General features: G+C 45.0%; 2 protein-coding genes and 1 long non-coding RNA gene across 3 annotated transcripts in view; 1 reads left to right on the forward strand and 2 right to left on the reverse strand.

Moving 5' to 3' along the window:
• MORN1 (MORN repeat containing 1) overlaps positions 1–1,440 on the forward strand; it is an 81,677-nt gene extending 80,237 nt beyond the window's left edge. The window contains exon 14 of the mRNA XM_058161231.1: positions 752–1,440. Coding sequence (XP_058017214.1) covers positions 752–900 — 149 coding nt within the window. The 3' untranslated portion in view covers positions 901–1,440. The remainder of the gene's footprint in view (positions 1–751) is intronic.
• Positions 1,441–82,506: 81,066 nt separating this feature from the next.
• SKI (SKI proto-oncogene) lies at positions 82,507–214,589 on the reverse strand. Its single transcript, XM_058161224.1, has 7 exons — positions 213,168–214,589; positions 88,963–89,085; positions 88,026–88,141; positions 86,765–87,060; positions 85,831–86,141; positions 85,133–85,363; positions 82,507–83,694 (listed from the first exon to the last, which is right to left on the reverse strand). The coding sequence occupies exons 1-7, from the start codon at positions 214,167–214,169 to the stop codon at positions 83,506–83,508; spliced, it is 2,268 nt and encodes a 755-aa protein (XP_058017207.1). The 5' UTR covers positions 214,170–214,589; the 3' UTR covers positions 82,507–83,505.
• Positions 144,999–172,523, reverse strand: LOC131187086 (uncharacterized). Its single transcript, XR_009152487.1, has 3 exons — positions 171,128–172,523; positions 169,119–169,170; positions 144,999–145,287 (listed from the first exon to the last, which is right to left on the reverse strand). It is a non-coding gene; the product is annotated as an uncharacterized LOC131187086 (long non-coding RNA).
• Positions 214,590–252,200: the final 37,611 nt, after the last annotated feature.

A 252,200-nucleotide genomic window follows, 5' to 3' on the forward strand; every position in this document is an offset into this window, starting at 1 on the left:
ATTTTCAATAATCAGAATAGAGTAGAGTAGAGTAGAATAGAGTAGAATAGAATAGAATAGAATAGAATAGAATAGAATAGAATAGAATAGAATAGAATAGAATAGAATAGAATAGAATAGAATAGAATAGAATAGAATAACAGAGTTGGAAGGACCTTGGAGGTCTTCTAGTCCAACCCCCTGCTTAGGCAGGAAACCCTACATCACTTCAGACAAATGGCTATCCAACATCTTCTTAAAAACTTCCAGTGTTGGAGCATTCACAGCTTCTGGAGGCAAGTTGTTCCACGGATTAATTGTTCTAACTGTCAGGAAATTTCTTCGTAGTTCTAAATTGCTTCTCTCTTTGATTAGTTTCCACCCATTGCTTCTTGTCCTGCCTTCAGGTGCTTTGGAGAATAGCTTGACTCCCTCTTCTTTGGGGCAGCCCCTGAGATATCGGAAGGCTGACATCATGTCTCCCCTAGTCCTTCTTTTCATTAAACTAGACAGACCCATTTCCTGCAAGGTAGAGGTGTGTAGATTTTAACTCAGGTGGGGAAATGCCTTTCAAGGCACCAGAATGTGCCCGCAGAGACGTGATCCATGCTTGCTTACGTAGGCCTTGTGTGGTCAGTCCACCGTCTCAAAACCTCCGTGGTCTGTCAGAGAAGCGTCCTCCTGGGCCCCCATCCCGTAGCCTGCTTTTAGGGTACCCGTTAATCCAGACCTCCCCCTCGGCTAATTCCCAGCCTTCCTTTCTATCTTTCAGGCGAATATATAATTACGGTTCGTGAAGTGACATCACCTCCGTTTCTAGGCCAACTTCTCCCACCTGTTTTCAAGCTTTTAAGAGTCCTGCCAAAGAAAGAGATAGTTATGGGCTCCGGTAAAGACATCCAGAAAGATCTTGGCAGCTAAAGGGAGAGGAAATTGATGGACCGCAACCAAGCTCTCTTCCCCACTCCCCTCCCCGAACTCTGTACATATATATATACACACATATATATGTACCCTTCGCTGACTTGGGAATTATTCATCTAATTTCACCTCTCCATAACGTTCTCTCAAAGAGGATCTACAGCATGGGAACCGAACGGCAAAAAAAAACACCGCCACCAAAACCCAACCATCTGTTTTTGTCATGCCTTTCCAGCCCACCTCAATTCTGATGAACTGTAGATAAATTTAATTTCCCCTCGATGGAGGCCAACCAAGCCTTCAGTCCTGCTGGCATCATCGCATCACGTCTCTCTAAATCAAAATGGACTTTACGCCTTCAACAACAACCACAACAACAACAACAATTTTTTTTGAAAAGATACACACCCACCCACCCACCCCGACGCGAGGGAGTTTGTGCAATAGTCCAGCCGAGATGTCCCTACGAAGCTGATGAATCAACCAGGTCGCCTAATGACCGCGAAAACGCACATCGCAAATTATATTTATGACGGCCGAGGGGAGGGGGGGGTTACTTGTTTGACGGAGGGTCCGTTTATATGATTGGACCGTTTGGCTTTGCTATTGTAGAAAGGAGCTCTTCTCCGTACAGTACATTAGGAAATAAAAGGGAAGGCACTTAAAATTCGCCCGCTGCAAGCAGAAAAAGGCCTCTCGGTTGATTATTTGCAAATCAAGCCAGCAAAGGAGCAAAGCTTAGAAGTGGGGAGAGGAGGAGGAGGAGGAGGAGGAGGAAGGGGGAAAGGAAAGGAAACTGTTGGAAAGACAGTTCTGACTGGTGGCAAACTGGGATTGGAGACGCAGCGTGATCCACCCTGCGTGGGTTGAGCATCTTGAGCTGCCGTAGTGGCAAAGATTCCTCCCAAGCTATTTTCCCCTTAGAGAGGTTGGGGCTTCTTTTCCCCCAGAATGCCTTTAGCGTCGCTGGCTAGGGGGGATTCTGGGAAATCTCTTCGAAGGGTAGCGTTCCCTTGGAAGCCCTGCGTCCTTCAGGAGTCAGATACCCCAGTCTGCATCCAGTAAATGCCAATGAGTATCTCACTTGGTCCAGGCGTAGCGAAATCAAGCCACGGCATTTGGCAGATGTCTGTCTCCGAAGGCAACAGGGACAAAGAGCAGGGGTGACATTGCTTTGCAGGAATATCTTGCTAGCCACCGTGAATTAGATGTCCAGATAGATAAACCTTTGGATGTATAATTTATCTTCCTCCCTCCCTCCCTTCCTTCCCTCTTGGTTTTTCTCTCCCTCCTCCCTTCTTTCATTACTTTCTTCTTCCTTCCTTCCTTCTTGGTTTCTCTCTCTTCTCCTTCCTTCTTTTCTTCTTCTCCTTCCTTCCTTCTTGGTTTCTCTCTCTCCTCCTTCATTCCTTCCTTTCTTCTTTCCTTCCTTCCTTCTTGGTTTCTCTCTCTCTTCTCCTTCCTTCCTTTCTTCTTCTCCTTCCTTCCTCTTGGTTTCTCTCTCCTCCTTCTTTTCTTATTTTGTCCTTCCTTCTTTCTTTCTTGGTTTCTCTCTCTCTTCTTTCCTTACTTTCTTTTTCTTTCTCCCTCCCTCCCTCCCTTCCTTCTTGGTTTTTCTTTCTCTCCTCCCTTCTTTCCTTACTTTCTTTTCTCTCTCTCTCTCTCTCTCTCTTGGTTTCCCTCTGTCCACCCTTCTTTCTTTCTTTCCTTCCTTCCCTCTTCTTTTTCTCCTTCCTTCCTTCCTTCCCTCCCTCTCTACCTCCCCTTTAACAATCCCCAACCCTTCGTCTTTCTTTTCGCTTTGGGGGCTGTCTTTAAAAGCCAAATGAGAAGAAAAGATTTGTCAATTTTACAAGACTTCTGCAAGATTTCAGGAATGCCGAAGGGAAGCCAAATCCATTCCCACGCCCTTCGGTGCCACAAAAGAAGAGCCGATAAAATAGCCAAGCCTTCTTTGGCAAAGACTTGGAGTTTTATCCCACCTCCCTCAACGGCGTGTGGCAACCTGTAGGTTGTCGAGCATTAACAGGTGGGCTTGCCTTTTGTGGTCTGTCCCCCCACTCGTGAAGTCTTTGCGAGGGTTTTTGGGCAGAAAGGAACACCTACAATATTGCCTTGGTAGTTGTACATGTTTTTTTTGGGTTCTTCTGGCCGAAACAATGGATTTTAATTTTTTTTAAGAGGAGGAAACTTAAACCCCCTGGCTACAAGATGAAATATGCTGACGAAACATGGGGGAGACCTATCAAAAGATCTAGGGCCATGGTGAAATGTAAAATTAGTTACTACCAGTTCTCTGGGCGGGGCTTGGTGGAGGGGGTGGGTAATGTGACTGGGTGGGCATGCCCAACTTTTTATTTATTTTTTTACTTTTAAAAGCATTTTTTCTACAATCTCTTCAGCCGAAGAGGTTATTTAAAAAATGCTTTTAAAAGGCTCCGACGATCCCAGCTGAGTTGCCTGATTGTCAGAGGCTTTTGTTTTCTTTTAAAAGCATTTTTTTTTGCCTTTAAAAGAAAAAATAGTGGCTTGGTGGACATGGTGTGGCTTGGTGGGCATGACAGGGGAAGGATCCTGCAAAATCCCCATTCCCATCCCACTCTGGGGCCAGCCAGAGGTGGGTATTTGCCGGTTCTCCAAACTACTCAAAATTTCTGCTACCGGTTCTCCAGAACCTGCTGGATTTCACCCCTGGGTGCCATTCAACTCTTTCTGGCCCTTGTTTTATACATGGAAAAGAGAGAAATGTGGAGAGAGAAAAAAAAAGAGGTAGAAAAGAGAGCCTTTCATGGCGTACAGGCAGTGGTGGGCCGCAACCGGTTTAACAACCAGTTCAGTGATCACGCGCATTCCATGCACCTAATGCACTTGCGCGCGGCGTTCAAAATACAGCAGTTTGAAGCTCAGCTGCTTACCTTCTATGGCAACAGCGGAGGCGCGGAAATCAGCTGAGCCAGGAAGAAGGAAATATAGGACAGGATGGGGCGGGGCCAGCTGATCATCGGAACTACCGGTTCGCCCGAACCGGTCCAAACCGGCTGCAGCCCACCACTGCGTACAAGGAGGATTGTGTCGCGAAAGACATCCCAAACCTACAGCTCTTCATCCATGTCATCACAAAAATCAGGGCAACGACTCCAGATTCTTTTTTTCTGAGAATTTCACCCATCTTTTTTTGTGTTTGTTTGTTTCTTTTGAAGGGAGTTGGGTGGGTTGGAGAAACGAACGAGAGATTATTTTTTTTGGTACGCCTTGAAAGGAAAGGAAAGCTTTGCCACAGAAGAGACAGAAGAGATCGATAACGGCATTTGGCAGATGTCTGTCTCCGAAGGCAACAGGGACAAAGAGCAGGGGTGACATTGCTTTGCAGGAATATCTTGCTAGCCACCGTGAATTAGATGTCCAGATAGATAAACCTTTGGATGTATAATTTATCTTCCTCCCTCCCTCCCTTCCTTCCCTCTTGGTTTTTCTCTCCCTCCTCCCTTCTTTCATTACTTTCTTCTTCCTTCCTTCCTTCTTGGTTTCTCTCTCTCTTCTCCTTTCCTTCTTTTCTTCTTCTTTCTCCCTTCCTTCCCTCTTGGTTTTTCTCTCTCTCCTCCCTTCATTCCTTCCTTTCTTCTTTTTCCTTCCTTCCTTCTTGGTTTCTCTCTCTCTCTTCTCCTTTCCTTCCTTTCTTTTTTTTTTTTTTCATTCAAAAAGTTTTTATTAGTCAAAAAAAGGTTTATACAAATACATATCAGGTATGGTAAATTTTCATTTTTCTTATCTAAAATAAGAATTTTACTCAAATTTTTTAACACATACAACAGCCATATGGCAAGCAGGTGACACGAAGTAGCTAAGTTTACAAATTTTAAATACGTAATAAAGAAGGGTCAAGAATAAACAGAATATCGTACAAAAGAGAATAAGGAAAACCAACACAATCCCAAATATCTTTATCACTTCCTAGTTTTGGATCTCAGAACTCTGGGTTCAGCCTGACCCAACTCCAGGGCCGCAACAGCGGCAGCCGCTTCCGCCCATGATCTATAACCTCCCTTCTTCAATTCCTGGGTCATCTGATTCCAGGAGGCTTTGTGTTCCTCCACATAGGCGTAGCCTCCATAATTGTACTGATTTTTTCGTAATGCCCTCCCGGAAAATCATCAATCCCTCTGGCATCAGCCATCTGAAGCCCACTCCTTCTGGTACAATTTGCTTGACAAAAATAATATTTCTTCTTTTTCACGTACCTGTCTGGGAATCTGCCTCAGAATGGCTATCTCCCTGCCCCTGTAAATCAGTGCCCCACTCCTATGTTTTCTAAAAATTTCATCTCTCGTCTCTCTTCTCACAAATTTGACATGAACCTCTCTGGGAACTGCATGCGTGCGTGCATATTGCGAATTAACTCTATAAACTCGATCCACATCCCAATTCATGAAATCAACACCTCTCCCAAGAAATTCTCCCAACAATTTAGTCACAACATCTCTCAAGTCTTCTTGGTCCACTTCTTCCAAATTTTGAAACCTAAGGAAATAAGACATTTTATCCATCTGTGGTCAAGCACAGCATTGCCTGTCGTCTCCTCTCTTTTCTGCACTGCCGCATCTCACCCTCAAACCTTCCACTTTCTGCTTGTTTTCTGCTGAAACTTGTTGAGTATCCTTTAAATCCTTTTGGATAGTCACAATTTCTGCTCTTATTTCATCAATTTCTTGTCCATATTAGATAACTTTTCCAAAATTCTCTCCATCTCTCCAGCAGTTGGTCTCTGACCTTTTGCCATTAAGGAAAAAAAATACAAAATCCTCAGGCAGGCACAGTATCCTTGTAATTTCCTCCGGATCCACCAGGGGCACTCACAGGAGCAACAGGTCAGAGTACAGTTAGTCAACCAGGAAGCCGAAGGAAGTGATGTCATCAAAATTCTCATAGTGAAGGCGGGCTGGGCGCCACCACTGTTCCCCAGAAGGAGGGGCCTCAAACCTTCCCTCCTAAATTTCTCCATCACCTCTTCTCTCCAGAGCTCCACAAAACCGGTAATCTTCTTATTTTAAGTTCTCCTCTCTCCAGAATAACTCGTGCTCCTTCCAACCGCAGGAGAAAACCCCGCACTCCGGGCACTCCACTCACGTTTACCGATATTCCCTTCCTTCTCCTCCTCAATTCTTCTCCGTTCCCTGTTCACCACCAGGCTGCTGCAGTTATAAATCAATGCCCGGTGTCACGGGCACAGCGGCAAGCGACGACAAAAATAATGGCCGCGGCCTGTGGCCTCCAACCACCGCCTATCCTAGGACGGGCCAGCATCGGTCCCCACAGTCCTGTATGTCGGCTGGGAGACCCCTGGCGAGCCGTCCGTGCGGCAGGTGTCCTTTTCGGAACACCTGGCCCCTGAGGGCCTCGGCGGCGGCCGGATTCGGGCGCTGGAGGCAGGAGAAGCCTTCCAGACGTCCGTTGCCACTGGACACCGGAAGTCGTCTCCTTTCCTTCCTTTCTTCTCCTCCCTTCCTTCCCTCTTGGTTTTTCTCTCTCTCCTCCCTTCTTTTCTTACTTTCTCCTTTCTTCCTTCTTTCTTGGTTTCTCTCTCTCTTCTTTCCTTACTTTTCTTTTTCTTTCTCCCTCCCTTCCTTCCTTCTTGGTTTTTCTTTCTCTCCTCCCTTCTTTCCTTCCTTTCTTCTTTTTCCTTCCTTCCTTCTTGGTTTCTCTCTCTTTCTTCTCCTTTCCTTCCTTTCTTCTTGGTTTCTCTCTCTCTTCTCCTTCCTTCTTTTCTTCTTCTTTTCTCCTTCCTTCCTCTTGGTTTCTCTCTCCTCCTTCTTTCCTTCCTTTCTTCTTTTTCCTTCCTTCCTTCTTGGTTTCTCTCTCTTTCTTCTCCTTTCCTTCCTTTCTTCTTCTCCCTTCCTTCCCGCTTGGTTTTTCTCTCTCTCCTCCCTTCTTTTCTTACTTTGTCCTTCCTTCTTTCTTTCTTGGTTTTTCTCTCTCTTCTTTCCTTACCTTCTTTCTTTCTCCTCCTCCTTCCTTCCTTCTTGGTTTTTCTTTCTCTCCTCCCTTCTTTCCTTACTTTCTTTTCTCTCTCTCTTGGTTTCCCTCTGTCCACCCTTCTTTCTTTCTTTCCTTCCTTCCCTCTTCTTTTTCTCCTTCCTTCCTTCCTTCCCTCCCTCCTTCCCTCCCTCTCTACCTCCCCTTTAGCAATCCCCAACCCTTCGTCTTTCTTTTCGCTTTGGGGGCTGTCTTTAAAAGCCAAATGAGAAGAAAAGATTTGTCAGTTTTACAAGACTTCTGCAAGATTTCAGGAATGCCGAAGGGAAGCCAAATCCATTCCCACGCCCTTCGGTGCCACAAAAGAAGAGCCGATAAAATAGCCAAGCCTTCTTTGGCAAAGACTTGAAGTTTTATCCCACCTCCCTCAACGGCGTGTGGCAACCTGTAGGTTGTCGAGCATTAACAGGTGGGCTTGCCTTTTGTGGTCCGTCCGTCCCCTCGTGAAGTCTTTGCAAAGGTTTTTGGGCAGAAAGGAACACCTACAATATTGCCTTGGTAGTTGTACATGTTTTTTTTGGGGTTCTTCTGGCCGAAACAATGGATTTTTATTTTTTTTTAAGAGGAGGAAACTTAAACCCCCTGGCTACAAGATGAAATATGCTGACGAAACATGGGGGAGACATATCAAAAGATCTAGGGGTGTGGTGAAATGTAAAATTAGTTACTACCAGTTCTCTGGGCGGGGCTTGGTGGAGGGGGTGGGTAATGTGACTGGGTGGGCATGCCCAACTTTTTATTTATTTTTTTTACTTTTAAAAGCATTTTTTCTACAACCTCTTCGGCCGAAGAGGTTATTAAAAAAATGCTTTTAAAAGGCTCCGACAATCCCAGCTGAGTTGCCTGATTGTCAGAGGCTTTTGTTTTCTTTTAAAAGCATTTTTTTTGCCTTTAAAAGAAAAAATAGTGGCTTGGTGGACATGGTGTGGCTTGGTGGGCATGACAGGGGAAGGATCCTGCAAAATCCCCATTCCCATCCCATTCTGGGGCCAGCCAGAGGTGGGTATTTGCCGGTTCTCCAAACTACTCAAAATTTCTGCTACCGGTTCTCCAGAACCTGCTGGATTTCACCCCTGGGTGCCATTCAACTCTTTCTGGCCCTTGTTTTATAAATGGAAAAGAGAGAAATGTGGAGAGAGAAAAAAGAGGTAGAAAAGAGAGCCTTTCATGGCATACAGGCAATGGTGGGCCGCAACCGGTTTAACAACCGGTTCAGTGATCGCGCGCATTCCATGCACCTAATGCACTTGCACGCGGCGTTCAAAATACAGCAGTTTGAAGTCAGCTGCTTACCTTCTATGGCAACAGCGGAGGCGCGGAAATCAGCTGAGCCAGGAAGAAGGAAATATAGGACAGGATGGGGCGGGGCCAGCTGATCATCGGAACTACCGGTTCGCCCGAACCGGTCCAAACCGGCTGCAGCCCACCACTGCGTACAAGGAGGATTGTGTCGCGAAAGACATCCCAAACCTACAGCTCTTCATCCATGTCATCACAAAAATCAGGGCAACGACTCCAGATTCTTTTTTTCTGAGAATTTCACCCATCTTTTTTTGTGTTTGTTTGTTTCTTTTGAAGGGAGTTGGGTGGGTTGGAGAAACGAACGAGAGATTATTTTTTTTGGTACGCCTTGAAAGGAAAGGAAAGCTTTGCCACAGAAGAGACAGAAGAGATCGATAACGGGGCGTTGATTCGTAAGAAGGGATGTTTAAAAACTAGCAAACAAGGTGTTGCGAAACAAAAACTGACTCTTTGGGTGTGTGAGTGTATGTGTGTGTGTGTGTGTGTGTGTGTGTTTGTGCGCGCTTCCTACACACGGCAAAGCTTTTTGTTCTCTTAGGTAGCACATGGACACTGTGGTTGCCATGGTAAGGTACATGGGTTTTTTTTTATAAAAAAAAAAAGAAAAGAAATTAAAAGCACTATAAATAGGCAACTCTTTTCTTGGCCACAGAACAGAATTATGAAAGGGTAACACACGGCTGTTTACCAAAGGCCAGTGATCTTGGACGATGGGCCTTAATGAGCACTGCCAAAGAAACAACCAGTGCCCGGTTCAATGTGTCATGGTGGCACCTTGATGCTGAGACTCTCGAAAGAGTGCAGAGAAGAGCAAGGAAGATGATTAGGGTCCTGGAGGCTAAACAGTATGATGAATGGTGGCAGGGGTAAGGTATGTCTAGTCTAGAGAAGCACTGGGGTGACATAGCAGTCTTCCAATATTTGAGCCTTTGTCACAGAGCGTCACCCTGTTTTCCAAAGCATGAGAGAGAGAGACAGAGAGAGAGAGAAGAGGAATGAAGGGAAGGGAGGATGGAAGAGGAAAGAAAGAAAAGGAAGAAAAAGGGAAGGGAAGAAAGAAAGGGAAGGGAAGATGGAAAGAAGAAAAAGGGAAGGAAAGAGAAAAAGAAAGGGAAGGAAAGAAAGGAAAGGGAAGATGGAAAGAAAGGAAGGAAGAGGGAAGGGAAGGGAGGATGGAAAGAAGGAAGGAAGAAAAAGGGAAGGAAAGAGAAAAAAAGGAAAGAAAGAAAGTGGAGGGAAGGGAGGATGGAAAGGAAGGAAGGAAGAAAGAAAGAAAGAAAGAAAGAAAGAAAGAAAGAAAAAGAAAGAAAGAAGAAAAAAAAAGAAAAAAAGAATTTGGAGTTGTTCCCGTATCCAAGCAAAGATTTGGGAATCTGAATTCTTCTGCTATCATTCCGAGACCGTTTCAGGCTAGGCGGGGCGCATGCAAAATCGCATCCCAGCTACAGCAACATCTGCAGAAAATTTGAGAAAAGTATGTGCTGCAGAAACATCGGCTTAAATCATTCCATCTCTCTTTCTCTTCCCTTCCCACCGTTGAAGACAACTGATGAGAAAGCAGCTTGCCTCAAGACCGTGAGGCTGAGGACGGGGGGGGGGGGAATTGGGGGGGGGGAACGCACAGAAGGAGCCCCGGCCCCGAAAAAGGGTTGGATTCCTGCAAGAAAAAGATGGGGGACATTTAAGGCAGGAGTTTTTATCTATGAGAAGTTGAAGCAAAAACACCGTGAGCTTTAAATTTAGGAGCTTGCGTGGCAGTTTCCCCAAAGTTGATGCTGGCATAATATCTGTTGCTCCACGACCAAAGTTAGACCTCCCCACCCCACAAGAATACAGCTAATCCTCGACTTACGACGGCAATCGCGTCCAAAACCTCTGTCGCTAAGCGAGACAGTTTGTTCAGTTGAGTTTCGCCCTATTTTCTTGCTAGGTGAATCCCTGCAATTGTTAAGTTAGTCGGAAGGTCACAAAAAAGGGGAATCCCGTCATAAATGTGAACCAGTTGGCAATTGTCCCAATTTCGAGAATGACGACAACAGCCGTAAGTGTGAAAAAGAGCGGCGAGTCACATTTTTGCAGGGCCGTTGTGACTTTGAATGGTCACTAAACGAATAGCTCTAAGTTGAGAACTCCCTGTAGCACATTGCCTTAAATCAAGTCAGAGTGATAAACGGGCTGGATTCCCACGTAGTGTTCAAGCAGTAAACGTGGTTCCCAGGTAGTCTTCAACTTACAACATTCATTTAGCGACCATTTGAAGTTTCAACGGCCACTGGAAACAAAAGTGACTTATAGCTGTTCCTCACACTTACGACTGCCACAGCATTCCCGTGATCCAAATCTGGATGCTTGGCAACTGGCGTATATTTACGACAATTGTGGTGTCCCAATGTCACACGATTGCTGTTTGCGACTTTCCTAACCGGCTTGTGACCAGGAAAGTCAATGCGGGGGGAGCCGGATTCTCTTAAAGACCACGTGATTCACTTAACAACATTAGCGATTCGCTGAACGACCGTGGAAAAAGGCGCTTGTCATTTAACAACAAAGGGCCCTCCTTTAGCCATGGAAAATGTGGGTTCCGATTGTGGTCGTAAGTTGAGGCCTCTCTGGATTGGCGTTTGGCCTTAGCACGATATGCGATCTCTACTCATTACGGCGTAAGCTTCTCAACTCGCATGTTTCCTGTTGATTCTTACAGTTCTAGCAGATCCCAACTAGTTTCCTTTTTTTTAAAAAAAAAAAAAATCAATTAAAGCCCAAAAGAATTATTAGTCACATATTTTGTCATGCTGAAACCCTTTTTTGTGCCAGTGTAAATTTCCCAAATCTTTAAAAAAAAAAAGAGGTGAAAATTTATTTATGCAAAAGGAAAAAAAAAAAACCCTCCTCCTTTGGAGCACGAAGATCATTTTCCATCTTTCTTTCTATTTTTTTGATTTGTTCCGAATAACTTTAGCATGAATCAACAGGCTACAGCGATGTTTTCTTTTTTAAATATAATATATATATATATATATATATATATATAATATATATATATATATATATATATATATATATAAAATTATTATTATTATTATTATTATTATCGTCAAGATTCTGTTCCTGGAAAGATTGGCAAGGGTTTGTTTTCCTTTTTTTTTGTGCTTTCGAAACTTTTGGCTCACCGAGCAATGTTGTTAGAAAGGATCGTATAATATTAACATTTTAAATCAAAGGGATGGTTATGTATAATAAAACAATGTTCTCCTGCAGCTCCCTGATGGTATATTAATTGTAACCGTATAGACAGAACACCTGCAGAAGACAAGGAGACTTGGGATAAATTTTGCAATCTATTTGTCTTCGGGGGGGGCAGGCAAGGGAAGAAAATCCCCTCCCCACTTTTTTTTTGGCTTTTAAATTCTTCTTCCAAAAATACACACACACATACACATATATATATATATATAAGAAGGGAGTAAAGGAAGAATGGGAAGCCTAAGCAAGCTGCCAAGAAACCCCATAAATTTAATCTCGTATGACTTTCTTTTCTCTGTCTCCATCTTCTTGCCTGAACTCATTTCTCAAGGTGGGAGCAAAACACACATATATATATTAATATTTGGCAATGTTTCTCCTCTTGCCCTGCTGAAAATCAAGAAATTGTAGAAAATCAGTGTTGGCACAGGAAGCCAAGCCAGCAAAAAAAATAGGAAACGAAGGGCAGCCTTGGATTAGTTTTTTTTTATTTTTTTTATTTACATTTATATCCCGCCCTTCTCCGAAGACTCAGGGCGGCTTACAGTGTGTAAGGCAATAGTCTCATTCTATTTGTATATTTACAAAGTCAACTTATTGCCCCCCCCAACAATCTGGGTCCTCATTTTACCTACCTTATAAAGGATGGAAGGCTGAGTCAACCTTGGGCCGGGCTTGAACCTGCAGTAATTGCAAGCAGCTGTGTTCTAATAACAGGCCCCTTAAAAGTTATCCTTTTAAGCCAAATCCATATTTTTTTACAGCATTCCATTGGCCATCAGTAGCCCTCCTGCGTACGGATGGTCCTTGGATTACAACAGTTCATTTAGTGACCGTTCGAAGTTTGCAACGGGACTTTTAAAAAGCAACTTTTCACGCGACCGTTGCAGCCTCCTCAGGGTCACACGTGCCTGGCGACCGACTCGTATTTATGACATTTCAGCATCCGAGAGTCCCGTGGTCCTTTTCTGTCACCTTCCGAAAAGCAGGCCAGAATCACTTAACAACCGTGCTAGTAATTGGACAACTGCAGTGAGTCACTGAACGGCTATGGCAAGGAAAATGTAAGGCAGAATTCACTTAACAAATGTGTCACTTAGCGACAAAAGATTTCTGGCTCAATTGTCACAATCAGAGGATTACCTGTAAAAAAAAAATATCGCCATCTTCTTTCTATGCAGAAAATAGAATAGAACAGAACAGAATAGAATAGACACAGAGTGATACCCCCATGCACTGGAGTCACTCCTTCTCGTCAGAAAAGGGGTGTATCAGGTAAGACCAACACCCAGAATATTGGAATGAAGAGAAGAGAGAACAGAATAGAATAATGAAAAATAGGAATAGAATAGAATAGAAAATAGAATAGAAGATAATATTGGAATGAAGAGAAGAGAACAGAACAGAATAGAATAGAATAATGAAAAATAGAAAGAAGAGAAGAGAATATTGGAATGAAGAGAGAACAGAAGAGAATAACATAACTTTATTGTCACTTTGAATTTCACTAATTGGGATACATTAAAAATGAAATTGCATACAGCTCTTAAAGGGTCACCACCTCCAATTTTACACCATATAAACATGACAAAAATACATACATACATACATACATACATACATAATTATGTATATAACTACATAAAAGAATGGATCAGCTGTGCAGGCCGTTCAAACTGGCAGGTCCCAGAAATTTCCCTGCATACACACACACACACACACACACATACACACACACACACACACACACACATATACACACACTAACCATTGCCCAACCCGCCCCCACCCCAGTCCCAATCCTACCCCCAGCCCTCTACACTAGCTCAGCAAAACAACAGCTGGGTATATTGTATAATAGATGTTGCAGAGCCATCCATTCCCAGGGACTCCGATGAGCTTAGCCCTTCACTGGGAATGACAACAAGATGGGGTTGTTGTTTTTTTCGGGAGCGGCGGGAGGAAGAACAATATTTTATTTGGATATTGCCGAGGGTGGGTTTTTTTTGGGTTGTGTGTGTGCAATAATTTCCCAGTCCTTGCATCGCGCACAGAGTTTCCACCTTACTGGCAACGCTCCTTGGCAAGGCTTAGAGCACAGAGCAGCTGTAAGGGGCAGTTTGAGTGGGATGAAAATACCCGGCGAAGTGGGGGAAAAATCAACCCGTTTCCTCTGCAAAATAGCCCCTCCCCCCTCAAAAAGCCTGCCTGATTTAGAGTAAGGGCTACTATAAGGGACACGGTGGCTCAGTGGCTAAGACACTGAGCTTGTCGATCGAAAGGTCGGCAGCTCGGCGGTTCGAATCCCTAGCGCCGCGTAACGGGGTGAGCTCCCGTGACTTGTCCCAGCTCCTGCCAACCTAGCAGTTCGAAAGCAGGTAAAAAAAATGCAAGTAGAAAAAAAATAGGACAGACTGTTGGGGAGGGTCCCAGATCAGCTGGCTGGGCGTGGCTAGGTAGTCATGTGACTAGGTGGGCGTGGCCAATTTAGCAGTCCGTTAAACAATACACACAAATTAAACTTTCAAATTGTTCTGCTCCTGAGGGTAGAAATCAGGTTCGTGAAAGGATGTGGCTGCCTTGGGGTGTGTGAGAAGGAATTTTGTTTGTGTGTGTGTGTGTGTGTGCAATATGCACATTATACAGGCCTTAGCAACCCGCATTTTGTGGCTGAATTTTTAGAAAAGTCTGCATTCCTTAACTAGCGGGACGCCCTTAAAATAATTCACAAAAGAACCACGTTGTTTTAGCTGGGACCTCATTTACCAGACTCAAAGACACACAGGCACACTATACGGGGACTATAATTTGGTGACTTTTTTGTACACTATAAGCTGGAAAATCAGATAAAGTTTGGCCTGGTTTGTTAGCTTATTACAATATCCCTTGACTTTTCCTTTCCTTTCCTTTCCTTTCCTTTCCTTTCCTTTCCTTTCCTTTCCTTTCCTTTCCTTTCCTTTCCTTTTCCTTTCCTTTTTTGTCTTTTTTAGACACTCCTCATGCATTTTTCAAAAGGTAGAAGGCATTTTCTAAACTCTCAAGTCTAAAATCTGATATGTATATATATTTTGGGAGTTGCCATGGATATTAATGGTTTTCTCGCATGTGGGTATGGTTTTTTTTCCCCCCAAAAAAAAAAAATTAGCAGGAGGGAGGAAGGAAAAAGAAAGGGAGGGAAGAAGGAAGGAAGAATATGGAGTGGAGAAGAAAGGAAGGAAAGGAGAATAAACAAAAGGAAAGGAAGGACATGAAGAGGGGAAAGAAGGAAGGAAAGGAAAGGAAAAGAAAGGAAGGCAGGCAGGAAGGAAGAATATGGAGTGGAGAAGAAAGGAAGGAAAGGAGAATAAACAAAAGGAAAGGAAGGACATGAAGAGGGGAAAGAAGGAAGGAAAGGAAAGGAAAAAAGAAAAAGGAAGGAAGGAAGGAAGGAAAGGAGAAAAGGGAGGGAAGGAAGGAATTTGACATATCATTGTTCTTATGCATTATATCCTGGATCCATCTCTTTGTGTTTTCCTCTGCCATTGGCACTAGAGTTACACACATATTGGTGTGTGTGTACAAATCTTCATATCGGGGAAAGCTTGTTGTGAAAATCTCAGCTTGGCTTACTTCCCCCCACCTCCCTTTTCGGCCAGGTTATATAAGCTGTTCTCTGGAAAAAGGTGTTCGGCTTGCCATCTCTGACCTTCAAACGGAGGTGCCAAGAGGGTTGTGGGGAGAAGAAGGGTGGGATGGAGCCGAGGAGACAAGTCCCCTCAAACATCCTCGGATGGTTCCCATGGCTTCCTCTTGACAAAGCACGCTCTGGTTTGCATTACCAACCTGCTCTCTGGAAGTGTTTTTTTCTTCCTGACTCCTCCAGCTTGTAATTCGGATTTTCGAAAAGCAGAGGTTCAGCGGTGGGTTACCACCGGTTCGCCGCCCCCACCCATGCTCACTACACACGCGCGCCTTCTTTCCGTGTGCCCGGCCTTTTGCGCATGCGCTTTGCCTCAAAAAAACATGCCTAAATAGGACAGCATAGAGACTGGGCGGGCTCACCCGCGATTTCCACTACCGGTTCACCCGAACCGGCTGAATACCACCTCTGCAGAGGTTCCCCGGCATTCTTACTCACCTGGGGCGAAATACTGAAGCTGGTGGAAGGAGAGGGGAGTCACTATTCACTTGATCACCAGGAGATAACTCCTTGGGGAGGGGGCAAGAATTCAAGGACAGCAGACAAAGGCTTGTCCTCCCACTGTCGTCCCCTGCTTCGAACCGAAACCGAAGTCTTACCGGTTGAAAAACCGACTGGTGTGCCAGAGAAATCTCCCGCGTAGTTCTTGGACAGCACAGGTGACTACTGTGTTTCCCCAAAAATAAGACCCTGTCTTATATATATATATTTTTGCCACCAAAAAAGGCACCATGTCTTATTTTCTTTGTGTGTGGGAGGTAGTAAGGCAGCTCCACCTCTCCCATCCCTTAGCTTAATTTTTCTTTTTTCTTTCTTTTTTTTTACCCAGGCTTATTTTGGGGGTAGGATTTATATTGGGAGCACGTGTAAACTGGCCGAAGAGGCTGTAAAAAAAAATGCTTTTAAAAGATTCTGGCGATCAGGCAACTCAGCTGGGATCGTCAGAACCCTTTAAAAGCATGTTTTCTACAACCTCTTCATCCGAAGTGGCTGTAAAAAAAAATGCTTTTAAAGGGTTCTGGCGATCAGGCAACTCAGCTGGGATCGTCAGAACCCTTTAAAAGCATGTTTTCTACAACCTCTTTATCCGATAGTAACAAATTTTACATTGCTGGATGCCCTTCATCTCGCCAAGGGGGCTCCAGAGTCCTTCCATAAAGATACCAACTAAAACAGGGTTACCCAACCTTAGCAGCTTTTAAGACTTGTGGACTTCAACTCCCAGAATTCCCCAGGGAGAGTTGAAAGCCTTAGCTGGGATTTCCATCCTGAAAAGCCGCACTTTGGGAGATGCGTTCGACGTGCGGTGGCTTAATCCATCGTGCACCTGACTGCAAATAAAAAATAAAAATGAAAGGCTTCGCTTCCTCACTTCTTTCTAGTTCCTATTTAAAAGAGAGTTTGGCCCCCTCCTGGCAAGGCTTCCCGAGATTTAAAAGGGGGCTGGAGGGGAGAAAGAAACCCAGGCAACATCTGCCAGCAGAAGTCCTGTGTCAGCAGACAGCACCAGTTAAGTGCAGCCTGCGCAACAGCTTAATTACTGATGAGACGGCTCCCTTGACAGACGGAGCCGCTGCCTGCCGTACGAAATCTCCAGCCCTTGGGAAGGCGGAAGGGCGGAGGGAGCAGCGTTCTCACTCCGGGCCTCGGGAAATGGAGCCTAACGGAAGACAAAGACACACACACACACGATCTGAAAGGCATGGGACCACGAAGATAAAACAGCTGGCGTCCAACTTGCAGAAGAAAAGAGTGCTGGAATTCAATACTGTCCAAAACCTGGTCTTCTTTCTCTCTTCGCGTTTTGGTCAAATTGTACACGAGTAACACGTAATTCACGCTTGTCCTCAGCTCCGGCATCTCAGCTCAGCTCTGAAGCTCCCGAGATCATCATCATCATCTTCTTTTAATGACCCCCATAATCCCTTGCGGGGTGAAGTCTGGGCAACTGAATGGAGCTAGCGGAGTATTTAATGGCTGGATGCCCTTTCCTGTCGCCTGAACAAAATGCAGAGTTTTGTTCGGCAGATATATTCTCATTGTGCCTCTTCCTGGGATCGAACTCACAGCTTCCTGATTGTGAAGCTCCTGAGATGGTCCAACTGAACTCAAAAAGAAAGGGGGGGGGTTTAGAATTGTAACCATGTAAGGAAGGCTTCAGGTGGTCTCCTCTCCATCCTTCTCCTTAAATAGTTGTCTAATGTGAAGGGACAACATTTCTGCGAACAAATTGATAATCCATTCCTGGAAATGAGCAGAGACAAGAAGGTCAATAGCTTAAGCAGCCAACTTTATGCTAGTCCTAAAACGCTCAAGCATGCTTCATCCTTTCCTGAAAATATCTAAATGCCTCTTCCCTCCCCAGCCTTCTCTTTGGCTAATCCTCTCAGCACCAATTAGTCCTGGGTAGATACAGATCAAATGGCATTGTAAGGTTGTGATCATTAATTGAAACACAGCTGACCAGGTTGGCTTTCTAGGTGTATTGCCAAACCTAGCCTAAATTCTATTCTACTCTACTCTACTCTACTCTACTCTACTCTACTCTACTCTATTCCATATCCTCTTCTCTTCTCTCCTCTTCTCTTCTCTTCTCTTCTCTTCTCTTCTCTTCTCTTCCATCCCATCCCACCCCATCCCTCCCAAGAATTGTAGCTTCTGAGTGATGGTCAAGGGGATAGCCCATGTAATATAGGCAGTGGTGGTATTCAGCCGGTTCTATTCTTACCGGGTTCTATTCTTATTCTTACTGGTAGCGGCAGCTGCAGGAAGCTCCGCCCACCCGCTTGGATGTAATCACATCCTGGTTTGACACTCTGCGCAGGCGCGGGACACGCACGCTCATATTTGCGAACCGGTAGCAAAACCCCTGAATATAGGGGTTAAAAACCCAATAAAGACATAGAGAAGATAGAGCAAAAAATAAAAATAAAAAAATAAAATCTATTCAATAAAAAGCAATTGGAATTCGAAAGCTGCAGTCAAAGGCCATTTTGACCGCAAAATGCACAAATGCCTCTCGTTATTTATGTCACTTAGATACGGTAGAACGTCACTCGGTGACCAGGTAAAAATCATGGAGGTGTGATGGTCTCCTTTCGTTTTCCAAAGTGCCGTTTTAATTAATTAATTAATTAATTAATTTGGAATTAAAACGCCGCTTTAAAAAAAAAATGAAAGTCATATGGGACAGACAGACGTTTGGCAAAGTATCAAAAGCCGTTATCTGTCGGTTGCGTTAACGTGAGCTCGTTCTTGGTCAGCAGATTAAAACCAACACTGCAGCAGTTCTAATTGTGGTAAAAAAACCAAAAAAACAAAAACAAAGGACAGGTGAAAAGGGGGACCCCCTTCAGGGTGGGGTGGGGAAACAGGAATCTGCACAAGCCCTTTACACAAGAGAAAGAAACTCCAATGGTTTTGAATATTGATCTTATAAATAGGGCTTGCTCTTCAAACCTAGCTGTTCCTAGAATCCGGTCATTATGGCTTCATAACTTTTCTTTCGTTATAGTAATAAGCTTGACATTCTTATAGTAATAAGCTTGAAGTTCTAGTCCTGGTTGAAACCCAGTAAATGGTGATTATGGGCAAACTCGGGCGTTGTGTGGTTGTGGTACCAAATTTGGTAAAACCCTACGAAGACGATCCCATTTGGACCTGTCTGTCCCCTCTCCCGCACTTACCTGCTAGGAATACAGTCCAGATAAAATCAGAGGAAGATTCCAAGATAAGCTGCTTTGAGAGGTTTCAAAGGAAGCAGTAGAGTGAACAGAAGCCAGCCCGTCCTTATCCTCATCTTCAGTTGGAAGGGTCCCTGGAGGTCTTCTAGTCCAACCCTCTGCTCAAGCAGGAGACTCTATACCATTTCTCACAGGTGGCTTCTTAAAAACCTCCAGTGATGAAGAACCCACAACGTCTGGAGGCAAGCTGTTCCACTGGTTAATTGTCCTCACTATTAGAAAATTTCTCCTTCATTCCAGGTTGCTTCTCTCTATGGTTAGTTTCCATCTGTTGCTTCTTGTCTGGCCATTTGGTGCTTTGGAGAATAAATTGACACTCCTCCCCCCTTCTTCTTTGTGGCAGCCCCTCAAATACTGGAAGACTGCTATCATGTCTCCTTTAGTCCTTCTTTTCACTAGATTGGTCAAACCCAAATCCTGCAACCGTTCTTCCTATGTTTTTGTCTCCGGGCCTTTAATCATCTTAGTTGAGTTCCTCAAATCTTTGAGGGAACGTAGAATTCAGTGACTCCCAAGAGCTTCAACCCCTACCAACTTCCAGCTTTTCCATTTTTGGAGCAAGAGAGGCTTGGATCCCCAACCGCTGAGGCTCTTCCAGAAATCAAACCTATCCTTTCAGCGTAAAAAGAGAGAGGGAGGGCCTAGAACAGCTAACTGCCCCCCCACCCCCAGCACCATTCCTTCCACAGCCGCATGGGACAATTATAAGGAGCAGCAATAATCAAGACAATTCAAACACAGCTGGCGCAACGCCTGTTTTCCGGATTCCGGCATCTGAGTCATTGAACGTTATGGATGGAGGGCGAAGATGCTTCGCAGAGGGAGGGGGAGGAAGAGGAAGAAGGGCAGTCCCTCGGAGCAAACAAACAAACAAACAAATCAAATCCATACAGCTGAGAGAGAACATTGAGAAGCTGGAAAAGAGAAACCTTGGCAAGTCTGCAACGGCCATTCAGTTTCCTTTCCCATTCAAGAGTCGGCACCTCCAGGCTCAAACCGCCAGAGAGACAAAAATACCAGAGTCTTTTGATGTTTCTTTAAAAAAAAAAAAAAGGAAGGAGGCCAGGGGGTTGCCAAGGGTGGAAATGGGCAGGAGAACTGAAAGATGCTTTCACGAGAGCTCGAGGGAGGTTGACTTTCATCCTGGGCAAGAGACAAAGGAAGATGTGGCAAGGGAGAAGGGTGTCTGGTTCCACACTGAGTTCCTGGCATCCCACCCACCCACTCACCCCGCCTTAAAAGGATCAGGTCAAGAGAGGGTGGCCAGCATTCTGCCTCGGTTAAAGCCCCCGAGAGTCCTTACCAGGCCGAGCTGGGAACGCCTGGGCCAGGGGGAGAGAAATGGACTTGAGCAGAAGACAAGTCTTCTGCTGGATCTATTCATGGAGAAGAGCCAAGGATCAATGCCTGAGCATCTGTTCCGCCGGCAGGAGCTCCCAGCTTTCTGGCTCAAATCACTGAGTGTCTTGTAGAGAGCCCAGCTAAAGCGAAGCGCGAGGCTGGGAAGCTGGCAGAACATCTGCTCTGAGAAAGCAGCAGGAAAGCTCAAGAAACGCAACTTTCTTTGCTAGAAGATGGCTGAAATCCTGGTCCGATCAGAGCATTCGAGTTACGGACCCCACCTTGGGGACAACATTGTAAAGCACTAGGTCTTATTTTCAGGGGATGTCATCCACTGACTAACCTCACTTGCGCGCCTCACCCCAGGCTCCTTTTCACTGTCAGAGGCCTTCGGGAACTTCTGCGGTCGGCAAAACTTTCCTCAAGGCCTCTGCAGCCGATAATGGAACTCCAGATCAATCCAGAGCTCTGTTATCAGCTACAGAGGCCTTCAGAGGGAAGCCTTGCCCGCTGCAGAAGAAATGGGCCGGCGAGGTAGGTGTCATGGTGCTTTTAAAAGTAGAAAAGAAAAAAAAACCTCTGATGATCGCGCGGCTCAGCTGGGCATGGGGGGAGGGCAGAGATTTTTGCTACCGGTTCTCCGAACCACCCGCCGCCATCACTACCAGATTTGGCGATCTGGTCGAAACCAGGAGCATTTCACCCTTGTATTATAGGATATTTTCCCCATCTTCTCAAGCTAGCCTAGAGCCCAAGGATTTCCTAGCATAGTAATCTGTCTAAGTACTAACCAAATCCAATCTCGCTTAACTTTAGAATGAGCCTTTAGACATCCTCTGAACGGACAGGTGCCCCCAAGTCCGCCGACTCAGTTCTAGGAACAGGTGTATGGCGAGAACAAACCTGTTCGAGGGTACGCTAGAACAAAGTTGAATTAAAAGATGGGGAAAGGAGATTATCCAGCAGAAGTTTCTTTATCCTACCTGCCTCTGTGGTAAAGGATGAATGGTCTACGATGAGATAGTGAACGATCTTACAAATGCTGTACTTTTTTGTAGAAACATACTTAACTATTTTTTGGAGTATAAGACGCGCCTTAGTTTTTGGGCAGGAAAATAAGAAAAAAGCTGATTGGCAGGTGGGTTGGCCTCCTGGAATACTCCCAATCAGCTGTTCCTTCCCAGAGGTGAATTTTAGCAACAGGTTCCTTGGTTGTGAGCTCTGTGCCTTGCTTTTTTTTTTTTTGCTTTTTTTTTTTGCCTCTTAAACTTCTGTAACCCCGTTTCAGAAAAAAAAAAATTCCTTGCCTCTGAAAGCCTCCGAAACAGTTTCAGAAAAAAAGCCTCTGAAGCTCTGTTTGGGGGCTTTTTTCTGAAGCTCTGTTTGGAGGCTTCTTTTCTGAAGCTCTGTTTGGGGGCTTGATGTTCCGTTTCTGATGCTTTTTTCAGCCTCTGAAATCTCCATTTGAGAAGCTGGGCGGGGCTACATTCAGAGTATAAGACACACCCAGTTTTTCACCCTCTTTTTTTGGGGAAAAAGGTGCATCTTATACTCCAAAAAATATGGTATTCAATGCGTCTTTAAGTTTGTTGGCCCCCTTTTCCAAACGGAATCAGCTCACCCTCCCAGCTTCTCCCCGTTGGTTCGTTTTGAAGGTATGCGGCAGGACTATCCGAACGAGAAAATGTAAATACATTTTTATTTTATTTTTTGCCTCCGAACGTTGGCATCACCATCCCCCCCCCCCACTTCTGCAAATGAGAAACATATGGCTTTGCGACTAGAATTAGCAATATTTGGAAGGAAATAGCTGAAGTCCTAAGACAAACAATATCTGGATGAATTCTACCAAACGCAATAATTTTTTTCTTATTAGAATGCATGGAGACCGGAGCGCCAATAAATTAAAAAAAAAGAATTTTGATACGCCGGTTCATTTCCTCGTAGCGAAAAAAAAAATTAACCGGATTTGCAAGCCAACGAGGTCATCAATCTGTGGTTAAACCAAAGCTGGGACCAGTTCCTTGGATACACGCACGCATTTCGAACCCCGGGGGGGTGGGAAGGAAGGGATTTCTTGGTGTAGAATTTCAGCTTGGATCTGTAAAAAAAAAAATTGGGATCTGTAATAAAAAAAAGTCACCATTCTTTCTGTCAAAAAATCTACTTTTGTTGATTCGGGACGATTAGCGATTCCAAGCGAGAAAATTCACTCGGACTGCTGTGCTAATACGGCAATCTTCAGCGTTAAAAAAAAAAAAAAAACCTGAACTCAAATTTGGGAACTCTTCCTAGAGTCTAGGCATTTTTTTCCCCCCCAATCTATTCATCCTCCCCCGCCCCGAAATTATCTGGTTGCTTGGAGGGCCAGTTTTCTCTCTCCCATCATTTGTCTTTCCTTGTGTTGGGACTTTCTTACCTGGGAGGCGGGTGGTGTTGAGAGAGCCATTTGGGACCCCTTAAATCTGAGCCTTGCGAGATAAAAGGGGTGCCCCTTCCGAGATCCAACCGCCATAGACATATTGGAGCTGGGGGGGGTGTGTGTCTCGTCTTTCCCTCCCCCCCCCCCACCTCCACTCCCAGATGAAAAGTCCCATTGTCTGCACCTCCGGCGCTGCGAAATATCTACTTGCTGAATGACAGTGAGCGGATGAACAGCTGGGAGAAAAGAGGAAGGGAGGCACTCGTATTAAATCCGCTCTCCGCCCTCCCCACTCCCACCATACTTGCAGAGGGAACCCGCAGGGTGGAAGAGAAAATGAATCTCACCGGAGAGATTTGGCAGCCTGTCCAATGTGTGGACTTCAACTCCCAGAATTCCCCAGCCAGCCTGATTGTGGTTTCTAGGAATGCGTCGTGAAGTGGGGGGCAGAGGGGGGGCTCTCATCATGGAATTGAAATCGGTACTTGCTTAGATTTCCTCCTTCTTCCTAGCTCTTCGCTCATACCCAGATAAGCCTTCCCAAATTAACTGTGGTGCTCTCTGAGCTCGGTTGTTTTCTCACAGACGTTTCACGACCCAGCTAGGTAACAACATCAGTGTTAGAAGGGCGCAGGGTTCTCTCTGGGTTTGTCTACAGGTGGCTTGATGGGAGCGATTCCTTGACTAAGCTATTGTTTATTGTTTGATTGAGAGTCTTAAGTTTGGTCATTCTATAGAATAGAATAGAATAGAATAGAATAGAATAGAATAGAATAGAATAGAATAGAATAGAATAGAATTCTTTATTGGCCAAGTGTGATTGGACACACAAGGAATTTGTCTTGGTACATATGCTCTCAGAGTAAATTAGAATAGAATAGAATTACAATAGAATGAATTAGAAATAGAATAGACTAGAGTAGAATAGAGTTGAGTAGAGTAGAATAGAATAGAATAGAATTCTTTATTGGCCAAGTGTGATTGGACACACAAGGAATTTGTCTTTGGTGCATACGCTCTCAGTGTCCATAAAAGAAAAGATACCTTCATCAAGGTACAACACTTACAACACTTAATGATAGTCATAGGGTACAAATTTAACACTTAATGATACAACACTTAATGATAGTCATAGGCTACAATTAAGCAATCAGGAAACAATATCAGTATAAATCGTAAGGATACAAGTAGCAAAGTTACAGTCATACAGTCATAAGTGGAAAGAGATTGGTGATGGGAACAATGAGAAGATTAATAGTAGTGCAGATTTAGTGACTAGTTTGACAGAGTTGAGGGAATGATTTGTTTAGCAGAGTGATGGCCTTCGGGAAAAAACTGTTCTTGTGTCTAGTTGTTCTGGTGTGCAGTGCTCTATAGCGTCGTTTTGAGGGTGGGAGTTTGATTGGGGAGTTTGATTGATTGATTGTGATGTTCCCTAGTTTGGTAAGGAAACATTTGCAAGGAAACATAATTTGGGAAGGATTCTGGATACAGTTCAACCCTGAACCACAGATTTTTCTCTTCTGCTGGCAACCTTTTGTCTCTGAATATCCAGACATCCTAGAATTCAGCAAGAGGGAACAAACTATGATTTATTGTCAGCAGTACCAGCAAGTAGGCAGAAGGGCATCTGAGAATAGAAACGACCAAAAGAGGCTCGGTGTGTTGTCTTCCTCCATTTCACTTCAGGATATTTTGGTTTTAAATGGGTTTTATTATTTATATTGCTTTTAATAATTCGGCCATGTAGAATAAGTTTTTTAACTGTTATTTTAGTCTGTATTTATATGTGCTTTTTACTTGCCTGTGAACCGCCCTGAGTCCCTTGGGAGATAGGGCGGTATATAAATGTGATAAAATAAATAAATAAATATTTTGAAGTTTTTCCTCTCTGTCAGTCCTGCATTACGATGAGCTTGGAACAAACTTAGTGAACGGAAAGAGTGGCAATGCAGTTTCCTCATTGGCAGCTGGTATTCCATCTTGGGAAAGCAGGCATGGAGCAAACGATTAGGAAAAATACAAGAGGACCAAAAGGGAAATGGCTAGAGTTTTGTGATCTCATAGGCCTCAATCTGACATGCACTCACACAGCTACACATACGCACACACAAACATATGATTGTCCACTGCATTCTTGGGAAATATCTGCCTTTTGGGTGATACGCAGTTGTAGTTGCTTCCTTAAGGATGCAGACTTGGATATAAGGCCCTTCTTTCCTTCCTTCCTTCCTTCCTTCCTTCCTTCCATTTTCTGATATCAAATCAAGTTGGCTTGGTGCTGCCACCTGCTGTGATGACCTTGGTATTGCTTCCTTAGTTCAAAAAGTAGAATGCAGTTGATCCTCTTCTTCTTCTTCTTCTTCTTCTTCTTCTTCTTCTTCTTCTTCTTCTTCTTCTTCTTCTTCTTCTTCTTCTTCTTCTTCTTCTTCTTCTTCTTCTTCTTCTTCTTCTCCTCCTCCTCCTCCTCCTCCTCCTCTTTCTTCTTCCTCCTTCTCCAACTATTCTCTCTTTTAGCACTGATAATGTGACCTAGTTGAGTCATAAATTGTCTGCAAGAAAACCACCAAGCTCAGAGACCACCAAGGACCTCACAGTCCTTTCCTCCTCCTCCAACCCCACTCCCTTCTAGCACTGATGATGTTCCCTAGTTGGTTGATGAAATGTTTGCAAGAAAACTACCCATCTCAGAGAGCACCAAGGACCTCTCTTCTTCCTCCACCACCTCCCCCTTCTTCTACTTCTCCTCCTCCTCCTCCTCCCCCCTTTTTAAAAAAATAAGCTAAAAGTCGGCATGTCGTTGAGGCTGGTGTTGAAAAGAAACTCAGCTATTCCTCCACCACCGCCTGGCCTGCCTCTCCTTTTCATGTGGCTAAATTGCTTGATTAAGCCAGCCCTCCAAAGAGAAAGGAAGGAGTGGGATTAGCTTTTCTTCCATCTTCCCCCCCCCTAGGTAAATCTCCAGGGATCTATGACGGGCGCAGAAATGAGCAACTGCCTCTCGTTCTGGGTTTGTTTGAAGCCGTAATCCATTAATCTTCATCGTGCTAGGTTGGTTGCTTGGCCTCCCACGGCACTCCTCCTTCCCTTCCAGGTGAGCTGCGCAGCATCGGGCGTGCCCACGGATTGCTCTCTGGGTGGCCAGCAGACCACAAAAGAGCGGCCACTTTTTTTTTTTTCCTCCACGCTTACCCTAATCTTCCCCCCTCCCCTGCCCTCCCTTTCCTCTCCAACTTCATATTTTTGCATTTCATATTTTCCCATTTGCAAACCGTTCAAATGCACAAAAGATCTGCCCGAGGAAAGAACCTGCATCGTTGCTTGTTTCCGAACGCCTCTGTTTCATCCATTCTTTTTTGGGGGGGCTGGTTTTGGGGAATGCTCTGTTTTGCATGCGTGGGGAGGGGGAGGGTTTCCTAATTCGTTTTCTCGGGAGAAAGAAAAGGCGTCGTTCTTTTTATCGCTCCGGCGGATGAGCGAGGATTTAGGAGCCGCAAAGCAGAAAATGTGGAGCTGCCTGGCAGAGCGGGAAACAAACCCAGCCCAAAAAAGGAAAAAAACTTGGCGTAAATGCTGGTTTCTTATATATGGCGTGAGGAGAGGAGAGAAGTCACTTCCTGACTGTATTACTTGGGGGAGAAGGGGGCGTTTTGGGGGCCCGCAGCGGGCATGATGAGGAAACCTGAGGTCTGGGTCGGGAGGGGCATCGTCTTCAGAAGAGAGGGTGTTTTCCAAATTTTTTTTGTCTTTTATTTTAACTGTGTTATGGCTGCCATAGGCATCCCTAATGCTTCCCATGTGTGCCTTTGACTCAAACCATTTGGAGAATGGGAGCACGGATAGTTTCCAGCAAGTGCAGTTGGGGTGGGGGATGGGGGGACAGAGAGGAAGAGGAGGAGGAAGGTTTTCAAAACAATGTTAAGCCCAGTCGCCCCCGTAACAGAAAATAAACAGATCAGAACCCCAAAAGATCAACGACAAGGCGAGATCAAAAGCGTAAAAGACCAGTTGAAAGAATCGTAGCTTAAAGCCCCTTCGAAAAACTTCCAGGAGGCCATTTTCAAGGCTCTTCTGGGCCATTGTTTCTGAAGTCTTGGGGACTTTTACGACGGGTGGAGTTCAATTCCCAGGATGCCCCAGCCAGGCTGGGGAATTCTGGGAGTTGAAGTCCAATCATGGTCTGGGCAGCGGTGGCTTTCACATTATGTTACTACTGGTTCGCGTCCCCCCCCCCACTCTCACACGCTCGCTTAAGCGCGTGCGCACCCAATTCACACACGCGCCTGCTTTCCACGCATGCACTTTGCCCATGCGCCCGCCTTCCGTGCATGCGCCGGCCTCAAAAACGTGCATAAATAGGATGGCAGAGAGCCGGTGCAGGTGGATGGGCCCACCTGCGATTTCCGCTACCTGTTGTCACCCAGGCTCAGGTAGGTAGTAAATGCAACCAGTTCAAAAACAAACAGACTTTATTAGAGCAGCTGAGAATTAAACTCATTCTCAGTGTAGTCCAAACTAAATCAAAGCAAATTCATCATAACACAATTCTTCAGTCTTATCACCAACCTTGGTCTTAATTAGGCAAACTGCCAAAGGCTTTTTCTTGGCAAAAGTTCCGAAGCAGAAGATGCCGACAAGAAATAAATGCAGCAAGACAAGGAGCAAGGCTATCAACGTTGTTTTCCGGCAAAGAGCCCAAACGCCGTTGCTGGTCTTTTAAGCCTTATGGGAGGGGCCAATCATCTCTTGGCCCTACTCCAGAGTTGTCCTCTCTGCTTGAACTGCTCTTGCCTTCTGGCAGCTCTTCTCATGCGTGCACTAGGAACAGGCTCCTCCTGTTCCTCTGCCTCACTACTGTCTGCCTCTGGAGTCCGCACCTCACTCCCCGATGGCCCTGGCCCCACTTCTGCTTCCAACACAGAGCCCTCATCCGGGCCTTCCCCAGCCTCCAGGACTGGCCCATGTTCTTCCTCAGCCTGATCGCTCTCCGACTCCGCTGCCAGCTCCACAGGCTTCTGGTGGACCACAACACTACTGGTTCGGTTGAACCGGTCAGAACCAGCTGTATACCACCTCTGGTTCTGGGCTGCCATATTCCTAAATTTTGCATCACACAGGATCAACGCCGTGTTGCGTCGCCTTCAAATGAGGAAACAGACGCCACAGAAATGCGTGTTTGTTTTTGTAGAGTATAATAGTAGAATTTTAAAACCTTGGTCAGGTTTCTCTCCGCCCCCTCTTATACCGAACGGAAAGGGTGGGGGTTGTATTTTGAGTTTCTTCGTCTCCACTCCCATATTCTCATTTAAAATCTCTTTTTATTATCCCGTAACGATTCTGCGAATGGTTCTCGCCTTCCTTTGACCACTTTATTTCTGCATTCCTCCATACCAAGATACAGGATGATACCAAGATACAGGATACAGAGGCCTGGGTACTTACGGGACCGCCTGCTGGCGGCCCCCAGGGGAAGATCCTTCTCTGTGGGGGCTCCTACTCTTTGGAATGAACTTCCCCCTGGTTTACGTCAAATACCTGACCTTCGGACCTTTCGCCGCGAACTGAAAACATATCTGTTTGTTCGCGCGGGGCTTTCTTAAATTGTCTAGATTTTAAATTTTAAATTTCATTTAGTTTTAATTTGGGGTCTTTTAGATTTTTAACTATTTTAATTTCGGCCACACTGTATAATAAGTTTTTTAATTTACTTTTAACTGTTCATTGTTTCTTTTTTACCTTGGCTGTACACCGCCCTGAGTCCTTCGGGAGAAGGGCGGTTTATAAATCTAATAAAATAATCATAATCATAATCATATTATATTATAGTACATTAGGTGATATTATATTTCATTTTCCCCCCGTATAACATGCCTCCAGAAATGGAGGCTTTTAAGAAGAAACTGGACAGTCACTTGCCTGAGATGGTATAGGTTCTTCTCCTGCTCCAGCAGAGGGCTGGACTAGAAGACCTCTAAGGTCCCTTCCGATCCTGTTATCCTGTTATTCCTCTAGCAGGTACACAGGCAAGACCCAGAAGTTCTTTTGAAGATTTGTGGCAACAGTTTGAACCCAGCCATTCAGTCACCCAGCCATTCTATCTTGCTTGATTCTCTCCAGCAAGTGTCTGGATTCCGAAAAAGACCACCCACCCAAAGATGGGGGGGGGGAAATATGAATATATCCGCCCTGCTTCTCCCAGGAGCTTTGGGTGTGGTCCAGATGGCAAACCAGTTATTTGGCAAAGAGTGGGGGGGTCTCCCAAATCTTGAGGAAACGCTCTTTCACTGGTCCAGAGGGAAGCACATTGCTTTTCCCGTCCTCCTCACCAATTCTTCACGTATAGGAAAGACGAACCCGGGAGCTTTTAAACTGAATTATGATTCCCTGTATATCCCTTTATATTTGACCCAATGGCAGATGGGTTTTCCAGCAACCTCCGGAAGAAAACGGAGAGGCCCCAAAATACAAAGGCCCAAAATATTTAATTTCCAAAGAGGAGCCACGCAAACTCTGCCTCTACAGGTTGTCCTTTCTGCAGTTCTAATTATCCTCTGAACTCTGTGTCTGTCTTGTTGGGTTGCAGAACCAAACCAGACGGTTATGGAGGTGCAGATGACAGACTCAATCATTCCTCTGTAGAACTGGACCAGCAGCTCCTTGGGCAGTTTGAGCTTTAAGGAGCCCTAAGGTTAGACCCACTCTTCTTACCCAATATAGGGAGCGTGGGTCAGGAGCCCCTTGAGCAGAATACGGCAGGACCCATTACTCAGTGTGGGGAGACGTTGACTCATCTTCAGCCAGTGTTTGTGTTGGCAATCCGCTTCTTTCTAGTTTTATTTCACCCCGCGCGTCAAATAAACCCCATCATCGAGATGAGGTGGCACACCAGCAAATGCCAAGAAAACAGGAAAATGTCAGCCTTCGCATAATTCAACCGGGATCTCTCTCTCGGTGAAATCTTTTGCAAATACCAAGATGTCACTGCAACCCTTCTCTTGTATTTTATTTTATTTTTGTTTTAAACCGGATCTCTGGGTGATCCGAGGTTGTCCGACCGGGTGGCCCAGCTTAGAAGGAGAAAGGAAGGATGGTTAACCTGCAAATTCTTTTGGGGGAAGAATCACAAGAAAGGTTTGGATGAGATAATCTGCTCCGAGCGTCTTTCCTTTCTCTATCTCTCTCTCTCTCTCTCTCTCTCTCTCTCTCTCTCTTCCCCTCCCCCTCCCAATCGCTTCACACTTCGGTCTCTTGGCAGCCGCCCTGTTTAGAAAATTATACCAAGCTGGAGACACAAGGCAGACATTGCCAAGAGCTCTGTTTGCATTCCTGCTGAGAGGCTTGCCACAAAAACTGCCAGAATGTACCGCTTACACTCGGAGGGATGAGACACCTGTGGTTTGCAGACGTGCGGGGGGGGGGGAGTGGTGGGGGGCTTTTTTTCTGGGTTTGCCTTTTTTCCGACCCTTCCTCTGATGTGGTCGGATGCAGATGCCCATCGCGGAGACCCCAGCTCTGTTCTACTATGATCCAGGGTGGAGAAAATTAACCCCAGCTGTGGTTTCTTAGGTCGAGCTCGGGCAAACGCAAGGATTTTGTTTTCTAGGTATAGCAGAGCAGAGGGGATAATTAGATAGATATTAGGTCCTTTTCTTCCAAATTTCTTTCCTTTATTTTATTTATTTATTTATTTTTGGAGACAGGGATTATGGAGGATTTTTTATTTTTTTTAAAAAGATATCAAGGCTCTGGAAAGAGTGCAGAGAAGAGCAACGAAGATGATTAGGGGGCTGGGGGATGAAACGTACGAAGAACAGTTGCAGGAATTGGGAACGTCTAGTTTAATGGACCAGGGAAGACATGATAGCAGTGTTCCAATATTTGAGGGGCTGCCACAGAGAAGGGGTGGGTGGGTGTCAATCTATTTTCCAAAGCACCCGAAGGCCAGACAAGGTATAAAGGATGGAAACTGAACAAGGAGAGATTCAACCTGGAAATAAGGAGGAATTTCCTGACGGTTTGATTAATCAGTGGAACAACCTCCCGAAGTTGTGGATGCTGCAACACTGGAAGTTTTTAAGAAGAGATTGGACAACCATTTATCTGACATGGTATAGAGCATCCTGCCTGAGCAGGGGGTTGGACTAGAAGACCTCCAAGGTCCCTTCCAACTCTGTTATTCTATTCTATTCTATTCTATTCCTAGTTTTATTCTCTTCTATTCCTATTTCTCTTCTCTTCTCTTCTTATTTATATTCTATTCTATTCTATTCTGTTCCTATTCTATTCCTATTCTCTTCTCTTCTATTCCTATTTCGCTTCTCTTCTCTTCTCCTATTCCTATTCTATTCTATTCTATTCTATTCTATTCCTGTTTCTATTCTATTCTATTCTCTTTTGTTCCTATTTCGCTTCTCTTCTCTTCTATTCCTATTTCTCTTCTCTTCTCTTCTATTCCTATTCCATTCTATTCCTATTCCTATTTCTATTCTATTCTATTCTCTTTTATTCCTATTTCGCTTCTCTTCTCTTCTATTCCTATTTCTCTTCTCTTCTCTATTCCTATTCCATTCTATTCCTATTCCTATTCTATTCTATTCTATTCTCTTTTATTCCTATTTCGCTTCTCTTCTCTTCTATTCCTATTTCTCTTCTCTTCTCTTCTATTCCTATTCCTATTTCTATTCTATTTCTATTCCTATTCTCTTCTTCTATTCCTATTTCGCTTCTCTTCTCTTCTCTTCTCTTCTCTTCTCTTCTCTTCTATTCCTATTTATATTCCATTCCATTCCATTCTATTCTATTCTTTCTGTAATTCTCTTCTCTTCTCTTCTCTATTTCCCATGCTAGTTTTTACTTCTTCCTCTCCTTTTCCTCCTCTTGATCACATTCCTTGAGTGCGAAGTATTCAAAAGCTGGCCGAGTCATCTTTTTTTTTTTTTGACCGTCTTGAGACAAACTAATAAAGAGGATGATGACGGATGGGCGTTGTAATATGAGGACTGGTTTCTGGCCGGTTTGTGCTCAGCAGTCCGAATCAAATGATAGATTTGTTTTCTGCTTTTTCAGCCCTAACCAGAAGTGCGGTACGACACCCCCACCCTTCAGATCTGTCGAGAAATCCACTGGATTTTAAGCTGCGAAAATCAGAGGCCAAGCCCATCCTATTGATTGTGGCGGGCAGGGGCGAGACTTCCTGTAACTTCCTGTTTGTGACGGGCAAGAATGAAGGGGCACTGCCAGCTCTCACCCCCCACCCCCCGCCATTCTGTTCATGGCTTGCGGGGCCGCTCGGAAATCTCCCTGACTCTTAGAAACATACGGCTACTCAACCGCAACTATAACCTTGCTCTAATTTGAGTTTGATTGCCTATTGAGAGTGCCTGATTATTCTTTAAGAGTCACTTTGGAGCGGAGCCCGAAGGTACAATATAAAATAATTGAAGGGAACGTAAAATCTCCAGCTGGCAGCTTTGTCAGACAGTCAAGTGGAGGACTTGTCTTCCCGCCATCAATTCAGAGGAGCCCCAGATGTGGAAATGGAGCCCACCAACTTCTCCTCCTCCTCCTCCTCTTCTTCCTCTTCCTCTTCCTCTGGTCTCACTTTTTTTATGAAATCCGTTGGATCCCTAGAACGCCCCCGACCCAAAACAGATATTTTGCCACTGAATTTCCTGGTGCAAATTTTTTTTTTGGGGGGGGGGGGGCAAAAATAAATAAAATAAATAACTCTCCGTAGATGAACCGGCTCGTTCTACGAAAGCGTAGCCACACAATGACGGCAAATGAAGGAAATGGGTTTTCTTCCCATCCCAATAGATCCGCCTTTGTTTGTTTGTTTCTTTCTTTATTTTGGGGTGAGGAGGGGGGGCTGTTGAATTGGTTGGATTGAGGGCAGCTGAGTCGTGTGTCCCCCCCCCCCCCAATCTTGGCTGATCTCTAATAATAACTTGGAGTCTCGTAAACTCCTTAATCCTTCCCCTCTTCACCTTATCCATTATTTTCCTCAACTTTCACAGGCAGAATACTAAACCAGGAATAGCCAACCTTGGTGATTTTAAGGCTTGTGGACTTCAACTCCCAGAATTCCCCAGCCAGATATTTTTAAGGCTTGTGGACTTCAACTCCCAGAATTCCCCAGCCAGATATTTTTAAGGCTTGTGGACTTCAACTCCCAGAATTCCCCAGCCAGACTTTTTAAGGCTTCTGGACTTCAACTCAAGGTTCTGACAAGTTCTGGAGAACCGGTACCGGAAATTTTGAGCAGTTCAGAGAACCGGCAAACACCACCTCTGGCTAGCCCCAGAGTGGGGTGGGAATGGGGATTTTGCAATATCCTTCCCCCAGGAGTGGGGAAGGAATGGGGATTTTGCAGTACCCTTCCCCTGCCACACCACGCCCACCAAGCCACACCACGCCCACCAAGCCACGCCCACAGAACTGGTAGTAAAAAAAATTTGGATTTCACCCCTGCTTCAATTCCCAGAATTCCCTAGCCAGCCATTTGAAGACTTGTGGACTTCAACCCCCAGAATTTTAGGAGTTGGCGTCCACAATTTTTAAAGTTTCTAAGGTTGCTCCTAATCTAGACCATTATGTGATCATATCACACGGTCAAAGCATGAATATTTACTAGAAGATTACAATAGCATTTAAAAAAAGGAATGTTTTTCACACTTACAACCGTTGCAGCCACCCCCCATGGTTGGGATCAAAATTCAGATGCTTGACAGTTGACTCATACTTACGACGGTTGCGATGTCCTGGGGTCAAGTGATCCCCTTTTGTGACCTTCTGACAAGCAAAGTCAGTGGGGAAGACAAATTCACTTAACAACCGTGTTTACTGACTTAACAGCTGCAGGGATTCACTTAACAAGCCTGGCAAGAAAGGTCGCAAAATGGGGCAAAACTCACTCAATGAATGTCTCACTTAACAACAGAAATTTTGGGCTCAATTGCGGCCATAGGTCAAGGTCTACCTATAAGCTCTTCTGAGTCATTGTTGCTTTTAGCCAACAAAGTGACATCACATATGATACCATATTGATATATATATCATACGATATAAATCTATATCTATCTATCTATAGCTATCATTTCTATCATCTATCTGTCTATACATATCTATCTGTAACTATCTCTATCCATCCATCCATTCATCTATCTCTATTATATCATCTATCTGTCTATCTATGCATATCTACCTGTATCTATAGTATATCTATCCTTCCATCCTTACATACATAGACCCTGAACACCGTCAAACACTTACTAAGTCTGCATTACTATTAATCTCATCATTCCTATCAGCCATCTCCTCCCACTTATGACTGTAACCTTGTTGCTGGTATCCTTAAGATTTATATAGACTGTTTCCGAATATGATTTGATTGCTTATTTGTTCCCCATGACTATCATTAAGTGTTGTGCCTTATGATTCTTGATGAATGTATCTTTTATGTACACCGAGATCGTATGCACCAAAGATAGATTCCTTGTGTGTCCAATCACACTTGGCCAATAAAGAATTCTATTCTATTCTGTATGTATCTATCATCTGTCTACCTATCTATGCATGTCTCTATCTATCGCTATCTATCTGTCATCTATTTATCCTTTATACCATCTATCTGTCTATTTATGCATATCTGTATCTATATAATAAAAATAATAATAATAATAGAGTTGGAAGGGACCTTGGAGGTCTTCTAGTCCAACCCCCTGCCCAGGCAGGAAACCCTACACCATTTCAGACAAATGGTTATCCAACATTTTCTTAAAAATTTCCAGTGTTGGAGCATTCACAACTTCTGCAGGCAAGTGGTTCCACTGGTTAATTGTTCTAAATATCAGGAAATTTCTCCTTAGTTCTAAGTTGCTTCTCTCCTCCATTGCTTCTTGTTCTACCCTCGGGTGCTTTGGAGAATAGTTTGACTCCCTCTTCTTTGGGGCAACCCCTGATCTATAGATCTATAGATGGATATCTATCCATCCTTCCATCCATCCATATGTATCTCTCTGTCATCTGTCTGTCTATCTAGCCATCTATCTATCTATCTATCTATCTATCTATCTATCTATCTATCTATCTATCTATCTATCTAAAATATCATATACAATATCAATATTTCACCGATATATGACAGCGCATCTCCATCTGCATACATTTTAATGCCTTTGGTTTCCATTCCAGAGAACATCTGTTCCCAAGTTGCCAGTTGTATACCGTCGTGCATTTTTTTGTCTCCCTGTTCGATTTAACAGTTTTAAATTAAACTCAGTTACACCTTTGGTTACAAAGGGAACACCTTTGTAAAAACCTCAAAGGACCAAACTAGGGACAGATCCCCATGGAGAAAAAAAAACCTATCTATGTAATCACTAAGAGTTTGACGGCATATAACCGATCGTTCAATAAACAGATATAAGGATAATATTATGCTTGCGTGTCTGAACGTCTAATCGGAACCTCTCCACATTCCATTCCTTTCTTGTTCCCTTTTCGACGTTTTCCGCGGAGGGATAATCAGATCTGCCACACACAGAAATGGATCTGTTGACAGAGAGCCGTTAGCACTTTACCGCAGTCTCTGCCTGTAACCTTAAACAATTCAGCGCCTATTTCTTCCTGGTGTCTCATCCTGTCTTCTTTGACAGCCGGTCTATTGCTTGTCATGCTTCACTTTCTAAATGGAACCTGTCCCTCCGCCTGCAAATGTTTCCATAATACCTCTTGTAAGTCTGATTTTTCCTGTTTTTTGTTTTTTTTTAATTTCGCCTTCTTTTCAGGTTCCTGTTTCCGATTGCCCTTAAGTTGTCCTTTCTGAGCAGGATTATTTTCAACATCACATCAGAAAATCACCTCTCGTTTATCCTATATCGCTGTGGTTTTGACGCCGCATGTATGCGCGGACAGTGCGTGCGAGGGGATTCCCGTGTTGTTTGACGTTGCACGCGTGTGTACGGACGGAGTGTGAGCACGCATGCTCACATATCCGGTGCTGGGAGAACCGGTGATGACAAAATGTGAAGCCCACTTCTGCTTGTTATCCTTTTTTTTTTTTTTTGGTCTAAGACTTTTCATACACTTTTTGGCTACTCAAGGTTTCCAGCAGGGGTGAAATGCTCCCGGTTCGGACCGGATCATCCGATCCGGTAGCAATGGCGGCAGGTGGTTCGGGCAACCGGTAGCAAAAATCCCTGCTCCTCCCCCATGACCAGCTGAGCTGCGCAATCATCAGAGGGTGGGTTTTTTTTTTACTTTTAAAAGCATTTTTTTCTTCGGCTGAAAAAATGCTTTTAAAAGTAAAAAAAAAAAGCCTCTGATGATCATGCGGCTCAGCTGGGATAATCAGAGCCTTTTAAAAGTATTTAAAAGCCTTTTAAAAGCATCTCAGCCGAAGAGGTTGTAAAAAAAAATATGCTTTTACATGCTTTGCATTTCAGCATCCCCGTAGTCATGTGAGCAAAATTCGGATGCTTGCCAACTGGCTCATATTTATGACGGTTGTAGAGTGCCAAGGGTCATCACGCGATCTTCTTTTGTGACGTTCTGGACAAAGCAAAATCAATGGGGAAGACCAGATCCACTTAAAAACTCTGTTACTAAATTGACAGCTGGAGTAATTCACTTAACAACGGTGGCAGGAAAGGTAATATTGGAAGGAAGGAAGGAAGGAAGGAAGGAAGGAAGGAAGGAAGGGAAGGGAAGAAAGTAAAAAGAGAGAGAGAGAGAAAGAAAGAGAGAAAAAGGAAGGGGAAGAGAAGGAAGTAAAAAAAGAGAAAGAAAGAGAGAAAAAGGAAGGAAGGGAAGGAAGGAAGTAAAAAGAGAAAGAAAAAGAAAAAGGGAGAGAGGGAGGGAGGGACGAAGGAAGGGAGAGGGAGGAAGGAAGGAATAGAAAGAAAGAAAGAAAGAAAGAAAGAAAGAAAGAAAGAAAGAAAGAAAGAAAGAAATTGATCCAAACGTCTAAATACCAAAAGTTTTCGACACACCGCAGGTCCAACACTTGCGTTACTATGGTGTTTTTGGATGCCTCCTTATTTAGTAAAAAAAAAACATTTGGTGGGTTGCTAAGATGCAAAACTGAAGCACAGAAACAATTGGCCTGGTTTGGCTGGCAGAAAGAAGGATTTTGCGAAGGCAAAATAGGAATAAGTAAGCGGGTGCGAGAAAGGAGGAGAGAGAATTCTGCCCCAAAATCACTCGTCTTCCCCCCCCAACCCCAAGTCCTCCTCTTCCCTGCCCCCCACACCCTCCCCATTTGTTGTTTTTTTTTGATTCCCTTCCCTCTCCTCCCTTAGGAAAGGCCCAGGCTGCCAAACTGCAGACACAAAGGCAAGTGGGGGGGGGGGGGGAAGGAACATTGTGTTTTTAGGCAGAGATTTCAGCTTTCGCTGGCCTCTCTCTGCTCTTCCCAAGCAGGAAACAGACCGTCAGCTGTGACTTGTGCTTCTGAGTTTAAATCCTTCCCCATTGTTGCTTTCTCTTTGATGCCTCCCTTGCATTGCATTGCATTGCATTTCTATCTTATTTTATTGTCTATTTTATTTACTTATTTATTTATTTATTATTTATTATTTATTATTTAAATTTGTATACCGCCCTTCTCCCGAAGGACTCAGGGCGGTTCACAGCCAAGTAAAAAATGAATACATTGTAGATACAATTAAAATACTAATAAAAAACTTATTTGAATTGGCCACAATTAAAATTTAAAGATAAAACCCATTAAAAACCCATAACTTAAGAAAACTAACCCAGTCCAGCGCAGATAAATAAGTAAGTTTTGAGCTCGCGGCGAAAGGTTCGGAGGTCCGGAAGTTGACGAAGTCCTGGGGGGAGTTCATTCCAGAGGGCGGGAGCCCCCACAGAGAAGGCCCTTCCCCTGGGTGTCGCCAGACGACACTGTCGCGCCGACGGCACCCTGAGGAGTCCCTCTCTGTGAGAGCGCACGGGTCGGTGAGAGGTATTCGGTAGCAGCAGGCGGTCCCATAAGTAACCCGGCCCTATGCCATGGAGCGCTTTAAAGACGTTCACCAACACCTTGAAGCGCACCCGGAAGGCCACAGGTAGCCAGTGCAGCCTGCGCAGGATAGGTGTCACTCGGGAGCCACGAGGGGCTCCCTCTATCACCCCTCTATCACTTGATTTTATTCCATTGTATTTCTAGTTTATTTTATTATGTTTTGTTTTATTATATTTTTTTATTTTAATTTCACGGTTTTCCCCTCTCATTTACAGCAGGTGCCCGCAGCTTTTTTTGGGGGGGGGTCGGGAGTGGGTGGGGTGGAGAAACCAAGCAACTAATCCAAGAGGAATGGAAAGAAAAACCTTCGATATCCGTATCAAAATACACAGATTAGTCCTCAAACTTAACGACCGCGATGAATACCAGCATTTCTGTGGATAAGCCAAGCAGTGGTTTTTAGCGAGCTGTGCCCAATTTTGCAACCTTTTTGGTGTTTTTTGTTTGTTTTGTGGTTTAAGCAAACCACTGCGGTCATTAGGTGAATCACACGGTCATTAAGCAAGTCTGGCTTCCTTCCATTGACTTCGCTTGCCGGTAGCCAGCTGGGAAGGTTGCAAATCCCGAGACGTTACACGCCAGTTGCCAAAACCTTGAATTTTGATCACGTCTGTGGTGACCGTTGTAAGTGTGAGGACTGGTCGCAGAGTCACACTTTTCATTGCCTTTGTCACTTCGCTAAATGAATGGTCAGAAGTCGAGGATTACCTGTATCAAGGCCCAGGGGAACTAAAACGACTCGGCTCAAATGTCCTGCCTCCCTCCCTCCCTCCGTCCCCATCTGCTTTTTAAACAAAAATAATTGACAGTTCTTGGCACTTTTACCTTTCTGAAGAGATGATGGATATATTAAGACTTGTCAAGTATGTGGGGGGGGAAAGGAAGAAGAGGAATTGCAACTGGAAGGATACAAACAGGGGTAATATTCACTTACTTTCCTACCGGTTCGCAAATGTGAGCACGCACATCCACACATCCGCCTGGCTTTCCGCGCATGTGCCTTGCTGGTGTGCGTGTGCCTTCCGTGCATGTGCCCGACCTCAAAAACGTGCCTAAATAGGATGGCATAGAGCCAGAGTGGCAAACCCACCCGCGATTTCCGCTACCGGTTTGAGTGAACCGGCCCGAACCGGCTGAATGCGAGATAGAGACAGAGAGAGAGAGACAGACAGACAAACTTGTCTTGGATTTTCAGAAAGGCCCTTTGGCCCAAGGTTAACTACACGGGTAGAAATTTCCTGGCAGTGAGAACAGTAGAATCATTTGCCTCTAGAAGTTACGGGAGCTCTCATCACCGGAGGCTGTTAAGAAGAGTTTGGAGCACCGTTTATCTGAGATGGTGTAGGTCAGGGGTCTGCAACCTTAAACACTCCAAGAGCCATTTGGACCCGTTTCCCACAGAAAAGAAAACCCTTCCCGTGCAGTCACAAAACCCTTCCCGTGCCTGACTTATTTCTTGAGCGGCCACAAAACTAGCATACGTAGTTGGATTAAACGTTCCGTTTTCTTCTGAAACTTTTCTTTTCTTGGATTTATCCATGGTTGGCCTACCAGGCGGGGTTAAACAGCTCAATAAATCGCGTGCCGGTGGGTGTCGCACATTGGCAGTTGTGATACATATTTTGAGCGACAGGAAACCACAGCAGAGGGGTGAAAGAGCCACACATGGCTCCAGAGCCCACAGGTTGCCGACCCCCCCCCCCCCCGGTATAGGACTAGAAGACCTCCAAGGCCCCTTCTGTTATTCCTTTTTAACTCATCGCGGTCAGTTCCTCAGCCTCAGCGATCCAAAGATGGACAAGGGATGTCCCTCCGTTCCGTTTTAAGCCCACCTTGGCCGGCCAGCTCCAGAGTGACAGTCAAAGCCACAGAGGAGAACAGCCCGTCTCGTGGGCCCGTCAAGGCCAAACTCTGCATTCTTGGTGCCACGTTCCCGACAGCCTCATTTTGTCATCGTCTTCTCCATGGATGCCCTTCCCAGCCTAAGGTAAAGGTAAAGGTTTCCCTCGCACATACGTGCTAGTCGTTCCCGACTCTAGGGGGCGATGCTCATCTCCGTTTCAAAGCCAAAGAGCCAGCGCTGTCCGAAGACGAGTCTCCGTGGCCATGTGGCCGGCATGACTCAACGCCAAAGGCGCGCGGAACGCTGTTCCCTTCCCACCAAAGGTGGTCCCTATTTTTTTACTTGCATTTTTTTTACCTGCTTTCGAACTGCTAGGTTGGCAGAAGCTGGGACAAGGAACGGGAGCTCACCCCCGTTACGCGGCGCTAGGGATTCAAACCGCTGAACTGCCGATCGACAAGCTCAGCGTCTTAGCCGCTGAGCCACCTGGAAAAGAGAGTTGAGCTTCCCCCTAGATCTGAAGCCCCTCAACCATGACGGTTCGACGAAGTTCTCCACTACCGAGACCCCCTTGAATTCTTCATTGCTTCGTTGGTCCCCCAGCAGCTCCCCCCTTTTCTCTCTCTCGTGAACCCCCTTTGAGGCAAGCCAACGGCTGCCAGGCATTCCCTCGGAGGCTGTTCAAGCCACCTCCCTCCTTTTGACTTCCCCAGCTGGCATTTCGTGGAACCCTGCCCTGGGACGCCTGCCACGTCTCCTTTGTTCTCGCTGCCATTTGCAATTCCTTCCACAAGCCCATTCCATTAGCGGCTATTGTTCTGCCTCGCCATTGTTAATTCCAGCTTGTTGGCTGCGTTTCTCCTTCTCTTCCCCTCCCCCCACCCCCTCTGCTTCCTCCTTTCCTCCCCTCCCTTCGAGACTCTCTTCTGCAAAGGTGTGGGCTTCCTTTGACATTTGGCCACGGGTCCCTTCATCCTACTCAGACTTGCCTCTTCTTGCCGTCGAGCTGGGGCTCCAACAGACCACGTTGGGCCGACACATAAACACACACACATACCGTCTCTAAAACAAAAGCCACTCAAGGGTCCTTGAGTGGCTCAGACTGCTAGACAGTCTGTTACTAACAGCAGCTGCTTGCAATGACTGCAGGTTCTAGTCCCACCAGGCCCAAGGTTGACTCAGCCTTCCATCCTTTATAAGGTAGGTAAAATGAGGACCCAGATTGTTGGGGGCAATAAAAGTTGACTTTGTATATAATATACAAATATACAAATGGATGAAGACTATTGCTTGACATAGTGTAAGCCACCCTGAGTCTTCGGAGAAGGGCGGGATATAAAGGCAAATAAATAAAAAATAAATAAAAAACCCAAAATGCAAAATTCCCATTCAGGAGGACGGAGGACATTTTTTTGACAAAAAAAGGACATTTTTAAAAAGCAAGAGAAAAGAGATGGGTTCTTTCTCTTCTCTTCCGCTGTCTTTGCTGCCGTGTCCTCTGCCATTTCTCAGAAATGGCCTAGGGTCTCCTGCTTGGGCGGCATGGGGGGGTTGGACTAGATGACCTACAAGGTCCCTTCCGACTCTGTTAATCTCTGAGCTTCTTGGTTTTCTTGCAGACATTCCGTGACCCTAACTAGGTAACACCTTCAGTACTAGTAAGGAGTGCTAGTAAGAAGTTGGGAGCAAACCCCTCTCCCTACTGGCACTGATGATATCACCTAGTTAGGTGCAAGAAAACAAGCAAGCGCAGAGAAGCACCGAAGGCCCCACACTCGTTTCAACCCTGAGCTGCAAATACTCTCCTTTATTTCTCCTCTTTCTCGTCATCTCGCTGTATGTAGGGCGAGACGCCCCAGATGTATGAGATCCTGGCCTCCTCCTCCTCCTCCATCTGCTGTCACCCCACCCACCCCACCCCAATTTCCGAACTAATTTGCACGTGGCATCCAACGCACCCGTCTGTCTGCCTGCCCGAGCTTTTTATTCCCGGGTAATTGCTATGCGTTGAAAACGCCTTGCAGCTGGAGTTAGCGGCCGAGAAACTACCACCCTTGCCCCTTTCCAAGATTCTGGAAAGCTTGGGAAAAGCCTTGTGCTCCCTTCCCAGAGCTCTTCTTTCTTGGCTTCCTCCTGGCCCATCGTCTTCCGCCCCTCGGAGAGACTGCAGTGCTAGCCAGGGATGAGCGTTAAAGGAAGCCTTGAGAGTGGCGAAATTTGGAGTCAGACATGGTGAAAACATCTGGACGAGGAGAGGGAGAGAGGGAGGGAAAAAGAAGCAGCTTGTAAGGTTGAAAAGAGGCTGAAGAGAAGAAAACCAGTATCTCCCCAGTGAGCCACCAGCTACGAGATCTGTGAAAGAAAAGAAGCTCAAAACAGAAAAAAAAGAGGGAAAAAAGAACAGCTGTTCTTAAAAAGAAGGGTGTTGGAGGAGGGGGTGGTTGCAAATCCACTACTGGCTTTCTCCTCCTTTTCTCCCATGCAAAAAAAAAAAAAGGCTTGCCGGGGGGGGGGGGGGGAATTGGGAAGGGCTTGGCCTCCTCGTCCCTTTTTGGAAACCTGGAAAAGCTTTCAAAATGTGACGTTTGATCTTCTCGGGGGGGACTAAAAAAATGCGTCTTTTTCTTTTTGCTTTTTTTAACAGCCTGCCTGGATATACCAGTAGGTTAGCCCCACCTTTGCGAATTCCTTTCTGAGGCAGCCCTGAGCATAAAATTATTATTATTATTATTATTATTATTATTTACTTTATTCATTAAACATGAAACTCAAGTCAACTGAACGTTCAATAATGCATCACAAATACCATTGACTGGTGCTAATGGTTGATCTGGGTTGCTGCCATCATCCTAGATATCTTCTATTATTATTATTATTATTATTATTATTATTATTATTATTATTATTATTATTATTATTATTCATTAAACATGAAACTCAGTCAACTGAACATTCAATAATGCATCACAAATACCATTGACTGGTGCTAATGGTTGATCTGGGTTGCTGCCATCATCCTAGGTATCTATTATTATTATTGTTGTTGTTGTTGTTGTTATTATTATCTTTATTCATTAAACATGAAACTCAGTCAACTGAACATTCAAAAATGCATCACAAATACCATTGACTGGTGCTAATGGTTGATCTGGGTTGCTGCCATCATCCTAGATATCTTCTATTATTATTATTATTAGTAGTAGTAGTAGTATTAGTATTAGTATTAGTATTAGTATCTTTATTCATTAAACATGAAACTCAGTCAACTGAACATTCAAAAATGCATCACAAATACCATTGACTGGTGCTAATGGTTGATCTGGGTTGCTGCCATCATCCTAGATATCTTCTATTATTATTATTATTAGTATTAGTATTAGTATTAGTATTAGTATTATTATCTTTATTCATTAAACATGAAACTCAGTCAACTGAACATTCAATAATGCATCACAAATACCATTGACTGGTGCTAATGGTTGATCTGGGTTGCTGCCATCATCCTAGATATCTTCTATTATTATTATTATTAGTATTAGTATTAGTATTAGTATTAGTATTAGTATTATTATCTTTATTCATTAAACATGAAACTCAGTCAACTGAACATTCAATAATGCATCACAAATACCATTGACTGGTGCTAATGGTTGATCTGGGTTGCTGCCATCATCCTAGGTATCTATTATTATTGTTGTTGTTGTTGTTGTTGTTATTATCTTTATTCATTAAACATGAAACTCAGTCAACTGAACATTCAAAAATGCATCACAAATACCATTGACTGGTGCTAATGGTTGATACGGTTGAGGGACATTGGATCAACCAGTTAAGCTCTTCTGTCTTCATCACGTTGCTAACGTCTTCATTAGACACACACACACACCCCAATATTATGGGTATTATAAGGTGGTCCTGGCGCCACCTTGATGCTAGAGAAGGACGGGTCAGGGCCGTATGGAACGGCATCCCAAGGCAACCCCATGTGTCTTTTTCCTCATGGAGGACGAGAAGCCCTTTCCTTCCTTCTCCCATGCTTAGGCACCAGACGTCACTCTTGGCTTCCAAAGCGATCAGATCTTTCCTCTCTGGAGAGAAATGTCTTGTGTGAACCCAGCACAACCTGTCCCTCTGGCGCCCCTTAGCAGCTCTGGAAGTCAACTTCTGTCTGTCTCTGTCTCTCTTTCTCTCCCTCTCTGTCTGTCTGTGTGTATTTCTTTCTCTCTCACTCTGTCTCCCTCTCTTTCTCACTCTGTCTCCCTCTCTTTCTCTCTCTGTCTCCCTCTCTCTTTCACTGTCTCTCTCTTTCACTCTCTCTCTTTCTCTCTCTCTTTCTCTTTCACTCTCTCTGCCTCTCTCTTTCACGCTCTATCTGTCTCTCTGTGTGTGTCTTTCTCTTTTACTCTCTCTCTCTTTCTACCTTTCTGTCTCTCTCTCTCTTTCTAACTCTCTCTCACACTCTCTCTGTCTCTCTCTTTCTCTCTGTCTCTCTCTCTTTCACTCTCTGTCTCTCTCTGTCTCTCTTTCAGTCTGTATGTCTCTCTTTCTCTGTCTTTCTTTCTCTCTTTCACTGTCTCTCTCTATCTTTTCACTCTCTCTCTGTCTCTCTCTTTTTTTCTTTCACTCTCTCTGTGTCTCTCTCTCTTTCTCTTTCTCTCTCTGTCTCTCTCTCTCTCTCTCTCTTCACTGTCTCACTCCCTCTCTCTCTCTCTTTCTCTCTTTCTTCAACTCTGTCTCTTTCTCTTTCAGTCTCTCTGTGTGTCTCTCTTTCTCTCTCTCTGTCTCTTTCTCTCGTTCACTCTCTCTGTCTCTTTCTTTCACTCTATCTTTTGTCTCTCTCTCTTTTATTCTTTCTCTCTTTCTCTCTCTTTATCTGTCTTCTGTCTCTCTTTCACTCTCTCTCTATGTCTCTCTCTGTCTCTTTCTCTCTGTGTGTGTGTCTTTCTCACTCTCACTCTCTCTCTCCCCACTCTTCCAATTATGAGCGATAACCATGTTTTGGCAGGCCCCAAAATGCCAACAGATGCATAGGATGGCGAGGGACAGGTGGTTCCCATGCGTCAGGAACTTCCTCCAGAAACATGGCAACGTCTCTCCATCTTGGCTCTCCCTGCTCTGTTCCACAGGTGGTGCCTTTCCAAGGTGTCTCAATCCCTTTTATCTCCAAGGCAAACACACACACACACACGCACACCAAAGTAGTAGCAGCTCAATCACCGTCTTCTGTAGCAACAGGTTCCCCACATCTACTCAAGGTGGACGGGCTTTGCCAACTCCTGCAGGGCTGAGCTGGGGTTGGCATCTCAGGATACTCCACCTTTCCCTCTCCCTCCGTGTTGTTCCAAAACTTGGAAGAATAGCCAGGGGAAGGGATTTACCCTGATTTTCGGTCAAGAGTCCGAAGTGGCCCTTGCACCAAACTCCAACAAGCCTCGCCACACTGTGTCTGAAAGTCCTGCCATCTCCTCCTCCTCTTCCTCCTCCTCCTCACCAACTACATTCCCTTCTAGCACTGATGAAGTTACCTAGTTGGGTAATGAAACCTCTGCAAGAAAACCAAGAAGCTCAGAGACCACCAAGGACCTCACAGTCCTCCTTCTTCTTCCTCCTCTTCTTCTTCTTCCTCCTCCTCCTCCTCCTCTCCCAGGCCTTTGCTCTGCTCTTCACCTTCTCCGCCATGGTTCCCGGAAGGGGCTGCTTCTGTCCTAGCTGCTCTTTACAAAGCCCTAACCAGCTTTTGAGGCCTTGAAAAGGTTCCAGAAACTGTAATTAACAGCAGAAGACAGATCTCCTGGAGTTCTTTGAACAGTAAAGAGCCCTCTGTCATTCCCCCCCCCCACACTCTCTTTTTTTTTTCCTTCTCCTTTCCCCAAAGGTCTCCATTCTTCCCCCCCACCATAAAGTTTTTTTCCCCTTTTTTAAAAAAAATTCGGTTGCTAAGGCAGAGGCTGGTCTGAAAAACACTGTGTTCTTTCCCTTTAGCTCTCTCTCTCTCTCTCTTCTTGTGTTTGTGAGTAGGTGGGGTGGAAGTAGCTTGTTTTCCACACAAATAGGTAAAAGGGAGAAGGAGGGAGGGAGGCTGGCGGGGCAGGGGGGGGAATCGAGAGGGAAAGGAGCCCTCTGCGACCCCCGGGGAGAAAAAGTGGGCCTTGAACGGTCAGAACATCCCACGACGTCAAAATCAGGAGAGCAGAAGGAGGAGGAGATGCTTCAGCCGGACACACGCGCGACAAGAAGAACGAAGCATCTGCTGCAGGAGGAAGGACAACCAGCGCCGGAGCAAGGCTTCATTTTGAAGGTCAAAGCCGTACGACAACGTTCCTTTTTCTCTCGCCGAACAAGGCCGGACTGAGCGAACCAGTCTTCTCTCTTCTCCTCCTCCTCCCTCCCTCCCTCCCCGCACTGCGCCCGATCTCGCTTCTCTGCCAACGACGTCATTACCTTGACATCCGTGTGTGTTCCCAACAGCTCCGACGTTTGGCACGGCGTGTTTTCGCCATGTATTAGACACATTGCGCTTGCCGAGGAAAACAAAAGCAGCTGAGCCGTGTGGGAGGAAAATGAATCATGGGGGGGGGGAAGTGGGGGGAGCCCGAGTGGGTGCCTGTTTGTGTGTGTGTGTGTGTTTGTGCCAGTGTGTTGGGAGGCTTGTGGGAGAGAGAGAAGGAGGGCTTATTTTTTTCAAAAGATAGGATGATAGGATGAGCCCGGGACAAGATGGCTCTTTGAGGTGCAGAGTTCCTACTTTGGAGACGCGAAGAAGGTTTGGATGGAGCCTGGATCTGGAGAAGATGGATGGATGGATGGATGGATGGATGGATGGATGGAAGAAGAGGACAGCCAACAGCAAGGGAAAGGGACTCAGTTTTGATGGGGCCACCTTTGGAAGACCTGAAAGACCAGGTTAGATCATCATGGAGGAATTCTATGTGGTCACAAAGAGTTGACAGGGATGAGATGTCCATCAGTCGATCAGTGGAAAGGCTCAGCTCTCTGGAGAAACCTTTGATGGAGCCCGGATCCGGAGAAGATGGAAAGGAGGAGGAAAGGACAATCAACCGCAAGGTGAAGGGACTCCATTTTGGTGCTGATGGGGGCACCTTTGGAAGATCTGAAAGACCAGGTTAGATCATCCCCGAGGAATTCTATACGGTCATGAAGAGTTGACAGGGACTTGATGTCCATCAGTCAATCAATGCAAAGGCCCAACTCTCTCGAGGAGGCCTTCATTCTGGGAAAGATGGAAGGGAAGGGAAGAAGACGACAATGGGGATGGGGGACATCGTTGGAAGACCTGAAGGACAAGTTTGGGGACAGTTCATTGTGGAGAAGGTCCAGCTATGTGTCTCAAAGATGCCTTTCTTTTTTTCCCCCTAAAAAGGCAACTGGACTGTTTTTTATTTGAGGAAGAAGAAAAAGAAGCCATTTCCCTTCTTATCCAAGAAGCTTCATCGGTTGTAATTGGGGGGAAACTATGGCCTGGATGACTGAGAGTCTCCATAGACATCCATCTATGTCAGGGCTGGGGAATGATGGCCGTTTTATGACTTGTGGACTTCAACTCCCAGATTCCTGAGCCAGCCATGTTCAGAATTCCATGCTGGCTCAGGGATTCTGGGAGTTGAAGTCCACGAGTCACAAAATGGCCATCGTTCCCCATGCTGGCTCAGGGATTCTGGGAGTTGAAGTCCACGAGCCATAAAATGGCCATCATTCCCCATGCTGGCTCAGGGATTCTGGGAGTTGAAGTCCACGAGTCATAAAATGGCCACAAGAGTCAACGGTGATTTGACAGCACATACTCGAACACGACTGAGAGTTCACAATCATTCTCACATGACTTTGGAGGCTGTTATTTATTTATTTATTTATTTATTTGATCATATTTATATACCGCCCTATCTCCCGAAGGACTCAGGGCGGTTTACAGGCACTTAAAAAACACATAAATACAATATAAAAACAATTAAAAAACTTATTCTAAAAGCCCAATAATTAAAAAATATAGGAATAAAACCCAATTTAAAACCCATAAATTTAAAATCTAACTCAGTCCTGCGCAATTAAATAAGTATGTTTTAAGCTCGCGGTGGAAGGTCCGAAGGTCCGGAAGCTGACTTAGCAGCATGTTGCTTTCCTATTCTTTAAAAAATATATATCCAAAATTCACAAAGTCAGATGGCACACAGGACATTTGGTACAGAGGTCTATGGTTATCTTACTCCCTTTTTACCTCAACACACACAAACACATGTAGCTTCATTGGCTACACGGACTATCATAAGGACTAGCAGCTTGCTTCTAAAGTTTGGGAGAGGCTCATTGACAAAAACATCTGCGTGAATGAAATTGGGAGAGAAAGAGAGCGGGAATATACAGTTCCTGTTCTTAAAAGGGCTATAAGAAGAATTATTGGGACAGAGTTAGAGGAAATTAGGATAAGATTTGCTAATTGTACTCATCTCCCACCCACCCCTTCGGTTTCTGTACATTTTTTATTAACCATTTTTTAAAAGGAAGGAAGTACAAAGAAAACGAAATCAAAGAGGAAGCTAAAAGTACAAGAAAGGAGAAAACTAAAAGAAAAATACAAAACGACGATACACAAAAGTGACTTCCAATCTCCTTTACAGCGGTTATAAAAATTTACCTGTTACTGTAGGGTTGCGCTCTAACTCTCTTCTCTCTATGATTTATCCTGTCCAGTCATCAACACCATGAATCAAGAAAGCGTTTTTTACACAAAAAGTCTATAAGGGGTTTCCAGTTAGCGATAAACACAGATATTTTTCGTCTCTCTGAACCAAAAAAAAAAGTCAATTTAGCCATCTCAGCAAGTTTCCTCGGCTTCTTTCATTGTCGGTAGAGCCGAATCTTTCCATCTTTGTGCGCATAATAATCTCGCTGCCATTATCGTCTTCAAAAACAGAAACCCATGCTTTTTCCCCAGCCGTGCTTTCGCTCTTCCCAATTAACCTTCCCTACTTCTGTCATTTTAGCGCTCCTCGAGTAAGCTCTTTTCCAAGGAGGATAATCCGCTCTAAAGTACTGACTTGGCTGGGGCATTAAAACCCTTTCCGAGTTACCCTTTTATTTATTATTTTTCTTGCCATTTTACAAAGACGGGAGTAGGGTTGTTGTTTTTTTCCTCGTACATCGCCCCAGCATAGGGAGGAAGTCTCGATTACATTTTACCCTTGCAAGTTAGAAAGCTGGCTGGGGGATTCTGGGAGTTGCAGTCCTCCAGGCTTAAAGTTGCAAGGTTGGAGACCCTGCTCTAAAGTACTGACTTGGCTGGGGCATTAAAACCCTTTCCGAGTTACCCTTTTATTTATTATTTTGCTTGCCATTTTACAAAGACGGGGAGTAGGGTTGTTGTTTTTTTCCTCGTACATCGCCCCAGCATAGGGAGGAAGTCTCGATTACATTTTACCCTTGCAAGTTAGAAAGCTGGCTGGGGGATTCTGGGAGTTGCAGTCCTCCAGGCTTAAAGTTGCAAAGGTTGGAGACCCCTGCTCTAAAAGTATGCCACCTACTTTAAAAATGAATCGGGGTGCAGAGAAGAGCCACTAAGATGATTAGGGGACTGTAGGGTAAAACATACAAACAGAGGTGATATTCAGCCGAGTTTGGACCGGTTCGGACGAACTGGTAGCGGCGAATGCAGGTGGGCCCTGCCTGGATGTAGTCCTATTTAGCCACATTTTCAAGGGCGGGCGCATGCGCGGAAGGTGTGAGCGCAAGCAAAGCGCATGCGTGGAAGGCTGGGCACATGTGCAGAAGGGGCACATGTGCGCAGCAAGCGTGCACGAGCGGGGCGAACCGCTGGCAAGAATATATGAAACTCACCGCTGCATACAAAGAACGGTCGCTGGAATTGGGGATGCCTAATTTAATGAAAAGAAGGAGCAGGTGGGACATGATGGCAAGTCTTCCAGTATTTGAGGGGCTGCCACAAATATTGGAAGACCGAAGAGGGAGTCGACCTCTTCTCCAAAGGACCAGAAGGCAGGACAAAAAAAAAAACCCACAAAAAATGAATGAATGAATGAATGAATGAAAACTAAAGCGAGGAGAGAAACGATCTAGAACCGTGATGGAGGGCCTCTGGCACGCGTGGTGCAGATGGCAGGCAGAGCCGTATCTGTGGGCACGCGAGCATTTGCCCTAGCTCCGCTCCAGCACACACATGCGCACCAGCCAGCTGATTTTTGGGCCTTGCAATCCCACCGGAAGTCGGGAAGCAGGTCGTTTTTTTGGAGAAGATATAGGCACCCAAAAGGATGGGGACGATTGTTATAGTCCATCCCCCTCCACCCTCCTGAAGGTTTCCCTCTGAGATTCCCTCTCTCTTCCCCTCCCGCTCTCTCTTTCTTCCCCTCCCTTCCTCTCTCTTTCCCTCCCTCTTCCCCTCCCTCCCTCTCTCTCTTTCCCTCCCTCTCTCTCTCTTCCCTCCCTCCTTCTCTCTTTCCCTCTCCTCTCCCCTTCCATCCCCCCTCTCTTCCCCTCCCTCTTTCTCTCTTTCCCTCCCTCCCTGTCTGTCCCTCTCCCTCCCTCCCTCTCTCTCTCCCCCCTGCGGGAGAAACGCAATGGAGCTGGGCTGGGGCGACGGCGGCATGCCCGTAGAGAGGGCTCTTAGTGCCCCCTCTGGTACACATGCCCATAAGTTCGCTACCACCACTCGAGACACTACTCCAGACCCATGCCCATCCCATCTCTGTCTTAAAAACCAGGCAGAAAAGCCATTTCCCGCTTTGAATTTAGCTCCCTGGGGACAATGCGGTTTGGTTTACCCTTCGCTGGGGTAATTCTAGGAATTCTCTATCCTTGCTCAGCCCACATCGGAAGGGGGGGGACAGCCAGCATAGGGGGAAACGTGTATTATAAGTTAGAGGGCCTTGCATTGTTTGAACAGGGCAGGTTCCAAGCGGGAACAGAGGAAGCCCCCTAGAAGCTGGCCGGCTTCCACCGCATCAGTTTCCTTTTGGCCCAGCCTTGCCCTTTGCTAAATTTATAGCGATCGGATTCCCCCAGGAATGTTAACCATACCAGCCGCGGACCGAAGGCCCATCGTCCAAACTACACCCACAAGCACCAGTCGTGTCTCCGCAGGGTAAGAAGAGCGCGACTTGGCACCGACCGAGCTTTGTGTGCAGCAGAGAAACCCTTGCGGTAAAAATAAAGCTTTTTTTTTTCCTAAAAATGCCCCCCACCCCTCCCTGGCTATTTTAGAAGCCCCAGAATAGCCTTCCCTGTTGCTGCTGCTGCGTTATCTCAAGCCTATTTTTAATTTCTCAGCAAAGAGAAATTGTCTTCGGGTCCGTTTTTCTAAGTGATCATTTGTGGCCATGGATGAACTGGGATTCTTCATTTTGGCCTCCGTTTTTGTACGGCAAACAAAACCGGTCTGTGTGTGTGTGTGTGTGTGTGTGTGTTTTCCTGTCTTTGCTGCGTTCCTGAAAGAAATTACAGAAGAGAAATTGTGGACAGGTGATCTCTCTGTAGAATCACCTGTCCGCTTCTCCAATGTTATACATCTCCCTCTGGATTTTCAGCATCTACTTTCGCCGAGCCGTTTCCTTTCCAGCTGGAGGGTAATCCCTCGAGCTTTTGGTACTAATATTTTAGCTTCCTTTCTTTTTTTTTTCTCCCCCTCCTCCCTCCCTTTCGTCCCTTTCTCCCCTGCTGTGCTTCTTCGCACAATCGTTCATGATATTTGCCAGCCGCGGTGGGTGGCTGCGCCTTTCCCAAAAGGGCAGGACCCAAATTCCTTCAATCAGTAGCTTATTTTGCCCCTCCTTACACCCCATAATCGGGACGCGTGGCTCAGTGGCTAAGACGCTGAGCTTGTTGATCGAAAGGTCGGCCGTTCAGCGGTTCGAATCCCTAGCGCTGCATGACGGGGTGAGCTCCCGTGACTTGTCCCAGCTTCTGCCAACCTAGCAGTTCGAAAGCACGTAAAAAAAAAAATGCAAGTAGAAAAAAATAGGGACCACCTTTGGTGGGAAGGGAACAGCGTTCCGTGTGCCTTTGGCATTGAGTCATGCCGGCCACATGACCACGGAGACGTCTTCGGACATCGCTGGCTCTTCGGCTTTGAAAGGGAGATGAGCATCGCCCCCTAGAGTCGGGAACGAGTAGCACATATGTGCGAGGGGAACCTTTACTTTTTTACCCTCCATAATGATGTTTTCTTTTGAGAAAGCCATGAGAATGGCGGCATCATTGTCCCTTGGTTAACCCTGTTTGTCCTTCTTGCACTTCGTAAATAAACACCTTCAGTTGCTTTAACCAGGGAATCACTTCTGCCAAACAAAAATCCAACAAAAAGAAATTGAATGGTGAAAAAAGGAAGGCTCTACATTTAGGCAAGGAAAAGGAAAATTCGATTAAAATTCGATTAAATAAATAAAATAAATAAAAGCAAAATGCACAGGTAGAGTACAGGTGGTACCTTGCTTAATAGTACTGACTGTGAGAGGGATCTTGGAGTCCTAGTGGACAACCATTTAAATAGGAGCCATCCGTGTGCAGAAGCTGCCAAAAAAGCCAACACAGTTCAAGGCTGCATCAACAGAGAGAGAGAATCAAGATCGCGTGAAGTGTTAATACCACTTTATAATGCCTTGGTAAGGCCACACTTGGAATATTGCATTCAGTTTTGGTCGCCACGATGTAAAAAGGATGTTGAGACTCTAGAAAGAGTGCAGAGAAGAGCAACAAAGAGGATTAGGGGACTGGAGGCTAAAACATATGAAGATCAGTTGCAAGAACTGGGGATGTCTAGTTTAATGAAAAGAAGGACTAGGGGAGACCTGATAGCAGTCTTCCAATATCTCAGGGGCTGCCCCAAAGAAGGAGGAGTCAAGCTATTCTCCAAAGCACCTGAAGGCAGGACAAGATGCAATGGGTGGAAACTTATCGAGAGAAGCAACCTGGAACTAAGGAGGAATTTCCTGACAGGGAGAACAATTAATCCGTGGAACGACTTGCCTCCAGAAGTTGTGAATTGCTCCAACACTGGAAGTTTTTAAGATGTTGGATAACTATTTGTCTGAAGCAGTGCAGGGTTTCCTGCTCTAAGCAGGGGGTTAGACTAGAAGACCTCCAAGGTGCCTTCCGACTCTGTTACTCTATTCTAAGCTGCCCCGTGGGCCACGCGCCCTCTCTCTTGGTCCACTATGGTGCGAACGCCTTGGGACGCGTGCTTTCCTTTCCCCCTCCAAGTTAAACTGAACCCTGCGTGCCCAAACCGGTGTTTCCAGGAGCAGAGTGGGTGGGGGGTTGTTGCCAAAAGACCTTCCCCTCCACCCACCCACCCTCCCTACCCCTTGCAAGCCTCCCCTTCGGCCTCCCAAATTGGAAAGCGTCCCTCCTCCCTGCTTGCCTTCTACCTGCCCTGCTGCTGAGTCCCTCCCCACTCCCCTCCTTCCGTGCCTGAACAGATTGGATGTCATTAGGCACAGCTGAGCTCAGTGGGGGAAGACAGACACATATGCATGAGTGTGCACACACACATACACACACACACACATTCCTAGTAAGAGCAGGGAGAACAGCAGGCTGTAGGCAGTGGGGCGCTTGGGGCGGGGGAGATATAGATTTTTGCACCCTGGAAGAGACCTCTTTTCCTGGCTCCTGGCGTCGTCCTCTAGTTGCCCCACCTGCAAAAAAGGGGATGGAAAAACCCCTGCCCTTCACCTGTCCAAAGTCTTCCTCATCACCCCTGCCGGGAGAAGAGAAAAGGATGACAAAAAAATTGACCCCTGCCACCATCAGTTCACTTTTGGGATTCCTCCCAGTTTACCGAGTTGGTTTATGTCTGTCTGTCTCTCTCTCTCTCCCTCCCCCTCTCTTTCTTTCTCTCCCTCCCTCCCTCTCTCTCCCTCCCCCTCTCTCTTTCTCTCCCCTCCTCTCTCCCTCCCCCTCTCTCTCTTTCTCTCTCTCTCTCCCTCCCTTTCTTCCTTCCTTCCTCTTCCTCCCTCCCTCCCTCCTCTCTCCCTCTCTCCCTTTCTTTCTTTCTCTCTCCCTCCCCCTCTCTCTTTCTTTCTCTTTCTTTTCCTCCATCTCTCTCCCTCTGTCTCTCTTCCTCCCTTCCCCTCCCACTCCCTCTCTTTCTCTTCTTCCATCTCTCCCTCCCTTTCTCTCCCTTCCTCTCTCCTTCATTCTCTTTCTCTCTCTCCCTCTGTTCCTGGACTGCCCTCGGTCAGAAATGGTGTAGGATCTACTGATCAGGCAGGGGATTGGACTAGATGACCTACAAGGTCCCTACCAACTCTGTTATTCTGTTATTACTGTTATTCAGAAGTTGTGGGAGCTTTATCTCTGGAGGTTTTTCAAAAAGAGACTGGACAGCCATCTGTCAGAAATGGTGTCGGGTCTCCTGCTCGGGCGGGAGGGTGGGGGGTTGGACTAGATGACCTCCAAGGTCCCTTCCAACTCTATAATCTGTATCTCCCATTATTCTGGGAAGCACATTTGATGCAAGGATAGAGCTGGGCCGCTTTGCCATTCAGATGAATTCCATCTTCTCTCTCTCTCTCTCTCTCTCTCTCTCTCTCTTTCTTTCTCCCAGGAGATTTTCCAGGCAGCAGATCAGGAAGAAAAAAGCGCAGAGGGACAGGCTTCTAGAGAGGCAGCAAAGCGCAGAGTCTTTTGCGGCTAACCGTCAAGGGACCGTGCCAGGGTTTTCCGTAGCTGGCTTTTCCCTTGGCTCCTCTCCACGGGTGAGTTTGCGGCCAACTCTTATCCAAGGGTCCTGAGACAAGTTCCTTTTCCCACAGTTTAGGGAGGTCAAAGGCCAATGCTTTCAATTAGGCAGAGTGGCTGGCCGGCTCTCCGTTTCATTTTTATTTTTATTTTGCTGGCTCCTTCCTCTCAAATCCATGGCGCCCTAGAAGAGAATGACCGTATTTTTCGGAGTATAAGACGCACCTTTTTTCCCCCAAAAAGAGGGTGAAAATCTGGGTGCGCCCAAACGTAGCCCTGCCCAGCTTCTCAAACGAAGGTTTCAGAGGCTGAAAAAAGCATCAGAAACAGAGCTTCAGAAAAAAAGCCTACGAAATGGAGCTTCAGAAGAAAAAAAACCCAAACAGAGCTTCAGAAAAAATGCCTCCGAAACAGAGCTTCAGAAAAAAAGCCCCCAAACAGAGCTTCGGAAAAAATGCCTCCGAAACAGAGCTTCAGAAAAAAAGCCCCCAAACAGAGCTTCGGAAAAAATGCCTCCGAAACAGAGCTTCAGAAAAAAAGCCCCCAAACAGAGCGGAAAAAATGCCTCCGAAACAGAGCTTCAGAAAAAATGCCTCCGAAACAGAGCTTCAGAAAAAAAGCCCCCAGACAGAGTTTCAGAGGCTTTTTTTCTGAAGCTCTGTTTCGGAGGCTTTCAGAGGCAGAAAAAAAAGCAAGGCACAGAGCTCATAACCAAGGAACCTGTTGCTAAAATTCACCTCTGGGAACAGCTGATTGGGGGTATTCCGGGAGCCCGATCCCACCTGCCGATCAGCTTTTTTCTTATTTTCCTCCCCAAAAACTAAGGTGCGTCTTATACTCTGAAAAATACAGTACTTATTTTGTCCCATGTGGGATTCAAAACGGGAAAACCACATCGGAGGGTTTGTTTCTCCCTTAACCATCGCTGGGAAGTGCGACCCGCAGCCAGTTGGGTGAAATTCCTAACCTCTTGCTGTTGTGATGGGATCCCATAATGCTCCATAGGGAATTGAATTGTGGGGCCTTGTGGGAAAACGGAAAGGAGAATTTCAACCAGCTGTTTTCCAGGGTTGGATGGTGGGGGGTGTTTTATCCGGCTGGCTGGGATTTGGCGTAAGGTGGGGCACGAACCCCAAGAATGATAATTTGCTTGCCAACTTAGTGTGGCAGGGAGTTTTAGACCTGCACAATTCTTCTTCTAACAAAGTAGAAATAATTCATTTAGTTATTTATATCCCGCCTTTATTATTCTTACAAATAACTCGGTGTATCCAACACATCTTCCTCCTCCTATTTGCCCCACAACAACAATAACCACAACAACCCTGTGAGGTGGATTGGACAGGGAGAGAGTGACTGGTCAGCGAAGGTCAGCCAGCCAGCTTTCATGGCTAAGGCAGGGCCTGAACTCACAATTTCCCAGTTTCTAATTTCTCCTTAACCACTAGCCACAAACTGGCTCACTGGTTGAGTTTTCTGTCTGGCCTAGCCCATAAATTGACGTGGGTGGACTTGCAACTCCCAGAACTGCTGGCTGGGGAATTTTTTGGGGGGTGGGGGTTCCAATTCCCACACTTTTTAAGTTGTTGACGCTGAGAAACATGAACCTCAAGTTTGAACGGCTAGAACGACGCCAATTCTTGCCTAATCTAAAGGATGGCAAGTCAACGTTTGTTTTTGTTTTTTTTAAGATTGCTTTTTTTTTTAAAAAGCATACACTTTGGGAACCGCCGTTGCATTGTGGGAAAGGAAGACTATTTTTTTTTTTAAAAAAAAAACGCTTTTAAGGAGACCTGTGACAAAAAGACAGGTAATTAACCGAAGAACGGAGGTGCTTGCTGAAAGTAATCTCATCAGGAACAGCTAGAAGAAAGAAATCCAGTTGATTAGAAGAGATGGGAGGGAGGGAGGGAGGGGGGAGGAGGAGAGAGAGAGAGAGAGAGAGAGCCTGACTAGGTGGCTCAGTGGTCAAGACACTCAGCTTGTCGATCAGAAAGGCCGGCAGTTTGGCGGTTCGAATCCTTAATCCAGGTCACCTGCGTGAGCAGGTGGTTGGACTAGATGACCTCCAAGGTCCCTTCCAACTCTGTTACTGTTTACCAAGTGGCACCGGCTAAATTTAGTCCAAGGTTGTACAAACACACCAAGCCCTAATCCAAGGAGGGGTTTTTTTTTGGTCTTTTTAAATGTCTCTCTCTCCCTCCTGCCCTCCCAATGATCCTGGGAGGACAGGTGGGGAGCTCACCGGACTGAGCTGGGTGGCCCCCCCTCAAAAATGTACACAAGTTTTTTTTTTCTCCCACCACAGCTGGTCCTCAACGTATGACCACAACCGTGCCCAAAATGTACTGTAGGTTTGCTAAGCGCGAAATTTTGAAATAGTGAATTGTGCCCTGTTTTGCGACCTTTTCTCGCCACGTTTGTCCAGTCAATCCCTGCCGTTATTTAAATTCGTCACACGGGTCGTTAAGCGAATCCAGCTTTCCCCCTCGACTTTGCTCGTCGGGAGGTCGCAAAAGGGGATCGCGTGACCCACCCACCCCTCCCACCCCTTCGTCATAAATGCGAGTCGATTGTTGCGCATGTAAATCACTTGACCACAGGGGTGCTGTAATCGTCGTAAGTGTGAAAAATGATCCGAAGTCGTGTGTGTTTTTTTTCTTCCTGTGCCGTTGTAACTTTGAAGCGTCGCTAAGTGAACTGCTGCAAGTCAAGGACTTCCTGTATTGTTCCCTCCTCCAAAACAGTCCTCCTGCCCTCCAAACAGAACGGACAGGAAGTGGGCCATACTGGGAAGGTCCGTCAAGGGGAAAATCTTGATTATGAGCATAGCTGCACTTAAGAACAATTGAACAGACAACACGCTGCAAACATCCCGCTTCAGGATTCAGAGATTTATTAGAATTTAAAGGATAGCAAACACAAAGCCTTTGCTGTAGGCACTGAACATCTCATTGCGAGAGGGTCAATCGGACAAGCCATCAAGAGGGAGGGCTTGAGGCTGATTGGCAACCTCCCATTATTCAATTTTGCCTTTTTATAACTTTACTTCCCCAGGTCGCCTCCATTGCTTGCTAATTAAACTCTTCCCCTTCTCCTTTCCAGACTGTAGGTTTTATTTTCCAAATAGGGGAGAACTCTCGTGCCTCCAGAATCCTCAGTTTGGCCAAGCAGGTGAAGGCAGGGGTGAAATCCAGCAGGTTCTGACAGGTTCTGGAGAACCGCTAGCGGAAATTTTGAGCAGTTCGGAGAACCAGCAAATACCAACTCTGGCTGGTTGTAAAAAAAAAATGCTTTTAAAAGGCTCTGACGATCCCAGCTAAGCCGCACGATCATCAGAGGCTTTTTTTTTCTTTTAACTTTTAAAAGCATTTTTTTGGCCGAGGAAAAAATGCTTTTAAAAGTAAAACAAAACAAAACACTGATGATTGCGCGGCTTAGCTGGGCATTTGGGGGGGAGGCAGGAATTTTTGCCACCGGTTCTCCGAACCACCTGGCACCATCGCTACCGGATTGAGTGATCCAGTCCAAACCGGGAGCATTTCACCCCTGCCTTGTAGTTCATCTAGTCCAACACACACCATCCATGCGGGAGATCCGACATCATTTCTGACACATGCCAGTCCAGTCTCTTCTTGAAAGCCTCCAGGGATGAAGCTCCCACAACCGTCCCAAGGCACGCTCGAGAATAAGCCAAAGGACCCTTTGACTGAATGAAGTCAGTCGGTTTCAAATGTCACCTCCGAGTGATATTCACGACTGCACGGCTGTCGAGCCATACCTGGGTCCTTAGCTGGGAAGCTGCCCAGAAGACCCATCGAGGCCATTTAAAAAGAGAAAAACGAGAGAAGGAAAATTAAGAGGGATGAGAGCCAGCGTTGGCAAATTTTCCCGTTCCAAAGTGAAAATATCGAGGGCTGAGTTTTGAATTTCTTGCATTTTTTTAGAAGATGCTTTCCCACTGAACCGGTCTAAACGCTCCTCCGTTTCAGAAGGCCTCCAGGTCCCTTCTGATTTAAAATTAACCGCTTGGTTCTCTGCCAAAACCTCCCTAGAGAAATAATGGTAGAAACCCGGGGAGGGGGGAGGTGTCTTCTGTTTAGCGGCTGAAAGAAAATTTGGAGGAGTTTTTGGAGGAGGCGGAAGAGGGAAAGCGAAATATATTTTAATCCCTTTAATATTTTAAAATTTAATTATTTCCAAATTGGGTTAGCTAGCCTGACGAGCATGCTGCATTCAAAACAGAGAGCCCAGAGGCGGCTTTAGGAATTAGATGAGAAGAAAAGAGAGAGAGAGAGAGAGAGAGAGAAATATGACTTTTTTTTTTTGCTTTAAGGCGAGAAGTTGAAGGACCGACATTCCATTACTCCGTTTGCTGAATTCATTTAACATCTGTGGCTTAAATGGAATAGCTCTAAAGAGACCGTCTGCAGGCTGTGCTTTGGCTTGTTAAGGGATTTCTCAAACCCTATTCGGGCTGTTGCGGCGGAAATAATGCCAGCTCACTAAAGATGAGTTCGCCCTCCTCCGCTTGGGTTGTTTCGGAGGGAGGGAACCGAACCAACCAACGTCGGGCTTTGTCAAGCGTGATTGACGGCTTAGCGGGTTCGTAGAGGTCAAAGGGACCTCGGATTTGTGGACTTCAACTCCCAGAATTCTCTTCTTGGGGAGGTCCACGGCAGAAGTGGGATTCAGCCAGCCTTACACCCCCCCACTCCCCCCCCCAAAATTTCTTCCACTCAATCACTTGTCTTCCTTGAATTCAGGGCGCTCAGGACTGGACAACTCTCCTGGGTCTGACCAGACAAGGAAGAGGGGGATGGGGAAGGGGGATGCAAAATTATGATGAATTTGACTTCTTTTATTCTTGGTCGAAGGTCTAGTCTCGATTGCTTCGGTCATAAAACGAACCAGCAGGGTCTAAATTAGAGTTTGGGTCCCGTTGAGTCTGGGAGAGTTTAAGCAGTCAGTTTTAAGGGTTTCCCACAGGGATGGGCTCCTGGGGGTTCGGCACGGTTCGGGCGATCCTCTAGCCAAGGATTGCCATGGTTCAGCGAACCGCCAAATGCCACCCTTGGCTGGCCACGCCCAACCCACCCGGCCCCTCCCAGGAGTCTCCACGCGGCCTGTTCATCACTCCAGGTAAATGCGGGGGCTGCACGGAGGATTTGGAAGTCCAGAAACGAGATTGTTTCCGACCTCCGGTGCGCCTCTGGATCTTGGGGGAAGCAGTTTTCACCCTTCCGGAGGCTCAAGGAAAGCCTCTGGAGCCAGGGGAGGACAAAAAACACAGCCCCCCCTCCTCCCCGTGGTGCAGGCAGCTGACTAGGCCACGCCCACCCAGCAACGGGGCAGCGAACCCGTTGCTAAAGGATCTGAAGCTCAGCCCTGGTTTTCCATCCGAGGAGGAGACGGGAGTAGGGAAGTTCGTTGGGTTTCCTTTGCCACTTCACATAGACGAGAAGATCCTAAAGAGGAAAAGTTGGCACCAGCCAAATTTGGACGAGCTGATCCTCTTAACTCTTTTTATATGGGAACTTCAGAAGTTCCTTATTTGTTGGGTCTCGAAAGGCAGGCCAATCTCCACGTCGGGAGAGACCAAAGGGAAGAGTTGCGATTCTTCCGCTGTGTGTTTCTCGGTATACCTTTTAATCGCGCTTTCTTTCTATTGTCTGTTGATAAACTTTGGGAGATTGGTGGAAGACTGCTGGGCCTGCTTGATCTTGGTGGGAGGTACTGCTGGGTTACCTTTCATCTCCAGATGTTGCTGAAAATGCCCAGAAGTGAAACACTTGTAATTAAGTATGAATCTTTTGTCTTTCCCCTTCTCCTTCCTTCCAGTTGTCTGCTGAGTGTTTACAGCAGACCGAGGAAGGAAGCGCCTTCCAAGCCTCTTGTAATATTTGGAATGGCCAAGAATTTAAGCCAGTCTGAAACGGACCAATATCTTCAATATCTTCGGTGGATCAGAAAATCAGCTGGACGTACCAACAAGGAAAGGCAGCTGAATTCTGATTTCTGAGGTCTTCAGTTACCCTCTGCTTTCCAAGGACATTTTTTTTTTCCAACCCTTGTGTCATGTCCCACTCCTCCTCTGACGGCCGGGTCGGGGAAGTCCGTATCAAGCAAGGCTGCGAAGCCTCTGCAGCTTTGCCAAAGTTCTGTCAGAGTTCTCAGGGCAGGCAGGAGACCAGGATGTGACTTCAGCAATCCAAGTTAGACTTTGCCTGACTCAAAGAATGCCAGAAAGCAGATCCTTTATATAGGCCATGGGGTGTGGCTCCATGAGTCAGCACTTATCCAGGCCTGCCCCTCCCTTCCTTTTGCTGACGTCGCCTCTCCATTCTCCAGAAGCGTGGATCTCTCCATTGCATCATTTTGTCCCCAGCTGCCGGTAATCCCAGCTCATGGCTGGCTTCAGGCGCACATGCTATTGGAGGGAGGTTTGTTTGCTCGGTTTGTCCGGGCATGGTGCCAGGGCTGGGGGCTGGAGGCATGCCAGAACATTTTTCTACACTGTCAGTCTCTGGCTGAGATAGCAGGAGATGAGAGGGGCCCGGCTGCGGCCGGGGGGGGGGAGCGAGGCACAACACCTTGTTGGTTTCCTGGGTGCAAATAGATTTCAGGGGCAGGCTGTTGCTGTGACCTTCCGGAGTGTTGGCTTGCGCCAACGTTGTTTAGCTTTTCGGAAACGAGCCAAGGTTGGCTCAGTGAGTGGGTCACCCGAGTTGGGTCGGCTATAAGTCTAGGTTAACTTCACCAAGTTTTGCCATGTCTTTCAAAAACAAGCTCGCTCAGTCGTCGGTTTCCGGGCAGCTCCAGAACCTTACCCAAGATTGGGGTAGCCAAACTGGGTTTTGTGGCGCAGTGGTTAGACCGCAGGATTGCAGTCCTGACTCTGCCCACTGCCAGGAGTTCGATCCTGACCGGCTTAAGGTTGACTCAGGCTTCCATCTTTTGGAGGTTGGTAAAATGAAGACCCCGATTGTTGTGGGCAATAGACTGACTCTGTAAACAGGTTAGAGAGGGGGCTGTAAAGCACTGTGAAGCGGTATATAAGTTTAAGTGCTATTTCTATTCTATTCTATATTCTATTCTATTCTATAAGTCTAATTTGCTATTGCTATTGAGAATTGTTTACGAGAATTAACAAGCTGTGGGATCGATAGGACACCTGGTTTGAATCAAAGTCACTCTCTGAGTCCTTCCATGTCGGCCCATGATGGCGAACCTATGGCACGTGTGCCAGAGGTGGCACGCAGAGCCCTCTCTGCAGGGCACGCGTGCTGTCTCCAGCTGTTTTTCTGGTTTTTGCATGTCGGCCAGCTGGTCTTCGCGGGCGCTGGAGCGCTGGAAAATGCCCCCAAAGCAAGCCATTTTGGGGGCTGTTTCTAGCTGTTTTCCAGACCATTTTTCGGGCCGTTTTTGGCCCGGGAAACAGCCCAAAAATTGACCAAAAATGGTCAAAAAAAAACAGGCAGGTGTGCGCCGGCCAGCTGGTCTTTGGATTTCCGGTGCTCTGGCACGTGCAAATTCACACATATTCCGGTGCAAAAAGGTTCGCCGTCACTAATGTAGGCCGATCTGGGAATGGGTGCGGCAGGAGAAACGCAAACTCGCAGGGAGCGAAAACGAGGCCTCGGGTCTTGTCTATTCCACAATCCAAGCCGGCGCAGCTGGCGAAGTGGCGCCTCCGGCGGGTGCCAAGAAACTTTCGCGAAGGCATAGCGTGAAACGCAGGAATGTAAGCCGCTGACAACGCGCCGTTTTCTAGAAGGGTGAAGCCGGCTGGCAGCTGTACCTTTCGTGGCTCCGAGGGTGTCTGCAGCCCTGTTGTCATCGAGAGGAACACAGGTGGCCATACACACCCTGGAAAACACCCAAAGTGGGGCCACAGATGGGAGGATACAGATTAAGAAGATCTCGCCGCGTTGTTCGGGGACTCTCGGGAAAAAGCTGGGGTGGCAGCCACAGCAACTGTAACTCAGATTGTCAAGGCTTCTGGATGTGTTTGTGTGTGTGTGTTTGTCGGTCCCTAAAGGTTTCGTTTCATCCGTCGCTGGGAACTTCTCTGAAATCAAGCACAGGAATATAATAGTACGAACGGAGTTGTTTACCTGCTTCATTTGTCTCTTTTGAACCACCGCCACCTTCTTGCACTCAAGTGTGCTTCTGGTTGTGTTTCCGCCGTGCCACTGAGATGTGCCGCCATAAGGTCTGTGTCACTTCTAAGGGTCTGTGGGAAGGACCCCGCGCAAGAGAAGAAGACCCACAGGCTACAGTAGTGGCCAAAATTATGGAAACCTTTTGGGGAAAAGTGTATTTTTGAGGTCTGATGGCTAATAACACCACTTTTTTTTTTTTTTTTGGCATTTCAAGAGAATCCTCTTCCACTGCTGGAATGACCTGGGAATAGCCCAGATCTTAATCCAATTGAAAATCCATGGAGCCGACTGAAAAGAAACTTGTTAGTCAGAAGCGACCCAGCAATAAAACCCAGTTAATAGAAGCCATCCTTCAATCTTGGTTTCACGTTAGCTGCAGAACTCAAAGACTTGGTTCACTCCATGGGAAGAGCTTGTAAGGCCGTCATTCATGCTAAAGGTTACCCAACTAAGTATTCACTGACATGGGGATCATTTCTGTATATCTCGTTTTTTTCTACGTGTTTCGCTTTCCTTTTTTATTCTGTAACTGCTCTTCCAATAGCAAATCCTTCATAAAAAGTTATTGCATTACATTCTTGATTAAATTATCTTTCCATGGATATATAATATTATGGAACTACTAAAAAAAAAAGTGGGGTTTATTACTTAAGTTTTAGAAAATACACTTTTCCCCAAAAGGTTTCCACAATTTTGGCCACTGCTGTAAATATCGGTCAGATAAGAGGCAGCAGATCCCTGAGAAGGAAAAGGGATGTGGGAAGCATTTGAGAAGGGACCCTCCCTAGTTTTTTGTGCGGTAAAGGTGGGGTGTGGGTGAAGATGGACTTTTAGACTTGCAAGATTCAGTTAATGTCACCTGTCTTAAAGATAGAGCCAGTATTCATTCCTGATCGTTCTTCCTTGTCTAGACTACCCTGCAAGGCTGGCAGTAGTTATCCTCACTGCACCGGCAGGGCTTCCCAGCCGTCGGTAAAATGTGAAAAACAAAAAAAAAACAACTCGAGTATAAGCCGATATACTCGGTATAAGCGAGGGCTTAAAAAAAAAAACTGAGTATAAGCCGATCCGAGTATAAGCCGATCCGAGTATAAGCGAGGCGTTTTCAGCACAAAAACGTGCTGAAAACCTCAGAAAACATACATATATATATATATTTGTCTTCTGAGGTTTTCGCGGGTGTTTGTATGTAGGTCTTTGGTTATTTGGGTTTTCTCCTGCGTAAAATTGGAAATGTCTTGCCGACGTTTCGACGAAGTCTCATTCGTCATCTCCAGGCTGGTGTTTACAGCTTCGTGCTTCTAGGAGCAAATTTTAAATCAAATCCACCCTGATCTTTAGGCTGAGCTTTTCTAATAATTCACATTCTAACCAAAACCCCCAGGCTGTTTATTATTGCCATTATTACAATTACTGCTGTTCATAATCCATTCTTGTTTCAGGATTGATTCTCAGCGTGTTTGCCGTAGCTTCACTCTGTTTTGTTTTGAAACTTGTCTGCCAGTAATATTGATTTTTTTAAACATATATATATATATACATACCTGTAAAGACAAGCAACCAATAAGATGTGAAAAACATTGAGGTGGGGGAAAAAACAATCCAAGCACGGCCACCTGCCTCTTAACAGCCATAATCGATAGTTCGTTTGGAGTTTGTTCAATCAATTGATTTAAATTTGAGAGCAAGGGCTTAACTGTACTTCCCCGATGTTTTTCATGTTCAGCTGAATTTATCTGAATTTGTCGAACTCCACACAAACCCAAAGCAGGTTGAATTCTTCCTGCAGAAAAAGCTGGTCGGGATTAAAACTTCAGTTTGGGTCAAAAACTGTTGCTGAACCCAGTTCTGGGGTTTAAAAGAGACGGAGCACGCCCGCACGACCCCCATGCTTCCCCTGTCCCGCTCCGCGCATGCGTACGTGACCACTCCACACTCCCCCCCACACACACCCCCTGTACATGCGTGCACAAACCCCCCTAGCAGGCCTCCCTGCAGCCTCCTGGGCCCAAAAACGGGCCGGGGGGGGCGTGCTGCACCCCCGTGCTGTGCCCTCCCCGTGCATGCACACAATCCCCCCGGGGCATGTGACTGTGTCGCCCACGCATCCCGAAAATCAGCTGGCGTGGTGGAGGCGAGCTTGGCGACGGCTCCCGTGCCCCCAGAGCGGGCTTTGCATGCCAGGTGTGGCACACGTGCCCTAGGTTCGCCCTCACGGGTCCTGCTTGGGCAGAGAGGGGTGGGGTGGGGGGTCGGACCTACAAAGTCCCTTCTAACTCAGTTAATCTGTATCTAAATGCGGCTCCAACTTAAAGCCAGTTGCTATATTAGGGTTTAAGATTTAACCGGCGAGATTAAATCCACCTGAAGGCACAGCACCGTTGCAGTCAGGTTAATCTGGAGTAAATTAAGGCTTCCAAGCCTCGCTGGTGCTATCGATGGATAGCCACGTGGTAGTCTGGAAGCACAACCCACAATGCCAAGCTGTCTTCTTCAGGAGAAAGCCCGCAAAGGGGTTACTTGCACCACCACCCCCAACATCTGTCTCCTCCCCTGCCTCAACAATCAAAGCCCCCCACCAGCTCCCTTCCCTCTATATTTCTCTCCCACATCTGCCACTTCAACCATTCCCAACACAAGAAGCGGAAGACTTCTTAAATTCCGAATATAAGCCATGATATCACCCCAGACTCCGTTCCGATGGCGGGCACGGGGCAGGGGGGACTTAAGACTAGGTGACCCCTTAAGTTCCCGCCCATCTCGGATTCTGGAAAGCTTGCAGTTTCACCTGTGCGTTTCACCAGCCTTTTAAAACCAGATCGCGCCCCTTCTGCTGTTCTGAATTCGAATCCCTAGGACGGGGTCTCCTGCGTGAGCGGGGGGGGGGGCTTGGACTAGATGACCTCCAAGGTCCCTTCCAACTCGGTTATGGAGACATTCCCCTCGGAGGCCTGCTTCAAACTCTGCAGAGATTGTCTGTGTGTCTCAAGGCAGGAAGCTTAACTTACTATATATTTAGTAATTCTTGATGCCCAACTGTGTTTTTATTTGATTAAAGCAAACACCGCCAAAGACGCACCTAATTTGATTGCTCACAGATGTCAGGTAAGAGCTTTCATTTGCTAAAAAATACGGATGCTCCTTAAACGCGGGAGGCGCCTGGATGGCATTTCCGTCGCCCGCTCACCTGTTTAGGGAGGATCTAAAGGGTGTTTTCCCTCGGTTTTGGTTCTTCTAAAGAGGAGGAATTACCGAGCCTCAGGGCTGAGAGGAACCCCGGAGGTCTTCTAGTCCGACCCCCTGCTCGGGCAGGAAGGCCTAGACCAGTGACGGTTAACCTTTGTAGTGCCGAGTGCCCAACGCACGCGCGAGTACTCGAACCCCCAAAATTTCGGGAACGCAATTCCACGCTTGGCAAAACCGGTCTCTAATCCGGAAAAAACTCTGCCACCGAGTTGTGTGACCCAATGCTTCCTATCTTCTGCCGATTCTCCCCCCCCATCCCCCCAACTCCTATTTTTCAGACGACAATCCCAGATGTTGGACCCCCCCCACCCCAATGGCTTTTGATATATGCTGCTGCTAAAAATTTGGGCCTTTCCTCTCGTTTCTTCTCCTGGGCCTCCCTCTGCTCCAGCTCTCTTAATTCGAGGAGGAAAAGCGCTGGGCAGATGCTCTCCAGATGTTGAATGTTTTACTATATTTCGGCATGTTTGCCCCGATGGTGTTACTATGGTGATAGCAGATTTCACGAGCGGGATGAATTAATCGAGCCGGGGGGGGGGGCGTCGTCTGTGGTTACCATAGCGTTCATTCAAACAAACATTCTCTTGCACGTGCATGTGTGTGTGTTGTGTGTGTGTTGTGTGTGTGTTTCGACCCCGCTTTTCCGTTTTTTTTAATGACCTAACTGATGATTTTACCACTCGCTTTTCTTTCTCGTCACCTGGGAGGTATTTTGTGCCAAATAAGCACATCTGATCCAATTAGATTTCTTCCTTTTCACCAGGAAAAAAAATGTGTCTTTTTTTTTTCTTTTTTGCTTTTTGCCTCTCCGTCCGTTGCACAATAGTGTTGTCGTTTTAGGTGACAAGCCGCTCCGGTTTTTCTTCTCAGCTTCCTCACACCTCTGGGTTGCCAGCCTCAAGTCAGCTCAGCAAGGTAGGGTCCCCATCAGATCCTCCCTCGCGCCTTTTCCAAATCCAGTTGATTCCGGCTGAATACGATGGGTGGATTCACACAACTCACTTGATTCCCTCCGCGCGAATGCAGGCGTTGATGCTTTCTTAACCAGGATTGATGGTTTAGTGTGCTACAAGAACCCAGCCACTACCTAACAGTGGAAAAACACACACACACAAAATAAAAACCTGCTACAGGTAGTCCTTAACTTACAGCAGCTCGTTTAGTGACCGCTTAAAGTTACAGCCACACTACAAACAGTGACTTATGACCGTTTTTCACAGTTACAGATCAAAATTCAGACGCTCGAGAACCGGCTCATATTTATGACGGTTGCTATGTCCCGGGGTCACGCGATCCCCTATTTTTCGACCTTCTGACAAGCCAAGTCGGCGCGAAACCAAGCAACCCTGTTGCTCACTTAACAAATGCAGCGAGAAACGGGGCTAAACTCACCTAACAAACGTCTCGCTTCAGAACAGAAATTTGGGGGCTCGCTTGCGGTCGTAAGTCGAGGAGTCGCCTGTACTTTAATGCCGTTTGAGTTATCTCTTGCCCATTCCATTTTTTTGCTCCCGTCCCCTAAAACTGGCTGGCCAGCCTCAAAATCGCAATCACCTTTTTTTAACCTGTCCCTGGTTGCCTTCCAATCCACAGCCCCTCATCCCTTCGACTTCTATCGTCTGCTTTGTGACATCCTCGGCCATCCACGTCTAAACAAACGCCCAGGATAGTCATCGGGGAGAAAAACAGATAATTGTTCGTGGGGCTGGTTGGGTGAGCAAACAGCGGCCCCAGAAGCACCTCGGTTCCTTGCCAGTCCAAACGGGAATTGTTGCAGCGCTATATTGCAATTGCAAGGAACTTTCTGGGCCAGCAAATAAGATGCCAAGGGCAAAGACCCTGACGTCTTCATATTGCACCGTTGCAGATGGCAGGTGCTGGCTGGAATAAGAGAGTTGGGAGAGACCTCGGAGGTCTTCTAGTCCAACCCCGGCTGTCCTGCCTACACCATTTCAGACAAATGGTTGTCCAATCTCTTCTTTAAAAACATCCATTCCACAACTTCTGGAGCATTCACAACTTCTGTTCCGCTGATTAATTATTCTAACTGTTTCTTTAGTTCTAGGTTGCTTCTCTCCTTGGTTAGTTTCCATCCATTATCAATAGCAGAATTGGAAGGGAACTTGGAGGCCGTCTAATCCAGGGGTCTCCAACCTTGGCGACTTTAAGCCTGGCGGACTTCAACTCCCAGAATTCCCCAGCCAGCTTTGCTGAAGTCCGCCAGGCTTAAAGTCGCCAAAGTTGGAGACCCCTGTTCTAGTCCTACACATTGCTGAAGCAGGAAAACCTATACCCGGGATGGCGAACCTATGGCATGCGTGGCCACATCGCCCGGCACTTTCAGCCTTGGCTGTTTATCTTCCGGGTTCCTGCCGCTCATGCTCACGTGACGATCAGCTGTCCTTTGCGTGTGCGACAGTGCCGAAAACCAGTGTGCTGATTGTCGGGTCTGCATGCGTACCAGAACCTGGAGGTTGCGTAATCTCTTATTGAAGTGATGGAGCGCCCACAACTTCTTGTGGCAAGTTGTTCCACTGGTTAATTGTTCTCACTGTCAGGATATTTCTCCTTAGTCCCAGGTTGCTTCTCACCTTGATTACTTTCCATCCGTTGCTTCTCCTCCTGCCCTTCCGGTGCTTTGGAGAATAGGTGGACCCCCAGGAGGCCAGGCTCGGGAGCCGGAGTCACAACACCCCTCATCTTTTTGGCAGCCTCTCAAATATTGGAACACTGTTCAACCCTCAGGAATCAACATCCGGCCCATTTAGGGGAGGGCGCCAGATTGGGGAAAAAACCCATTTCCAAAGCAAGAGGCAAAACCCAGCCAAACCCGGGTCAAAATTTCCGGTCCATTCCTGCAATTTTGCTGATATCTTTCCATTTCCTCTCTGACAATTCCCAGAATAAGGTTGGGGCATTTCCGCCCCCCTCCCTTAGAGTGCCACCCCTTCCCCCAGGGCCCCTCCATGCCCTTTCGCAATAACCATAATTGCCCCCCAGTCGTCTGCGCCATGATTCATTTCACCGGGCCCTGCTCGGCGGCCCTCGGCAGACGCTTCATTGGTATTCCGAGTCGCTCCTGTGTCTGTCGCTGCTCTGCACGCTGCCGGGGTCCAGGATCCTCGGGGAGTTGTGCAGCTGTCAAATTGACTTCCATCATCCCCTCCCGGAGCCTAGAGACAAATTATCCAGCCGGCTGTCAGACAAGACGAGGCGATCAAACCTGCAATTTCTAAGTGAATTTTTTTTTCTTCCTTTTTTCTTTTTTTCTTTCTTTTTTGCAAAGAGGAAAGGGAAGCAGAAGAGAAGACAGCCTTCCGCGTGGAAGCGGAACCGAGCCCGCTGGCATCTTGCAAGCCGACGATGGTAGAGGAAGGGGAGAGGGTTCAAACCCTATTTAAAAAAAAAGAATACAGAGTAGAATAGAATAGAATTTGACTAGAATAGAATAGAATAGAATAGAACAGAACACACACACACGGGGCACCTGTGGCTTCGTTTCTGGGACTCCGGAGAGAATCCCAAAGCATGAAAAATCGGGAGGATTTGAATCGGGAGCTTCTGGCACCAACTTTCCTAGCCTTTACGGCTGCCGCTTAACACTGTTTTTCCAGCGAGCGGCCATCTTGATATTACATCCTTTCCCCCCTCTCTCTCTATCTCTGGTCTGCAAGTTTTGGGGTCACATAAAATCTTGCAGCTGAGGCCGAGGGGCTTCCCCCAAGAGCCCCCCCTCCCTCCCCCAAGTGGGGACCAAGAACCTGGAGCAGCCCTTCCTCTCGTCCTCTTTCCTTTTTTCTCCCGGCTGGCTTCCTCCTTGCGCCTTTTCGTGAAAAGTAGGTCAGAAGAAAAAAAAAACCCTCCAACTTGAAATCTCTTTCCCCGGCAGCTGCCATCTGGCCGGCTTTCCTTAGGGCAGGAAGAACCAAAACCTGGAAACTTCCATCGGGTTCACAAGTCTGAAGTCGGCCACCTTCCACCCCTCCTGAGAATTTCCTGCCATCAGGGCAGGGAAGATGGGCTTCGGAGTGACGGGGAGAAATATGCCTGAAAGAGGGGATCCGGGGGCCAATGAAAGGGCCTCTTTTTAGGGTGCGTTGGGGGAAAGGACGCCTCGGTCCCTCCCGTTGCATGATCCCGTGGTTGAAATAGGTTGTCTGAACGGTTTTAAGAACGAGTGGGGGTCATATCCCCATCCTAATTCATCGGGCCAGGGGTGGTGCTGCGGAAACACCTCCTCAACCTCATCACAACTTGAAGATCTGCGAACTTCAACTCCCAGAATTCCCCTTCTGGTTTGCAGAAGTGGGGGGGAAGTCTGAGAGTTGAATTCCACTCGTCTTCAAGGTCCCTTCTTTTAGGGAACGCTCGTCTTAAAGAGGGACGCAGTGGCTCAGTGGCTAAGACGCCGAGCTTGCCGATCGAAAGGTCGGCCGTTCAGCGGTTCGAATCCCTAGCACCGCGTAACGGGGTGAGCTCCCATTCCTTGTCCCAGCTTCTGCCAACCTAGCAGTTTGAAAGCAGGTAAAAAAAAAATGTAAGTAGAAAAAAATAGGGACCACTTTTGGTGGGAACGGAACAGCGTTCCGTGCGCCTTTGGCGTTGAGTCATGCCGGTCACATGACCACGGAGACTCGTCTTCCCACAGCGCTGGCTCTTCGGCTTTGAAACGGAGATGAGCACCGCCCCCTAGAGTCAGGAACGGCTAGCACATATGTGCGTGGGGAACCTTTACATCTTAAACCAATCCATTTTCTCTCCCTTTGATCAGTTTAGCCCTCCAGGAAAAAGAGCTGGAAGGAAAGACAACTTTCAAAAACTCATCCTTTCCCCCTTATTGGCCGCCCAGAACACGCCTTCCAACACCGATTGGCTGCAGGTGGGCAAAAGCCACACCTACTGGACCTCTCCTCCAATGGTTTGGAGGCAAAGCTGCTGCTTTGAGAAGACTCCAGTGACAAAAGGCAGAGTTTTTAGCAAAAGTTTGCTCTTTATTGTTGGTTGGTTGGTTGGTTTGTCGGTTTACTTCTTTGGGGCAAATTACCCTATAATCCTAAATCACAGCTTTAAACCTTTTTTTAAAAAAATCAGCAAAGCTGGCTGAGGAATTCTGGGAGTTAGAGTCCACAAGTCTTAAAGTTGCCAAGGTTGGAGACCCCCTGGATTAGAAGACCTCCAAGGTCCCTTCCAACTCTATGATCTTATAGCTGTCCAACCATCAAACTACAACTCCCAGCATGCCTCGCGTCATCTCTGCCCTGCTGGGAATTGCAGATGTTCATTCGCAGACTGGCAGCTGTCTGTTTCTCTCTCCCTGCAGAATCGGGATTTATTGCCTCAACGGTTTCCCCCAAAGTTGCTTTTTATTATTTATTTATTTATTGTTCAAATTTATATACCGCCCTATCTCCCACAGGACTCAGGGCGGTTTACAGGCATCTAAAAAAACAGATAAATACAATCTAAAAAACAATTAAAAAACTTATTATAAAGCCTAACAATTAAAATAATTAAAAATATAAAAAATAAAACCCCACTTAAAACCCATTAATTAAAACCTAACTCAGTCCTGCGCAATGAAATAAGTATGTTTTGAGCTCACGGCGGAAGGTCCGAAGGTCCGGAAGTTGACGAAGTCCCGGGGGCAGTTCGTTCCAGAGGGTGGGAGCCCCCACAGAGAAGGCCCTCCCCCTGGGCGCCACCAGACGACATTGCCTCGCTGACGGCACCCTGAGGAGTCCCTCCCTGTGAGAGCGCACGGGTCGATGAGAGGTATTCGGTAGCAGTAGGCGGTCCCGTAGATAACCCGGCCCTATGCCAGGTTTTCTTCCTGCCCCCCCCCCCTCTGCATTTAGACAGACCCAAATTAGTTCTGACCTGCTGCAGCCTTCCACGTGTGAAATAATCCGTATTTTCATGTCAGCGGAATAATATTTTTGTTAGAATACTGAGCATTCGTTGTCACCCACTCCACCCTCTTCCTTCTTCTTGATCTGCGTCATCTTGGCGTCCACGAAATATTTTTTCAGTCTGCCTTCTCCTCCGATTCCGCCCAGTTCTGACTACAGCCTTACCAGAATTTTTATTTATTTTTATTTTATTTTATTTTTATTTATTTTTTTCATTTTCTTTTCACATATTTTTATGGCCACATCAGCTTGGCAGCCAATGCCATTTCTTCTAAGTGAAATGGTGGCTGCAGATGTTCCTTCCTCCAGCAGTTGAAGTTAGGGAATTTATCCAGCTAAGGTCTGGAACCGCCGAGCAGCCAATCCATTCCTCCTTAGGAGTTAATTTTCATCTAACATCTTTTTTATACCCTCTCTCTCTTTTATACCGTACGTAATATGGGCCACATGTTATATTGTTTCTGTGTATCCAGAGTCACACAGGCATTGTGTCTCAGGTTAAGGAATCTTCCTCTATCGGCCTTCAAGGACAGCCATGACCCTTAAACTTAACAGATTAACAAGAGTTGGAAGGAGACCTTGTAGGTCATCTAGCCCAACCCCCCGCCCAATCAGGAGACCCTAGTGTAAAAACATTTGGTGTTTAGGTTACTGCCGAATTTAGTTAAGTACAGATAGTTCCTGACTTAGCACCTCAATGGAGCTGCCCAATTCCTAGACGTACCCAGTTTCTGCAACTGGTCTTCAACCATTCTGCGTCAAAAAAGAACAGAGGGAAATGCAACCGAGATAGTAGTTTGCTTCCTATCGCCCTACCGAAGAAAATTGGTGTACCGAATCTTCCCCAGAGACCTTTTAACCCAGGAGTCTCCAACCTTGGCAACTTTAAGACTTGTGGACTTCAACTCCCAGAGTTCCCCAGCCAGCAAAGCTGAATTCTGGGAGTTGAAGTCCACGAGTCTTAAAAGTTGCCAGGGTTGGAGACCCCTGGGTTAATCTATGCAAAAATCTATATTTTTGGGTGGATGTTTGAGATTTGAGTAATAATAACATGTTTTGAAGGAAGGTTCTTGCTAAGGGACCATCTATGAAATCAGGGGAAAAAAATACTTCTATAGCTGTGGGAAGGTAAGATATTTTTCCTCCTGGGAGAAACGGCATGCAAATGTGAGCAGGACAGCACTAATGTCATATTTTTTCAATGAAAGTTTGAAAAGAGAGACGGGGAGGTGGGGGAGTTGTATTCTGAATCTGGAATTTTCAGCATGGTTCATACGAGAAGCCAGAAAGAATTCAAAATCGCTTTCCGATCTAGAAGCAAATGTAGCCTCCCCTAGTTTGAATCACTCTGCTGGTGTGTGGTTTTTTTTCCTTTTTCTTTTTCTTTGCTGCTTTGGAAGTGATCTCTTCCCCCCACCCCCACATGCATCCTTTCCATTCTGCATTTTTTGCAGATAAATCAGCGGATCTCCTTTTTTCCAGTCCCAATTTTTCACACACACAAACACACACACGTTCGAATGAGTCGGGATTTTAACAGCGGAGGTTTTGTTCTTGAATCGTTAGCCCCACAATCCTCTGGAAAAAGAGAATGGGTATCTAAGAAATAATGTTTTGAAGATTCGAGAAGATTTGAAAAAAAGGGAAAAAGCCAGCCCTATGTGAACATCACTGTAAATGGTGGGGGGTGGGGGAGGGGAGAGAGGAGATATATAGTGGACTTGGTTTTTCCTGCCCCTCCCCCATCACGCAAATGTATTTTTTTTCATATTAAGCCTTCTTTGGAGGGGGGAAAAATGCAAAAATCAAGCCATAGTTAATACTGTGTTTTGAACACTCTTCCTGTTTCCTGAAAGACAGAAAAGATAAAGAAGTTCTTCCTTTTCTCCTCCTCCTCTCTCTTTCCTCACTACTATTACTCCCTCCCTTCCTTCTTTTCTTCCTTCTTTCTTTTCTTTCTTCCTCCTTCCTACCTTCTTTCCTTCCCTCCTCCTGCCTCCCTCCCTCCTTCCTTCTTTCCTTCCCTCCTCCTGCCTCCTTTCCTTCTTTCCTTCCTTCCTTCCTCCCTCCCTCCCTCCCCCCATAATTCTCCCCACTTCACAGAGCCACCTGAGCAGCAGTGTTAAAAACCATAAGGTTTTGAAGAAGCCATCAATCATGCTACTTACAGGATATCTCCCCCTGGCAGATAATTTTTGCTGGGGTTTTCATAAATCAAATAGCTGAAATACTTGTGGCTTGTCCCGATGAGGTATATGCAGGTGGAGATTAGAACCAGTCGATCCAAATTGTATACACACACACACAGAGAGAGACATGCAACACGCACAGACCAATCTTACAGATGCAAACCCACGTTCGCTAGCAGGAGGCGAGGCTGGAAATGCTCCAGAGGAGAACGATAAGGGAAGGGGGAGCGGAATATTTATTTGATCGATAACCTTCCATTTACATGCCACTCAGCTAACTCGCTACCAAGAGACTCTGGGCAACTTGTTTTTACCCCTTTGCCCTTGGAGGCATTGATCAAAATATGGCAGCTCAGAGCTTATCCCCTTATTTAATCCCGAAGGTCCCTTCGGAGCAGAAAGTCTGGCTGGTTTAGAATAGAATAGAATAGAATAGAATAGAATAGAATAGAATAGAATAGAATAGAATAGAATAGAATAGAATAGAATAGAATAGAATAGAATAGAATAGAATTTTATTGGCCAAGTGTGATTGAACACACAAGGAATTTGTCTTGGTGCATACGCTCTCAGTGTACATAAAAGAAAAGATACCTTCATCAAGGTTTAATGGTTAGTCTCCCTTTATGACCGGAAAACAGCATATCTGAAGGACACTTAGAAGACACTTGGAAGTGTCAAGAGAGGCCCTTGACTTTCGTTGCATGGGCTTTGGGTGCTGTTTTCAGCAGCTGTCCCCGAACCTTGGAACCGCTGCCAGTGAATTCGTCCCCGGCCTGCCTACGTCCCTCTAACCTCCAACATCACTTAAAAGAGCACGCGAGATTCAGATCCGATAACTTTTATTACACTCTTGGACCAGACTTTACCGTAAAAAAGAGATTTGTTACGGGGAAATGAAGGAGAGAAAAAAAAAGTATGCGAGATTTTGAGTTCTCTGAAAGCCAGTTAGGAAGTTACGGATTGAAACCAACCGACTGACAAAGAAGATGAAGAAGAATGAAAGCAGAGAGAAACCAGCATTCATCCTGGTTCAAACATTTGCCATCCTTCGTTCAAGGGATCAGGGTCTCATCTCTTTAAGGCACGAAGGAAGCAAAGCCTTTGGTTAGAACAGGGGTCTCCAACCTTGGCATCTTTTAAGACTTGTGGACTTCAACTCCCAGCATTCCCCAGCCAGGCATGGAGTTGGAAGGCCAGAAGTCTCAATGTTGCAAAGGTAGGACAAACCTGGGTTAGGGCATTCATACAGAGCCATCTTTTCCTCTCAGAATCGTGTTTTTGCAAGGAATGTCTGTCTGGTTTCGTCCCAAAACGAAGAGCTGAACTTTATGCAAGTTTGATTGGGATAGGAGGAAATGTACAGTTTTATAAGCAGAAGTTGTCATTTGTTTGAAGAAGTATGAATAAGGGTCTTCTTTCTCTTCTCTATAGCAGTTGAACTCGTGTGAGGGACGGAAGGAAGGAAGGAAGGAAGGAAGGAAGGAAGGAAGGAAGGAAAGAAGGAAGGAAGGAAGGAAGGCCTTAGCTTTCAGTAAGTAAGCACATTTTCTCTTTCTCTTTACCACCCACTAACACTTTAGTTAATTAATTTTACCAAGTCGAACCTGCAGACTGTATGTTCCACATGAAGAAAAAAAGAAAAGGCCAACATTTTGGAAGAACCAGCCTATTGGGACCACCCAATTTTTTTGGGGGGGAAAAAAAGATTCCCACGCTGGCTGGGGAATTCTGGGAGTTGCAGTCCACACATCTTGAAATTCTCAAGGTAGGGGGGAAAAAACCCTGCTTTAGCCTAATAAAGATAGCAATTACAGTTTCCCCCCTTTAGAATTTGCTCTTTAGCTGACTCAGGAACAGGAAGCTACACGCCACATAGATCTCACACACACACACACACACACACACACACACACACACCCTGCCCTCTCAAGTTCCCTGTCCATCTTCTCTGTTCTCTCCGTCACTTTTGGACCTGTTAAAAGTGGCTGTAAACCTGGCAGAGCGTTGGGTTCAATCCTGATTTGATCGCATCTGCTCCAGAAGGAAAGAACCCACCGGGACGATTTAAGGACAGTTGTTTTATTCGGTTGATCGTTCGATAAATTCACCCAGCCTCCAGAACACCGGAAAAGCCCTGTTGAAGCTGCTGCCTCTCCGTGTGTATTTTGGCTCACACCTAGGCAAGAGCTGGCATAAATCCTAGCACATTTGTGTCGTAAAGGTGTCTGCGAAACAGATGTTAGACTGTCTGCAAAAGACTGCGCACCTTTCAAAGCAGGAAGGGGAGGCGAATGGCAGGGCCAAGTCTTTGGGGTTGCCAGTCCTTGGGAGTTTTAAATGAGACAAGACCAGCCAGGAGCTTCTCATTGCCTCCGAGCGATGCTCAGGGGATTAAAATTGTACCCCACTCCTTTTTGCAGCCTCCCAACCAGCTTCTGCATCTCAGCCAGCGGTGGGTTTCACACAATTTTGCCACAGGTTTGCCGCGCAGTGAAAACCTGAGCACCCGCAGGTCGCCACTACCGGTTCCCCCGAACCGGCTGTATACCACCACTGATCTCAACCCCACCACAATGATACTCGGGTCTTGCCGTGAATCCCAATTCTAACTCCTGCTAGTATTCCACCTAGATGGGAAGATTGGCGCTCTCTTTCTCAGCTCCAAGACTCCTTGGTAGTTTTCATCCAGGTTGACCGAACCGAATCCTTATTTAAAGGATTCTTACGGAACTTACGGAACTCTCCGCCACCAGATTTCTCAAAAGGGCCAGGCAAATCCATGTATGCCAGATGATAAAGCTGTGTGGGATAATTTTGTAATGCGGCGTAATCCAAATGCTAAGCGGCTTGTCAGGTTGACAACGGCTGACTTTAAGAGGTGCCGGATTATGTGAAATTTTGCTGGGTTCCTCCGTGGAACCAGAATCGTAGAATTGTTTTCAAAAAAAGCTTCATGAGAAACACAAGGTGCTTGTACTTTTATTTCCCTCTCCCATTTTCCGAGTAAGGAGTAAAATCCCCAAACATTTGCAGAGTGGTCTGTGCGTCATTGAACTTGTTTCTTGAAATATATTATTAAGCTCGTTTTCTTTGAACCACAAAATTCCTTCCTACCTTAGACAGCTGTAATAATCGATTCACACAATTAAAAAAAAATGTATTTGCAGATTAGAATATGTCCTGGCTAGGTGGTGTTTAAGCTTCCATTGAGTCACCTCCATTGAGAATCTCATTTCTGGGCGAGGAATACAAGATGCCCTCTCTTTTTCTTCCCGCCAAAAGAATTAAGAGGTTCACGGCAATCGAATTCCATATATTAAAAAAAAAAAAAAAGACTCTATCCTTCAGGATGTCCATGTCCACTTCTCCAAAGGCTGGTGTTCCAATTCCCCTAGCAACAATCACCCCAAAATTTCACATCTCTCCTAGTCAGCGGTGGGTTCCACATATTCTTACTACTGGTTTGCCCCCGCGTGCTCGCCTTCCACGCATGCGCCTGGCCTCGAAAATAGGACGGCATTACGTCCAGGCGGGTGGGTAGGCAGTTGCCGCTACCGGTTCTCCCGAACCGGTATGAACCGGCTGAAAGCCACCTCTGTTCCTAGTGCAGAGTGGATGTTTATTTTTCGCCCCTTATTACGTCGCCGTTGTAACTTCGAACGGTCACCCAAAGGAACTCTTGTAACTCAAGGACTACCTGTACAGTATAGTCTTCCAAGTTCAAGAAACAACCCATTTATCGTTGATTCCCAATTTTTATACCCAAATTGTTTTTTTTTTTCCTGAATTCCATGGATACTCAATTGATGAGATTATGTAAACTTTCTTTTAATAGTAAAAATAACATACTTTTTAACCGGGTTTGGACTTATGTTTTTTTCTGGACAATTTTATTAGCGATAATGAAGTCTATACACTGTACATTCAGTTACTGAAATGTATTTATAAGCATAGCTATTTTTATACATATTTTGATAAAAGTCCTTTATGTTACAATATTCTCTGTTTCGAAGTTGGGGGGGAAAAGGGCGAAGAGTTATCAATTTCTTTACCCCTCTTTTTCTGTCACTCAGGCAAGCACATTTAATTACATAAAAATAAGTCTAAAATAGGGAAGGCATCGGATTGTTAGCAGCAGCAGCGAGACCGAGGCAAAAACGCGCTCTAATTTTATTTTTTTTAAATCTATTCAAAAATTGCAGTTTGAGTCCCTCCGTTGAAACTGGAATTATTTTGTTTCTTCTTTAAAAAAAAATAAAATCTCTCATACATAAAACTGCTTGAATTAAGAGAAGGAAATACCCCATTATATTTTATTTTATTTTAACCGCATAATACCACGAAGCATGACTATATAAGATGCAAATAATGGGACCAAAGATTTTAACCGACACTGAAATTCCAAAATAAATTGGTATTTCCTGGTGGTGGGGCTTTATACTCCCTAACAAATTTCCACTTTTCTTCCATTTCAAAGCGTTAAGTTGTAAAACAATGCAGCTCATTAAGAAGGAAAAGAACCTCAGAAAGTGGAACTCCATATATACTTATTGTACAGCTAAAAAAGAAGTATTTACAGTGTTTTATGCTTTTATTTTACATTGGGCAAGTTCCGTTTGAAAAAGATTTTTTTTAAAAAAAAATCGTTCTTAGCTGCTCCATAGACATCAATATCTTATTGCTGTTGGTGTATATATATATATATATTTGTTTTCTGAGGTTTTCACGGGTGTTTGTATGTAGGTCTTTGGTTGTTCGGGTTTTCTCCCGTGTAAAATTGGAAGTGTCTTGGCGACGTTTCGACGAAGTCTCATTCGTCATCTTCAGGTTTCAGCTTCGTGCTGAAGCCTGAAAAATACATTGCTCCCAGAAGCACGAAACTGAAGCCTGAAGATGACGAATGAGACTTCGTCGAAACGTCGCCAAGACACTTCCAATTTTACACGGGAGAAAACCCGAACAACCAAAGACCTACATATATATATATATATATATTTCCCCATCCCCGCCCCTTGTTAAAATGTAGCTGGGTATGTCTTTAAAAATGGAATTAAACTGCATATACAATATTTAGATACATTATATTTATATTTATGTGTAGCTTTATTATATATGTAATAAAGCCCCTCCCCCTTTCAAATACGGCTTTGTAAGGAAATGGGAGGGGAATAAAATGCACACCAATAACGCCCCCCCCCTCTCCAAATTAAACCAGGTAACTAAGAGAGCAAAACCAGGGTTTAGACCTGTGTCGCTTAACTGTAAGCCGCTTTTAAGATGGGTGGACTTAAAATTCTCGTCTGAAAAGGGCTCCAGTTGAGCAACAGGATTCAAGGGAGACGTGGTACCCTCTGCTTCTCTTCAATTCTTCTCCATCCCGATGGCGGGATCTCAGGCTGAGGTTAGGGGGAGGGGGCTCAAAAACGGTGGCGCTTCCCAGCAGATCGTGGCCCACCCAACCACGGGCTGGAATCGCGGTCCTTTTCCCTCCACATCTCCTCCGGAAAGGCTGGGTGGGCTCCCATACAGCCCGTTTTCGGCGTGAGCGAGCGAGGATGCTGGTTTTAAAGCTGTCTTAAGAGGGCACGTCTTTCCCCCCCGCCCCCGACCCCTAAAATGCACAAGGACACAAAATACACACACAATTTAGAAAGCAACATCTTCCACACCGGTCAAGTTCACAGGAGGTTGGGGGGGAAGGTGATGCTGCAAAACGGAAAGGCCCATCCGAAGTACACGGGTGTTGGGGGGGGGCAGATACCCGTAATTCTATTGGGGGGGGTGTTTCCCCGAGCTAAATTGCGTTGGGAGACCGTTACCGCAATTTTGCTTTTAATTTTATCTTCCCTCCCCCAATGATGCCCTAGGTAGCGACTATTTTATAAACGGCTGCATGCCAAAGAGAAGCTGGGGGCTAAAATATACCGCCAATGGTGCCCACCGCTCCCTCCCGGGAGCCCTTTCAACAGCTCTTTCCTCTTTGCCATCGATTTCTTTTTCAATCTTGGGTGGGGGGAATCCATGGGAAATTTCCTGGCCCCCCCACCCCACCCTTTCCACCCTCCCCCCACAAAAAAAGGAAGATGAATTACATTGACCTAACCAGCCTCGGTTTTGCGTTAAGAGGGAATCCTTCCACCTTCCGGTGGTTTTGCAGGTCACCTGTTAACCAGAAAGCGAGAGGGAAAGTGAAAATTCAGACAGCGGAGGGGGGGGTCTTTTTTGTGGGGGGGGGAGAGAGAAACCTTTATGTACTTTTACATAAGACACTAATAATGCCCGTTAATTAATATATGTATGGTAAAAATTTTAATTTCATGCATATGTTCTTTTAATAACTGCAGGAAAAAAAAACATACAAAGAAGCAATTTCTTTAAAAAAAAAAAACCTCACATTAAAAAAATAACTGCATAAACACAATATTCCTTTTTTTTTCTTTTTTCTTTTTTTTCTTTTGCATTGCACTTTAGAGCCGAACCCATTCGTTGCAAAGGAAGGAGGGCAGAGACCTCAAACTTAGACAAAAGTTTGCATCATGCAAGCTAGTTCGCTGAGCGGTTTCGTGCTTTTCTGTGTGTTTTATTTTATTTTATTTTTTGCCTAAGTAACCTGATTCTTTTTTTTTTTTCTAATAAATCTTCCTTTGTATTTATACGGTTGCTTAACCAGTCTCCCACCCGCTCCCCTAAATGTACTTTCCTCCTTTTCAACATTCATGCTTACAATGGCTATTAGAATGGATAATAACAGCTTTTTTAAAAAAATAACTGCATAAACACAATATTCCTTTTTTTTTCTTTTTTCTTTTTTTTCTTTTGCATTGCACTTTAGAGCCGAACCCATTCGTTGCAAAGGAAGGAGGGCAGAGACCTCAAACTTAGACAAAAGTTTGCATCATGCAAGCTAGTTCGCTGAGCGGTTTCGTGCTTTTCTGTGTGTTTTATTTTATTTTATTTTTTGCCTAAGTAACCTGATTCTTTTTTTTTTTTCTAATAAATCTTCCTTTGTATTTATACGGTTGCTTAACCAGTCTCCCACCCGCTCCCCTAAATGTACTTTCCTCCTTTTCAACATTCATGCTTACAATGGCTATTAGAATGGATAATAACAGCTTTTTTTTAAAAAAAAAAATACATTTAATTTCCTTTAGTGTACTGCAAATTAATACTTTAATTTTAGGACAGGCTGCCGCAGTGTGAATACCGGAGGGAGGAAAAAAAAACACCACGTTTTCCTTATGTGTTTTAAGAACAATGAAACGGGAAGGAGAATTTGGACTTTTGTTGAGTAAAGTCAGAATGTGGTTTTGGCATCGTTAAAAATATTCAAGGTTTGGTTTAGGCCAATAAACTTCAGTTTGAAACCCAGTTTGTTGTCAGCTTCTCAGCTGCGGATATGGCTTTTAGGCAACGTGCAAAAAGGGGAATGCAAACTTAATGTTTCGGCTTTTCTGGTTTTATCCTGGTGTGTTTTTCTGTCCTGCCCGTGTCTGCAATCAAACCGGGCCAAAATAAGCCATCATGGAGGCGGGGTGGGGTGGGGGGAAAGCAAATGGAACAAGCCAAGAGTATGTTGCTCGCTTTTGCACAGTTTATTCTCGGCTTTAGGCTTTGCGGGACGTGTGAACGCAGTTCCTTCATCCTGGTCCTTACGAAACAGCCGTCGCTCTTCGGAATTGAGCCTAGCTGGTTATGTAGGGCGGAAAGGATTCTGGTTTAGGAGCAAATTACGGTCAGTGGCTGGCTTCCGACAGGCCTCACATCTCCATCGCCGTTAGATCTTTTGCGCATCGTGAAGTGGCTCTCAGCAGCTCCAGACTCACCCTAGGGTGGGCGTTTCTAACCCGTGACAATCCTGCACCAATGGCACATGGAAAATGGCAGCCAAGGCGGACTCCCAATCCCCTGGGAGGGGCAAGTTACCTATGTTCCTTGCGCCCCGAGCAGCTGACACGGCATTGGCCATGCTTGCAGCCGGTCCTTTAGGCGATAGCGTTTCCCAACCTCGCTGACTTTTAAGACGTGTGGACTTTGACTCCCAGAATTCCCCCAGCCGACCTTGCTGGCTTTGACAAAGTGATAGCAAAGGAGCCACAGGAGCAAACCGGGACGTTGGGGTGATGGGACACTTCAAATTTCTCCCCATCCCCCCCCCCCAAAATTTGTGTGTTTTTTTATATGTGTGTCTTAAGATGGTGGGGCTGCTCAGGGCAGAGCAAAGCCTCCCCCGAGCATCTTCTGGCTGCACTCTGCTAGGACGCGGGAACTGCCGGCACCTTCCAATCCCAAGATTAAAGCATTTGTCAGATGAGAAACAAACAAACAAACAAAACCACCCGTGACCAACCGGGAAAAAAAAAAAGAGAGAGAGATCCCGAAAGAATAAACAAAAGTCGGCTTATTCACAGCAGCAAAAGTCTTTTTGTCTCTTTTAATACAAAGGCGAAAGTCTCGTTTCGTTCAAAGGGCATCCAACGTTCTCCGGACTGTAGCGGCGGCAGGTCCCGGAGGAGGAGTCCATCAAACACTGCAAATTTCGGAGGCGCCATGGATCAAAAAAAGTGGAATGAATTCGCTGAGCAAAACGGAAGGCGGGTTTGTTTTTCTCGCCACCCCCCCACCCCAAAAAAACCCCAACAACAACACATGCGCGCGTGCCATTCACTCGTTCCCGCGTCTTGCTCACAAGCAACTGGGAGGGGGGGAAATCGATCCAGTTGTTCCTTTTTCAGGTTTGAACTTCTTCCTTCCCTCTCGTCGACGTGATTGGTTATTGTTTGCTAAAGTTGGAAGTGCTTTGGAGTTCAAAGCGAGTCTTTGCGAGGAACAAAACACTGAATTTCGTAAGGCTGGGTTTATTTAGGACAGAGTTCTATTCCTAAACGCACAAACATCCTCCGCTACTAACTTTTTCTCTCTCTTTTTTTTTTTTAAAAAAAAATGATCAAAACGTAGGGAAAACAAAACAGGCTGGAGAAAGGGAGCGGGAAAAAAAATCCCAAAATTGGAAATTCTCCTTTTAAAAAAAAAAATCCCTTGATTTGAAATAATTCATGGCTATTTTTCTTTCCTGAAACACTTTCCAACAACACCTGTACCAATTTACACGTTAGGCATCAAAAAGATCCCACCCCTGGCCCCAGCATTCATATATAATATATTTTATTTTTTTAAAAAAAATCTTGTCAATGATTTTAATACGTCGTCTTGACTTAAATGGTTTGCATTTTGAAATAGCTTATAACAAAAGGGCTCATTGGGGTTTGTGTGTTTACGTATGTGGGTGTGTGGATACACAGACACACACATACATATATTTATATTTATATATATATATATTTGTAGCAGCCCTCAAAGTTTGTCCCTTATTTCCACAAATGCTGCTGCCCGGATAAGTTTTTCTCCCCCCCCCCCCCAGTAGAAAAGAAAAATACATTTTTAAATTTTTTTTCCCATTTTTTTTTTTTTTTTTTGCTGCGGACTCAAAAGAGTAAGATTTATAAACACTTTTCACGTTATAGGCACAGGAAAATGTTGTGCTATACGGATTTTTTTTAAAAAAAGAGGCAGAATTCAGTGCTTTTCGTTATAAAGAGTAACATCTTTTGCCCTCCGATTGAAGAACCAGATCCATGGTTTAGCCACATGCAGGGATTGGGGAAACGCCTCTTCCACGCAGTCTTCCTTACTATGCACGGATCGGCCCTCGGGCCACACAGGCAGGATTCCACCGGTCTTGGGCGGGCGGGTCGGGTTTCAGTTCTCAGGGTCTTTTGGGGTGTGCGCACTGTTGGGCAGATCGTTATGCTTTGACCAGAGTTGCTCTTGCAGTTCCTTGACGGCTTTTTCCAAGTTCTCGCGCGCTTCGCGCTCGTGCAAGAGGTCGGCGCGCAGCTGTTCTCGGTCCGCCTCTGCGTGCTGGAGCTTCACCTGCAGATCTTCGATCTGGTGGGATGAGACGAGCAGAGCAAGAGGGTTAGCGGGGTTCCCCAAACTGCTTAGAGCGATGGGGGGGGGGTGGGCACGAAGGTGGGTGAGCACCTCCCTCTCTCTCCTAGCTTTTTGGACCCTCGTCCTTGGTTGCTTTTTGTGAAGGCAGGCCGTGGATTTGGCTAAGTTAGCAACTGGGGAAGGAGACACAGCATCTCTGTCTCTCTCCCTGCATCCCGCCCCCTCTCTCTCTCTCTCATCGTATTTAAGCCCTTTATTGGTACAGCAGTTGGGCGTTAAGGCAGAAAGACTAGGCGCATTTATTTGTGTCGCTCGCACGCCGAGCCCCTGCAACCGTGAGAAAATTGAAAATGTACCGAGCCACCTGCAAAAGCCCTGAAGAGGCAGCTGAGCTTTAGCAGGAAAAAGCCAGACAGTGCAATTTGGGGCTCCTGCCTGCCACATCCCAGCTGTGCAAGTGGGAGGCGACCACCTGGCGCACCGTTTCCATCTAAGGCTTCATAACGGAGATGCCACGCTCAGAAGACTCCTCTTTGCTTCACTTTCTATCTCGGCTCTCCTGAAACTGGCAGGTGTCAGCCAGGTAGACGAGACAGGAAACACGAGAAGCTATGCTAATTCTACTTCATTGTAAAGCTATGTTAACAGGATCTGGAACAGTTTTTCTTTCCTTCCCTTTTACAGCCCCTCGCAAAATCTAGATAAGGATCCCTTCTGAGCCTGTTTCTCCACTCATTGTACATCGGTGGGCTCTGCTGTCCCTTATCTGTCCGTGGCTCTGTCTCCCAAGACCATTCCCGTAGACCATTACAGAGCAGAGGTGTATAATTTCGTATAATTTTACCACCGGTTCGCCACGCATTGAAAACGTGTGCGTGTGCCTTCTGCGCAGCCTTCTGCGCATGCGCTTTGCTCACGCATGCCGCTTGCACACATGCGCACGGCATAGAAAATGTGGCTAAATAAGACAGCATAGTGCTGGGGTGTGTGGGCAGGCACTACCAGTTCTCCCGAACCAGCTGAATACGACCACTGTTACAGAGGCTCTCAAAGGGATTTTTTTCATTAGCAGCCTTTTCTGTTAACCAGGTGAGGCCGGGAAAGATATCCTGGTGATGACAAGACTCTCCCACAAGGTAGTTTCACAGTCTGACTCAACCCAAGAACGGGAATCTGAACTCAAAACTGGAAAGTTCTCAGACTCATGGGGCGGAGGAGACATTTGAGCGCGAGATGCTCAGACCCACACTCAGGGTTTCCACTGAGCCTTCTCGCGAAGGGTTACGTTGAACGGTCCGGAAAGCAGGACCGCTAACCTCAGAGGGTTCCTTGATTATTATTTTTTTAATTTTGGAGGGGAGGGCAGAGGTCTCTTGAGCATTGCAAGCCAAGTTCCGGGATGGGAAGAGAGCACCGTTGCTGCCACACTCACCTGGGCTGAGTATTTGGCTCGTAGACGGCCGGCCTCGCAGCCCTTGTCGCATACCCGGACCTGTCGGGCCTGCTCCAGTTCCCGCTTGAGCCGTATCCGAGACTCGTTGGCCTCTTTCATTTTCTTCTCGTTCTCCGCCCGGAGGCGTTCAATCTCCTTCCTCAGGTTGCGCTTGGCTTCCGTCGCCTCCCTCAACTTCTCCTTCTTGGCCACGCGGAGGAACTCCAGCTCCTGGGACAACAAGGCGTATTAACAGCGGAAAGGCCCCGGGGGAGGAGGAAGAGGAGGGGGAGGGGGAAACGCTCCTTAGGCCCACCTACAAATCTGACTTCCTCCTTGACTTTGCTTGTCAAAAGGTCACAAAATGGGATCACGTGACCCCGCAACTGTCATATATGAACCAGCTGTCAATCATACAAATATAAATCATGTGACCATGGAGATGCTGCCCCGGTCATAAGTGTGAAAAAGTCACTTTTTTTTCAGTGCTGCCGTAACTTCGAACAGTCACTAACTGAACTGTTGTAAGTCAAGGATTACCTGTAATGCAACACCACCCAATGTGAGCTTCGAAGATCCAGGTGGACCATTAGAAGCGGAGAAGAGTTAAATTTGAGTGCCACCCAGAGACTCTATACTCAAATCTAGTCCCACGGGGTCCCCTCCATGCCCTCGACTCCGGGGTGGCACCCCATTACCTGGTGGAGACTGCGCTTGGCCTGCAAGGCGGCGTTGAGTTTCTCCTCCTGCTTCACCCTCATCTTCACCACCTCGTGGAGGAATTTCTCTTTGGCTTCTTTCGTGTCCAGACCGCCATCCAAGGCCTGCCTCAGATGCTCCAGCTCGGCTTCCAGCCCGTTGGACCCGTTCTGAGACTCGGCGTGACTTGACACTTCAAAGACGGCGTTGCCGCCGGCGGGCTGGACTTGCAGGCTGGGGGAATTCATATCCTTGGCTGAACTCGAAGAGGTGAAGGACGGGGATGAGAGCGAGGACAGGGAAGAAGTGACTGCAGAGAGAAGGAAAGAAGTCACGGCAATCAGGCAGCCCATCCCCGGGCAACGTGTGGGGATTGTGGGGTGCATAAGTCAAACCCTGTTTCACGCTCATGCGCTATAACCATAAAGGGAGTGCGCGTGAAAAGAAATACCGCATTGGTGGGAAGCGTGTCTTGCACTTCTGTCCCTGGAACAGGGCCTATTTTGACTGTGTGAAGCCAAGACCAGCATTCTTTCAACCTTACAGAATTGCGGCATTGAACAACACTCAAGGGAAGTCCCGTTCTCTGTCTGGCCACCTTCTCCAGACAGGTCTGAAGCCCCAAAGACAGTTTGCTTTAAAAAAAAAAAAAAAAAAAGTTCGACCTATTGGAAGGATGGTTTTAACGTAAAATTATTGTAGGAGACGACCAGGCTGAGCTCAAGGGAGGGAGGAGTCAAACGCGTCATGAGTCTCTCCTCACCCACAAGAGATCTAATCCCAGACCACCTTGAATTCCTTCTTATTCTTTATCTCCCGCTAATTTCCCTTGACTGTTAGTAGTTCAGATTCTTGTAGACAGCTTACAATATTTTTTTATACACATTTGAACTGCCTGGCTCTCCTGATTTTCCTGGTGCAAGTCCCACTTACATTCTTCTCTCGTTTCCACTTCTATCTCGGCTTCGGATTCTTTCTCTTCTTCCATGGCAGGGGCGGGAGCAGCGACAGCGGGCACAGCAGCAACAGTGGGTGTCGGTTCGGGAACAGCTGGGTGTTCGGCGACGACGTGTTTCCTTTTCCGGAGCTGGGGAGGGCTGCTGAGGGGCTCGGCGTTCCGCAAGGCAGCCGGGGGGCACAGTGGGTTGCTTACGATCTTTGGCTGAGGAGGGGGGGCCAGCGCCACATTGGGCGCGACGGAGTTCTCAAAACTTTTATACGAATAGAAACTGTGCAAGAAAAAAAAAGGCTGGGTTACCTCGCAGCCCCCACAAAGCTATTTTGGGGTGACTCACCTGCTTCCCTCGAAGATCGCTCCTTGGGAAGGTTTCCGTGCCATTTCTCATTAACGCAGTGAATCATCGAAAAGGCTTAATTGCCAGCTTTGAAAAGCTCACTTCTTCACTGGGCAAACTAAAGTCTTATTTTGAGGCTCCAAAATTTTAAAGAGGCAAAGCAACTTCGGTATCTTTTTTTTTTTTTTAAACTTAGGAATGTTCACGTAGTTCTTGGCTTACGACCACAATCTCTCTTGCTAAGCGAGATAGTTGTCAAAGTGGATTTTGCCCCATTCAACCCCCTTTCTGGTCACCGTTGTTAAGTGAACTCCCTGCAGTTCAATGAGTAACATGAACGGGGATTCCCCCCATTTGGCTTTGCTTGTCAGAAGGCCGCAAAACGGGATCACATGACACACACAAACACACCGCCGCAACCGCCATAATTATGAGGCAGCTGCCAAGCAATCACGTAACCATGCAATGGTTGTTAAGTGTGAAAACTGGTCACGCGTCACTTCTTTCAGTGCTATGGTAACTTCCAGTGGTCACTGAATGAACTGTTGTAAGTCAAGGACTATCTTAGGTCCTTTAGTAGGCATATGCAAATCAGGGAAGTATTAATCAGTTGTTCAATTAAATAGCAAGCTACTGCAGAGCTTGATGTGACCGTAGACCAAAGGCACAATTTATTCATTAATACACACCAAAGTCTTAATTTTATACCCCGGTTCTGTTTGTAGTGTTTTACTTGTTTTATTTGTAGTGTTTTATTTGTGGTATTAAGATCCTGTGGCATTGATGTACCCTGTGGGATATTTTTCAGAGCCCTTGTATTCAAGTAGCGCACCTGGCCGCCTACTAAATTTAACGGCCTTCAAATTTCGGCCAGTCGGGGAAACTCCGCTTCTCCTTACCTGTCTCTGATCAACGTAGGGATGTGGTTGGTGACGTCTTTCTCGCTGGCTGAAACGGCGGGGGACCAGGGCCGGAATGCAGAAAGACGTTGCCGGGGATGGAGACACCCAATATTCTGGGTTTTTAAAAAGAAAATAGAGAGGAAAAAAAAATCCCAGTAAGAGACAAATGGATAAAACAAAGATATAACGAACGACCCGGCTGAAGGCAGACTGGAAAGGGATCGAGTTTTGTAGATCCAGATTTTTGAACCTCTGGGTAAATGCTACAAAGGTTTGTGAGTGCTGCGTACCGCACAGAAGCTAGGATGTCGAGCCTGCTGGACCAACATCAGAATGTTGTTCGCACTCCAATGTATGAAGCCAACCAGGGATGAGATTCAGCCGGTTCGGGCCGACCAAATACTAATTTTACATCTGGTTCGCTGAACTGGTAGCTGCAAGGACTGGCTGGCCCCTCCCACCCCTTCCCTCCCAGTGGACTCCACGCGGCCCGATGCCAGGTAAGTGCAGGGCCTGCATGGAGGCTCTGGGAGGGCAAAAAATGGGCCTCCCATAAGTCTGCAAATGGGCCCTTTTCCAGCCTCTGGAGAGACTCCGGAGCCTGGGGGAGGCAGTTTTCGCCCTCCTGGAGGCTCAAGGAAAGGCTCCGGAGCCTGGGGGAGAGTGAAAACACCCTTCCCCCCTGCCATGGTGCAGGAAGCTGAGTAGGCCATGCCCACCCAGCCACTGGACAGAGAACCAGTTGTAAAATTTTTGAATCCTGTCCCTGAAGCCAACGCAAAGTTAGCCAGACTCTCAAATCCAACCCGAGGGCCATCCTGGGCTCCATCCACCCAACTCGGTCAGACAAGGAAGAATTTGGGGTTTTTTGGGGGGCGGGGGGGATGTTGCACCTTTCAGCCTTCAAAACCTGACAAGCTTTCCCCAAACTCACCTTACTGGATGAATTTGACAAGGATCGTAGCCAGCTGGACTGCTTCTCTTTGTCCCCAAGTAAGGGAGACTGCAGGGCATCGTCTGTTTTGGGTTTCTTGGGGACAGGAGGATCGGACAGGACCTGAAAGGGAAGAGAGGACTTATTTTAAAAAAACAAAAAACAATTGGCTATTTTCCACTGCATTTCAAAAAAGAACGAACGTCCACCAAAGGCCGGCCAATATTACAGCCACAGGACCTAGTTTGCAGCCTCTTCCACAGCTTCATTAAAGCTGCTTCCCTCCCACCCACCCCCAATTAAAAAGGAATCCACTTTGCTCCGACACCAGAGAACGAGGAAGAGAAAAATTGGGTCTGAGGTTAAAACTCAAAACGCCAGCATCCTAAAATGGCAGACTTCATTAAGTCCCTGCAGGGCGTCGAACAAGACCATTATGCTTCGAAACAGGGGTAACTCAAAATTCGGCATGAGGTGCTCATTCAAGACTTTAAAAAGCCTGAACTTGTACCTATGCTGCAAATACAGATATATATTTTTTTTCTTCTGTCCCTGGCATACCAAAAAAGTCCACTTTTGAGCGCAACAGAGGTCTCAAAAAAAAACACATCCAATCAGTTCAAGCCCACCTAACGCCAACCTTTGAAAGAACGGGTTTTAAATGGTTCGTAAATCTGAACTCCATATATTGCAGAAAAAAACAGCGGCAAACCGGCTCGTTGCCCAAATGAAGCCACTGTCAAATCCCCTGGCACCAAATCCAATCCAAGAGGAGACACGATCTATTTAATTATATTTCGGCGGAAACTTGTACCAGGCTTGAGGGGAGGTTTTTTTTTTGGGGAAATCTATTAAATTGACGGTGCTGCTGTGTCGGTCAGGAGAGGTATTCAGTGCCGTTAACCTGACTTTTTCCCGAAACCAAATAACTTCTCAAAGATGCATTCCTAAAACCACCGTTCTATAGAAGCGAGATGCTTTTTCTTAAAAGGATGAGATTTTAGAGATTTGGGGGGGGGGCGGTAAAAGAAACGACCCAGCCAAAGAATTTGCAAAACTGCCCGCCTGGCTAATTGGAAGAGGGAAAGGTGAGCCTTGAAGACGGGCGGCTGTGGTTCTGGAATCGGAACGCCAAGATCTTTTCCTCCCCTTCGCGATGCGAACAACCCAGACTTTTGTTATTCTGTTTGCAGCGGTTGTTAAGGCGATGACTTCACAATGCCGCAGCTGCAGCAGATTCTGCTGGCCGCTTGCCGAGATCCTTGCTTTGTGCCTCTTCCACCAGTCGCTCTGCTCGGCCTATATATCACCGGGCCGTTGGGGGTGGGAGGGAGAAGAAAACCCTCTGATCCATCACCACCTCCGGACTTTTCCAGGGGCCGCATTCCGAGGGTCTTTTTCCCTCCCCCCCCCCACTTGACACCGAGTCTCCCAGGGCAGGAATGAAATCCCCCGTCTGCTCCAACAAGGCAGGAGCCATGAGGGATCCCACCTACCTAAAAAAAAAGCCCTCTCGATTTTCGTCCCCCGACCCCCTTTTCCTATCAAGACCACCTGCTGGCTTTTCTGGAATTCGGAGCCAGATCAGGCGGCCAAGGAAGCAACTGGATTCTGAGCATCTAACCAGGCCAAGAAAGCCTGGCCTGGTTTCCTCTCTTTCCCCCCGCACCGCTTTCGTCTCCCAAACTTGCCCCTTGCGCTCACAAAAGGGCTGGTCTCGGTTCCAGACCTCCTTTTGCTTTGATTAAATAAACCAACAAACACGGGTTTGTGTGTTTGCCCTGGGACTTGCACACCAGGGTTAACGGGGGATCATCTTTTGCTCCTCCTGCTGCTGCTGCATAGGAAAAAGGAAACGGTGACAGCATCCGAATGATATTTGGCAAATGCTGCCGGTCCCAGCCCGGTCTGTGGGGATGGCTGAAGGGGGAGGGAGGGGAGAAGCAGGTGGCGGAGCTCAGAACAGGGGCCTGTTCTTTCCTCCCATCCCTGTTTTTGGGGGGGAATCTGATGTTCCCCCCTCTTCCCCCCCCCCACCTCTGCAGGAAGGATATTTCTTTTGCAGATGGGAGGGGTTGGGGGGAGGGTAGATGGCAAGTCTCATAGCCTTAGCAAAAGAGCTCCTGGGACGGATGGGTTTGTTTGTTTGTTATTTATTGATTATTTATTTTATATTTATTGATTAAACTTCCCTGTCACCCGTTGCACCCGTAAGGCGATTCCGGCTGGGCGACAAAACGGTTTAGAAAAGGTGGAATATAACAAGTCGAGATGAAGAAGGCTTATTTAAATAAGAGCCAAAACCAATTAATTGGCCCCCTTGAATGCCAACCAACCAGACTCGGCAGGTAGCAACCGAATCTTCTGGCGGTTTGTTCCTTTCGACTTTGTTGACCTCCCGTCACAAAGTTGAATTTGTGGGAAAAGTCCGGCTACCAACAAACTGGCCACTAGTCACTTCTTTAGATAAAATAACCAGGTGTCCAGAAAGGATGTCCGAGAGAGAAGCCACATCTTCCCGTCTCCATCGGAGAGGCCAGACATGCACAAAGCAAGCAGGCAAGGTGTGTTTCGAAAAAAATGACGCAAGATCAATGGTGTGCAAGATCCAGCACACGGCGGTCCCCATCATGCGCCTCCCAGAATGACACTGTTGCCTCCCATCCCTCAGATGTTTCGTGCTCAAACCACTTGGCGGGTTCCAAGGATGGCACCCCGGCTGCCAGCGAAGGCATCTCGGAGCCCCAAAGGATCACAGGAGAGATGTGGGGCTCAAAAGGAAAGGAGGGGCACGCGCTCAACCCCAAAAACTGACTCTGCAGGCGCCTTATTCCCATTCTGGGTTCCAAACAGATGTTCCACGGAAGGCAGCGCCTGTTCCCGCCGAAGGTCACTCCCCGCACGCGGCTCTTAACGGGGCTCGTATCAAACCCCCCTCGCTGACGCAGGTTCACGTTGGACATGCATGGCTGGTCCTGTGTGGCCGTGGCAAAGCTGAGCGTGGTCGCAGGCCAAGAGAGGCTTCTTCTTCCCCACCCCCCCCACCCACTTTGGAGGGCCACCCCCTCCCCCGTCATCTTTAGGCCGAGGCCTCATCAGAAGATCGGCAGGCAAGGTGATAGCACAGTTGGCAGGAGCTCGAAATACATCAGCAAAAATGTCAAGGCCCAAGGGAGACCTTTCCACGCTCGGGGGGACTCGGCTGCCAGATGGCCTCTCGCCAGCCAATTCCCTCCCCCCTCTGTCCGCCCGCCGACAGCTCTTTCACTACCAAAACCCATCCCCCCTCTACAATCCCTGGTATTTGAACGCTGGGGCGTTCCCTTTCCCAACTCCATCCAACCCTTTGCAAATTCTCTCCCCGGGCCGCCTAGTCTGTTCTCTTGGTTTCCGCAGGAAATCTCAACTCACGTTTTCCCTCTGCGCACTTCGGTTCACGTTCCTTAAAAATGACACACACGCAAAACACACCCCCAATGTCCCAGTGGTCAGGAAGGGTTTTCCCTCGTGCAGGTAAAAACGGATATGGGCTAAAGGACGGTCCAGCTGCTTTAATTTCAAGGAATTTTTGTGTGTTTTCCTTTAGTTGCGGCATGAGAGGCTATGGGGTGAGGGGGCACCTATCCCTTACCTCCCTCCCTCCCTCCCGCTCTCTCTCGCTCTCGTTTTCTAAAAGCACCTTTTTCCCACTTGCCACAAGCCTGACTAGGTGGCTCAGTGGCTAAGACACTGAGATTGTCAATCAGAAAGGTCGGCATTTCAGCGGTTCTAATCTCCTGCGTGAGCCGGGGGTTGGACTAGGTGACCTCCAAGGTCCCTTCCAACTCTGGTACTGTTCCCACTGGCCAAGAATGTAAACCAAACGCCTGTTATTTCTTCCAACCGGAGTTCAATTCCAGGGCTGCCCGAAACGCACCTGACCTCTCGAGAGTTTCCCAATCCATGAAAGAATTACCGCGTAATTGCTTTGCAAACATGCAAAAACACATTGCACCTCTCTCTCTCTTTTTTTTTTCCCGTTGTTGTCTGGCTGAGAATATGGACTTCCCAGGGTGAAATTTGAACTTCAGTAAGCTGGCAAAGAGGACGCGAGAGAGAGAGAGAAAAAACAGACAGACACTGCAAATAGAGAGAGAGAGAGAGAGAGAGAGAGAGAGAGAGAGAGAGAGAGAGGAGCTGCCCACATTTGTGCCTGTGAAAGCATCTGACAAACCAAGCAGGTGCAATGGCCACCAACACACGAGACTTTTATTGGCTCAATTTTTCCGTAGCAACCGAGATGGCGGAGCAAAGCAAAACACACAAGCACACTGCAAAACTCACAGCGTTTCCCACCCAAAAGTTTTGGGCAGAAGGCTGTTTTTTTCTTTTTCTTTTTTTTCTTTTTTTTGACCGAAGCTGGAAAGTCCGCGACTTGTGTGGCTGAGCCACGTTTCCCCCAGGAACAATCCACCGACGTGGCGAAGCTGTTGGGAAGATGGAGATGCGTTTGGTTGGGGAAAGAAGTGTGTGTGTGTGTGTGTGTGTGTGTGTGTGTGTGTGTGTGTGTGTAAAGCAGAAATGTTTCAGCCCTGTTCTCCCATAATCGACAAAAGTTGGTTCAAGCCCCACCAGTTTTATGTGCCACGGTTATGGCTTCCACCCTTCGCTGGTGTGGGATAACAGGAGCAGGAAACGCGTCCAGTCATGGTGAGGTTTCTCTCATGGAACATGACAAGATAACAGAGTTGGAAGGGACCTTGGAGGTCTTCTAGTCCAACCCCTGTAAATCTACCGTAATTATAGGTATGGCTTAAACCCGGGCAATGAAATGCAGTCGGGAAGGAAAGCCCTTCCTGCGTGGATCCAAGGCGTTTGGAAATTTGGAAAACTTTTATTGTCTCTGGGCCACTGCAATCGTGGAAACCTCCCATCCGACAGACTCCCTTTCTCCAGTCTGAGTTCCACAGACTGGCAGAAAAAATTAAGACTGAGCCATGGAAAACAGCCAGAAAAGCCCCAAAAAAATTTGACCAATGAACTATCGGAAAGTTCACATTCTCAAGAGGTTGGTAGTGCCGTTTGCCAAAAGACTTTATCATCTCTCTCTCTCACACACACACATACACGCAGCCCATCTCCCATCACACAGATCTCTGGTAGTTGTGTAGCCCGCACAACCGAAACAGCCAAAGTAGGCATCGCTCATGAAGGACTATGAGGTTCGGCTAAAATTTACCGGTCTTGAGTTAGGCTTTCCCCTTGATCCATTAATCTATTGAACCTGACTAGGTGGCTCAGTGGCTAAGACACTGAGCTTGTCGATCAGAAAGGTCGGCGGTTCGAATCCCTAGTGCAGGTCTCCTGCGTGAGCAGGGGGCCGGACTAGATGACCTCCAAGGTCCCTTCCAACTCTGGTACTGTTCCCACTGGCCAAGAATGCAAACCAAACGCCCGTTATTTCTTCCAACCGGAGTTCGATTCCAGGGCTGCCCGAAACGCACCTGACCTCTCGAGCGTTTCCCAATCCATGAAAGAATTACCGCGTAATTGCTTTGCAAACATGCAAAAACACATTGCACCTCTCTCTCTCTCTTTTTTTTCCCGTTGTTGTCTGGCTGAGAATATGGACTTCCCAGGGTGAAATTTGAACTTCAGTAAGCTGGCAAAGAGGACGCGAGAGAGAGAGAGAAAAAACAGACAGACACTGCAAATAGAGAGAGAGAGAGAGAGAGAGAGAGAGAGAGAGAGAGAGAGAGAGAGAGACAGGGGAGCTGCCCACATTTGTGCCTGTGAAAGCATCTGACAAACCGAGCAGGTGCAATGGCCACCAACACACGAGACTTTTATTGGCTCAATTTTTCCGTAGCAACCGAGATGGCGGAGCAAAAGCAAAACACACAAGCACACTGCAAAACTCACAGCGTTTCCCACCCAAAAGTTTTGGGCAGAAGGCTGTTTTTTTCCTTTTTTTTTTTTTTTTTTTGACCGAAGCTGGAAAGTCCGCGACTTGTGTGGCTGAGCCACGTTTCCCCCAGGAACAATCCACCGACGTGGCGAAGCTGTTGGGAAGACGGAGATGCGTTTGGTTGGGGAAAGAAGTGTGTGTGTGTGTGTGTGTGTGTGTGTGTGTGTGTGTGTGTGTGTGTAAAGCAGAAATGTTTCAGCCCTGTTCTCCCATAATTGACAAAAGTCGGTTCAAGCCCCACCAGTTTTATGTGCCACCGTTATTGGCTTCCACCCTTCGCTGGTGTGGGATAACAGGAGCAGGAAACGCGCCCAGTCATGGTGAGGTTTCTCTCATGGAACATGACAAGATAACAGAGTTGGAAGGGACCTTGGAGGTCTTCTAGTCCAACCCCTGTAAATCTACCGTAATTATAGGTATGGCTTAAACCGGGCAATGAAATGCAGTCGGGAAGGAAAGCCCCCCCTGCGTGGATCCAAGGCGTTTGGAAATTTGGAAAACTTTTATTGTCTCTGGGCCACTGCAATCGTGGAAACCTCCCATCCGACAGACTCCCTTTCTCCAGTCTGAGTTCCACAGACTGGCAGAAAAAATTAAGACTGAGCCATGGAAAACAGCCAGAAAAGCCAAAAAAAAAAATTTGACCAATGAACTATCGGAAGGTTGACATTCTCAAGAGGTTGGTAGTGCCGTTTGCCAAAAGACTTTATCATCTCTCTCTCTCACACACACACATACAGGCAGCCCATCTCCCATCATACAGATCTCTGGCAGTTGTGTAGCCCGCACAACCGAAACAGCCTATTTGATGGGTATTCCAAAGTAGGCCTCGCTCATGAAGGACTATGAGGTTCGGCTAAAATTTACCCGTCTTGAGTCAGGCTTTCCCCTTGATCCATTAATCTATTGAACCTGACTAGGTGGCTCAGTGGCTAAGACACTGAGCTTGTCGATCACTAAGGTCGGCGGTTCGAATCCCTAGTGCAGGTCTCCTGCGTGAGCAGGGGGCCAAACTAGATGACCTCCAAGGTCCCTTCCAACTCTATTACTATTACGTTAGGCACTCACAACCCCTTCCCCCTGTTCAAAACTCATAACACAACTTCTCCTACACCGTCGTCAGTCCGTGCCACGCACTGATCAAACTCAGAACGCAACTCCTACGCGCCATTGTCGGTGCCAACGCTAGCCTCGTTTGGACCGAGGATCAAACTGGCTTTTGAGCTGCCTTCCGATATCACGACTGTCTCAGGAATGCTGTGCTGCCCAAAATTATCGATATTACAGTGGTAGTGGGGGGTTGTGTGTTTGTGTGTTTGAAAGTTCTTCAGAAATGACGCCGAGCTGGTATCTTAAGCTTTATTGACGAGCTGCGATGGAAAAGGACACCACGAACCGCCTTGTAGGAACAGTGGGTTGCATTGCACAAGCTCAGGTTGCTATATTTACCGAGCGGCTTTGAAACTTCCTCTCAGACGTTCTAATCTCATTTCCTCTGCAAAAAAAAAAAATTGTTTTTCTTCTGTGAAGTCTGCACAACGAAGCAAAAATTCATCTGCTTCGCTGGGAAAAAATAAAATAAAATAAAAAAATCACAGCTGCGGCTCCAAATTCCAAACCTGGAGGAAACTTCTGTGTTTTGGGGGGTTTTTTGTTCTTTTTTTTTTTTTTTTTGTTCTCTGCCTCACTGCAACATTTTGGCTGGGTTTCGGTGGAGGGTGGACCGTAAGCTCCCGACGAGAGGAATATTTAGGCACGGTATTTTTAATGATTTCCCACGCTGTTTTAACTTCACGTGGTCTGTTCTTTCGAAACAATCCCCTTCCTTCCCTTCAAAGGTGCTTCCAAGAGAATAATTTCAGGTCGGCCCGCTCCTAAAACGTCTCCACATGAAAACAAGCTATTTTTCTTGTCTCGGCTTCTGTGAAAAGCGCTTTTGTCTATATTAAAAGAGATTTTTTTAAAAAAAACAAAAAAAAACCCAGCGAGCGGAAACCTTGCATCGCTAGGAAACCGAAATCTAAGACACGAAATGGCTTTCGTTTGCTGGGGGAAATGGGTGGTGGTGGTGTAGAAATATAATAAATGTAATAAACTCAAGACAGCAGAGACAAGCCACAGAGACGGTCCAGATGATGACGCTTCCAACCACAACCGAGTGCTGGGGCAACAGTTGTTGGCGCAGGGGGTTGTTGTCAGTGTGAAAACTAAAAAAGACTGCAGGAATTAGGTTTGGGCCTTGGTGCACCCGCCTCCCTCCCTCCCGTTCCTCTGCTATTGGCTGCCATCATCTTCCCCCCCCCATCCCCATTGATTGACAGTGGGAGAAGCAGATCACCCCTGGTCCAAGGGTTCACCGAGACCAATCCAGGCAGTCCTTTCTCCCAACTTTCTCTTGCTTTCCTGGGAGGAAAACTATTAAGCCGCCCTCGGGAAGAAGGGAAAACAACTTACCCTTCCTCCTTCTCCATCTTTCCAACACACACACACATGCTCGGGCTTCGCTGCCCCCCTCCTTCCCATGCGGACGGGCGGACGGCCAAGGGAGCGCAGCTACTCGGAAGCAGAAGGCCCCAGCCAGGAAAAGGTCCCCCTTTCCTCTGGCAATTATCTTTGGCAACCGTCGTGTGGGAACTCTTTTGAATTGGGGAGGTTGCGGAGCACGTGACGGGCGGGAGGGGGCGGACGACTGTTCGCCTGGAGACCATCTTGAAGGAGCTTCGGAAAAGACCCTTGAGACACCAAAAGATCGGAGGCGTATAGGCCAATTCCTCTGACATCCCGAGGGGCTTAAGAAAATCGACGGGGCCTTAGTACTATAACTCTTAAAAGTTTATTTGAGGAGGGGTCCAAATTGCCCATCTCATTTTTCTGGGTCTTGTTGTTTGTTGGATTGGTTTTTGGTGGTTCTTGTTTTTTTCATCTTTGAGCATGAAACACAAACACACAATAAGGCTTCCAAATCCACAATGGCTGAATCCAATGGAACACCTACACCTTCTGCTCGCTCTTAACACGGGCCCGTAAACTGGCAATACAATATAGCTGACCGTAAACGTTTCTCCCTATCGGGGGTCCAGAAGGGGCCCTGAGTTGCTTTAAAGACCTAAAGGGCAGCTTTTAAAACTGACCAGAGACGTCATCCAAACAAGAAGGAAAAGGAAGGAGGTGAACTTAAAAGGGAGGAAAGAAGAAGAAAAAAAAAGGCAATTCTAGTTATACATTACCAGCAATTGGGTCTTGTCCGCCAAACAGAAGGATAGAGCTGAATTTCAGAAAAGGAATTAAGAGATGCTCAAAACTTCAAAGCCGGCGACCAACCTAATTTCGAGATCTGTCTCTCTTCTCAAATTCGGCCTTACGCGTTCCAGATGGCGGAAGACGCTGGGAGCTGTTCTAATTCCTCCGAGTTGAACAGGTGGGGGAGTTGGGAGGTGTCCCACCTAGATGAGAGCGGCTGGAATTCCAGCCCGGGAGCTTCCTCAGCAACGGACGGACGACGACGGCCAATGCCAAACCTGGGCTAGAGGTCACGCAGAGCCCCATCCGTCCACAAGAAGGATGAGCGGTCGCCACGTTTGGAGAAAACGGAACTAAATCCGGTGGGGGAGGGGGAATAAAACCAAGCAGAATCTCCGTGCATTGAGGCCTCTGATGGAGTTAGAACATGGCGTGGGACATGGAAAAAAAAGGAGGACACGGGTGGCTGGTGGCTTCCCTGAAAAGAAGCGGAATCATCTCGCAAGTCCTTTCTCCCGAAGCCACAGGATTGGCTTTTATCTGGTGTTGTCCGACTACAGGATGTGTCTCATTCGCCACTGCCGACCTCAGGAACGTCCTAGTACTCGAAGAGAATGAAATAGATGCACTCGTGCCGAACGCAATCTGGGACCGCCCCTGGAAACACACTCCCCACTCACCCCTACCCCAGTCTCTTAAATGCGCCCCACAACTCTTGTTAGTGCCATAAAAAAAAAATAAGATTCCAGTGGTGAAATCCAATTTTTTTTTAACTACCGGTTCTGTGGGTTTGGCTTGGTGGGCGTGGTGTGGCAGGGGAAGGATACTGCAAAATCTCCATTCCCTCCCCACTCTTGGGGGAAGGATATTGCAAAATCTCCATTCCCACCACACTCGTGAGACCAGCCAGAGGTAGTATTTGCTGGTTCTCCAAACTACTCAAAATTTCCGCTACAGGTTCGCGAGAACCTGTTGGATTTCACCCCTGTAAGATACCCATCTACACCTGCTGCTTATCACAACTGTGTTTTTCTTAATGGTTTTTTGGCATTCTCTCTCTCTCTCTCTCTCTCTCTCCAAGCTCATTTCGGTTTAGCTTCCGAACGTTTCGTTACCAAACTAGGTAACATCATCATTAGTCTGGTAAGGAAGTGTTCAAAAACTAAAATTGAAACAAGCTTGGAAGAGCAAACACACTGTCAAACTGTAAAATTGGAGCTACGAGTATTTTCTGTTATTTTTCTTAACGGTCTCCAGGATCAGAAGGAGAGTCCTTTCGGAGATCCACTCCGTTCTTGGTGGGGATCTTGTCCTCCCCTCCAGCCCCAAAGCCAACCCTGTAAAACTCGGACCAGAATCAAAGGGGGGGGGCGGCCGCTTGGCTACCCCTCTTCTCCCCCCTTTCCAACTTTTCCTTCTGAAAACCATCAAGCATCCCTTTGACTTGGGAGAATCCAGAAAGCATCAGCGGACAGAAATGAGACCGACCGGCTTTGACAACCTCCCTGCCGAACAAACAAACAAAGAAAATTCAAGGAAAGGGTCTTTGAAATGAAATTCCCCACCGGATTCTCTTTTGAGTTTTCTTCAGGGGTCCTGCGGAGGGGGGGGAGGGGAAGCCCATCATCCCGCCCAAGACTTGTCTGCAGCGGCTCTCTTTGCAACAGCAGGAACATCTGGAGAGGGAGGGGCAGGGCAGAGAAGAGGCAGGGCCAGCCCGTCTTCCATTGCAAATGTCAACATTGCTTGAATTCAGGGCTTTAAAAGCGGGGTTGGGGGAGCCTTTCTGGGTTTTCTTTTTTAACTTGTTTAAAAAAAAAAAAAAAAAAACGACGACTGAAGACATTAGCATTGGCTGGCTGGGGAATTCTGGGAGTTGAAGTCCACCTGTCTTCATAGTTGCCCAGCTTGAGAAATACTGCTTTGGTGGGGGTGGGGGGGGGACTACAATTTTGCATACAGAACTAGGCCAGAAACCCTCCCCACCCCCGATCAGAACGGATCCTGTCCCCAATTCCAGCTTCTTGGGAGCACAAATTCATCCCATTTCCAGTGTCCCTGGAAAGCTGCCCATTTGCCCCGAGCCAAATGGCCAAACGGGGACAATCGGTTAGAGGAAGATGGGGGGGGGGCAGCCATCCCATCCAACGCATCCTTTCTTCAGCCATAATTTTTTTTAAAAAAAACACCTTAAACTCTGAGCTCCATCCTCCTGTTTCTCAACAGTCTGTCTGTGTGTGTGTGTGTGTGTGTGTGTGTGTGTGTGTGTGTGTGTGTGTGTGTGTGTGTTTATTAGGGTGGGGGGAAGGATAGAGAACAGGGCAAGCTTCCGTGCAGCGTGACTAAACAGCCCCATTAATAGGTTCAAACAGGGACAAGGCGTTTCAGAGCCCACCCATCCACCCCCCCTCCAGCTGTCACATCCAGGGGCAAGGGGGGTAGTTGTTCCACCCAGGGGACTACAATACCAGGGGACAGACCACGAGGAAAAAGGGGCTGGGGGGAGGGACAGTAGCAAGGGAGGAAAGCCCCTCTCCCCAAATCAGGCAAAAGCTGGGCTTACAAGGCATTGAGATGTGGGGGGAAGCCAAATGCCAATGGCTTGGATGTCTGGTTTTGTATGGCTGTCCCTCCTTTTGTCGTCTTAAAAAGGGACAATTGGATAGCAGCCCATGGGGGGGGGGCAGATTGGGGGTCCCAGAGGGAGGGGTTTGTGTAGACCAGAAACCGGTCCCAAAATGGTGTCGGGAAAAAAGAGTCCCTTTGCCTCGCTTGGTTTAGGCCAGGGGTCTCCAACTTTGGCAACTTTAAGCCTGGCGGACTTCAACTCCCAGAATTCCCCACCAAGCTGGCTTTGAAGTCCGCCAGGCTTAAAGTTGCCAAGGTTGGAGACCCCTGGTTTAGACGGTCTTCACAGCGGCTGCTACCCACTGCTACTGTGATGTTGTCCAGGTGTTTTGGCTCCATTTTGAGGCCTGTTCTTATGGGCAGCGTAGCTCTCTGTTCATTAGCAACGCAAATGGTAAATGTCTTGGATGGATCACCACCCTGTAATCCAAGATCTCCCTCGCAAAGACCTTGTGGTCACGAAGAACAAACAGCAACCATTTGATGTCTATCTCCAGGGATCTAATGTGGCTCCTATTGCATTATTCCGGCTACTTGTTCCTTTGCCTCCAGACACTATCCATCCATCCATTCATCCATGTCTCTATCTATCTATCATCTATCTATCTACCTATCAATCAATCTACCTATCTACCTATCTATATCTATCTATCTACCTATGTATCTACCTACCTATCATCTACCTACCCATCCACCCACCCAATCCATCCCTCTTTCTCTCTCCATCATCTATCTATTCTATCCCTATCTCTGTATCTATCAAACAATCTATCATCTACTTACCCATCCACCCACTCACCTGATCCATCTCTCTCTCTCCCCCCCCCCGCCCCCCATCTGTCTCGTGCGAAGTTTTTCAAAAAATATCTGTTGACTGGGGGGGGGAAATAAAATGCTTAAAATGATATGACCTCAGGGGGCTTGGTGATATCTAACCAATTTTTTTTAAGTGCCTGCAAAATTCACAATGGGCTTTATTTTAAAATTTACGACGAAGCCACATGTGGCTCTTTCGTCCCTTTGCTGCGGCTCCCTGTTGCTGGTCGGCTCCACAATTGATCGGGCTTTCGGTTAGGATAGGTAGAGGAAAAAGGACGCTAGGAGGAGACTCTATGGTGCGGGAACCGGACTTCCGATCGGCTCCAAAATTGAACGGGGGCTTCCGGTTAAGGTCTTTGTGGCTCTTTGAGTGTTTAAGGTTGCCGACCCCCGTTTTAAACGGATTTACTCACAGACGTGAGTTTTTGGTTAGCCTAGAAGCGAGCAAGGCTGTCCCCTCCTTTCCTCTGCGGTTCGAGGGACTGGAGATTACAAACTGCATTTCGCCATCGACATTTAAGGACCCTCCCTTTCTAATCTGTTTCAAATTATCACCTTTTCTCCCTTCCCATAAAGGAAGATAATCTAATCTGGATTTCACAAAAGACCAGACTCCATTTCACCTTCAACCCTTCGACATTACCGATTTCCCACATGTGTGTGTGTGTTGATTAATTGGGGGGGGGGGAGGGAGATGGAAAGAGACCCATTCACTTTTAACCTTTCATCCCTTTTCATTTAATTCTGTAAAATGGTCCTCTTGTCATCACTGGGCATCATCCATCTTTTGGCCCTCTCAAGAAACCATTCCTGCCTATACATCTCACTGACTTCTACTCTCCCCACACACACACACATCTGGGCCTGAAAAATTTGCCCTGCGTGTCGGAAACGGTCTCGTAAAATCCACCCTGCATCCTTCCAAGCTAAGAAAAGGGACATTTAAAAAAAAAACTCTTGCAGGGGAAAAAAAAAAGACCCTGGGTGACATTTCTCTCTCTCTCCCCCCCGCCCCTCCGTCCACCCGTCTTTGAGTAGCTCAAACCCTTTCGCTTTGTTTGCTTGGCTTCGCCTTCTTGACACCGGATCTGCTAAACCGACAGTAGCCGTGTCACCTTGGAGCAGACGGTCTTGCTGGGACGTCCATCAAGGGGGCAAAGGTCGCGAGGGCGACTTCTTCCCTCCCCCATCCCACTCCAAAAAATTAAAATAACCAGAGGAGCCGGTCAGAGCAGAGAGTTTTAGAACAGGACAAAAAAGACCAATTCATCGTCAAGGCTTATTTCGTAGGCCGACAAAGCTCGGCTTGGCCGCGTCGTTCACACAGGCTCGGAGGACAATCGGCGTGGGGAAGGTGTGGGGGGGGGGACCCCCGCTCTCAAACAATAACTGCATCTGTTGCAATTGAGAAAGTCTCATAAACCACATCTGTTTGATAACGCCAACCGATCAGACGAAGGAGCCGTTCAGTTCTGGAGAAGCAACAAAGAAGGGGGTTGGGTGGCTTGGATGGGGAGGACCTCTGAAGGACCACGGTTTCCACCAGGTTAGGGTGGAAGGTGAGTTTAAGAGGGGATTTTTTTTTAGTTTCGCACGAGAAGATGGGAGACCGTAACAGAAACACCCCCCCCAAAAAAACCATGCACACGTTGGGAACATCCAGGTAGGCTTAAAACCACCGCAGGTTGTTTTTTTTAAAGACGAAAGGGACATCCGTCCTTAACTCCTGTCGACAGTGTCCCAAAAAAAAAAGCAGTTTTATCCGTTTATGGCTGTCAATCCCACGAAAAGCCACGGTTGACTTCGCCACGCCGCGCCGCATCGCTCTTTCCACGTGCCCCTCCCTTTTCAAATCCTGCTCTCTACTCAAAATATTCAGATGGCGTTCATGCAAAGCTGTCCCTCTCTTTTGCAGAAGTCAAACCCAAAGGTGTCACTTTTTCTTTGAAAAATTAAGCGTGGCCCAGCAGGGAAATCAACGCTGGGCCACAAGGTTTTCATGGAGGAGGGCTTCCCGGTTTCTTCCAGATTGTGGGTGACGTCTCAAAGGGAATCGGATCAAACGCATGGAGGATGCAGGGGTGTTAAATGTTTGAATTAAGAGGCAGCCAAGCTAAACATCTTTCAAAACAAGAGCAGGTATCTTGAAAAATAAAGGAACGGCCCAGGTTCCTTGTAGCGACTTACTTACTCCGACTCTTTTATTTCTGAGCTGCCTGTCCTGCACAGGTCTCTCTCCTTGCCATCACAGATAATTCTCCCTGCAGCAAATAAAAGGCTGAACATTCAGTTCCCAAGCACGACCAACGAGGGACAGAAATAGAGCGGAGAATAAAAAACTGCTCTTAGCCCACAGCCGAGGAGAAAGAGCCAGATTACAAGGTGCTTCCTTGAAGCTGTTAAGGCCGGGGTCTTTGCTGCAGACCCCCCCTCCCCATTCTTTACTCAGAACTCACTTTTTATTATTTCGATAAAACTTCTTCAGGTACCTCAATCTAAGCATGACACTTAATAGATTAATCTACAGACAAAAAAACAAAACAAAACAGATTTTAGCTCCAGGGTAGGAAAATAAAAAAAAGGGGGAACGAGGGGATAGAACCCAATTAAAGGATCAAGTATTTTCCGACACAGTGGGCAAAAGGAATTGTGAATTAAGGAAAAAGGGCGAACATTTTTCCAAAGGAATTCCTCTAGCATCAACCCATACAAAACATGGACAGGAGGTCCAGCTTCAGAAAACGGTCCAATCCATCTCAATGCCATAGAGAGTTTTTCCTAAGACAAGAGCTTGTAAATTATCCCATTTTCTTTTCCGGCTATCCAATGTAGTGAACATCACATATACATACCAAATTTGGCATAGAGAAGTTTAAAAAAAACAACCATTATTTTTTATGCAAGTGATATTAATATACACATAATTTAAAAAGAATCATGTTTTGGCTAGATTTCTCCTTTAATGGACCAAGTCAAGATTTAATTGGTGGCCAAGCTCGCTGGTGGTTTTTTAATAGTTTAATAGCTCATTGGTTGGATTCAATGCATTGGGCAAATCCTCACACCCACCTACCCACCCCGCCAAAAACGATGAACTCGGTCCTGGAGTAGCTGTTGTGTTTGGAGACTGGGATGGCTGACCTTGGTTGGAAGATGGCAACTTAGGTGCCCCCTTCAGATCTGGAAAAGAGCCTTTTCACCGTCCCCATAGGAGTGGCAACCTGGTTAGTGGAGGAACGCATGGGTTCAGGATGCTTTGAGCCATTGTGCAATTTGGGTTTGGCACCATGCCATGAAGCCACCGATAAAACCAACAAAAGCGAAGCCAACTAAGCCAAGCAGGGGAGCTGAAAAGAGGCCACCAAAAACCTCCCCCCCCCCCGCCACCGAAACGGGTTACGCGCACGTGCAAATTCAGATCAGGAATAAGAACCTTTTCTTCAAGCCGGTTTAGAATCGGGGTCGAAGCTGAAGGAATAAAATGCATGCAAGGAATCTTCCATTCGGAGTCCTTTTCACCAGTATTTTTTTTGGGGAGGGGGATACCCCGGCCCACCGAGGGAAGATTTAAGCCTCCCCCAATATAATCAGTTTCGAAGCAGATGGGGGACCTTCTCCAATAAAGACAGGCCCCATCAATCAGGGTGGGGAGGAGGGGGGGACGGATTTGACAATGGGAAGGCTTTGCTGTCCATTCTGCTGTCTATTGGGGAGGGAGAGAGAAGGCCTGAGATGTTTTTTTTGGGGGGGAGGCTCAGCTGTTTGGGGTGGCAGGTGTCCCATAGCCTTCGTTGGCCAGCCGATGACATGGGAGTCATGGCTATTTAGCCCTCAGGACGGACACAATAGCCCAGGAGCTCTGGTTAACCGTCTTCATCTCTACCCTTCATCTGCGCCGGGCCAGAGGAGTCGGGGAAGGGCCGGCTGGGTGGGGGTCGTGGAGTCTTTCACCCGAAATGTAGAAAGAAAGCAAATGTCACCCACCCCCAACCTGATCTCTCTCTCTCTCTGCCGCTTTGTCTGAGTCTCTCCACGAGACTCACAAGGCCTCTGTTTTCCAGTCACACAAGGGCAAAATAACTGACCTCAACCCCAGGACCGGCTTTGGGGACGGCCGTTTTCTTTCAACTGCCCTTTTGTCCGGCCATTCCCAGGGGAGGGATGGGATGGGGGGGGGGGTTGGGGAGCGTGGTCCCAAACGCTTTCTTGGTTGCTGTGGCTTCACATCACTCTCTTTCTTTCTGTCTTTCTTTCTTTCTTTCTTTTTCTTTCCTTTCTCCCAGACGATGCCAAAAAAAACGAATCTAACGGCAATGACCAATAGAAACACAACTTTTATAGCCCCTGAATTTTCTCCCTTAGAAACTGTTAAAGAAGTTAATGAATCCTGCTGCATCAGTTTATCTGTGTGTGCTTCTGGATTTTGTTTTTTTGCAACAAACTCTGCACAGAAAGCTGTTCAAAAGGATCCACCTTACAACTAGAGTAATCCAGCTCCCTTTTAGCTGCAAATGTCCAGCAGTCTCGGCGAGGCACGTCCCAGAATTTCAAGCATGCTGGGCAGGGACCCCTTGGGTTGTATCTAGAGGTGTAGCTTTGGGGGCACACCTGGGCAGTAATTTCAGTGGTGGACTAAAAGGCGTGAGAGCACCTTTGCATCCGGGATCCTCTTAGGCCCAGAAGCTGTTCATGATTTCCCTGAGCCTGGCACCAGATTCAGACATGGCTAGTTTTGGATAAAAAGTGTCAGAGTATTTATGACTGGGAAGACAAGATAACAAAATCAGCCAATGAATAGGCACAGCAACTAAATCAACCAATTGGGAGCTGAGAAAGACTGGAGCCAGGGCGCGTCTTAGTCTGCAGCTTCTGATTCTGTGCAGAGAAACGAAACTGAAACCAGAGTTGTCTGCTGATCTGAGCTGAAATAAAACTGTGAATCTGCTGTTGGTATTGTAAACTTACTTCATGTATTACGGTGTATATACAGAAGTTAATGAATCCTGTTGCATCAGTTTATCTGTGTGTGCTTCTGGATTTGTTTTTTTTGCAACAAACTCTGACAAAAAGGCCTCCCCAAAAGTCCCAAGGCTAGAGGTGATCCGGGAGGAAGAGAATGGCAAACCGCTTCTAGAGCGTTGCCCTCCCGAAACCTGCAGGAGCTGAAAAGAATACTTATTATATACTGCAGGAATATTGAGGAATGTCTGCGTTTCTTCTGTTTCTGGGCCGCTCCGAAAAGCCTGCCATCTTGTTTGAATGCACGTAGTTGCCTGAAATCACCTGTCCTTAATCTCTTGCCAATCTCCTTTTGCTCCAGGACAGGTTGTGTCAGAAGTCATCAGAGGCTGAGACCAAGGATCCGAGCGGTTGCGTCTTCAGAAAAAGCCGGGAATTATAGTCGGAATTAAGAGGAGTTGCAGGTTAGAGAACCAGTATGGTGAAGAGGGTTTAAGATACCGGTTTAGAAATGAAGAGACTTGTGAGTTCTAATCCTGCCTCAGGCAACAAAAGCCAGCTGGCCAGTTTTTCTTTCTCAGCCCAAGCCACCTCACAGGGTTGCTGTTGTTGTTGTTGGGGGGTAAATAGTAATCTAGGTACGTTTGCTGCCTTGCATTACTTCTGTCAGGAAATTATATGTGGCTCCTCCCTTATATGAAGATATATTAATCGGCAGCACAGTGAAGGCCCGGAGAAAGAAATGGGGATAAGTTGAAGGAAAGAAAGGGATAAAATTGGGGTAAAATACTATTCATTAAATTAGAGAACAGTTTAAAAAAAAAACACACACACACACACCATGTTATTCTGAACCACTTGGTGCTGCAGTCTTTCTGCAATAAATCCCTCTCTGCCCCATATCTTAGATTCCTGAGCTGGCCTGCAGGCATAGCTGAAAACTTTTAAACCAGATTAACATCCCGTGCCCCATGGTGGTTTCGTAGTCCCCCAGCCGGGTCAGCGTAGTCCCGTTTTAGTGTCCCGTCGCTCTGATGGATTCCTGAGGAGGTCAATCCCACACACACCCTCCGAGAAAATTCCTTTAAGCTTCTACTTCAATCTGTGTGGGTAATGAGAGTTGGGACTCCAGTGCTGGTCAACTTGGTTTTAACTGGGTTTCTCAAAGACCTCCCTCTAGGCCTGTGTCACTGGAGAAGGGGGACACACACAAACACACACACATCTTTAGCATTAGAATAAATCACCTGTTTCAAAGAATCCCAAGTTCAGCGATTGTAGGAGCGCGACCGTTCGCCAAACAGGGGTTATTTGTCCGAACCTGGCTAAGCCACACCATGTCACCGCAACCCAGAAAACCTGACACGCCATCTGTCAATTTGGGATGGCCGGCTGCTATCTGGGTGGCCAATTGGGTCTCCCTCTTTAGCCGTGGGGTGCTGGATTTCTTCCCAAAGAACTGCCTCCCTGGCTGCTCTCTTTCACATAAGAGGCATTCATTCTTCTCCCCAACAATGGCTACTTGGGCAGCTCAGCTGCCTTCAAAAGGTCCCCAGGAAAGCGAGGAAGGGGAAGGGGAGGGGGTGGGAGAGGAGAGATCCTGGCAGCAGCCAGCCAGGGGCTGTCTCAAGAGCATCTGAGGGGGGGGAATGGAGGGGGGACGAGGTCATTGGCAAGAGAAGAAGAAGGGATGAAGGTAGAAGAACATCTCCCCATGCTGGCTGGAGCCAACTAGGAAGTGGGAATTAGGAATGGGCCGGATTAGGTACCCCAAAGCAGGATGCTCAAATCAATCCTCTGGAGAGGAGAAAACATATAGTTATATACTTATAGTTTGTCTGTCTGTCTGAATCCTCTATCTATCCATCTATCCATCCATCCATCCATATCTACCTATCATATCTCTCTCTCTTATCTATCTATCTATCCATCAATCCAACCATATCTGTCTATCTATGTATCTTACCTACATATCTTCCTTCCTTCTATCAAATTCTAATCTACCTAGCTATCATCCATCTTATCTACCTACCTACCATCGATCTAATTCTAACCTATCTAATTCTAATCTCTCTCTCTCTCTATTTATCTATCAATCCATCCAACCAACCATATCTATCTATTTATGTATCTTACCTACATATCTTCCTTCCTTCTATCAATCTAATTCTAATCAATCTATCTATCTATCTATCATCCATCTTATCTACCTACCTACCTTCTATCGATCTAATTCTTATCTATCTATCTATGTATCTATCTATCTATATCTCATCTTTTCTTGTTGGCCAAACTCACAGATCACGACATGGAAGATTCTAGCTGCAGCCCAGAGAAGGAGAGGGGAGCACAAAGGCACCCCAAGAAATGGTCATCCTTGCTTTTGGCAAGCAGACCTTCTTCCTCTGAAAAAGGAGTGGCAGGAACAGCAGGCCTCAGTACAGGTGGTCCTTGACTTACAGCAGTTTGTTTAGTGACCATCCGTAGTTACGATGACACTGAAAAAAAAAGTGCCTTATGACCGTTTTCCGCACTGGGGGCCATCCCAGCATCCCAGTGGTCACGTGATCAAAATCCAGACGCTCGGCACCACTGATTCACATTTACGACGGTTGCAATGTCCCCCGGGGGGGGGGGGGAGTCACGTGATCCCCTTTTCACGACCTTCCGACAAGCAAAGTCTATGGGGGGGGGGGGAGTCAGACTGGCTTAACAACCGGGTCACCCACTTTACAACCGCAGCGATTCACTGAACAACTCTGCGAGAAAGGTCGTACAACAGAGCTGAAAGCTCACTTAAGAAATACCTCGCTTAGCCAACGGGAAATTTTTGGGGCCCAACGGCGGTCGTAAGTCGAGGACTTCCTGCATAGCTAAGAAGGACCGTGGGCTCCAAGCGAAAGTCGCACTAAATACAGGCTTGGGGCGATCAGGATAAGGCGCTCTTGGGTTCCCTCCAGCAGGCTAAGCAGCATGTTTAGTCCTTCGAATAAAAGGTCCTGCGTAAATGCTTGCCTATTTATTCCTCCATTTCTGAGGGTAACCACCGAGCTCCAATTATATGTGAACGTTAAACCTTTGCCGACTTCCATCAGGACAATAATAATAAAAATAACGAATAGAGAGCTCGTTATTTTATTTTATTTCTTTTTTTAAAAAAAAATCAAGTTCAGACAAAAGGTAGAGAGAGAACTCAGGGGGAAACACGGCGCAAAAGTAGAATTAGACCAACTGGGGAAATAACCTTTGTTAATTGCCCGCGAAGCAGGGTAAGAAAGTCGCGATTCAGAAAGGAATGAAAGCTAAAACCCAAAGAAAACATCACAATAAGAACAGGGGGTGATAAAAGAAATCCAGCCTATTTCGATAAGACTTGGGTTTCTTTCCTCCTCCCTCCCTCCCTCCCTCTGAAAAATTTATTTATGTCAAATGGAGGTAAATAAGCAAGCTCTTTATAGCCAAGGAAAATGGGCAAATATTAAAAAATATTAAATGGGTTTTCATAGCTTGGGCACCAGCTTAATTTTCTTCTAAGTGGGGAAAACCTCAAAGGGAACGGGGAGATTTATAATTCGACAGACGTTGTGCCATCCGAACAGAAGCCCGTCCCATTCTTCTGTAAAAGGTGTGTAGAAAGCAATTAAGAAATGGGTAATTAATCCTGAATGGCAGGCCCGGTCCTTAAAATTACTTTTAAGCAACTCGTGGGTAGGTGGTCAAAATTATACCTTTCCATCACATTTGGCGCTGCTGTAGATCACTCTCTTTTTTTTTTTCTTTTCTTTTTTTTTTTGGCATTTTCTCATCGGAAGGCAGAAAAGGACTCGGAACAATTAAACCAAAGCGCTAAGTAATTCCACCTACTCTGCAGTGAGAAACGGTCTGCAAGCAAGCCTGCCTTGAAAAGGCTTCGGAGAGAGAGAGAGAGAAGAGAAGAAAAGAAAGGGAGGGAGGGAAGGAAGGAAGGAAGGAGGAAGAAAAGATTTCTAATAGGTACCAAGTCAGACAACCAGGGGTTTTTAGCGGGCCTTAAAGGTAGCAGATCCTTGAAAAGTTCTCCCACACAAATAATACAGTAAAAAAACAAAGGAGGGTTGGAGAAAATAGGGGTAGTCAGTAGACTTGCAACCAGTTAAACAAAGCTGGTTCAGGGTTTATATGTGTGAGACTATGTGTGTGTGTGTGTGAGAGAGAGAGACAGAGAGAGAGAGACAGAGAAGTAGGTAGGTAGGTAAGTAGGTAGGTAGCTAGATGGATGGATAGATAGGGTAGGTAGGTAGGAATAGAGATAGATAGATAGATAGATAGATAGATAGATAGATAGATAGATAGATAGATAGATAGATAGATAGATAGATAGATAGATAGATAGATAGATAGATAGATAGATAGAGACATGGATGGATGAATGGATGGATGGATAGTGTCTGGAGGCAAAGGAACAAGTAGCCAGATTAATGCGATAGGAGCCACATTAGATCCATGGAGATAGACATCAAATGGTTGCTGTTTGTTCTTCGTGACCACAAGGTCTTGCGAGGGAGATCTTGGATTACATGGTGGTGATCCATCCAAGACATTTACCATTTGCGTTGCTAATGAACAGAGAGCTACGCTGCCCATAAGAACAGGCCTCAAAATGGAGCCAAAACACCTGGACAACATCACAGTAGCAGTGGGTAGCAGCCGCTGTGAAGACCGTCCAAACCAAGGGTCTCCAACCTTGGCAACTTTAAGCCTGGCGGACTTCAACTCCCAGAATTCCCCAGCCAGCTTGGTGGGGAATTCTGGGAGTTGAAGTCCGCCAGGCTTAAAGTTGCCAAAGTTGGAGACCCCTGGCCTAAACCAAGCGAGGCAAAGGGACTCTTTTTCCCGACACCATTTTGGGACCGGTTTCTGTCTACACAAACCCCTCCCTCTGGATATTTATCCTCTAGATAGATGGATGGATGGATGGATGGATGGATGGATGGAGGTAGGTAGTAAGTAGGTAGATAGGCAAGCAGGCAGACAGACCGAGAGTGAGAAATAGATACATATTTCTAATCAGTACAATATTCTTAGGCGAGAGTCCCTTTGCTATGATTGACCAATCATTCACCTGCCCTCTTCAAGACTGGGGGTGGGGGGCTGCCTCTGTCCCCCCCAGTCAAGTGCTTGGTAAACAGACGGAAGGCAGCTAGGAGAGATGGAATAATATTATTGATGATGTGCCAATGCCAGGGGATAGTAGAATAGAAGACAAGAACGACAGAAGATCACAAAGCATCATCAAGATCTGAAAATCGAAATACGCCCTAAACCGGCTGGGGAGATCCCCAATGGTTATGGGCACATAGAGTGCCATAGTCAAAAAAATATCCTGGACATTGACAACATTTTCATCTGTCAATTGCAGAAGGCCTCCCTACTTGGATCCATTCTTGGGAAGAACTTGATCAAAACGAAAGCCAACCGCCAGCTGAAGAACTGGCAGCTGCGATGTCCCATCGTTGGGTATATCATAGTGCTAATGCTGCCAAGGAGACCCTTCTATTTTTCGAGGAGAACACCAATGTTCTCCCGCACCCCAAGATTTATCTCCTGGGGATGAATCAGGTCAGCTTTCGCAACCCAATTTCTTACCCCACCCCAGCCAGGGCTGGAGAAATCAGGTCAGGGAGAATCACCCGCCCTGGAGATGACAACACAGTTCTCCCCCAAGTATCGGGCAAGGTTCTTTCTCAGCTCTGCCCAAGGAGCCCTTGGCACGCAAGGCATCAAGCTGCAACCCTTCCGTAACGCGGGAGGGGGATTAGCGCGTAACCCTCCTCGCACTGTGTCCTCACAGCAGCTCAAGTGAGTCATGCGAAAGGAGTTGCACAAAGCCACCTCCAGCTTGCTTCACAGTTGGCTGCAACTTGAATCCCGTGCCCATGTTCCGACACTTGGCTGAGAAAAGCACACACCTGCCTCGTCTCTCTCTCTCTCTCTCTCTCTCTCTCTCTCTCTCTCACCTTTCTCTTTTGTGTGTCTGTGTGAGTCTGCAGGTATTCTCTCAGTCACCCATTGACTGAGTCATCCTTTCATACATTCCTTCATTCATCCCGTGACGGAAGAACCCAACAGGTGAAGTCTCTTTGGAGTGAGTGCCTTGCCGTTCTTGGCAAGCGTGTGGAATGAGGGCCTCCCCCTTCTTCCAAAATGTCCCTCGGCTTCTCCATCCAAGGTCCTACCTTGGTGGCCCTTCCATTGAAGAACCAACCCTGTTTAGCTTCCGAGTCTCTAGGGGAGCCTTTTCTACGAGAAGGTTCTCGTAGAACCTCTAGAAAGAGGTTATCTCCCCCCCCCCAAAAAAAATATCCAAATATCCTGGCTTCTCCCAAAGTTATCTTGCTCGGGAAATCCTAATGGGGGAAATCTTTGGAACCCCACAGAATTGTGATGGCGAACCTATGGCACGCTTGCCCAAAGCGGTATGCGGAGCGATGTTGCCTGGCGTGCTAGCTGTCACCCCAGGCCAGCTCCACTACGCGTGCGTGCGTGCCTCCCACCAGCCAGCTGGTCTTCGGGTCTCTGCCAGGGGTCAGGGCACACGCGGGGAAACGCTTACATTGCATTTTGGGGGTTCATGCGCACACACACCCGCACACCGTTTTGGGCCTGGAAAGCCTCCTGCACCAACCTGGAAGCCAAAAAGGGGCGTGGGGGGCATGGCACATGCGTGGAGGGTGGGGCGCGTGCACGGGAGGGGCACTCGCATTGCCTTTTGGAGGTTCGTGTGCGCACGCACTTTGGGCCCTCGGCACCAAAAAGGTTTAACCATCACTGCCATAGAACGATGCGAAATATTCCAATGCTATGACTAGCCAGATATTGGGAGTCGGATGTGTGTCACGCATGAGTTATATGCGCTCTGGGTTGTTGGCCTGTTATCACAGAAGATCGATACAGCCGGAGCAAACTTTTTCCGTCCTAAATTGAGAGGAAATGATTCCAGGCAGCTGGTCAGGGAGAAATCTGAAGTTTTCACAATGATCGCCTCCCTCCCCCGCCTCACGCACACTCATGCACACAAATACAGGATGTGCTGATGGCATTTGGAAAGTATATTTACTAAGAAATCTGAGTTCATTAAAAAGGAATGCTGGGTTTTTGCTTTATGAGGAGGGAAAGGCTGCAGATGCAGCTAACTTGGTTTCTACCTGGAGCTTCTAGAAATATATATATATATATTTTTAATCAACTAAGGAGGAAGTTGTTGTTTCTTCCTTTTAACTCGTAAATGAATTTAGGAGCAGCTTGTAATTGTAAAGTTTACCGCTGGAAACGCATCATTCTTAGAATGAGTGGAGAGAGGCAGATCTAAATGTGGATGTAATTGATCGATTAGGAAAAAATAAAAAGATTGGGTTTTTTTAATCTGTACTTATGTATATTGTGTGTGCATCACTCTAAGCATTTTATCTGTAGAAAGGTAGAAAACGCGACGTTTTAGCCCCGTTTTGACCAAGGGGGTTTCATTGCTACCGCACAGCTCACGCTTCCCCCCACCCCACCAAAACCGACGGCTTGGATCAAGAAAAAGAAAGATTTTATAATTTTTTTTGCTTCCTGGGAAAATGTACGCCCGAAGAGATTTAAACACCGTGCGGTTCGAAAATGATGACTGGTTTGACTTCAGTCCAAGCAAAGCATGCCTACCCTCCCAAACCGAGCCCGTTCGTTTTCAACCTTCCTTGCTTCTTTTCCCTGAAACGCAATTCGATGAATTATACATTATACGGTTTCGATCCGGCATGAAACGGGGTTGGGAAGAAAAGCAGAATCAAAAGCACGCGGCGTGGGGGTGTGGAGTTGGGGGGGGGGGAAGGACTCAAGTACAGACAAGAAGGTGAAACCTTGGAAGAATGCGTCGCGTCGAAAGCCGACGCATTGACAAGGTTGTTTCTGTTTTATTTCTGGGTTGAAACCGGGCCTCAGACGACAATCCGCAACCCTCACACGAGGGCAAATGAGGCCACCGAGGGATTTATCCTTATTGTGACACCGACTAGAAAGGATTAGGGCTATGACTAGATCGGGTCCGATGATAAGGCCTGGATTGAGCAATTAGCAAGAGGATGGGCACACCGCCAAGGAGATACCAAGAGGGAGGGGTGCCTTCGGTCTTTGCGGGCAAGGAAGTATCGATGAAAAAAATAAATAAAAATAAAAGCCAAGCCAAGCAACCACATATTCAGAGCCCAGGAGTGGAGACTTTGAACCTCAGGCACATGGATGGAAAACTGGACGGCCAAAGCAGGCTGCCTGAGTCATCGAGTTGAGGGTGCTAAACCACAGGGCCGCAAGTCTTCCGTTGGCATCTGAAGCACTCAATCCCAATATGGCGCCAACGGGATGGGAAACCTTTATAAGCTGGGGGTGTCAGAATTTGTCGACTTTTTTTTAAGAGTTGTGGACTTGAGCACCCAGAATTCCCCAGCCAGCTTTGTTGAAATCCACAAGAGCTGCTAAGCTTGGGGCATCCCGGCTTTTTAAGTATTGGGCTTTATGAATGCAAGATTGAGAGAAGGGCTTGGCCAACTCTTGAGGGAGAGAAACATGGCGCCGTTTCAGTTTCTCAAGCGGTAAATTGTATTTGAGAAAACTACGGCCACCATCACACTAAGACACATCAATCTAATCATTCCTGCCTAGACGCTGCAGGTGAGCGAAGGAGCAGAAGTCACACACACACCCCTTGGACTTAATTTCTATACTTTACAAAAGGTTTTTATCAGATTTCTGCTCGATATCCGGCGTCTTTTCAAGGTTTTTATCCCAAGGCTTGCCAAGATATGTGCTAAGATAACAATTAATCCCTTAGAACCTTGGTTTCCCTCGACAATTGATTCAAACCGGCCTTAGTCCCTCTATAATTTACTCACTTTTTTTTAAAAAAAAAGCTTGAATCAACTTGTTTTGTTACGCACTGGTAAGATTATCCTCCCCTTCAGTTCACGCGCACCGGGCCCGGCGTTGTTTTCTAACACAACAGGAACCGAACTACTTGCAAAAGTAGTTGCCATCAACGTTCCCGGGCCTAAGTGGTAATATTTTGGCGATTTCAAAAAATAAAATAAAAAATAAAGCAGGGCTTGTTGAGCCTGGTTGATAAATGCCAAGAGAAAATCCCAGGGTGGTAAGCCAGACCGGGAAGTCGAAATACATTTGTCCTGCTGAGAAAATATCCTTCAGAAGAGCCAAGAATCAAGATGGGATTCAAAGGAGGTTTTCCTACCACAGCCAAGTAGATGCTACGCAGAAGGACAAGGTTGGGTCTTCAAATCATTAGCCAGAATTGGAAACAGAAGGGAGAAATAAAACCAACGCAAAAGCCAGCAGCGTTCTCCAAGTTAATGCCGAAGACAGGAGAAAACTTTGGAAGTTGTTGGTGTGCCAACAACTGGAGGTTTTTAAGGAAGGATAAAGAAAAGGTAAAGGTTCCCCTGGCGCATATGTGCTAGACGTTCCCGGCTCTAGGGGGTGGTGCTCATCTCTGTTTCAAAGCTGTCCGAAGACGTCTCCGTTGTTATGTGGCCGGCATGACTCAATAGCAAAGGCGCACGGAACACTCTTACCGTCCCACCAAAGGTGCTCCCTATTTTTCTACTTGCATTTTTTACGGGCTTTCGAACTGCTAGGTTGGGACAAGTAACGGGAGCTCACCCAGTTACACGGCAGCACTAGGGATTCGAACTGCCGACCTTTTGATCGGCAAGCTCAGCGTCTTAGCCACTGAGCCACCAATTAAGAAAGGATCTCATTTTTTGTGAAATGCTATACGGTCCCCTGTTCAAAGAAGCAAAAGGCTTCTCTCTTAAGGGACACCCCATAACCCATCAGATGCCGTTCCTTCGCTGTCAAGGTTGGGCCAGGTGACAGCTAGATGGGCTCTTGGTGGTTGGGACGTCTCTGCTGTGGCCCAATGAACGCAAGGAAGAAATCGCCCTCCGTTCCAGAGGCATTTAAGGCGATGCATTTCAGGATCAATTTTGGGATTTTTCTTTTCTTTTCTTTTCTTTTTAAACAGTATCTAGAAATCCAGGCGACTTCCAGGAACAAGTTACCCAAAAGGGAAAAAAAAACTCTTCGGACAAGAGTCTGAAGAGCAAGCAGCCAATTGCTCAATCTGAACAGGGTCATCGGTCAAGTTCGGAGTATCAAAGCCAAAGAAACATGCTAGGGGGAGGGGAAAAAATTTAAAGAAACAACATTTTATATAAAGCTGTCTTTTTCCCCTTTCTTCCGTCTGTCTCTCTCCCTCCCTCTTACAGACACACAAAAAACCACTGATTAACCTACTTTCCCAGACTACGTGCCGTTTGCCGCGAGGGCTTAAGACCTTGAAAAAAAAAAGAGCGAATATTCCAGACACGGAGACAAAATAAGCAAAAACCTCGCCGCCCAAACATTGGATACAATTAGACTAAATTGTTGATCATTCCAAAGGGGCTTGGCAACGGGAGGGGGAGCCAAAGAAGGAACAAAACTTTGAAAAAAAGAGACCAAAAAAGTCAGAGGAAGCTTCGTCCGTCAGTTTGCGGTCGCCAGAAAGCGCTTTTCCTAGGAAGGCGCTTTCCTGTACTTCGCTCGTAAAAAAAACAAAACACGCAGGAAACCCATGGTGCACTCTTTAGAGGGGGGGGGTGTAACGTTGAGCGTGCCTACCACAAAACCCATTCGGGAGCTGAGCCAAGCTCTCCTCCTCCTCGTTTTGTTTTTTAAGAGCCTGGAAACACAACAGCCAGTTTTCAAAACTGATGTTTTAGTTAGGAATTCAGGAGGAGGAGGAGGGTGGGGGGAGAGACACACATGGGTAGACAAAACAACTCCCAACTCATCCGTCTCTGGCTGGCCGGGTCCATCTAACAGGAAATCCATCTCAAACAACTCCCTGGTTTTCCTGGGATACTTTGTCTGGTTTGGGGGAAGGGAGAAGGTTTGGGGAAACCTCCTTCTCCCGTCACTTTGGATGCCAACTCTGGAAAAGTAATTCCATGATTGTTCCATCCCACCCTCTTCGCTTCCAAAAGTAAAGGTAAAGGTTCCCCTCGCACGTATGTGCTAGTCGTTCCCAACTCTAGGGGGCGGTGCTCATCTCCCTTTCAAAGCCGAAGAGCCAGCGCTGTCCGAAGACATCTCCGTGGCCATGTGGCTGGCATGACTCAACGCCAAATGTGCAAGGAACGCGATTACCTTCCCACCAAAGGTGGTTCCTATTTTTTTCTACCTACATTTTTTACGTGCTTTCGAACTGCTAGATTGGCAGAAGCTGAGACAAGTATCGGGAGCTCACCCCGTTATGCGGCACTAGGGTTTCGAACCACTGAACTTCCGGTACCTTTCTATCGACAAGCTCAGTGTCTTAGCCACTGAGCCACCAATTCCCATTGTCCAAACATTACAGATATTGTCCAAAAGTACAAATGGCTTTTAAATGAAGCACGCAAGCAACGTCCACCTGTGTCCTCCTAGCTCCGCCATGTTCCTTCCCGGTGTGCAAAGCAGCGATTGGGAAGAATGCAACCCTTACGTCAGCTGTGGGAAGCAACCAAAATGGGCTATCCCCGGGTTCCGGATCCATCGGGATAGATATGTAAATATATTGGTTTTCCTGAAAGAGCTCGAGGCACTGTTGAGACAGAAGTCCCCTCTTATCATTTGTCTGGTTAGTCGAGGTGGGATGAAAGAGAGAGCGGCTGGCCCCAAGGCAAGTCACGGAAGGTCCAATGGCTTAAGGGGGACCCCAAGATGTGTCTTCCGCAGTTCCAGGCTATTTATTTCTCTCATTTGTACAGTCCTCTATTTCACAGGAAAGTGACTCTGGGCAGTGGATCACAAAACTCTTGTGTATAATGCCATGTCCCTGGAATAGTTATAGAGGGAGAGAGTCACCTCTCTCTCTGTGTCTCTCTCTCTGTCTCTCTCTTTCTCTCTGTCTGTCTCCGTCTCTGTCTCTCTTTCTCTCCCTGTCTGTCTGTGTCTATCTGTCTCTCTCTCTCTGTCTGTCTCTCTACCTCTCTTTCTCTCCCTCCCCCTCACTCCCTCCCTCTCTCTCTCTCCCCCTCCTCTCTCTCTTTCCATGTCTTTATAGATGTTCTATGGCAGGACTGTCCTACCTTGGCCACATTAAGACTTGTAGACTTCAATTCCCAGAATTCCCCAGCCAGCCCTGCCGGGAGTTGAAGTCTTGAAGTCTTAATGTGGCCGAAACTGGACGCCCCTAATCTATGGAGTCGTTTCACACTCCTCTTTTCAAAGACCTTACTTGGCTCTGAACAAATAAGGGCAAAAAAAGGAACAACATATATCCATTCATTCTATCAGCATATTTACTTATAGGGCTGGGGGGGGTGGTGGTAAACTGTCCCTCCGGCCTCTCTTCCGGTTCTTCAACGCAGGCCAAAAGCCTCTTTGATCTCCAAAGCCAAAAACCAAACCATGGCTCTTCAGCAGAGTCGGTATCATTAGGCAGGGGTATCGTATTTCCCCGAAAATAAGACCGGGTCTTATATTAATTTTTGCTCCAAAAGGTCTTATTTTCTGGATGCAGTACATTTAGTACAGATGCATTCATCTGGCTGACAATCTTAACTGGGGCTTATTTTTTGGGGGGGGGAGGTAGGGCTTATATTACGAGCATCCTTGAAACATCATGCTAGGACTTATTTTCCGGTTGGGTATAAATGTAAATAAAAAAAATTATAAATGTAAATTTAAAAAAAATTGGTCCTAATTTTTTTTTTATTCACATTTATATCCCACCCTTCTCCGAAGACTCAGGGCGGCTTACACTATGTTAAGCAATAGTCTTCATCCATTTGTATATTATATACAAAGTCAACTTTTATTGCCCCCAACAATCTGGGTCCTCATTTTACCTACCTTATAAAGGATGGAAGGCTGAGTCAACCTTGGGCCTGGTGGGACTTGAACCTGCAGTAATTGCAAGCAGCTGTGTTAATAAGCAATCTTAGCAGTCTGAGCCACCAGAGGCCCCTCTTTTTGGGGAAACAGGGGTAAAAACCAATTAAACGTTCTTTAATTCCAAATATGACATATATTCAGTACCTTCCCAGTTTTGCCCAACCGTTTGACCTGTGTGACTATTGTCACACAACTTTCTAACTCTCTGCCTTCCCACCCTTGGTTTATCTCGCTCACATCTCAAAAAGAGAAATTTGTTTGCTTGGTCTTTCTTTTTTAAAGAACAGCCTACTCCCTAGGCAATAGCTCCTTCCTCTATGCAGAGAGGCATTTCGCTAGAAACAAAGACTATCTTTTTCCGGTGGAAAACAGCATTGGCTGCCATGCAAAGCAAGCAGCCCCATCTGTATTCTCAAGCAGAAGACAAAGCTAGACTCATCCTGGCTTCTCAAGGTATTAACTCTGCCACTGGCTGATGGAAAGCCACGCTTGAAAAAGAGGGACAAGACCACGCAGGGAAACAGATCTGCTTTTGCGTGGGACTGAATGATTTCTTTCCTGAGAGTCGAGGGCCTTAGGATGGTGGGCTCGCGCGAATCCACGCGTAAGAATATGAGAGAGAGTGAGCCTTCCTTATATACAGACCAAGCAATGAACTTAGGTGGGCTACTGTGTGTATGGAGATTCTCCATCATTCAGGTCATGGTTGTCTCAAAAGTGACTTTCAAAAGGCAAATGGACTGTCTTAGGGTTGGTTTCTCCCCCCCTCCCTTGAAAACATTCTTCAGAACTGAAAAAGCTTCTTGGATGAGAAGCAAAATCTTTTTGAAGAAAAAACAAATGAAGAAAGTCCAAAATTTGTCTTTGGGAAAGCACTTTTGGGACAGTGGTGGGTTTCCAATATTCTTACCACCGGTTCACCGCTCGTGCACCTTCTGCGCATGTGCCCGGCCTTCCGTGCATGCACTTTGCTCGCTCGCACACCTTCCGTGCATGCGACCGGCCTCAAAAACGTGCCTAAATAGGACGGCATAGAGCCGGGACAGGTGGGCGGGGCAAAAAGCAGCCATTAAATCAGAAAGCAACTGGTTCCTAAATTCTATACCACTCTTTGACCCTTCCGTTTCCACATTTCAGATCCCGGCAACTAAGAATGCTGATCTCTGTATCTTTCGCAAGTTAACATTTAACAGCCATTTCCACCGAATTCCAAGAAATAGAAAAAATAAATAAAACTAAACTCTTGTCCTATTTTGCTGCCAACTAAAGAGGCCAATGAAGGATCACAGAGAGAACTTCTAGGGTGGAACAGCTACTTCCCAGCCCGAGTTTCCCCACTGTAGCCTCAAATTGGTACCGGCTCCAACTTTTCCCGGATTTAATTTTTACTACTGCAAGAAATTTCTGAGCCTCCCACCCCAAATAAAAATAAGAGGATTTCACAAATGGATCAACCCAACTGGAACTGAAGAATTTGGCACAATTTTAATAATAATAATAATAATAACAGAGTTGGAAGGGACCTTGGAGGTCTTCTAGTCCAACCCCCTGCCCAGGCAGGAAACCCTACACATGTTTACAGGTAAGTCCTCAACTTAGAATAGAATAGAATAGAATTTTTATTGGCCAAGTGTGATTGGACACACAAGGAATTTGTCTTGGTGCATATGCTCTCAGTGTACATAAAAGAAAAGATACGTTCATCAAGGTACGTTCTTACAACCATTCATTTAGTTATAACGGCACTGAAAAGAGTGATGTAGGACCGTTTTTTCCACACTTATGACCATTGCAGAACGCACACACACCCCCATGGTCACATGATCAAAATTTAGATGCTTGGAAACTGACTTGTACTTAAGACGGTTGCAGGCTCACCTGACCGTCTCTTGCAACCTTCTGACCAGCGAAGCCCATGGGGAAGTCGAATTCACTTAACAATGGGGTCACTAGCTCAACAACAACAGTGATTCACTTAACAACTGTGGCAAGAAAGTATGTCAAATGGGGCAAAACTCACTAAACGACAGTCTCCCTTAGCAACATAAATATTGGGCTCAATTTTTATGCTTGTCACTGTGGGTAGAAAGGTGGTATGGAAGCTGATCCAATCCATAATCCTATTTTATTTTATTTTTTACAAGTCCTTCAACCAGCCTTCCCTTCCCTGTTGCCTCCTTCTGATTGGCGGGGATGGTGAAAAAGTCCCAGCACGGTAATGAATGAAAGGTAAAAGTCCAACAGGTGAAGACAGAGAACCATATTTTCCTGTAGTCTCAGTTTTCGGTTCTTAGCTGCTGTTAAGAATGGGCATAAATTAAATTATCATCAAGAACAGAAATATCTCCTTCAGTAGCTATCAGAATACCACCCTTCCCCATAAATTGTTCATTATCATAATTGCTACTGTGGTTTATTCTTCCTATCTGCAACAATTGACACCTTGTTCTCATTTCTACCAGGAGCGATATAGTTTGGAACATATGAAAAGAAAAAAGAAAAGAAAGCAAGAAAGTTAAGAAGAAAAGAAGAAAATTTTAGAAACTCTATTCCTATCTACCTGCTGTCCTTAAGAGAACATTCTGGCAGTAACTGAATATTACCCTGTTTCCCCAAAAGTAAGACATCCCTTAATAATAAGCCCAATCGGGCTTTTGAACGCATGTGCTAAAATAATCCCTCTCCCGAAAATAACCCCTCCCTGAAAATATTTAAATGCATGCGCAGCCGGTCCTCACCATTTTCTCTGGTTAGGGTTAGGGAGACAGAGCTGAAAATCAGGTAAGACAGCAAGAGGCGTCTTACCTTTTATTATTTTATTTTATTTATATATATATATATTATTTATATACCTTTTATTATTTTGGGGCTCCATGCGCCCCAAAAATAATAAAACCTCCCGGAAAATAAGGCCAAGCGTTTATTTTGGAGTTCCAAAAAATATAAGACAGGGTCTTATTTTCAGGGAAACACAGTAGTATTATTAAAGAGGCTAGATGGGATTATGAAAAGACGGAATGTGTAGAAGTGTGGTGGTTGTTATTTATGACAATAGCAATTATTTACGTTATTATTTACGACAATAAACAATAAAGAAATAAAGACAGAGGGCATTGAGAAGGAGATTGTGTGTTAATTCCAAATATATTTGAATTTGCTTCAGGCCATAGAACATCTTGGCTGCACTTTTTCTTTGCAAAAAAAAGATTTCTGCATCTTGGTTTTTGGTATTTTGTCTCCAGGGTACAGAATAGTAGGTAAAGGTGTACGAGGTTAATGGAGGTGGCCCAAAGATGGGACTCCTAGCGATGAAAAGTGAACTTTTAACCTTTGCTTAAACAGAAAGCAGGATTTCCTGCTTTCTAGCGATTTTAAATCGTGCGGCACAGCTGATCATAGGAAATATCGGTTCGGAGGAACTGGTAGCTTTTTTTCTTACTACCGGTTCGCCCGAACCGATGTGAACCGGTAGCATTTCACCACTGCCTTAAAGACTAGGGACCTGCAACTTTCAAAATAAAAAAAATAATAATTTAAAAATGAATCTTATGGGCTTGGCAACTTTTTTCCAAAGGGAGTGAATTAAGGCCTTAAAAAACGAGGGAGAATAGGAAGCAAGCAAGGAGCTGCTAGCTCAACCCTTTCCTCTTGTTTCCAGCTTCCTGGTTTTAACTAGACGAAAGGAGGGAGGGACGGGGGGAGGGGGAAACCTTGTAAAAACACCCTTTTGCTACGGAATTTTCCCTGCCCAGAGAGAAAATCTTAACAAATTCCCAGACTGTAAACTCGAATTGAAGAGAGAAAAAAAGAGAGAGAACGAAACTTTCATCCAAAAGTTTTGGAATTGTAATGAAATCTTATATCTGGAGATGCGTTTCTGGCTTAGCCTTTTGTTCCAGTTATGTTCAACTTCTTTCTTTCTTTCTTTCTTCTTTCTTTCTTTCTTTCTTGCCTCTAGTCTGAAGGGTTTTTAGGAGGGATGTATTAAAGTCAGCTTCGAGTTCGGAGTTGTAAGCAAAACAACTTAGGGCGTGGTACAGCTGATATCCTGTTGGACAGCGGCCCAAAAGAACAAGGGAAGGAGGCCGAGGAGAGGCTTAATGCCAACCAAACTTGGAAAGGGTGTTTTTTTTTTTTTTTAGCGTTTTGAAGAGGGATGGGGCTTAAAGTACAGGTAACGCTCTCCCCGATTCTCGGATTCTGTCTTAGGAGAAATGTTTCCCTTCAAGGTTCCAGGATTCTTTTCTAATAAACTGGTTCCCAGTTCAAGACAACAACCTGAAAAGGGGAAATGTAGGTTTGATCTCCCGCCCTCCAGTGCACAGCTGTCATGGGTTAGGGAATAATTTAAAAAGTGAGCAAGGAAGGGTGCTGAAAGTTCATTTACCTGCAGCCCAACCAATAACCCCTATTTTGCTTGTACAGTGGGATCATATTTCCTACATTTTTTTCCTTCCCCCTTCTCTTCCTCCTCCTCCTCTCTTCTTTCGCTTTTTTTTTTTTTTTTTCCTTCTTCCCCCAAAGAAAAAAAAAATATTATTCCAGGCCTGGCAAAAATATGTGTGTTTTCTTTCTTCCATAGAAACCGACCAAACAGTGAATCTTAGCCAGGCCCTAGAAAAATTCAAACAGTGAGAAAAGAAAGGCAAGAAGAAAGATCCAGAATGGGGCAAAATGCCGGAAGAGGGGGTGGGGGGTGTGTGTGCGAATGACTTTGCTCTCCCTATCGAAATGCAATTAAAGTAATAAAAGAAACCTTCTATAAAAACTGGAGGGTTGGTGATGGGGGGGTGAGAAATGGTGAAGACAGCAAGGACTACAGACTACAGACCAGAAGTTATACAGCCATATCAAATTTTCTTGCTTTTTGTGTGTTTTTTTTCTTTTCCCCTGGTAGCTAAGAATTTGAGGAACGGGCTGTCCCAAGGGGATCAAGATTGCGGACCTGCAGTTGTCGTGTTAAGAATATATACAACCTTTGCGTGCTACAAAACTAAGAAGAACTGCACCAGTTTTTGGAGGTTTTTTTCCCCAACTTGCTTTGGGGGGGGTTACAGCTCTGAGAATTAAAGAGACGTTTCACCCCGTCAACAGCTTATTAATCATCCTAATATGGTCGTCTTACTTTTCCACTCCTGGGTGGGGGGATTTTAAAAGCACACTGGAAGGGGCCAAAATGTTTCTTTTCTTGGTCACTCTCTTAATGCTTTTTAGAGACGGCAGACGCACAGAAGAAGCAGACAAGCCAGGCACGTGACCCAGTTTGTCCGCCGTTCTTTCATCCCGCTCTGTACCCGTGATGGAAAGCAGCTGAAATGACAAGAAAAAGAGAGGAGCTGTTTTTTGGGAAGAGTGGGAGGAAAGAGGCCCAAATTCGCCGTTTCTATATGCTCCACCAAAGATCATCCAAGCATCCGGCTCCATCCATTTTTTGCTTCCACCGAAAGTTCTGGGTTCAAGGAAAACGCAACAGGCGGAAGGAAAATTTGGGGAAACGCTTCGAATAGTTTGGGATCTCGGTCCAATTTGACTGTAAGAAAGCAACAGAAGGGGGGGGTGCTCCCTCGTTCAAACCTCTCCTTTCCCTCCTTCCTCGCTCTTTGCTGAAAAGCAAATGGCTCACTCCAGAAGTCTGAAATGACCATTTCAACAGCTCAATTGGGGGGGGGGGGCGGGGGGAGCAGAGGTTTCTCATATTCTGAGCCTGTACACGATTGCATTATTTATGTTCCTTCTTTAATAAATATATGTACCACTGATTGTCCAAAACATGTCTCAAAGCAGGTTGCAATTTTTTTTTTAAATTGCATAAACTATCTAAGAATGATACCCAGGGATGGGATTCAGCCGGTTCGGACAGATTTGGGCAAACCGGATGTTAATTTTCATCTGGTTCACCGAACCAGTTGTTCCAAGGACTGGCTGACCACGCCCACCCTTCCCACGCCCACCCAACAACTGGGCAGCGAACCAGTTGCTGAAATTTTTCAATCCCACCCCTGATGGTACCATCATAACCCACTCCCTGAGAATTTTATTCAAATCGTGCATTTCCCTGTTAGAATAAATTCAGCTTTCATTTAAGTTAGCTTCTGGCCTGGTTTGAGACCTGAAATGGCCTCAATCATTACAAAGCAGTCTTGGCTGACCTGAGGATGCCCCAGATGTTCGCCACCGTCACCCCCCCAACATCTGGAAGATACCAGGCTCCGAGAGGCTCTGTTACTGGACAATGAAATCTTTTACATACCGTATTTTCCTGAGGACTCAAAAGTGGCTTCCTGGATTTACCGCAATGAATCGCTGGCTCGGAGGTCTTCAACAAAATTCCTTGGGTTTTGTTCATGTGGCTACCATACATCAGCATCTTGGTTTGCAAATAATGCCTGGATTCAGGTAATCACAAGAAGCCAGAACCAAACCAACTACCTCGTGGCTCTTTGCAATGTGCGATACGAAAGAAGTCGCTTATATTAAAGACAAGCCAACGGCCAGCCACTGTAGACTAAATACCTTAGCTGATGAGGTAGGTAGACAGACCCATGACACGCTACCGTATTTTAAGGATAACAACTTCCTAAGCACCTGCCAAACTAATCATACTTTAAAAACACCCTAAAATAAATGGAACTGCTTTCATTACTTCCTGCCCACCCACCCCCAACCCACCCAAAACATTATCCCAGCAACTGCAGCTGGGATATCACAAAGATACTCGTTTATTTCTCTCTCTCTCTGTCTGCTTTTAAATTTACGCCTGTATTTATGAGAAAAGAGGGAAAAGCAACACACACCCATTCTAAGTAAATCTAGTTTAATGACTTTACATCCAAGCATCTGTCTTGGAATTCACAAACAGCCGCAGATTATTAATTTTTTTTGACACAAATTGCAGGGAAATGGCTAGATCAGGACTTTAAAAAAAACAACCTCAAATCAAAATCTTTTTGAGGTGATCGCCAGGTTGCAGTGAGTCGTTCCCTCTGGTCTTATAGCTGCACACAAAGTCACAATAAGCGCTGCACTTGCTCCCTAGCAAAACTCCCCATCCGCCAGGGAGCAAAGAAATGACACTAAATAGACTGAATTCTTAATGCAAAGAGAGACAGGTCTGTTGGTTAAAGCACCAGACTAGAAACCAGGAGATTGAGAGTTCTAGTTCTGCCTTAGGCATAAAAGCCAGCTGGGCGACTTTGAGCCAACCACCAGGAGATTGGGAGTTCTAGTCTTGCTTTAGGCATAAAAACCAGCTGGGTGACTTTGAGCCAGTCACCAGGGGGCTGTGAGTTCCAGTCCTGCTTTCCACATGGAAGTCCCTCTTTCTCAGTCCAACTCAATTCACATGGTTATATAGTTGAGGGTGTGGGGGGGAACAGGAAGGGGAAGGAGTACTGGGTATTCTCTATTCTTGCAGGACATTTTGAGCCCACACTCAACAATTATCTACCCTTCTCAGAATGGTGTCTCCAAAGGCCTTTAGGATGCCTTCTGGTAGGTGGCTGTTTGGGGCAGCCTTTTTAATCGGGAACTTGCGTTGTAAAAAGACTCATTGGCCTGTATTTGATTATTTTAGAATAGAATTAGAATTAGAATTAGAATTAGAAATAGAATAGAATAGAATAGAATAGAATAGAATAGAATAGAATAGAATAGAATAGAATTCTTTATTGGCCAAGTGTGATTGGACACACAAGGAATTGGTCTTGGTGCATACGCTCTCAGTGTACATAAAAACATTAGCCCCAGCCAAAGCCTTTTGACTTCTTCCCAGGTTGTTTAAATCTTCATCCCTCTTGCAAGGTGGTCCCCTAATTAATTTGATTTCTGCCATCCAGCAGCGGTTTTAATCAACCATATAAATTTATCATTCCACTAGGGTTTTATTCCCGACCATCGCTGGCTGCCGTCATTGGTCTTCGGTAAGGAAGGCCGTAGATGCTGCCTTCAAAATACGTTGTTTGTTGTTTTAAAATAATGCTTTCAGTATGCTTCCATTTATGTGGTTATTAATTAAATTGGTTAAAATTGCATTTATTTGGGCCTGTCTAGGAAAATGCCTTTGATCTGAAAAATTGCTGTACTTACTAAACAAGCAGCATGAAAATAAAATATACAGTCTTATTTACTGTTAACATTTACAAATCCTTTTTCATTCCTCCACCACAAGGCTAATCAAAACGTACGTGGAAAACTCTGCTAACATGTACAGATATCCTCCACTTGTGACAGCTCATTTAGTGACAGTTCAAACTCACTTAAAAACTGTCTCGCTTAGCCACGGAAATCTGGGGCTCGATTGTGGTTGTAAGTTGAGGACTACCTGTAATGACAATGTGCCCCTTATACGATGTTAATAGTTGAGTTTAGACCGGGGGTCTCTAACCTTGGCAACTTTAAGCCTGGCAGACTTCAACTCCCAGACTTCAACTCTCAAAGCTGGTTGGGGAATTCTGGGAGTTGAAGTCCTCCAAGCTTATTAAAGTTGCCAAGATTGGAGACTCCTGGTCTACACAACCTGCTCCAGCTCTGTTCGCAGAACGAACATTTTAGCTTAAAACGACAGTGTGGTTCCCACAGTGGCAGGACAACAGCTGTTTCCCCAAAGAAACAATCCAATCCCCATTTTAGCCCCGGCTTAAGGGTTTTGTGAGGGACGCGGTAGCTCAGTGGCTAAGACGCTGAGCTTGTCGATCGAAAGGTTGGCAGTTCAGCGGTTCGAATCCCTAGCGTCACATAACGGGGTGAGCTCCCGTGACTTGTCCCAGCTTTTGCCAACCTAGCAGTTCGAAAGCCCATAAAAAATGCAAGTAGGAAAAGAGGGACCACCTTTGGTGGGAAGGCAACAGCGTTCCATGTGCCTTTGGCAATGAGTCATGCCGGCCACATGACCACGGAGACGTCTTCGGACAGCGCTGGCTCTTCGGCTTTGAAACAGAGATGAGCACCGCCCCCTAGAGTCGGGAACAACTAGCACATCTGTGCTTTACATTTACCTTTAAGGGGTCTGTGCAACCCCACTCCTGCGCCAACGTCACATGTGAACAAATCCTAAGGATGCTATCCCAGTTATTTTTATTTCCATCAGCGATTGCTGGGTAGAAAGCATTGCGGAAACACAACTCAGACAAAGAGAAAAAGTTGGGCCAGACGGTCTGCAGAGGGGAATGAGAAAAATGCAAGGAAGGCCTTGCCAGTTTGGGCCAGGGTTTCCTTCATTCATCCTCTACTAAGCCAAAGCCGGCCCGCCCGTAGCCGATGAGCTGTCGGGGGAACCCACCCCCAAATTTTTAAAAAAGGATCTCAGGGCGAAGGCACAAGGCGCCGTTAAGAAACCATTAAAAAGCCATCAGAGACGAGGAAGAGAAAGCACACGGGGCGTTTGTCCTCTTCCTAACCTCATTCCGGGCCATTCCTTTCCAGATAAATATCTTGCACAAACAAAATTACCTTTGATTGCACCAGCCACGGCTGAACTTCTCCGGAGAAGAAGTTCCCACTTGCAGGGAGTGGTGTTGCCTTGCAGACGTAAACAAAGGGGAGCAGACGAGAAAAACAAGTTTTAATTAAAGCCACTTTGGCTGTAATCAATTTTCCCTTTCTGCTTGTCAGACACCACTTCTTCTCAATGCGCTTTTGAAGCCCGAGTACAAGGCTTCTTACAGACCGAGGGGAGGGGGGGAGGGAGGGGGAACAGGTGGGCAACCCCGGCACACACCTCCACAAAGGTTTGCAACTTCAAAAAGAGTTTCCTTTGGAAAAAGAAACAAACAAGCAAGCAAGCAAGCAAGCTCCAATCCCACATAGGAAGTCCGTGCTGGAGGGTAAGTTTATTATTTTAAAAGGAAGAAACATTGCTGGAGGTGGAAAAAAAACAAGAAAGCAGACAGTTACGTTACCCAGACAAAACAAACAAACATACAGATCGCCTATTAGGAGGAAACTGAAGAGCTAATAAGGATAAATAACCGCAGATCATCATATAAGCCAATGACGGCTGAGCTTTTTGTCCTCGCGTGCCAAGAGTGCGCACACCCCTAATACAATGCGCGTGACACCACCCCCCTCCACACATGCGTGTGCAAACCTCCCCCCTCATGCACCCTTCCCCCCCCCGGTCCATTTTTGGCTTCCAGGTTGGTGCAGGAGGCCTTCCGGGTTCAAAACACACCCCATTTGGGGCCTGGAAGGCCTCCTGCACCAACCTGGAAGCCCGAACAGGGCGCAGGGGCCCAAAATGCAATGCGAGCGACCCCCACGCATGCGGCGGTTCCCCTGCGCATGCGCCCCACCCCCTGCCATGGCAGATCTGAAGACCAGCTGGCCGGCAGGACGCGCACACGCATGCGCAGTGAAGCTGGGCTGGGGTGCCCGCAGAGAGGGTCTCTGCGTGCCACCTACAGCACCCCGTGCCCTAGGTTCGCCATCTTGGATGTAAGCTAACCTCAGTTCCTCTCTTTTTGTAACCTTCCTTTCGTTTTCTTCACAACCTTGCTTAATGGACAGTTCCTTGGGGACTCTTAAATCCCACCCCCCACGCACACACATACGTGTGTCATTTGGAATTCGGAAGCCCCACTCCGAATAAAATATTCTTCTTTTAAAAAGAAATCGAAAAGGAAGCATGGATTGGGTTCGGACAATAGGCTAGACTGGCTTAAGGGCGTGGCAGTCTTTAGGGGGTTGCCCGAAGGTTGCCCGAGTTTGACCGATCCGAGGAACTGGATGTTGTTATTTGTCCATCCAGATTTAAGAATGGTGTGTGCTTTGCACAGCCAGCCCTAGAATAACACAGTGAAGGAGGCCCCATAGTCAAAGAAATATGCGCTCAGTATTAAAAAATGGGACTGCATCTTCCTTGTCCACTTTAAAAACCACACGTTTCTTTTGATAAATAGACATGTGAGGATGTCTTGTCAAGATCTATATTCATCGGAAGTTGACACCAGCCAGCCTCCCGCTACGCTGAAAACACACAACCCCAAACCCACGTTTTATGTGTTGTTTAAACAAAAAAAAAAGACGATAACAATCTTATACTGGCCAGGAAGGAATAATTCCTCTCTTTTAAATTTGATTGACAGCACCAATCCCACACATGGCCCAATTCTTGCTTCTATCTGCAACCAGGTTCCACCTGCAACCAGGTTTCCCAATGATTAGATTAGATTAACAGAGTCGGAAGGGACCTTGGAGGTCATGTAGTCCAACCCCTCCTATCCAAGCAGGAGACCCGACACCATTTCTGACAAATGGCAGTCCGGTCTCTTTTTGAAAGCCTCCAGGGATGAAGCTCCCACAACTTCTGAAGGCAACTTCTGTTCCATGGGTTGATGGTTTCTCACTGCAAGTTCAAGCCCCACCAGGCCCAAGGTTGACTCAGCCTTCCCATCCTTTATAAGGTAGGTAAAATGAGGACCCAGATTGTTGGGGGCAATAAAAGTTGACTTTGTATATAATATACAAATGGATGAAGACTATTGCTTAACACAGTGTAAGCCGCCCTGAGTCTTCGGAGAAGGGCGGGATATAAATTCAAATTTTAAAAAAAAAACTGTCAGAAAATTCCTCCTTATTTCCAGGTTGAATCTCTCCTTGATCAGTTTCCACCCATTATTCCTTGTCTGGCCTTTGAGTGCTTTGGAAAATAGCTTGACCCCCTTCCTCCTCTCTGTGGCAGCCCCTCCAATATTGCTATCGTGTCTCCCCTGGTCCTTCTCTTCACTAGACTAGCCAGGCCCAGTTCCTTCAACCGTTCATTGTCTATTTTAGTTTCCAGTCCCCTCATCATCCTGGTTGCTCTTCTCTGCACTCTTTTCTAGAGTCTCAACATCTTTTTAATAGTGCGGTGGCCAAAACTGGATGCAGTTTTACTAGGGCTTGCAGGCAAGCGAGATAACATGACAAAACCCCAAACTCTCCCTGCGCCTATGCCCATTCCCCTCCCGCCCACCCCTTCCTAAGAGGCTGCAGCTAAAAAGTTTTGAAGTTTATAGTGAGAGGTAAAAAGCACAGACTGGCTGTTCTGCCTTCACAGCTTCCCTCCCTCCTCTTCCCTTTTAGCCACCGCTGCTGCTGCTGCTACCAGTTTCCTGGTCTGTCTGACGCCTTTTGCAATTGTTCTTAAAGTCACAGGGAGACATTTTGGGAGAAAAGCCGTATGGGTAGCTAGATTTCCCCGGTTGTGCACAACGGGGTTTCATCTGAGAAGGAAAAAAAAAAAAACAGTACTGTGAAATCAAAATAAATCACGGTCGAAAACCGGTTCTGGATGGCTCAGAAAATAAAAGAGTAAAAATAATATAAGCTAACAGGGGCACTGTTTGATGGCCCTTGGATATATAGTCTATGGCAAGGGCTTCCAAGCCCCCCGGTCTGTGGACTGGCACAGGGCCGTGGCAGGCCAGAAACCGAGCTATGCAAACAAGCAAACTCCCATCCATGGGATGCAGGCAGCACGTGAAACTATGCTCCGTCCGGTCCACGGAAAAGTCCAATTCCACGGAACCGATCCCTGGTGCCCCAAAGGTTGGAGGGCCAGTAGTCTATGGCAGGGGCGGGCAACGGCTGGCTCAGGAATTCTGGGAGTTGAAGTCCACAGGTCTTAAAGGGGCCGTAGTTTGCCCACCCGTGGTTTACGAGTTTCTTTGGGCATAAGCTTTCACTCCCTGGGCTCCATGCCAACTGAGGGTGGAAGAACCTGATGCCACAGTCAAGCCCACTGTCCAATGTTTGATAGGCAGGGATTTCCCCCCCCCCCTCTGTGAGTTCAGTCCTAGGCAGAGGCCGATATTTCTCTTTCTGGGCACAATGAGAAATATACCTGCTGAACAAAACTCCGCATTGGCAACAGGAAGGGCATCCGGCCAGGAAACACTCAACTCCGTTCAGTTGTCCAGACTTCACCCAGCAAGGGATTACCGGGTCTTTAAAAGAAGAGGATTTATTTATTTATTTTTTAACTCTCTGGGTGTGCTGGGACATAGAGATTGTAAAGGTCCACTCTTTGCGGCCACAGTTCTGGAGGGTAGCCAGCTCAGGACAACTGTGCAAAACACCCACACAGGAATCCTTCAACCTTGGCCAGCAAAATCCACCCCCCCCACACACACACACACACCCTTGGTAGGAAAACACTGCTTGATAAAACACAAGTTGGCTCTGTCAAGAGATTCAAGAAAGCGCCCTGCTGCCAGCCACAACTACAAGTCCCATAAATCCTTGCCACCTTAACATCCTCCCATATTTATTTAGCTTGACCCGTCAAACTCCAGCGGCCTTTTTGTCAACAAGTAACCCGAAGAGAAAGGGCATTATGGTAAAATGGTGCTTATCTTAGTCACTTTTCAATTCCAGGTGAAGGTATTTTTCAATTTCCTAAGTACAATATTTATAGGCTGGTGAGTTGATACTGTGCGTCCTTCCTTCCTTCCTTCCTTCCTTCCTTCCTTCCTTCCTTCCTTCCTTCCTTCCTTCCTTCTTTCTTTCTTTCTTTCTTTCTTTCTTTCTTTCTTTCTTCCTTCCTTCCTTCCTTCCTTCCTTCCTTCCTTTCTTCCTTCCTTCTTTCCTTTCCTTTCCTTTCCTTTCTGCTGCATTTATTACCACAACTGTTTCGTGCTTATTCCTTTTTATCTTTGCTACGCAGCTATTTTGATGGTTTAATACACAGTAGTTTCATTTTATAGCACATGGCTTTTAAAAGGCTAGCCGGCCCAGCTGCCAGGAACCCTGACTGAGAAACAGAACTAGAGAAAATATCAACCGAGGAATGGCGTATTTGGCTGAGGTCGATGAGTGTTGAAAGTCCAGAGGTCAGGAACACATTAGGCATGTCAGACCTAACCATCAAAACAGAAGCACTGGCTATGTACAAAAACATAGAGGAATAAAGTACCTGACTCCAGCAAGATTAATTAACAACAGTGGGAATTTTGGGTAGCTGAGTTTTCTAAACAAATTGGGCTTGGAAAACCCACTGAGGACAACTGCATTTGTTATACCAAATATGAAAATCAACTTTTATATACCAAACGAGAAAGGAAAGGCATCAACATAGGGTCCTGAAGCTCAGAACAGACTATTCAGAGTTGTGGTGGTTGTTTTCTTTTCACTTGGTACTCTCCAAAAATCTAAAATCAAATCGATCTTCTGAATCCATAGCCTTCGAACGCTAAGAAAGCGTTTGCATTAATTTTGCCTGGCCTGCATTTTCAAGTGAACTGTGGCAACTAATTCTCCTTCTTCTTTGTTGTTGTTGTTGTTGTTGTTAGTTGCGAAGTCGTGTCCGACCCATCATGGACAACGTTCCTTCCAGGCCTTCCTGTCCTCTACCATCTTCTGAAGTCCATTTAAGTTCACGCCTAAATATTCTTCTATATATTCTAAATATTCTTCTATAGCACGTAAAATAGGAAAACGTTCTCCGTGGGATTTTGTGATGCAGTTCTCGGCTCAAAGCCGACGTGCGACGGGAAAACTGAACGCACACTGCACGTTTCCCCCCCCCCCCCCGCATCCTAATCTGAATCAGCACTGATCGCTGATAGCATCGCTAAGGACGTAGAAAAAAATAATAATCCTGACCTGACCAGGGCTATTCACCGGTATGCAATTCCCCTACAAGAAAACTGCAGGATAAAATCCAGAAGATCCTCCTCCCGTCCCCCGCTCTGCATCTGTAATCCAGATGTGAGCATTAGCTGCAGGAACACAGAGGCTACAGTACAGCTTGGGGGTCCTGTCTAAGAAAAGGACAGAGGCAGGGATGAAAACAAGACCTACACCTGCCCACCCACCCACAAAAATGTAAGATTTTACCCAATGGTGAAATCCAATTTTTTTTTAACTACCGGTTCTGTGGGCGTGGCTTGGTGGGCGTTCAAAATCTCCATTCCCTCCCAATTCCTGGGGGAAGGAATTGCAAAATCCCCATTCCCTCCCCACTCCTGGGGGAAGGATATTGCAACATCTCCATTCCCACTCCACTCCAGCGGGAAGGGTTTTGCAAAATCTCCATTCCCACCCCACTCTAGGGCCAGCCAGAAGTGGTATTTGCCGGTTCTTGGAACTGCTAAAAATTTCCGCTACCGGTTCGCCAGAACCTGCTGGGTTTCACCGCTGATTTTTACCCTGGCATTCTAAAAACTTGAGTTACGCTCCAAAAAGCACCTCCAATTTCAATTTTAGCGCTTCAGTGTCGCCCTGTTTGTGGGCAGAAAAGAAAAAAAAAACAGGAAAAAAAAAGAAAGAAAGAAAGAAAAAAGGCAGCTGCTGTTGCCAGTGCAGAAAACTACCCTAGAGAGAACTCTGCCATGCTAGCCGGAGGAAGTGATTAAAAATTAAAGCAAGCTGCGAGATACAGAAAGCTGGGACTGCCACGACTTTCAACTTCAGCTTTGTAAATGAATCTCGCCACACCGACCTCATAGAAGGCAACTGGGGGGGGGCTCCTTCCTTTCCCCCCACCCCAAGCTCAGTTCTCAAAACCCCCAGCTCTGGGCCTTCCTTTCCCCACAATTAAAGGGCCAAAGGCAAGAGGCGAGCCCTCGACCCAGCTTAAAAAGGGTGATTTGGCCACCATGTTATCAAAAAAAAAAAAATTTGAGACTTTGGAAAGAGTGCAGAGAAGAGACAACGAAGAGGATGAGGGGTCTGGAGGCTAAAACATTCGAAGAACAGTTGCAGGAATTGGGTACGTCTGTTTTAACCAAGAGAAGGGACTGGAGGTGACACAATAGGTGCCTTCTGATATTTGAGGGGCTGCCACAAAGATGAGTGGGGGGTGGGGTTTTCAACCTATTCTCCAAAGCACCAGAAGGCAGGACAAGAAGCAACGGGTGGAAACTAATCAAGGAGAGAGATCCAACCTAGAAGTAAGCAGAAATGCCCTGACAGTTGAGGACAATTCATCCGTGGAACTGCTTGCCACTAGAAGTTGTGGGTGGCTCCCTTGCTGGAACGTTATCAAGAAGAGATCGGACAGCCATTTACCATCCAAAACGGTCAAGGGTTGAGAAGAGAGTTGGGCCGGGGTGAAATCCAGCAAGTTCGGAGAACCGGCAGCGGAAAGTTTGAGCAGTTCAGAGAACAGGGCCAATACCATTTCTGGCTGGCCCCCCGAGTGAGGTGGGAATGGAGATCTTGCAATAATAGCCTTCCCCCCTGGAGTCGGGTGGGAATGGAGATCTTGCAGTATCCTTCCCCTGGCATGCCCACCAAGCCACGCCCACAGAACCGGTAGTAAAAAAAAAAAAAAAAAGTATTTCGCTACTGAGTTGGACTAGAGAAGATCTCCAAGATGCCTTCGAAACTCTTGTTATTATTTCCCTTCCAGGTTCAGAGTTGGAGGAAAGGGGGGGGGGTGCCGATTACAGACCCCGCTGGCCTTGAAACAGCTTTAACGATTATACTGGTCAAACGTAGTCCAAGAGGAGGGGGAGAACAGAGAGAGAGAGAGAGAGAGAGAGATGGGGGGGGGGGAGAGGCCCATCTAGAATCCAATTCTTTAGAACTCATTCTTCCGCTAACCCTGACCTTCTTTTCCACTCAATTATCCGAAATCCATCATTAAAGCCCACCCCCCCAACGTGAAAAGAGAGCTACAAGTCTCAAGGTTTGTTTCTCCCCCCCCCCCTTTGCCGGCAGGGGCAGCTGGGGTGCAGGGAACAGAATGGCCGAGCCCCAGCAAGGATAGTGGGGAGGCTGGGAGCACATAAAAAGCAAGGTTGTATAGCTTTTCTTTTTTTCTTCCTTTTTTTTTTTTTTGGTCCCCTGGCCTCTTTTTCTTCAATGCAGCTAATTCCATGGTAATAAAGCATTAACAATGACCGTGCCTCAGCTCTCTCCCTCTCTCCCTCTTTCCCTCCTTCTCTCTTTTTCTCTCTCCTTTCTTTCTCCTCTCTCTCTCTCTCCCTCTCCCTCTTTCTTTCTCTCGCTTTCTCTTTCTCTCCCTTTTTCCTCCCTCTTTCCCTCTTCCTCTCTCTCCTTCTTTCTCTCTTTCTCCTCTCCCTTTTTCCTCCCTCTCTCCCTCTCCCTTTCTCTCTCCTTCTCTCTCTCTTTTTCCTCCTCTCTCCCTCTCCTTCTCTCTCCATCTTCCTCTCTCCCTCTCTCCCTCTCCTTCTTTCTCTCACCTTCTCTCTCTTTTCCTCCTCTCTCCCTCTCCTTCTCTCTCCATCTTCCTCTCTCCCTCTTTCTTTCTCTCACCTTCTCTCTCCCTTTTCCTCCCTCTCCTCTCCTTCTCTCTTTCTCTCTCTTTCTCCTCTCTTTCTCCTCTCTCTCCCTCTCCTCTTTCTTTCTCTCACCTTCTCTTCTCTCCCTTTTCCTCCCTCTTCCTCTCTCTCTCTCTTCTTTCTCTTTCTCCTCTCCCTTTTCCTTCCTCTCTCCCTCTCCTTCTCTCCTTCTCTCTCTCTCCCTCCCTCTTTCTTTCTCTCACCTTCTCTCTCTCCTTTTCCTCCCTCTCTCCCTCTCCTTCTCTCTCTCTCTCTCCTCTTTCTCTCCCTCTTTCTTTCTCTCACCTTCTCTCTCTCCTTTTTCTCCTCTCTCCTCTCCTTCTCTCTCCTTCTTTCTCCTCTCTCTCCCTCTCCCTCTTTCTCCTCTCTCTCTCTCTCCTCTCCTTCTTTCTCTCTTTCTCCTCTCTCTTTTTCTCCTCTTTGTCTCTCTTTCTCCTCTCTCTCTCCCTCTCCGCCCTCCCTCCTATTTTCTCTCACCTTCTCTTTCTATCTTTCTCCTCTCTCTCTCTCTCTCCCTCTTTCTTTCTGTCCCTCTCCCTCTCTCTGCTTCGATGGCTGGAAACCCCCCACCCACCCACATATCCTTTTCACTCTGTACCTATCTATAAGGCCGTATTTCTCATTGAATTGACCTGCATTTTTTTAAAAAAACAAAACAAATATATATCCGTGCATGAAGCGAAGCAAAGAAAAAGCAACCCACACGCAGGTTTAACCCACCGCTGAGCTCTGCAAATGTAGCCGCTGCGGTTTGTAAAACTTTGTTTGGGGTGTTAGGGTTTTTTGTGCAGCCAGGTAATTAACGCCGAAGGGGGGGGGGCGCTTAGCAGGATGCCCAAACCCAAGTCAGGAGGGGAGCCAATGCGTATCGCTTAACCTCAATATTCACACTCAAGAAATGGAATGCAAAAAACACAAGGCAGCCAATGTTACTATGGTTTCTATATAACAACAACAACAATGACAAGAGTTTTGTTTTCTTGATCTTCTCCGTGTTTCTCTTTATTTTCTCCTTCTCGCTTCTCCTTTCTCCTTCTGGGTAATTAGCCCACTGGATCTTACCAGGGCCATGTTGCAAGAGGGTTTATACCCCAAGGCAGGGATGGGAAATGATTCTCAACTTGATCTCTGGATTCTGAGGGTTTCTCTCTCTCCCCCACCCCTTCTCCTCCCTCTATCTATCCCCCCTCGTTATCTATCCCTCTCTCTCTCCCCCTTTCCCTCCCTTCTGTTTCTGTCTGTCTGTCTATCATCCATTTATCTATCTATCTGTCTGTCTGTCTGTCTATCTATCCCCCCTCTATCTAATCCTCTATCTTTCTCCCCCTCCTTCCCTCCACTCTCTTTTTGCCCTTCTAACTTTGTGAGGGTCACTTAAGCTGGAAGATGACTATTCTAAGGTTAACTATCTGTCTACCATCTATCTATCTATCTATCTATCTATCTATCTATCTATCTATCTATCTATCTATCTATCTATCCCCTTCTTTCTCTATCTATCCCTCTATCTCTCTCCCCCTTTCCATCCCCTTCTCCTCCCTCTGTTTCTGTCTGTCTGTCTGTCTGTCTGTCTGTTTATTTATCTATCTATCCCTCTCTCTCTCTCTCTCTCTCTCTCCCTCCCCCTTCCCTCTCTTTTGGCCCTTCTAACTTTGTGAGGGTCACTTAAGCTGGAAGATGACTAATCTAAGGTTAACCACAGACACGGCTCCACACCCTCTAGCTGAGATACCAATAGGCTGAAAAAGCTTTGCATTTCTGTTTCTTCTGCTACGGAGGAACAGTTTTAAAAAAATAGAAGCAGGCTTCTTTAAAATGGCCCTAACATTCGGGGATTCCTCAAGCCACCTCCGTTTATCCTATCTCCTCCCCCACCCCACAAGGGGCCTTTTTTAAAAAAAAAAGAAAAAAAGAAAACCATCATCCATTACAGTCATTTCCCTAACGAGTCAAAGCCGCTTCTGTTCGGCCTGCAGAAAGGTCTTGACCTGTGACCTTTGCCCCCTCAAATCCCTCCAGCAACCCCCACCCCCTTCCAATATTTTATGGGGCTGCGTAGCCTGGCGGGTAATAAAATCGCCAAAAGGCACAGGGGGGGAGGGGGAAGGCTGCTCCATTGTGGAGAAGCACAGATTGGATTCTCCATGTTTTTTTAAAAGAAAGAAAGGGAGGGAGGGAGGGAAGGAGGGGAAGGATGGAAGGAAGGAAGGAAGGAAGGAAGGAAGGAGAGAGGGAGGGAAGGAAGGAAGAAGAGGGAGGGAAGGAAGGGAGGGAGGGGAGGGAAGGAAGAAGAAGGAAGGAAGGAAGGAAGGAAGGAAGGAAGGAAGGAAGGAAGGAAGGAGGAAAGAAGGAAGGAAGGGAGGAAGGAAGAAGAAGAAGGGAGGAAGGAAGGAAGGAGGAGGAAAGAAAGAAGGAAAAAGAAAGGAAGGAAGGAAGGAAAAAGGAAGGAAGGAAGGAAGGAAGGAAGGAGAGGGAGGAAGGAAGAAAGAAGAGGAGGAAGGAGGGAGGAGGAGGAGGAGGAAGGAGGAGGAAGAAGAGGAAGGAAGGAAGGAAGGAAGGAAGGAAGGATGGAAGGAAGGGGTGAAGGAAGGAAGGAAGGAAGAGAGGGAGGGAGGGAAAGGTGGAGGGTTTCGGGGGTTCAGCCCCAGCAGAAAGTTTTAGAGGTGCTCAGGAAAAGAAGAACCAAAAAACGAACTGGCGACGGCCCAATTCTTACCTGTGCAAAAATTCCCTTCAAGGTTACCTTTGTTTACCTTGGCACAACCAAGCACACCAGTTGGTAATCTCATGGATCTGTCTACTGAATTCTGCTTCTACATGCCCAGAATATTTAGCCTGCGGAGGGACTTGCAGGAATACTGCCCCACCGTCTTACTGGGCGATACGGCACAAGGGCGCAAATCCTTTTGAAAAAGCATCTCGCAAACCGGATTAAATCCAATCGCCGATAACCTCCTGCTCTCCCACCCCAGCCTTCAATTCGAAGGCTGTGTTTGATTTCCGATTTATTTATGACATTCCTAGACTGCTTCATTCTATGTCCTTATCCATGGTTTGCTTTTAAGCATGGATTATTCTATTAATCCAATTTTCTGGCTTTTTCGCTGCACAGGCTACCCTAAAATAATGTACACAGGCTGGGGATTCCGACAGCCTCAACTAGGGTTACCCAAATTCATCTTAAACCACTTTTTAATTCTTTTTTAGTGGACATAAATCATTTCGTTCTATACAAAAGGTCTATCTGTTAAGAGTAGTGGTTTTTTTCTTTTTCCCCTGACAAGTTTATGGTTCATGATTTTAAGCCCACTGTTTTGTCCGGGAGCTCATCGGGGCGCAGACAGGCGTTCCTTTTTTTCCCCCCACAACAACCCTGCGAGGTAGCCAGGGGTGGAGAAAATGTGACTGGCTCAAAAGAGTTGGGGTTTTCTTCAAAGCTGTTAAATTTTCAGAGAAAAGTTCTTCGCAAATAGGGCTTTTTTAAAAAAAAAAAAAAAAAAGCTTGTGGATTCTTTTTTCTGTCGTACGGTACAGGTGTTAAGGTTGATCCAAGCCAAAACGATTGAAAAGTGTTTTCGTTTGTTAAAAGAGAGAGAACGGGGGATCAAGTGGGCTTCCAAACCCTCCAGAAAATATTCTGAGTGGTGTTTGAAGTTTCAAGAACTGCTCGAGCTGTATTTGTTTCACCGCTCGGCTGGTGCAAATGTTACAAAAGAGCACAATTCTGCCAAATTAATTCAAATACACTTTTTACTTCCAACATGAACCCGGCTTAATTGTTTATTGCCAAGTGTAGCGCACCACTTAATTACTCCGTGCCACTTAGAAATATTCATTTGTTTTTCAAGGATTTTAACATCCAATTTATTTATTCTCCCTCTCCCACTCCCTCCCTCCCTCTCTCTCTATCATTTCTCTCTCTCTCTCTCTCTCTCTCTCTCATTTATCTCTCTATCATCTCTCTCTATCTCTCTGTCTCTCCCTCCCTCTCTATTTATCTATCATTTATCTCTCTATCATTTCTCTCCCTCTCTCTCTCTCTGTCACCTATCTTTTCTCTCACTCTCTCTCTCTCTCTTTGTCTCTGTCTCTCTCCCTCCCTCCCTCTTTATCTATCTATCTAGCATCTATTTATCCACCTATCTATCTATCTATCTATCTATCTATCTATCTATCTATCTATCTATCATTTCTCTCTCTCTCTCTCTCTCTGTCTCCCTCCCCCCCTCTTAATTTTAAACACGCACAATGCCTGATGAGTGGGGTCCTTATGGCATTGAAACTGGCTCATGGTGATCAGATGTGTTGCCCTAGGGCCTACCCCAAGTCGTTTTACACTCAGAGGAACTATAAAAAGCGATTCCACCTGTAACTTTTTAATAAGATCCCAAAGAACCCCCTTCCTCAACTATTTCTTCATTCGCTCAACCCATCTCTCCCCCCCCCCGGCCACCGGCTCCCAAGAGAAGGCTTAGATCACACATCTGAAGCGATGTGGGTTCAATGTGCCAAGGACGTCCGACACCCAATTCATTCTGGATCTAGTTTTGCAAATGGAAAACCTGCTTCAGGTAGGTCAGGTTATTTCCCACCTGGCGTGCCAAAGGTGCCTTTTAGATATTTCAATCTGCAAATCCTATAGGACTTAGCCAACGTGGTGTGAGGTGAAGGCTCCTAGGAGTTGTTAACCACACTGTTTGTACACATCCCCAATGCTGCAAAGATGGGGAAAGCCTGGAATCTCCCAGATATAATTTTAATTGCGTCTTGCACATTCCTTCACCTCTGGCTAAGTTGTCTGGGGGCTGCTGGGCCTTGTAGTCCAGCAAGTAACGGGGGTTAAGCGTGTGAAGACGGTATAGATAATCCTCCGTTTACGACCACAATGGAGCCCAAAATTTCTAATTGCTAAGTGAAGCATTTGTTGAGTGAGTTTTGCCCGACTTTACAACCTTCCTGGATTCACGGTTGTTAAATGAATCATTTCAGTTAGGATAGTAACCCGGTTGTTAAGTGAACCGGGCTTTCCTTCCCCATTGACTTTGCTTGGTCAGAAGGTCACCAAAGGGGATCGTGTGACCCCGGGACACTGCAACAACCGTCATAAATACGAACCAGCTGCCAAGCATCTGAATTTGGATCACGTGATCCCACAGATGCTGCAAAGGTCATAAAACGGCCGTAAGTCACTATTTTTCAGTGCCAGTTGTAACTTTGAACGGTCGCTAAACAAATACCTGTATGTTGCAGATTAAACCGTGGTGCTTTTTCTCAAAGGTATCCCACACAAAGAGCAGGAAGCTTGGTCTGCGAGGTGGCACAAAACGGACGCACCGAGGTGGGATTCAGCCGTTTCTCTCTGGATCGCGCGAACTGGTAGCGGCGATTGCGGGAGGCTCCGCCCACCCACCCGGGCATAATGCGTGACTACTGCGCATGTGTAGAAGGCTGTGCGCGCAGGCGCAGAAACACGCTCACATTTGCGAACCGGTAGGGAAGGTCAATGAATCCCATCTCTGCACTGACCTCCGGTGAATTTGGCAGGTCAAAGCAAGCTAGGGCAGATGGGGCAGCTAGGACAGCAGTTAAGACTACAACTCCCAGCCGCCGCCGGCACCCACCCCCAGGTAGCTCAGCCAGAGGGGAAGGAATGTGGAAGTACACCTAGGATTGGGATGTTGAACCTGTGGCACATAGAGTTCTTTTTGCGGGCACGCCAGCCGTCGCCCCAGCCCAGCTCCACCGCACATGCGCGCACACCTCCTGTGGGCCAGCTGGTCTTCGGGTCTCTGCCGCGCATGCACGGGGGCGGAGCCTTCCCCGATCTCCGCAGGTTCCACCCTCCGCAGGTGCCTCTCCATGGCAGGAAGGCAGGAGAAAGCTAGGGGGAGAAATTGTGGAGATCGCGAGCCCCCCTCCCCCCCCCGCGCCCCGTTTGGGACCTGAAAAGCCTCCTGCCCCAACTTGGAAGCCAAAATGGCCCCGGGGCGCATGCGCAGGGAAGGGGGGGGCACATGCGCAGGGAATGTGCGTGCATGCGCAGAGGGGGGCGCTCACACTGCATTTTAGGGATTATGGCACACACATGTGCGCATTCAGGCGTCTGTGCGTGCTTTGGGCACTTGGCACCAAAAACTTTAACCGTCACTGACCTAGGAGATTCCAGGCTCCCCCATTGCTTCCACCTGCCAAAAGTCACCTGGTCAAAAGCGTCCCATTTTGTGCAAACTTCGTGGACCAAGCTTCCTGCTTTTTTTCCCCGCAGATACGGGAGGGCTGGGAATGGAGTTGCTCCAACATGCCGGAGGGCAGCGCAGCACCAGCTAATCCCAGGGCCTTTCGGAGGCAAAGAATGGGATTGTAGACGTTTTCTCCCACCCCCCCACCAGTCCAATCCTGGCTTGGAAAACCCGAGACTACAACTGCAAAAGGCTGATAGGGCAGCTCACAAAGATAATCTCACTAAAAGACCAGAAAAAAACGTCTTTGGAAAGCTTGTCTCCCTTGAGATAAACACACACAAACACATAGTGCTTTGTCTTTAACCTCCGATGTGCACGTTGCAGGGTGTTTCGGGAGTCTCGCTGCCATGTTTTCCCACGTCCCGGGGGAACCGCATGCGATCCGAGCGGCGCATAGCCCGACAAGTTATACTGCCAGAGCATGGCTGATTTCCCAGGAGGAAGCTGTTCTCAAGAGGTATCCCTTTGGCAGCTGTGGAGGGCATTCCCGCAACCTAGCAGCTGTTCTCTGCTCTAAAGTGATTTCGGTTGCGTTGATCGTATTTTGTTGTTTTGTGGTGGCGTTATTATTATTTTATTTTTTTAAATCTAGAGAGGCTGTACTGTTAAGCGCAGGAAAGAAGGCATCCAAAAATAGAATCACACGCAGGGATAAATCACAGGCATTATCTCCCCCCCCACCCCCGTTTAGAAATATGGACCGTTTCCACCGTTAAGCCAGGATATTTTATGAGAAACGGGTTTAATCTGTTAACATACTGGGTTGACTTACTTTTAACCCCACTAGTTAAAAATCCAGCAACTGTTAATAGCCTACTGTGTGACATCAGGCCACCGGTTAACCTCCCCAATTTCAAATCAAAATGATATTTACAATTCCGCTTCTACCGTTCCGCTCGGATTCTGCGCAAAATGACACACTCTCAATACAGGGCTAGAAATTGCACGCCCATTTTCACCAGTTTGCTTGGGACAGCCCCTCCCCCCCGGGGCACAGTCGAAAAGCTACCATTTCTGACATTGTAGATGGAGGAGTGTGGCTGACAAACCCAACGGCAAGGTTGCGTCGGCCCTCCCAGGCAAAAGCGGGCAGGAAACACGACAAAATGAACTAATTCGGCTGTACGCTAAACAAAATGTTCAGCCTCCATTTTAACCAGCTGATGATCCATTACAGCCAATCCTTCCTCAGTTTCTTCCTCTGACCCCTTAATAAGCCCCTTCGTCCATCAATGTCACCCACATATTCCGTTATAGGATCGCTCTTGGCTAACCTGACTTTTCAAAAGATCCCTGGATCTCTGCAGGTTTCATCCTGCGCAATTCAGTTCACATTCACAACGGTAAGCAAAAATCTAGGCGGGAGTGTGTGTGTGTGTGTATCTGGCATATGAATACACACCCCCAAATTATTTAAGACAGTTACACCACTTTTGTGGACGCCATTAAGTCCAGGAACTCCAATAGTAAGTGCACCATTTCTTCACCAGCATTGCAAACGTCTCAAGTGTGAATTGCAAACTAGTCTCTCGGCATTACAGGAAATCTAAACTTTTTGTGCAGACATGGGGGGTGGGGTGTGATTTTCCAAACAATTTGGGGTTTTGTTTTGTTTTTTGGTTTTTTTTTTCCAGGGCAGTGATTGTCAAAATGGTTTGGCCTTGCAGGGAGATAGATAGATAGGTAGATAGGTAGGTGGATGGATGGATGGATGGATGGATGGATGGATGGATAACAGATAGATAGATAGATAGATAGATAGATAGATAGATAGATAGATAGATAGATAGATAGATAGATAGGAATAGATATAGATAGAAATAGATAGGGATAGATAGATAGATAGATAGATAGATAGATAGATAGATAGATAGATAGATAGATAGATAGATATTGACAGATAGATAGATAGATAGATAGATAGATAGATAGATAGATAGATAGATAGATAAAGATATAAAGATATAGATTTATCTATATGGGCAGGGCCAACCCATTTTGACAATCACTGCCCTGGAGAGCCATGTTAGTTAACAGAAATTGGCAATTCGATGACTTGAATCACAATTTATTCATCAGGATTGTCCAATTGCTGTTTTTGAGCCAAATTGCTCAGATTAACTGTCATAAAAAAGCAGAGGGATGGGTTTGTTTAGTCGATTTCGCCCAACAGAATAAGCATCGGTAGGGACCAATGAGACCGCAACCTGCCGAAAGACATTTTCCAACGGAAGGACAAAATATGCGGATCAAGAAAGACAGGAGTCAAATAAACACAGTGCAGGCTTCAGTCAGTAATAATAATGGCACTTACCTGTGTGAGATCCATCAGTCCAAAGAGAGAGGGATAACATCGGATGGAGCCGAAAAAGAAAGGGGGAAGAAAGAGAAAGAAAAAAAAAGTTGAGTTTTTTTGGGTTCTCTCAAGGACATCGTTTTAAAAACTTAACCCATGTTACAGCAATTTTAGAGGTTGCAAAATTCCCAGGAATTATATTAAGCAACAAGAGTTCTTAAAAACTTCTGCTATTGCAGAATTTATTTCAATCCTAAATTGGCTTGATGAAAGCAATCCCTTACTAGGTGGATCTGGTAGTTTCTAAGATTGCTATGGCCAGGATATGTAATGTCTACTCTTTTAATATTTTTAAAAAAAATGGGATATCAAATAGCTTCAGTCCATTGGATGGGCAAGATACAAAAATACTCCGCACAAACCCAAAGTCCTTTTTTGCAACATTTTTTTTTTCGGGAACATTTTTTTATTCTCTAACCATTGGTAAAATGCTTCCCATATTATACAATAATCACTTTGTTCTTTCTCCTTAATTGCTAGTGTTAGTCTATTCCTTTCTGCACATTCTAATATTTTTCCTAATCACCTTCTCTTCAGTAGGAATCTCTCCACTTTTCCAATATTGTGCAAATACAGTTCTAGCTGCTGTTAATACATGAATAATTAAATATATATTTGCTTTGTTATAAGTTTCAGGCAAGATCCCCGAGCAAAATATTTGTGGCTTAAACATAATACGTTGTTTTATCGTCTTTTCCAACCACATCTTTATTTCTGTCCAATAAAATAAATAATTTTGTTCTTTGCTTCTCCACAGGTCCACCACATATGATAGTAAGATCACGGTATCTGGTGGCACTTCCAATGTTTAGCTTTATCAGCGACTGTTCTGAAGCACATTTTTTTTTTATTTACGTTTATATCCCGCCCTTCTCCGAAGACTCAGGGCGGCTTACAGTACGTAAGGCAATAGTCTCATTCTATGTGTATATTTACAAAGTCAACTTATTGCCCCCCCAACAATCTGGGTCCTCATTTTACCTACCTTATAAAGGATGGAAGGCTGAGTCGACCTTGGGCCTGGTGGGACTAGAACCTGCAGTAATTGCAGGCTGCTGTGTTTTAATAACAGGCTATCTTACAGCCTGAGCCACCACGACCCACATGGGCAAACAAACCGCTTCTCTTGCTTAAGTAACCAACAAACACGTCAGAAGGCTGATGAGAGGTATTTAACCACTGGACCAGGGAGGGTTGTAAAAGAAAAAAAAATTTAAAAAAAGGAGAGAGAACACAGGGCCCGTCTGGAGGGCGGTAATGAAATGCGAGATCCTGAAAACAGCCTCTCCCCCCCCCCAGAAAAAGCCGTAAAAAAGAGGAGAGAGCACGCAAAGAAGGTTGTGACCTCCTGAACTTTGGGTAGAGGACATGCGTTTTACAATGGCAGGAGTTTGGATGAAAGCATCGGACGGGGAAAATGGGGGCAGGACGAGACGCGAATGGATGGGAAGCTCCCAGGCGTTGAAACCGGCATTGGAGGGGCTCTGGGTTTGTTTGTTTGTTTGTTTGTTTGTTTAATTTAATTTATATATCGCCCTTCTCCTGAAGGACTCAGGGCAGTTTACAGCCAGGGTAAAAGCACAACTCAGAGAAGTTAAATTTTTTTTAAAAAAACTACTTAAATTAAAGGCTGAAGGAATATAAGACTATAATAAAACCCCAATAAAAAACTTCATTAAGCCAGCCCTGCACGATGAAATAGAAAGGTCTTTAGCTCGCGGCGAAAGGTCCGGAGATCAGGAAGTTGACATATCCTCGGAGGCAGCTCATTCCAGAGGGAAGAAGCCCCCACAGAGAAGGTTTAAATAACAACAACAACAACAACAACAACAACAGCGGAACTCGCCCCTCCCCTCCCAGCCACTCCTCGCCTGCCTGCTCCGGCTCCTTAAAGCCCCAACAGGAAGCAGTTGTTGGAGCTAAGCAGCCACCAGGAGAAAGAGTTGGCAAAACATCTCAGTTCAAATTGGATCTGACCGAGAAGGAGGCTCAGCAGAAGCACCTCACTGAGGACTAGGAGCATAGGCTTGCCAAGCAGAGGGAAGACCTGCGGGAGTACAAGGCCAGGTACCGGCGCCTGGAGGCTCAGCGGGCTGAGATGGTCAGCCGGTTCCAAGCCATGATGCAGCCCCACTGGAACGAGGCCCTCCCGGCTCTTTGCCACCAGCGACACTTCCCTCCAGCCTTCACTGAGGTCAAAGCAGACCCCAGGTCGGAATTTCTGCCCCCTTGTGACCCGCACAAAAAGACCCCAAAGTGGGGAGACTCTCGGCAGCAAGACAAACGTTCATTGCACGTATCCAGCCCAGGAGCCGTAGTTTGAAGACCCCTGATTTAGGGCAATATCAAAAATGCAAATAATTTTTTCTGCGGGCCGCCAACATTTTCTCGCAGATGAGCGCCGCTTTGGAGTATAAGTCAGACCCCCTCTTCTCTGTAACAGCCACTCAAGTTCTGGAAGAAGACTGCTATCACGTCACCAGTCTTGGTCCTTTCTCTTCGTCATACCCAGTTTCGTTATCTTTAGCCTCGGAATAATCCCTTTCCATTTTGGGCACACCATCTTCTTGGGTCTATTTTTATCCCTCCTGATTGCATTTCCCTTGAACCTTTTTGTTTAAAAACAATTCTACTACGCTGAAAAAGAGAAGGAATGCCACTATCACACTTGGTAACAAGGCTGGCCTTGGGGATCCCATGTTTGCTTGGGGTTGCCCAAGCAAGATAATGTCAGACTTCATTGAAAAAAGAAAAATGAAAAAAAAAGAAGACCAGGGCTGGTGAATTTTGTTCACAAACAGCAACAGTTAAAGACAAGAGAGAGGAAATCACTCAGTCCCCCTTCCGCTGTTAAGGCCATTTAATTATGTGTATTAAGCAGGGGGCCGGCATTGTTTGAGGTGTTTTTTACAAATCATAGGACCCAGGGCTCTGTTTATTTGCAAAGCTAAGCAAAAATTCCTACCAGGTAAATCACCTAGCTGAGTTTTGTGTACCTGGGAGGGGGTGGAGCGCAGGCAGGGCCAAGGAGAACCATTAGCAGAGTCTTCAGCTAGAGGATTCAGATGGAGCCACATGTTTTTGAATATAAATAGGGTTGTTTGGTGTTGTTCTCCCCACCCCCAGTAGAATTCAGTGGTCATCAGCAACCAGAAGCTCAAGTCGCTTTAGAAATGCTTGCTTGTTTTGTGGGGGGGGGGGAGTGTTGAGGGAAAGATACCTGAAGACCCAACCTTAATTCAGTCTCACACCTGGGAGGAAGAGTGCTTTGGGAGCATTGCCCCAAATAAATGGAACTCTGCAAACAATTTCTCACCTGCAGTACAAGTCATAAATAAGTGCAAATGAAATAGCGGTAGGTAGGCAGGTAGGCAGGCAGATAGATAAAATGGATGATAGATAGATAGATAGATAGATAGATAGATAGATAGATAGATAGATAGATAGATAGATAGATAGATAGATAGATAGATAATACCAAACCATTTTGAAAATCACTGCCCTGGAGAGATAGATAGATAGATAGATAGATAGATAGATAGATAGATAGATAGATAGATAGATAGATAGATAGATAGATAGATAGACAGAAAGACAGACAGACAGACAGACAGACAGATACAGATACAGATAGATAGATAGAGATAGATAGATAGATAGATAGATAGATAGATAGATAGATAGATAGATAGATAGATAATACCAAACTATTTTGACAATCACTGCCCTAGATAGATAGATAGATAGATAGATAGATAGATAGATAGATAGATAGATAGACAGACAGACAGACAGATACAGATAAGATAGATAGATAGATAGATAGATAGATAGATAGATAGATAGATAGATAGATAGATAGATAGATAGATAGATAGATAGACAGACAGACAGACAGACAGACAGACAGACAGACAGATACAGATAAGATAGATAGATATAGAGATAGATAGATAGATAGATAGATAGATAGATAGATAGATAGATATAGAGATAGATAGATAGATAGATAGATAGATAGATAGATAGATAGATAGATAGATAGATAGATAGATAGATAGATAGATAGATACCCTGTTTCCACCAAAATAAGACCTCCTCTGATAATAAGCCCAATCAGGCTTTTGAGCACATATCAATAAGGCCAAAAACATTTCAGGGTTCCAAAAAATATAAAGACAGGGTCTTTTTGGGGAAACACGGTAGGTAGGTAGGTAGGTAGATGATAGGTAGGTAGATAGATGATAGGTAGGTAGATAAATAGATGATAGGTAGGTAGGTAGGTGGTAGGTAGGTAGATATTTCAGTGTTTCTCAATCCCCGCAACTTTAAACTAAATGGGAGATATTTACATACAAATTCTTTTTCACACAGGGGATTCATCACCACAGCTAGTAAGGGCCACCACTAGGTGGCAGCCAAGAGACGGCGTACCCTTTACTCTTCGCTGCTCTCTGGTGGTCATCCAGATGGTTACAGCCCAGATCTGGTGGCTTTCTGGCGTGCCACCGGATGCACAAATAGAGAAATCTGTGTGTTTATCCGCCTGTAAAAAGCATGCTTCAATTCTTTTGAGGTTTACCCCAGGCGATTGTTTCCCCTTTGATTTTATACGTTCTCGGGAGCCCTATCGTTGTGGCACATTAAAACAAGGAATCCCTCTAGTACTACAGGGTGAAAAGGGCCCATCTTCAAAGCCTCCAAAGAGTGGGGGGGTCTCAAAGCCTAGAAGAAACCAACAGGACTGGCAGAGAACAACTCAACAAATCCAGTTTAGGGTTCCAATTGGTTCTCAAGTATATCTTCCAAGTTTCGGGAGACCAGGACAAACTGACAGTCCAAAAGACTTCAGAAGCAGAGAAATGCTCCTTGGAAGTCTGTTACTCCTGAGTAGACCAGTGTGCTGCCCAGAAGCCAACGCAATCCAGCTTAGCCGTGAGAGAGGGCCATTTGCATCACAGCTCGCTTATTTTCTTTTGCAATATTTCTATACCGCCGACGTCATACAGATTCCTGGCGGCTGGCTTTGCCCATTAAAAAAAAAAAATCCATACAGTCATAAAACCATCCCTCCGGCCCCCAACAAAACAAATAGGCTGGCGTGACGAGATGTCTCTCAAGCCCCAAACCACGTGGGAAGTTCCTGACACGCACTGTTCCCTTTCCAGGAAGAGTCCTGGCTTGAGCCACAAAAAGTTGGCTTGCTTAAGCGGTTCTCAATTTAAGCCGTGTGGATTTCGACTCCCCAGAATTCCCCAGTTGCAATCCACAAGAGCTTAAAATTGGTTGAGACATTGTGCTCTAGTCCCTTGCAATCGGCTTTTTCTTTTGGCCCGAGTCTGTAGATGGGATGTCTACCCTGATGCGACGTTGGCGGGACAGGCTTAAAAAATAATAATAGAGCGTTGGTAGAATTATACAGTTCCCGAAAGCCTGTTTGGTTTTGTCGGGCGGGGAAGGGGGTATGGGTTTTTGAGGAGGCAGAACAGGTCAAAGGCTTCCCTTGGATTGCTGCAGGGGTGAAGTCCAGCAGGTTCTGGAGAACTGGTAGCGGAGGATTTTGAGCAGTTCAGAGAACTGGTAGTGGAAAGTTTGAGTAGTTCGGAGAACCGGCAAATACCACCTTTGGCTGGCCCCAGAGTAGGGAGGGAATGGGGATTTTGCAGTATCCTTCCCCTGGAGTGGGCTGGGAATGGAGATTTTACAGGATCTTTCCCCTGCCACGCCCACCAAGCCACGCCCACCAAGAACCAGTAATAAATAAAATTGAAACCCATCACTGATCCTAACGTTATTAATATGGGGGGGGGAATGTAAAATATAAGGACATACTGAATGACAAACGGGCATTAAAAACAAAACTGGAACTTAGAAAGTCAGGGGATAGATATCGCACGGTGGCCTCATGCGCGGATACAATTTTGTCGTGAGAAAGACGCCAAAGTGCACGGTTTTAACAAAGAGCTAACAGAACGAGATCAGATATCGACTCGAACAGATGGTCCATTGGTGAAGAAATTATATTGCTCCTTATTAAGTATTAAACTCGAAAGCGAGGACTTTATGGATGTCTTTTGAGTTTTTTGGTGGGCGTTACAGAAAGCGCCTTAAAATGAATGGAAGGAAGAGCGTTTGGAAGGAGGCATGGACATGAATTGGAACATTGGAACATTGGAAAGGGGGTGCTATAAAGGTTGGCACCTTGTAATTAGGAGCATCCTCTGGTCGTGCGGATTACGCTCTGATGCTACAGACCCCAAAGAAAGGGTGGGGGGAGAAATAGCACACTTGTCCATCCTAAACCCATTTATTGCTGGTTTTGTGTGCCTCGTTCTCACCCTCTCCAATGGTGCCCGACTCCTTTGTGCGAAACTCTAGACTGTACTCTCCCTGGGGTGGGGGGTGGGGGGCAGGAACCGGTCCATTAGCACTCTGGAAAGCTCCTTATTGTGTGTCATGAATCATTAAATAATAACAATTTTGCTCAAGAGCCTCTCCACAAATCAAGTGTCACCGTGGAGGTTAAGAGCTGTGCCAAGACACTCAAACGGCAAAAGGTATCAATCAATTCGCACTCTCTTAAAGAGCCTTTGTTTCCTTTTTCTTTTCTTTTTTTCCCTTTTTTTTTTAAAAAAAAAGAAGGATTTGGGAGTTTGAGGACAGCTTTTCCACCGTCCCTCTTCGGCTTGGGTCTCCGACCTTGGCACCTTTACCGACGTGTGGGCTTCAATTCCCAGAATTCCTCAGGCAGCCATGACGGCTGAGGGATTCTGGGAACTGAAGCCCACCCGTTGTGAAGATGCTAAGGTTGATGACCCCTGCTTCTTCGGGATGCCTTCTGCCCCGCCGGCTGAGGAATTCTGGGAGCTGAAGTCCACAAGTCGTGGAAGTTGCCACGGTTGGAGACCCCTGCATTTTTGGGGTGCCTTTTGCCCTGCTAAAACGTGGGAGAGCTGGCAGCCACAGCAGCAGAGACGTTGCCCAAATACGGCCCCTTGCTTCATCCTGGCTTGCATATATAGGCCGCGTAACCACAGGCGGTGTATAGACTTTCATTGTTCAGGTGTTTCTCGCTCTCAAGCCAGGGCCACACCTAGACTCTCTGCCCAGCCGTGCCCTCTTCTGGGAGGAAGCGGGTGGGGGGAGGAGGCCCCCAAAGATAGGCACACCTGGAAGCCCACAATCCTTCCCCACCTAAGCTCACCTGGTGTCTCTGGAAGAGGCAAGAACGCACACCTGGAGCAAACGAAAACAAGAACGGGGAAGGGAAAAAAAAAATGCTGGGGCAGTTGAAACCTGGAGGAAACGTTTCCCACAAGTTACCCTGAGAAGCAAAAAACCGCAGAAGGGAGTTTCTCATTAAATGGAGGCCAGGAGGCCCGATGCCAACTTGAGCTCGATGCCTTCATGTTATCCCCCGCCTAGCCAAGCCCATGCTAATGTACTTCTGCTTTGACCTCAAAGGACCTCTTTCTCGCAAAGCCAAGGGACTTCTTGCCAAGCTTCTCCAGCCAAGCACTCGAAGGGTGGGGTGGGGTGGGGGGGGTTTGGTGGGGGGGGGGGAGAGCCCGACCAAGCAAGAAAGGAAAGTGCCCATCGGCGGCAGAGAGAAGGAAGGAAGGAAGGAAACAGTCGATGGGACGGGAAGATGTCGTCTCTTGGGCAAGGAGGAGGAGGAGGAGGAGGAGAACCCAGGCGGTCCATGTTGTGACTGGAGGTCTAAATGGGAGAGATTAAGGCAGGGGTTTCTGCGGTTTCCGGCAGACGGTTGTGACTGACACAATGTAAAGGGAGCCAGCCAGCCAGCCCTCTTCCTTTTCCTGTTTTGCTAAAGGCTCGGCAAACAGGGTGGAAAGCACCCTGCTTAATAAAGAGAAGACGGGGTGCAGTGGGGTGGGGCGGGGAGAACAACAAGACTGGAAAGGTGACTTCTCTAAAAATGCGAAGGAACCCCAGGTCAAAAAGGTGGCAAATGTTCCCAGGGTGGGAAAAAAAACTTGCATGGGGTTTATTGGGGTGGAAGAGCAGTGGTGGGTTGCTACCGGTTCGGGTGAACCGGTAGCGACGGGAGGCTCCGCCCACCTGCCCAGACCTCTTCAAAAACATCAAGAACCTTCTGCGCATAGGCAGAAGCGCCACACGCTCCCAATAGTGCCGGGATTTGAAACCCACTACTGTGGAAGAGTCACGCTGAAAAACATAAATTTTGGGGCTCAGTTGTGGCCGTTAAGTCGAGGACCGCCTGTAATTTTGACTTCAGAAGCGGAGGAAAACGGATAAGAGAGGTAATAGGGAGTTAAGATGCCTTAAATCCTTGGTGGGGATTAAGAGGAATAAATGAGCAACTCAGCTGCAATTTTAATAGTTTTGAGGTCTCTTATAGTGTGCGAAATTGGGGGTGTCCCTTTGAGCGTGGAGTGGTTCACTTATAGAGTCTACACTGGTAGTCCTCAACTTACGACCACAACCGAGCCCCAAAATTTATCTCCTTAAGGGAGATGCCTTTCTACCCAACTTGCGCTAAAAACCTCAAGACTGCAGCGGCCAACCTAAGGTGGGCAAAAATGTCCTTAGCCACAGGAAGAATATGGAAAGGCCTGCTGGCAATCCCATGGCAGAAGCAGAAAAAAAGATTCTTTCATAGAAAAGTGTTTGTTTTCCTCTACAGGACATCGCAGTAAAAAAAAAAAATTTCCCCGCCACCCGGCAGCCACAACGAAAGGGCCCAGAAAAATCTACCTGAGCCTTGGGGCCAAGATTCCTTCTTTTTAGGTAAAGCGTGGATTTTTGCGGTCCAGTTGAGGTCTGAATCCGACGCGCCTGGAAATCCTGGTGTGAATTTTGACCGCAATCCACAGCCTTTTTTTTCCCCCCTCCCCTTCCCCCACTTGTACCTGAGTTACCTTTGTGCTGCTAAAGATTAACAGGATTAAAATATCAGCTTGAAAAACGTGTCTAGAATCAGCTATCTTGGCCCATTAAAGGGAGGGGGGAGAAGAAAGGTGGAGTATCAGTTTGTGCAATAAATAGCAGTAGACAAAATAAACTATCAATTTCCAGAGTTGATGCAACAAGCTGGAAAATATATATTTTTTTAAAAAAAGTTACAGAGACCTCTGCTAGGAACAAAGCAGGTTTTTTAAACCCTTGTACTCTTTCGGGATGGAGGGTAAGGAAAACAGAGGGAGATTATCGTAGAATTGTTTTCATCAGCCCTTTTGCAAAAAAAAAAAAAAAAAGGGGGGGGGGGGGAGGAAAAATCAGAATTTTTTCATCTTTTAAAAGGGTCTAACTTTTAATGGAATCCATCTTCGTTTCTGCAGCTTAATTCAGAACCCCAGCAGTTCACTCCCCTCTTATATAACTAAAGCCAGTCACATTTATTTGCGAAATTTTGTTTTTCCTTTTTTTTAAAAAAAAAAAAAGATAAAAGAGATTCGTCTTTGTTTTTTTTTGTTTTTAACCAAAAAGGATTTTGATCTTGCAGGAAAAAAAATGTCTCGCGGGGCAATTTACAAAGATTCAAAAGAAGACCCAAATCTGGCAACTCTACTACTATGGTGTTGAAAGCCTCTGGAAACAGGGCAATATGGGTGTATTTTTAAAGCCCCTTTTTCAGGTGAAAATTTAAGGTTATTCGGCCTTTCCGCAACCCCACCTTTCTTTCCGGCAAAAAGACTGAAATCGAGAAAAAAGAGGTGCGGCAGTTTGAAAGATTAAAGTCTAATGCAACGGGTTATCATCTGCTTGTTTTAAACTCCCGTTCTTAGAAACTGGAGATTGATCTGGGAGTGTTTTTTGTTTTTGTTTTTTGGTATTTTTTTTTAACTTGGCCTTCCAAGAAGCTCTTTTATAAGGCACAAAGCCTTATAAACAGTCTCTCTTAATAAAGATTGCCTGGCAACGGGATTTTGTGTGTGTTGCAAACATTTACGGGATGAAAATCCAAGGTGGCTCTCTAGGCAATTAGGATGGAGGCCTGCAATAATGAAGTCCAGATGTGCAGCTGCGCATTCCAGAAAAAGACACCACTGGAAACCTGCCTTTTTTTTTTTTTTTTTTTTGCAAAGAGAGACGGAGGCCCAAATTTAGGCTGTCAATGGACGTTTGCTCCAGCCACTCTTAGGGAAACTGTCACACCATTTTAAAGGGCAGCCTCTGAGAGGGTTGAGAGGACTACAGTTCCCAGGATTCTTAGCCAGCCTGGGAATACTACAGTAGTGGCCAAAATTGTGGAAACCTTTTGGGGAAAGTGTATTTTCTAAAACTAGCTAATAACACCACTGTTGTTGTTGTTGTTTTTGCAGTAGTACCATAAAATTATATATCAATGGAAAGATAATTTAATCAAGAATGTAATGCAAGAGGTTTGATGAAGGATTTGCTATTAGAATAGCAGTTACAGCATGAAGAAAAGTGAAACAGGTAGAAAAACCGAGAGATACAAAAATGATCCCCATAGAAAAAAACGAGATATACAAAAATGATCCCCATGTCAGTTAATCCTCAGTTGGGTAACCTTTAGCGTGAATGACGGCCTTACAACGTCTTCCCATGGAGTGAACCAAGTCTTTGAGTTCTGCAGCTGTTATCATGTGAAACCAAGATTGAAGGATGGCTTCTATTAATTGGGTTTTATTGCTGGGTCGCTTCTGACTAACAAGTTTCTTTAGTCGGCTCCAGAGATTTTCAATGGGGTGAAGGTCTGGGCTATTCCCAGGCCATTCCAGCAGTGGAAGAGGATTATCTTGAAACTTCCCCCCAAAAAAGCGGTGTTCTTAGCCATCAAATCTCAAAAATACACTTTTCCCAAAAGGTTTCCACAATTTTGGCCGCTCCTGTATCTAGGAACAGCAGTTGTTCTATACAGCCAACATAGCTGGAGAATAAGAGGGCTATATTTATATAAATACAGGTCATCCTCAAAATTATGAGCCCAACATTTCTGTTGCTAAGTGAGACAGTTGTTGAGCGGGTTCTGTCCCCTCTTACGATCTTTCTTATGTTACTGAATCTGGCTTCCCCATTGACTTTGCTCATCAGAAGGTCGCAAAAGAGGATCACCACACACACACACACACACACACACACACACACACACACACACACACCCCGTCATAAATATGAGTCAGTTGCCGAGCATCTGAATTTTGATCATGTGACCATGGGGATGCCGCAACGGTCGTTAAGTGTGAAAGCCGGTTTATTTTTCAGTGCCGCCGTAATTTTGAACGGTCACTAAATGAATTGCTGTAGAGTTGAAGACTACCTGCAATAATTCATTGACGATTTATTAGGAACGACAATAAATAGTCACAACAATTGCATACAAACACCAAATCCGGTCCAAACATGTGGCCGATTCTGCGACAAACAATCATAATAAACAAATAAAAAAGAAAACAGAGATTGGTGACTTAACTTTGATTTTGCGAACATCTCAACTGGGAAAAAAGGTTGCCAGGTTCTGTGCGGGAATTATTATTAATATTTTTGAGAACTCCACGCTGCCTTTGGTTGGTCTTTGGCCTTTTCCAACTCTGCAAACTAAACATTTCCCAAGGATTGGCAATACCCAGTGTCTTGTCTTTTTTTTTTTTTGGGAATTTATTTGGAGAGGGCAGGGGCCCCAGACACATTGTCAATAGCCTGAATTGTCTTGTTCTACATTAGCAGCTGTGCAGAGAGAGAGCTGGGAGGGAGGGAAGGAGAGGAAGAAAAAAAAAACTCACCCAAAGGTTGAAATTGCTAACTCGGTTCTTTTTATAAAAGGATGAGTTGGCAACTCCGGCCAACCCGGCCCTGGTTTCTAATGTTCACCTGAAAAATGTGTGTGAGGGTATAAATAAAGCTTTGTGCTACGGGGGGGGGGGGGATTTCTAATCCACGTAGACCTTTTTCCTGCATCTGGCCTCCACTCACGGAGGGCAGTGAAATCAAGACTAGCTTGCAAGTCTTGTCGCTTCCCCCCAGCCAGGACACACAGAGCTGAATCTCGTACTATTTTCTTTTTCTTGTTTTTGGAGAAGGGTTTTTACCCCCCAAAAAACAAAACAAAAAATGGAAGGATTTAGCTGGACGGTGTGAACTTTTGACCCCCCCCCCACCAATTATGAGACATCTCAGGGGATGGGGGAGAAAGGCGTCTGGAGCGCTATCCTTGCCATTCCTCCTCTTTTTTTAAAAAGAAAAAAAAATGTGGATTGCGGGTTTTTACAACCTTCCACCATAAAACCAGGAACTTGCTCTGGCTCGCTCTGCACCCCCCCCCCTCCTCCATCCAGCTGCCCTATCCAACTACCACCCCCCCTTCTCATCTGGTGCGCACAAAGCAATATCTGAGATGGGATTGGCCAACGGAAAGCAGGGAGACCGCCTTGAGCTTGGAAACAAAGCACCGCCTGCCCTTTTAGTAGCAGTTTCCCCCCCTCCCCCAAAGAGCTGCATAAGGAGGGACCCTTGCAAATATTCCCCCCCCACCACCACCACCATTACAATCTCGCTAGGCTCATCCATCCCTGGTTGGGGAGGGGAGGGGTGCTGTGAAGTTGAACTGCAGCCCCCTGGGGAAGGGGAGAACTCCCCCCCACCCCGTCTCACACAAACACACCTTCCAGCGACAGTGGGAAGTTGTTGGGGTGTTTTTTTTTAAAAAAAAGTTTGCTAGGTGGGAAGCGATGGGAAACCCACCTTTAGATAGAAGAGCCAACCGACCTTATAAAAAAAAGCTAGATGAGCGAGTTGCTAAGAGGGTTGCTATTGGGTTGGTTATTGATTGACTGGTCAACTCTTCCAAAACAGGCCGTTAGTTTGAATTGAGGGCACCCAGATAAACCCAACTCAGTCAAAAGATATCCCCTCCCTTCCTCCCCTTGGATAGGTGGGTCTCTAGCCAGGTAAAAGTTCAAAAAAGTTAACCTTAATGCTATCCACTGTTTCTGCACAGCCATTCGCCTGGGACCATAAACAGGGTATAAGCCATCGCATCAATTTTTTTAAAGCCTTAAAGTCTCTTTAAATGGATGCGTTCCTTCCATTCCAGGGGCGAAATGCTCCCGGTTCAGCCAAATTGGTAGCGATGGCAGCCGGTGGTTCGGAGAACCAGTAGCAATGGTGGTGCGAGGCTCTGCCCACCTGCCCAGTCGTCGTTACTTCCTGGTTTTAACCAGGAAGTAACCTTATTTTTTTACCCTCTGCACATGCGCAGAAGGGTTTGCGCATGCCCAGAGGGTCCACGCCCGCACTTGATGCGCACTTCCGAACCGGTTGAGAAGATAAGAAGATTTCACCCCTGAGGGAGACTAATAAAAACAATTTATAGTCAGGAAAATAGAAGTATACGATGAAGCACAAAATGGTTTAAGAGGAATTAAGGGCATCTAAGATGGACCCTGACTAGACATTACAATTTCCTCATTTCTCTTTGCCAGAGCTTTTTCTCATATGGAAATACGGCACACGGGTGTTAAGGGGTGTTAATACTAAAAGGAAGCTAGAAAAGGCCTGTCAACTTTTATAGACACAATCTCTAGCCCTTCTAAATTCAATAGGCTTCAGAGTCTAACTTTCTGATTTCATGCATGGGAGAGAAGGACGAGAGAGGGAGAAAGGAAGAAAGAAAGAAGAAAAAGAAAGACAGAAAGAAAGAGAGAGAGAGAGAGAGAGAGAGGGAGGGAGGGAGGGAGGGAGGGAGGAAAGAAGGAAAGAGTGGGAGGGAGGGCAGAAAGAAAGGAAGGAAGGAAGGAAGGGGAGGGAGGGAGGGAGGGAAGGAAGGAAGAAAGAAAGAAAGAAAGGAAGGAAGGAAGGAAGGAAGGAAGGAAGGAAGGAAGGAAGGAAGGAAGGAAGGAAGGAAGGAAGGAAGGAAGGAAGGAAGGAAGGAAGGAAGGAAGGAAGGAAGGATTTTTGCAGAATGGGAAGAATGCGGTATATCAATTTCATATGTATAAATGTAAGCAGGGTTGCAACCTATAAAAAACGTAAAAAGACGCCGCGATGCTGGAAATGAATTCTCGCCACCACTGAAATTAGGGGAAGAGCTCAAACGTTCAGACACCCAGAAGGGCACCTGATCCAACACCAGTCTCTTCCAGCTGTGCTGGATTTCCGCTTCCGGTAAGTCTCAGCCAACATGATCAACGGTGTGGGGTAGGATAGGGGGGTTTTTTTGTGGGGGGGTTGGGGAGTGCGACGGGCAAAGACATCTGGAGAACACCAGGTTGAAGAAGGATGGGGGAAACGAAACCCCGTCGAACAATTTCATTGGAAGACTCCACAAGGCCGCCCACCCACCTCTCAAACCCCTTCTCTGCACTTCCTTCCATCCACCGTGAAGGCTTTCATTGATCGGAATGTTGGGTTTTTTGGGGGTGTGTGTGGAAAAGAACAAATCCTTTTCCAATGTGTCACCTCAGTTCAGGGCGCAGGAAAAACCGATTTCTCCTTTGCCAGCAAGCGCATTCCTTTCTGAGTCAGTGCAAAAAAAAAAACATATCAGCCATCCCCATTCATTTTCTCTCTCTCTCTCTCTCCCCTGAAGCAGCCATGTTGTTGTTGTTTTTTAAATGAAAGTTAATGGCCTATTCTTCTCCCACCCAGGACGAAGCCCTCCACCCATTTTTTTTTTTCACCCCAGAGACACTAGACAGAGGAGTGATTTACAACCCGGTGAAATTGTGTGTCTCCCCCCCCTCTTTCTTCCTCCGGCAGGGCACAAACATACCAACAAGCCATAAACTTTCGTCTGCCTGACCCCCCACCCCACCCCAAGTCCCTTCTCCCCTCGGCAGGGGAGGAAGGGAAAACTGGGCCTTTACAGCCCCAAAACAGGTCTCAGCTTCTGTCTTGGAGCAATCAAGGAAGGCAGTTACACCCAAATGCTTTGAGCCCCCTTTGCTAATGGTGCCCTCCCCCCTTTGCCTTTTTCGGGGATGCTTGCAGGGGGAAAGGGCAAGAAGGATAAAGGGTGGAGGGAGGGAGGGAAAGTGGGGGGGGGGCAGATAAGGTAGACTTGACTCTGCCTTTCCAAAGAATCTCCCTTGGAGCCTAGGGCCAATGGCTTCCGACAAAATTATGATACATCAGGTCTGGAACTTTCTTCAAAAAAATTATTTTCCGTAAATTATTTTTTCAAATCAATCTTAAAATCTTTAGTTAACTTAATCTTGCGAAGCTTCTTCTCTGGTAATACTGTACTGCAAACTAGGGCATACAAAACCTTTGCTAGACCAGTTCTTGAATACAGCTCGTCTGCCTGGAATCCGCACTGTGTCTCGGACCTTAATACAATTGAGCGAGTCCAGAGGCATTTCACGAGAAGAGTCCTCCGCTCCTCTGCTCGCAACAGAATCCCTTCTACCACCAGGCTTAACATTTTGGGCTTGGACAACTTAGAACTACGCCGCCTACGGTCTGACCTAAGCGTAGTACACAAAATTATCCGCTACAACCTCCTTACCCGTCAGTGACTATTTCAACCGCAATAATACACGAGCACACAATAGATACAAACTCAAGGTAAACCGCTCCAAACTCGACTGCAGGAAATACGACTTCAGCAACCAAGTGGTCAATGCCTGGAATGCTCTACCTGACTCTGTTGTTGCCCCCATAATTTTAACCTTAGTTTGTCTACTGTTGACCTCACCCCATTCCTAAGAGATCTGCAAGGGGCGTGCATAAGCGCACCAGCGTGCCTACCGTCCTCGTCCTACTGTCCCCATTTATTTGTATCCATTTCCTGTGTTTATATTCATGTTTATATTCATACCTGTTATCTCGTACACGTTTGACAAACAAAATAGATGCATAAATAAAATAAAGTAAAGGTCTTCGGTCCGAAAAAGTTGAGTTTTGCAGATTTCTACTTAGGTAACTGAAACGGGGGGTCCTTCCCTCCTTCCCTCCCCTCAAATTTCTTCCTGTAGCTTGTTTGTTTGTTTTACTTTTCTTGACATCATCCAAACATCTGTTTAACAGAAGGGCTGGCTGTATACTACTTTCCTGCCCCAGCTTATATAATTCAAGTCCTTGCACTAAATCAAAACAGTGCCAAAGAGCCTAAATACCCTTCCAAGATTCTTATTAAAAACACAGGAAATTGTTTACTGATTTTAAATGCGCAGGTCAGTATAATAAATAAGTTCACAGCGAGGTGTGCGGGTGGGGGGAGGGACACCTTATTAATTAAAAGTTTCGCGGGCAATTTTTTTTCTTCTGAAGACAGCCGGACGAAGTCTCTAGGACATTTTAGGAGGGCGCCTGCCAAATTCATTTTAATTTCTGGCCGCAGCCAATGATTTGGTCTTCAAATGGTGTTTTTGTCCTCTTTCTCTTCACTTCCTGCAGAACGTAAGCCGCCCTACTAATGTTGACCAGGTGAAAAAAAATGTAGCTTCCTTGCCAAGACTTTTACTTTTTGATAAGATTAAGAATCTGCCTGCTGAAAAGTTCTGGCTTTAATTCCTTTTGCCAGAAGTCCATTTAGGGAGGAAGCCAAAAGAGTTTAGTAATTCTCAGTTCAACCCTCTGCCTCACCTGCAGCTTCATTTAAGAACATAGAATAATAGGATTGGAAGCAAGTGGTGGGATTCAAATAATGTAACAACCTTGACCAGCTGGGTGGGCGTGGCTCAGTGGTCATGTGACCGTATGGGCATGGTCAACTCAACGTCACTCAGGTCGATGGGCGCTTCACTTTAGCTGTTACAATGTAATAAGGGTTAACCATAGAGGCAGTTTCTGTAAGCAGGGCAATAAGGATTAGGCTAGAAACACCACCAGAATGTTGCCTTCCTTACAGGATTAGTAAAGTGGAAAAAAAACAAAGTAAGATTTCTTCCAACAACCGGTTCTATGAACTGCTTAGGAAATTGACAACCGGTTCTCCCGAATAGGTGCGAACCGGCTGAATCCCACCAATGTTTGGAAGGGACTTTGGAGATCTTCTAGTCCAGCTGCATCAGTAGGAAACACTATACCATTCTGGACAAAATGCTGTCTAATCTCTTTTCTCTTTTTTAAAAACCTCCAAGAATGGAGTGATTTTGCCATAGCAAATGAACCTAGTAGTCCTCGACTTACGACCACAATTGAGCCCAACATTTCTGTTGTTAAGTGAGACACTGGTTAAATGAGTTTTGCCCCCCATTTTACCACCTTTCTTGCCACTGTTGGTAATTGAATCACTGCACTTGTTAAGTTAGCAAACCGGGTGTTAAGTGAATCTGGTTCCCCACCCCGTCGACTTTGCTTGTCCGAAGGTCGCAAAAGGGGAATCACACGACCCTGGGATGCTGCCGCCGTCATAAATATGAGTCAGTTGCCAAGCATCTGAATTTCGATCACGTGACCATGGGGAAGTTGCAACAGTCTTTAAGTGTGAAAACAGGTCGTAAGTCAGTTTTGTCCGTGCCGTTGCAACTTCGAACGGTCACGAAACGAATTGTCGTTAAGTCGAGGATTACCTGTATATGTGCCTAGCTGAATTATGTCCTTCTGAGTGTGGGTGGCTTAAACTCAGCTCAATGGGTCTTGGAATTAAGAGTTTTAAAAATAACCAAATAAGGAACCGATAAGGAACAAGGGAAGGTCTTCTAGGTGGTAATCTATTTAAAACTCCTAGTTATCCCTTGTTCAAACAATGTGGATTGTTTCTCTGCCTTTCAAGTCAAAGTTTCAGAATTTCAGAATTTTTATCTTCGGGAAGAACAACACAAAGGTTTTGCGGCTTGGTTGATTGTCATAAATGTCTACTCTTCTCTCTTTTTGTCTTCTTAAAAAGGCTGCCTTTTTTTTTTGGCTTGTCGATCGAAAGGTCAGCAGTTCAGCAGTTCGAACCCCTAGCGTTAGCGCTGCGTAACGGGGTGAGCTCCCGTGACTTGTCCCAGCTTCTGCCAACCTAGCGGTTCGAAAGCATGTAAAAAACATTCAAGTACAAAAATAGGGACCATCTTTGGTGGGACGGTAATGGCATTCCGTGTGCCTTTGGCGTTGAGTCACGCCGGCCACATGACCATGGAGACGTCTTCGGGCAGCGCTGGCTCTTCGGCTTGGAAATGGAGGTGAGCACCGCCCCCTAGAGAGGGGAACGACTAGCACATATGTGCGAAAGGAAACTTTACCTTCAGTAGCTGCCACAATTTCTAATTATGTCCTTCTCACTTCCATCCACCTACTGCTATTCATCTCCCACTTGTGGCTAGACTCCGTATAAAACATCCTACCTAGCACGGATGCAATACCAGAGACGCACGCAGGCCCATCACGTGTGGACACATCCCCACATAATCCTCTTTCAAAGGGCCACACAGGGAAATCAAATTCCCACCATTTGGAATTGCAAAAATGCCCCTCCCCCCCCCTGAGGAAAACTGTTTGCAAAAGGGGGGGGAACCCCAACCGCTTCAACTATGTAAAATTTGGGGGGGCATAATCCTGAATCAAAAACAAGCCTTTTTTCCCCCTCTTCCTTCTCCCCCCCCCCACCGCCCCCAAATGCTTAATTTGATTTGAATTTAATTTGAAATGATTTAATTTGAAAGACGACAGGAGAATAAGAAGCTGAAAGTGAGGAAGAGCATCGAGGATCGAGGTAGGGACTACTTTTAAGGGATTGCAGGATCAGAATCCATCCAACCCAACTTTCTGAAAGATTCCATTACGAGTATTTTCTCATCCCTGAAAAGACATGGCTGAAATTCTCCGGTCTGGAAAGGAATGCCTTTGCAAGGAAAAGCCCACCATCCCTAATCTTAAAACACCTCCAAATGAGTCATGAATTATGATGCGATGGTCTCAAAAAACTACAGAGAAGAATTTTCCCTTTGGTTAGCATTAGCAGGTCAGGGCTACCGAGTGATATAACCGCTAGATAGCAATATTTGGATTTTCTGTCCAATGTCCAGTCCTGACCATCAACACTGGCGATCCAACAACTTGCAAGGATGTCTACGGAGAGCCTCAAGTCATCCAAGACATGGTTGTCACAAAGGTGTGTTGTTGTTTTTCTTTTTCAAAAGACAACTAGACTTTCTTGTTTATTCCTTGAAGACCTCTATGGAGATTCTCCGTCATCCAGGTCACGGTTGTCCCAAAGGTGCTTTTTCAAGAGGCAACTGGAACTTTCTAGTTTTTTCTTTGAAAATGTTTCTTCTTTTCCTGGAAGATGTTTCACTCAGTGGTGGAATTCCCATAATCTTACCACTGATTCGCCCCGCCTGTGCGCCTTAAGCACATACGCCCAGCCTTCCACGCATGTGCTTTGCTTGCACGCGCGCCTTCCGCGCATGTGTCCGGCCTCAAAAATATGGCTGAATAGGACCTCTTTAGGCCAGTCTGGGTGGGCTGCTACCAGTTCGCCTGAATCGGTACGAACTCTCTGCTACTGGTTTGCCTGAATCGATACGAACTCTCTGCTACCGGTTTGCCTGAATCGGTACGAACTCTCGGCTACCGATTTGCCTGACTAGGTACGAACTCTCTGCTACCAGTTCGCCTGAATAGGTACGAACTCTCTGCTACTGGTTTGCCTGAATCGGTACGAACCGGCTGAATACCATCACTGGTTTCGCTTCTCATCCAAGAAGCTTCTTCGGTTCTGGCTGAAGTTCTGACGGACTGATCCATTCCCCACCATTCATTCAGAACTGAAGAAGCTTCCTGGCTGAGAAGCGAAACGTCTTCAAGTGAAAAAAAAACAAAGAAAGTCCAGTTGCCTTTGGAACAAAATAATAATAATAAATAAATAAAACCAAATCCGGAACACATCTTGCAAGGATACGCCGACAGTATTGGGATCTAATGAAGCCAACTAAAACTAACAAGTACATATAAAAAGAGATGTAGCAGATGGGAGTGAAATTAGGAACAGTGTCTAGAAAGAAAGGAGAGAGAGAGAGGTCGCAGTTAAGGCGAACACTATACATTTATGCATGTACTGACTCACAGAAGTGGGGGAGGAAAAAATGACAACCTGCCAACCTGCCACATCCTGGAAACAAAACTCATGATGAGCAAGATTTCACTTTCCCCGGAGACTGCAAGCAACTGGGGTGTGTGTGTGTGTGTGTGTGTGTGTGTGTGTGTGTGTGTGTGTGTGTTTTAAAAATATGCCTAAAAGCAACATCCCATTCCCTTTTGTTATTCATAATTTGGAAATTTTGAGTGTGTGGAAGCTCTGCTCTACGAAAAACCGAAGTCCTGAACAGCTGATTTCTCATGCAGAAAATCTGCCTTTTCCATTTAAGAACAGAACAGAATCAGAACCAGAACCAGAACAGAATGACAGAGTTGGAAGGGACCTTGGAGGTCTTCTAGTCCAACCCCTCTGCTCAGGCAGGAAGCCCTAGACCATTTCAGACAAATGGTTGTCCAATCTCTTCTTGAACACCTCTAGTGTTGGAGCACCCACAACTTCTAGTGGCAAGCACAGTTCCACTCATTCATTGTTCTAGCAGTCAGGAACTTTCTCCTTAGTTCTCTCAGTGCTATCGCTATTCCCATGATGCAGTAACGTATTTAAAAGAAACGTTATTTTAAAAGGGTAGGCGGCCTTATCAATAAATATGAATTGCAAATTTGATGCCAATCCATGTTTTTCAGCTACAAGGTAAAATCAAAAGAAGAGCTAGGTCTCATTCGTCAACTTCAGGTTTCAGCTTCGTGCTTCTTGCTCCCAGAAGCACGAAGCTGAAGCCTGAAGATGACGAATGAGACTTCGTCGAAACGTCGCCAAGACACTTCCAATTTTACGTGGGAGAAAACCCGAATAACCAAAGACCTACACACACACACACACACATATATATACACACACCCTATCTGTCATACTAGGCATAAAGATGGCCTTGAAAAAGACATGTAATGGTTCTTTAAGTAAATACCAGAAGGAAGAAGGGACTGAGAAAGTCAAAAATGACTCAATTTGGCTCTTTTTGGTATAAGACAGGTGGGAGGGGGGGAGATTCTACCAGGTTTTCAGGATTTTATTATTATACCTTGAGTACTAAAATACATTTTCCAGTAATCCTAGTGGAGTCTACTTTCCTGTCCGGTCTACCTGAAACGGCTGGTGGGTTTTAACGTGGATTTAAGAATTAATTTAAGTCTTTACAGTTGTTAATTGAAGAATTAAGGACCGAGGACTAAAGATGTCGTTTCCTTTGATGATTAACCAAAGATGTTGACGGACTCTTCATAACTGCCTTTTCTCTCGGATTTGTTCTACAGCCACATTTATCTAACTTACTTGACTTGGGTTTTGGTAAGCCACAAAAACAAGCCACCTCCAAACAAAATTAATCACTGACTAAGTCGAGCGTGCCGATGAACCTGCAGGTCTACACCAAATCAGGTTCCAGGAAAGAAACATGTGTGAACACAATTATTCTCTATTCCTCTGGTTCAATACCCCCCCCCGACGCTAATCCCTAAAGTATTTCCTTTTTAATTACAGTCCTCCATGCCAAGCTTCCTTCCTGATTTTCATAGCTAGCCAAGCACTAAGTCCGAATTAACCTGGCACAGGTAAGAACTTGAATCTGCATCCAGCGGTAGCAAAGCTACATACGGGAGCAATTCCTTTGGGGCTGCCAGCTTGAGGCTGCTGAACCATCATGATTAACCAACTAGTAAACATCTATCTACAGCAGTGGCTCTAAGCAAAAGGCTGTCTATTTTAAGAGTAGAGTAGAGTAGAGTAGAGTAGAGTAGAGTAGAGTAGAGTAGAGTAGAGTAGAGTAGAGTAGAGTAGAGTAGAGTAGAGTAGAGTAGAGTAGAGTAGAGTAGAATAGAATAGAATAGAATAGAATAGGAATACTGAAAGAGTAGAGTAGAGTAGAGTAGAGTAGAGTAGAGTAGAGTAGAGTAGAGTAGAGTAGAGTAGAATAGAATAGAATAGAATAGAATAGAATAGAATAGAATAGAATAGAATAGAATAGAATAGAATAAGAATGACTGAAAGAGTTGGAAGGGACCTTGGAGGTCTTCTAGTCCAAACCCTCTGCTCAGGCAGGAAGCCCTAGACCAGTGATGGCTAACCTTTTTGCCATTGTGTGCCAAAAACGGGAGGAGCACCGGGGGGGGGGTCGCGCGCACACGTGCCCACACCCATAATTCTATGTGCCCCGCCCCACCGTGCTACCCCTGCTTTTGACACACAATGGTCTGGTGGGCCCAGTATGTTCATTTGTCGCTCTCCACAGGTTCCAGAGCCTTTCTAAGAGTCTCCAGAGTCTTTCTAGGAGTTTGGGGAGGGCGAAAACAGCCTTCCCCAGCCCCAGGAGACCCTCCGGAGGCTGGAAATGGCCCATTTGGCGACTTCCGGTGGGCCCAGAAGTGCCGAAAAAACAGTTGGCCAGTGTACACATGCGCACCAGAGCTGAGCTCATGTGCCCACCAATATGGCTCTGTGTGCCATCTGTGGCACGCGTGCTATAGGATCGCCATCACGGCCCTATACCATTTCAGACAAATGGTTATCCAATCTTTTCTTAAAAACTTCCAGTGTTGGAGCATCCACAACTTCTGGAGGCAAGTTGTTCCACGGATTGTCAGGAAATTTCTCTTTATTTTGAAGTTGCTTTTCTCCTTGGATCAGTTTCCATCCATTGCTTCTTGTCCTGCCCTCAAGGTGCTTTGGAGAATATTTGGCTCCCTCTGCTTTGGGGCAGCCCCTGAGATATGGGAAGACTGCTATCCTGTCTCCCCTAGCCCTTCTTTTCATCAGACTAGACATATCCAGTTCCAGCAACCGTTCTTTATACGTTTTAGCCCCTCCACCTCCCCTAATCCTCTTTGTTGCTCTTCTCTGCGTTCTTTCTAGAATCCCAACATGGCGACCAAGATTTTGCTCTGATCCCAGAGCAAAATTTTCAGAGGAAGGATGGGCCTGGGTAGCCATTCTTCCTTTCCCTGCGTCTTCAGGGTCTATTGAGCCACTGATCCCCCACCAACCATCGCACTGCAGAAACATTTAAGAAAACTGGGGGGGGAGGGGAAGCCCTGCAGAAAAAGATCAAAGTCATCCCACATCATAAGCTTATGGCAGTTCCGTTAAATGCAATAGGAAAAAGGGGTGGATCCGCTAAGGGAGCGTGGGAAGATTTGGGAAGCCATGAAGACAGCTGTAGAGGGAGGTTCAGAAGAGGGGGAAGAGTTGGTTGAAGCTTGGTAGGCCCATTTCTGGGAATTTCCGTGTCTTGACCCATTGGACAGGTAATTTGAATATAATTTGAACAGCTAATTCTCACAGGACGGTCTTATGTTTGAGACATACAAGCCAGGTTGTATGGCTGTAGCGTTGTTACTATCCCTCTAATCTTCTTTGCTACCCCTTCTTATTGGTATCATTATTATGATTATTATTACTCTTGCTTTGAAAGAGAGACACGCAAGACAAAGTTCTTGTATTTCTAAAAAAAGTACATTCTATTCTATTCTATTCTATTCTATTCTATTCTATTCTATTGCACTCTTTATTCCTATTCTATTCTATTCTATTCTATTCTATTCTATTCTATTCTACTCTACTCTTTATTCCTATTCTATTCTATTCTATTCTATTCTATTCTATTCTATTCTGTATTTTTATTCCATTCCATTCCATTCCACTCCTCTCTACTCTACTCTACCTTACCCTACCCAAGTAGTCCTCGACTTACAATAATTCATTTAGTCAACGTTCAAAGTTACAACGACACTGAAAAAAGTAACTTACGACCGTTTTTCAGAGTTACAACCTTTGCAGCAGCCCCACGATCATGTAATCAAAACTTTCCTGCTTAGGTTCTTACTTAGGCCCGTCGCTGTGTCCCAAGGTCATGTGATCCCACTCTCGCCATCTTCCTGTGAAGCAAATGGGGGGGAGCCCGATTCACTTAACAACCAGGTTAGTAACGTTTAACAGCCGCGGCGATTCGCTTAATAGCCACGGCAAGGAAGGCCATAACATGGGGCAAAACTCACCTTAACCAATGTCTCACTCAACTGCAGAAATGTTGGGCTGGATTGTGGTCACAGGTCAAGGACTACCTGTAACACCCCCACCCTCACCCCTCCACTCGCACTAAGCTGGGAGCGACTAAGGCAGAGCCATCCATCAGCCCGTTAAAATCCCGCTAAGTAAGTGAGTTACGTCAGGCCTCCCCTTGTATACGGGACAAGGCAAGGCCCCCAACTCAGGCATCACATTCAAGGTTCAGAGATGGTCTTCAGCCGGTTCGTACCGGTACAGGCGAACCGGTAGCGGAAATCGTGTGTGGGCCCGCTCACCCGCCCCGGTTCTATGACAGGCAGGTGAGCGAGCAAAGGCGCACACAGAGCGAACCAGCGGTAAAAATATTGGAAATCCACGGCTGGTTCCGATGGGCTTGAACAGGAAAGGGGAAAAAAACCCACAACATGCACTAACGGACACCGCTGCCCAACCCAGGCGGTGGCGGTTGTCAGCTTGGCCTCATGTCTCAAACAGAAACCCTTCACAAGCCTTCCCAGACATCCTCGTCAAGGGAGGAGACACAACACAAGCAGCAACTCATTGGCGTTGCCTGAGATGAACCTTCCTGGGTTTCAGCGGCCCTTGGGCAAGTCTCGGCAAGAGCGAGGCTCCTTTCACATGAGTAAAAAGTCAAAATAGCTCACTCCGTGGCAGAGGAGGGGTTTCGGGGTCACTTGCTTGCAATCTGCCCTGTGTTTCTTTTCTCGCTAAAATCTCCAATCTCTTAGGACAGGGGTCTGCAACCTTAAACACTCCAAGAGCCATTTGGACCTGTTTCCCACAGCAAACACCGGGAGCCACAAAACCCTTCCCGTGCCTGACTATTTCTTGAGTGGCCACAGAACTAGCATATGTAGTTGAACTAAACGTTCCGTTTTCTTCCAAAACTTTTCTTTTCTTGGATTTATCCGTGGTTGGCCAACTGGGGGTTGAAAAGCTCAATAAATTGCGTGCTGGCGGGTGTTGCACATTTGGGGGTTGTGACGGGTATTTTGAGTGAAAGGGAGCCGCAGCAGAGGAACGAAAGGGCCACATGCGGCTCCAGAGCTGCAGGTTGCTGACCCCTGTCTTAGGAGGAGAGAGTTGCTTCCTAAATGGACAGCAGCTTTCCTTCAATTAAAAGGTAAAGGTTCCCCTCGAACATGCATGCTAGTCGTTCCTGACTCTAGGGGGCGGTGCTCATCTCCGTTTCAAAACCGAAGAGCCAGCGCTGTCCGAAGACGTCTCCATGGTCGTGTAGCTAGCATGGCTCAACGCCAAAGGCCCACGGAACGCTGTTCCCTTCCCACCAAAGGAGGTCCCTATTTTTTCTACTGGTATTTCTTACGTGCTTTTGAACTGCTAGGTTGGTAGAAGCTGGGACAAGTCACGGGAGCTCACCCCGTTACGCGGCGCTAGGGATTCGAACCGCTGAACTGCCGACCTTTCGATCGACAAGCTCAGCAACTTAGCCCCTGAACCACCGCGTCCCTTTTTTCCTTCAATTACTCCTCCCTAAAAACCCCCAAAAATAAAAATAAATAAATGAATAAGAAGAGTACAGACCACACCTCAAAACGAGCCGTATGATGGATTCAGGTAGGACATGAAACTGTTAATGAATTAATTAAGCCAAGGTAAGTTTCTCAAGCCACGGTGGGGAAACCATGGCCCCTTGCGGACTCCAACTCCCAGAATTCCTGAGCCATTCCAAATTCTCATCCTCGTTCCAGTTCTCCCAACCTTTGGAAGGTGGGAACAACTCGAGCCCGATTCCACCACCTGGCAGCCCCCTTTGTGAGCTGCTCCATGGGAGGCACAACCTACCTGTCCTATCTGAATTGGCAAGGATTTCGGCCACAGGTTGAAAAAATATAAAAGACTTCCTCGCGGCTGCCCCACCTTGTCCAACCGGCTCAGCTGAACGAACAGGAGGGAGGCTGCCTGCCTGCCTGCCTGCCTGCAGTGTTTTATGGAGTGTGTGGAGCTGTTAAAAGCCAGGAGGTTCAAAGCGAGGGTTAGGATTCACCGGGTGGGAGGGAGTGAATCCCACCCACTCCCCTCCCCGCACCAGAGTGGTCACAAAATGCATTCCCATTCAGGCTTGACCTTAATTGCAAGCTACTTCCAGAAGATGCTGGGACACAGATGGGAGGAAATGCCTTTTTAAGGATTTTGAAAGGGGGGGGGAAGAGAGAGAGAGAGAGAGAGCGAGCAAGCACTGCTCTGTGGGTAATTAAATTAATGGTTTAGCCTCCAATGTGATGTTTTAATTCTTTCCTCCCGTCAGGTTCAAACTTTGCAGAAATCCAAGGGGAGGGAGGAGGAGGAGGAGGAGGAGGAGGAGGAGGGAGAATCTGCACCCACTGTTTATTGCTCAGAAACAGGCATGTCCAGGCTTCCATTCCCCAACCACCACCACCCCGCCCCACAATACCAAAAACCACACAACACAAAACAAAACCAGATGCAGCAGCCTGAGAGCTTGATCTTAGACAACGTATAATGCTACCGCACTTATTCTCCCAGTGATAATTTAGGTGCCAATAAAGACGTTAAAAATAGGACACTGCTTTCAAGAAGTTAGCTCCACTTAAGGGACTGCAAAAAGGAGGGGGAAAAAGGGGGGGGGGGGAAACCACACAGACACAAAAAAAGCCTCTTGATCCAGATGGCATTTCAATCTCGCAAAGATTCACGGATAGTGCAGAGAAAACTCTACTATCTATCTATCTATCTATCTATCTATCTATCTATCTATCTATCTATCTATATCTATCTATCTGCCTATCGTCTATCCAATTATCTATCATCTATCTATCTAATCTCATCTGTCTGTCTGGCTATCGTCTGTCTGTCTATCTATATTCCATCTAATCTTATCTATCTAATCTCCGTCTGTCGGCCTGTCTGTCTGTCTGTCTGTCTGTCTATCTATCTATCTATCTATCTATCTATCTTCCATCTAATCTTAACTATCTAATCTGTCTGTCTGTCTGTCTGCCTGTCTATCTATCTATCTATCTATCTATCTATCTATCTATCTATCTATCTAATCGTATCTATCTAATCGGTCTGTCTATCATCTGTTTTAACTATCTGCCTGTCTGTTTATCTGTTTATCTATCTATCCATCCATCTATCTAATCTTATCTATCTAATCTGTCTGTCTGCCTGTCTATCTATCCATCCATCTATCTAATCTTATCTATCTAATCTGTCTATCATTGCCTTACACAATGTAAGCCGCCCTGAATCTTCGGAGAAGGGCGGGATATAAATGTAAAAAAAAAATAAAAAAATCTTTATGTTGTATCTCTCTGCCTATCTGTCCGTCCATCCGTCCATCCATCCATCCATCCATCCATCCATCCATCCATCTACCTATCTAATCTTATCTATCTAAACTCTCTGTCTCTCATCTGTCTGTCTTATCTGTCTGCCTATCTGTTTATCTGTCTGTCTATCTAACTATCTGTCCATCCATCTATCTAATCTTATCTATTTAATCTGTCTATCTAATCTCAGTCTGTCTGCTTGTCTGTCTTATCTGTTTATCTACCTACCTACCTACCTACCTACCTACCTACCTATCCATCCATCCATCTGGGACCAAAGAGGACACGTCCAGGATCCTTCAGATTAAACTATGAAATGATGAACAAGAAAGTCACTTGTTCTGTTGCAGGAAAAAAAAGTGATTGCGGATTTTCTGACCAGCAGCCAAAAGCTCTCTTCAGTCTTTATGATTGGCAAAAAAGAGGACTACGCAGAAGACCTGATTCAGCAAGGGGAATTGTCTGACGCTGACCCATCAACCGCTTATCCGACAATACTAAAATTAAACATTTCCCCGGCAAGCTCAGCTCCCATTTTGGCTTCATCTCGTAATGGAGAGACACGATTCCTCAACAGAAAAAAAAATGTGCCAGTAATTCCAGGTTCCATGTCCCTTGTCAAGATAACAGCAGATGCTGGGGGGGAAAAATGCCCTTGCTTCTAAATCCCTTATATGATTAATATGTAGGCATAAAAGCCACGTCTGTTGAAGGACTTCTGCTGGATGCTCTGCAGAAAGACAACAAAGTAAGCTGCTAATGGGGAAGCCGATATATTGGGCCAATAATTACACCATGCTTCCCAGTGCGTTGATGATGTTACCTAGTCTGGTCATGGAAGGTCTTGCAAGGAAACACCGAGGACCCCCATGGTTAGACCCTCAACTAGAAATATTCTCTTCTATCCATACTTCCCAGTGTTCATATTACAAGACTACACTGCCAATAAGGCATTTTCTGTGCATGGGGGGGGGGGGTTTGCTGTGTGGGGTTGTTAACTGTTTTACATTTGGAGAGTAAGGCCCATTTTTTTTCCAACCTCAAAGAAACCTTGCCATGTGTAATTATACAGCTTTCAGCTCTCTTTAAAAGGAAGATGTCTTCCCATGTGCGCTCTCTCTCTCTCTCTCTCTCTCTCTCTCTCTCTCTCTCTCTCTCTCTCTTCCCCTCTCTCACATACACACACACAAAACACACACTTCAACCTCATTTCCATCTGGCTAATGCGGTATTAAGACTGAAACCTCCAGCTGGATCCAGAGCCACTGTCTCCTTGCAGAAAGCTTAATGAGACTCGGCGAAGACCAAACCCACAATGCACAAAGAATAGACGGTTTGGGGGGGATTGTTGTTGTGGGTGGGTGGGGCTGTTGAGGCAGGCAGGATGCCCTAGAAACCAGGAAGGACACACACACACACACACACACACACACACACACACACACACACAAACAGAGGCTATACACTTGATTTTGCTTCCTCAAAACAATTTTTTTTTAAAAAAAGAAGTCGACTTTGCTTTTTTGGCCCAACCGCAAATAGTGTGTCACCGTGAAAGCTGCTTTGGCGGCTATTCCAAGCTAGTGCCAGACTACAATTACCATCCTCCCCGACTACTGGGGTGGATGCAGATTGAACTCCAGGTCTCCGAACGGTGGGAGTTTTTTCCACCCAGGTCAGTCAACCTTTCAAAGAGAGGGGCAGCTCCGTCCATCCCCTTCCCAGACCCTCGCAGCATCCTCTCCTTGCTCATTTCCACACAATAGGCAACGACAAAACAAAAAAGAAAAATGAAAAAACAGGGGCTTCATGCAAAAAAAATAATTGATCTCCTGGCTTCGACGCCGATTTTCAAGCCAACCAAATCTTTTCGATAAGAACTGTTCATGGTGTGTCGCCGTAGCTGCTGCTCCAAGTTATACCAAGACTATCTTCGCGCCCGGAGTTCTTCGAAGAGTTGGAGGGCCTTGTAAATATACAATAAAACTAACAAAACGATCGGCTTTTTAAATAGCGTCTGCATCGAGAATGTCTGTAGAAGCTCCGTGCAACCCTGTAGCCTTGACTTAGGGTAGGAGGCTTCCAAATTCCAAAATGTGAATATGAACCATGGTGATCCCCATCGTAGCCGCCGACTCACTGCAAGTTGCTTGCAAAGGGGTTAAAAAATAGTTACACAATAGTTGAGCAGCGGTGGGTTTCACATTTTGTTGCCACCGGTTCACCTGCACGCGGACGCTCACTTCGTGCGCATGTGCACCTCCCGTGCATGCGCCCGGCCTTCCACACATCGCTTTGCTCGCTCGAGCACCTTTTGCATGTGCGCTCGGCCTCAAAACTGTGCCTAAATAGGACGCCATAGAACCAAGCCGAGATAGGCCCACTCAGGATTTCCGCTACCAGTTCGCCTGAACCGGTACGAACCGGCTGAAAAGCACTTTTGTCTCTGAGTCCTTTGGTGGTTTGTAACCTTTGCAGCAAGTTGTCACTCCTGGTAGGACATCTCAACCTGGCTAGGAAGCAGCAGGCCCACCTCGTGCTAGAGACAGGTGACCCACTTCTCGGAGTTTCACTGACCCACTTATCTGTTATGTCAGGAGTTCAGTAATGCCTGCTTCATCCTCCGCAAAAACCAGAAAGCCGGCTGACGAACATCCTGAACTCAAGCTTCCCTCCAGTGCAAGGCTAAACCTTCGTTCCTGACAGCTTCCCAAAACCACCCTGGGAACAATTACACCTCAATTTTCCTCTGAGCAATTCTTTTGTGTCGAGAAAAAATTCTTGAAAGAGCCATAGAAGCAAACGCGGGGAAGGCCGCACCCAAGAAGGCGGAGGAGAGAGTTTTTAAAATGTTATGATTTCATCTTTCATCTCCTTTTCTTTGAAGGAGAAGGTAATGCCCAGTGCAAGTTTTGGAAGGAAGGGAACTGGAGATGGAGGGAAGGGAAGGGACTAAAAATAGGCCAAGGAGCATCGTTTAAAGGGGATATTTTCTGCTTTTGTTGATGGAAAGACACCTCTCTTACATCTTTTGGCTAGAGGCCAAAAAACAAAAAGCTGATTTAAAATAAATAAATCACAGGGTGTACGGGGGAGGTAGTGAACTCGAAAGGGCTAGCCCAAACAATACGCTGAAAGCCTGCACATCTCAAGCAAACGCCACTGAGTCAGCTGCGTTTTGTGGTTGTGGTTCACACATTAGGAACTAGCCAGGCAGGGCTAAAAGAATTCTGCAAAAGTTAGCCACCTTAAAGCTCAGTCGTAGTTTTTTTCTTCCCGTTCTTCACTTGCTTTTTTACTTTTTAATTTGAAAAAGAGGAAGTTTTTCCCTCTGGCACCTCGCAGACAAATTTGTTGCCCTGTAGAAGCACTCCATGGGACTGTTTTCAGTTCTTCTAGCCAATTTGTCTCTTGCTGGGGCAACCAATGAATAAAAAATCCCCCCGGAAAATACAAGTTTCTATATTAGCAATATATCAGAGGCGCTAACGCTCAACCATCAGGCAGGCGCAGAGTGGGTTGTGGGTTCAAGCCATGGGATTCCCACCTAGAGGAGCGAGGATCTTATGTAGGCCGTCCTCGACTTACAATCACAACTGAGGCCAAAATTGTTGTTGCTAAGTAAGGCATTTGTTACGGGAGGTTTTACGACCTTTTCTCGCCGCCTTCGTTCAGTGAATCACTGCAACGGTTGTAAAGTGTGAAAAACATTCGTAAGTCACTTCCCCCCCCCCACCCAGTACCATTGTAACTTCGAACTGTTGTTAACGCGAGGACTACCTGCATTTAGCAAATTGGCGGAGGCCGCCTCCAACAGAGCAGACCATTCCAAACCAACAGTCATTTGCCACGAGCCGAACTTTCTACATTCTTGCCTTGGTTGGTAGTTTTCGCAAAAGTAGGGGAACTGGATTCCCGTGTGGTTAAAAAAGCCGAGCGCACTTCGCCAGGTGCAATGCAGATGGAGCATAAACACTTGCCATCTCTATCCGTCAAAAGATCAAAACAAATCCGCCAAAGCTTTCTGCAAGGTGATCTTGTTGTCCGTTTCCTCTCCCTCTCTCTCTCTCTCTCTCTGTCTCTCTCTCTCTGTCTCTCTGTCTCTCTCTCTCTCTCTCTCTCTCTCTTTCCTACAGCAGAAATCTAGATCAAATTAAAGGTTGGAGAGGAAGCTGTGGAGGACCAGGGCTTAACCCTGAAGGATTTCCAGGGAGAACCTTGGGGGTTACTTCAATTTGGAAAACTGACCAGGGATTCCTCTAACACAGGGGTCAGCAACCTGTGGCTCTGGAGCCGCATGTGGCTCTTTCATCCATCTGCTGCGGCTCCCTGTCACCAGTCAGCTCCACAATTGATAGGGCTTTGAGTTAGGATAGGTCGAGGAAAAAGGACGCCGCGCTAGGAGGAGACTCTATGGTGGAGGAACCGGACTTCCGGTTGGCTCTAGAATTGAACAGGGGGGCTTCTAGTTGTGGCTCTTTTGAGTGTTTAAGGTTGCCGACCCCCTGCCCTAACAGAAGATCAACAAGAGCAGATGAGTTTCCAAAAAAAAGAGGCCTTGTTATTGATTGTACCACAAAATGCACAACCCGGTCAATTCCAAGGATCAGTCGGAGATTCAACAGGTCCACTCAACGCTCCATTCCTCCAAAGCCACGAAATTATATGCCATTTGAAACAGGCCACAGACATTTCAGATAAAAAAAAATGTGAAATCTACAGGCAGTCCTCGAATTACGGCCACAACGGAGCCAGAGATTTCTGTTGTTGAGCAAAAGGGGGGGTTAAGTGAATTCTGCTCCATTCAGCGGGTCTTTCTCGCCACGCTTGTTAAAGTGAGTCACTGCAGTCGTTCAGTTAGTCACACGGCTGTTAAGTGAATCTAGCTTCCCCATTGACTTTGTTCGTCAGAAGGTCGCAAAAGTGGGGGAATCACGTGACACACACACACACCCGGGACACTGCAACCATCATAAATATGAGCCAGTTGCCAAGCGTCAGAATTTCGAACACGTGACCGTGGGGACTTTGCGATGGTCACTAACTGAATTGTCATAAGTTGAGGACTAACTGTGCTAATACAAATGCAAAGAACGATGTAGACTGGGGCTAAACGAGGCAGCCTTAAGACAAGCCAATGGATGGCCTAAGCTTGTAATATACCCTGGAGAAAAGACTGTTTCAACATTTTCTCAAGAAATCGCTTTTTGTTTGGTTACACGTGCTTGCTACTTCGACATTATTTCTCCAAAGTTGAGCGTTATTATTTGATCCTTAAAAAAAAAAAACCCACTCGCTTTGAGCTGCAATTACGTATATCAAGGTGGTCTCAAAACAATCAAGTTTTCTTAAATATGCCCCGCTTTTATGCCAGGTCAAATTTCAAGATGGGAGCGAGGGAATTAACTAAGCTACTGACTTTGATCCTGCCTAGACTTGAGAAAGCCAGCAAAGGAATTCTTGTGTTTTAGTCCTGTTGCCTGCACGTACATGCAAACTGAACGCTTTTTTTTTTTAAAAAATCCTCGTTCCTAGAAAAATCAAGCTGCCTCCGAAGAGACATGCATGCTCTTCAAATTCTGCATATATATATATATATATATATATGGACGCGGTGGCTTAGTGGGTAAGACGCTGAGCTTGTCGATCAGTTCAGCGGTTCGAATCCCTAGTGCCGTGTTAACGGAGTGAGCTCCCGTTACTTGTCCCAGCTTCTGCAAACCTAGCAGTTCGAAAGCAGGTAAAAAATGCAAGTAGAAAAATAGGGACCACCTTTGGTGGGAAGGGAACAACGTTCCATGCGCCTTTGGCGTTGAGTCATGCTGGCCAGATAACCATGGAGATGTCTTCCGACAAAGCTGGCTCTTCGGCTTTGAAACGGAGATGAGCACCGCCCCCTAGAGTCGGGAACGACTAGCACGTATGTGCGAAATTCTGGGACCCAACTCATCCCCCACCCTTGTAATTTCTTGCCACCTTACTCTGTTTCTCAGGCCAGCAACACCTCAGCATCTCTGAATGACTTAAAGATCGTTGACCCATCCTCCTCGTGCTACCTGCCTCACCCTCCCTGCTCCCTTTGGGAATATTTTAAAAATTCCCAGTGAAGTCCAAATGCACCTTCCCTTTGCTCAATCTAACTTTGCAGGCTCTCTCCCCCAGCCAAGATCAAACTCTCCCCAACCACCCACAGATTTATTTATTTATTTATTCGTGTGGAAAAAGGCATACAGCCGCCCATCTGACGCAACGTAACCTCGGGCAATAACAACCATAAAAACAGTAAAAGCATTATTGTAAGAAATCCCACACTCCTGTCAGTCCCCCCACCCCCCACCAAACACAACACCACCTCACATTTCTGCCAACAACTTTTACTGGACTTCAGTTGACCCTTGTCATCTGCTAAATCCACTAGGGTTTTTCTCAGAAATAGCTGGCCCGAATGAAGCATCGGTTGCTTGACATTCCTAGAGAAAATGTGTTCACCTTATTGTTACAAAGGGTATTTCTATGACGGCTCTCCTAGCACTTTAAGAATAAGGTGGAAACATCCTTGGCCCAAGGATTTTTAAGAGTTAGGAAAATAGGCACCGACAGGGAATATGGGTGTCTATTTTCTAGCTTTTTTTTAAATAAAATGCATCAGCATGGACCAGACTCCTGATTTGCAACAGTGGAAAGAATGTGTAAATTGAAGACGTGAATAGAAACTAGAGTTATTTTTTTTATCACCTTCCTTCCTTGCTCTAAGAAGCACTCGATCTATTGAACAAAAAATGTGAAGACGTATTTAGAAATATAAAGTAAAGGTAAAGGTTCCCCTTGCACATACGTGCTAGTCGTTCCCGACTCTAGGGGGCGATGCTCATCTCTGTTTCAAAGCCAAAGAGCCAGCGCTATCCGAAGACGTCTCCGTGGTTATGTGGCCGGCATGACTCAACCCCAAAGGTGCACAGAACGCTGTTACCTTCCCACCAAAGGTGATCCCTATTTTTCTACTTTCATTTTTTATGTGCTTTCGAACTGCTAAGTTGGCAGAAGTTGGGACAAGTAACGGGAGCTCACCCCGTTACGCAGCACTAGGGATTTGAACTGCTGAACTGCCGACCTTCCAATCGACAAGCTCAGCAACTTAGCCACTGAGCCACCACGTCCCTTATTTGGAAATATGCATAGCAGTAAAATGAAAAAGGTTAAAAAAGTTGGCTCAGCGGCTAAGACACCGAGCTTGTCGATCATTAAGATTGGCAGTTTGGCGGTTCGAATCCCTGGTGCGGGTCTCCTGCGTGAGCAGGGGGTTGGACTAGATGGCCTCCAAGGTCCCTTCCAACTCTTGTTACTGTGACTGATTATATGTTGGATATGTTGGATAAATATATATCCAACAAACGTGGATAGGTAGCAAATGCTGGACCTACCACGCTTCTATCCTGCCTAAATGGTTATCTGCAGTTGAGAATCAGGACAAGTTGAAAGGCAAAACGGGTCGCCCTAGGCAACTTACAAACCCCGAAAATAAGATCGTCTGAATGGAATCGTACGACGATCACTCAAGCTCCCCTTGAATGTTTCTACTATTGCCTGAACATCTCAACTAATTTTTTTTTAAAAAAAAGGCAAAAAGTCTTCTTTCTCCAAGTTCAGGCTCAACTTCTGGTGATTTCATGGGAGTTTTTTCCTCCTGGCAAAAGAGACAAAAAACCTTGGTTGTCTTCTTTTTTGGGGGATTGTTGGTCGACTTTTCTCAGGCTGGTTGACAACTCTTCCTACTTCAAGGCAGTCTCCCACGGGGAAAACTGCTCAGATCAAAATCTGTTTTTAAGCTTTCGGAGCTTAACCGGGATCAGTCAGTCCTGTCACCGAGGAACAAATCTCCAATTTGGAAAGCAACGGGGCAAGTCAAAGCAGGCCATATTTTGGCTCTGAAAGCTCTCCGATTTGAGGAAATTCCTAAGCCAACCGTTTTTTTTCCTCTTGCCAAAAGCCGACAAGGTCAGCTGTTTTAATGGGGGGGGGAATAATTTGAGCGGCTAACCACTTTTATCAGATAGCCTTAAAACTAACAGATTAGTAGCCACTATTCTGCACCCCATAGAATAATAGAGTTGGAAGGGACTTTGGAGGTCTTCTAGACTAACCCCCTGCTCAAGCAGGAGACCCTAGACCATCTCCGATAAAGGTCTCTCCAGTCTCTTCTTAAAAACCTCCAGTAATAGAGCACCAATAACTTTGGAAGGTAACCAGGGGTAGCATTCGCTTACTTTCCCTACCGGTTTGCAAATGTGATTGCGCGTGCGCTTCCGCTCATGCGCCTAGACTCAAAAATGTGCCTAAATAGGACGGCACAGAGCCGGGCCAGGCGCAGGCGCTTTGCTTGCGTGCGTGCCTTCCGCACATGTGCCCGGCCTCAAAATAGCATGGCATAGAGCTGGGGCAGGTGGACAGGCTCACCCGCGATTTTCGCTACCGGTTCGCCAGGACCGGCTGAATATAGTTTGACTCCCTCGTCTTTGTAGGAGCTCCTCAAACCGAACTGAATGCTTTTTTTTTTTTCATTTCAGCTGTTTGCCTTAGCACTTCCCCTCTCTCCGGAAACCCAATATTTTTCTAGGATGCTTAATTTTTTATTTTTATTTTTACTTTTAAGCAGCTTAACTGTTTGACCAGGGCTTGGATCGGATCTGGCGATCCAAGGAAGAGCCTCCATTGATAAAAAATAAAAGGGAAAGAAAAAGAAAAGAAAGAAAAGCTTCCATGTTTGGGAAAGCCGAGATGCAAAACTTGCATCCTGCTCAGCATATTCTCATTCCTGCCACCACGCCAGTATTAATATTCAACAGTCTTGACACAATGCTAGCAACAAAGACCGGGCAACCTCAGTTCCCAGCAATTGCATTCATCTTTCTAAATACCACCTAGCTCAGCCTCTCCGCTTCATTCAAGGATGGGTGGGCGGGGAGGGGGGGATTCAAGGGGATGGAGGGAGAGGTTAGAAATGCAACTTTCTATTTCAAGAAAGACCCGATAAGGTTTTAGAGCCAATCTCTGCCCTTGGCTTGGGATCAGACACCCAACCAAAATGAGCTGGAGGAGCCAAGGGAAAAAAAAACTACATTTAAACCTCGCCAACATTAAATCAACACGGTAAGAAAGAGTTGAGTTAAGATTATTCCCACCCCCTGTTAAGAATTCCTCCTCAACGTTAAAAATTTGCAAATTGGTTGGCCATTTTAAAAGTGTTCACAAGCTGGGTGGAAGCTTATTTAGAGAAGGGGCACTGCGACATCAGGCGTCTTTTTTTAAATACAGTAGTGGCCAAAATTTTAGGAAACCTTTTGGGAAAAGTGTATTTTTGATGGCTAAGAACGCCACTTTTTTGGGGGGGAGTTTCAAGATAATCCTATTCCACTGCTGGAATGGCCTGGGAAGAGCCCAGACCTTCACCTAATTGAAAATCTATGGAGCCGACTAAAGAAACTTGTTAGTCAGAAGCGACCCAGCAATAAAACCCAGTTAATAGAAGCCATCCTTCAATCTTGGATTCACATGATAATGGCTGCAGAACTCAAAGACTTGGTTTACTCCATGGGAAGACGTTGTAAGGCCGGAATTCATACTAAAGGTTACCCAACTAAGGATTCACTGACATGGTGAACATTTTTGCATATCTCGTTTTTTTTCTACGTGTTTCACTTTTCTTCTTTATACCGTCACTGCCATTCTAACAGCAAACCCTTCATCAAAGTTATTGCATCACGTCCTCGATTGAATTATCTTTCCATTGAGATACAATTTTACGGTACTATCCCCCCCCCCCAAAAAAAAAAGTGGTATTACTAGCTGGTTTTAGAAAATACGCTTTTCCCAAAAGGTTTCCACAATTTTCGCCACCACTATAAACCTGTAGTTTAGGAGATTGTGTGAAGCAAGCCACTTGCAGATATACAGTCCTACACAAACCTTAAGGATCTTTGAGGATACTGTGACCTCCCTTGAATTATTTCCCCAGGACAGCAACAATTACCACACACTCCCGTTGCTGTGCCTTTCATCAGAGGTACCCACGCATGAAGACGGATCACACCCAGAGACCTTTCGGTTTCTGGAACTCAAAAAATTGCCTCTGGGGTTCAGGTGCAAAGCATCTGTACACCGTATTCCGTTTTTGCTATTGCGAACCGTAGAGAGCGCCGCTTAAATGCATATGTGGGTCATTTATTCTTTTTAAGAAATACCAGACAAGAGCAAAAAAAAAAAAAAAAAGGGCAGAATAATGTAATGATAAAGGATGCTCTAGATAAGCACGTTTGCAAATCAAGGCGAGAGGTTCCCGTAGAGGCCTTTTTTCCAGGAGCCTGTCTGGTTGGTTGTTAACGGTTTAAGGTGCTGGCCTGGAAACTAGGAGACGGTGAATTCTAGCCCTGCTTTAGGCATGGAAGTCAGTTGGGTGGCTTTGGGCCGGTCAACTCTCTCTCTCAACCCCACACGGTTGTTGTTATGGAGAAAATCGGAGGAGGAAAGGCTATTACGTATGTTCGCCACCGTCTTATGAAGCGGAGGCGGTATACATATTCATATCTTCCCTTCAATTTTTCTTTGCCTGGTCACCATCTTGGATCCGTTTTAGAAGTATTTCCACTTTGCCACGCAGTCATTGGACCAATATACGAGGAAATTGCTCCTCGTTAAGTCCAGCAGAGGAACCAATTTGGGCTTCTGGAGAATGCCTCTAACTAACCGTCTCATGCCAAGATGCTCATGGAATCCGTAGCCAGCGATTCACCTGGGACTTTCCAAAGGAGGAACCTGCAAACTGGATGGCAGGCCAGTCTTCAAAGATCAACCCGAGTGAATTTGTATCGGCGGAGGTTGGCTGGGGACGATGACAACTGTAGTCCTGTAGAGTTTGTTTGTTTTTTTGCAGCTGTAACTTGTAAGTTGAGGATTCCACCTGTGCTTTTGGAGCGCATGTATTAGGGAAGGGGGCAGCAACATACCAATAAATGTTAGCCGGAGCATCTGGGAGACAAACCAACTCTTTGCAAAGGGAGAACTCATCCATAAAGAAAGAGTTCTTGGAAAGATTATGCCATATATTATCTCCTCCCACAATAAATGGTAGTTTTGGTTCTAAGCTTGATTTAAAAAAAAAAAAAGAGTAACAAACCCCAATCCTGCATGAAGAGGTGGTCAGCTACAGCTTCTTCCACCTTCAAAACCGATGTTGGATCAATAAATTTAAAGCAAGTACTTGCAGTGTAGGAACTAAAAGAACCCATTCGCAAGGCCAAGTTATCCCCTTGGCTGTGGTGTTTGCAAAGAACAATTAGGCAACCGGGCAATAAATCACTCATGCTGGTTAGGAATCTAATGTTGCTGGTTTTCTATGAGAGGGGTGGGAAATAGGAGGTCCAAATCTCTCTCTCTTTCCCCCAACCCCCCCCAATCCTCAAGAATTTCCTCAAGCCACGATGACTGCAAAATGAAGGCACGGCTTCCCACCATTGTTAAGCAGGAAACCCATAAAGACTGCAGCATAAACCAATTTTTGTTTTTTTAAAAAAAAGAAAAGAACTGAAGCTTTTGTAAGAAAACAGAAACCCAGAAATCTCCGAAGATCTTTTTTTTTTTTAAGCATCGTCTTTTTCTTTTGGAGCAAATCTTGCCAAGGAAAGACGACTGCTTCAATGCAGGAAGTCATCTTAGAGAACACCTGTGTGGACACACACACACACACACACACACACAGGTAATGCTTAAGGTGTGCCTGAGAAAGAGGGGGAAGACAAAAGTCTCTGTGCCCTCCCCCCACCTACTCCTTCATTTCCCATTCTTATTTAAGCCTCTAGGCTGGGGGGGGGGGGAAAGACAAGCGATGGGCAGCTGTTTGACAGTTTGAGCAGAAGCCTTGGATTTTATTTAGACAAGTTGAAGAAGCCAAACTTCTTGGCTCTCTTGCGCATAGGCCAACAAATCCATCCTTCTTCAATGTATACTTCCAATTATGTAATATTCACTTGGCTTTGAAGATTCCCCTTTTTCCCCCCACTTTTTTTGTGCATCCAAATTATCCTGAGGTTACATTCTGGGATATTCTGGCTACTTTCTTCATATAATGACAATCAAAGTTTCATCTTTCTTTCTATCTATCTATCTATCTATCTATCTATCTATCTATCTATCTATCTATCTATCTATCTATCTATCTATCTATCTATCTATCTATCTATCTATCTGTCTGTCTTGACTTTGTCTGTCTTATCTTTCTATCTTTCTTTCTTTCTTTCTGTCTGTCTTGACTTTGTCTGTTTTGTCTTTCTTTCTTGTCTTTCTGTCTTTCTTTCTTTCCCCCCTCCCCTCTCTCTCCCTCTTCCCCTCCTTCCCTCCCTCTCCCTCATTTGGCCTTTTTCGGAATGCACTCGTACATTCCAAGTTTTAGGTGCACCTGAGAATTGGAAGGTTTTTTAAAAAGTCTTTTTTTTTTAATTGCTATGTAGCAATCTACCCAAAATGGGATGAAGAGAACTTCATTGTTCAAACTTAAAAAGCACTGAAACATTGACAATTACATCAAAAATGAGAATTGATATCCGTTGCATTTGAAGAGGAGCTACCAGGTTGGGAAATCAGCAAGGATAATGATTTGTTTATAGTAAGCCAGAAAATCTGGTTTTGGGTACTACGCGCCATCTGACCTGTGGGTTTCCTTCCCCTCCCCTCCCCCCCCACCCGCTTCAGTTCCTTTTGTGGGAATCAAAATATGCTCTGGAAGAGTCAGGCTGAGCTTCTGCTCTGGAATTTGGTCCTGACTTAGCAGATTCTGAGAACCTGGCTTGGTCCAACAAACCGCACTAAAATTAATCACAGCTTAAGGAAGGAAGGAACCCAGATCGCGAAACTCTCCCATCTGCCAATTCGACTTCTACTGGAAAAAGGAACCTGCAATGGCCTGATTTTCCCTTGAGCTTTTTAAAGCTTTTTTTTTTTCTCAACCTTCTCAGGATGAGACGGAGCATTAATGGCTGCAAGAGAGAGAGAAAGGAGGGAGGGGGTGGGGAATCAAATTATCAAGCAAGTTTTTGAAGAATTTCCTTCCCTCTTCTCATTTCCCTTTCCTTCTTAGATGGCCTCCTTGAGAACTCCTCCAAACGGCCGCCCCCCCTCCCCAAATTACTACTGGAGCTCTTTTAAACAGGATCCCTTCGCCCAAATGTCATAAAGGGAGATGGAATACAAGCCTGTCATTCTTTTGGCCAGACTGTCTGTCTGCTGGTTGAGCGTTTCCTGCTCTCGGTTGCTGCAGACGCCACTCTCTCTGCATTGGTTAAATTATTTAAAATCCATAGCTGTGCAACTGTGCTGGGAGGGGAGGGGGGAGAGGGGGGGAAGAGGGAAAGGAGTTGCTGGCAGAACGGATGGAGAGAGAGAGAGAGAGAGAGAGAGAGAGAGAGAGAGAGAGAGAGAGAGAGAGAGAGAGAGAGAGAGAGAGAATCTCTTCCCTTTTTTTGCTCTTCCACTCTTCGCTTTTCTTTTCTTTCTTTTTTTTAAATTTTATTTTATCCACATGTTCCCTCAAGCCCGCTGCTCGCCGAACAAGTCAACTTCGTTCAGACTAAAAGCTTTCCTTTTCTTTTTAATTATTGGCATACCTATCCAAATGCAGGGAAAGTTAATGGAGGTTTTAGCATAAGGGGGAGAGGGGGAAGAGGGAAAGGAGTTGCTGGCAGAACGGATGGAGAGAGAGAGAGAGAGAGAGAGAGGGAGGGAGGGAGGGAGGGAGGGAGAGAGAGAGAGAGAGAGAGAATCTCTTCCCTTTTTTTGCTCTTCCACTCTTCGCTTTTCTTTTCTTTCTTTTTTTTAAATTTTATTTTATCCACATGTTCCCTCAAGCCCGCTGCTCGCCGAACAAGTCAACTTCGTTCAGACTAAAAGCTTTTCTTTTTTTTTTAATTATTGGCATACCTATCCAAATGCAGGGAAAGTTAATGGAGGTTTTAGCATAAGGGGGAGAGGGGGGGGAGTTGACAGATGATGACGTGTTCAGGAGTTGTGGTAAAAGTTATTTGAGCGGCTCAAATCCACAGTTCACAAGTTTCAACTTCGCGCACGTTTCCCCCGGGAGAAACATAGAACGACAGGGATGGGAGGAACCTAAGAGGTCTTCTAGTCCAACCCCCAACCCCCACCCAGCTCAAGTAGGAGACTCTATTGTCACATCGATCAAAAGGAGCCCCTTCCCCTTGATTTGGAATAATACTCAGCAAGGCGTGGAGCAAAATAAAAGAATTTTGTGAATCCTGCCATCTGCTCTAGAAGACCAGGGTGAGGTCAGGTCACACACAATTAAACCTGTCCTGGGAAAAAACATTTGAATAAAGACGGTATTTACATTTTTTTTTCCCTACAGCATGGAGATATTAGGCATACAAAACATTTTTCTCTTCTCCACCATCTGTCCCTTGCCTAGTACTACTACTACTATTATTATTATTATTATAAACTTGTATTCATTAAACATGAAACTCAGTCAACTGAACATTTAAAAATGTATGACAAATACCATTGACTGGCGCTGATGGTTGATATGAGTTGCTGCCTAGGTATGAACCAAATACTACTACTACTACTACTACTACTACTACTACTACTACTACTACTATTATTATTATTATTATTATTATTATTATTAATTAGATTTCTATACCGCCCTTCTCCCGAAGGACTCAGGGCGGTGTACAGCCAAGATAAAAACAAACAATACAATATACAATTAAAACAAGAATTAAAAAAACTTATTACACAATTGGCCTAAGACTTTAAAAACGTTTAAAATTCTAAAAAACCCATTAAAATTCATAATATAAATTTAAAAACCAACAAAATTTAAGCCAGCCCCGCGCGAATAAATAAATGTGTTTTCAGTTCGCGGCGGAAGGTCTGAAGGTCAGATATTTGGCGCAAACCAGGGGGAAGTTCGTTCCAGAGGGTGGGAGCCCCCACAGAGAAGGATCTTCCCCTGGGGGCCGCCAGCCGACATTGTTTGGCGGATGGCACCCTGAGAAGTCCCTCTCTGTGTGGGCGTACGGGTCGGTGGGAGGCATGAGGTAACAGTAGGCGGTCCCGTAAGTACCCAGGCCCTAAGCCATGGAGCGCTTTAAAGGTAGTAACCAGAACCTTGAAGTGCACCCAAAAGACCACAGGCAGCCAGTGCAGTCTGCGCAGGAGTGGTGTTACATGGGAGCTACGTGAAGCTCCCTCTATCACCCGCGCAGCTGCATTCTGGACTAGCTGAAGCCTCCGGGTGCACCTCAAGGGGAGCCCCATGTAGAGAGCATTGCAGTAATCCAAGCGATTATCATTATTATTATACACAAAATGACAGTATACACAGCAAACGAGATAACTATGCTGAATTTTGTAATCACTAGTCAAACACTTCGACTATTATTATTATTATTATTATTATTATTATTATTATTATTATTATTAACTTTTATTCATTAAACATGACACTCAGTCAAGTGAACATGTAAAAATGTATGACAAATACCATTGACTGGCTCTGATGGTTGATACGGGTTGCTGCCAGCATCCCAGGTATCAACCAAGTATCGTCTTAAAATATACGATGTTCCGAGTAGCGCAGTTTTTTGAAGTTCCGCTGATGTTATTGCGGGAAACTGCAATTTCTTGAAGTGTTTTGTAAAATTCTTGGACATGGTACCAAGTGCCCCGATGACAATGGGTATCACTATGACATGTTTCATCTATTATTATTATTATTATTATTATTATTATTATTATTATTAACTTTTATTCATTAAACATGAAACTCAAGTCAACTGAACATTTAAAAATGTATCACAAATACCATTGACTGGCTCTGATGGTTGATACGGGTTGCTGCCAGCATCCCAGGTATCAACCAAGTATCGTCTTAAAATATACGATGTTCCGAGTAGCGCAGTTTTTTGAAGTTCCGCTGATGTTATTGCGGGAAACTGCAATTTCTTGAAGTGTTTTGTAAAATTCTTGGACATGGTACCAAGTGCCCCGATGACAATGGGTATCACTATGACATGTTTCATCTATAATCATGTAGTTTCGATGGCCAGGACGCAATATTTCGTGATTTTTTCCAGTTCTTTTTCCTGGAATTATTATTAATATTATTATATACTTGATTCATTAAACTTGAAACTCAGTCAACTGAACTTCTTCTTCTTCTTCTTCTTCTTCTTCTTCTTCTTCTTCTTCTTCTTCTTCTTCTTATTATTATTATTATTATTATTATTATTATTATTATTATTATTATTATTATTATTATTATTATTATTACCCTGTTTCCCCCAAAATAAGATATCTCCTGATAATAAGCCCAATTGGGCTTTTGAGAGCATGGCAATAAGGCCAAGCGCTTATTTCAGGGTTCAGAAAAATATAAGACAGGGTTTTATTTTCAGGGAAACATGGTATTATTATTTACATAATGGGGGGGCATGCTTAGTAACTTGGATTTCTAAAAGGCAATGTAAGAAAAAAACTTTTATCTACAAGAGATCTCTTGGCATTTGCTGACTGCTGTCTCTACATTCTTCTTTTTTAAAAAATATGTGATAAATATCCTCAAAAAGTTGGCGGAGATGAAGTCTAACTTGATAGTAATGCTATTAATTTGGCAGGTCTTTAAATTTTTAAGCTTACTTTTTTTTAAAAAAAAAATGTGTAAGATTCATTCAACCCATAAAATTGGGTGGAAGGAGAACTCAATCTTTCTGGAGGTTGCCTAGTAAATAATTGCCGTAATTCCAGCGCAACATCAGAAATATCCCAAATATTTCTATTTCTCCAAAACTGAATTTGCAATCTCCTGCATGTTTATATACTTCCCATGTGTTTGCAAATCTCTATAAAGCCTTTATATTCTTTATTCTAACCACCGCGGAATCAACAAAAGGAAAGCTTCAAGTATTGTCTTTAAAAAAAACACCCAATATTAGATTTTAAGTTTACTTGTAAACAGCAATTCATCCGACTTTGTTCAACGGAGAGCAAGCTGCTAAAAAGTGATGCCTTTATAAACAATGAGAAACTTGGTTTCATTTTATTCGTTTGGGGACATCAAACACAATGTAAGCCATCGATAGAAGCCTGCATGGAATGAAAACAAATCATGATCTCATTTGCAAAGATGGCTAGAGAGTTGAAGCTTGGCTGTGAATCTTGGGGGTGGCAGATATTAAGGTACCACATTTCCCCGAAAATAAGACCGGGTCTTATATTAATTTTTGCTCCAAAAGAAGCATTAGGGCTTATTTTCTGGTTAGGTCTTATTTTGGGGGAAATAAGGAACTAAATGCATCCATCTGGCTGACAATCTTAACTGGGGCTTATTTTGGGGGCAGGGCTTATATTACGAGCATCCTTGGAAAAATCACGCTAGGACTTAAATTTTCTGTTTGGGTTTTATTTTGGGGTTTTATATGTCATTTTATATACATGTAGCGTACATAGGTGACACTATCAATCCAAGATGACACAGAAGAAATGTTATGTGTTTTGGAGTCTACACTACCAGAAGGTGTCATAACAACAAGGGCTAAATTCAGAAGGGGAAGTTTGCAGGTGCATCACCTTGGAGAAACCTGGAGGAGAACTTCATTCTTTGCCTGTCAGCTTCAGCAAATAGACATGATGGTGACGTTATCCATTCAGTGCTGTCGGACTTTTAGGGATGCTACGGTCTCTCCATACTTTCCAATCCTGCATTACCTTTTGTTGAGTTGTTCTGCACTCTGGCTGGTGACAGCTTTAATGGCGTCCAGCCACTGTGTTCTTTGGAGGCCTGGTTTCCTTTAAGCCAGGGGTCAGCCACCTGTGGCTCTGGAGCCGCATGTGGCTCTTTCATCCCTCTGTTGCAGCTCCCTGTTGCCAGTCAGCGCCACAATTTTGAGAGGACCTTCCGGTTTGGGGTGGGGAAGCATGGCGCACTAGGAGGAAACTCTATGGCAAGGGGCGGGTTTTCTGGTCAGCTCCACAATTGATAGGGCTTTCAGTTAAGACAGGTAGAGGAAAAAGGACGCCACGGTAGAAGGAGACTCTATGGTGGGGGAACCGGACAGCTCCAGAATTGAACGAGGGGCTTCCGCTTAGGACCTTTGTGGCTCCTGGTGTTTTCTTTTGTGTGGGAAACGGGTCCAAATGGCTCTTTGAGTGTTTAAAGTTGCCAACCCCTGCTTTAACTGCTAAAATATAATTGCTTTCTCTGGTGAATTCCCCCGCATCACACGGCCAAAATAAGTGAGATGCAGTTTCATGGTTTTTGCCTTCTAGTGACATGCCTGTTGCCTTGTTAGTCACCTTTGCTGTCCAAGGAATACGCAGGAGATCTCTCCAGGATTGCAGTTCAAACGAGTCTATTTTCTTCCCGTCTTCCTTTTTTTTTTAAGGTCCAACTTTCAGCAAAACGTAAGGACACCTTTCTTCCAGCCAGCTTAATATAAGTCCCCTTTTCTTTTGGAGGAAGAGGGCTCGTGGCAAAAAAAAAATTTTATTGGTGAGCTAGGGAACATGTCTGTGTATATATTACCTGCCGATGTCTTCTTAAGGGCTCAGTTTCTGCAATTCTTTCAATGGAATTGCTCCGATTTTACTCCTAGGTGCGTGACACAAAGCAGGAAATCTGACCATTTGCAACCGAGATTCATTGCAAATTGTGGCTGAGTGTAGCCGGCAAAAGTCCTCTCATTTTTTTTTTTCATTCAAAACGGGAAGAGGTGGAAGGGGTTTATTTAAAATATGTCATTTTTTTGCTCAAATTGCTGGATTTCGATCAAATCCAGCAGCATCTCCAGCAAGGGTGGTATTCGCTTACCGGTTCACAAATGTGAGCGTGCGCGCATGCGCCCGGCTTCAAAAACGTGCCTAAATAGGATGCATAGATCCAGGGTGGGCAGGCGGGGCCACCCACTATTTCCACTACCGGTTCGGGTGAACCGGTCTGAACCTGCTGAATACCATCTCTGATCTCCAGAAACAAAATAATGGGAATTCCCATTGTAAATGCAATTTTAAAAAAAAAAATTAAGGAAAAATATTACACAAGGCACCTTGCCCTCAATGAAGGGTTATCGGTTCGAAGCAGGACGTAGCCCTTTTCCAAAATCCATCAGCTGGCGTTGGAGCTAAGAAGTATTTTCTACCAAGGTGTCTTTAAGTGAAGGGTGGAAGAATGTTTTGTTTCTCTATTTCTCGAGAAAAGGGAAAAGAAGCTGGGGCGTCCATAAATCCTCTCTTCTCCTTCAGCCCAAAGCAAAATAAAGCAGATACGGAGATATAGCTCTTCCAAAGACGGGGTGGGCACAGCTGTGTTTTCTTTTGTTTCTTAATGGAAAAAGCAACTGAGCTTTAACTATAATTAAGCTGCTGGACACCATTTTAATGATGACTTGAAGTTACAGCGATCTGGAAGAGACCGCTTCTGATCATAGCAAGAGAGGCCCCGAAATGATGGGGGAAGCTCCTAACTTCCAGGGGAGGGAGGGGGGAAAAGATAGATATTTTTGAAAACCTCCAGTGACAGGAGCACCCACAAGTTTGGGAGGTGAGCTAACTGTTTTCACTGTCAGGAAATTTCCCCTTAGTTCTAAGGTTGGTTCTCTCCTTGATTAATTTCCATCCGTTGCTTCTTCTCCTGCCCCCGAAATGCTTTGGAGAATAGGTTGACCCCACAGGAGGTATTCAGCCGGTTTGGTCCGGTTCGCCCGAACCAATAGCGGAGATCGCGGGTAGACCTGCTCCTCCACCCCGCGCTATGCCGTCCTATTTAGGCACATTTTCGAGGCCGGGCACATGCGCGGAAAGCATGCGTGCAAGCAAGGCACATGCCGGTGGTAATAATATCTGAAACCCACCCCGCTGGTTGACCCCCTCAAATATTGGTAGACAGCTATCGTGTCCCCTCTAATCCTTCTCTGTAGACACATATCGTATGTTTTAACTTCCAGCCTCTTTATCATCTTTGTTGCTGTTCTCTGCACGCTTTTAAGAAGCCTTAACATCTCTTTGGTATTGTGGTGAGGACGTCCACCTGGGGAACGAACCAGGGAGCGCACTGCGCATCGTAACTTGTCTACTTAGGCTGCAAGTCCATCACTTAAGGCAGGGGTGTCAAACTCAAGGCCCGGGGGGGGGGCGAATCGGGAGGCCATGAGATGCTTAGATCTGGTCCGCGGGGTTGCCCTGGAAACAGCAAAGGACCAGCCCGCGGTGCTTCGGCCAGCAAAAACGGAGGTTGGCAGCTGAAAACAGGAGCCCGCTTTCGCTTGAAGAGCATTTGGGCCGCCCACAGGCACCCCTGACGCGAGTAATGTCGAGCGGGTCACGGCCACCTTGGCCACACCCATCCTGGCCCCCTGAGGTCAAACAAAACCCTGATGCGGCCCTCCATACAACCGAGTTTGATACCCCTGACTTAAGGCAATGAAAGAATGGGGTAAAAATACTCTCTTGTCCAGTGGTGGGTTTCTATCGGTTTTCCCCAGTTTTGGAGAACTGGTGGCGGCGGGAGGCTCCACACACCTGCCCAGAAGTCATCGTGGAGGTTCTGCGCATGGACAGAAGCGCCACTTGCGAGTGAAGGAAGCACACGCTCATGCTCCCAGTTCCAAACCAGTAACGAAGGTAAGTGAAAACCACTTACTGTCCCTGTCCCAATTTCACCTGACTTCTAACGGCAATCTGCAATGGGAATCCACCCGCTCAAGATTCTCCCAAGAGTTAGGAGGTGTATAAATTTAATAAGACCTCTTCTGCATGTTTCCAATCGATCACTCTTCGGTTTAATAAAGTCCTACTAACCCAAGAAAATGTGCAGGCTTGGTTCAAAGCACTGGATGGTGACTTCATGTCTTTAGGCTTTGAACTAAATATAAATCAGTTCCTCAAATAAAGAAACTTTTGAAAATAGCTGGGGTTTATTTTATTATTATTATTATTATTATTTCTGAGTTCGGCCAGGTGGGCCCCTGATGGAAGGCCTTTCTTAGGAACCAATTTCACTTCTCTGCTAGGAGGAATGCATCCCCGTTCCTCACCTTTTAATATACTAAGGGACCTTTATGTCTCTTTTAATTGGGGCATTAATGGCTTAATCGGATTTCTGCTTCAAGGCCATTTGGCAATGCTCAATTGCGGGTTACTGAGCTGCAGAATTAAATAAGGAATACATATCCTAAAAGCACTTTCCAAAAAAGTTGTATAAGCACAAAAAGATTCCCACTGGAAATGTTGGGAGAAGCTGGGTGAGTATCCTGATGGGAAGTTTGCCTCAGTTACACCCAGACCTAAAGTATCCATCCATCCATCCATCCATCCATCTATCTACCTACCTATCTACCTATCTCTCTATTTTATCTATCTATCTATCTATCTATCTATCTATCTATCTATCTATCTATCTATCTATCCTATTCTATTTGTATAGCCACCCAGCTCACATGAAAGTGACTCTGGGCAGCCTACTACCCTTAATTTTTTTTAAAAATCAATGAATATATAAAAGCAGGGACAATTTAGGGGCCTCTGGTGGCTCAGACTGCTAAGACAGTCTGTTACTAACAGCAGCTGCTTGCAATTACTGCAGGTTCAAGTCCCACCAGGCCCAAGGTTGACTCAGCCTTCCGTCCTTTATAAGGTAGATAAAATGAGGACCCAGATTGTTGGGGGCAATAAGTTGACTTTGTATATAATATACAAATGGATGAAGACTATTGCTTAACACAATGTAAGCCGCCCTAAGTCTTCGGAGAAGGGCGGGATATAAATGCAAATTTAAAAAAAATTAAAAAATAACTATAAAAAGGCACACAAAAGAGGAATTGATGGTATATAATAAGGGAGCTATTGAAAATTCTCCCTGGTGCCCTGGAACCCCCAAGACTGATAATATAACCAGGTCTCAAAGGATTTGCAGAAAGTCAAGAAGGAGAGAGGCTAATTTCATTAATATGTGACCATTTACCAACAGTGCATTCCTTTAGTTAATGCTACCTAATCTTTTCCTTCACCGCCATCACCAATAACTGTTATTAAGCCATCATATCATGATGGATAGAATTTGAGTAGGGCCAGGGAAATCCGGGCAGCTTCCCAGTCCACAGCCCATCTCAGAATCGCACCAAACAGACATTTGAACTAGTCAGTTTTTCTCAGCTTGGACTACCTTGCAGGGGTTGTTTGGGAAATATTGGAAAAATGCAAACAGTCCATCGGATTATGACATAAATTAGGAAAATTTGGGATTGTGCTGAAATGGACAGATTAACTTTAAAAATTAAAGATAAAGGAGACTCGAAATATTATTTTGTTGTTGTTAGTTGCAAAGTCATGTCCAACCCATTGCAACCCCATGGACAACGTTAATTATTAATTGTTAGTGTGGACAACAAAGATGTATAAAACTATGGATATAATGTTAAAAAAATTGTAATTAAGCTACTGTAAGTAGAAATTTAGTTGAAGTTCTTTTATTTTCTCTTTTTTTTAAGTTGTTTTACAGTAATTATTCTTAACATAGTACAGCTAGTTACTAGCTTGTATGTTAAGATTTACTAGTGGTGAAATGTAAAATTTGTATTATTATTATTATTATTATTATTATTATTATTATTATTATTATTATTATTATTATTTTAAAAGGGGGGTTGTTTTATTCTGTACGGCTAATTGAGCTCATGAAGCTGTAATGCAACAAACACATAAATATAAAAATAAAAAAATCTATAGCACTGTCAAGTTTATCAAATAGTGTTCGCCCCAAGTAGGTCAGTCCAAACCAAGTTACCCCTGGACATTGGTGCTTCAAAAGGCGGATCAAAGCCAGGAAAAGCAAGGCAATTCTGAGGTATAAAAAACTGTGGAGGGCTGTGGGGTGAGAGGGAAGGAATTTGATACACCTAAGAGCCTTAATTCTAAAAAAAAAAAAGAGAGAGAATGAAAGCAATATTTTAATTAGAGGCAATTAACAGGCACAGTTTAACTCTCCTGCACACTTTTGTGAAAAAGCTTTATGAATGGAGACACAGAAGCAGGAAGGTCAAAAAACGCACCCAGCAGATTCTCAAGGAATTTAACAATGTTACTAAAACCGAAACAAATATATATATATATATATTATCACAGTTTTGATAGTTGAGTTGGAGGGGGATTTCGCAAATTTGCAGCAAAACTGTCAAGCAATTAAAGGCAAGATACTTTGCACATGAACTTTAACTGCTAATTAAAAAAAAACCTTGCTTAATTGCATCGCGTTCAACCGAAAATGCATAAATGGCTTGGGTAGCGCTTCCAATATGCCTCCCAGCATCGAGTTAAGACACACGCAGGTAAACACACACACACATTAACAACAACAACAAACAGGAGTCATGGGGCAAGAGGAAAAAAACTTCCCAAGGGAAAGGAAGGTGTTGTAATCTTGTATATTCATATTTCTTTTTTTTTGTTTTGTTTCCTTCAACAGCAAGAAGGAAAACTTCTAAGACATTGGGAACCGGTGCGGACGAACAAACAAACAAACAAACCCCAGTGGAATAAACATCATAAAAAGCCACTAAAGCCACCAGCTTACCAGTTGTGCACACCCAATCACAACATCCTTTTGTCATCAGTAAAATGTTTTTCAACCAGGACGGTTTATTTTTCCTTCCCTCCCACACAAGCAGCTCCTGGATTCCGCACCACGCAACAACAGCTTTCCTCATCCAGCTAGCCTGCAAGAGGGCGGACTACAAATCCCATCTTCCCAAAGAAGCATGTCTCATAAAACAGGTGCAGGTAGTTAACTGAGGTCAATCATCGTGTTTATTTCTCACGTTTAGGTTTCTAGGGTCATTTATAGAGTGGACTGCCCACAAAATTTTATTTATTGATTTATTTGTTAGGTAAAAGTAAAGGTTCCCCTTGCACTTCTTAAACCAAAAGAAATTTTGGGCTCCGTTGTGGTCGCAAGCCAAGGACTACCTGTGCGTTTTCACCAGGGCACGAAGAGAAATTTTTAAAAAGGTAAAACAACTCCTTCAAGTTCACTTCTTCAACATCCAGGCAGGTTTTGGCAACCATGAATTGTTGTTTTGCTGCTGCCTCTGCCCTTCCTAAGTCTATATAGCCCTGGGGTTAAGCGTCTCCCTTCCCCCCACCCCCCAAAAAAAACAACCAACCTCATCCTTTAAAATAATTTAGCAATGTGCTGTCATTCACCGGATGTCCTCAGCCTGGTAGGAAGGCAGAGAAAGTTGACGGAGCACATGTATGTACGTTCACATACCACGTAAATTTGAGACGGTCCAGGATTCTGCAAACGACAACAAAAAAAACCACCCAAAAACAAACCGCTCTATTGCAGGTTGACCTTCACGGTTGCATAAATGGCTTCTGAATTGTCTCTGCTGGAGCAAAGGAATGGGAAAAGCCACATGAAAAGAGCGAGAATGCATCTGAAGCCCTCCTTCAGACATCCGTACCAACCAAGGTAGATCAAGCGACTTTTCTTTGAAGCTATTGCCCCCATCCCTTTTGAAGACAGGGGGTTAAGGGTGTGCGGCTTCCAATTTTAACCTTCTGGCTTTTTTTTCTACCGTCGCTCAACAGGCGTCAACACGCCTTCGCTTGCCAGTATGCTAGGTGCAAACTAGTTCTGCAGCAACGACTAGGGCAGTGATGGCCGCGCTCCGGAAAAGCCAAAACTTGGTTCTAGAACGCAGGCGCGCCCGACATGTACGCATGCGCAGACCGGTTTTTGACATTGTTGCACACGCAAAGGGATCGCGCTCTGGAAAAGCCGAACTTCCGCTAGAAAGGAAACTCCAGGATGGATCAAGTTCTGTGCAGCGTCTGGGTTGGGTGGATAGGGAGGTACCCAACTTTAAGACCGAGCCCCAAAAGAGAAGGAAGAAGAGAAGGGACAGCTGGGGAGGGAGGGGGGAGGGAAGAAAAGCCACTTTTTCGGCCTTCAATTCTCCCCCCTTCTTTCTCTCCTTGCCGTGTGTGACATCACAATGAGGGAACTTAATTGTGATGTCACAGAGGATTATGCTCAGAGGCAGGGAAATCCAGAGCAGCTCCTTCCCCCCCTTGGGAACAAAAGGAACTTTTTTCATGCAAATAGCAACCCCCCCCCTCAGTGCACCAAATAGAAAGGGTGTCTCTTTTCAGGCCCTATGAATGACAGGCATGAAGAGACAGGCCAGGGAAAATAAAATGTACAACACTCCAAAAGTCCCCGCCTGCTCTTTTGTGGTGCGGAAAAAAGCTCTCCTCTTTGGAACCCAGCTTTTCATTAGCCTCCATTCAGGAATTCTCAAGAGAGGGCTTTTCCCATAAAGGGGAAACCAAGTTTACCTCCCCTGTGGCTTCTTTTCAGGTGGGGTTAGATTTCCCCAGCCCAGCTGAGGCTCAAAACTGCGGAAAAAAGGCTCAAAACCACCGAAAAAGGGGGCTCCCTCCTCGGGAGGAACATGTTTGTTTGAAAGCGATCCCTTCGCACCAGATGGAGGGGCTGTAAATCAACTCTCCAAACACTTCAAAACCCTTATCAGGAATGGGCTGCCTTGGTGGAAGGCCGTCTCAGGCGCGATTCAGCAAGAAGGGGTTGGACTAGAAGGCCTCCAAGGTCCCTTTCAACTCTGTTGTTATATTATATTAAGATTAGGTGCCCCCTGAACGATATATCCCATTCGAAGGGAATGATATCCTATTCGCAGACTGCAGCGCTGGGAAATCCAAGTTTTTACTATTATGTAGGCCATGTTTTCAATTTTCTTTTTTTTTTCTTCCTTCCCTTCCACCCTCCCCTTCTGCTCTAAATCAGTGGACCCTTGTCTATTCTCTGGACTGCCTCTGGAAATCCTCTGATATAGGTTGACAGCAGGGGTGGTGTTCGGTTACTTTCCCTACCCGGTTCGCAAATGTGAGCGCACGCCCAGGCGCGTTTGCTTCGCTCGCACGCACCACTTGTGCGCTTGCGCTTTGCTTGCGTGCGTGCTTTTTGAGCATGCACTTATTTTTTTTTTTATTTGCATTTATATCCTGCCCTTCTCCGAAGACTCAGGGCGGCTTACACTGTGTTAAGCAACAGTCTTCATCCATTTGTATATTATATACAAAGTCAACTTATTGCCCCCAACAATCTGGGTCCTCATTTTACCTACCTTATAAAGGATGGAAGGCTGAGTCAACCTTGGGCCTGGTGGGACTTGAACCTGCAGTAATTGCAAGCAGCTGTGTTTTAAAACAGACTGTCTTAACAGTCTGAGCCAACAGAGGCCCTAACTTAGCCTTAACAATGTGCCTAAATAGGACGGCATAGAGCCGGATTGTGGGCGGGCCCACCTGCAATTTCCAGACTACCAGTTTGGGCAAACCGGCTGAATACTACCTCTGGTTGACAGGGAAGTTCTCTTCAGCCTGCCATGCCAAACATTACAGGTAAGTTAATCCTCGACTTACAACCGTTCGTTCAAAGTGACAACGGCACTGGGGGAAAAGTGACTTATGACCGTTCTTCACACTTACGACCGTTGCAGCATCCCGGGGGGGGGGTCACTTGATCAAAATTCACGTGCTTGGCAGCCGATTCAGATGTATGATCCTTGCAGTGTTCCCAAGGTGATGTCATCCCCTTTTTTTTCAAACTTGGCTTGTCAGAAGGTCGCAAAAGGAGGAATCACGTGATCTTCAGATTTATTTTATTTATTATTGATTAAATTTATATACCGCCCTTCTCCCAAAGGACTCAAGTTGGTGTACAGCCAGATAAAAACAGATTACATAAAAATTAAGAACATTTTAAAAATCTAATTCAATTCGGCCGAAACAAAATGAAAACTGTAATAGGACCATGCTAAAACCCATATAAAGTTAAAATTAGGCCAGTCCTGCGCGATAAAACAACCAGGTCTTTAGCTCGCGTCAGGTCAGGGAGCTGACGAATCCCTGGAGGCAGCTCATTCCAGAGGGCAGGTGCCCCCACAGAGAAGGCCCTCCCCCTGGAGATACAGTAATGGTCCTAAGTTAAGTATGAACCAGTTGCCAAGAGTTCTGAATTTTGATCCCCTGACAGAGGGTGGGGGGATGCTGAAATGGTTGTAAGAGTGGAAAAACGGTCGTAAGCTACTTTTTTCGGTGATGTTGTAACTTTGAAAGGTCACTAAACGACCTGTTGTTAAGTCGAGGACTAGCTCTATAGGCTTTCTTACCAAACCCCCCTGAAAATGGAAATTAAAGCATTGCAACAACAGGAGCTAGATTGAACAAAAGCATTGAAGCTGCCTACAATATATATGTATATTTGTTACCCCCAGTACATTTCCTGCCCAACTTCTCAATCCAGCCAAACAAAAGAGGAAAAGAAGAAGAGCAGGCTTAGATAAAGAAAAGGGAACTTACATTTCAAGCTGAATTCTGAAAGCCAGCAAAAATACAGCAGAAAAATCAAAATGGTGTGCCAACAACTCAAGATTTGGAAGACTTTCTGGAAATGGTGTTTAAAGAAAATCTCCTTTAAGACACTCCTATCCCCACCGAGGCACATCGATGGTAATTTTCTCGGGCAAAATAGCAAAATGCTTTTGCTAATGCTTTGCGTCAGGGTTTTTTTGTTGTTGTTCAATTTCTAGTCTATAAAGTATAAGACAGCCCAATTTACATTTCTGGGCATGTTCTCTCTCTCTTTCCTGACCTAACTGGAGAGAATGACTAAAATTTTATCTGTCTTAGATTTAAAAACAAAACAAAAAACAAAGCCTAAACTGCCTACAATTGCAAACACACGACAGGGAGACTCTGTGAACTCTTGATGTTTGTATGCTGTTCTTCGAAACCAGCTTACAACACTTCTTAAAAAAAAAAAAAAATCACCTGGGATGCAGGCAAACATGACATTTTTCCAGGAAAATAAATAAATAAATACCAAGCATGAGTGTTATTTCATTCACAATAACTTCACAGAAGGCAAGCTTAACCCCCGATTAGCACTCATTTCAGAACTCTCACGTTCTCTCCAGTAAATGTTTTATGTGCAATGGAGTATTTTTCCCCCCTCCTCACATTGCTTTAAAAATGTTCCATCGTGTGTGTGTAAAGGCAGAACCCGCACAAAATACGCACTTGTCCCTAAAACTCTGGGGGACTGGGAAAGCGATGGTTGAAGCTGCCCTCCCCACCCACCCCCCAAAAAAGTGGGAGAGGTGCCATTCAGAAGCAAAGTACCCCACTCTGCACATCAATAGTCTCAGATTTAATCTGGCTTGTTTGTTTTTTTTTATAAGCACAGGGCTAGTAGGGGGGAAAATATAATTTCTGAATCTCTGACTGTTGATTCCATAAGACGGATTCCTGTTTAGCTGTGTGTTTGCATTAGTTTGTTTTTTTAATTGTTTGATTTGTTGGAAAAGGATAGTAGCTTCAATTTTTTTGCTCAAAGTGCTGACATTCCCATTATTATTAGGGTGTGTCATTCCTCTAATTGCTTCAGCTATTAAGTGACTAAGGAGAACATCTTTTGTTTTACTGAAAATTCCTCTTTCCTTGGGCTCTGCAGCCTTCTGTGGGTTTTCTCCTCCTTCCACTAAAAATCTAAATAAGATCCTGGAAATTCTCTGGTAAATGGGTTCCCCCCCACCCCAGATCAGAAAGCGGGGGTGGGGGGTGGGGAGGGTATCCCGGGTTGCAAACGATGGGGGAGGGAGGAGGGAAAATAGCAATACTTCAAACTCAAGTCAGAAGCGCCACTCAACAAACTTTTCTTTCTGAACAGGAAATGGCATCCAGGAAGTTGGAAGATCGATTTCAGCACACGGGGAAGTTCCTGTCTGAAAAAAGTCGGCAAAAATGAGCCACCGAAGAGACATACGTAACCCCAAAAGCTTTCTCTGTTTTGAAAAACGTGCACGCACTTATCAATAGCCCAAAGGAAGTCCTCTTGTAAGTAACCCCCCCAAAAAAAACGATTTCTAGGAAGCCTCTGGAGGCAGAACGTGGTTTGATTGATGGAGTGCCATCGTCTTGGTGTCCATTCTTAACCACCAACACAGAAACTTTTCTCCAAGGGGATCCATCCTCATGCTCTAGTTCTCTCAATGGAGCATTCATTGCTGCTGTAATTGAATATATAGATCCCGCTTCATGCTGGTTGTTCTCTTCCTTCCTTCCTTCCATCTTGCCCAGAAATATGGAAGCTGTGTCCAAAATGTGACACAGATGGCCTTCAACTTCTATTAGTTTGCTTAGTAAACCTTCCAAGTCACAGCGGCACTGAAAAAAAAGTGACTTTTCCAGAGGTGGGATTCACTTACTGTTACTAGCGGTTCGCCCAGCACCGGAAATGTGAGCATCCGCACATACATGCGTCATAAACCACGGCAATGCGCACATATGTATAAACCACATACATACGTGGCGTCATAAACCACGGCAATGCGCTCGCGCAAGCCGTCCGCACATGTGGCCGACATCAAAAACACAGGGATATAAAACGGGATTGCGCCCGGGCGGGTGGCCCCTACACCTGCAGGTCCGCCACTATTGGTTCGCCCGAACTGGCTGAATTACACCTCTGCTTATGACTGTTTTTCCACACAACCACTGCATCATTCCTGTGGTCACGTGATCAAAATCCAGATGCTTGTCAACTGACTCATATTTAGGACGGTTGTGACTAACTTAACAACTGAAGTGATTCAACTTGCGGCAAGAAAGGAGGTGAAAATGGGGTGAAACTCACTCAACAAAAATCTCTTACTTAGCAACAGAAATTTTGGGCTGAATTGCGGTCGTAAGTCGAGGGCCACCTACAGTCTGTGCCTGGTCATTCGTACGTCGAGCTAGAACTCTGGATAGATTTGTTTTCCTGGCTATCCATGATATTCTTAAAACACCAAGATTGCAAAGGCGTTAATGCTCTTTAAAACCCATTTTTTGCCTCCAAAGAATATTGAAAGGGAAACCTTTTCCCTTTCAATCTTACATGACAACTAACCCAGAGAGGGAAAAAAGGGCTTCTATAATAATTACACCAGAAACAGGAAATGGGTTTGCCCACAACTCAATTGCACAGGCTTCAAATCACGGTTTTTCCCAGGGATTTACTGCCACGATGGGGGAAAAACTCGAGCGGCAGGCTTGCTGGTTCTACCACATTGTACAAATATTCTCCATAACAGGCCCTGCTTAGAGGGAGGCGACAAAAAATGAGAACCGAGAGAGAGGTGGAGTGTATCTTATTGCTACAGTCTATTAATTAAGGATATATTTCATGGTTATAAAGGGGATTCAGAAAATGCTATGATAGCACACTTGCCCATTGGTACTTTCCTTGTGCAATCATACATACTGAGAAATTTGCTTCGGAAGGTGAGATTAAAGGCTATCAGACCTTTCTTGCAAAAATCCACACAGCTATTAGAAGGCAGGGAACAAATACTGTACAGGAGGGGGGAAAAATTCTAACAGATTGTTCTCCAGTGGTCATAGATCATAGAAGACCAGAGCAGAGATTTATGGGTCAGGTATAAACCAAAAAACACAGGAAAAGACTAAAAAGGCATATATTTTCATGGCTATTTTTTCTCGCCACTAAAAGTCTTCCAAGACTCAGTAGCGTCCAAAGCTTCTGAAAAGGAATCCATATAGCAGAGGGTGCATGTTTGGTGAAGTCTCTCAAAACCCCACAGATGTGTGACATCTGGGTATCAGTGTATCTGAAACACTGGCCAGGGTGCTAGACTTTGCGTTGACCGAGACTTTCAGAAAAATAACACACCGGAGAGGAAGTGGCAGCATCATACTTCCACAGAGGCCTCTGGGCATCCATAAAAAAATAACAATATTATCTGACTGCAGGCTATGTCTGTAGCTGGAGCTCTTGTCAGCCGTTTCCCCCCCTCCAAAAAAAATAAGGTAACCTGGGATACAAGAATCCTGCAGGCAAATCTAAACCAAGAGGCTAATGTGAAATCTCAGCTACCCTGATAAACCACAGTTGAAGAACCCTATTTCCTTAATTTACTGGTGACAATTAACCTGTTCCTTGTAAAATCACACGAGGAGACATATGAACAGTTAAGCAGAACAGAACTGAGGCAGATTCTGAAACCTTCTGCTGCTTGCAAAGTCAAAAAGGCAGCTTCAGTTTCACCGCTTAAACTCATGGCATCCACAGATTTTATTCTGGCTTTTGAAAGTTTGCATCGTTTAACGACGAAAGGGGGTGGGAGGAAGCAAATGATGCAAGCCTTAAAAAGAAAATGAGAAGGTTGGGAGAGTTTGTGCAACACCATTTCAGTGAGCAGAAGAGAGGAAACAGAAGAAGGGAGGGGGACTAAGCCTCGCAGAAACTCCAGAAATTAAAATTCGAAAAGATGGGTTTCTGCAAAATTCCAAGGGCAGCACCTGAAGCTGGAAGGGTTCCAGCCTGCATCCTTCAACATATACTGGAGCTTCTGTTATATTTCACCCAGACTGCCTAACACTTAACATCCTGTCTGCTGCTTCAATGCCCTTACTCAACTGTTTTGAGACAGACATTACACAAACCGGCTAGCCAAAAGAAAAAAGAAAAAAAAAAGGGATTGGGAAACTAAGAGGCAATTAAGAGTCCATGACCTTATCCTTTTAACGTGATACCACTGACTCGAGCAGAACTTTGCAGAACAAACCAAAAAAAAAAAAAAAATGAAGAAGAAAGAAAAAGGAGGGAAAGAAGGATACAAATGTCATTTTTCTTGATTTGAGGCACACAATAAATATCATAGGAATCCAACCAGGCTGTGTTGTTGTTTTTTTCCTTGCGTCTGTTCAACTGTTATTTTATTATTATTGATTGGTGACTGATAGCGATTTATTCAACTCTAAAGACATGTGGGGGAAAATTCTGTCCCTGGGCATGTTTCCACACCTCAACCACAAAGATTCAAGCGGTCTCTATGTATTTCCTTTAAACCTTTGGAAAGGAAGTTACGTTTCACATACTTCTATTAAAACAAAATGTGCTTATGTTCTATAATATTCCTTGAACAGGGGCCTTGGAGGTAAAATAGAATATCCTGATAGGTAAGCGCTATTTTTTCCCCCTATATATTTGAGTATAACTAGAAATTTTCCCAATGGGCCTTCTTTACTCTTGACACCTTCTCATTAAGACTTCAGTAGACTGCAATCAAAATCATCCAAAAAGCACCCAATGGGTGATTTACTCAAATCAAGGCTGTATCTCAGTTAAAAAAAATAGTAATGGATTGAACATCTTAATAATGTCAAATTGTTTTATTAAAATTACCTATGGGTATATTAAAAAAAGAGAACATTCTCCCAGTTTGATTTATCAATGGAGTATCAATAGAATATCGCAGAATAGAGTAGCACAGAATAGAATAGAATAGAATAGAATAGAATAGAATAGAATAGAATTATTAGAACAGAATAGGGAAGAAGTAGAGTAGAGTAGAGTAGAGTAGAGTAGAGTAGAGTAGAGTAGAGTAGTAGAATAGAATAGGGAAGAAGTAGAGTAGAGTAGAGTAGAGTAGAATAGGGAAGAAGCAGAGTAGAGTAGAGTAGAGTAGAGTAGAGTAGAGTAGAGTAGAGTAGAATAGAATAGAATAGAATAGAATAGAATAGAATAGAATAGGGAAGAAGTAGAGTAGAGTAGAGTAGAGTAGAGTAGAGTAGAGTAGAGTAGAGTAGAGTAGAGTAGAGTAGAGTAGTAGAATAGAATAGGAAAGAAGTAGAGTAGAGTAGAGTAGAATAGGGAAGAAGTAAAGCAGAGTAGAGTAGAGTAGAGTAGAGTAGAGTAGAGTAGAGTAGAATAGAATAGAATAGAATAGAATAGAATAGAATAGAATAGAATAGAATAGAATAGAATAGAATAGAATAGAATAGAATAGAATAGAATAGGCTTTTTATCTGATTACACATAAAACAACTCTGGACCATCCTTTTTTATTCACACACAAAAAAGAAAATACCGGATTTTTGAAGCAAGATATTTATTTCTTCTATCTTTAATCTGCTACGTAAAAGGTGTTCCATCCAGTGCAACAGATAATGTCCTCTCCTATGACTTTAGCATGCACTTAAGGTCACATTGATTCATTAGATTAAATGTCGCATTCCTTTCTATAAAACGATCGCAGTATTCAGGCTTTTCTATCGTATTCCTTCAAATGCAAAATAAAATATAACCATGCTCCGGAAGATCAGGGATGCGTCCTCCAACAATAGCTTATTATACTTTCCCAATTGAAAAACTTATTATTGTTGTTCATTTGATGCTCCCAGATATATTGACTGTGCGGCAAGGGAATTTTGCCCGCAGATTCCAAAGATGCGCCATCCTGGCAATATTTGGAGAGCAGCACACATTGGAGAAGGGTGCATAAGTTTGCGTCTCACACCAAGCACAAAATGGGTTGTCTGTCTACAGCCTTGTTAAAAAGACACACACAGTGTGCTCACTAATAAAGCACGCAGGGGTCAGTATCCTGCAGTTCATGGTAATTTATTCATCAAAAAACACAGCCCCCCGCCCTCCTCCGGTTGCAATTCAAGAAGAGTTTGTTTTGAGAAACAATCTACCCAAAAGAGTTGCACTGGAAGAGTTATTCTTCCCAAGACAGGCGCTCCTTTATGGGTTTATGCCTTATACTAGTGATATGCTTCGTGCGTGTGCGCTCATCAGAGCCGCAACCAGGAAGAGGTGCTGCCCAGGGAGCATGCGCACGGCGGATAAGGTACTTCCGGCCAGCAAGTCTTGAGGTTACTGCCGCGCATGCGCACACGCCAAACAGCTAGCCAGCGCGTATGCTCACCCTGGAAAACGGAAGACCAGCTCTTCCGGTTTCAAGCAGTGCCGCGCGCATAAAGGCCAGCTGATCGTAGCATGCACATGCACGCCAGAAACCCGGAAGAAGAACGGGTGACGCCGCACGTGCCAGGCAACATGACTCTGCGTGCTACTTTGGGCACGCGTGGCGTAGGTTCTCCATCACGGACTGATACGAATGCGCGCTTTCGTCTCTGCCAATGCGTGGAGCAGCTCCAAGGTTCTACTGGGAGTAAGCTTGTGTTGCCGTTCTTTCTTCCGTCCCTGCCACCGATATTACTTTTCAGGTGGCTAGATAACTGCTCCTGGCTCCCAAACATGCAAACTGTCTCTCAAGATCACTTCAAAAAACGATATTCCCTCCAGCAGGGTCTGGTTTCCGCTTTTTTCTTTTATCCCTTATACAAGATCCTTTGGCTGCACTTGTTCGTAGAGGACGACCCACAATCCTCAACTGGAGCCATTCATTCAGTCACCCTTCCAAGTTACAACAACACTGTGACTTATGACCATATTTCATACTGACGACCACTGCAGCATCCCCGTGGTCACGTGATCAAAAACCAGGACACTTGGCAACTGGCATGTACTTGTGCCTGTTGCGGTGTCCCGGCGTCACGTGATCCCCTTCTGCCACCTTCTGACAGGCAGAGTCAGTCGAGTCACTAAACCACTAGGTTACTAACTTATCCACTGCAGCGATTCACTCAACAACGGTGGCAAAAAAGGTCGTAAAATTGGGCAAAACTCACTCAACCACTGCCTCGCTTAGCAACACAGATCTGGGGCTCAACTGTGGTCGTAAGCGCTGCTTGTAAATGTGCACAGTTGCCATTTCTTAGGTTCGACGTGTAACTTACTTTATCGTAAAACTTGACCTAGGGCAAGGCATTTTTAAGAAAAAAACATCACTATTTCCTATCTGCCCGACTCCAGATGTATGGACGTTGCGTTTCCCACAATTCTGATCGCGGCCATGGGGATTCTGGGAACTGAAGTCCCAACAGGCCCGAAATGTGCCAAGTTGAAAGAACAACTATACATACATACAACACTAATCTGACCATGATCTTTAAACAGTGCTCTCTCTACCAGCTACTTGTCCTTCTTGCAGACCTATGACGATATGTAAAAAAAAGCGCCTTCTTGAATTTGGAAAAGTTTGCTAAGCAGGCACATTCTGAGAAAAAAAGGGGTGGTGGTGAAATCAACTTGCAAATGAGGGAAATCCAGCAGGGTGCTCTCCTTTACTAGCTAGCATACGTGCAAAGCCACAAAACGGGTATTTAGTTTTAACACAATAGCACGCCATTACAGCTTAACAGAGTAAACCCAGCCAAAGTCACACATTCCATTAAGTCCAGATAGCCTGGTTGGTGCATAACTAAGCTATAAATCATGGCTAACATGACTAAGTCTGCACAATCACACTAAGCCAAAGCTCAGTCTATACCCAGTGCAAAAGAAATACTCCCCAAGAAAAGTATCCTGGTTTAGTACCGTGTTTCCCCCAAAAATAAGACCGGGTCTTATATTAATTTTTGCCCCAAAAGATGCGTTAGGGCTTATTTTCTGGTTAGGTTTTATTTTTGGGGAAATGTGGTACTAAATGCACCCATTTGGCTGACAATCTTAATATTTTTTTTTATTTGAATTTATATCCCGCCCTTCTCCAAAGACTCAGGGCGGCTTACACTATGTCAAGCAATAGTCTTCATCCATTTGTATATTATATACAAAGTCAATTTATTGCCCCCAACAATCTGGGTCCTCATTTTACCTACCTTATAAAGGATGGAAGGCTGAGTCAACCTTGGGCCTGGTGGGGCTTGAACCTGCAGTAATTACAAGCAGCTGCTGTTAATAACAGACAGCATTAGTCTGTTGAGCCACCAGAGGCCCTATTGGGGCCTTATTTTGGGGGAAGGGCTTATATTACGAGCATCCTGAAAAATCAGGCTAGGACTTATTTTCTGGTTGGGTCTTATTTTTGAGGAAACAGGGTTATTAGATGCAGATTCAATACAGTGTGGTGATTTCAGCAGCCACAAGGCTTCAGAATTTTTGCGTTGAAGCTAATTGCAGGAAAGCACAGACAGATTAGTTCAAAAGTAGACAACCTGGTATTTTTTTCATGTCTCAGGCAACCACTATAATAAGCTCTTTTAACCATGACGACAAAGAAAAAAAAGGCTGTAAAGGAAAACACTTCAAAATACCTAGAAATTTGAGTGTTCCACAAGAAAAAGGGGTTCTTGTTTTCAGACACATCATCAAACAAACAGAAAGTAGGAATCAGCCAGCTCTTGTCTGGAGTTGTGCAAAAAGTTATCACGGAAAAGGGAGAAAAACCCAAGAAAAAGAAACATACCACATTTTTGGAGGTAGGGGAAACACAGGAGAACAAAGTCCAGCAGTGGCTTTAAAGAGATTTCAAAGTCCATATGGGAAAGATTAATCCCAAGAAAAATAAAGGAAAAATGTTAAAATGTCCAGGAAGTGCCAAAAGAAATAGGCTTAACTCCAGCAGTAAATAATAAATAAAACATAGATCAGTGTTTCTCAACTTTTGCGGCTTTCAGACGTGCGGACTTCAACTCCCAGAATTCCCCCAGTCAGTATCACTGAATAAGCACAGGAAGTCCTCAACATACAACTGTTTGTTTAATGGCCATTCGAAGTTACAATGGCAGTGAAAAAAAGTGATTTATGACCATTTTTCACACTTAACGGACCAGTGAAGCGTCCCAGTGGTCACATGATCAAAATTAATACACTTGGCAACTGGCATGTATTTATGACAGTTCCAGTGTCCCAGAGTCATGTGATCTCCTTTTGCGACCTTCTGACAAGCAAAATCAATGGGGAAGCCAGGTTCACTTAACAACCCCGTTAATAAGAAAGTTCTCGAGTTACGACCACAACTGAGCCCAAAATTTACGTTGCTAAGTGAAACATTCCTTAAAGTGATCTTGTCCCCTTTCATGACTGTTCTCGCCACATTTGTTAAGTGAATCACTGCTGCAGTTGTTAAATTAACGACACCGTTGTTAAGTGACTTTGCTTGACGGAAGGTCACAAAAGGGGGATCACTTGACACACACACACTACAAACCGTCGTAAATGTGAATCAGTGGTCAAGCATCTCAAATGTGAATCACGTGACCCTGGGGAATGCTGCAACGGTCATAAGTGTGAAAAACAGTCGCTAAGTGACTGTTGTAAGTGAAGGCAGTCGCAAGCAATACAACAGTACTTGGCAAAGGTTAAAACGGGAAAGAGAAGTTAGCCAAGCCAAAATTTAGGCAGCCCAGGGCAAGATTACGTGAGATTTACTCCCCTGCTCCCCCACCCACCATTTCCTCCCTCTTGGATCTCAACTTTATTTTAATGTTATTCATCTCTCGCCACAATCTTATATGCAAGGTTTATTATTCTGCAGATGATTATTTGCTGCACTGTTAACTATTCTCTTGGCTCTGTGTTGGATGGAAACAGGATCTGATGAGCAGAAGGGAGAAAAATCATGGAAGGCAGTACGTTAAACTGAGAGGCAGGTATCAAGGCCTTCCCAAAATACAAGCGCTTACAGCCAAATTCAAGCATTCACACAAAGCAGAAGCAGCAGCTAAAACTAGCCTTCAAGTTCACTCTATAATCACAACATGGCTTAAACTGTGGGGGTCTACCTCTCTCGTCCTGGCTGGTTTAAACCAAAGCAAATGGGGTCAATTTTAGAATCGCGGGGGAGGAAAAATACTTCTAACCTGCATTCTCTTAAAAAGAGAACCTTCCACAAGTTTTATGGTAGATTGAAAAAAAAAAAAGAAAGAAAAAAAACCCCCGGAGAAATGAAATCAAAGAAACGCTTTTAAAAAGCCGTAAAGATCCCTTCGCTTCCCACTACTGCTGCTTGCTCTTTTGTCTGGAATAAAGAATACATGGGTTGGATTAGATGACCTCGTGGGGTACTTCGGAGCGACCTTTGTTCGTTTTCAGAATCAGAATTCCCACCATTTTGGGAATTTATTTCTGCAACTCAAAAAGCCTCGTTTCTTTTAAGAGTCTTTATTTGGCAGAGCTATAGAAATAAACCCGGATCTGCTAGGAAATGTACATTTTGAAGTTTTTACTCCTGGCTCAGCAAACAGATTTCTGACACTTTAAAAAAAAAAAAATGCTAGGACTTATAATGAAAGTACATCCCCCCCTCCCCAAATACATCCTTTTTTCACTGTTCCTCCTCTTCCTTTTCATACCCAGGAAGAACATTCAAGCCAACTGCCACTTTTAGCCCATGATTAGCCAAAGAGAGACAAGCTATTAACGCCGCATCCAGCCTGGTCTAGGAGAGATAATGTGCAGTCTTTAGACTCCAATGTTCTGACAATAGCTCTCACACTGACGCTCTGGGAGGATGGAGGAGGAAAGGAAAAGAAGGGGGGGAAGTCCCCCAGAAAATGGCTTCCTCTTCTTCAAAAAAAAAAAGTGGAAACTCAAGAGCAAACACAAGGAGGAAGGGAGGAATTAAAAAAAAATGTCTTTTTGTTCTGCCCCTTTTTAAAATTTATTTATTTTATTATTGGGCTCCTCTGCGGTGCATGCCCTTCGGGCAGACCAGTGGCCTCAAAGTTGTGGGTTGAGTGGGTGGGTTTCTCCAAAATAAGATGCAGAGGAATTTAAAGAGAGAGAGAGAGAGAGAGAGAGAAAAAACGCCTTTATGGAAGGCATCCCCCACCTCCACCTGCCTGCCAGCAATCAGGTGATTTTCTTGGGATTTACAGATTTGTAAATCTCCCAGAGGGGACTTAAAAATTTTTCCCCTTTTGTTGTTGTTGGGTTTTTTTAAGGCAATGGGGGAGGCAGACTAAATTTCACCGATTTTTTTTTTTTTAATTTTATTTTCAAGACACCCCCCTAACCTTTCTACTTTATTCCCCTAGGCCTGGTGCCAAGGCATGGCTTCCGCACCGCGCCACTTTCTCACCCAACCACCAACCCCAGGGATTCTGGGAACCGAACACGGTTTTGCAGATGAAATAAAGAGGATATTGTACCAATGTCCTCTCAAAGCTGTCTTGGCTGGGCAGTTTCCCCAGTTGCCTGTCATGGTTGAAAAGTAACTGTAGCAGCCTAGACTAGGACACATCGATTTCCGGAGTGTATATTTAACCCACGTACAAAAATTGTTGGCAAGGCAGCTTACAACCAGACAATGCTGGGTATCAAAAAATAAACAGTCTGTGCACACATCCTAAACCCCAATCGTATTTATATGTGCACTGAATTAGTACAATCGGAATCACTCGGATTATGCGTTTATTGATTGGTTAAAATTTCTCCCTATGTGAAATGCTAAAAAGACTGATGACTGGAGAGGAGGTGGGGGGAGAGGGAGAAACACCTTGGATTTCTTCAAATCAGCAATAATGTATAATATGACAATTCTCTGATAAATTGGGAAGGAAAGAGATTAATTAACTACTACTTTCTCTTAAAGTTCATGCACTTTATAGAGTTCCCGGCAGGGCGATGAAAACTACGCAACATAATTCTCCATTTTTAAGAAATGCCACTGCAGCGCAGCAAACCTTTCTGCGTGCCCTATGTAAATTTAACCACAAAATACAACACAAGAGGGGAACAGACCAGAAATCAGAAAGGCAAGTGCATGTCAGAATGCAGAAAGACACAAGGGCTAATAATCGCATATCTTTCTTTGACCCAAGGATACAAGGGCACAAGTTTTGAGAGACTACGGCCACATTCCCCAAATTAAAAAAAAAGACAAAGGGTTTATTTTGATAGAAAGTCACTGCATTCTGCCCGTTCCCAAAGATGGACAAAACACCTTATGCATAGTATCCCGAATCTGTATCTTTCCATTTAATTTTTTTTTCTTGCTGATGTAGCCTTTTTTTTTTTTTTGCACATCTGTAAATCTCCTTTACACACCAAAGGGTTGTTCTGTTTCACCCACATTACTGCAAACTGAGTTTTGGCACAGCAGCGTAAGCCTCTGCTGTGTGCACAAAGCCAGTTTTGGAGATACACACACACACACACAAGCCTCTTGCCAGAAGTACAGCTGCACGCTTACTTAAAAAACTGAGGAAAAGCACATAGTTTGGATTTATACTCCATCTTTTTACCCAAGCAAGAACTCGAGATAACTTGCTTCCAAAAGTGGGAAGAAAAAAAGAGAGAGACCATCTGGCACAGCACAACTGCCTTAAGCAGATTCCAAGAACGTTATTAGCTATTTATTTCAAGATTCATTCACAGTCCTCACCGTTATGTTAATTCCAGGAAGGTCAGAATACCATAAGCCCCAACCAGGTAGCAGGCTACAAAAAACTGACCCATGCATGATATAAGGAAGCTTGAAGGATTGGGTAAGATCCCCTCTGCCAAGAGGTAAACGTCCCAAGCACTGAGCAACCTCCCTTGCGGGACTTTGGGCTTAGAGTTCGAATCTCTCTTTGAGGTCGGCTGAAATCCCAACAGCCTGGCATTATATAGGAGCCACCATTGACTTTCCAGTTATCAGCATCCTCCTTTGAAGTGGGTGGGGGACACCACAAGACCCCCAGTCTCCCCTCCCCCAAATATAAAGACCCCCCCCCTCTCCTGCCCCCAAGCCCCTGCTCACCCTGGGCGCCTTCCTCTTGTACCGATGGCTGTAGTCAAACTTCTCCTTCATCTCGTCCAGGCACTGGCTCAGCCTGGCTTTCTCTTCCTTGCTGCCATAATCCTGGCTGAGGAGGATGTAGGCTCGCCAGTTAGCCGAGTCGAAGCCCCAATGGCAAGTTCGGTTCTCCAGGGCTTTGTGGGAATGGATGACAAACTTATGCGGCGGGTACATGAGCCGGCAGTCGAGGCACTGGATGCAAGGGGCGCCGGGGCTGCTGTAGAGCTCGGGCACCAGCAGGCCTTTGCATTTGCCAAAGCACTCGTGGTAGATTTTGAAGCTCCGCTCGGTCAGCTCCAGTTCGAGCTCCAAAGCGCTGCCGGCGCCGGAAAGGTCTTTCTTGCAGCGGCCCGGCGGGAAGGCTCCCCCGTAGAGTAAGGCGTTGCAGAGCCGTTCGGCGTCGGTCTTGGTGATGAGACCGCAGGAGGGCGCCGAGAAAGGCAGGATGCCCATGACTTTGAGGATCTCCAGCTGGTCGGCGGTGCAGCGGGAGCAGTAGACGTGCAGCTCGTCGCAGACGGCGTTGATCTGCTGGAGGGAGAAGTCGCGCAGGACGGAGTTGAGGATCTGGGGCAGGCAGAGCCGCTTCTCGCCGCCCACCACGAAGCAGGAGATGGTCTCCCCTTCCAGGACCGTCTCGCAGCGCTCCGTCGAGCGGTCCGACGGCATGAAGAAAGGGCCCGGCATCACCGGAGGCGGCGGAGGAGGGATGGGAGGCAGCGGCGGCAGAGGCGGCTCGGGGGCCACGGCGGCGGCCGAGGAAGAAGAGGAGGACGACGAAGACACGGCCACCGCCGCCGCCGCCGCTTCCTTGGCGCTCTCCCGCTTGTAAAGCTCCTGAGCCCACCGAGCCGAGAAGGCAGCCGGGCCGCCCAAAGAGCTCATGGAGCTGAGATGAAACTGCTCCAGGGTTTTCTGCAGCCCCGGGTGAGGCTGGAAACCGCTCCGAGGGACCGTCTCCATCTTCGGCGGCTTGCCGGCGGCGGCGGCGGCGGCCCCCCCGCGTCCCTGGTTCCTGCGGCGCCGAATCTTTCCTTTTGCCTGGGGGGCCCCGCGGGAAAGGCGCCCCAATTCCAGCCTGGGGTGATGGGTGGTTGGGAGGGGGGGGTTTGGGGAAGGGCGGCTTCTTTCTCGGGGCTCTTTTCCAAGCGCAAGGGAGACGGGGGTGCGGTGGGGAGGGGGGGTGTTTTCAAAAAAACAGCCCTCCCCCAAAAGCCGCCCTCCTCTCCTTCGGATGGGACGCCGCGGTCCTCTCTTAACGCCGGATGGGCGAGAAGGAGCCAGGCACCATCTCACATTTCTCGGCTTGCTTTCTTTCTTTCTTTTTTTTTTCCTCCCTTCTGGGTGCGCGGGGCGCTTCTTCTCTTCTCCCGACGCCCCCCCCTCTTCTCACCTCCCAAGTTTCAGGGGTGCAAAAAAAAAAAAACCAACTGAAGAATTTCTCTCTCGGCCCCGCAGCCCAAAAAAAAAACAACAGGGGAGGGGAAAGCGAGAGAAAAACTAGACCTTCGGGGAAGAGGGAGAGAGAGAGAGAGAGAGAGGAAAAAAGTTATAAAAAGAAGGGGGCGAGAGAGAAAGCTCTCGGGGTGGGACACACACACACCCCACTCTTCTGTGGGGGGGGGAAACCTCTCCACTCCCACCCACCCCCAAAACTAAAGAGCGGGGGGGGGATAAAAAAGCGATCTGGAGGGAGGGAGGGAGAAGGGAGGGGGGGGGGAAAGGGCGGGCTGTTAGTAACCCTGGGGAGCGCCGTCCGAGGTCCAAGCGGCAACTCCTGGCGGCGGGGAAGCCGATGCCCTTCTGTCCATGTCCGCCACCAAGCCGATCAAGAGGCGAAGAGATCCCGGGGGTCCCCCGGATCGTCCCCCTTGCCCAGCGGGGAAGGGAGGAGAAAAATCGCTGCGGCGGCTGCTGCTGTCTGTCTGTCCGCCGAGGACCGGGGTTTGTCCTTGTGATCGCGCCCCTCTTGTCTCGGGGTGGGGTGCGGGGGGCGTCCGTCCGGTCCTGCTCACCTCCTCCTTCGCTCGTCTGCCCGATCCAGCCCGGAGTGAGGACGCTCGGGCGGCGCTGAGCTCATGCGGGCGGGCAGGCGATCTGGCGGGGCGCTGCTGCTTGCTGCTGCTGCTTGCTGCTCCTCCTCTCCGTCCGCCGCCGCCGCCGCCTCCTCCTCCTCCTCCTCTCTGTTTGTTGGTGTCTGCTCAGCTCTTGAATGCCAGCCAAGAATGTGACCAACTCCCCAGGCTGGGCTCTTCCAGGAACCGGCGCCGCCTCCCCCCGGCTCGCCTCTCCTCCTCCTCCTCTGCTGCCGCCGCCGCCGCCTCCTCGTTCCGCAAAAGGCGAGCAAAGCCTCGCACATGCGCGCGGGCCCTACACAGACAGAGCGAGAAGCGGGGGTGGAGCAGCCCGGCTGGACAAGGCTGCCAAAGAGGGTTGGATATAAAAAAAAGCCTGTGGTTGCCAGACCTCAGGCCTGCGCAGAAAGACGGAGCGGCAGGGCGGGTTTTGCGCGCGCTCGGCTTTCCCAAAAGGGGTTTAAAAGGGAGGGAGGGAGGGTGGGTGGGTGGATAAATGGGGAGGAGGAGGGGGGAGGTTGGAAGCACGTGGGATGTTCAGGCATGCAGGGAGGGGCATCCACACACAGTCCAGGTGGAAAGGGGCGGACAGGTTAAAGACTAGCCAGGTAGTACTACTTCAGCTTCAATCGCAATATTACAAGAGCAAAAAATAGATTCAAGCTTAAATGTCAACCGCTTCAAACTTGATTGCAGAAAATATGACTTCTGCAACAGAGTTGTTAACGCCTGGAACTCATTACCTGACTCCATAGTCTCTACTCAAAATCCCAAAATCTTCAACCAAAAACTGTCTACTATTGACCTCACCCCATTCCTAAGAGGGCTATAAGGGGCGTGCATAAGAGCACAAAAGTGCCTCCCATTCCTGTCCTATTGTTCCCTTCATTATATCAAATTAATATAGTTGATGCATATTTTTTTACTTATATATATATATATACATTCTTCAAGATACGTTGTTTTATTTATGACAATCTTTGTGATAAAAAAAAAATTAGTACAAGCCGATATCCCTTATCCCAGGGCTCTCCAACCTTGGCAAGTTTAAGCCTGAAGGACTTCAACTCCCAGAATTCCTGCTGGCTGGAGAATTCTGGGAGTTGAAGTCCGCCAGGCTTAAATTTGCCATGGTTTGGAGACCCCCCCCTGCCTTAAACAAGATACTTTTTGGGTCTTGGCACAAAAAAACTGCCCTGGGAAGGAAGGATAAATGCGGTAGGAAAGAAACTCTCAATCTAACAGCCACCCTTTTGGAAAAAAGGCCAATTGGTTAGAAAGATCAGGTAGCAAGGCCTAGTGGTTTGACATGGGCTCACAGTCAAAAGAAACAAGGGGGATGGGGGCGGGTTGGGTTTTTTCAACCTACCTCACAGGGCCGTGGTTGATAAGCTGTCTCGGGAGCATTGCTTGGAGTTCCTGAAGGAAAAAAAGCAACCAAAACTTGAACCTCAACGGATGAGCAAATTGCAGTATACATCTATATATCTATATCGCATAAACCTCAAATATTCATTTAGCGACCGTCTGACGTACCAACGGCATTGAAAAAAAGTGACTTACGAGTTTAGGCCTTTCCTTGAAAAAGACATATACAGTCATAAATTTGGGCCACACAACACCCCAAACTATTAATATGGGTTCCATGATTTGGTATGGCCCAGCCATGTTTGTGACCGATATATAAGCCACAGTATAGCGAGCACGGCACAGTATTTTCTCATGAAGCCAGTGCTGAGAAAGCTTTAAATTTGCTACTGTACCACCAAATCAAGATGTTTTTAATTTATTAAGTTTATACCTGCAATTAAATGAGGCCACCGCCTCAAAAAAAAGCACAACATTTTCAGCATAATGTCGCGATACGAGTTCTACCATGCATATTTGCCTCAACCAAAAAAGCAACATTTTATATTTTGTAAGCTGCTTTTTCTTGGGCCCGGGGGAAAAAAACTCTCTAGTCTTTTTCAATGTTACACTGTCGAGTATTTATTATGGAGATGTCAAAAAATAACAAATGCAAAGATTTCCTCGTGTTTTAAAGGCTGGGCAAAATGGGAGCTAAACGTGCAGAGATTAAATCTACCAAAAGGGAAGGAGGTGATAAATATAAGGTAGCAAACGGAACATTCTTTTTGAAGATGATATAATTAATTTGTCCTTCCTCCTAATACTTAATATAAGAGATGTACACCTTTCTTATCACAATTTATATAATACTCATAGGAAAGATCACCCCCTACTGGTGTGGATTTCAAACTGTGAGATTCTGAGTGTGATTTTTTTTTCTTTCTCTCTTTTCATGATTTCCTGTAGATACTACAGGTACTCCTCGACTTATGACCACAATTGACCCCAAAATTTATGTTGCCAAGTGAAAATTTGTTAAGTGAATTTTGCCCCTTTTTATGAACTTTCTTGCCACGGTTCTTCCTGCAGGTGTTAAAGTTAGTAACACGGTTGTTAAGTGAATCTGATTTCCTCGTTGAGGTCACTAAATGAACTGTTGCAAGTCGAGGTCTACCTGTATTCCAAAACGTTTTAATCGCATTTTTTACTTGTGCTTAGTGTATGTCATATGGCATAATGCTCATTTTCTAAAACCTTCAAATCGTTAAAACGTCACCAGCCAGTGTAGAAAAACAGATAAAAACTGCGTTAAATGACCCACTAAGAAGCTTGGGTTTGGCATAATTCAGTGGTGAAATCCACATTTTTTTTTACTACCAGTTCTGTGGGCATGACTTGGTGGGCGTGGCAGGGGAAGGATACTGCAAAATCCCCATTTCCACCCCACTCCAGGGGAAGGATACTGCAAAATCCCCATTCCCACCCTACTCCTGGGGGAGGGGATATTGCAAAATTTCCATTCCCACCCCACTCCAGCGGAAGGATACTAAAAAATCCCCATTCCCACCCCACTCCTGAGGGAAGGATATTTCAAAATCTCCATTCCCACCCCACTCCTGGGGCCAGCCATAAGCTGGTATTTGCCGGTTCTCTGAACTACTCAAAATTTCCGCTACCGGTTCTCCAGAACCTACTGGATTTGACCCCTGGCATAATTCCATTTTATCAGCTCTCAAACATCCATGACTTCAACCCAGTTTCCATTTGTCACTTAAACCTGCCTTTTTCAACCTCTGGCGTGCCGAGAAGTCACAAATATACAAACTATTGGTGAGATAAGCATTCAGCCGTTCTATCCCTCCGACCCAGTAGTATCTGGATGTACAAATCCAGCTGTTGGGTGTAAGAAAAGACTTTTCTTGGAGCAGAAGAAATGGGATGAAGGTTAAAATCCACATTTTATGTTGGGGCTGAACCAAGTGGCATGCGTTTGACTTGAGAACACAAAGCATCTGAACTCACAAGAGGCCCACAATGCAAGTCTTTGTTTTGATAACAATCCCAAACTGAGTTCCAGGAAGAAAACAAAGGAGAACAAATAATGCCCAGAAGAAATGGCAGCAACGGAAGGGAAAAGATATTTGTAGCCTACAAATTTTAGAAGGGGCGTCTTGGTTGATGTCATTGAGAGAATGGAGCCCATCCAAGCAGTTTTAAAACTCTGCTCAGAGAAGAAGCTAAAATGAGAAAGTATCACTGTTCGTTTTTGTGAAAGTTTATTATCAATATTATTCAGATTTCAATGACTTGGAAGGCAGCAGCCCTTTGGAGGTTTTAGGGGGACAGCCACAACTTCAGTTGCTCTTATTACAAAGGCTGATCTTCCATTTCCAGCACTCTCAACTGGGTTTAATGTACAGGCAAGTCCTCAGCTTCCAATACAGTCCTCGTTTAGCGACCAAAATTGCAACGGCACTGGAAAAAAGTGACTTATGGCCGTTTTTCACACTTACAACTGTTGCAGCATCTCCTCGGTCATGGGATCAACTGTCTCGTATCTATGATGGTTGTAGTGTCGTCCCGGGTCATGTGATCCCCTTTTGTGACCTTCTGACAAGCAAAGTCAACCGGGGGGGGGGGCGGAGAGCCAGATTCACGTAACAGCAGTCTGACTAAACTTAACAACGGCGGTGATCCACTTAACAACTGTGGCCAAGGAAAGTTGTAAAATGAAGCAAATGAGGTGTTTCATTTAGCAACAGGAAGGTTGGGCTCAATTGTGGTCGTAAATCGAGGACTTATCTGCATGCACTTTCTGCACACGCTCAAACACAAGAGGTCGATGGGTGTGGTCCTCCCCGCTTTTTTTTTGGGACACAAAACTGCTTACAGACATGCCCGAGGAAGTGGACTCTGCTTTTAGGCTTAAAAATCTAAAAGCGATGACACACAAGGAAATAGTAAAAGAGACGAGACAGTACAAATGATTAAAGCTGCAATTATGGCGGGTTAGGATGAGAATGAGGGAATGGCTGCCCACAACAGAACAGCAGACAAATAAACAAGCTTCACTTCTTTTATTTCTATGGCAGAAAAAGATGGAAGGGCAGTTAAGAGAGAGAGAGAGAAAGAGAGGGAGGGAGGGAGGGAGGGAGGGAGGGAGGGAAGGAAGGAAGGAAGGAAGGAAGGAAGGAAGGAAGGAAGGAAGGAAGGAAGGAAGGAAGCTAGGAAGCTCAACAACCACTCATAAATCTCATGACATCTAGCCTGGCTGAAGGGATGTACCACTTCGCAAAAGAGCACCTATTTTAAAAGAAATGTCGATACTACGATTATATTTCCTCCCTTCCTCCTCCTCCTCCCCACCCCAGGTCTCTTCCAATCCTGTTATTCCATGTTCTATGTTCCTTTACATAATATAACTTTTATTACGGTCATCGACCAGCAATAGTCATACAATATATTTCAAAAAATGAATAATACTGACATTAATATTGGATAATAACATTCCCGTTAAGAAAATATGTTCCTTTTTGTTGATTATTTGGCATTGAAAAAAGAGAAAGAAAGAAAGAAAGAGAGAGAGAGAGAGAGAGAGAGAGAGGAAGACAGAAGGAAGGAAGGGAAGAAGGAAGGAAAAGAGAAAAAAGAAAGAGAGAGAGAGAGAGAGAAAGAAAGAAAGGAAAGAAAGAAAGAAAGAAAGAAGGGAGGGAGGAAAGGAAGGAAGGAAAGGAAGATAGGAAAAGAGAAGAAGGAAGGAAAGAAGGAAGAGAAAGAAAGAAAGAAAGAAAGCAGGCTTTGGAGGAAGGGTTCTGGCACCATAATGTTATTCTCTTCCTTCCTTCTTGGCTCCACAGCCAACCACTTCTGACACACAAACAGTCTAGTAAACTTCTTGAACTATTCAACCCTGTGATTGGTGGGTGCTTTTTTTCGGCTTGCCAGCTCCAGTCCACCCACAGATTCCGAAAAGCCCAGAACAAAAACCAAAGCAGAAGGATTCATTTCTTCCCCAGATCTAACAAAGCTGTTCGTTTCTCGGGGTCCTTCGTTTCCCTCCTTGGCCAGCAAAAACAACCCTGCTTTTTACCCTTGACATCGCCTCCATCCCCTTGCCCCTTCCCTATCTCCCAGCCGAGGAAAATAAACATATTTCTACCGGCCTCGTCTTGTTTAAAGGCCGTGGGGTGGGGCAGGGTGGGGACATTCTCTCGAGCTGACCTCCTGCTCTATCAGATGTTCAAAGCGATGAGAAGCGTTGACAAGACGATTGGGCTGCTCTTTGCGATGACCCCCACAGAACGGGAGGGAGGCTGGTCTAAGCCTACGGCTCTCCTCTTAGAACTAACCTTACATAGTTTTTTTTTTTAAGCCCAGATAAAGTTGACTAGATCTTGCCACCCGCTTCCTGGCTTTTTTTAAAAAAAAAAAAAAAAGGGAAGGAGAAGATGGGGACAAAATTTATGACTAAGGCTCGGCTCCAAATCAAAACAAGAAACGTTGGATTAGATAGCTACAAAGAAAAAAAGGATCTGAGCTGGTCTGAAAGGGTCTCTGTTGTGGCTACGGCCTCTAAAAACCCAGCTGTTGCAGTCTCAATCCGAGACGCAGTTGTAGTAACCCCTGAGGAAGGAGACTTTTTTTTCTTTTTAAGTGTGGCATTTGCTTGCCTACGTCTCTGGGCAGCTGGCTCTTTCTTTGAACAAGGCCTGGGGAGAGAAAGTCCTTAGCCATTTGGTCCTTCTCGTGGGGAGGCAGTTAGAAACACGCAGCTGCCGGCCTGAGCAAGCGCGGGGAGAGGATTGGAGGGGAATGATTCCCAAAAGGTGTTTGCAACTGGCGGACAGGTGTGGCCACCATCACCTGGAGGCTTGAGTTTACTGAGTTATGTGGAGTATTTTTTGCTCTGTTTCCCAGATCGCCCATCCTTCCCAGCAGCTTCCAAGAGGGAAAACTGGCCCTGCCTCAGGCTCACAGCTTTGGAGAATTGAGAACACCCAAAAGAGGAGGAGGAGGAGGAGGAAGAAGGGAGAAGGAAGGCAACAAGTATAGCCATTTTCCTCCGGGGAGTTGTTTTTTTTTTTGCAAAGGGGGCCTTATCTTATCCGATCTTATCGGGCTGCAACCTTTCCAAAGATTTGCTACCACTGATGTTATTAGGAAGAAGTTGCTGCAATTTTTATTTTTTACTCTGGGACTCTCCACTCTTTTAAAATGGGATCACTTGATGTTTTGTTTTTAAGCTCGTGACCTGTTGCCTTGGCTCTCTCTCTCTCTTACCTGTGTGTGTGAGCGCAACGCCCCCCCCTTTTTTTTTTCTTACAAGGTCTTTTTTATTTGCAAAATGATTCATTCGCTCACTCCATCGTGACTTTTGGTTTCTGAAACAGGGTCTCTGAAGAGATAAAACCGAAAAAAATGTCATTAAAACCAGTTTCATGCGCAAGAAAACGGGGGGGGGGGAGGGGTAACTTTAAAGAAAAAGGAAGACTCCTGTTTACAACCGGAAAGTCGGCCTTAAATTTTATTTCATGTTATTAAATTAATATACGATGAGCAGCGGCAGGAAATCTTCAGCTCTCCAACATGAGGAGAACTATATAAATTCCATTGCAATCCCATCCTACATGAAACACTAGGAGATGGTTAACATCTGTTAGCTGCAGTTTTTTTTTAAAAAAAATTCTGCCCTAGAGTTTAGGAGGGAGGGAGGAAACCATACAACAATGGGTGGGAGGAGGGAATTCTTTGGGGAGGGGAAACATCCTTCTTTGGACCTCATCAACTGCAACCTTAGTTATATTGGGTTGGTTTATGTTTTTTTTTCTGGTTCTGTTCGATTTCCATATACTGCAAGACCCTCAGAGCTATAAATAAGTTGAGATATAAATCACAGGTACATAATATGGAGACTATTCAATCGCTATGCAGGAATATGGTACGAGAAGAAGATCTAATCTAGCTGTCTCTCCTTATCGTGGAGAGGGCGACTTTCTGTTCCAAAACTTTTTGGAAAGGTCTTCGAACAACGAGCCTTTTCTTACATGGAAAAAGCACACAGGTTAAAAATGCTGATGGATTGCAACTCTGCAGAATTAGCCTTAGCAAGTTGCAAGAGCAATCTAACATTGGTTTTCTACTGGTATTTTCTCTCTCCCACCTCTGCTTTCTCTTGTTGGCCAGTTAGAAAACCCTGTGGGACTCATCTTTAAACTACTTGCTAATGAATGACACCTGTTCTCATGGATGTCGCATTTTTGCAAAGCCATTATTTCTCATTTCTCACCATAAATCTGCATATCTCTTTATTTAAATTACAATGGCATGACACACACACACAAAGTTTATTATTTCTGGCACAGCCCAACAAAATAAGCTCATTTGTTTGGGGGGTGGAAAAAAAGGTATGTAAGCATTTTTAGCCTTTTCTTTGGGATACACAGCAGACTAACCATTTTCTGTGTCCTTTTAACATACCTATTCACATACTGTCTGACCACATGTCTGCTCCAGCTGAGATTTTACCTATGACAAAAGCTCTCTTGTGTTTTTCCTTTCTCTCTAAAAGTGCTTGCTGTATATGGTCTTTTGAAACAGATTGTGTTGGTTAAAACTATTGGCCTTCATAGAGGTTTATTTTTTTCCTTTTAAAGGTAGGGTTTGAATTTCCACAATGGAGCTGGTGAACCCTTTATGGATGAACTGTGATTTTTTTTTTTAAGGCTTAGGTTTCCAGGGGGCTCTGGGCCACAAAGCAGAAACTACGGTATATTTTAGCTTTAGCGTGGTTAAGCAGGCATAAGTGGATTGTGCAAACAGAATCCCAATGGCCAGTGATGTTTATTATCTGGATATCATTGCTGCAGCAAAGAAAGAAAATGCAAAATAACCAATTTCTGGTTGTGTTTTTTATAAGGCATCTTCAACAATGGGAAGCTATCATTTTAAAAAAAAGGGGGGGAAGTCTCCTATACAGGTAATCCTTGATTTACAACTATTTATTTAGTGACCGTTCAAAGTTAAACAGTTCTATTCTGTTCTGTTCCGTTTTGTATATTCTATTCTATTCTATTCTATTCTATTCTTCTAATCTAGTCTAGTCTAGTCTACATTCTATTCTATTCTATTCTTCTAGTCTAGTCTAGTTTAGTCTACATTCTATTCTATTCTATTCTTCTAATCTAGTCTAGTCTAGTCTACATTCTATTCTATTCTATTCTTCTAATCTAGTCTAGTCTAGTCTACATTCTATTCTATTCTATTCTATTCTTCTAGTCTAGTCTAGTCTAGTCTACATTCTATTCTATTCTATTCTTCTAATCTAGTCTAGTCTAGTCTACATTCTATTCTATTCTATTCTATTCTTCTAGTCTAGTCTAGTTTAGTCTACATTCTATTCTATTCTATTCTTCTAATCTAGTCTAGTCTAGTCTACATTCTATTCTATTCTATTCTTCTAATCTAGTCTAGTCTAGTCTACATTCTATTCTATTCTATTCTATTCTATTCTATTCTTCTAATCTAGTCTAGTCTAGTCTACATTCTATTCTATTCTATTCTTCTAATCTAGTCTAGTCTAGTCTACATTCTATTCTATTCTATTCTATTCTTCTAATCTAGTCTAGTCTAGTCTACATTCTATTCTATTCTATTCTTCTAGTCTAGTCTAGTCTAGTCTACATTCTATTCTATTCTATTCTTCTAATCTAGTCTAGTCTAGTCTACATTCTATTCTATTCTATTCTTCTAATCTAGTCTAGTCTAGTCTACATTCTATTCTATTCTATTCTTCTAATCTAGTCTAGTCTAGTCTACATTCTATTCTATTCTATTCTTCTAATCTAGTCTAGTCTAGTCTACATTCTATTCTATTCTATTCTATTCTATTCTATTCTATTCTATTCTATTCTTCTAATCTAGTCTAGTCTAGTCTACATTCTATTCTATTCTATTCTTCTAATCTAGTCTAGTCTAGTCTACATTCTATTCTATTCTATTCTTCTAGTCTAGTCTAGTCTAGTCTACATTCTATTCTATTCTATTCTTCTAATCTAGTCTAGTCTACATTCTATTCTATTCTATTCTATTCTATTCTATTCTATTCTATTCTATTCTATTCTTATGTATATTTCCAATTTTTATTTCTATTCTTCTAATCTAGTCTAGTCTAGTCTACATTCTATTCTATTCTATTCTTCTAATCTAGTCTAGTTTAGTCTACATTCTATTCTATTCTATTCTTCTAATCTAGTCTAGTCTATTCTATTCTATTCTATTCTTCTAGTCTAGTCTAGTTTAGTCTACATTCTATTCTATTCTATTCTTCTAATCTAGTCTAGTCTAGTCTACATTCTATTCTATTCTATTCTTCTAATCTAGTCTAGTCTAGTCTACATTCTATTCTATTCTATTCTTCTAATCTAGTCTAGTCTAGTCTACATTCTATTCTATTCTATTCTTCTAATCTAGTCTAGTCTAGTCTACATTCTATTCTATTCTATTCTATTCTATTCTATTCTATTCTATTCTTCTAATCTAGTCTAGTCTAGTCTACATTCTATTCTATTCTATTCTTCTAATCTAGTCTAGTCTAGTCTACATTCTATTCTATTCTATTCTTCTAGTCTAGTCTAGTCTAGTCTACATTCTATTCTATTCTATTCTTCTAATCTAGTCTAGTCTACATTCTATTCTATTCTATTCTATTCTATTCTATTCTATTCTATTCTATTCTATTCTATTCTATTCTATTCTATTCTAAATCCAGTCCCAGTCCAGTCCAGTCTATTCTACATTCTATTCTATTCTAGTCTACTGATTCTATTCTATTCTATTCTATTCTATTCTATTCTATTCTATTCTATTCTATTCTATTCTATTCTAAATCTAGTCCCAGTCCAGTCCAGTCTATTCTACATTCTATTCTATTCTATTCTACTGATTCTATTCCTATTCTATTCTATTCTAGTCTACTGATTCTATTCTATTCTATTCTATTCTATTCTATTCTATTCTATTCTATTCTATTCTATTCTATTCTATTCTATTCTATAGTCTATTCCCATGATGGTGGCACGCAGAGCCCTCTCAGCGGGCACATGAGCTGTCACCCGAGCTCAGGGAGGCATGCTCATGCATGAATGCCTCCCGTGGACCAGCTGGTTTTTGGGTCTCTCCTGCACATGCACAGGGGGCGGGGCACATGCGGGAGATGTGCACGTATGCATGGGGGGCAGGGCGAATGTGGGAGGCGAACGTGCATCCGTAGGGGATGGGGGAACATGGGGGGGGGGTCACACACGCATGCACGGTGGGTGGGGCGCACGCAGGGGGGTCATGTGCACATGCACAAGTGGGTGGGGCGTGGGGGGGTGTCACGCGCACATTGCATTATGGATGTGCACATGCGCTTTCGGCACACAACGACAAAAAGGTTAGCCAACACTATTCGATTCGATTCGATTCGATTCGATTCCTATTCTATATTCTAATCTATTCTATTCTATTCTACTCTACTCTTCTCTCTCTGTCTCTGTCTCTGTCTTTGTCTGTCTCTCTCTCTCCATATGTATGTATGTATGTAAAAATGATCACAAAAGCAAGAAGGACTAACCTCCCACAGACAAGGAGATTCTAGCTGGGACAAGGCATTTTACAAACATAGATCGGAATAAAGAGAAAGGGAAAATAATGTCTCGATCAGAAGATTCAAGGACACATTGAGAATCGGCATCTCCAGCTGTTTGATGTCCTTGAATCACACAGCTAGGCTGCCGGTTGGACATACTGGCCTCTGACACCATCAAATCCACGCAAATTCTACCCTGGCATATTCCAGAATCCACAAATGGTGGTTTTTTGCTCTAGCCTAGAAGGAGTGGATTGCAGAGCAAAAATGTAAAAATGGAATTTTTTTAGTAACACCCATGATGATATGTTACCATCTGTTGCCATTTTACACACACACCCCAAAACACACATACGTAGACGGCTTGAATTATTGTATGGTATAAAAGCTTTCTTGGGTTTATATATGAAGTGTGAGCTGCTGGATTGGAAGTATAGAACACAAAGAGGTCCTCTTGTTTTTTCTCCACTGCCCGTTGGAAAAAGGAGAAATTATATTATTTTGGGGGGGGGGGAAATAGGTATCTTTCACTGATAAAGCACGAAGGCAGCTTTAAAAAAGTGAGGCTGAGCCATCGCCAAAGGATTTGCAAAATTCCAAAGGGTTTTGAGATGTTATGATGTGACCAAATCTGCATTTTGGGAATGAAGCCATTAGTCAGATAGCAATAAATTTACTTTTCCCGTGTTTTATTTGGAGGAAATAAAAAAATAAAAAGCAGCAGTCGTTCCATTTCACTGCTTGTGCACCTCGAAACAGATATTTCCAAACGCATCCTCACGCAAAGTGTGTTTTCTTTAGATTTCTGCAGCCCTTGCCCTTTTCTTTATTTTTAAAAAAATAAATAAATGCAAAGGGGAGAATGACTTTTCTGCTGTGGTTTTTCTACAATAAGCTCTCTTACTTGGACAGAAATGCTAAAACAAGATCGATCCAAGTAAGCATCTGGAAAGGAGACTTTCAGGAAATAATAGGAATAAAATAGGAAATCACAGGAGAATCATTGCAAACAGTGTTACATTGACGTATATTTACACATATCAATATTACATGTACCTAGAAACCTCGAGTAAGGCTTAAGTACATAAGGCCTTCTCAGATCAAGCCAAAGGCCAGCTTAATACAGGTAAGTCCTCGATTTACAAGTTCTTTTAGTGACCGTTCAAAGTTAAAAATGTGACTTTGGGCCATTTTTTTCAAAGTTAGCGCCTTTGCAGCATCCCCCTACTGACGAGCAAAGTCAATGGGGAAGCCAGATTCACTTAGCAACCAAGGCACTAGCTTATGAACTGCAATGATTCACTTAACAACTGTGGCAAGAAAGGTCATAAAAAGGGGCAAAACTCACTTAACAACAGAAACGCTGGGCTCGATTGTGGTCGTAAGTCGAGCACTACCTGCATATCATCTGATTTCTCATTATGGCCAGTAAGACGCTGTCTTCCAATCAGCGGTGGGTTTCCCATTTTGTTACCACCGGTTCGCCGTGTATGCGCACGCTCGCTTCACGCGCGTGCCTTTCAGGCATGTGCTTTGCTCATGCACGCGCCTTCCACGCATGTGCCCAGCCTCAAAAACTTGCGTAAATAGGACGGCATAGAGCTGAGGCAGATGGGTGGATCCACTCACGATTTCTGCTACCGGTTCGGGCGAACCGGTCTGAACCGACCGAATACCACTTCTGGTTTCAGCCACCGTGCAATGCCTTCTCCTAAATCAGTGGCCCTTGTTTGTTGTTTCAGGAGGAAACAATGATGGCTTGAAAGATAGGCAGCCTGGTTTGGCCCTACCAAGAATGTTAGTCAGGATAACCAAAAACGTCTTGCTGATACCAAGGGGTTCCAATCTTCGCAACACAGCCCAGAACCCCTCTCTGAAGGAGATAGCAATAGCATTTAGACTTAGAGATTGTCCCATAGTGCTTTGCAGCCCTCTTTTGATGGTTTACTGTTCGCCAGAACCGGTCCGAACCACCTCTGCTCCCAATATGCAGGAGTAACCACTGAAGATTTTTGTGGCTGGGCTTAATCCAGATTCCAAGCCATCCAAGCCAAGGACCATCACTGCATCTCATGTCAGTAAATTCTACAGCTCAGCTCTGCCCTCTCAATTCTTTCTTTTCTCTGGCCTGGAAATCCCACCAGAATCTTTTTTAAGATTTTTGTTTTTTTTTATTTTAAAAGCGCTTTTTAAAGACCGATTTGTAGAATTTGGAGAGGGGAGAAAATTCTTTTCATCGTGTCGGATTTTGGCGTCTTCTTGCATGCCTCTCCCCTCTTCTAAAGCGAAAAAGTCCAAATGTGGTAAGCTCCGTACCCACCCTGAGTCTTTCTGTTTCCATGGAGTTCCATCATAACATTGGATTTGAGTTCTTAATGACGTAATTGGCCTGTTTTCCTTCTTGCACTCAATTTTCCACTTAGTCTCCAAGATTTCGGTACCATTTTTCCTCACTCATTTCTTTCTTTCTTTCTTTCTTTTTTTTTTTTTTTGCTCAATTTGCAACGCCACTGGGGTGTAAGTTCACGTTCCTGAACAAAACCCTGTTTTTTTTTCAAAAAAATGAGGTGGGGCGAACCTGTCTGAAATAAGCATCCCTACGGTGTGTAGAAATGTCCCAATCATGATAACCACGGGGGATTCTCCTTTACCAGCAGACATTCTATTGCAACCCTTGCAAAACGTTGTGCAGCTCCCAGCGCTTGTGCCACCAGAAGGACGTCTCTGAAGGGATGGAAAAATCACAATTTCATCATTTCCACTTCACAAGGAAGGTAGAACGATGTCGCTGTTGAGCACAACCCAGAGTGTGTTGATGATGGGTTGTTAGGCTGAGACAGACGGATTCTTCAGCACCGACTTACATTATGCTATAGGCATGATGTGCCAGCTGACCCAATATTAGAATGCAGAGTGCGTGATAACAGAGTTGGAAGGGACCTTGGAGGTCCTCTAGTCCAACCTCCTGCTCAGGCAAGAAGCTCTATACCATTTCAGACAAATGGTTATCCAATTTCTTCTTAAAAGCTCCCAGTGTTGTAGCACCCACAACTTCTGGTGGCAAGTTGTTCCATTGGTTAATTGTCCTCACTGTCAGGAAATTTCTCCTTAGTTCTAGGTTGCTTCTCTCCTTGATTGGTTTCCACCTATTGCTTCTTGTCCTGCCCTCAGGTGGTTTGGAGCAGGGGGTCTCCAATATTTCGGACCTCAGGGACCACTAAATCCATAATTTTAAATCCTGCGGACCACTAATATGATCTAGGGTGGGCGTGGCTAGGTGGTCATGTGACTGGGTGGGCATGGCCAACTCGATGTCACTCACGTTGAGGGGTGCTTCACCAGCCTCTACTCACCCCTCCCCTCCCAGCCACTCCTCGCCTCCCCACCCGGGCTCCTTAGGAAGCAGTTGTTGGAACTAAGCAGCCGCCATGATAAAGAGTTGGCAAAATTGCTGGATCAGTTCAAATCGGATCTGACTGAGAAGGAGGCTCAGTAGAAGCACCTCACTGAGGACTACGAGCATAGGCTTTCCAAGCAGAGGGAAGACCTGTGGGAGTGCAAGGCCACAAAAGGATCCCGAAGGGGGAGACTCTCTGCAGCAACACAAACGTTCATTGCACGTATCCGGCCCAGGGACCGTAGTTTGAGGACCCCTGATTTAGGGCAATATCAAAAATGCAAATAATTTTTCTGTGGATCACCAAAATTTTCTCACGGACCACCAGTTGGTGACCGCTGCTTTGGAGAATAGCTTCGCTCCTTCTTCTTTGGGGCAGCCCTTGAGATATTGGAAGACTGCTATCATGTCTCCCCTAGTCCTTCTTTTAATTAGAAATACCCAATTCCTGCAACAGTTCTTTATGTTTTAGCTTCCAGTCCCCTAATCAATTTAGGAACTCTTCTCTGCTCTCTTTCTAGAGTCTCCCACATCTTTTTTACATTGTGGTGATCAAAGCTAGTTTTTCTGGGTTTTTTTAACCTTGGGACACTACACAGAGTTGTGAGATACAATGCCTAAGGGTCTTTAGCTGGTCCCAAGAGTTGCAGCCAGTCAAGAAGCTCTTTCCCGAATCGTCTCTCAGTTTGTTGTTATCGCTGTCGTTCTTGATGGTAGTAGGGAGTAGCCTAAACTTTCCTTCTTAAGCATCGCAAATTGGCTCCGGTTGTTGACTCCTACACAATTTCTCCTACACAGATAGAGCGTAGCAACGAGAAGGCTGGAGATGGGAGAAAGCAACTTGAATGCTAAACTCTTATTGGCTCGCCTCTTGCTTATCCACAAAGCTTATTGAGTACTGTACTGAACAGAACCTGCTGTTCCTATTTTGTTACCAACCACAACATTGGCAGAAAGCTCACAAGGTCCAGCCGATTCATTTCTAGGAAACACCTAAGTGTCTCACGCAGATATGTTTTTCTTTAAAAAATAAAATAAAAAAAAAAGACGGCATGCGTAGACTTTTAAGCCGTCAGCAATTTTCGTGACCTCAAAGCATCACCTCATCCGTGCCGTGAACGCCATGCCTTTCTGCCTTGCCAAAACTGCTCAACCCAGCATTGTTTTTCAGGTCTGGCTAAACAAACACACTGTGAAAATACAGCACACAAACCACCAGCAGCTGGATTTCTCTAGTCCTCACATTTGGTCATGACCATCACCCCTTAATGGACGTCTCTCTCTCTCTCTCTCTCTCTCTCTCTCTCTCTCTCTCTCTCTCCCCCTCCCTCTTTCTTTTTTCTTTTTTTCCACCTTCAGCCAAAAGCCAGCGCCAAGCATGCTCTAATTTCCATCTCCAGTGTTTTAGTTGGAAAAGATAAGTGACAACTGCAAAGCAGCAAGGAACGGACAGCCTCAATTGCTTCAAGTGAGCCAGGGCCAGAAAATGTAGGTAGAAAGGAAAGGAAAGGAAAGGAAAGGAAAGGAAAGGAAAGGAAAGGAAAGGAAAGGAAAGGAAAGGAAAGGAAAGGAAAGGAAAGGAAAGGAAAGGAAAGGAAAGGAGGGAGGGAGGGAGGGAGGGAGGGAGGGAAGAAAGAAAAAGAAAGAAAGAAAGAAAGAAAGAAAGAAAGAAAGAAAGAAAGAAAGAAAGAAAGAAAGAAAGGGATCTTACAAAAGACAGCCAAGAACATGAAAAATATCATTAAAAGAAAGATGAAAACGACTAGGGCTTCAGCGCAATTCTTTTTAAATTAATTTAAAAGAAATCAGGTTCACTACAGTAAAAATTAGATCATCATCATCATCATCATCATCTGCAACACAACACGTCAGATATCACAGTTGTCGAAAACCAAAACTTACATCAAAACTACGCAGTTATGGATGAAACATGTAACAGTGATACCCGTTGTCATCGGGGCATTTGGTACCATGTCCAAGAACTTTACAAATCACATCAACAAATTGCAGCTTCCTGCAATGACACCAGCAGCAGAACAACAAAAAACTCCGCTACTCGGAACACCGTACATCTTATGAAGATACTTGGTTGATACCTAGGACGCTGGCAGCAACCCGTATCAACCATTAGCACCAGTCAATGGTATTTGTGAAGCATTTATTTATTTATTTATTTATTTATGTATTTATTTATTTATTATTTATTTATTTATTTAAATTTCTATACCGCTCTTCTCCCAAAGGACTCAGGGCGCTTTGCAGCCAGAATAAAACAATTGATACAAAAATTAAAACCAATTTAAAAAGTGAAAATTCAAAGTTGGCTGGACCCTATAAAACCAATAAAAACCCCATTTAAAAACCATTAGGCCAGTCCTGCGCGATGGAACAGAAATGTTTTCAGCTCGCGTCGAAAGGTCCGGAGATCAGGGAGTTGGCGGATACCTGATGGTAGCTCGTTCCAGAGTGTTGGTGCCCCCACAGAGAAGGCCCTCCGCCTGGGGGTCGCCAGCCGACATTGTCTGGCCAACGGCACCCTGAGGAGACCCTCCCTATGGGAGCGCACTGGTCGATGGGAGGCCGCCGGTAGCAGCAGGCGGTCCTGTAAATAACCCGGTCCTATGCCATGGAGTGCTTTAAAGGTGGTAACCAACACCTTGAATTGCACCCGAAAGACCACCAGAAGCCACTGCAGCCTGCGCAGGAGGGGTGTTATATGGGAGCAACGAGTCACTCCCTCTATCACCCGCGCGGCCGCATTCTGAACCAGTGATAAATGATCAGTTGACTGAGTTTCATGTTTAATGAATAAAAGAAATAATAATAAAAGAGATAATAATAATAGGAGGAGGAGGAGGAGGAGGAAGAGGAGGAGGAAGAAGAATAAGATATTGATGATTTTGCCCTCCAAGAGTTGCAGAAGTTATTATACAAACCCAGTAATATCATTGGGGCTGGCTTATATTTTTGGCATTTTCTTTCTTTCTTTTCGCTTTTGGGATGTCTAACACAATGACTGTTTCTTATCCTAAAAAAAACACACACACAAAAAAAACCAACCATGCCACTGAACTATAATATGTTCCAGCAACCACGAAAAATTACGCCGGTTGCGTCATGTGTGCTGCCCACTTCATTATGGAGGAAGTCAAGGACAGATTTTTCAGAACAAAAACACTGTATAAAAGTACCTAACAACTAATTAAGTCAGTCTGATTCAGACAAAAAAATTCCCCCGCTGTTGAAAATAGATTGATCTTATTATGACATAAGCCAAGAGTAGATTTTTCACCATAATTTTGGTCGAAAGAGTTTGTGAAGGGGAAGATTTGCTCTCGGTGATTAATGTCACCTGGATGCCATCTCATAAGGAGAAAACTGACATCATTGTCGAAATTTATTCCATTGAAGCAGCTAGCTAGCTTATCCTTAAAAGAAATTTATAAATCCTTCCGTTCTTCACTACCCTGTCAGAACTGAAGAAGCTTTTCTTGGATGAGAAGCGAAACGTCTTCGAAAAACTGGTTTTTCTTCGTAAGAAAAACCAGTTGCCTCCTGAAAAAGCACCTTTGGGACAGTCTGTTGCAAAGAGGACCTTTTTTTAATCGTTCGTAGGCTGTTGCGTACAGCAGGGAAGGTGAAAGTTAGATCTCAAGATATTTGACTGGATTTGATTTGAACCTAGAGTGAGGTATCCCTTCAAAGCAGTATCTTCCTTAAGTCACATTTTCGAACAGGAAGCTCGGTTCTGCAGTTTCCTGTTCTCACACCCACCTAAATTTTGTCTTTTATTATTATTTTTTTCCCTGATAAAGTGATGGGAAAAAAACCCCACTCTCTTCACACAGCGCCGTTAATGGTCTTTCCTGAAAATTCATTTGGGTTTATTGCTAATGGATTTATTGCTCTATATTATATAGAGTGTGTGGGGGGGCGGGGGTTGGCTCTTGGAAGGGCATGCTTTTTAAAGAAAATAAAACTATACCGCTTGCTCTTCTTGTCTTGTTCTCCCCCTTCTTAAAGCAGCAGCAGTCTACTCTATCCCCAGTTGTTTGTGAGCATGGAAAGGACATTTACTTAAAATACATTTACACCATTGGCTGAGAATTGCATTCCGTCTCTGGGATGGGATTAGATCAGCTTTCAAATCAATCATTCCTAGGGTAGGTCATATGGCAAGCACGTTACTGTCTGTTCAAGTCAGTTTCCCACTGATAAGTGGCCACCAAACTGTGCATGTTTCGTTTTTTAGAAATAATATGATGAAAATTAGGTGGGCTTTTTTTTCTTTTCTTCAGTTTCCATATAAAGTTGGTCCCTTCCAACTGTTGTTATTATTATTCTATGAGACAATTGTACTAGCCTTAATTCACTGTACATAGCCAGGTGACACCTCCCAGTTGCCTTCAGATACCAACCCTGCGGCAACATGCAACGTTTGCCAGGTTCTGCGCAGCAGTATTTAAAATTCCTCGGATGATGACCTGAGCCATAAACTAGACTTAATGAGCATCTTGTTCGCATACTAGAGTGCTCTGTAATTCGATATAGTCTTCCCCATACTAATCTATTTGCTCCCTTCCAATGCTCCCAAACCCCTCCTTTTAGATTCTTTTGGGCCTCTTTCTAAATATATACTTTGTTTTCATACATGTATTTTTATATCTGCTGGTTTTTCATTTTTTTTTAAAAGAGTCTGATGTATTGTCTATGCTTTTTAATTGGCCGTGCTCTACCCTAATTATGCTGGACTGTGACCGTAATACAGATTTAATTGATGGTTAGTCCTTTGATCAGCTGTTCTTATGCTGTCTTTTCGAATCTGAAAACATAGATGGAAACTTCTAGGCGAATATAACGAAGTAGCTGTGATTTTTGCTTATGCTCTTAATCAATTTTACTGAGTGACATCTTTCCTAAAAATAAGAGAGAGATTCTACTGAGCCACCGCATTCCAAATTTGCGGTTTGCCCTTTACTATTCAACGGTTTAAGGATGCCTTTTTTGAATCTGAGGTGAGAAATTCTTTCCTATTTCCACCAGTTGTGCTCTTTGTTAACAACATGACCCTATTCTCCCCTGCTGCAGACTGGACAAAGGTGCCTTTTAGTAAGTTTGGGAACATGCTATAATTCTTAACAATTGTTCATTAACAACTCTGAGAGTTGCTAATGCAAAGTTGTTGCATTTAGCAATTAGCAGTCATTTTGCACGTATTTGTCCATTTGTACCCAGCTGTAAAATGAAACAAGCTGGTTTCCTATCTGAACAAGGGTGACATTTTGAGCAGGTGGAAGGATCTTATTCAAACTAAAAGCTAAGCCGTTTTGTTCCATATCAAATTCAAGGGATGCGAAGATAGAAACTGCATGGCCACCATTCTGAAGATACCAAAAGATCAGACATGCTATGGGGCTGATAGATAGGAGAGAACCACAAGATTCATGCTTAGAACCAGTGTGTAAAGGATCCAGTGTGTCTGGATTCACCTGTCAAACAAATCACAAAATAGCTAACTAGATTTTAGCTGATAAGGTTGCCCCCAGACCATGTGGACCACAATTCACAATGTGGCACGCCTAGAAAACAGAGTAACTCGGGATAAGATGCTATGCAAATACAACTAGGAAAAAGTTACTGAACTGATCACAAAAGGAAAACAGCCAGCTTAACATTCCAGAAACTTCACATGGATGTAGAGAGAGCTTTAAATAACCCGATTGCAAATCATTAAGGGTATAAAAAGATCGGTAACTCTGTTCTGAACTGGCTTAAGCAGAATTAAGAGTATTACAGTCCACAGAGTTAATTACCACTAGCCACGTCCGTTCTCAACCAGGTAAAAGTTATTTGGGGCTCAGAGGCCGTATTGTTTGTATTCAGCACACAAAATAACAAAAAGTAGTATTTGTTGCAAAATACATGTAGTCAGTGTGTTTGGCCTTCATTTCCTCCCAAACGTGGCTTTAATCTGACAACTGGGATATAAAGAAGAATGCAATCCAAGCTCTCAAAAGTGTTCGGTTGTTTTGCAGCACCGATTACTTCTGGGATCTTAAACGGGATGAATGGTTGTAGGAGTTGAAAAGAAAACAGATAAAAGAAACAAGGAGGAGGAGGAGAGAAATGAACTATTTTTAGCCTGCGGGTGTTAATTATTATCAGCAATATGTGTATTTATTATTTCTACAGAAAATTACCCCGAGTTGTATCTTCTTATCTAATCCAAACCCTCAAAACCTTGGGCCCTTTTCCTCTGCTTTCTTCCAACCCTAATGCTAAATTTGTCTGCCAGAAAGGAGCTAGGTGAGACAGATTTTAATTACAAGAGTGGCAGATTAACGATTTTACTATTTGGAGGAAAACAACCTGATGGAATGGGGCTGAGTTGCAATAATACAATCTGTACTTTTATTATTATTATTTTACTCAGAATTTATTCTTTGTAAGACTGATGGTTGTTGTTGTTGTTTTTTTAAAGAGGGGGGGGAGGTTTATGTGCCATTGAGGAAACACTGTTCTTTGGAAGGCAGTTTATGAAACCCTCCGAGAAATTTGCATTCCAAGAAGCTTGGGAGGAAGAAAGGAAGTCCGTGTGTATAGCCCAATGTCAAAAAGAGACAGATACGCAAAAACCGCACTCTCTGGAATTTTTGCAATCGGAATCAGACGAGATGATTTATGAGGCCGATATTCCTGCTAACACATGCAGAATCCATTAGATGGCTATTCTAACAGATGGAAGGTAAAAGCCACATGCAGCTAAGTGTAATGCTTGCCATTAGGAACAGCGGTTGTGGTGCCAAAGCACGCTCTTTTCTTTTTCTTTTTTCTTTTTTTTTTTCAGGTTGTGTTTTCTTTGCTATCACCCACTGATACACGTTACTACTAGCCAGGAGAAAGCATGACAAATCACGCCATTTCCCCCACTTTGAAAAAGAACACGTCTGAAGAACAGAGAGAGAGAGAGGAAATGCAAAACAATGGTACATGGATGGCCATGTTCCTCGAGTTCCGTCTGACAAATCAGCAAAGGAATGTGAAAACAGATGGGTTGACTGGAGCATCTCACAATCCATGGGGTTTATGAGCAGCCAGGGAACTTCAGCTGGAAGGTTCAGATATCTGTGGCTCTTGAGACTATCTATGACTCAGCCCAATCTTACCAAGCTGGTTTACTCAGAACATTTTTCATTTCATTTTAAATTCCCCTTCAGCAGTTGCAACACTAACTCGCATTTAAGCTTTTGCTCATCTGTCTGGATGGTTCCGATTTTCGGGACCACCCGGAAGGTTGCTCAATTTCTAGAGGTGGTTGGTTATTAAGGCCGGATTCCTAACAGCGACTTAGCGGATAGAAAAAGAAAACAAGTCTGCTTGCTTAGATTTTAACAGTGTCTACCCACAACAGGTCTGGGGCTAGGTGGACATGTGTTTTGTAAAGCGACATATGGCTGTTGTGGTCCGTCGGCAGCCTACGGAGCTGGCAACGGAGTTGGACAGCGATGAAGCTGAGGTGAGGCCAGGGCCATCGGGAAGTGAGGTGCGGACTCCAGAGCCTGATAGTAGTGAGGCAGAGGAACAGGAGGAGCCTGTTCCTAATGCACGCATGAGAAGAGCTGCCAGAAGGCAAGAGCAGCTCAAGCAGAGAGGACATCTCAGGAGTAAGGCCAAGAGATGATTGGCTCCTCCCATAAGGCTTAAAACAGACCAGCAGCGGCATTTGAGCTTTGCCGGAAAACAACATTGGTAGCTGCGTCTTCTGCTTCGTCTTCTGCTTCGTCTATGTCCATGTTTTTGTGGCTTCTGGACGTTTGCCAGGAAGGGCCTTTGGCAGTTAGCCTAATTGGACCAAGGTTTGGGAGAGAACTGAGGAATTTGTGTTGGGAGGCATTTGTTTTACTTTGAGTTGAATGACAGCTGGGATGAAGTAATTCCCAGCTGTTCGAATAAAGTTTGTTTGTTTTTCCACAGACTAAGTTTATTACTACCTACTTGGGCCTGGGTCACAACAATGGCCATTTGAATCGGCAACTTGAATTAACTTCCTGTGCGCCATGATCTTTGACGTAGCGCAAGCTGTATAATGGATGCTGTTTTCGATGGTTAAAACGTGTCCAAATATATATATATATCCAGAAACGGGCTGACATTTAAAACATGAATGCTTTTGTTCACCTGCTCAGCTTCATTGCAAGATGGTCATATTTAACTTTACTAGCAGTGTTGCAGTTTTGCATGGCTGCTTCAGACTTCGGGTCTGTGTTGAAATCTCTCTGAGAGTGACTCTCTTAATGTTTATCTCCAGGTATTCCTTTTTCCAGTTTGAGTTTAATGTCAGCGATGGTGTTGAAGGCATCTGTCTTCAACTGAAATAACCCTGACCCTGTCAAGAGCTTATGCTGGTAAATAGAATTACATAACGCTACAGTGATGTCCAGTCAGTGTCCTTTCCAGCAAGAAAGGCAGGATCACAAGGAATCTACATGCTAAATGTAAATTAGAAAACTCTTTGCGTACTTCCTCTAGGCTAGTTAAGCTCTATTTTTCCCTTCCTGTTTTCCTCTGAATTACAAGCATAGTAGCTATGGGCAGGTTGCAGATATAAGTAGTCCTGGACTTTTCACCTTTCATTTAGTGACCATTGGAAGTTACAACAGCACTGAAAAAAGTGATCTGCTGTAACTGTGTTTCACCCCCAATGAGCACGTGACCGAAATTTGGACACTTGGCAACCGGCATGTATATATGCCGGTTGCAGAGTCCCAGGGTCATGTGATCACATTTGCGACTTTCGAACAAAGCAATGTCAATGGGGAAACCAGATTCACTTTACGACCATGTCAGTAACTTAACAAGTGGGCAGTGATTCACTTAACAATTGTGTCAAGAAAGTTCATAAAATGGGACAGGATTCACTTCACAACTGTCTTGCTAAGCAACAGAAAATTTGGGCTCAATTGTGGTTGTAAGTTGAGGATCACCTGTACTTGACACTTTAGATGTGAATGTTAGATACTTAAATAATGTTGGTCTGGTACGGTTAAATTGTTGATATACAATTTGGGGATATACAATCTGCCTGAAAGACTAATGTGTAACTTTGGGCCAATTGCTCTCTTGCAGCCCGTTCTACCTCACAGGTTTGTCTTTCTAGGTAAGAATTGGAGAAGGAAATGATTGGTTGAGTTTCTGGTGGAAAGATGGAGACATAAATCTAACAAGTGAATCATATGGAAATTTAATATGTTCTAGAAAATGTTGATTTGTTTTCTTTCTTGCTAACCACAAAGCGGGCTCAAACAAGTCCAAAAACACGAAGCATCGGTGATAGGGTTCATATCTTGTGTATGATTTTTTCCCCCTCATGGTTGACTGAATAACCCGTACAGTTGAAGGCCAAGTGACATTATGGCTTCATTAGGTAGAAGTACCTGCCAATGTTTCTGGATGAGAGACCTCCCTCAAATATTAGCATTGTAGACTAGAGTGGGGAGGGTCTCCAAACACCCCACAAAAAGTCTAAGTTAAACTACTTCCATCCTGTTTCAAAAAGAAAAATTGGCTGGCTCCGTCTGTGATGTCATTTAAGCCCAGCAAAACTTGAGAGAGATGTTATGTGTCATTTTCTGTCATCATAAAACCGAGCCCTTGCCCTATGGGACACTTCCAGATTTTATTTTTTTATTTTTTTAAAACTACTTTGGCATGTATATTTAAAAAAAAAAAAATCCAACCCCCTCCCCCCCCCCAGCTTTTGTAATGAGCAAAGTGTACTTTTAGTCAAATCATCATTTTTCGTGTGGACATGCTTCCAGTTAGGACAGTAATTTCATAATTTGTTTTATGTTGAAAAATATACTCCTTACCTTCTATTGTTAGAACTTTCATTTATGCTTTCTTCATTTTTGCGCCATCTGTAGATATCTGTAGCACCCACACCTCTCCTAGAAAAATGAAATATTTTAGGAGAAATTAAAAGGGCAGAATATTTCCCCTAAAAGGGAGGCGGAAATTCAGTGCCCCCCTACCTTTGACAATGGGCCATTAAGGCCTGGGCCAGTCTATTCTACATAACAAAGATCTACTTCCTTCTAGCAGAGCCATAGTAGGAATTGCCCAAAGCCCTTTCATTACATCATCACCCAGCAAGGCTCAACCAAGCTTGGGACTCAAAAACACAACCTACATGGTTACCCCTGCATGGGAGTCTGACAACCGATCAGAATAGAAGCTCAAATTCAAAAGCCCAAAGAGGGTATAAAACCAAGGGACTCTGAAGAGATGCTGCCCAGGATTTTGCCCAGGACCTCAAACCATGTGGTCCTGTCCACCATTAAAAGCAGCCGCCACCATTAAAAGCAGCCGCCATATTTCCAGTAGTTTTTCTCCCCACTTGGAACTGAACCCAGATGGACATTTCTTCCAACAATATAAAATTGCTTTTCCTTCTACCTTGACACGAAAGAAAAATGATTGTTTATACAGGCAAAAGGGCATGGCTGGAATCTATCACTCATCTTTTTGAGTTTTACAATCTTTAAACAGAAGCATTTTTCTAGGATTTTTCTCCTCCCACCCTTCAACATCAGATACACACACACACTATGCAATGTGTTACAGGCATAACAAGTGATATGCTCGTTATTACTATAAATGTATATTATAATTTTAAAAAACACTTTTTTTTATTTTTGCAAGCTTTCTAAAGAGACTCATTCGCCCACATGCCGCATATGGTTCCATAAACACACACTGTTTGTACAATGATTCACTTTTGTGCAACGCTATCGCAAAATATTCTAAAGAACTATTTACAATTCAGGCAAACATAACTGTTCCTAATCATGATCATGTATGACTGTACACCCGGAAAAGCCTCCAGATGTTTGACTCCCAGTTAAAAGCTGGAATTTAAAAAAAAAAAAATGGATTTTTTTAAAATGAATTTCTGCTGCCCCCAAGTGGTTAAGGAATATCATCCCTATTTAAAGGGATCTACTGTGAAAAAAAATAATCCTGTGAGTTAGCAGTGAAAGAAAAGCTTGTTTTTGTTTTCACAGCTGTCATTTAAGGCCGTGGAGCAATTATGTTCTGAATCTTTTTCTCTAGCCTTATACAAGGTAGTGCTTTGAGCTATAAAAATCAAACTTAAAATCCTACCAATCTTTACTATTTACTTACTGAAGTTAAGAGCTATGGGTTTTTTTAAAATGGGAAGAGGCAGGGTTTTTAAAAAAAAAAATTCATAAAAGCAACTCTTTGTTAATTTGTCACATAGTATGTTAATTGCAATGTTGTTTTTTTTAATTGAACGTTCCTAAAACATGTCGCCTCCGAAGGTTTTATTTCTTATTCTTACTAATGGTTTTTTTCCCCACCTCTGGCAATGTTACTATCTATCTAGATTGTAAGATTGAACAAGTTGCATGTATTAAAAGAAAAGCAAGATACGAACAACTAAGCTCGCTGAATATATGAGACCATCAATCAGCATTAGAAATCAACATGCAGTCACAACATGTGTTCCAGTAAAGGAGAATATTTGTAGCTCAGGGTTGAAATGAGTGCTCTCTAAGCTTGGTTGTGTTCTTGCAGGCGTTTCATTACCCAATTTGGTAACATCATCAGTGCTAGGAGGAAGAGGGGGAGGAAAATGAAGACTGTGGTCCCTGGTGCTCTCTGAGTTTGGTTGTTTTCTTGCAGACAATTTCATTACCCAACTCGGTAACACCACCAGTGGTAGGCAAGTTCACTGATACCTAATTTGCCAGACTTAATTTTCTTTCATCAGGCGGCACTGATAATGTTACTTAGGTGGGTCATGAAACATCTGCAAGAAAACAACCAAGTTCAGAGAGCACTAGGGACTCCTCCTGTGTTCCAGGTTCCAGAATAAAAAAAATATCCTCTATACTATAACTAATGTAATTTAATAAGCTGTTCCGATAAGGAGATGCATAGTATTTCTGAAAAACTTATATTGCTCTGCTTGACAGAACAGGCTAAAGCATAGAAATATACAATCTAAGCACCGGAAAAGGTTTTAGAGATCATGTGGCCCAACTTTCTCTATATTTTAAAAATATAAAGATTCCATCAGTTTTCTAAGCAATTTTGTAGCAAAATTAGGAACAGCCTATATCTTGAGGTGCCCTATAAATAAATTCAAAGCTCGATCTGTGTTATTAACAACACAATTACTGTACTCATGGCTCCCTAAGTCACAATTTGCTCTATTGAGTCAATATTCTGACTTTGCCTAGCATCAAATCCCAACTATCACCCAGGCCGTATTCTCAAAACTTGGTTAAAATGGGTTGGATCATCTACAGAACTCACGCAATCACTGATATTCAAGTCAGGTTAATAGTTAAGATAAAAATTAAGGGACAATCGTTTTTCTTTTCTCCAGTTAAATCAATATTTCCAAGTGGGCAGGACAAGAAACAATGGATGGAAAGTAATCAAGGAGAGAAGCAACCTGGACTTAAGGAGAAACTTACTAACAGTGAGGACAATCAACCAGTGGAACAGCTTGCCACCAGAAGTTGTGGGTGCTTCATCACTGAAGGTTTTTAAAGAGATATTGGAAAGTCACTTGTCTGAAATGGTATAGGGCCATGATGGCTAACCTTTTCCAGACATAGTGCCCAAAGCACATCTGAACCCCAAAATGCAACGCACACGGGGGGCCCTGCATGCGTCCCCCTGCACATGCAAACGCCCTGAGCATGTGCGCACAGCTTCTCCACATGTGCCCCGCCCCCCACGCATGTGCATGTGGCCCCCCACACACACCTCACCCATGTGCTGACTTGATGACCAGCTGGCCAGCAGGAAGCGGGTGAGCATGCGCGGTGGAGCTGAACTGGGGTAATGTCTCATGGGCCCACAGAGAGGGCGCTGCGTGCCACCTGTGGAACACGTGCCATAGATTCTCCATCACGGGTATAGGGTCTCCTGCTTGAGCAGGGGGCTGGATTAGAAGACCTCCAAAGCCCCTTCCAGGTCTATTCTGATTAACTGATCATACCACATTTTCAATATGGATTTGCCCGTAGAAGTACTTCCTATTTCTGAAGCAGGCATCTTGAAAGACTACGAGTGTAACTATGGCTGTGTTCAAGGACAAACCGAACCATAAACAAGCGGATCAGATTTTAGCCTAGGATGTGAGAAGAATCAAGCTGCCAGGGTTAATTTCTCATTCAATGAATCTAGTGAGAAAACAAACTTGTGTTGAACAAACCAAGGAAAGAATCAGGGGAAAACACACCCTAGCACCATAATCCTACACTTGTTTACTTACAAATAAATTATGCTATAAATTTGCATGCTGTCTGCAAGATCAGAAAAGTAAATATTGTTATTGTCGCTTCCGCTGTTGCTATTCTAATGAACAAACAGAACACCCATTGTAATGATGATATAAATCTTACACCTGGGTCCGATATATGGGTTTGGCACATTGTGATCAAGGATTAATAGAGTAATAACAATTGTCATTATCATTAGGAAGAGGAATAAATGAGAGAACTGGTAGCAGTAAAAGCTACACATTAACTTGAAAGTTAATTCCACTATGTTTTTGCATGAGTCATTATTATTAAAAAAAAATACTGTTGCTGCAAATGTAGAAAAATTTTACACAGCCAACATTTATTTCAAATAAAATTCTCAGTACTGATTTAAGGATGGCCTAAATTATTACTATAATCATTAATATAATTTTTAAGCATGAGTAGACTAACCTTTAAGCCCAGAGCTGAAAATCAAAATGATTTGGGCTCTGCTCATTATATATAAAATGACATTTTATGGCCTTTAGTCTTGTTTGCATTTTTGTTTCTATTGACCTTTTGTTGGGTTTTACTTTTAAGGGGCCAAATTTTTTTTTTAATTTACATTTATATCCCGCCCTTCTCCGAAGACTCAGGGCGGCTTACAGTGTATAAGGCAATAGTCTCATTCTATTTGTATATTTTACAAAGTCAACTTATTGCCCCCCCAACAATCTGGGTCCTCATTTTACCTACCTTATAAAGGATGGAAGGCTGAGTTGGGCCGGGCTTGAACCTGCAGTAATTGCAGGCTGCTGTGTTTTAATAACAGGCTTCTTACATGTTTAATGCCATATATATATATAACATAAATATAAAGAGCATAATATTTTTACTTTATACTGTGTATACTATATTGTATTACTATATATTATATATTTAATTTGTACAGATTACATTATAGCTTTACATACTGTATATATTACATTATATAGTTATTTTCTATTGTATCATATATAATACAACATACTAAACTATATTATAACATAATGTAAGCTATACAATACAAAATAAAAAGATATATATAGTATTGTATAGTTTATATATAATGCTATAATAGATGCAATATAAAATATAAATATATTTTTATATTTTATATTATATATTATATATATTATTATATATATACTATTGCATATATGTATATTATCTATTATCTATCTAGATATCTATCTATCTTATAATCTATTATATATATATATATATATAAAATCTATTATATATAAATATATAATAAATGCAATATAAAATAAAAATGCTGTTCTATCAATGTACAATTAATAGAATACAATTATATATATATATATATATACCCCATAGTAAATAGAGAGAAAATGCTGAGGTAATTTGACCCCCCCCGCTCCAAGAGGCCCCGCCCACCCGCGCGCCCAGCGCCCTCAGCAGGCTCCGCCCCGTCCTCCCCACCACCACCACCACCACGCGTGCGCGCGCGCGCGCGCGCCCTTTCTTCCCGCCAGCGGAGCGGGAGGAGGGGGCGTGGCCTGGCGGAGGGCATGGCAGGGCTACCTGGGCGCGGCGGCAGCGGCGGCGGCGGGAAACTGAGCCTGAAGCGGCGGCGGGAGGACCGCGGGGGCGCCCTGGGGTGAGGCGGCGCGGGAGGGGAGGGGAGGGGAGGGGCGTCCTGGGTTTCAAATATTTTTATTTCATCTGCCTTTTGCTTTTGCAAGTAACTCAAAGCAACCATATCCAACCCTGATCCTCCTCTCTTCCCTTCCTCTTCTTTTCCCCCCCCACAACAACAACCCTGCGAGGTAGGCAGAGTTACCCAGGCTTGCTCCCCCCCCCGCCTTTCCCTCGGTTGGGGACCTGGAGACAGCCTTGGGCTCCTCTCCTCCTTTCCTCTTGTTTTTCTTCCCTCCTTTCTCCTCTTTCGTTCTTTTTCTTTCTTTCTGTTCTGTTTTCACAGTTTCTGTTTCTCTTTTCTTTCACGGTATTCCTTTCTCCTTCTCTATTTCCTTTCCTTTTACCTTCCTTCCTCTCCCAGCCTTTCTTCTTCCTCTTTCACCTTTCCTTTTTTTCTCCTTCCCTTCTTTCCTTTCTTCCTCTTCTTCCTTTTCCTTTTTTCTTTTCTTTCTCCCTTTTGCCTTTCCTCTTCCTCCTTCCACTCTTCCTCTTCTTCCATTCCTTCTTTTACCTTCCTTTCTTCCTGTTCTCTTCTTTTTCTTTCTTCCTCTTTTGCTTCCCTCCTCCTTCCTTCACCTTTCTTCCTCTTCCTTTTTTCTCCTTCTTTTGCCTTCCTTCCTCTTTCTCCTTCCATTTTTCCTCTTCCTCCATTCCTTCCCTTTTACCTTCCTCTTCTTTTCTTTCTTTCCCTTCTTCCTCTTCCTCTTTTGCTTCCCCTTCCCCTTCCTCTTTCACCTTTCTTCCTCTCCCTTTTTTCTCCTTCCTCTTTTGCCTTCCATCCTCTTCCACCACTCCTTCCCTTTTACCTTCCTCTTCTTCCTTTTTCACCCCTCTTCCTCTTACTTTCTTTCCTCTTTTGCTTCCCTCCTCCTTTCCTTCTTCCTCTTTCACCTTTTTTCCTCTCCCTTTTTTTTCTCCTGCCTCCCTTTTGTCTTCCTTCCTCTTCCTCCTTCCCTTCCTTCACCTACCAGCTCTCACCACACACAACATGTAATCCAACTCTGCAAAGAAGCCAGGGTCTCCAAGGGTTTAGAGCAGGGGTCTCCAACCTTGGCAACTTTAAGACCTGTGGACTTCAACTCCCAGAATTCCTCAGCCAGCTTTGCTTTGCTGGCTGAGGAATTCTGGGAGTTGAAGTCCACAGGTCTTAAAGTTGCCAAGGTTGGAGACCCCTGGTTTAAAGAGCCAGTGAAGATCAGCAGACAGGGGAAAGTTTGCATCAGGCAAAGCCCTTATAAGTCTTTGGATCAGCAAGGCAGAGAACTTTCCTGACCCAAAAGGCACTTTTGATCCCAGGTAAAACACCAATAGAGAATTCCAAACACTGTTTGCATGTTTAAAATCTGTAGTTTATTTGGTAGTCACCTGAAATCTAGAAAAAAAATGGGGTAAAACACAAGCTGATGCTTATAAACATATTCAAAGTCTCTCCAGCCCATTCAGCTTCTCTCTGTTAGTGGTTTCTTGGATGCATCTGTGCATTGTTTTGTAATAAAATTGGGAGCTATTGACTTTTGCCAATATTTTTTCAACATCCCAGCCTAATCCACATTCCTGAAGCTTATTGGAAGCCCAGTCCAGATCCCGCTCTAGTTAGCCGAGATCAGACAAAAACTGAATGTATTGAATTCTTTTTCTATAGCTGATTATTCTACCGCATACCTCAAAACAGAATGCTCTTGCTGCTTTTATATTTCTCAATCTTGGCAGTTTGAAGATATGTGGACTTCAAGCTTCCAAGGTAGAGAAACAAAAGTATATTAAGTCATTCGATATTTAGGTTGTGTTTGATTCTAAAATTCCTAGAGGAGCGAAATTTCTTGTTGTATAGTTAGAATTCTACAAACAAGGAAAATATAGAACGCCGTTTTACAAGCATTTTAAATTATAATCGCTTTGTTTTGACAACGTGGAACTGTTTAAAATTGTACCCTTCTCTTCCATAGGACGTGTTCCACCAAAACTTCCTGGTTTGAAAATCAAGAGCTCAGTGAGGCCGAAACCTCATGGATTACATTGCTTAGGGCTGTGGATCCACATTTGAATCGATCGAGTTTAGAAAAATTTGTCAACTTCCCAGTTTTTCATCCGAAGGTAGAAGGTGGCAGCCATTGACAATCGCTTCAAAGAGAATATTTATAAAATTAATTCCTCCGTTGGCTGAATGTGGTCATGTTTACATTTCCAGGGAGTTAAAAGCTTATTTCTTGTTGAAAATTAAAATATCAAATGCTTTACCACAGGTAGATTCAAGCAGGAGAGGGGCAATAGGAAATTAATACAGTTTTAGACAATCTAGACCAGGGGTGTCAAAGTGGATTTATTCAAGGGCCCGATCAGCATTGTATTTCTTCTCTGCGGGCCACCCAGGGGGTGGGGGGACGGGAGAATGGGATAGACGCCTCCTGCAACACACTGCCAGCCAAAATGGGGTGCAGGGGAGTGACGTCCGGTCCCCCGTGCCCTGTTTCAGCCTGGACAGCACCTGTTTTGGCCGGCAGTCTTGAGGAACGTATCTTTTCTTTTATGTACACTGAGAGCAGATGCACCAAAGACAAATTCCTTGTGTGTACAATCACACTTGGCCAATAAAAAATTCTATTCTATTCTAAAAAACGGGGTGCTGCGCACTGCATGAGCCCCCTCCCGCACCCTGTTTTGGCTGCCACAGGCATCACAAGCCAGTTCTTTCCTATTTCCAGGCTGGCCCCATGGGCCAGTTTAAAGCACTCTGTGGGCTGGATCCGTCCCGCAGGCCTTGAGTTTGATACCCCTGATCTAGACTAGGGGTCTCCAACCTTGGCAACTTTAAGCCTGGAGGACTTCAATTCTGGGAGTTGCCAAGCACAGAACTAAATCAGCCAACAGACGTTGCCAAACTGAAGAACCAGATCTTCCCAAATCAAAACAGTCATCATCAAATATTCCAGAATATTAGCTTTGAATTGCCTGTTTTATTTCATTGGTGGAGGTTGGCCAAGGATCAGAATATTTAATGTTCACTTGAAGCAAGGCTGGTCAAAATAAGAGAAAGGAAATTTAAATCCGTATATCCGTTGCTGTTAAAAATGCTGATCCTTCCTTTTCTGTTAACAGGATTCCCAAATTGCGACTCCTCAACCGTGCCTCGAAACATTTGCTTGCGGAACGAAGACATTTGAATGGGTCCCATTTCCAGTTTACCGCAGAGATGGCAAAGCCGTAGCAGATTCAGGAGGGCGTCCAAACGCCGTGCCTGAAAAAAGCATTTCCGCAGAAGAAAATGCCCCGGATCAGGCACACGAAAGCCATTTGCTTGCTTCCTAAGTAAAAAAAAAACAAACCTCAAACAGGCAAGGGATATAAGGTTGGAGATACAAAGGGTGGCCTAAAATATTCTATTCAGTTGGAAGATGAAGGATTTGAGATGCGTTAGCCCAGACATTCTTCACTGACAGATGTTCTGAACTATCCACCCAAAAAATGAATTTCAAAATTATGGGAAAAGGCTCCTTTGCAGAGCGAAAGGTATGATACAAGATTACTTCACGAGAATTTATCTTCGTTACCTGCTCAAGAGACACCTGCTGTTTCTCCCATTGGTAGCCAAGAGGATCAGAGTGACATATCCAACTCATATAATATTAGGGAACTTAAAATATTTCAGTGCAATCTGATTTTAAGGAATAAGTACGGGCTAAGTGCATCATCAATAAGTTGGGGGAAGGGGGTAGGAATAAAATTATTATTAGCATGAAACACAGCTGTGTACCCACTCAGGTTTCCCCCCCACTCATTTAAATGTGAAGGGCAAAGCTGTCCCTCCCTACATAAATGGGAATGACTCATCAACCAGATAAACAGAAAACCTGCGAATAATTTTTTTATAAGTCATAGGTTAGCATTAAGTGCCAGCTTTAAAAGCAGCAGGAGGAGCTGACTCATATTTTTCAATAGTTTTTGCAATAAATTGAAACACTCAAAATTTTTGGAATGATAATGGGTAGGAACTAAGTAAAAAGAAAAATTAGCCAAAGTTTTATATCTAGCCAAGATTTTATATCCAACAACAGGTTCAGAAATTAGATTCAGCTCCATTTACCATGTAGCCCCCGTTAAAAATGGAACAAGATAGTAAGAATTTTCTGTGTTAAAACTAGAGGGAGAATGTAGCAGAAGAATTAGCAGTTACATGGAAATTATTAGGAGATAGTGATTTTATCTGCAGATCAAATTATCTCAATTGTTTCCAACTCCTAGATACTCCAAACTGGAACATGATAATCATTTTGCTAAAAGCTTATTTGAAAACAAAAATGAGCTGTTAACTAATGCATAATATAGAAAACAGACAATGAGTTGTGACATTTGCAAAAAAAAATTAAGAATCCCTTAATGTTTCATTAGCTATTCTTCCTACCGTGTTTCCATGAAAATAAGACGGGTCTTATATTAACTTTTGCTCCAAAAGATGCATTAGGGCTTATTTTCTGGTTAGATCTTATTTTTTGGGAGAAATACGGTACTCAATGCACCGATCTGGCTGACAATCTTAACTGGGGCTTTATATTATGAGCATCCTGAAAAATCATGCTAGGACTTATTTTCCAGTTGCATCTTATTTTCGGGGAAACTGGGTAGATTCAGTGATATAATTCTAACACGATATACAGGTAGTCCTCAATTTATGACCAAAATTGAGCCCAAAATTTCTGTTGAGATATTTGTTAAGTGAGTTTTGCCCCATTTCACGACTTCTGGACATGTTAAATAAATCACTTCAGTTGTTAAATTAGTAACATGGTCGTTGAGTGAATCTGGCTTCCCCATTGCCTTTGTCAGAAGGTCGCAAAAAGTTACTTAGGGACACCATAACCGTCATAAATATGAATCAGTTGCCAAGCATCTAAATTTTGATCATGTGACCATGGGGATGCGGCAAATGTTAAGTGTGAAAAAAACTCATTTTTCACTTTCAGGTACTTTTTTTATTGCCGTAACTTCAAAGTCGATTACATGTATAGTGAAATTTTGATGGGTACCTTATGTAGGCCTGCAAAGGAAAGAGAAGTGTTTTTTGTAAATGTATTTCAATAATTTGGAGGAATTGACTTTATATCATCAGCTTGTTGGAATTAAAAAGACAAGTGTCAAAAAACAGCACAATTTTAAATGATAGTTTCACCTTAGCAAACTAAACACAACTGCACCGACAGCTCTAATTTCATGCAGATTGAATTTAACCACCTTTGCGCAGTTATAGAGAAATACAAATTCTTGTAAAGTAATTAAGAGTTCATGTTTGAACTCTGTTTTTATTATAATAGTTCTTTCCAGACAGTTTGAAGAGATCAACTCTGAAGAAATCAAATGGAACAAAAACATTTGGTGTGCAGAATGTATGAAACTGAAACATATTCATAAAACATTGTAATCCATCTGAAGAAAGTATATTATTTTTGCTTAATGAAAACAGTCGGAATATTTTCATTAAAGTCTTTAATAGATGTGCAAGAATATAAATGATCTTAGCTGTTTAACTGGTTAGGATACCATCTTTTGCACAAATAAAACTGGCCAAAGATCTCAACTAGTTAATTATACAAAACTACAAGAACATATTTACTGTTTTACAATCATTAAATTAGCTAGAGTGTTTTCATTTACATTTCATTTACATAACTAAGACAATGATATCGTTACCAGCTCCATTTGCAATATATTAAGGATTTTTTTTTTAACCACACATTTAATTACATCCTTCATTTTTCTTTTTAATTTATAAAACAAGAACTTTATATAAAAAAATTTCCCCTTCATGGACAGAACGTTATACATTGCACACGAGCAGCAACCGACTTGTAACCAGTAACTTATTTGGCAACACAGCAACATTGTAAAATGCCTTAAATTGTAAATAAATCAAGGACTTGTATTTTTTTTTTTTTTTTTTTGGATGCCTGGGACCAAGTGCGTATCTAGTTTGATGTTCGGACAGTATACAAAGTTTGGAGCAAAAGTATTCTCCCGGTTCTTGCAAACCCTTTGCTTCCAGAATCTCATGGCATCTTATCGGTCACATGGTCTACAAAAACCAGCTGCTCAGCTGTAAATCGAAGGGGGGGCGAGAGGGAGACGCATACACAGCAGTGAAGAAAATACTGAATTTGTCACTGAGAAGGAGGTGGGGGGGGGAAGTAGGATACTCCTTTTCAAGCTTCTCTTTAAAAGCAAAGTAGCTTGGTTATTTAAATCCCGAGCACCGGAAGGAAAAACAAAAAATAGTTCTAGCTGAATTATTAAGTGCTGGTTAGAACAGACTTACAGAATCTCGCTGAAAAACAAAACAGCCGAGTTTCAAGAACTCGGCCTGGGAGTGCTAACGTTTTGTTATCGCGTATGTGCTTTAATGAGCGGCCAAGCGAAGGGGAGAATCCAAAAAAAATGAAATTTAACCAATGGTTCTTGGCCGGATTTAACCACCTTTCAAAATTTGGCCAACTTAATCCTAGCATCTTTATGGCTGCAAATGCAAGGAAGGTCTAGTACAACAACCAATGCAATGTTATATATCCTGAGAAAGCTAGACCGAGTCGTTTGATATCTATCAAGTCATGACATTAATGGGATTTTTTTTTTATCTGCCATTATAATGGATCCCGTAGAGTCAATCTGATTTTTTTTTTCCTGAAAACCTTATTTTCCAAAACTGCAATTGACCCAACAATATTCGGAAAGGGCTACGGTATTAGATTAGCAATATGCACTCATTCAGTCTGAAATGTACTGAAATTCCAAAAATTGACAAGCAGTTATCTCAATGAAACACCCCACAGTTCTCCAAAGAGGAAACAACGGACATTTTTATATCCAGGTAATATTTTTTAATCTGTGGTCGCCTTTCCCATCACCAGGTTGCTGTTTTGATAGTGTTTCATTTACCAAGACAATCGCTGGGAGAACTAAACATTTCAAAGCAGTTGTTTTTAAGTAGGAGGTGTGCTTTATCAGAAAAAAATATGTATGTTGATGGATATCCTAGAATTCTTTTTTTTTTTATTTCCCAAATTTTTTTTAAGGCTAAGATCTATTACATTTCCATTGTTCCTTTTGAATATTGCATTGATAAAAATATTATTCAAAAATCTAGTATACAACATAAATCATTGTAGGCACTGCTCAAGTATTTTCATAAATCCACCATGTGCAAATTTAAATTTTCTGATGAGATTTTGGTAGTGTGTATATATACACACGTTCTCCCACGTTCAGCATACTCCAGAATGTTTTTAAGATGCTAAATTCTAATTTTTGGAATTGTTATTGCTAAGATTCCTGTCCATTCTGAGACCCATGATTAATATTAGATAGCAGCTGTTAGTTGTAGGTTCCATGTGTAAAATACTTTTTTTTGTTTTTGTTTTCAATAACCAGAAACTTTACAGGGTTCATCAAATGTTCCAAAAATGGAATAATTTAATGTAGATTATCCATTTAGGCACTTAAAATACTGTACCCAAATTTGTTAACATTGCTAATAAAACACAACCCATTTCTATTTATTTAGCAAGTGCGCGT

The sequence above is a fragment of the Ahaetulla prasina genome, chromosome 18 (assembly GCF_028640845.1).
Source record: "Ahaetulla prasina isolate Xishuangbanna chromosome 18, ASM2864084v1, whole genome shotgun sequence".
NCBI classification, from domain to species: domain Eukaryota; kingdom Metazoa; phylum Chordata; class Lepidosauria; order Squamata; family Colubridae; genus Ahaetulla; species Ahaetulla prasina.

What these genes read in the sequence shown, in the direction of transcription:
- SKI (XM_058161224.1), bottom strand. Translation starts at nt 214,169, where the DNA reads ATGGAGACGGTCCCTCGGAGCGGTTTCCAGCCTCACCCGGGGCTGCAG. An exon ending in ACAAGAGGAAGGCGCCCAGG is followed by an intron (nt 89,086 to 213,167) that starts GTGAGCAGGGGC and finishes CTTCCCTTTCAG; the next exon opens with GTCCTGTCCGATCCTCCTGT. An exon ending in CCAAGCGCAGTCTCCACCAG is followed by an intron (nt 85,364 to 85,830) that starts GTAATGGGGTGC and finishes TTGTTGTCCCAG; the next exon opens with GAGCTGGAGTTCCTCCGCGT.